At 40.8% G+C, this 226,254-nt stretch overlaps 3 protein-coding genes across 8 annotated transcripts; 1 reads left to right on the top strand and 2 right to left on the bottom strand.

The window, feature by feature from the left end:
* Positions 1 to 12,635: 12,635 nt before the first annotated feature.
* Positions 12,636 to 13,649, bottom strand: LOC133245962 (nucleophosmin-like). Its single transcript, XM_061413743.1, has one exon. The coding sequence runs from the start codon at positions 13,490 to 13,492 to the stop codon at positions 12,935 to 12,937; it is 558 nt and encodes a 185-aa protein (XP_061269727.1). The 5' UTR covers positions 13,493 to 13,649; the 3' UTR covers positions 12,636 to 12,934.
* Positions 13,650 to 79,755: 66,106 nt separating this feature from the next.
* On the top strand, positions 79,756 to 141,025 carry CROT (carnitine O-octanoyltransferase). Of its 3 annotated transcripts, none has more exons than XM_061413739.1 (18): positions 79,756 to 80,196; positions 80,754 to 80,844; positions 83,503 to 83,638; positions 87,794 to 87,918; positions 89,484 to 89,665; positions 89,834 to 89,958; positions 96,225 to 96,333; positions 110,006 to 110,099; positions 110,940 to 111,065; positions 113,060 to 113,161; positions 116,451 to 116,534; positions 116,616 to 116,723; positions 116,950 to 117,080; positions 132,749 to 132,872; positions 134,229 to 134,307; positions 134,402 to 134,495; positions 134,610 to 134,729; positions 140,078 to 141,025. In XM_061413739.1, exons 3-18 carry the CDS (start codon positions 83,524 to 83,526, stop codon positions 140,196 to 140,198), a joined length of 1,839 nt encoding a protein of 612 aa, XP_061269723.1. In that variant the 5' UTR covers positions 79,756 to 80,196; positions 80,754 to 80,844; positions 83,503 to 83,523; the 3' UTR covers positions 140,199 to 141,025. The 3 variants fall into 3 exon arrangements, with proteins under 3 accessions (XP_061269723.1, XP_061269724.1, XP_061269725.1); XM_061413740.1 differs by having other exon boundaries at positions 79,757 to 79,838; XM_061413741.1 differs by lacking the exon at positions 79,756 to 80,196 and adding an exon at positions 80,234 to 80,671.
* Positions 141,026 to 144,010: 2,985 nt separating this feature from the next.
* Positions 144,011 to 216,699, bottom strand: LOC133245960 (phosphatidylcholine translocator ABCB4). Of its 4 annotated transcripts, none has more exons than XM_061413735.1 (28): positions 216,497 to 216,699; positions 216,220 to 216,305; positions 212,695 to 212,749; positions 208,939 to 209,089; positions 203,068 to 203,125; positions 201,488 to 201,679; positions 199,779 to 199,950; positions 197,283 to 197,407; positions 192,905 to 193,076; positions 190,742 to 190,855; positions 189,115 to 189,225; positions 188,772 to 188,897; positions 185,103 to 185,306; positions 184,589 to 184,759; positions 178,702 to 178,863; positions 175,497 to 175,658; positions 171,707 to 171,853; positions 169,242 to 169,346; positions 165,460 to 165,537; positions 163,775 to 163,858; positions 162,308 to 162,511; positions 158,354 to 158,454; positions 156,678 to 156,818; positions 153,529 to 153,685; positions 151,838 to 152,035; positions 149,302 to 149,508; positions 145,726 to 145,872; positions 144,011 to 144,266 (listed from the first exon to the last, which is right to left on the bottom strand). In XM_061413735.1, the coding sequence occupies exons 2-28, from the start codon at positions 216,297 to 216,299 to the stop codon at positions 144,063 to 144,065; spliced, it is 3,828 nt and encodes a 1,275-aa protein (XP_061269719.1). In that variant the 5' UTR covers positions 216,300 to 216,305; positions 216,497 to 216,699; the 3' UTR covers positions 144,011 to 144,062. The 4 variants fall into 4 exon arrangements, with proteins under 4 accessions (XP_061269719.1, XP_061269720.1, XP_061269721.1 ...); XM_061413736.1 differs by having other exon boundaries at positions 216,478 to 216,637; XM_061413737.1 differs by having other exon boundaries at positions 212,695 to 212,746; positions 216,220 to 216,699.
* Between the last annotated feature and the right edge of the window lie 9,555 nt (positions 216,700 to 226,254).

The following is a 226,254-nucleotide window of genomic DNA, read 5'->3' as shown; positions in this document are numbered from 1 at the left end:
TTCATTCAACAATACTTCTGAGAACCTGCTCAGTACCAGGCAACCACCAAATAGAGTAACACAGTCATCAAGAGAGTCATGGTCATAGTGTTGAGGCTGGAGTGGCAAAGAGAGACACGTGACACAGTGGAGTGACTAATAGCACAAGCTTTGAGGTTGATTATATCTGCCCTCAAACCTTGATGCCACCATCTACAAGCTTTGTAATCTTGGGAAAGTTATCTAATGTCTAACCTCTCTTGAGCTCCTTCCGATGTAAAAAGTGAAGATGATAATAGTAAATGGAACTAGATCAACCTTTAAAAAAATAATTGAATAGAGAATATTTAAGACACCTGGCAAGTAAGTTTCCAAATGGTTGCTTGCTTGAATGCTTCCTTAGTCATGTCTGACTCCGTTACGGAGTCCCAGCTTGCTCTGCTCACGGCCTGATAGGCCAGTGAATCCGAGAGAGGAAGTACTGGGGCAAGGAAGAGACTTTAGTCGGGAGCCGGCAGACTGAGAAGATGGCAGAATAGCGCCTCAAAATAGCCATCTTATTGGGGTCTGGATGCCAGGTTCTTTTATAGATCAGAGAGAAAGAAGCAATGAGGAACTAAAGTCAAAAGGCAGACTAGAGAGGGAGAGGCAGTGGGGAAGCAAAGTGAAAGGTTCTTCAGTCTTGCAAAACATCTCCAAAGGGATGTCCAGCCTTCAGAAGAAGGGGTGTGTTAATCTCTTCTATTCACAGGTGGGCAGGGACAAACAATCTCTCCTCAAACTGAACAAAGACACATTAATTTACATTAAAGCAGAGGGGCAGGTTCCTCTAAACAAGCCATTGAGTACGATTATAATAATAAAGGCAAGTTAAAGAAACAGTTTCCAACCTGGAGTCAGAATTGGCTTCCTCCCTGCAACATTTGCAGTCCCATGGATTGTAGCCCACCATGTTCCTCTGTCTCGGAGAAGGCAATGGCACCCCACTCCAGTACTCTGGCCTGGAAAATCCCATGGATGGAGGAGCCTGGTAGGCTGCAGTCCATGGGGTCGCTAAGAGTCAGACACGACTGAGCGACTTCACTTTCACTTTTGACTTTCACGCATTGGAGAAGGAAATGGCAACCCACCCCAGTGTTCTTGCCTGGAGAATCCCAGGGGCGGGGGAGCCTGATGGGGCTCACGGAGTCGGACAAGACTGAAGCGACTTAGCAGCAGCAGCAGCAGCAGTAGCAGCAGCATGCTCCTCTGTCTATAGGATTATCCCAGCAAGAATACTGGAGTGGGTTGCCATTTCCTTTTCCAGGGGATCTTCCTGACCCAAGGATCAAACCCGTGTCTCTGGCATCTCCTGCATTGGCATTTGGATTCTTAACCACTGAGCCATCAGGAAAACCCCACACTGTGGAGATGCACTCCCCCTATTCTGGTGGCAAGGAAAGCTTCCCCAAGGAGCCATGTAAATCAAAACCCCCAAAGAAGAGCGTACATTAACCAAGGTGAAGAGCAGAGCCAAGAAGACAGGCCAGAGAGACTAGATATTCATGTAGGGTATATTTGAGGAGGAAGGTTGAGTCAGGAATAGTGACCCTCTGACTCTTTAGCTGCTTATTCTCTTGTCTCTTCAATTTTCTGTGTCTCTCTTCCATTCCTTTTCCTAAAACCCAGTTTCCTCATGACTGCTACTCACCCAAAACTTCAATAAACCAATGGCTTTAGTTTGGTTTTGGTGCTAAACTCAGGGAAAATGGATCTTATAGCTCCAGTGCCCACCACTGCTTGGGGGGCTCAGTCTCTCGTCTTTAAGTTCAGATTCTCATGAGAAATTTCAATGGGCTCAATCTAGATTATAGACTGATTTCTAGTTACATAAAGTCCTCCATCCCCAAGAGTCAACAGGTGGGACCACACAGAACACATTTTCTAGGGACCACCCGCTTGAGGATGGTTCAGTTCAGTTCAGTCACTCAGTCGTGTCTGACTCTTTGTGACCCCATGGACTGCAGTACACCAGGCTTCCCTGTCCATCACCAACTCCTGGAGCTTGCTCAAACTCATGTCCTTCGAGGTGGTGATGCTATCCAACCATCACATCCTCTGTTGTCCCCTTCTCCTCCCACCTCCAATCTTTCCCAGCATCAGGTCTTTTCCAGTGAGTCAGTTCTTCAAATCAGTTGACTAAAGTATTGGAGCTTCAGCTTCAGCATCAGTCCTTCCCATGAATATTCAGGACTGATTTCCTTTAAAATTGACTGGTTGGATTTCCTTGCAGTCCAAGGGACGCTCAAGAGTCTTCTCCAACACCACAGTTCAAAAGCATCAATTCTTCGGCACTCAGCTTTCTTTTAGTCCAACTCTCACATCCATACATGACTACTGGAAAAACCATAGCTTTGTGAAGACAGACTTTTGTCGGCCAAGTAATGTCTCTGCTTTTTAATATGCTGTCTAGGTTTGTCACAGAGTTTGTCATTGAGGAGGGTAGAAGATTGTTTAAATAAAGAAGAAACTATGTCTGTATCGGGTCAATGGTAGGATTTTCCAGTGTCTTGCTGCTCAGAGTGTGGTTCCTGGACCACAAGCAGGACATTACCTGCTAACTTCTTAGATATGCAGAGCTTCAGTCCTCACCCTAGATCTACTGAATCACAATCTGCATTTTAATAAGATCCCCAGGGGACTCAAAAGCCCATTGAAGTGAGAAAGGTGCTTTTTTCATACACCTCCATTTTACAAATTGGCCATACAGATGACCCAACCAGTAACCATCACTTCTCATTTCTTGATCTTCATTGTGCTTCAGCCACTCATTCCAGTGCAACATTCTGGACTTTGGCAACACCCAGAATGGCACTGTGTTTGAAATAGGCCCAGATGGACCATTTATTAAGCCTTCTCCTCCAATCCCTTTACATCTTTCACTCCTGGTCAGTACATCAGTCCCTTGGTCCCTTCAGTGTCTCCGATTTTTTGGTCTCTTGACTCCTTCTCAGTGGATCTAGTCTCTCGTTTTCACTTTCTTCCAGCTTAGATTCTGTGTTCTCTCGCTGCAGTCACTCTTGTGATAGTATCTTCAGTTCTCTTATCCCACACCTGGGCAGAAAGTCCCCTAAAATGCTAACCCTTCTGCTTTCTCAACACCTGTGGCCAGGTGTCTAGTGCAGCTGGAGGGGGAAAAAATCATAAATGTCCCTAATTAGAGTAATTTTAGATTTAAGGCAGCCAACCTCAAGTATGCCCTTAAAACCATGTGGAAGTCCTGTGTTGCCTGGACAACTGAGCTGTGTGTTGTCTCCGCTCCCTGACCCTCAGCAGACGACTCGGCTGCCTGCTTCACAGGGAAAAAACCAAAGCCATTCCATGGGAATTCCCTCCACTTCCCAGCACACCTACATACCCACCTCTGCCCACCCTCTTCTACTCCTCCTTCCCTCCAGTGAAAATGGAAGAGATGCCTGTCTGTCTCTCAAGTTTTACGTTCCGCTGCACCCCATGATCACAAGGCATCTCACAGCTATGATTATAATTTTTCTATGAAAAGCATTTAAACATGCTCAGTTTCAACCATGTTAAAACGAACAAGCAAAAACCTTGCATTAAACCGGTGTCTCCCTCTGGCTACCACACTCCTCCACACCCTCTCTGGAACTCTTGGTTGCCTTGGTAGCCAGTTTAATCCTCCCCTCTTCTCCCTGGAAAGCAGAGCTTACCTCCCATTATAAAGGGGAAAAAATGCCAGATGTACATTCGTAGCTGGGGGAGTGGAAAGTGAGTGTTAGGGTCACTGAGTCATTAAGGCAAGTCTGCTGGGGACTTTTAGGAGGGTTTTGTCCCTCATAAAAGGAGGGAAGTACATGAAGAGAGCTTTCCCTCTAGACATTGTCATGTGATGATGTGGCCTTTGGAGATGCTTCTACCATCTTATGACCATGTAGGGTGGCTTAAGAATATCCCAGAGAAACCAACTGGAGTCTTAAGTCGTGTGTTTCTTACATGTTATGTGCGGGTCTGTGTGTGTGTGTGTGTGTGTGTGTATTGAATGGGAGTGACTCTATGGTCTGAATCATTTTTATCTGGGTATTCCCATGCTCATAGCTGAAAGTGTATTGACGCATTTTTAAAGCCAAACTTTCTGTAAAAAGCTCCACAGAGATCGTATCCTCTTCCTCCCTTCCCACATTTGCCTCAATCACTGAAATCTGGTTTAGCAGCACTACTTCCTGGGTGTTCTCTCAGGAAGGTTCCCATGAGAACTTTTTTGCTGAATCCACTGGACCCCTTTCAGGTCTCCTCCCACCTGGCCTTTCCGTGGCACTTTGCCTTTTAAAATGCGGGAAGTAACCTTTACTATAGGTCTTCTGCTCTTCCTCTGCACGTCTCTTAAATATTATTCCCCAGGGCTCCATCCTTCATCTTTTCTCTTCTTACTACATGCTTTGCAAGAGCCATGGCTTCAATTTCTATCTCTATGCTAAGGACTCCCAAACCTATATAAATGGACTTCCACGATTTGCCAGGAGAGAGATAATTTATGAAGAAAGTCACTTGTGAAGTTAAATAACTCCTTTATTTCAGATATAATTGAATCATACTTCTCCCCTTCCGCTGTCTCTACAGTAAAGCTTCCCTGGAGAGCAGTGCCTCTCCATTCCAACTGGACATTAAATACTTAGGATTTTTGAATACCCTGGGTGCTTGGGGCCACACCCCAGGCCAATAATATCAGAATCTCTGGAGACAACACTCAGCAACAGTATTTTTTCAAAACTCCCCAGACAATTCTGATATGCAGCTAAGTAGAGAATCACTGGTTAAAGGGCAAAGAATTGGGCTCAAAATCTGGGCCTAGAGTTTCACTGTGGATCTTTATTCTGTTAGGGAAGCACACTGACGGAAACTGCCCACCTCTAGGCACCATAGTAACCATTTGCATGAGCTGTTTTACGACAGGAGGTCCTGGTAAGGAACACAGAACTAATAAGCCACCACCAACCTGGAGAGTTCAGAAAAGATCAGAAAGTGACACCACATGTCCAACCACCTCCCAGAATCCTTCTCGCTGGCATCTGTCTTGGCTGAACGCGCATGCTCCACCAGGAAGGACTCTTGAGTCAGAAAGACTGACTAAAGACAACACAAACTAATTTCATTACCATGGGATTAGTCACCAAACCCAAGACTGTGGCAGAGCAGTTCTCCTGGGTTCTACCCTACTGCTCTCCGCCCACGCACTCTTTCCCAATAAAATCTCGTGCTTTGTCAGCACATGTGTCTCCTCAGCGGAGAAGGCAATGGCAACCCACTCCAGCATTCTTGCCTGGAGAATCCCAGGGATGGGGGAGCCTGGTGGGCTGCCGTCTATGGGGTCGCACAGAGTTGGACACGACTGAGCAACTTCTCTTTCACTTTTCACTTTCATGCATTGGAGAAGAAAATGGCAACCCACTCCAGTACTCTTGCCTGGAGAATCCCAGGGACGGTGGAGCCTGATGGGCTGCTGTCTATGGGGTCGCACAGAGTTGGACACGATTGAAGTGATTTAGCAGTAGCAGCAGAGCCTTAAATTTAGTCAGTCTAATTTTTGTTGTTCAACAAAGAACATATAGTTTGAGTAGTCATGTGATGGGAAAAATGATTCACAAATATATTGAATTTAGGCATCGAAACAGATTGCACCTATCAGTCTGAACATGCTCCCAGGAGCAGATGAGGTATGTAGCCTTACTGCTAACACTTTTTTTACATAGAAGTGTCATGCGAGTGTATGTTCCTCGGTTCCTTGTCTCGTCACAACAAAGATTTGAAGCGACGGACATTAAAGCCCTCGGCGCGTCACAGCTCTTGGGTCTTGGACAAACCATGCTACAGCTCTATTTTATTTAGAAGATAGCAGGAAAGTGAGAGAGAGAGAAAAGAGCGCACACACGCGGGAGAGAGAGTCCCTGAGAGAGCGCTTTGGCTCCTCCTTTTATATGTTTTTTCCTCCACCTGGGCCTGCCCTATGCAAATTGGGCTTAGCCAGGAGTGCTGTTTGTTCTGCCTGAAGTCTTCACTCTGGTCCTTGGACCTCCCTTTGACCTTCCTTGTCTTTTAGCCACCACCATTTTGGACTCCTTTTCTCTATTCTACCTACCTAACAGAAGAATGAGATTTCTACACACTCCCTGCAAATCAGGCAGGTGTTGTGAAAGAGCTAGCTCAGTAATCAGGAATCACCAGTCTGGTCTGAGCTTTAGAAAGCTCACTTGGGCACCAGTTTCCTCAACTGTAAAAGGAAAGAGTATTTTTACCCTGACATTTTACCCTGACAGGTCTAAAATGCTAATAAACTGTGAGAATAACTGGAGGATCTGTTTTTTAAATATTTTTCTATTTTGAAATACGTGTAGATTTATAGAAAACTTCTAAGGGTAGCACAGAGAGTTCTAGTACATACCCTTCACCACCCACCTTTCCCCAATGTTGTCATGTTACACAACTATGGCATATTTATCAAACCTGAGAAATTAATGTCACTCTGATACTATTAATCGAATTACACACTTTATTTTGGAGTTTCCTAGTTTGAAATAAGGCTGATGTGTAGTAGAGAACTGTGGTACTGAGCACGTGTCAGAGGCTCAGTTTTATATCTATTAAAAGCTAAAGGAAAATAAATTTCCCCAGAGGATGTGAAAATGAAATGAGATATGGTAGGTGAAGCTGATTTTTATACTCTAAAGTGCTATTCACTGGAATGAATCACAAATGATAAAGAGTCATTTTTAGATGTTTTTATAATTGATTTGGCATTGCTACTAAAGTGGATAAAATATGAAACAGTGGTCTATTGCCCATGGCTGGAGCATAGTTCTCTATTTGAAAGTGCAACATTTGCACAGAGAAATTAGAGCAATGAAATAAATATGCTAATTTAAGCCAATCCTCTTGAATAGGATCAAATAGATTTTTTAGCTGAGGAACAATTCACTGAAGTTCTTACAATAAATTGTGAATTTTAAAATGTGTGTGTATTGCTTTTAATTAATTCTTAATTTAGAAATCTGAAATTAGTTTCATGGACAAGGTAAAGAATTTTTTTAGGTTTTGAACTATAATACATTATTTTATTTTATTTATTTATTTGGTTGCTGGGTCTTAGTTGCAGCACACAGGATCTTTAGTTTTAGCATGTGAGATCTAGTTCCCAGACCAGGGATTGAACCCAGGCCCCCTGCAGTGGGAGCCCAGAGTCTTAGCCACTGGACCACCAGGGAAGTCCCTATAATACATTTCTTAAGAAAGCTTAGAAACAAATGATGGGAATGACAGTAGGCAGTTATCTTTTGTTACCATGTCATTCAAGATTTAGAATATCCCTGAAAATGATTTTGAGTAAATTAAATAAAATTCAGGCATTTAGCTTTAGGAGTAGTGTGTACTAAGTCTTGGCTTTGTCACTAATTGCATCACGTTTAGTTATGTATGTAACCCTAAGAGCTTCATTTCCTCATTGTAAATGAGAACAATGGGAGAGATTGCCTTTTAAAGATTTGTGGCACTAACATCAGGTGACTCTTTGGCCCTAAGAGAGGAAAGACTGAAGTTAAAGAGGAGAAAGAAAGGAAAATATAAATATATACGTAGTTTACAGATGCAGTGTAGCTGTACTAGCAATTTGTACAATGGCACTGGATATTTTGGGTCTTGTTCTGGGGGGCGGGGAGGGCAGGCTTAAGATCTTTCTCACAAAGGTGTTTCCTTTATGACAGATATTTTTAAAGCCATCACCACAGCATCACACACTCAAGCCCTAACCTGCTCGCCTTGCTGAGGGGGTCCTTCCCCTGTGGCTTCAGTTGTCCTCTACATAGACCTAACAACGGGGTAATCACCCTTCTTTTCTTAGAATAGTGTCACTTTAATTATTTTAAGGGAGACAAGACAGGAATCCAGCTATCTCATTGCTTAGGAATCCACATTCATAGTGAAAAACATCTAAAGAAGTAAATGGTATCACTTAACAAACTATGATGTCTCTTGCTAATTATGGGGAATTTATCAAATTAACTTTTTAAGTGTAAAAATACAGAAAAGTTTCCAAAAATGAAAAAGCTAAGCATTCATCATTCTTACTTCTGACTTGTTAAATAAAATAAATAGGACATTACATAACAGATTTCTTTTCCAGGGAAGAACTTTGGGGAAGTTTTGTTTTTTTTTTTTTTTTTTAAGAAGCACGTTAAGATGTAGAATAAAATAATTAAATAAATAACAACCAAGGTAAAGAAATTCTCATGCAACCTGTCCATCCAACAACACACGCATTTTTCCTTCTTCAAGAGTCATTTATATTCTCCCTCGTGAAAATATTAGCACCACTTCCCCTTTGGCTGGGTTCCCTGACACTCCCTACAGTGAGAGCAGACATCTGATACTGAGCCTCTATTTTGGGAAAAGATATTAACACTCAGAATCCACATAGGAAGAAATCTCATCTAGAACACCCAGTGTATTTTTCAACCCCATCCCCTGAAAGAGTGATCTGAGCAGAGCCTCTGAATGTCTGATATAATTAGCCAACAGCGCCTTCCATTCCCCACTGTGGCGGGTTGCATTGTGGATTCCCGAAAGATGTTTACCAAACACCTGTGACTGCAACCTTATTGGAAAAAAGGATCTTTGCAGGCATAATCAAGGTAAGAATCTCGAGATGAGATCATCCTGGAATAGCATGGCCCTACATGCAACAACAAGGGTCCTTGCAAGAGACGAAGGCCAGGGCAAGACAGCCTGAGGCTGCAGCGCCAAGGGTTGCTGGCAGCTGCCCGAAGCTAGGACAGAGGTGAGAAACAGATCGCCCTCAGAGCCTCCAGATAACCCTGCTGACGCCCTGACTTTGGACTTCTCGGCTCCAGAGTTGTGAGAGCATAAATTTGTGTTGTTGTCAGCCACTCGGTTTGTGGTTATTTGTTAAACAGTCTTGCAAAATGAATACTGGGCACTTCTGGGAGTTGCTCCCTCTCTCACTAGAGATGTTGCAAGAAGTTAATAAGGTTGGCCAAGCTTTCTCCTGAGGTAAGTCCCCTAGAAGAACCACTTGTTCCACAGTGAAGAGGGTCCTAAGAGAACCATTAAGTAGATGTACAGAAAAGGAAACCTATTGCCCGTAGAGTATGACACTTACCTATCAAATAAGGACCTGAGTTTTGAACAGACACACAGAACTTTAGGATCATCCTACAATGTCATCCTTACACGCTACGCCTGCTTCAAGCTGCTACCTTCACTTACAGTTTTTGTTTTTTTTTGACTTTACCACATGGGCTGTAGGATCTTAGTTCCATGACCAGGGATGGAGGTGGCACCCCCTGCAGTGGAAGTGTGAAGCCTTAGCCCCTGGACCTCCAGTGAAGTCCGACAACAGCACTTTTAAGCAAAGATGTAAAATATTAGGATATCTCCACCTCTACTGCTGGCATTTCTGTCAGAAGAACTGCTATACTTGTTAGGTCATAAAGGTGCAGGAGATAATACTTCTCACCCCAGTAATTCTAAACCTAGGATTGTAGAGGCAGCTCTAAACCAACACAGTAAGAGACTTGGGAGTTTCAAGGTAACATTACTTGAGATAACAAAAGAGTGGAAGCAGCACAAATGTCCATCAACAAAAGAACCGATGAAGTCAGTGGACCAGATCTATATGGTGGAATACAACAAGGAAAGTGAGTGAACGTTTCAACATGCCAACATGGACGAATCTCACAACCGTAAGGATGAACAGTAACCGAGAAAAGTAAGTTGCAGAATGCTCATGATGCTGCTGCTGCTAAGTCGCTTCAGTCGTGTCCGACTCTGTGTGACCCCAGAGACGGCAGCCCACCAGGCTCCCCCGTCCCTGGGATTCTCCAGGCAAGAACACCAGAGTGGGTTGCCATTTCCTTCTCCAATGCATGAAAGTGAAAAGGGAAAGTGAAGTCGCTCAGTCGTGTCCGACTCTTAGCGACCCCATGGACTGTAGCCCGCCAGGCTCCTCCATCCATGGGATTTTCCAGGCAAGAGCACTGGAGTGGGGTGCCATTGCCTTCTCCAAGAATGCTCATGAGTACATAGCAAACACTGGAAGTGCCCTGCTCATAAACCCTTAGGCCTTATCATCGCAGCACAGGCCAGTCTAACCCTTAACTGTCAGTAACTTAAACCCTTTGCCGGGGGGTTGCTCTGTTTGCAAAGCCCACTCTGGCTGCACACGGGGCAAGCGGGAATGCCAGGAAGTTCACAGCATCCAAGAGCCAGCCCTCAACCAGTGATCCACAGGGCTTGGGTAGAAATCCTTGGGAGGAATAGTTCCACCGTGTATCTTCTACTCTGTCTCCTCTATGCGATTAAGGTATAGATGTCCACAGGGGTAGTAACTTCTTTCTTGGCTGCTTTTTCTTCCTTGTCTCAGGTCCCCACTCCCTTGCTGGGGCTTTGTGACTGTGATGGCTACTTTTACATGTCAGTTGAGCTAAGCAATGCCCAGATGGTTGGTAAAACCTCTCTGGGTGTGTTTTGAGGGGGGCACGCCTTGGAAAGACATTAGCATTTGAATGGGAAGACTAAAGATGGTGGCCCCCACCAATGCAGGTGGTCACCACCCAACTCACTGGGGACCTGAACAGAACAAGAAAGCTGAGAAAGGGTGAATTTGCTCTCTCTGCTGAGCTGAGACACCTGTCTTCTCTGCCTTTGGACACTGGCGCTCCTGGTTTGTGGGCTGTCAGTCTTAGACCAGACTTACACTCTCGGGCCCTGATTCTCAGGCCGTCAGACTCGGGGCTGAATAACACCACCTGCTTTCCTGGTTGTCCAGCCTGGAGACGGCAGATGGCAATACTTCTAAGCCTCTACAACCACATGAGTCAACTCCTATAATAAATACAAATCTCCTCTTATATGCATCTATACATATCCTATTGGTTTTATTTCTCTGGATAACCCTGACTAATACAGTGGCTCGCCTCTCAGATAAACTACTTGTATTAGAATTCATATCTCAGAGAGTGCTTCTGGGCAAACAAAACCAAGGCAGTAGGGCTCTATTTGTATGTGATTCAAAAATAAGTAGAATAACAATCTGTTGTTAAGAAGAGGTGCAGCATGTAGTTAAGGGTAAAGAAGCTAGAGTGGACTGCCTGGGTTTGAAGCATCTGCCACTTACTAGCTGTGTGCCTCTGAGCAAATCTCTAAACCTTTCTGTGCCTCAGTTTCCCCGTCTGCTGAATGGGGATGGTAACGATATTTACCTTTATGATTGTTGTGAGGACTAGACTTAAAATACTTAACAAATTTAGAATACTGTCTTAAGAGTCCAAGCTATTACTACTGCATTTGCAATAAAACCATAAGGGAAATTTTAAACACAATATTCAGAAGCATTGTAACTTTTCAAAGCAAGGAGTTTGATAGGTTCAGAGCTGGGTATATGGGGGTCTCAAAGGTGCTAGTTAAGTTCTATTTTTTTAAGTTGGGTAATGGATATATTTTTGTTGTTTTATTACACTTTATAACTTACATGTAAACTGTCTTTTAAAATATCTATCAAATAGTGCATAATTTTTTAAAGGTGAAAAAGTAATCTCCAAATATATTCAAATTTGTGTCTCTTATGATCTCACGGTACTCTCTGTTTCAGCTAAGGTTGCCCCTCCCCCACTTTCCAAGCGTTCCCTGGAGGTAGTGACCTTTCAGACTTTGCCTGAGTGGCCCCTTTCAGGAGACTTTCCCAGACACCTGTACCCTGTGAGGCCCTGGGCCCAGCCCACATCACATGATCCTCCTGGAGTTTCTCAGCAACCTTGTACTGTTATCTTTAAACATATCTTAACTTTAAAAATTCTATCCTTTTGAATGAGCATCGCACTTAAAATATTTAACAATTAGTATATGTTTACTTTGGGCTTCCCTGGTGGCTCAGATGGTAAAGAATCTGCCTGCAATGCAGGAGACCTGGGTTTGATCCCTGGGTTGGGAAGATCCCCTGGAGGAGGGCATGGCAACCCACTCCAGTACTCTTGCCTGGAGAATCCCATGGACAGAGCAGCCTGGCGGGCTATAGTTCATGGGGTTGCAAAGAGTTGGACACGACTGAAGCAACTCAGCACACACACATGCACACATATGCTTACTTTAGAAAAAAGATACTTGTGCAAAAAAAGAAAATGGTATTCTCACAATATCATCACTCAGCTATAACCACTGTTAATATCCTGATGTCTGTCCTTCAGGACTTTATATTCTATTATACATTTAAAAACAAAATTACATTATAAAGTAGTGCTACTAAATGATATCCTTTTAAAACTTAATATACTGGAAACATTTTTTTTTAATTAAAATACTGAGTTTATTTCACATGTATATTTTTGTCTCCCCACCATTTCCATCTGTCTGACCACCAATACTACTATTCCTATCATAATATTCCATACATACTTAAAACCAAGCAAAGGGTGGACTTCCATCTTTAAAAACTAAACAGGCATTTTGGACAACACATTCTTGGCAATGGAACGTGGACAACATTTATCAGACACGGTAGGGAAAGTTCTCACTCTGCATTATAAAAAGGACAGCCAGATATCAACTGTTACAGAAATGAAATAAGACGGAAATTTTTTAACAAACTGTTTAAACTATTTTCTTAAAGAGACTTCCTCCACTGCCAGAGATCTTGAATAGCCTCCTGGTCAGTCATCCGGAAACAATTCTTCACATAATTGATAAACTTGGCTTCCACTTTGGGAAGGGAACCACCTTTTTCTATACTTGCTTGCATTTTTGCTTTAGTGTCTTCTACAGAGCTAGGTCCTTTCGGTGTTTCAGGTGTTTTTTCCTGTTTTTTGAAGGATTCTTGGCCTTTTGATCTTGGTGTTGACGGTTTTGAGTCTTTTCCATTTTGGTTTGATTTTTGTGCATTTTTGGCTGGAGTATCTCATACAGATTTCTTTACTGGAGCTTTTTCTTCAACTTCCTCCTCAGCATCGTCATCGTCATCATCTTCATCTTCATCAGCAGCAAGCTTTACTTTTTTCTGGGGAAACTTGCTACCACTTCCAGGGGCAGAACGCTTTCCAGATATACTTAGGAGTTTCACCTCCTCCTCCTCTTCTTCTTCTGACTCTGCATCTTCCTCCACAGCTACTAAGTGCTGTCCACTGATATGCACAGGCCCTGAACCACACTTGAACCGTAAGACCACAGGTGGTGTAATTTCAAAGTCCCCAAGAGAAACCGTTGGCTGTACAGACATTTTCAAAGTTGCCAGTGTTACTTTAATTGGACTGCCTTCACAATTCATGGCCTCTGCTTCAACAATGTATAACTCATCCTTTGCTCCAGCCCCTAAACTGACCGTTCTTAAATATAACTGGTGCTCATTTTCATCATTATCCACCTTGAAGTGATAATCTCTGTCAGCCTTTAGTTCACAACTGAAAAGATAGTTCTGGGGCCTCAAGGGGCTCATGTCCATGTCCATTGACTCCTCCATGGGTTGGCGGCACGCACTAACGTGGGAGAGAAGCCGGACGGAATTAAACGACTACTATTCGAACCAGCAGCCGCACAGGACGGAATCACACCAGGGCTGTGTGATTTTTTTTTTTTTTTTTTTTGAGAAGATTTCATTGCAGGAATAAACAGAAGAGATTCAACGGCTGCTTAGTCAACAGAAAAGAGGCAGAGTTTACTGTAAGGATGCCTGGCGCTAAGGAACACAGGATCCACGAGACCCTAGAAGGAAATGCAGGTATGAAAGGCAGCAGGGGTTTGAGAAGCCCCTCTAGGGCTCCACCATTAAAATGATTACATGTCGCTGTGTATCCGGGCGTTCTCTTCTCTGTATTGACAGGCTTTCTTGCCCTAGGTATTATTTTTTTAGGTCCTTAAAGCTTCTGCTTTTTCAATTTCTTCTTTCTCGTGACTTCAACTTATTGAAACCTTTGGCTTTTTTGTGACCCATTATTACCCTTTTAGTATCTCTTTATCTTGTGGAGTTTCACCTTTAGCCTCACTCTGCCAATCACCTAAATCTCTCGGCAGTTTCTATTTCAGGCTCACAAGACTCAGATTCTGATGGACCCTGACAGTCTCCTTAGGGGCAGGACTTCCGTCTCAGGACTTGAGGTGAGTCAGTGGTCAAGAGACTGGCTGTCCTCGAGCCAGGTGGTCACTGCTGGTCTCCATGGTCGTGTCCTTCCCCTGCCCCCATGCCCCTCCTTTACTCTTGCCTATAAAATGTGTCTGGCTAGAGTTGTGGTGCCCTCTTGTGGAAGCTCTAGGTATTAAGTGAAAGAAAGTATTCACTCATTCTTGTCCAACTCTGCACCCCAGGCTCCTTTGTCCACGGAATTCTCCAGGCAAGGATACTGGAGTACATTGCCATTCCCTTCTCCAGGGGATCTTCGTGACCCAGGAATCGAACCCACAGTTCTCCCACATTGCAGGCAGATTCTTTACCATCTGAGCCACCAGGGAAGCTTTTAGGTATTAAAAGTACCATCATTTTCTTCTAAAATTGTTTTCAAATTATGGGTACATGAATTTAGGGTCATAAAATCAACTAGAGACTGACAACTAGAATTTTAAGAATGGAATAGAGTGGAAGGAAATGGAACAGAATAGACTGGAACTGAACAGAATGGAACAAAACAGAATGGTGTAGCACAGAAAAGAACAGAACAGGATAAATGAGTGTATCACACTTCCTATGACTGAGTACTGTTTCATGAAAACTTATTTCATGTGTGTGTGTGTGTAAAACAATGTATGTGATATTCAAAAACTCTGAAAACTGGCATGACATAGGAATAAACACTCATCATAAATAACTAGTACAGTTGAACTGGTGAGAGACAGCTGCTCCTCAACCTATTATGGATGGGCATGGATGTGATAAACATGCTTATTTATTGATATCGGTCACATCAAAAGAACTTGAAAGACACTGTTCTAGGACTCAGTATAGTTATATATCAGAATTTTAATGATCATCCTATTTGTACAGATGTGCTACAGTTCATGCAACCTAGTGGCCCTCTCCCTTTTTCCATCTCCTCTCTAATCCCAAGGAATATGAAACAGTCCCGCCACTAAGAGAGACCCTAAGTGATTTGGATACGTGCTCATGACACAACCCTCCTGCGTATGACACACGTATTCATTCTCTCACCCCTCTCTCCTTTCATTCTCCTCCTCCTCCTTCTCTCTCTCTCTCTCTCACACACACACACAGTATTACTCCTCCTTCTCTCTTTCTCTCTCTCTCACACATACAGCATTACTATTTTTAACTGTTTTCCTGTTATTGGAGCAGTGGTAGGGTGGCCTGGTTAACAGCATGGGATTCTAGAGGTTAACTGTTGGGGTTAAATCCTGACTGTTTCATCTACTGGGTATGTGACCCCATGAATTAACCTCTCTGTGGCCCCCAGTCCTTCATCCGCAAAATGGGCATAATAATAATAACAGAGTTGTCTGGGAAGGCTGAATGTAAACTCCTTAGAAGAGTGTCAATTCAATGATAGCTCTTATCATTATTTAGACTGTGTCCAGTGTTTCACAATTATAAGTAAAAATATTGATTCAGTGAATACTTCTGTAGCAACATCTATGGAAAACAGACTTAAGTCACCATAGGGAAATAGATTGCTAGGTGAAACAGATACATTTTTATTTTTATTTTTTATTTTTCAGATACATTTTTAATTAAAGCTTTAAAAAATTTTGCTAAATTATCTACCTGCAAGGCCTTTCTTCTACCAGTGTTTGAGAGTGTGTTTCCCAGAAACTGCAGTCAACACTAGGAGTTATGATTTAAAACAATAAACGCTGCTAATCTGATCAGGAAATATGATACTTATCATTATATCAGTTTGCTTATCTTTGCTTACTAGCACAGTAGAATAATTTTTCAAGTGCTTACTGGCCATTTATGTTGACCCTCCAGCAAAGCATCTTGAGAATGTGTCTTGATGCCGAGTTAGTTTTACTTGAGATTACATCCCCATTAACCTGTAAAACCCTCACATTCAGATCTTTCACACCAGCTGAGCACAAGTCCTGTATGCAACTGGTTCCAATACAGCTTAGCTGAATTAAGTATCACAGCTACCACATATGATTCCTGCAATGAATTTCTGAGTCTAGTACTTAGAAAAAGGAAGACATCAGACTGATCTACACTGCACTGTCTTACAAATAGCCTTGGACAAAGGGAGGCAGTGGCCTTCCTTTGTGCGTCTGAGAATTGGGTGACTACATATTGTTCAGTTGCTCAGTCATTTCTGACTCTGCGACCCCATGGACTGCAGCACACCAGGCTTCCCTGTCCTTCACCATCTCCTGGAGCTTGCTCAAACTCATGTCCATTGAGTCAGTGATGCCATCCAACCATCTTATCCTCTTTTGCCCCCTTCTCCTTCTGCCCTCAATCTTTTCCAGCAACAGGGCCATTTCTAATGAGTCAGCTCTTCACATCAGGTGGCCAAAGTATTGGTGATTAATAAGAGCATTTACATATATTTTTAATTAGTTTCTCTGTGGAGGTTATTTGTCAAAATGTTCCTCTTCTCAAAAAAGAGAACTGTTTTTGTATTGACACTATGCAAAGGCTATAGTTTCAAATGGGACAGCCTTTCCATCATCTACAAATGAGTATAAGGCAATTACTGTGTGCTAGGTATGGGAAAGGAGTGTGTGTGTGTGTGTGTGTGTGTGTGTGTGTGCATGCTCATGTGTGCAAGGGCAAGGGTGGGTATGTGTACAACGTTCAAAACACAAGCACTTCCCTTCGAAGATTAGCCTTTAGTTGGTGAAGGAAGCAGCATGGTATGGATAGAACGATGCTGAAGAGTATCCAGAAACTGGCATTCTGTTCCCAAGCAGCTCAAACTTACTTTGTCAACTCAGGCAAGTCCCTTAACCTCCCTGCACTTCAGTTTCTTTACCTGGAAAACTAAAAGCAATGAGACTGTTTCTAACAACCCCCTGTGAGCTATACAGTATAAGAAATAAAGGGATGGGATGAGACAAACACATAAGACTCATAAGTGGTTGCTGTCAGGCAGTGAGAGACGGGCCAGGCAAGGGAGAAAGGTTTAAAGCAGGGAGATGGCATGTCTGGGTGAGGCAATCGAGGGGAATCTGTGTAAAGGTTACATCTCAGCTAACCTGGTGGATAGAGCAGAGGGCGTGGGAAACAAAATTGGGGGAAGAGCAGCAGCAAAGAAGAAAAGCTAAGGTAAGAAAGTGCCAGACATCTCCAAGGAAGGAGAATGAGCAGTTTGGCTGCAACACAGGGCTCACTCAAGCATCCACTGAGATTTCACTGGGAAAATGAAAGAGGAGTGGGGAAGGGCCTTGACCTGGCACAGGCATTCACCCACAGGGTTTCAGGCCAGAGGCAGGAGGGGTGTCTCAGGATTTCTAGGAGCACCAAGATGAGAGAGGAGCATGCAAGGGTCTGTTGATGCATGTGTGTGGGTAAGAGTGATGGGGGGAGGAGCTTCCCTGGTGGCTCAGTGGTAAGGAATCCACCTGCAATGCAGGAGACGCGGGTTCAACCCCTGACGCAGGAAGATCCCACATGCTGCTGACCAGCAACGTTTGTGCACCATAACTATTAAGCCTGTGCTCCAGAGCCTGGGCACCACAACTACTGAGCCTCCACGCTGCAAATACTGAAACTCGCGCTCTGCAACAAGAGCGGCCACGGCAGTGAGAAGCCCGTGCACCACAGCTAGAGAGTAGCCCCTGCTCAACCCACCTAGAGAAAAGCCTGCTCAGCAACAAAGACCCAGTGCAGCCAAAAATAAATAGATAAAAGCATTTTTTAAAGAAAAGAGTGAGTAAGATAGCTCCACGGGGCATGGTCAGTCCAGCTCTGAGTCGTGGGACGATGTGAAGGTTTTTGAAGAGAGTCAACAAAGAGCAGTGTTCTAGGGCAACTGACCTGGGGGAAATATAGCGGAGGCTGGAGAACTCAAGAGACTGGAGAAGGGAGGCCAGTTAGGAAACTTAAAGAATTCATGCCCTCGGGCCTAACTCTGGGTTCTGGCAATGAACAGGAAGAAGTAGTTATGGCTACAAGAGCTTCTGAGGAATTGCTGATAGAAAATTCCCCACAGGAAGTTGGTGATGCAGACTGAAGATGGAGGTGAGAAAGGCTCCAGTGAAAGGCAGACGGTGGAATCATAGAGCCTGGGAGCACAAAGGAGGAGAAACGCTTGCTTCTCTGAGCTGGAGAAGAAAATTTCCAAATGGAGGAGAAAGAGTTCACACCTCTGTTTTTTTCTTTTTTTTTTCAGTAAAGTATGGTGCAGTGGGAGGAGGTCTCCTGAGTAGTTTGGGGAGGGAGTTTTGCAGCCAGACAGACATAGAATGATTTTTAGTTAGTGGCTTCACCACTGACGGGCTTCCCTTGTGGCTCAGCTGGTAAAGAATCCACCCGCTATGCAGGAGCCCTGGCTTCGATCCCTGGGTTGGGAAGATCCCATGGAGAAGGGAAAGGCTACCAACTCCAGTATTCTGGCCTGGTGAATTCCATGGACTGTATATATATAGACCGTGGGGTTGAAAAGAGTCAAACAGGACTGAGCGACTTTCACTTTCACTTTCCACCGCGGACAGAAGGGATGATGATCCATAAGATTATTTTAATCTAGTTAAGATTCTGCTTCCTCATTTGTAAATGGAGATGTTAATAATACATCGACATTCTAGGAATCAGCGAACTAAAATGGACTGGAATGGGTGAATTTAACTCAAATGACCATTATATCTACTACTGTGGGCAGGAATCCCTTAGAAGAAATGGAGTGGCCATCATGGTCAACAAAAGAGTCCAAAATGCAGTACTTGGATGCAATCTCAAAAACAACAGAATGATCTCTGTTTCCAAGGCAAACCATTCAATATCACAGTAATACAAGCCTATGCCCCAACCAGTAACGCTGAAGAAGCTGAAGTTGAATGGTTCTATGAAGACCTATAAGACCTTTTAGAACTAACACCCAAAAAAGATGTCCTTTTCATTATAGGGGACTGGAATGCAAAAGTAGGAAGTCAAGAAACACCTGGAGTAACAGGCAAATTTGGCCTTGGAGTACAGAATGAAGCGGGGCGAAGGCTAACAGTTTTCCCAAGAGAATGCACTGTTCATAGCAAACACCCTCTTCCAACAACACAAGAGAAGACTCTACACATGGACATCACCAGATGGTCAACACTGAAATCAGATTGATTATATTCTTTGCAGCCGAAGATGGAGAAGCTCTATACAGTCAGCAATAACAAGACCAGGAGCTGACTGTGGCTCAGATCATGAACTCCTTATTGCCAAATTTAGACTTAAATTGAAGAAAGCAGGGAAAACCACTAGACCATTCAGGTATGACCTAAATCAAATCCCTTATGTTATACAGTGGAAGTGAGAAATAGATTTAAGGGACAAGATCTGATAGACAGAGTGCCTGATGAACTATGGACGGAGGTTCATGATATTATACAGGAGACAGGGATCAAGACCATCCCCAAGAAAAAGAAATGCAAAAATGCAAGATGGCTGTCTGAGGAGGCCTTACAAATAGCTGTGAGAAGAAGAGAAGTGAAAAGCAAAGGAGAAAAGGAAAAATATAAGCATCTGAATGCAGAGTTCCAAAGAATAGCAAGGAGAGATAAGAAAGCCTTCCTCAGCGATCAGTGCAAAGAAATAGAGGAAACCAACAGAATGGGAAAGACTAGAGATCTCTTCAAGAAAATCAGAGTTACCAAGGGAACATTTCATGCAAAGATGGGCTCGATAAAGGACAGAAATGGTATGGACCTAACAGAAGCAGAAGATATTAAGAAGAGGTGGCAAGAATACATAGAAGAACTGTACAAAAAAGATCTTCATGACCCAGATAATCATGATGGTGTGATCACTCACCTGAAGCCAGACATCCTGGAATGTGAAGTCAAGTGGGCCTTAGAAAGCATCACTACGAACAAAGCTAGTGGAGGTGACGGAATTCCAGTTGAGCTATTTCAAATCCTAAAAGATCATGCTGTTAAAGTGCTGAACTCAATATGCCAGCAAACTTGGAAAACAGAGCAGTGGCCACAGGACTAGAAAAGGTCAGTTTTCATTCCAATCCCAAAGAAAAGCAATGCCAAAGAATGCTCAAACTACTGCACAATTGCACTCATCTCACACGCTAGTAAAGTAATGCTCAAAATTCTCCAAGCCAGGCTTCAGCAATACGTGAACCATGAACTTCCAGATGTTCAAGCTGGTTTTAGAAAAGGCAGAGGAACCAGAGATCAAATTGCCAATATCTGCTGGATCATGGAAAAAGCAAGAGAGTTCCAGAAAAACATCTATTTCTGCTTTATTGACTATGCCAAAGCCTTTGACTGTGTGGATCACAATAAACTGTGGAAAATTCTGAAAGACATGGGAATACCAGACTACCTGACCTGCCTCTTGAGAAATGTGTATGCAGGTCAGGAAGCAACAGTTAGAACTGGACGTGGAACAACAGACTGGTTCCAAATAGGAAAAGGAGTATGTCAAGGCTGCATATTGTCACCCTGCTTATTTAACTTATATGCAGAGTACATCATGAGAAGCACAAGCTGGAATCAAGATTGCTGGGAGAAATATCAATAACCTCAGATATGCAGATGAGACCACCCTTATGGCAGAAAGTGAAGAGGAACTAAAGAGCCTCTTGATGAAAGTGAAAGAGGAGAGTGAAAAAGTGGGCCTAAAGCTCAACATTCAGAAAACTAAGATCATGGCATCTGGTCCCATCACTTCATGGGAAATAGATGGGGAAACAGTGGAAACAGTGTCAGAGTTTATTTTTTTGGGCTCCAAAATCACTGCAGATGGTGGCTGCAGCCATGAAATTAAAAGACACTTACTCCTTGGAAGGAAAGTTACGACCAACCTAGGTAGGATATTGAAAAGCAGAGACATTACTTTGCCAACAAAGGTCCGTCTAGTCAAGGCTATGGTTTTTCCAGTGGTCATGTATGGATGTGAGAGTTGGACTGTGAAGAAAGCTGAGCACCAAGGAATTGATGCTTTTGAACTGTGGTGTTGGAGAAGACTCTTGAGAGTCCCTTGGACTGCAAGGAGATCCAACCAGTCCATTTTAAAGGAAATCAGTCCTGGGTGTTCATTGGAAGAACTGATACTAAAGCTAAAACTCCAATACTTTGGCCACCTCATGCGAAGAGTTGACTCATTGGAAAAGACTCTGATGCTGGGAGGGATTGGGGGCAGGAGGAGAAGGGGACGACAGAGGATGAGATGGCTGGATGGCATCACCAACTCAATGGACATGAGTTTGAGTAAACTCCGGGAGTTGGTGATGGACAGGGAGGCCTGGCGTGCTGTGATTCATGGGATCGCAAAAAGTCGGATATGACTGAGTGACTGAACTGAACTGAACTGAATGATACCTTCTGACTAGGCCCCTTTTGAGGATATTGACCTGTAACAGAACAAAGATAATAAATAATTGCTATCGGTAAAACTATAATTATTATTTTCATGTATTTCTATTTTAATATATAACCACAGGACTAGTCCAAACTAGCCCTATCCTGTTTTTAACAAGGTACTGAGCTGGTCTTTGGAGACAACAGAACAAAACTCTAAGTCATGCAGCCAAAGCATACGCAGAGGAGAAAATGTTGACCTCAAATAAGACCTGAAACCTAAGTCTCTCCCCTCACTGAACCAAAGTACCGGACGTGCCCCTGAACCAGAGCACTGGAACCCTTTCGGAAGCGTAAGGTCCGCTGTCCAGGAAGATCTGGTGCTGAAACCCCATTCCCACACCTGACCGCAAAGGGCCACTTTCCAAAACCTGCCTGCCAGCACATCCTCATAACAAACTCCTCACCTAATTCAGAAATGGGTGAGAGAATCACTGATGGGGAGAGAGATCTAAGCTTTGCCTCCTGCCTCCTTACTTGGCTGCCCTGCAGTAAAGCCCTTCTCTCTGCAAAGACTGTTCCCTCAGTATTGATATCTGGGCAATAAACCCAACTCGCTCTGAGACAAGAACAGAAGGGGTTTGGCATTGTGACTGGAGGCAAAAAAAGTTATGAAAGTTAAACAACTCGTGAGGGAAAAGGAAATGGGGATGTTTTGTGATCAAGCATCTGGATTCTCCTTTTTTCTCTCTGTCTCATTCAAAAGTTTTATTAAAGAAGTTTTCAGATACTAATAAATCTGTATACAAAATGAATCTGTATACAAAACAGAAACCGACTCACAGACAAGGAAAACAAACTTGTGGTTACCAAAGGGGAGAGGGATGAGAAGAGGGCTAAATTAGGAGTATGGGATTAACATATAAAACTACTATACACACAAGAGAGAAGCAACAAGGACGTACTCTATAGCACAGGGAACTATACCCAATATCTTGTAATAACCTTTGGAATATAATCTGCAAAAAACAAACAAACCACAAATTATTATTCTCTACACTTGAAATTTAACATAATATTGTAAATCAACAGTACTTCAAAAAACAAAAGGTTAAAAAAAAAAAAAAGGTAAAGAAATTTTCAAACACAAAAGTAGAAAGAATTGTATCATGACCCTCTTTGTACCTAACACCCAAGCTCAACATTTTGCTAACCTGTGTTGTTATTTTTTGGATGAAATTATGTTAAAGCAAATCTCACATATCAATCAGTTCAGTTCAGTCACTCAGTCGTGTCCAACACTTTTCGACCCCAGGGACTGCAGCACGCCAGGCTTCCCTGTCCCTCACCAACTCCTGGAGCTTGCTCAAACTCCTGTCCATTGTGTCGGTGATGCTGTCCAACCATCTCATCCTCTGTCATCCCCTTCTCCTCCCACCTTCAATCTTTCCCAGCATCAGGGTCTTTTCCAGTGAGTCAGTTCTTCGCATCAGGTGGCCAAATTATTGCAGTTTCAGCTTTAGCATCAGTCCTTCCAATGAATATTCAGGACTGATTTCCTTTAGGATGGACTGTTTTGATCTCCTTGCAGTCCAAGGGACTCTCAAGAGTCTTCTCCAACACCACAGTTCAAAAGCATCAATTCTTTGGCACTCAGCTTTCTTTATAGTCCAACTCTCACATCCATACGTGACTACTAGAAAAACCATAGCTTTGACTAGATGGACCTTTGTTGGCAAAGTAATGTCTCTGCTTTTTAACATGCTGTCTAGGTTGGTCACAGCTTTTTTTCCCAAGGAGCAAGTGCCTTTTAATTTCATGGCTGCAGTCACCATCTACAGTGATTCTGGAGCCCAAGAAAATAGTCTCTCCCTATTTCCATTGCTTCTCCTTCTATTTGCCATGAAGAGATGGGACCAGATGCCATGATCTTCCCTTTTTGAATGTTGAGTTTTAAGCCAGCTTTTTCACTCTTCTCTTTCACTTTCATCAAGAGGCTCTTTAGTTCCTTTTCAATTTCTGCTATAAGGGTGGTATCATCTGAGTATCTGAGGTTATTGATATTTCTCCAGGCAATCTTGATTCCAGCTTGTGCTTCATCCAGTCTGGCATTTACCATGATGTACTCTGCATAGAAGTTAAATAAGCAGGGTGACAATATACAGCCTTGATGTACTCCTTTCCCAATTTGGCACCAGCCATTGTTTCATGTCCGGTTCTAACTGTTGCTTCTTGATCTGCATACAGGTTTCTCAGGAGGCAGGTCAGGTGGTCTGGTATTCCCATCTTTTGAGGAATTTTCCAGTTTGTTGTGATCTACACAGTCAAAGACTTTGGAGTAATCAATAAAGCAGAAGTAGACACTTTTCTGGAATTTTCTTGCTTTTGCTATGATTCAACGGATGTTGGCAATTTGATCTCTGGTTTCTCTGCCCTTTCTAAATCCAGCTTGAACATCTGGAAGTTCACAGCTCACGTACTGTTGAACCCTGGCCTGAAGAATTTTCAGCATTATTTTGTTTGTGTGTGAGATGAGAGCATTTGTGCAGTAGTTTGAACATTCTTTGGCATTGTCCTGCTTTGGGATTGGAATGAAAACTTATCTTTTCCAGTCCTGTGGCCACTGCTGAGTTTTCCAAACTTGCTGGCATACTGAGTGCAGCACTTTCACAGCATCATTTTTTAGGATTTGAAAGAGCTCAACTGGAATTCTATCACCTCTACTTGCTTTGTTCATAGTGATGCTTCCTAAGGCCCACTTGACTTCGCATTCCAGGATGTCTGGCTCTAGGTGAGTGATCACACCATTGTGGTTATCTGGGTCATGAAGATCTTTTTGTACAGTTCTTCTGTGTATTCTTGCCACCTCTTCTTAGTATCTTCTGCTTCTGTTAGGTCCATACCATTTCTGTCCTTTATTGTGACCATCTTTACAAGAAATATTCCCTTGGTATCTCTAATTTTCTTGATATGACTTCTTGTAATCTTTTTAAAGGAGCATGAAAATCAATTCCCAGTAGTATCATGGATGAGCTTGTAATAATCATGGATCTTTAAGAAATACTCCACCGATATTTTTTTCCCCAGTGCTGAATTAAATATGGGCAAAGAAACTAAAATGCACTGAAGAGTTAGCAAGAAATAAAAGAATTCTCAGAGTCAAAAAACTAAAAATAAAAATCAGAAAAGTATGCAAAGAACTAAAACTAGTTTTCACTTTGAGGATTAACTTCACCCAGCTAAGCACGAGTTTTCATTCTCACAGGTTTCTAAAAGCGCCCCAAGCCCAGTGTCCATACAAGCTGTGTCAGTCACTCAGTCATGTCTGACTCTGCAACCCCACGGACTGTGGCCGGCCAGGCTCCTCTGTCCACGGGATTTCCCGGGCACGAATACTGGAGTGGGTTGCCATATCTACCTTCAGGGAATCTTCCAGCCCAGGGATTGAACCCACATCTCCTGCATCGCCTGCATTGGCAGGCAGATTCTTTCACCACTCAGCCACCACTGATGCTGGGGTGCTATGGGGCTACCTCCTTGCTGTAAACATAAAGGAGAAATCAACAGTTTCTTCACAGAGCAGCAAGAAGATGGATTGTCTCAAACCTTGTCAGTGGGGGATGGAGGAGGGGTGGGGGGCAGAATTTATAACCACAAAATGGCCTCACAGTAGGTGTTCAGTCCCTAAAAAGCACTCTCAGTGCACCATGGAGAAAGAAAACCCCTCAGGGCAAGAATGTAAAGTGGTTCTGGCTTGGCAGAGCCTTCAGGCTCTGAGAAAAACACTTAAGTTCAGGCCTCCAAGAAGTCCCACTGAGAAGACTCCAAGAAATCTGAACTCATGGTCAATAACCACAACACTCATAAGGAGTGTTGGATGAGAGCTCACAGGAAAAGACAGGCTCCAGAATCAGAACCACAAAGGCGATACGGGATGATCAGACAAGTACCAGGACAAAGTGTGTAAAGTGGCGAAGTAATCCCCCCAAGGAGAGAACTGGGCAGTGACAGAGCTGGTGTTTCTAGCCACAGTCTGAAATCAGATTTGTCTGATAATAAGGCATTTTCTTTTTCCTTTTAAAGGTAATACTTAACATGCTCTGTATTTACCATCCTCAGTTTTGCCAACACTCAATCATGTTTGCTGAATAATTTTTGTAAAAAGCTAAAGCATATTTAATAGATAACTTTGAATCCTCACTTATACCTCTGAGCCATTTCATTTCTGTCCTTCCCGCCCCAGAGGTTTGTCATACTCCCCAGGCTTGTCTAACTCTTCTAACTCTTCTTCAATTTGTTCTTCCTTTGACATTGTTTTGAACAATATACCTATCATACGTGGGAGATTTTTGGTATAACGGAGGGTAGGAAACAAGGAGTCTCTTCTATCTTGTTAGATTTAGCCAATGGCTTTCCAGAAAGATTTTATGCTTCAACCCATCTTGCATCAGAGTTAGTTTAGCTCCACATTCTAACAAGGATCAGTTTTATCAGCTGTTTTAATTTTTGCCAATACTGTGTGTGAGAAGTCACTTCACTCATGTTATGTCTGACTCTCTGCGATTCTATGGACTGTCTCCTCTGTCTAAGGGATTCTCCAGGCAAGATTACTGGAGTGGATTGCCATTTCCTTCTCCAGGGGATCTTCCCGACCCAAGGATGGAACCTGAGTCACTAAAGTCTCCTGTGTTGACAGGTAGGTTCTTTACCATTAGCACCACCTGGGATATTTAGGTCTGATATTGTGTCTCATTGTCTTAATTTGCATCCTTCTGAATATTAGTGAGGCTGAGCCTCGTTTAAAATGGGTTTTCTCCTTACTAACTTGCCTGTTCAAATCCTCTGCTTATTTTGTGACTGGTTTCTTAGCCCCTTGCCAGTTGATTTGTGTCCATGCTGTTTACCAATTCTCTATAAATATGGGTGTTGTGAATATCCTCTTTCAATCCATGGTTTGTCTTTTCACATTTTTAAAGGTTTTCTCTGATGCCCAGAAGTTTTAATTTTGGCATAATCCATGTGTTAATATTTTTTATTTTTTCTTTATGTCTTGTTTATAAAAGCATTTTTCTACCCAAAGTCATGAAGATACTTTCCTATATTTCACTCTACATGTCCTAAAGTTTTGCTTTTCACTTTTGAATCTTTAATCTATGTGGGCTTCCCAGATAGCTCAGTGGTAAAGAATCCGTCTGACAAGCTGCAGACCTGGGTTCCATCCCTGGGTCAGGAAGATCCCCTGGAAAAGCCAATGGCAACCTACTCCAATATTCTTTCCTGGAGAATTCCATGGACAGAGGTGCCTGGTGGGCTACAGTCCATGGGGTCACAAAAGAGTTGGACACAACTGAGTAACTAACTTTAAACTGTAAGGGGAACATTAAGAGTAGTTCAGTTCAGTTCAGTCACTCAGTCGTGTCCGACTCTTTGCAACCGCATGGACTGCAGCACGCCAGGCCTCCCTGTCCATCACCAACTCTCGGAGTTTAATCAAACTTATGTCCATTGAGTCAGTGATGCCATCCAACAATCTCATCCTCTGTCATCCCCTTCTCCTCCCGCCTTCAGTCTTTCCCACATCAGGGTCTTTTCAAATGAGTCAGCTCTTCGCATCAGGTGGCCAAAATATTGGAGTTTCAGCTTCAACATCAGTCCTTCCAATGAACATCCAGAACTGATCTCCTTTAGGATGGACTGTTTTGATCTCCTTGCAGTCCAAGGGACTCTCAAGAGTCTTCTCCAACACCACAGTTCAAAAGCATCAATTCTTTGGTGCTCAGCTTTCTTTTTAGTCCAACTCTCACATCCATACACGATTACTGGAAAAACCATCGCCTTGACTAGATGGACCTTTGTTGGCAAAGTAATGTCTCTGCTTTTGAATATGCTGTCCAGGCTGTTTATAGCTTTTCTTCCAAGGGGTAAGCGTCTTTTAATTTAACGGCTGCAGTCACCATCTGCAGTGACTTTGGAGTTCAAAAAAATAAAGTCTGTCACTGTTTTCACTGTTTCCCCATCTATTTGCCATAAAGTGATGGGACCAAATGCCATGATCTTAGCTTTCTGAATGTTGAGCTTTAAGCCAACTTTTTCACTCTCCTCTTTCACTTTCATCAAGAGGCTCTTTAGTTCTTCACTTTCTGCCATAAGGGTGGTCTCATCTGCATATCTGAGGTTATCGATATTTCTCCCAGCGATCTTGATTCCAGCTTGTGCTTCATCCAGCCCAGCATTTCTCATGATGTATTCTGCATTTAAGTTAAATAAGCAGGGTGACTATATACAGCCTTGATGTACTCCTTTCCCTATTTGGAATCAGTCTGTTGTTCCATGTCCAATTCTAACTGTTGCTTCTTGACCTGCATACAGATTTCTCAAGAGGTAGGTAAGGTGGTCTGGTATTCCCATCTCTTTAAAAATTTTCCAGTTTGTGGTGATCCACATAGTCAAAGGCTTTGGCATAGTCAATAAAGCAGAAATAGATGTTTTTCTAGAACTTTCTTGCTTTTTCAATAATCCAACAGATGTTGACAATTTGATCTCTGGTTCCTCTGCCTTTTCTAAATCCAGCTTGAACATATGGAAGTTCTTTGGTCACATACTGTTGAAGGCTAGCTTGGAGAATTTTAAGCATTACATTGCTAGCGTGTGAGATGAGTGCAATTGTGCAGTAGTTTGAACATTCTTTGGCATTGCCTTTGGGACTGGAATGAAAACTGTCCTTTTCCAGTCCTGTGGCCACTGCTGAGTTTTCCACATTTGCTGGTATATTGAGTGCAGCACTTTCACAGCATCGTCTTTTAGGATTTGAAACAGCTCAACTGGAACTTCATCACTTCCACTAGCTTTGTCTGTAGTGATGCTCCCTAAGGCCCATTTGCACTCCAGGAAGTGTGGCTCTAGGTGAATGATCACACCATCGTGGTTATCTGGGTCATGAAGATCTTTTTTGCATAGTTTTGTGTATTCTTGCCACCTCTTCTTAATATCTTCTGCTTCTGTTAGATCCATACTGTTTATGTCCTTTATTGTGCTCATCTTTGCATGAAATGTTCCCTTGTGCACACCAGGAGCCAGGAGAAAGGAGCAATGTCCCCCCAAGAGACTGAACCTGAGGGAAGGCCTCAAAGGTTGGGGCGGGGTGTGGAGCCAGCTGGCATGCAGTACTCACACATGCCAGTAGGTGCCGCTCCACCACTGCCAGCCCCTGCAGGAGAATCAGAACCACTCCTCACTGAATCTGTTTCTTTAAATCTGCAACCTAGTAATTAGTAACCAGGCTGTTTTCAGGTATTTTTGCCATGTCATTACCAGGAGGAGATGTGTTAGGTTTTTAGATTACTTTTTGAAGTCCCTTTAAAATTACTTTCTTTTATAGTCAGGTATTTGACGATTCTCCGTAAGTGATATGTTACATGCTGGAAACTTTCCCCAAATTGGACAGCAATGTATGTTTTGCTTTCATTCAAGATTGAGTCATTGTAGGAAATATAGTGTCAGTAAGTAATTCTGTCAAAATGCTAAGAAAGTTAAGCCTACGTTTGGCATTAGGTGGACTATTTCAGAGGCTGAAGCCACGTGGTCTCACCACCTATGCCAGAGGGTCTGATGTGGGGAAAGCAATAGTTCTCAATAGTGGGCAGGAAACAGGCTCGAAGGCACAATTGACTGCTCTCAATGTACGTGGCAATTTTGCTTTGGATTATTTTCTTCCCTGGAGGAAAAAATGGCCACAGTAAATGGCCTTCATAAACTCCACAGAGGTTCTGTTATGCAGGGAAAAGAACCCTGGGGCTCTCAACCCAGCCCCTCTGGGAGCACTCCGAACTGAGGGGAAAGCATTCTTTAAACTGCTTATCCTCTGCTTGTAGAGACTTGTGTCCCAGAACTAGATCTGGTCCAAAGTGAAGACAAACTGACAATCAGTGCTTCTGTTTGGACTTTGTACGGCTAAAGGGGACGCACTAGGATTATACTCTCTATTGTTTGAAAGAGACTAAAATGGGCCTGGTTTTTTAATATGAGAATATTAATAGATTTCTGAGCAAATTCTGGAAGCAGAGAAATGAACAAAGAGGAACTGACATGGTGGAGAGCTCTCTCCCTTGAGCAAAGGGGCGTCTTCTAGTGAGGCTGCATTCAGAGCAATGGCTCTCATCCTTCATATGGGTTTAGACTCTGCTCTTTCTCACAGCTTTCCCTGAAAGGTGCATATGTGGGGTGGGGAAGAGGTCCATTAGGAACCTGCTGGAAGATGGAAGAAGTGCCCCCCCATTTCACGCTTGCAGAGAATCCTCCATGGAGACCAGAAGACTTGGAGGGTCAAGTCCACATGGGACCAATCTGCTAGAGTACCTCCCATCATTCTATATTAAGATTTGAAGACTCATCCTATGGTCAATCATGTCTCCAAGATGCCATTGGGATTTATTAGAGTTTTGTTCTTGGGAAATACCTAGTTTAACTACTGCATTTAGCAGATAAGGCAAGTAAAGTCTGAAGAGGAGAAATGCACTGCCCAACATCATTCCAATTAGGAGTCAGATTGGCTTTTCTTATTCTTGCTTATATTAATATATTCCTCCCTTCCTTAAGTTATTGAAATGATATTTTCTAGGGAAAGTATATAGTGTTTCCAAAGCTCTCTTATCATCCTCATCACATGAGAAAAAAGTTCCAGCAACCCAGAGCTTACTGTTTTTTTCTTTCACCACTGTTTGCTCAGAGTAAACACTCAACAGATCTGTACTAAATAAATAACATTGTAATGTTAAAAAAAATATGCTGTTGTGGCCGAGATGGGGACTCAAACTTTAGCTGTGTTAGAGGTTTTACTGATGAAGGATGGGGTGCAATTTGTACCGTGAGATACCGAAGTATCTTCTCTCTTTCTGAAGAGGTGAGTGAACACCAGGACAGGGAAAGAGGCTGTGTCCACAGAAGGGCTTAACTGTGTATTTTTTTTAAGACCTGTGATGTGAGCACAGTTATAATTTGCATATAGTTTAAAGTTTTTCCCTTACATCGAAATTTCTCTAGTCATGGCTCTTCAGCAAAGCCAGTTACAGGAGCAACAGTTTTAGGATGGTAATGTTATCCTTTCCTCCAAAGTTCAGGACAGCTGAGGAATAAGGCACTAGAAAGAGATGACCTCTCAGCTCCATTACCAAAACGCTGACCTGGAGAAGGGCTGGCCTGAAAAGCCCAGCCAAATCACCAAATCAGGAGTAGGGAAATGACAAGCTGGCTCTTGAGCTACAGAAGCTTTTTTTTTTTTTGTAATAATTGTACTTATTTTGGCTGTGCTGGGTCTTTGTTGCTGCACAGGCTTTTCTCTAGTTGCGGTGTGCGGGAGCTACTCTAGCTGTGGCGTGCGGGCTTCTCGTTGCAGTGGCTTCTCTTGTTGCAGAGCATGGGCTCTAGGGCATGCAGTCTTCAGTAGTTGCGATTCCTGGCCTCTAGATCACAGCTCAGTAGTTGTGGCGCCTGGGCTTAGCTGCTCTGTGACACATGGGCTCTTCTAGAACCAGGGATCAAAGCCACGTCTCCTGCATTGGCAGGCAGATTCTTTACCACTAAGCCACCAGGGAAGCCCCTATAAGAGCTTGTTTTAAGAGAAGTGGGCCTGGGTTGGATCCTGTAACAGGCAGGACAATGTGAAGACACTCTGGTGTCATTGTTGGCCGGGGTTGGCCTTGGGTCCCATGAGTGGTGAGGATCATGGGAATTTCCAACCTGCCTTTTATAATTGGGTCTCCTTGTTTTTCTAAGGTTGTTCCCTTTTAACACTCCTCCTCCTGTAATGAGGAGGCAACAAGTAAGTACAGCCCAAAACTTCAGTTTCTGGAGTCAAGCTCTGCTGCTTTCAATAGCCAGATGTAGATGGCCAGGAGTCAGGATTCTCACTGCTTGAATAAGGAGATATCGGTGAGGCTGCTGCTGGGTTTACGTTGGTATGAAAATGAATGCTGATTCTAACCCTAATTCTAACGTTTCAGAAAACATACCATGAGCGTCACTACAATCCACCAGGAAATATCATCCCTTATTCACAGGAGAGGCCAGTGATTTTCAACCAAAGGGCCCCTGTTCTCTACCATTCTACACTCTTTTTCATTCACAAGCTCATTCAGATGTTTTTTTAAATATCAGTTCTATAACTTGGACAGAGATCTAGTTTCTGAAAGTGTATCAAGTCTGGGGTTGATATAGTTCAGGGAGAGTCTTGCTGTTTTACTGGACAACAGTCTGGTTTTAAGAAGTCAGACTGACAGTGTTCTCCCAACTGTAATGTCACCTAAATGACAAATATAAATGACATATATATGAAGTATATTTCTATATTTTAAAATTATATAACCGTCTGCTTAAGGGAAAGATCACGGTGAGCCTTGCCTGCCCAGGGACTTCTCCCAGGGTGGACTCTCCCACCTGAGGATCACTTAGGCTCCTCCCATCACTGCAACTCCCCACCCTCCGTCAGGAAATAAACCCCACGCCCTTGTGATGGGGTGCACTTATGATCTATCAGTCTAGACTACTGCCTGCAAACCACCTGGGGATCTTGTGAAAATGTACATTCTGACTCAGAGTCTCCCAGCTCCCAGTTAACAGCTCCCAGAGGGGTATTAGTGCTACTGGTTTTTCGACCACACTCTGAGTGTCCAGAAAAGGTCTAGACCAGCATTCTCTAACATGGATTCCCTGAAACTTTTTAAATGAAAAACAACAACAAATGTCCACAAACTGGAAAAGTTATCCCTCAGCCCTTCCTCAAAATACACTGTTACAAATCTGAGGAAGTTTTATGCTCCTATCAGTAATTATCTTAAACAGGACTCTCTCCATGGCTCTCTGATGATTTAAAGTTTCAAACTTCTCAGATAAGAGGGTGACTCTCATGACGCTGTTTCAGCACTCTTAATACAATGCTTGCAATTTATTTCCTGACTGGGTGTGGAGTTAGGTAGGTCTTCATGGAGTCCTTGGGATGATAGAAGAAACCAAGTTTAAAAACTTGTGTTTTAATTGCCAGAGTGTTACAATAGGTGCAGAACTTGCTCAAAAACACATGGTAATTGCTTTGATCATGGAGTAAAAATCCAAATAATAAGATCCCAGAAGAGACACAGAGCCCAGCCCAGGGAGTGGGCACTTGGAAAACTGGGGGACAGATATACCTTTCAGAACAGGGCACATCTGATCAACTAGGAAAGAAAGAAAGGAAAGGAGGCAATGAGGAAGGTAGGGGCTGTCTCTCTTCAGGTAACCTCTTTTGAAGCAAGGGCACAAGCTTAGGCAGCAAGCTACTCATTTAAATCCTAACCTTCAGTGTTCTCTGTTAAAGCTCTCTGTTCTGCTTAGCTTCAAGCAGAAACTGCCTACCCCACTGCCTGACTCTGGGTTTAGTTTCCTGACAGTCAGGGACAGCAGACAGAGCTTTGTGCCATGGGATTTGGGGGGCAAATCAAGCTAGACAGAAATTTTGGCTCTGATGAATGACTTTCGGCAAGTTACTCACTTCCCTGAGCCTGTGCAATGGGGATAATATATAGTATCTTTTGCCTGGGAGAGTTGAAAGTTGAGAGATTATAAACATGATGTATGTAAAAGACCCAGCCAGGCACAAGGCATTTGCTGTTTGATTTAGTATTAATACTACGGAGTATTAAAGAATGGAGCTACTGTTTATGTTAGTGTTCATACTAGCAAGCCATGCTGGGTATGGCTTAGCAGCCAAGCAGCCACCTAGAGGCCAGTCTTAGAGTCTATAACTTTCCTTCCTTTTCCCACCTTTGTCAGGTAACTTGCATGGAAGTGGTGTGCTAGGGGTTGAGACTCAGTAGAAGGAGGGGCTGTATGTAAGACCTTGGCGAGGACACAGTCACAGTGACATGTCTGGAAGACAAGCGCCATATCATGCAAGGCTCAGCAAGTTCAAAGACCCAAACAAAGAGTGGAGCCTGGGACAGGACGTTCCATGAAGAGGAGACGTGTGCTTGTGCCTATGCTGGCGGCAGTGGGGCAGCAGCAGGAGGGTGCCTCCACGGTGGGGGCCTCGTTCTTACAAGAAGCGGCAGCTGGTTGCAGCCCCAGTCTGCAGCTTTTATGCTCTGTCACTTCCCTCTCACTTTAAAGTCATTGCCCAGGGCTGCCAAGACAGAGGGGGAAGTTATGAATCTAATCTGGGCTCAGGTCACATCTCTTGCTATTATTTTTTTCAGTGAACCGACTTTGGGGACGTTGTCTCTCTGAGCTTCATTGTGTTTTGTTAATCATGAAATTGGCATTCTTTACCTAACCTCCATCAGGGTTCATGACTAAGATTGCCAGATAAGCAAATAATGCAGAAGACAGTTCAATCTGAATTTTAAATAGGCAATAAATTATTTTAGTCTCTAGGACACAGTTGAATGTGGTAATTGTGTAGTATGTGCTGTGTGCTGTGTTTAGTTGCTCAGTCGTGTCCAACTCTTTGTGACCCCATGGACTGTTACCCGCCAGGCTTCTCTGTCCATGGGGATTCCCCAGGCAAGAATACTGGAATGGGGTGACATGCCCTCCTCCAGGGATTGTGTAACAATTGCTCCCAAACATTGTATGAGACATACATTAAAAAAAAAACAAAAAACTGTTGGTTACCTGAAACTCAAATTTAACTGGGTGTCCAATATTTTACTGGACAACCCCATTCACAGCAACTAAATGTTTAGCACAAAGAAGGTACTGACGTGACTGCGAGCAGGGGCTACTCCTTCCTGTGGTTTTTATTTATTAATTTTGGCTACGCTGCGTCTTTGTTGCTTTTGCACAGGCTTTTCCTGGTTGTGGGAAGTGAAGGTTACTCTCTAGGTGCAGCGTGCAGGCTTCTCGTTGCCATGGCTTCTCTTGCTGTGGAGCCCAGGCTCTAGAGCAAGTGGGCTTCAGTAGTTGTTGCAAACAGGCTTAATTGTTCCTCATTTTTTAATGGAGGCAACATTGGTTTAAAATATTTCGTGTGTACAACACAATTCAATTTATGTATATAATAATGGGTGTACACCACCAAAAGTTTAGTTTCTGTCCAACATACACTTCGCCCTTTATACCCATCTTCACCTCTTCCTACCCCCTTTCCTCTTCGGCAACCACCAAGCTGTTCTCTGTATCTGTTCATTTTTGTTTTGTTTTTAGATTCCAAATATCAGTGAAATTAAATGGTATTTGTCTTCTCCTTCTGACTTGCGTCACTTGGCATAATACCTTCGAGGTCCGGTCATGTCACAAATAGCAGGATTTCATCTTTTTTTAATTTATGTGTCTGTGAGCGTGTATCACCTCTTCTTTATCCATTTCATCCACTGAAGGACACTTAGTTTGTGTCCATATCTTGGCTACTGTAAATCTATAACAAGCACAGGGATACATAGAGACAGAAAACAGACTGGTGTTGCCAAGGGGGAGGAGTTTGGGGGAGGGGTAGAGTGGGAGGCTGGGGTTAGCAACCTGCTCTTGAGTCTTCCAACAAATGCCTTATACACTCCCTCTAAATGCCTTATTTTCCAAACTAGAAAATACAGAACAACTGCATCATAATGAGACATTTCATTCATGTGCTTCTTATTCTGGAGCCTACAAACACTGATTCCAGTGGATGACTGTGGTATTTGTACCGTACTGACTTGTCAAGGCTGTATATTGTCACCTTGTTTATTTAACTTATATGCAGAGTACATCATGAGAAACGCTGGACTGGAAGAAACACAAACTGGAATCAAGATTACCGGGAGAAATATCAATAACCTCAGATATGCAGATGACACCACCCTTATGGCAGAAAGTGAAGAGGAACTCAAAAGCCTCTTGGTGAAAGTGAAAGTGGAGAGTGAAAAAGTTGGCTTAAAGCTCAACATTCAGAAAACGAAGATCATGGCATCTGGTCCCACCACTTCATGGGAAATAGATGTGGAAACAATGGAAACAGTGTCAGACTTTATTTTTCTGGGCTCCAAAGTCACTGCAGATGGTGACTGCAGTCATGAAATTAAAAGATGCTTACTCCTTGGAAGGAAAGTTATGACCAACCTAGATAGCATGTTCAAAAGCAGAGACATTACTTTGCCAACAAAGGTTCGTCTAGTCAAGGCTATGGTTTTTCCTGTGGTCATGTATGGATGTGAGAGTTGGACTGTGAAGGAGGCTGAGCGCCGAAGAATTGATGCTTTTGAACTGTGGTGTTGGAGAAGACTCTTGAGAGTCCCTTGGACTGCAAGGAGATCCAACCAGTCCATTCTGAAGGAGATCAGCCCTGGGATTTCTTTGGAAGGAATGATGCTAAAGCTGAAACTCCAGTACTTTGGCCACCTCATGCGAAGAGTTGACTCATTGGAAAAGACTCTGATGCTGGGAGGGATTGGGGGCAGGAGGAGAAGAGGACAACAGAGGATGAGATGGCTGGATGGCATCACTGACTCGATGGACGTGAGTCTGAGTGAACTCCGGGAGTTGGTGATGGACAGGGAGGCCTGGCGTGCTGCGATTCATGGGGTCGCAAAGAGTCAGACACGACTGAGTGACTGATCTGATCTGACACATTTCTTAATTCTGCAAACTTCTAAGATTTTTGAACAAAATTTTATAGAATTATATGATAAAAATGTGTTCACAGAAAGCCACCCTTAGTGGAGTGGCAGAAAGGTTAAATTTTAAACAGTACCCAATAGGGCTGTAAAACCACTGGGTTCATTTTGGCAAGTTAAAATATACTTATGACATGGAGTAACTGTAATAGTTGCAGTTAGTATTTAAAATTCTAGAAAAAGAAGAAATTTATAACTTTTCCAGGTATGTCAAAGGAAGTATTGACAAGTTTCTGTATTTCTACAGGGGGAAAAAGAACTGATTTTAAAAAATACAGAATCTTGTATACTTTTTAATGAGAAATTTTTCATGATGAAATAACTTTATAATGATATGACGACAGAAAATTAAGGAATTTCTTAGGCTAATCAAGGTTCAGCATTGTTGGAAAGCCTCAGGGCTTTCCTAAGAATCCTTGCCCAGCTCTCATCCAAGTGGTTACTGGCAAGGGCAGAACCTTCTGAATCCTTCCAGGCCTGGGCACAGTTGCACAGCCCATCTCCAGCTGGACCTTCTGGACTGAAAAGGAACTGTGTAGTTTTGGAAGATGACAGGCCTGTTGCATCTAAGAACTTTGGTATTTGCTGCAACGGGTCTTCCCTGTAGCTCAAACAGTAAAGAATTAGTCTGCAATGCAGGAGACCTGGATTCAATCCCTGGGTTGAGGAGATCCTCTGGAGAAGGGCATGGCAATCCACCCCAGTGTTCTGGTCTGGAGAACCCCATGGACAGAGAAGCCTGGTGATCCTACAGTCTGTTGGATTGCAAAGAGTCAGATACGACTGCATGACTAACACTACTTGTTGTATGGGATACACTGAACACAAGATATTAGGCAAGAAAAATCACGGAATGACTCACTAACTGAAAAAGACTTTGAATCAACCCTGCTTACTTGTAGAGAGAATCCACATAATAATTCAGTTTAAGGAATATAGAATGATACACTTCACAGACTACAGAATTTTCCTAGGATTACTTTAATCCATGGGACTGAAATCATGAATTCTGACACAGAGACTTTCTCTCCAATTAAAATGAGATTTAGAAAATAAAACTTTTAATTTTGAGATACTGTAATTAACACCCAGTTGTAAGAAACAAAACAGAGAGATCCTGTGTGTAATTACCTCCATTTTTCCTAATAGTAAAATCTTATAAAAAACTATCATACAATGTAACACCCAGGGTATTAAAGTGATACAGTCAAGGTACAGAACAATTTTATCACCACAGGACACCTCCTGTTACCATTTTATACAGCCACATCCAGGTCCCCTCTCACTCCTACCCCCTCCTTGACTTGTGACAGTCGCTACTCTCTTTGGATTTCATCATTTTGTCATTTCTGGAATGTTATGAAGATGGAAACAAACAGTCGTAACTTTGGGGGCCGGGCTTCTTCACAATCAGCACCCCCCAGATTGTTGCATATATTTACAATTCATTCCTTTTTATTGCTGAGAGGCAGATCATGAGGTAGATCATGATAAGGGTCTACTACTGTCCCTCAGTATCTCGTAGGGATTGGTTCTACGACTTCCACAGACACCAAATTCGAGCATGCTTAAGTCCCTTATGTAAAATGGTGGAATGTCTGCATATAACCTACACACATCCTCTGTACACTGTAAATCATCTCTAATGACTATGATGCTTCAGTTCAGCTCAGTCGCTCAGTCCTGTCCGACTCTTTGCGACCCCATGAATTGCAGCACGCCAGGCCTCCCTGTCCATCACCAACTCCCGGAGTTCACTCAAACTCACGTCCATCGAGTCAGTGATACCATCCAGCCATCTCATCCTCTGTCGTCCCCTTCTCCTCCTGCCCCCAATCCCTCCCAGCATCAGAGTCTTCCAATGAGTCAACTCTTCGCATCAGGTGGCCAAAGTACTGGAGTTTCAGCTTTAGCATCAGTCCTTCCAAAGAACACCCAGGGATGATCTCCTTTAGGATGGACTGGTTGAATCTCCTTGCAGTCCAAGGGACTCTCAAGAGTCTTCTCCAACACCACAGTTCAAAAGCATCAATTCTTCGGTGCTCAGCTTTCTTTTTAGTCCAACTCTCACATCCATACATGACCACTGGAAAAACCATAGCCTTGACTAGATGGACCTTTGTTGGCAAAGTAATGTCTCTGCTTTTCAATTGCTCAGCTTTCTTCACAGTCCAACTCTCACATCCACACATGACCACAGGAAAAACCATAGCCTTGACTAGACGAACCTTTGTTGGCAAAGTAACATCTCTGCTTTTCAATATGCTATCTAGGTTGGTCATAACTTTTCTTCCAAGGAGTAAGCGTCTTTTAATTTCATGGCTGCAATCACCATCTGCAGTGATTTTGGAACCCCAAAAAATAAAGTCTGACACTGTTTCCACTGTTTCCCCATCTATTTCCCATAAAGTGCTAGGACCAGATGTCATGATCTTCATTTTCTGAATGTTGAGCTTTAAGCCAACTTTTTCACTCTCCTTTTTCAATTTCATCAAGAGGCTTTTTAGTTCCTCTTCACTTTCTGCCATAAGGGTGGTCTCATCTGCATATCTGAGGTTATTGATATTTCTCCCAGCAATCTTAATTCCAGGTTGTGCTTCTTCCAGCCCAGCGTTTCTCATGATATACTCTGCATAGAAGTTAAATAAGCAGGGTGACAGTATACAGCCTTGACGTACTCTTTTTCCTATTTGGAACCAGTCTATTGCTCCATGTCCAGTTCTAATTGCAGCTTCCTGACCTGCATATAGGTTTCTCAAGAGGCAGGTCAGGTGGTCTGGTATTCCCATCTCTTTCAGAATTTTCCAGTTTATTGTGATCCACACAGTCAAAGGCTTTGGCATAGTCAATAAAGCAGAAATAGATGTTTTTCTGGAACTCTCTTGCTTTTTCCATGATCCAGTGGATGTTGGCAATTTGATCTCTGGTTCTTCTGCCTTTTCTAAAACGAGCTTGAACATCTGGAAGTTCACGGTTCACGTCTTGCTGAAGCCTGGCTTGGAGAATTTTGAGCATCACTTTACTAACATGTGAGATGAGTGCAATTGTGCGGTAGTTTGAGCTTTCTTTGGCATTGTCTTTCTTAGGGATTGGAATGAAAACTGACCTTTTCCAGTCCTGTGGCCACTGCTGAGTTTTCCAAATTTGCTGGCATGTTAAGTACAGCATTTTCACAGCATCATCTTTTAGGATTTGAAATAGCTCAACTGGAATTCCATCACCTCCACTAGCTTTGTTCGTCATGATGCTTCCTGAGGCCTACTTGACTTCACATTCCAGAATGTCTGGCTCTAGGTCAGTGATCACACCATCATGATTATCTGGGTCGTAAAGATCTTTTTTGCACAGTTCTTCTGTGTATTCTTGCCACCTCTTGCCTCCTCTGCTTCTGTTAGGTCCATACCATTCCTGTCCTTTATCGAGCCCATCTTTGCATGAAATGTTCCCTTGGTATCTCTAATTTTCTTGAAGAGATCTCTAGTCTTTCCCATTCTATTGTTTTCCTCTATTTCTTTGCATTGATCGCTGAGGAAGGCTTTCTTATGTCTCCTTGATATTCTTTGGAACTCTGCATTCAAATGGGTATATCTTTTCTTTTCTCCTTTGCTTTTGGCTTCTCTTCTTTTCACAGCTATTTGTAAGGGCTCCTCAGACAGCCATTTTGGTTTTTTGCATTTTTTTTCCATGGGGATGGTCTTGATCCCTGTCTCCTGTACAATGTCACGAACCTGATAGTTCATCAGGCACTCTGTCTATCAGATCTAGTCCCTTAAATCTATTTCTCACTTCCACTGTATAATCATAAGGGATTTGATTTAGGTCATACCTGAATGGTCTAGTGGTTTTCCCCCACTTTTTTCAATTTAAGTCAGAATTTGGCAATAAGGAATTCATGATCTGAGCCACAGTCAGCTCCTGGTCTTGTTATTGCTGACTGTATAGAGCTTCTCCATCTTTGGCTGCAAAGAATATAATCAATCTGATTTTGGTGTTGACCATCTGGTGATGTCCATGTGTAGAGTCTTCTCTTGTGTTGTTGGAAGAGGGTGTTTGCTATGACCAGTGCGTTCTCTTGGGAAAACTCTATTAGTCTTTGCCCTGCTTCATTCCGTATTCCAAGGCCAAATTTGCCTGTTACTCCAGGTGTTTCTTGACTTCCTACTTTTGCATTCCAGTCCCCTATAATGAAAAGGACATCTTTTTGGGGTGTTAGTTCTAAAAAGTCTTATAGGTCTTCATAGAACCATTCAACTTCAGCTTCTTCAGCGTTACTGGTTGGGGCATAGACTTGGATTACTGTGATATTGAATGGTTTGCCTTGGGAACAAACAGAGATCATTCTGTCATTATTGAGATTGCATCCAAGTACTGCATTTTGGACTCTTCTGTTGACTATGATGGCTAGTCCATTTCTTCTAAGGGATTTCTGCCCACAGTAGTAGATATAATGGTCATCTGAGTTAAATTCACCCATTCCAGTCTATCTTAGATTGCTGATTCCTGGAATGTCAATGTTCACTCTTGCCATCTCCTGTTTGACCACTTCCAACCAGTCTATCCTAAAGGACATCAGTCCTGGGTGTTCATTGGAAGAACTGATCCTGAAGCTGAAACTCCAATACTTTGGCCACCTCATGCGAAGAGTTGACTCATTGGAAAAGACCCTGATGCTGGGAGGGATTGGAGGCAGGAGGAGAAGGGGACAACAGAGGATGAGATGGCTGAATGGCATCACCGACTCAATGGACGTGAGTCTGAGTGAACTCCAGGAGTTGGTGATGGACAGGGAGGCCTGGCATACTGCGATTCATGGGGTCACAAAGAGTCAGACATGACTGAGTGACTGAACTGAACTGAATAACCAATTAAAAGTATATAACTCCCTTGCTAATACTAGCAAGTGGGGCACTCTCCATCCCCCTCTGATTTCTATGTCAGAAGCTTTTTCTGTCCTCTGTCATTTTAATAAAACTCTGCTACACAAAAGCTCTTGAGTGATTAAGGCTGGTGTTTGGTCCTGAAGCTAGATCTTCTTCAGAGATCATGTTCACCAGAAGCTATCACCACTATCTGCTGCTAGTGTTTTTTATTAATGCCATCTGCAGAGATTAGCATATGACTCTTCTTTCTAGGCTTTCTCACTTAAAGTTGTGAAATTGTTGAAGCTACCCTTTTGAAGGAAAGGTAGGATCAAAGTTTGCTTTCACCAAATGTAATTCCTTTATGTTCTGCTTTATAACTTGACCACGATGGCTGCTCAGAGTAGACCACTAACATGAACATTCTTCCCTGTTCTATTAGAATAAAATTTACATCAAGGCTCTGTTGTTAACAGGTTTGCTTTAGACCAAATGCCCTTGTTAATCATTTTAACGTAACTTATGACTGCCCTTTGTAACACAGATGTCTTTAGGATTAACTCTCAGGCCTTCCCTGGTGGCTCAAATGGTAAAGAATCTGCCTGTAATGTAGAAGACTTGGGTTCGATTTCCTGGGTTGGGAAGATCCCCTGGAGAAGGACATGGCAACCCACTCTAGTATCCTTGCCTGGAGAATCCCATGGACAGAGGAGTCTGATAGGCTATAGTCCACGGGGTCGCAAAGAGTCAGACACGACTGAGTGACTTTACTCACTCACTCACTCACTCTGTGTCCGTGGAAACAGGATATCTATATTCTTTCAGAAGCACCTTAGAAAAATGATCTGACTGCTTTTATTTTTAAGCTTCCTTTTGAAATGAAAATTTGTTCCAACGTGGATTTTAAAGATTCAGCAAAATTGTTCATGAATGACTTGTTTTACTCCATTTTTTCCAGCTTTATGGAGGTAAAATTGAAAAATAAAGTGTATGCAGTTAGAGTGTACAGCATGATAATTTAGTATACACTGTGAATGATTACTATGATTATCACAATCAAGTTAATTAACACAACCATCATCTCACATAATTACATTCATCTCTTTTTTCCTTTTCCTTCTTTTTTTTTCCTTTACAATGAGAGTACTTAAGATCTGCTCTCAGCAAATTTCAGGTATATGTTACAATATTACTAATTATAGTCCCCATGCTGTGAGATCCCCAGAACAAGTTCATCTCATAACTGAAAGCTTGACTAGCTTTAGAAGCATCCCTTCATGTTCTAGAAATTCCTATTAATTAAATATCTATCTCTGGTCTCAAGTGTTCCTTTCATATTCAGACTCCAAATTATCCGATTTTTCTCCTTAAAGAGATACAAGCTGTTTCTCTCCTTTTTTTGAACCTTGTTTTAGTATCCTAAAATTTTTTTCTTCCCTATTAAAGATGAACTGCTATTGAAATTATATTCTCCTATGAATCAGACTGCTTACAAATGTGAGTTAAATAGATAACTGGTTTTAAATTTCATTCTTTTTTATCTTGTATTTCTAAAACTCAAAAAGAATTTGTGAGGAGAAGAAAAAAATTGCAGATGATTATATTTAATAATCCACTTTTAATTTCAAAAATTCAGATATATAAGATATATTAGGTGCAAAAATAATTGCAGTTTTACATTGTTGAACTTTGCCATTTGACACTAGGATAGATTCTTAAATAAATGTGATTTTGTTATACATCATTTTCTTATACATTTCTTTTTTTTTTTTGCTAATGACTTATTACTCGCTGTTTATTTTACACTTATTTTAAACTATGAACTGATGTTAGACAAAAAGCAAATTCGAGTGATTTTTTTTTTTATTCAAGTTCAAAAAGGGTCGTACAGCAGTCGAGACAACTTGCAACGTCAATAATGCATTTGGCTCAGGAACTGCTAATGAATGGACAGCACAGTGGCGGTTCAAGAAGTTTTGCAAAGGAGACTAGAACCTTGAAGATGAGGAGCATAGTGGCCGGCCATCGGAAGTTGACAACTACAAACTGAGAGCAATCATTGGAACTGATCCTACACGAGAAGTTGCCAAAGAACTCAATGTCTACCATTGTATAGTCATTCAGCATTTGAAGCAAACTGGAAAAGTGAAAAGGCTCGATAAGGGGGTTCCTCATGACCTGACTGCAATTCAAAAAAAAATCATTGTTTTGAAGTGTTATTCTACACAACAACAATGAACCGTTTCTGAGTCAGATTGTGTCATACGTAGAAAAGTGGATTTTATATGACAATCGGTGACAACTAGCTCAGTGGCTGAACTGAGAAGAAGCTTCAAAACACTTCCCAAAGCCAAATTTGCATCAAAAAAAGGTTATGATCACTGTTTGGTGGTCTGCTGCCTGCCTGATCCACTACAGCTTTCTGAATCCCAGCAAAACTATTGTATCTGAGTATCCTCAGCAAACTGATGATACGTACTGAAAACTACAGTAACTACAGCTGGCATTGGTCAACAGAAAGGACCCAACTCTTCTCCACAACAACATCCAACTGCATGCCACACAACCAACACTTTAAAAGTTGAATGAATTGGGCTACAAAGTTATGCCTCATCTGCCATATTCACCTGACCTCTTGCCAACCACCTACTACTTCTTCAAGCAATACAACTTCTTGAAGGCAGAATGCTTCCACAATCAGCAGGAAGCAGAAAATGCTTTCCAAGAGTCCATCAAATCCTGAAGCACAGATTTTTATACTATGGGAAGAAACAAACTTATTTCTCATTGGCAAAAATGTGTTGATTGTATGGTTTCTATTTTGATTAATAAAGATGTATTTAAGCCTAGTTAAAATGATTTAAAATTGATGGTCCGAAACCACAATTACTTCTGTATCAACTTAATAATTCACACACTACAAAATTTACCATCTTATTTATAATATACAATTCAGTGTTTAAAAAATGTATTCACAAGGTTATGCAACCACCACCACTATCTAATTCTAGAACATTTTTATCACTCCAAAAGGAAATTCCACATCCACTACCAGTCTTTCACCTTTCCACTCACCACTCCCACCTCAGCTTCTAGTAACTACAAATTTACTTTCTGTCCCTATGGATTTGCTTATTCTAAGAATGGAATATTATTTATGGAATCATGTAAATATTATTTTAGGTAAGTGATCTTTGTTTGCCCTCTTTTACCTACTGTAATGTTTTCAAGGTTAATCCATGTTTTATCAGTACTTTGTACCTTTCTGTGGCTGAATAATATTCCGTTGTATGGCTGTATAATAGTCTCCTTATCCGTTTCTCTGTTGCTAGACTTTAAGGGTTGTTTCTACCTTTTGACTATTGTGAACAGTGCTGCAACAAACATTTGTATGTACATATTTGTTTGAGCTGTTGTTACTGTTAGCTGCTAAGTCGTGCTTGACTTTTTGCGACCTCATGGACCAGGCCAGGCTTCCCTGTCCTTCACTATGTTCCAGAGTTTGCTCAAATTCATGTCCTTTGAGTCAGTGATGCCATCTAACCATCTCATCCTCTGCTGCCCTCTTCTTCTTTTGCCTTCAGTCTTTCCCAGCATCAGGGTCTTTTCTAATGAGCTGGCTCTTCACATCAGGTGGCCAAAGTATTGGAGCTTCAGCTTCAGCATCAGTCCTTCTAATAAATATCCAGGGTTGATTTCCGTTAGGATTGACTGCTTTGATCTCCTTGCAATCCAAGGGACTCTTAAGAGTCTCTTCCAGCTCAATTCAAAAGCATAAATTCTTTGGCACTCAGCCTTCTTTACGGTCCAACTTTCACATTCTTACAGGACTACTGGGAAAACCATAGCTTTGACTACATGGACCTTTACTGGCAAAGTGATGTCTCCACTTTTTAATACACTGTCTAGGTTTGTCACAGCTTTCAAGAAGCAAGCGTCTTTTAATTTCATGGCTGCAGTCACCATCTACAGTGATTTTGAAGCCCATGAAAATTAAATCTGTCACTGCTTCTACTTTTTTCCCATCTACTTGCCATGAAGTCATGAGACCAGATGCTATGATCTTTGTTTTTTGAATGTTGAGTTTTAAGCCAGCTTTTTCACTCTCTTCTTTCACCTTCATCAAGAGGCTCTTTAGTTCCTCTTTGCTTTCTGCCATTAGGGTGGTATCATTTGCATATCCAAGGCTGTTGATATTTCTCCATGTAATCATGATTGCAGCCTGTGATTCATTCAGCTCAGCATTTCATATGATGTACTCTGCATATAAGTTAAAGAAAGGGTGACAATATACAGCCTTGTCATACTCCTTTCCCAATTCTGAACCAGTCAGCTGTTCCATATAAAGTTCTACTGTTGCTTCTTAACCCACATACAGGTTTCTCAGAAGACAGGTAAGGTGGCCTGCTATCCCATCTTTTGAAGAATTTTCCACAGTTTATTGTGATCCACACAGTCAAAGACTCAGTGCAGTCAATGAAGCAGAAATAAATGTTTTGGTGGAATTACCTTGCTTTTTCTATGATCCAATAAATTTTGGCAATTTGATCTCTGGTTCTTCTGCCTTTTCTAAATCCAGCATACATCTGGAAGTTCTTGGCTTGAGTACCTATTTGTTTGCATGCCTATTTTCAATTCTTTGGGGAATATATTTGGAAAAGAAATTGCTGAGCTGCGTAGTAATTCTATGTTTAACATATTTAGGAATTGCCAAATGCTTTCCAAAGTGGCTGCACTATACTACTCAGACATAAAAAAGAACAAAATAATGCCATTTGTAGCAACATAGATGCAAGTTGAGATTACCATACTAAGTGAAGGAAATCAGAAAGAGAAAGACAAATACCATGTGATATCACTTATATATGAAATACAAAATATGACACAATTGAGCCTATCTACAGAAACAGACTCGTGGACATAGAAAACAGGCTTGTAGTTGCCAAGGGAAAGTGGAGTAAGGGAGGGGTGGAATAGGAGGTTGCGGTTGGCAGATATAAGCTATTATATATGGAATGGATAAACAACAAGGTTCTACTGTATAGCACAGAGAACTATCTTCAATATCCTATGATCAACCATAATAAAATATTTTAAAACTGTGTGTGTGTGAATATATATACGTGTGTGTGTGTGTGTATAGCTGAATCACTGTGCTGTAAAGCAGAAATTAATGCAACATTGTAAATCAATTAAAAATACTTCAATTAAAAAAAAGTAGCTGCCCTATTCTACATTTCCACAAGCAATGTTCAAGGATTCTAATTTCTCCACATCTTTTCTAATCCTTTTATTTTGCTTTTTTTTTTTGAAAAAATAGTCATCCTAGTGGGCACAAAGTGCTTTCTTATTGTAGTTTTGGTGTGTACTTCCCAAATGATTAATGAATTGAGTATCCTTTCATACACTTTTTGGCCATTTGTATATCTTCTTTGAACAAATGTCTTTTCAAATCTTCTGCTCATTTTTTTAATCGAACAGATATTCTAAAAATTTTGTCTTGTTTTAGGAGTTCTTTATACATTCAGGATACTAGACCCTTCAGATAGACAATTTTCAAATATTTTCTAATATTCTGTAGGTTGTATTTTCACTTTCTTGATTGTGTCTTTATATGTAAAATTTTTAAAAATTTTGATGAAGTCCAATTTATGGGTTTTTTTTCCCTTTGTTGTTTGTGCTTTTGGTGTCATTTCAAAGAATGTGCGTCAAACTAAGGTCTTTTAAAGTGAAATGTCAATAGAATTCTTTCTTCTTCCTCACTAGTACAAGCAGTACTCATGAACTAGTAAAGTACTGGCAGTACTTTAATGGATCTGCAAGTCTTTTATTTACATACTGTTATGAACTGATTCTATCCCCTAAAATTTATATGTTGAAACTCTAATCCCCATTACCTCAGAATGTGACTGTATTTAGAGACAGAACTTTTAAAGAGATAATTAAGTTAATGAGAGGTATTAGGGTGGTCCCTAATTCAGTCTGACTAGTGTCCCTGTAAGATTAGGACTCACAGACACTAGGGATACAAATGCACAGAGAAATGGCCATGTTGAGGACACAGCAAGAATAGGCCATCTGTAAGCCAAGGAGAAGGGCCTCAGGAGAAACCGAACCTGCTGATGCCTTGATCTTGGACAACCAGCCACCAGAATTGTGAGAAAATTAATTTCTGTTGTTTAAGCCACCCAGTTTGTGGTATTTTATTATGACAGTCCTACAAAACTAGTACTCATGTAGTGGAATTTATATCCCAATTTACTTGCAGATCATTACAGTATTGGTAACATCAAGGGGCATATTTATTCTTTTCAATGCTAATGACCTTCTGTATCAGTTTGCTTCTTTTCGGGAAAAGATTTGAAAAATGACCAAAATTTCCCCTCTGTTTCAAAATTTTCCCTCTGGACTTTGGATATTTGAACCTTGACATCTGACAGCTTCTGATATCAATGGTGACTTATGTAAGTTGGAACTAAGTCCAAGGAAGTATGCTTTGATTTTGTAAAATAATTTGAGATAAGTAAATAAATTGAATTTGGGAAATCAACTGTAGCTAAAATGAATTTCCACATGGGTGGGTCTTCAAATTGCCTACACAGACCTATTTGAGCTTTGTGGCCCATTGGGGGAAAGGAGACCAGGTTCACTAAAGTGAGCAGAGTTGTTAAGGAATAGTATCCATTTCAAAATGCCTAACTTGGTCAGGTAGTATCTCAAATTAAAAATTAACCATTGGGACTTCTTTGAAGGTCCAACCTTCTGCACTTCCACTGCAGGGATTGAAGTTTTGATCCTTGGTCTGGGAAAACTGAGATCCCACATGCCACATGGTATGGCAAAAAAAAAAAAAAAAGTCTTTGAATGTCTGCAATCAACCCAAGTTTCAAAACATCACCTACTTGAGATTTAACAACTTGAACTGTTTTGTTTTATTTTTATGAAAAACTAAATATTATACAGTCATTCTAATGACAGGCTAGATTATTCAGACCAACAACCCTGTTGAAAATGTAAATTCTTGTGTTAAACATGGGAACATTCTCCTTAAAAACAGATGAATGTCCAACCATGGGATTTGACCTTTGGTTCTGAAGCACTGCACAGCAAGAGAATCAGGAAGCAAAATCTGATCCTGCCTGAGGTACAAAATCTAAGGACACATTCTTCACACCAAACTGGCTCCTTACAAATAACTGCATAATCAAACTAACACTTACAAATACCTGGAGCCCAAATTTTCTTCCACTGAGTGACCCAAACACCTGAAGCTGTAAATTAAGCTTAAAGTGACCCCAAGTTAGCACATGTCTAAAGGCAACTGTCAAGAAGGCAAGTAATTTCTGGATGGAGGAAGTCACATCCATCCAAGACCTCAAATTTTCCCTAAAAATAACCTGAGAACGATGAGTGGCACACGATGAAAACAAAGTAAACAACAAAATAAGTCACCGTGAAAGAAAATAAGCACAACAACAGAAAGACCTCAGATACAGGAACTATTAATACTAGGAAAGCAATGTTTTATACTGTTATCAGAAAATTTCAGAAAGGAGCCTAAAGGTAACTTTAGGAGAAAGTATAAAGAGTGAACTAAAGTAAGTGAAAAAGAACAAATAAAATTTTTAAAATAATTGCAGTAATTTCAAATAAAAATTCTATAGCTATGAACTGTGTAAAAGATACTAAGAGACTTAATGAACTGGAAGACAGAGCAGAAGAAATTATTGAGAATGTGATTTAGAGAGAAAATAATGGGAAGCACAGAAGGAAAATTAAGAGACAGAGAGAATGGAGAAAGAAGGTAGCATATAGGTGTAAGAAGTCCCAGAAGAGTAGAGAGAATGGAAAAGAAATAACATCAACAAGGTAATCGCTGATAATTCCCCCAAAATGAAGAAATACAGTGATCTTTTGATTTAAGAATGAATCTCAAGGACTTCACAAAAATAGATTTCAAATACAAAATAGGGGGGCTTTCCTAGTGGCTCAGGGGTAAAGAATTCACCTGCCAATGCAAGAGATACAGGTTTGATCCCCAATCTGGGAAGATTCCACATGCCATGGAGCAACTAGTCCATGCACCAGAACTACTGAACCTGCGCTCTATAGCCACAGCTACTGAGCACACGAGTCACAACTACTGAACCCTGCACCCTAGAGTGCGTGCTCAGCAACAAGGGAAGCCACTGCAACTAGACAGTAACCCCTGCTTCCCACAACTAGAGAACAGCCCATGTAGCAACAAAGACCCAGTACAGCAAAAAGTAAATAAAATACCAAACCGGGAAAACCACAGAACACCAAAAACATAGAATAAATACAAAGGAAGACAGAAAGAGAAATTCATATATGGATTAACCTCAAAGGAGTAATCACTGACATCGTCAGCAAAAGTGGAAACTAGAAGTTGGTGGAATGCTAATTTTAGGTAGTTAGAATAGGAAAAAGGAGTTCAAAATGGCAGTTGGCTAAAAGACAAAGAAAGGAAAAAGCCCATAAAAATGGAACAAAAGAAAATCCAAGGACTGCAGTAAGAACCTCAGGTGAAACAAACAGCCCTCCTGGCTAGCCCAGTTTACACAGGGCAGGCTGAGGCGGGAGGAGACAAATGTATAAAAAGAGGAAGCCAAGATGGATTGAGGGCTCTCCTTTGGGACTGGCCCGCCCTCACGCCCTCATGCAAAGGGTGTACTATCCTTTGCTTAATAAAACTGAGCTGGAACCTAGCTGTAACACTGGCCCACCATTTCAAATGTTTGCTGTGGCAACACAAAACCAAGGAAATTACACACTCCCCCGACACTATCTTTCATGTAAAAGAAGATAACAGTCAACCTAGGATTTTTATACCTTAAAATACCTTTTAAAAATGAAAGTGAGTGACTTCCCTGGTGATCCAGTGGCTAAGACTCTGAGCTCCCAAAGCAGGGGGCCTGTGTTCGATTCCTGGTCAGGGAAGTAGATCCCATGTGCTGCAACTAAGAGTTCACACGCTGCAACTAAATATCCCGAGCACTGAAACTAAGACCTGGCACAGCCAAATAAATAAATAATTTTGTAAAAAACAAAGTGAAATAAAGACATTTTCAGGTAAATATAAACAATGATTTTTGCCATTAGCTGAACCTCTTTAAAGAAAACTCAAAACGAGCTATTTCAAGTAGAAAGAAAAGTGATGCCAGATTCAAAGTCTGAGATCCAAGACAGAATGAATAAGTACAAAACTAGAAAATACATGGATAAATCTAAACAAATTTTTACTGCATAAAATAATAACAGATGCACAAAATCTCATACATGAAGGCCAAAACCCAGGAATAACCCAAATGTTCATAAGCTGATGGATGAACAATACAGGTATATCTATAATGTAATATTATTCACCAACAAAAGGAAATGAAATACTGATACATACTACAATATCGAGAAGGATTTGTCAGTAAGGCGTTCACAGAAAATCTGATAAAAGCTATGACATAAAACAAACAAACCACAGATAGGGCTGAAGATGTATCGTGGAGATGACAAACTAGATCAGTCATGGGACTTTTTGTTGTTTTAATCTTTATAACTCTCCGACCTGCCATTGTCAGTGCCTGATTCAAAGCATATGCTCAACATACCATGACACATCTTTTTTTTTTTTTCAAGTATTTCTGACTTTTTGAATAAATCTCTCATTGAAACTATAGATTTCAATAATAATAAATAATAATAATTTCAATAATTAATTCAAATAATAATTTCAATCTAATAAACTATAGATTATTCTTCCTTCATTTGTACACAAGTCACACTTGTACTACACTGATTTAAGTATGAACTGGGGAGTCAAGAGAGGATCTAGGCTTGATTCATGATCCCTCACTTATTAGTGATATGAAATTGGTGTATGTATTTTATATTAATTCCCTATTGTTCCTGTTATGAACTACCACAAACTTAGTGGCTTAAAGTAACAGGAGTTTTATCCCTTTAATCTTTCCATTCTAGAGATCAGAAGCTCAACATCAGGGCTAAAATCAAGATGTCAGCAGAACTGCATGCCTTCTGGATCATCGATTTCTTGCCTTTTCCAGCTTTTGGAAGTCATCTGCATTCACTGCTCTGTAGCCTCCTTCCAACTTTAAGGCCAGCAGTTATATAACTCCACCACCTCTTCATCCATCTTCACATCTCCTTCCTTGACTCTGTCTCTGCCTGTTCCCCTCTTGTGAGTACATGAGGCCCAGGTGTCGAATTCCAGAAACCCTATCTATCTCAGTTCAGTTGAATCACTCAGTCATGTCCAACTCTTTGCAACCCCATGGATGGCAGCACACAGGCTTCCCTATCTATCACCAACTCCCAGAGCTTGCTCAAACTCATGTCCAACGAGTTGATGATGCCATCCAACCATCTCATCCCCTGACATCCCCTTCTCCTCCGCCTTCAATCTTTCCCAGCATCAGGGTCTTTTCCAATGGGTCAGTTATTCACATCAGGTGGCCAAAGTATTGGAGTTTCAGCTTCAGCACCAGTCCTTCCAATGAATATTCAGGACTGATCTCCTTTAGGATGGACTGGTTGGATCTCCTTGCTGTCCAAGGACTCTTAAGAGTCTCCTCCAAACATCACAGTTCAAAAGCATCAATTCTTGGATGCTCAGCTTCTTTATAGTCCAACTCTCACATCCACACATGACTACTGGAAACACCATAGCCTTGACTAGACAGATCTATGTTGGTAAAGTAATGTCTCTGCTTTTTAATATGCTGTCTAGGTTGGTCATAGCTTTTCTTCCAAGGAGTCTTTTAAGTTCATGGCTGTAGTCACCATCTTCAGTGATTTTGGAGCCCAAGAAAATAAAGTCTGTCACTGTTTTCCCATCTACTTGCCATGAAGTGATGGGACCAGATGCCATGATCTTAGTTTTCTGAATGTTGAGGGTTTTTTTTTTTTTTGAATGTTGAGTTTTAAGCCAACCTTTTCACTCTCCTCTTTCACTTTCATCAAGAGGCTCTTTAGTTCTTCTTCACTTTCTGCCATAGGGTGGTGTCATCTGCATATCTGAGATTATAGATATTTCTCCCAGAAATATTGATTCCAGTTTGTACTTCATCCAGCCCAGCATTTCATATGATGTACTCTGCATAGAAGTTAAATAAGCAGGGTGACAACATACAGCCTTGACGTACTCCTTTCCTGATTTGGAACCAGTCTGTTGTTCCATGTCCAGTTCTAACTCTTGCTTCTTGACCTGCATACACATTTCTCAAGAGGCAAGTAAGGTGGTCTGGTATTCCCATCTCTTTCAGAATTTTCCACAGTTTGTGGCAATATACATAGTCAAAGCCTTTGGCATAGTGAATAGAGCAGATGTCTTTATTGAATTTTCTTGCTTTTTCGATGATCCAATGGATGTTGGCAATTTGATCTCTGGTTCCTCTGCCTTTTCTAAATCCAGCTTGAACATCTGGAAGTTCATGGTTCACATACTGTTGAAGTCTGGCTTGGAGAATTTTGATTATTACTTTGCTAGTGTGTGAGATGAGTGCAATTGTGCAGTAGTTTGAACATTCTTTGGCATTGCCTTTCTTTGGGATTGGAATGAAAACTGACCTTTTCCAGTCCTGTGGCCAATGCTGAGTTTTCCAAATTAATCACATCTGTAAAATTTCTTTTGCCATCTGAGATTTCATCAGTTCAGTTCAGTCGCTCAGTCATGTCTGACTCTTTGCAACCCCATGAATCACAGCCTGCCACGCCTCCCTGTCCATCACCAACTCCCGGAGTTGACTCAAACTCACGTCCATCGAGTCGGTGATGCCATCCAGCCATCTCATCCTCTGTCGTCCCCTTTTCCTCCTGCTCCCAATCCCTCCCAGCATCATAGTAACAGCCTAAATCTGCACAAACATTGGGCAATGCTATTGCTTAACTGAACTGATTGCTTAAAACTACGAGTTAACCATACGTGTGCAATGCATGCTAAGCTGTTTCAATCATGTCTGACTCTTTGCGACCCTATGGACCATATGGAGCCCTCAAGGCTCTTCTGTCCATGAGATTCTCCAGACAAGAATACTAGAGTGGGTTGTCATGCACTTCTCCAGGGGATCTTTCCCACCCAGGGATCGAACCCGCGTCTCTTATATCTCCTGCATTGGCATGCGGATTCTTTACCACTAGCGCCTCCTGGGAAGCCCAGATGACTGTATCAGTTCAGTTCAGTTCAGTTCAGTCGCTCAGTCGTGTCCAACTCTTTGCGACCCCATGAACTGCAGCACGCGAGGCCTCCCTGTCCATCACCAACTCCCAGAGTTCACTCAAACTCACGTCCATGGAGTCGGTGATGCCATTCATCCATCTCATCCTCTGTTGTCCCCTTTTCCTCCTGCCCCCAATCCCTCCCAGCATAGATCTAAATAAAAGCTTACCTTTTTATACCACCCCAAACTGGAATATGTTGAATGCTTGGAGGAATTTACCAAACTCGCCTAACCAAGGCAAACTTTTAAAAATGAACTCCTGGCTGAAAATGTTTTAGCCACAGGTTATTGTAAAACAGGATGGTTGTTGTGAAACAGTATGTCCCTGAAAACACAGCACTCTGGCAGCTGAAATGTACCTCTCCAAAAACACACTCTGGTACATAAGAACAATCATTCAAAGCAGCAACTGAGGCTAGGATTTCTCAAGCTAGTCTGGACTACGTTAAGGTTCCTGCCTGAACTTGCTTCCCTCCTAGTCTTCTACTGACACACTTCTTCCTGTTTGTAGCTCTCCAGTCACACAGATCTTCTTTGGGTTCTTTCAAGGTCTTTGAACACACTCTCCCCTCTTGGTAACAACCTGGTTACCCAGCTACAGCTGGTAACTTATTCACCCTTCAGATCTCAGCCTAATGTTATCTCTAAAGAGAGTCTTTAACCACCAAATATAAATTAAAATACTGCATTTCACTTAATAGAACTTAATGAAATTTTCATTTCATGATTATATGTGTATTTAATCTGTTTGATGGCTAACTCCCCAGTATGCCTGTAAGCTCTGTAAGCTGGACAGCATATCAGTCTTATCCTCTACTTTATTGCCTGCACTTAGTACCCTGATTGACAATAAATACTACTGAATAGATAAATGGATACACAAATGAGAACAGTTTAATACACAAGTTATTAGAGTATTTACAGGATGCAAACTTTCACTTGCTTATGGGCTTTTGGACCTCTGTTATTGTTGTTCAGTCACTAAGTCACTTCTGGCTCTTTGCAACCCCATGGACTGCAACACTTCAGGCTTTCCTGTCAGTCACTATTTCCTGGAGTTTGCTCAAACTCATGTCCATTGAGTCAGTGATGCCATACAACCATCTCATCCTCTGTCACCTCCTTCTCCTCCTGCCCTCAATCTTTCCCAGCATCAGGGTCTTTCCCAATGAGTTGGCTCTTCACATCAGGTGGACAAATTGTTGGGAGTTTCAGCTTCAGAATCAGTCCTTCCAATGAATATCAGGGTTGATTTCCTTTAGGATTGACTGGTTTGATCTCTTTGCTGTCCAAGGGACTCTCAAGAGTCTTTTCCAGCACAACAGTTCAAAGGCATCAATTCTTCAGTGCTCGGTCTTCTTTATGGTCCAGCCCTCACATCTGTACATGACTACTGGGAAAACCATAGCTTTGACTAGACAGACCTTTATTGGCAAAGTAATGTCTCTGCTTTTTAACATGCTGTGTAGGTTTGTCATAGCTTTCCTTCCAAGGAGCAAGCGTCTTTTAATTTCATGACTGTAGTCACTGTCTGTAGTGATTTTGGAGCCCAAGAAAAAAAGTCAGTCACTATTTCCATTTTCTCCCCCTTCTATTTGCCATGAAGTGATAGGACTGGATGCCATGATCTTAGTTTTTTGAAAGTTTTTTTAAAACTTAGTTGAGTTTTAAGCCAACTTTTCACTCTTATCTTTCACTTGCATCAACAGACTCTTTAGTTTCTCTTCGCTTTCTACCATTAGGGTGATATCATCTGCGCATCTGAGGTTATTGATATTTTCCCCAGCAATCTTGATTTCAGCTTGTGCTTCATAAGCAGTCCTGCATTTCACATGATGTACTCTGCATAAAAGTTAAAAAACAGGGTGACAATAGATTGCCTTGTTGTACTCCTTTTCTAATTTGAACCAGCCAAGTGTTCCATGTCCAGTTCATTCACCACAAATATACTTCAACCCAATGAGGTCACATTTCCTGAAAGCATTTCTGCTTTCAGATTTCAGTATTACAAACTTCTTGCAGTCCACCTCTCCCTTCCTGCAGCCAACCCCTCTGCCTTGGTGATGAGTCACATGCCAGGTGGAAGCCTTCATGCTGTGGTAACTGTTTAAAATATGTTTTCTTACTTCTCAGCTTGTGAAGAGTGTATTACTTGGGCAAAGGGTATGTACAGATATACATTACCTAAAGCATAAATACTGAATAGGCCACTATGGCCTATTTGGGGTGGGCATTGCGTAAGTTAAGAAATTGTCTGGAATTAGAACAGCTTGCAAACTCAGCTCTGCCAGTGTGTGACTCAGAGGCAAGCTACACTCTCATTCTTCATCTCAATCCAACATAAGGAAATGTGCCTTAGATAAACCTATTATATTATCTCATAGAATTATTATCTCTGATGATAATGACTAAGCAAAGCTTTGATAAACTTTAAAGCATTTTATTCTTTTAAATGAGAAAGTTGGCAGAGATTATTAGTAAGATTTCCTCTATTGTTAACATTTAATAATTCCAGAACAGTTTTTGAAGGACTCACGAATCCCTACCTTTCTTTGTTGTTCATTCGCTCAGCCGTGTCTGATTCTTTGCAACCCCTAGGACTACAACATGCCAGGCTTCCCTGTCCTTCATTATCTCCTGCAGTTTGCTCAAACTCATGTCCACTGAGTTGGTTATGCCATCCAACCATCTCATCCTCTGTCACTCCCTTCTACTTCTGCCCTCAATCTTTCCCAGCATAAGGGTCTTTTCCAGTGAATCAGCTCTTTGCATCAGGTAGCCAAAGTACTGGAGTTTCAGCTTCAGCATCAGTCCTTCAAATGAATATTCAGGATTGATTTCCTTTAGGATTGACTGGTTTGATCTCCTTGCTGTCCAAGAGACTCTCAAGAGTCTTCTCCAACACCACAGTTTGAAAGCATCAATTCTTTGGTGCTCAACCTTCTTTATGGACCAACTCTCACACTGTACATGACTGCTGGGAAAACCATAGCTTTGACTAGATGGACTTTTGTGGGAAAAGTGATGTCTCTCATTTTCTTTAGAGAGATACTAATTCCATACTTGTTCATGGGATCCCCCTATAGTCCCACGATGAGAAACAAAACTGTATGTCATCAAGGCTACTTTAAACATCAATTATTCTCCTTAAACCACAGAAACCTGAGCCTGGTATAATTATTTTTAGCCTTGTGACTTCTCCATGTCACTCTGATAGCCTGGTTCATGATTCAATACGAGACCTTCTAACTGCCTTGGATTCTTTCCAGTTTCCAGGCAGACTTGTGATTAGTTCATATTTCTGCCATGCCCTCTCTTCCATCCTCCATCTGACTCTGCTTCTTCCTCAGCTGGGTGGCTCCTTCCTTGATAAACTCCTGCTTGGATTCCTAATCTCAAGGACTGGCACTGGAGATTCTCTATCACTTTCATTTTTGGTATTCTTAGGATTCTTAAGATGAGATCTATAGATGCCTAGGCCCTGAGATTCTGAAATTTGCTGTGAGTTCTATTTGCTTGGAGGATGAGGAAGACAGTTTTGTGAGAGAGGCAGATTTCTGGGCCCCACTGATCCCTCTGATTCAGAAAGTCTGGGAGGAGGTTTGGGAAATTTCACTTCATACGAACATCCTAGGTATTCAGATCAAAATCATAGCTCTTGCTTTGAGCAACACCAAGAGGGTTTACATAAATGAACTTCAGGGGATCTGGGAACCTCCAAAAGTTTTTACAAGGTTTTGTTTCTATGTGTATTTGTATTTCTCTGAGGGTAGGTTCATAAATTTCAAAAGATGATTTAAGGAGTCTGTGATATAAAAAAACAATTTTTAAAGTAATGCATTATCATGTTAGATATTTACCTTGAATATATATATTTGTCCTCAATGAAAAAAAGAAACCTTTCTCCTTTTTTGAGGAATAAAATATGGACTCAGGAATATCAACCTCCTTTTTATAAAGAAATCAGTTTTGATTAATGATAAACTATGAAATAGTCATTATTAAAGAAAAAGAAAAGCATAGGAAGATATATATAAGAAATAAGAAGAAAAATACCAACCCACAATCCAGAATTAATTGGTTAATGTTCCCTTATATTTTCTTTAAGGCATTATTGTAAGAGTCTAATATATGCATTTTACTGTATGAGGCATTCTTAGACATTAAAAAAATACAAACATTTTAAAATTGACTAAGGACTGTAGATGCACACACAACATGCTGCACACTTTGTTTCAAGTTCCAGAATGCCAGAGATTTAACATGAAGTAGGTAGTACCAGTCAGACACGACTGAGCAACTTCACTTTCACTTTTCACTTTCATGCATTGGAGAAGGAAATGGCAACCCACTCCAGTGTTCTTGCCTGGAGAATCCCAGGGACAGCGGAGCCTGGTGGGCTGCCGTCTATGGGGTCGCACAGAGTTGTACACGACTGAAGCGACTTAGCAGCAGCAGCAGCAGCAGGTAGTATACATGCACGCTAATGGAAGAAAGAATGGTGCCACACTCTCAACCGGTCATATTCATTTTAACAGGAAAAGTACAAAACAAGCAGCTAGAAAAATCTTGGTTCTGATCCTTCCTCCATCACTTCCTACTCGTCACTTAATATTCCTGGGCTCCTGATGACTGACCTCTTGGAAGGCACATAATCTTTTTGAAGGCAGGACACAGTACTGCATGATATCCTGAGGTCCCATAAAAACATATATATAGATATAGATATATACAAACATATATATATCTATGTATGTAAACAATTATGTATGTTAGGTCACTTGGAAAATGCAGGAAGAGTATAAAGAAATAAAAAATAGTCTCTATGATTATAATGCAGAGATAAAAGCTCTTATCTAGTATTTTTTTTCCCACACCTAAAAATTAAAGCATCATTCACTTTGGCTTGGCATTGTGCTAGAAAGATGCAAAGTATGTCTAATAAAATGATATGTATCCTACATTCAATTTTTATTGAAGAAGCAAACGTCACTGCAAGGGATAGTATTAAGTTCTACAGATTTGTATAAGTTAGGAAAAGACATAAAATATAGCTCTTGTATTGATACAAGCAGAATATCGAATGCATTTTTTGTAAAAGCTACACAGTTGGCAGCCTACTATTATATCTTACAATATATGTATTTCACCATAACATACAACAAAGAATGCTTCACGACTCCCACCTTCTATGAGCTGCCCTACACATGAGACAGAAAACTGGAAAACAGAATCAATGTGTTGATTTGTATCTGTATTTAACATAATGCTGGGCAAGGACTAGCGCTTAATAAACATGTATTTGTATAGCCTTTCACCTCTTTAGCTAATCACATTATCAGCTTCTGTGGAACAAAGAAAGTGAACCTTGCACACACCAAAGCAGAGGCCGAGGTATTTAGAAGGCTAAAAGGAAAGCTACCGAAAGGAGCTATCAGTCCGAACAACTGCGTCAAGTTGCTAAGTCACAGTAACTGTCTGAGTTAGCCAACTTCAGTAGCACAGGGGTGAAACTATATGTGAGGATGGTTCACAAGGATTACAAAAAGGATGGGCAATGAAGAATTTGTGTGAGTCAGCCTGGCTGTGCAGTCAGCCTGGGTTGTTGGTAAAAAGGTAAGAACACCAAGAAAGGGTTCCTACAGGAGTCTGTGTGTAAGAAAGAGCAGAAGGCAGACCCATGAGATGGTGGACATCATTTTATTTCCTAAGGAATTCTCCAAGTTTGCTGTGGCAGACTGCAAATCTCTCTCTCTCATCTCTCTCTCTCTTTCACACATGCACACACACACTTATACACACACACACGTGTGTGTGTGTGCCATGACCACTTCACTTTCCCATAGGATTTCTGCCCATCAAGAGACATGGTCCCAATCAGCCCTGTTTTAGGACAACTTGTAAGGCTCACTGGGAATTTCTCAGAACTAAAACATAGGCAGGGATGAAGGAGCTCTGAGAGCAACCATTTTATTTCCCAGGGAATGCCATGATCTACCTGGGGTTTCAATGATTAGCTCCAGACATATCTGTTAGCAGCACAAGTAGGTTTCTAGACCTTCTCAGGAGTGCCCTGACTACACCACCCTGCCTCCTATCACATTTTTGGAATTACATGGCCCTGCTATAGAATCTTGAGGCTCTCCAAGGCTATTTCTGAACTCTCTTTACAAAGGTTCATTGTTTATTCAAGAATATTATATTCTTATTTGCAAAATTCTATTTGGGAAAATGGCAGCCCTAAAATCTAAATGGTTTTGTGTCCCAAATAAGTCCCAGGACCCAGAAGAGACATAGGAAACACCTTATACACAATATATTATCTCAATGAAGCAAGAATTCAACGTTGAATAAAAGCTGATACACTACTGTGTAAACATCAATATGACAGAGTATCTTAAAGCTTTTAAAAAGATATGAAAGTATCTTTAATCTTAGTGCTTCAAAACTTTCATTTTTATTGACTTAAAGTAGGTCTTTTGAAGCTTTGTCATAAAAACAAGTTGTCGAGTTTCTATTTTTTTAGGAGAGAAGCTATCATTAATGAAGTGGAAGTCGCTCACCGGTGTTCGACTCTTTGCGACGCCATGGACTCTCCATGGAATTCTCCAGGCCAGAATACTGGAGTGGGTCGGCCGAGAGGAGCTACGCCACGTCCAAGGTCAGGGGCAGAAGCCGGGAGGACCCCATGCCCGAAGGGCGGGGGCCAAGAGGAGTTACCCCACGTCCGAGGTCAGAGCCAGCGGCCAAGAGTGCCAGGCTGTGACGGCGCAGGAACCGCTTTTCATCAATCATTACCATCTCTCCATCTCTCTGTATACAGCCCCAGTATGAATCTCTCATCTCACCCAGCCTCCTCACTGTCCTTTACACACCTGTCAACGTGGCTGTCACTTTCAGAAGGAATGCCCATCTTCCTCCCTCCTTACCAGTAAACACTTTTCCTCTATGGCCCTTTAATTCCAAATATTCTCGGGTTAGAGCTCATAATAACCTCTCTCATGTTTTAGGTTTTAAAATACTATGGCACTGGTATTTATGAACTATTAACATATGACATCTCCTGACACTCAATTTTCAAAAGGCACAACCTCTTCTCCAGTTATTTTTGCATGTACATTTATTCCTGTACCTTTAAGTGTATAAATATTTTTTCTACCTCTTGATTCCTCCTTCTTCCCCACCCTTCCCTCATTTTACACATGATTTGAAATCAATTTCAATAACAAAAAAGGGAACAATAAATAGACACTGTTCATATGATTCAAATTTTGCTGAGCTTCCTGGCAGCTATAGCTTAAAGGAAAAGTTGTTTAAATCTCATTAGCAGAAAAGAGGAAACATACCAAAAACTTTCTGTGAATTTAACCCTAAAAGAAAGGTTTTTAATGTGAGACATTGTAGGAGATATTGTAAGTGATGTAATGAACAACATCCTTAACATTTGCACAACATTTTTCAAATTTCAGGTAGTTGCTTCTTGAGAGGGCCTCCAATATGGGTTGAAGACAAAACATTAATATAAATCTAGTGAAGATGATACTTTAAAAAATCCTCTCTGGCTTCTTGCAGAATATTAGGCATTGAGTAGGTGCCTAATAAATACTTGTTAGTGACCTCTTTAAGGGAACTTTTACATTATTTTCACTTGAAAACTAGCGACGGAAATCTGCAATGTTTTTCTCTTACAGGCATCTAAGTAATCAAAGAGAACAGGGAAGGTAAAGAAAGCCAGATCCTTAAGTTAGTGAAGTTTTAATCAATGGTTTATTTTCTCTGCACAGAAAGTTATGAGTCGGACTTTCCACCCAAAGGAAGTAAGAATTTGGTTGTCAGGCTGAAAAGATATGGTTACATTGAATTAGAACAGATTTTAATATTGATTCTACCCTTTGGCAGAGTTCCCAGTGAGGTAAGAGATAGAGAGGCCTCTGGGCTAGACAGCTGGTGTTTGTCAGGTGGAGTAAAATTCAAGCTTTGTTCTCACCCAGACACCCCAAGGGCAAAGCCAGTGGCAGAAGCTGAGCTCTGCTGAAGGAAAGAGATAAGGTGCCCACTCCTGAAGTCAAAGAAAACTTCCCTGTTGGGACAGGCACAGGAAGGCCTCCTGTGGGTCAAAAAGGGAGAGGGTACCACTCCGTACTAAATGTGGACCTACCCTCACAGGCCTCTGTGATGGGGTCCATCTTAACAAAAAGTCACGTCCACATGTTGGAGAGGGTCCTAGAATTAAGATCTCTCTTCAGGCCCACTCACTGCTGCCTCTCCAGGATCAGCAGTATGGCAGAGTACCAATCCGAGTCACTCTGGGCTGGAAGCCCAAACAGCTTGCTCGAATCTCATTCTTTTTACTCATCTACCTGGACCACGATTGCCCAACCTCAGCCCTGTTGACAATTGGGGATGGATAATTCCTTCTTGTAGGCGGCTGTCCAGTATAGGGTATTTAGCATCTCTGGTCTCTACCCACTAAATGCCAATAATATTCCCACCTGTAGTCATGATAATCAAAAATGTTTTCAGATATTGCCGAATGTCCCATGATGGGCAAACAACTTCCTTTGTCAAGTTACTGCTTAGAATGTGCTGTGATAGGTACTCAATAGTCTCAGTAAAGCCCATTTACAGCTAGATTCTAGTTGTCAGAGGATACATTTGTAGCCTGTATTTCATTTCTATGTACTTTGTCTTAAAATTACTGTAAATACTCCTTTTGAAAATTTAGGTTTGTACCAGTTGGACTAAATGAAAATGGAATTTTCCTCACCTTAGTTTAGGAAGATAACTCAGAGCCCTGGAGGACAGTAATGAATTATCCCAGGGAAGCACCCAACACACAGAATACAGAGGTGTAGGGGGACCTGTGGGTGCTGGAGTTTTCCCTTTAAAAAACTCACTACTTTTCCCCCCTGGAATTTCATAGGATATCTGTATTTTCTTTGCAGCCTCACGCAAATGTTTTCATGAGCTCCCAATTTGTACACCCAAATATTCACTGACTGTGTCCTCTGACTGTTTCAAGATCCCTCAGCATCAACACAGGGCCTTGGAACCACCTTAGGAGAGCCTGGCTACACCTCACGTGTGTTCTCTGAGCTTTGGGCTCACGTGAATTCATGTGCTCGGAGATAAACAAGACAAAGAAATAAAAACCAAAACATTCAGATGGCTTTGGGGCCCCTATTAACTCAGAGAAAGAGATAGCTGAAAGGAAACCACAAATACACTTGATGAAATGAGGGTTTTGACAGATACTCAATGTGCAGAGCTAAAAGAAAGTTCAGCAGAGAATGCCAGAATAGAGGAGACCAGGGGTTGTTAGAAGTTTCAACAAGAAACAGATGGGTCCATCCGGCTCTAATAAAAGATGAAACTACTTCTTCAAAGCAGCCTAGTTACCTTATGAATATGTGCAGGAAAGAAACCAACGACTGGAAAGAGAATGAGGAAAGGGATTTGTGTTGTGAAAATAAAGAGAGAAACTTCATTAAAATGGAGTCAGGAGGCCACCGGGGGGTGGAGGGAGCTTTCATGCAATATCACTCATTGTCCATGACGGGAAGAATTGTCAAGGTCAGCAGAAGGAAAGAATCATTGATTACAGGCCCCAACAGGAAAATATATACATTGCATCTCCTACAGTTCTGCCAAGAGAATGCACAGGTCATAGCAAACACCCTCTTCCAACAATGCAAGAGAAGACTCCACACATGGACATCAGCAGATGGTCAATATTGAAATCAGACTGATTATATTCTTTGCAGCCAAAGATGGAGAAGCTCTATACAGTCAGCAAAAACAAGACCAGGAGCTGACTGTGGCTCAGATCATGAACTCCTTATTGCCAAATTCAGACTGAAATTGAAGAAAGTAGGGAAAACCACTAGACCATTCAGGTATGACCTAAATCAAGTCCTTAACAATTATACAGTGGGAGTGAGAAATAGATTTAAGGGACTAGATCTGATAGACAGAGTGCCTGGTGAACTATGGATGGAGGTTCGTGACATTGTACAGGAGACAGGGAACAAGACCATTCCCAAGAAAAAGAAATGCAAAAAAAGCAAAATGACTGTTTGAGGAGGCCTTACAAATAGCTGAGAAAAGAAGAGAAGCAAAAAGCAAAGCAGAAAACGAAAGATATAAGCATTGAATGGAGAGTTCCAAAGAATAGCAAGGAGAGATAAGAAAGCCTTCCTCAGTGATCAATGCAAAGAAATAGAGGAAAACAATAGAATGGGAAAGACTAGAGATCTCTTCAAGAAAATTAGAGATACTAAGGGAACATTTCATGCAAAGATGGGCTCAATAAAGGACAGAAATGGTATGGAACTAACAGAAGCAGAAGATATTAAGAAGAGGTGGCAAGAATACACAGAAGACTGTGCAAAAAAGATCTTGACGACCCAGATAATGACGATGGTGTGATCACTGACCTAGAGCCAGATATCCTGGAATGTGAAGTCAAGTGGGCCTTAGGAAGCATCACAACGAACAAAGCTAGTGCTGCTGCTGCTGCTAAGTCGATTCAGTCGTGTCTGACTCTGTTCGACCCCATAGACGGCAGCCCACCAGGCTCTGCCGTCCCTGGGATTCTCCAGGCAAGAACACTGGAGTGGGTTGCCTTTGCCTTCTCCATTGTGTGAAAGTGAAAAGTGAAAGTGAAGTCGTTCAGTCAAAGCTAGTGGAGGTGACAGAATTCCAGTTGAGCTATTTCAAATCTTGAAAGATGATGCTGTGAAAGTGCTGCACTCAATATGCCAGCAAATTTGGAAAACTCAGCAGTGGCCACAAGACTGGAAAAGGTCAGTTTTCATTCCAATCCCTAAGAAAGGCAATGCCAAAGAATGCTCAAACTACCGCACAATTGCACTCATCTCACTCACTAGCAAAGTCATGCTCAAAATTCTTCAAGCCAGGCTTCAGCAATATGTGATCCGTGAACTTCCAGATGTTCAAGCTGGTTTTAGAAAAGGCAGAGGAACCAGAGATTAAATTGCCAACATCCGCTGGATCATTGAAAAAGCAGGAGAGTTCCACGAAAACATTTATTTCTGCCTTATTGACTATGCCAAAGCCTTTGACTGTGTGGATCACAAAAAGTTGTGGAAAATTCTTCAACAGATGGGAATACCAGGCCACCTTACCTGCCTCTTGAGAAACCTGTACACAGGTCAGGAAGCAACAGTTAGGACTGGACGTGGAACAACAGACTAGTCCCAAATAGCAAAAGGAGTATGTCAATGCTGTATATTGTCACCCTGCTTATTTAACTTATATGCAGAGTACATCATGAGAAAGGCTGGGCTGGATGAAGCACAAGCTGGAATCAAGGCTGCCAGGAGAAATATCAATAACCTCAGATAAGCAGATGACACCACCCTTATGGCAGAAAGTGAAGAAGAACTAAAGAGCCTCTTGATGAAAGTGAAAGAGGACAGTGAAAAAGTTGGCTTAAAACTCAAAATTCAGAAAACAAAGATCATGGCATCCGGTCTCATCACTTCATGGCAAATAGATGGAGAAACAGTGTCAGACTTTATTTTGGGGGGCTCCAAAATCACTGCAGATGGTGAGTGCAGCCATGAAATAAAAAGACGCTTACTCCTTGGAAGGAAAGTTATGACCAACCTAGGCAGCATATTTAAAAGCAGAGACATTACTTTGTCAACAAAGGTCCGTCTAGCCAAAGCTATGGTTTATCCAGTAGTCATGTATGGACGTGAGAGTTGGACTATAAAGAAAGCTGAGTGCCAAAGAATAGATGCTTTTGAACTGTGGTGTTGGAGAAGACTCTTGAGAGTCCCTTGGACTGCAAGGAGATCCAACCAGTCCATTCTGAAGGAGATCAGCCCTGGGATTTCTTTGGAAGGAATGATGCTAAAGCTGAAACTCCAGTACTTTGGCCACCTCATGCGAAGAGTTGACTCATTGGAAAAGACTCTGATGCTGGGAGGGATTGGGGGCAGGAGAAGAAGGGGACAACAGAGGATGAGATGGCTGGATGGCATCACTGACTTGATGGATGTGAGTCTGAGTGAAGTTCGGGAGTTGGTGATGGACAGGGAGGCCTGGTGTGCTGCAGTCCATGGGGTCGCAAAGAGTCGGACATGACTGAGCGACTGCACCTAACTGACTGAACAGGAAACCAGCTACTCCAGCAACTCAGCCAATGAGAAACAGTCATCAGCCTAGACTCTCACTTTTCTCTGACAGACTAATTCAAAACAATACTTCCTAACTTCCTCTTTTTTCTCTTATAACTTTCCTTTCTTTTGTTGAACTTGCCTATGGCTTTTGCTATGGCTTGCTTGTCCTGAAGTGTAGCTCCTCTGGTATTTCCTAATAAACCCATTCTGGTAAAACAACTGACTGATTTATTTTTAAGGTCAACATCACTTGATGATAAAAACTGGGATGCCAAGAAGACCTCCAACAACTCCCAAGGTGTGTGAACAACCCACAGAGCCCAGAGCTCATTGCTTTCTCACTGATCATGAATTTGAGGAACAGAATCTCCTGGATTTCAAGCTCACACTCTTTGCGTTTTGAGTTCAGGCTTTATTTGGGATCTGTTTGAAGGCTTTGTTCTTTCTGAGAGTGTTCATATGGCCTTTGGCCCAATTCCTTTGGAACTGGGCTGTTCCCACTGCAACTCTGTCTATTGGAACTCTGTTTATTGGAACTGTGTTGACCTTTAGCCTCATTCCTTTTGGAACTGAGCTGTTCCCACTGGAAGTCTGTCATATCAGAACTCTATCAGAACTGTCCTGATCTTTAGCCTGATTTCTTATGGAACTGGGCTCTTCCTATTGGAACTGTACATTTGGGAATTTTTTTTGTTGATTTAGAGGAAAAAATCCCAAAGAAATGGGATCCCAGTCATCAGAATGCTTTGAGGGTGCCCCCGGCCAATTTTATGTTTAAAAACTTGGATCTCTCCTTAAAAAGAAGAAAGTAATGCCATTTGCAGCAACATGGATGGACCCAGAGAGTGTTATACTGGGTGAAGTCAGACAGAGAAGGAGAAATATCTTATGATAGCCCTGTATAATCTAAAAAGAAATGATACAAATGAACTTACAAAACAGAAAGAGACTCACAGATTTAGAGAACAATCTTACGGTTGCTGTGGGAAGAACAGGGAAAGGGATAGTTAGGTAGTTTGGGATGGACGTGTACACACTGCTATAATTAAAATGGATAATCAATAAGGATCTACTGTACAGCACAAGGAACTCTGCTCGATGTTATCTGGCAGCCTGGATGGGAGGGGGATTCTGGGGAGAATGGGTACATGTACATGTATGACTGAATCTCTTCACTCACTGTTTACTTGAAACTATCATAACATCATTAATCGGCTATAACCCAATACAAAATAAAAACTTAAAAAAAAAAAACCCAAAACCCTTTCCTCACCCGCATTTCTAACTCAATAGACTGACCTAACCAAAAGTAACTTAGAACACTAATGGCCATTATGGGGAACTTCCAAACTCCTCACACTTTTCTTCAAACTGAATTGGACAGCTGTGGTCTCTAAAGCTATCAAAACCTAATGGGACACATATTTTCAATGATATTTTGAGGCTTCCAAGCATTCTGCTGCTGCGTCACTTTAGTCATGTCCGACTCTGTGCAACCCCAGAGACCGCAGCCCACCAGGCTTCCCGTCCCTGGGATTCTCCAGGCAAGAACACTGGAGTGGGTTGCCATTTCCTTCTCCAATGCATGAAAGTGAAAAGTGAAAGTGAAGTTGCTCAGTCGTGTCCGACTCTAGCGACCCCATGGACTACAGCCTACCAGGCTCCTCCGTCCATGGGATTTTCTAGGCAAAAGTACTGGAGTGGGGTGCCATTGCCTTCTCCGTTCCAAGCATTATCCAGGGTCTAAAATTGCTTCTCTGCAAATACAATTTCCAAATTAACTGAGTCACTAAAGAAAGACAAGACAGCTTCTCCCCTACTACCTCATTTTTTGAAGGCAGCCCCTTGTGCCCAGCCCCCACCCCTGGTGCCATCTTTCTCCTCTGCTGCACCCTCAGTTTCCCAGTCTCATTCTTTCACCAAGCTGCCCCTTTTCCCTGAGCCTCTCCTCACTTCCCCCTTCTCTGAGGCTATCAGAACCTTTCCCTTTAAAGGTTTCTCTTCTGAGGATCCAAATAAACCCCAAATGTCTTCTGTTCCCTGGACTATAAGGCCAAATTGAGAGCCCTGAAATAACTGAGGAGCCCCATAGGTTTGCTGAAGTATTTAACATTGTTGTTCAAAGTAACCAACCTGGTGTCTCAGATTTTGATCAGTTAGTCCACTTGTCGCTGATAGTCAAGCCAAACAGTGAACGAATTTTGCTGGATGAGAACATCCTGAACAGATGTAGAAAAACAAACTCTTAACTTTTAGCAAAAGGCTAGAACACTGCCTGAAAACTTTCACTGGGCAATTACAGTAGCTCTTCCTAAGCCTGATCGAAATAAAATGAAGGCTTGCCCACAGAAATCTGAGGAACCCCTTCATGACGATTATAACAGACTTCAGATTGTTTTCAAATGAAATTCAGGTCTTCCTTCAGATGCTGAATCCACTCAGGTAGACTTTAACTCTATGTTTATTAATGAGCTGAACTAGGATCTTTCTCTGTTGGTTAAAAGACCCAGGGTTGGAGTGGGAAGCCATGTCTACTTCAGAATTTAGTTAATTTAGCAAATCAGCTCATTTGAACTCTAGCTGACTCAATTAAATGAGAGACCACTAGAATTCTTAATTTTCAACTCCAGCAAATGAAGGCCCTGAAACAAAACTGAAAAGCCCCTAGTGGGACTTTCCTGGTTGTCCAGTGGTTAGGACTCCTTGTTTTCCCTGCAAGGGGCATGGGTTCGATCCCTGGTCAGGGAACTGACATCCCATATGTTGTGTGCCCAGGAAAAAAAAAAAAAAAAGCTATCAAAAACCTATTACTGCTGTTTCTATAAGAACCAAAATATTGAACAAAAGGTTGTTATAAATTCAGGTGCTCCAGGAGTTTTCAGCCCTCTAGCCAGTCTAATTCCCAAGACCTCCTGATTCCCAATGATGGGGCCTCCGAGGAGCTACAGGGGCTCTTCCTAATCCTCTCTCTTAATCAGCTTAGAGACACCACTCTCCAGATTGGGAATGTATCTCTCTGTCCTTACGGACCCAGAGCTACCCTCTCAGTGCTCAACCAACTGCTATAAAGCAGCCCCTGCCTCAGAGCACTAAGACAGTTCAAAGAGTGAGGATCCTTAGTAAACCTCCCCAGCTCCCCATCTCTAAACCTTCTGAGAGATACATACCTTTTTTCTCCTTAGTTCCTCTGCTCCTATTCATTTAGTAGGCTGAGGCTTCTTAGAAAAGTATCATGCTGGAATTTCCATCTCCTAAAAGGCAAAAACAATGCTAGAATTTGACAGTAGCAATAGCCAACCAAGTGAACTGAATGACGTTTCACCATCTTTTATTTGCTTTTATTTTTGTTGGCAGTATAGCTGAATATGGGGACCCTGGCCATTTATCCCTACTGGATCAGCTACCACTCTCTTTATGGGAAAAATCTTCAAGGGATATTTGTAGAATCCACAGTGCACCCCCTGTCAACATTCGAATAGATCCCTCAAAGCCTCTCTTCAGAATTAACACCCTATAAATAAAGGAGTCCTTCAAGGCATCAAGCCATAATAGAGGATTACAAGGCTTAGAGCCTATCACCCTCTGTTCTAGTCCCTGTGCATATGTGTGTGTGTGTGCGCACACTCATGCATGTTCAGTCGCTTCAACTGTGCCCAACTCTTTGCTACTCTATGGACTGTAGCCTGCCAGGCTCCTCTCTCCATGGAATTCTCCAGGCAAGAATACTGGAGTGGGTTGTCATGCCCTCCTCCAGGGGATCTTCCTGATCCAGGGATCGAACCTATGTCTCCTGTACTACAGGTGGATTCTTTACCGCTGAGCCACGGGGTAAGCCCTCTGGTCCCTGTAATACCCATTTTACCTGTAGGAAAACTCAAGGGCCCCGATGAACATTCAACCAGAACTTACAAGCAATAAACCACTCTTTCATCCCTTGACACCCTGTTGTTCCCAACCTCCACACACTACTGACATCCAGTCCCACTGAAAGCACATTTTCACTGTAATTAATTTATGGAGTACATTCTTTAGTATTCCAGTTGATAAGACTAAACAACATCCTTTTGCGCTCACTTGGAAAGAAAGGCAATAAATTTGGACAGTAATGCCCCTGCATTTCACAGGAAGTTTACCTTACTCTTCACAAATCATGAAGGTTGATTTGGATAGTGTAAAGTTTTCTGCAGGCTCTACTTTTGTTATACTATGTGAGTAGTTTGCTTCTCTGCTCCCTTTCTCAAGCTTTTTCACAGGACGACAACATTCATATGTTAAAACTGTTGGCCTTGAAGGGACATAGGGTCTCCAATTAAAAACTGCTGTTTGCTCAAACTCAAGCTTGATATTCAGGCACTTCTCAGTCTTCTGAGCTAGTCACAGCACATCGAATGCACCTGGCCTCTGCCTCTTTTGATCAACAGCTGATAAACAGGAGATAAATTTCATTATCATAAAGGCCTAATTGCTTGTGTTAAAAATAACCATGCTTTGGTAGAGCAATCCTTTCACAGTGTGCTCCCAGGAGGCAAAGACCCTAAGCATCACACTTTGCAGCCTGCCTATTGGAAAAGATGCCTCCAGAAAGACTTCCTTCAGCCTTGCTGGAAAGCCCCTATTAGGTACTGCTAACCATTCCTTGATTGGAGAAGGAAATGGCAACCCACTCCAGTGTTCTTGCCTGGAGAATCCCAGGGATAGGGGAGCCTGGTGGGCTGCCATCTCTGGGGTCGCACAGAGTCGGACACGACTGAAGCGACTTAGCAGCAGCAGCAGCAACCATTCCTTGTGCCGTCAAACTCTATGAAACAGACTCTTGGATTCAAAAACCAATTCTTCTGCTATTCCCAAATAACCCCATTTTTGCTAAAATATGACTGCTTTATTTTTAAGGTTAACAGTGTTTAACTTCACTACATTGAGATCTTATTTGTATACCATGTGTATCCGTAGTCCCTTACCTGTTAATATTTTTAGATAAACTTCCCATGATAGAAAAGGGATTCTATTATAGGGGAAAACTTTGTGAATAACTTTTTTTCCTTATAATAACTGCATAAATGAAGATATAGCTGATCTACACGAATTAGGTGTTGCTGTGATATGAGAAATTGGGCTTCCCAGGTGGCTCAGTGGTAAAGAATATGCCTGCCAATGTGAGAGATGCAGGAGACGCAGGTTTGATATCTGGGTCAGGAAGATCCCCTGGAGGAGAAAATGGCAACTGACTTCAGTACTCTTGCCTGTAAAATCCCATGGACAGAGGAGCCTGGTGGGCTGCAGTCCGTGGGGTCTCAGAGAGTCTTGATATGACTAAGCACACACGCTTATGATGTGGGAAAAAACCAAGAACGTCGACAGTTCAGTTTACTAACTAGACTAGGTTGGTTTCTTAGAAGCCTGTGATATAAAAAAAGTCAACATTTATGTACCAAATGAAACACTACTTGACGTCTGTAACTATACCACAAAGTGTTACAACACTGGAAAGGCAAGAGATCCAGAATAGCCGAAATGATCTTGAAAAAGAAAAAAAAAAGCTGGGGGACTCAGATATCAATTTCAAAACTCAATAACTGTAGTAATCAAGACAGTGTGGTACCAGCATAGGACAGACATGCAGGTGAATCAAAGAGAATTGAGAGTGAGAAGTAAAGGGTATCACGTATGGTGCACTGACTTGACAGAGGGGCCAAACCAGTTTAGTGGGAAAAGTCTTTTCAACCAATAGTGGTAATGGGACAACTGGATTCCACATGCAAAAGAATGAATTTGGACCCCTACTCCCCACCACACGGAAAAAGTAACTTAAAGTGAATCACAGGCATAAGTCTAAGAGCAAAAACTACATAACTCTTAGAAGAAACACAGGAGTAAGTCTTTATGATCTCAGATTAGGCAATAATTTCTTAGCTACAACAGCAAAATCACAAGATTGATTAGCAGAACATCATTAAAATTAAAACTGTCCATTAAAGAACACAATCAAGAAAATGAAGACCATCCACAGATAGGAAAATATTTGCAAATCATGTATCTGATAAGGGATTTGTATCTGGAATATATAAAGAACTCTTACAACTCAACAACACAAAGGCATTTATCCAAAGAAGAGACACAAACAACCAATAAGCACAGGAACAGATGTTCAACACTTGGTCTTCACAGAAACGCAAATTAAGACAGTGAGCTAATATATCCCATCTATTGGGATGCTATAATCAAAGAGATGGACAATAACAAGTGTTACTGTTACTGTTATTATGGCAGAGAGAGATTGGAACCCTTATACTTTGCTGGTGGGAATGTAAAATCACGCACCAACTTTGGGAAGCAGTTTGGCAGTTTTATCAAACCAGTCAAACCTAAAGGTAATCAATCCTGCATATTTATTGGAAGGACTGATGCTGAAGCTGAAGTTTCAATACTTTAGCCACCTGATGTGAAGAGCCAACTCACTGGAAAAGACCCTGATGCTGGCAAAGATTGAAGGCAAAAGGAGAAGGGGATGGCAGAGGATCAGATGGTTAGATAGCATCACTGACTAAATAGACATGAATTTGAGCAAACACCAGGAGATGTGGAGGACAAAAAAAGCCTAGTGTGATACAGTCCATGGGGTCACAGAGAGTATCAGATCAGATCAGATCAGTCGCTCAGTTGTGTCTGACTCTTTGCGACCCCATGAATCGCAGCACACCAGGCCTCCCTGTCTATCACCAACTCCCGGAGTTCACTCAGACTCACGTCCATCGAGTCAGTGATGCCATCCAGCCATCTCATCCTCTGTCGTCTCCTTCTCCTCTTGCCTCCAATCCCTCCCAGCATCAGAGTCTTTTCCAATGAGTCAACTCTTCACATGAGGTGGCCAAAGTACTGGAGTTTCAGCTTTAGCATCATTCCTTCCAAAGAAATCCCAGGGCTGATCTCCTTCAGAATGGACTGGTTGGATCTCCTTGCAGTCCAAGGGACTCTCAAGAGTCTTCTCCAACACCACAGTTCAAAAGCATCAATTCTTTGGTGCTCAGCCTGCTTCACAATCCAACTCTCACATCCATACATGACCACAGGAAAAACCATAGCCTTGACTAGACGAACCTTTGTTGGCAAAGTAATGTCTCTGCTTTCGAATATGCTATCTAGGTTGGTCATAACTTTCCTTCCAAGGAGCAAGCGTCTCTTAATTTCATGGCTGCAGTCACCATCTGCAGTGATTTTGGAGCCCCCCAAAATAAGTCTGACACTGTTTCCACTGTTTCCCCATCTATTTCCCATGAAGTGCTGGGACCAGATGCCATGATCTTCGTTTTCTGAATGTTGAGCTTAAAGCCAACTTTTTCACTCTCCACTTTCACTGTCATCAAGAGGCTTTTGAGTTCCTCTTCACTTTCTGCCATAAGGGTGGTGTCATCTGCATATCTGAGCTTATTGATATTTCTCCCGGCAATCTTGATTCCAGCTTGTGTTTCTTCCAGTCCAGCCTTTCTCATGATGTACTCTGAATAGAAGTTAAATAAGCAGGGTGACAGTATATAGCCTTGACAAACTCCTTTTCCTATTTGGAACCAGTCTATTGTTCCATGTCCAGTTCTAACTGTTGCTTCCTGACCTGCATACAAATTTCTCAAGAGGCAGATCAGGTGGTCTGGTATTCCCATCTCTTTCAGAATTTTCCACAGTTTACTGTGATCCACACAGTCAAAGGCTTTGGCATAGTCAATAAAGCAGAAATAGATGCCTTTCTGGAACTCTCTTGCTTTTTCCATGATCCAGCAGATGTTGGCAATTTGACCTCTGGTTCCTCTGCCTTTTCTAAAACCAGCTTGAACATCAGGAAGTTCACGGTTCACATATTGCTGAAGCCTGGCTTGGAGAATTTTGAGCATTACTCTACTAGCATGTGAGATGAGTGCAATTGTGCAGTAGTTTGAGCATTCTTTGGCATTGCCTTTCTTTGGGATTGGAATGAAAACTGACCTTTTCCAGTCCTGTGGCCACTGCTGAGTTTTCCAAATTTGCTGGCATATTGAGTGCAGCACTTTCACAGCATCATCTTTCAGGATTTGAAATAGCTCAACTGGAATTCCATCACCTCCACTAGCTTTGTTTGTAGTGATGCTTTCTAAGGCCCACTTGACTTCATATTCCAGGATGTCTGGCTCTAGGTCAGTGATCACACCATCGTGATTATCTGGGTTGTGAAGATGCTTTTTGTACAGTTCTTCTGTGTATTCTTGCCACCTCTTCTTAATATCTTCTGCTTCTGTTAGGTCCATACCATTTCTGTCTTTTATCGAGCCCATCTTTGCATGAAATGTTCCCTTAGTATCTCTGATTTTCTTGAAGAGATCCCTAGTCTTTCCCATTCTGTTGGTTTCCTCTATTTCTTTGCATTGATCACTGAAGAAGGCTTTCTTATCTCTTCTTGCTATTCTTTGGAACTCTGCATTCAGATGTTTATATCTTTCCTTTTCTCCTTTGCTTTTCACTTCTCTTCTTTTCACAGCTATGTGTAAGGCCTCTGCAGACAGCCATTTTGGTTTTTTGCATTTCTTTTCTATGGGGATGGTCTTGATCCCTGTCTCCTGTACAATGTCATGAACCTCATTCCATAGTTCATCAGGCACTCTATCTATCAGATCTAGGCCCTTAAATCTATTTCTCACTCCCACTGTATAATCATAAGGGATTTGATTTAGGTCATACCTGAATGGCCTAGTGGTTTTCCCTACTTTCTTCAATTTCAGTCTGAATTTAGCAATAAGGAGTTCATGGACTGAGCCACAGTCAGCTCCTGGTCTTGTTTTTGCTAACTGTATAGAGCTTCTCCATCTTTGGCTGCAAAGAATATAATCAATCTGATTTCGGTGTTGACCATCTGGTGATGTCCATGTATAGAGTCTTCTCTTGTGTTGTTGGAAGAGGGTGTTTGTTATGACCAGAGCATTTTCTTGGCAAAACTCTATTAGTCTTTGCCCTGCTTCATTCCGTATTCCAAGGCCAAATTTGCCTGCTACTCTAGGTGTTTCTTGACTTCCTACTTTTGCATTCCAGTCCCCTATAATGAAAAGGACATCTTTTTTGGGTGTTAGTTCTAAAAGGTCTGGTAGGTCTTCATAGAACCGTTCAACTTCAGCTTCTTCAGCGTTACTGGTTGGGGCATAGACTTGGATTACTGTGATATTGAATGGTTTGCCTTGGAAACGAACAGAGATCATTCTGTCGTTTTTGAGATTGCAGCCAAATACTGCATTTCAGACTCTTTTGTTGACCATGATGGCCACTCCATTTCTTCTGAGGGATTCCTGCCCGCAGTAGTAGATATAATGGTCATCTGAGTTAAATTCACCCATTTCAGTCCATTTCAGTTCGCTGATTCCTAGAATGTCGACATTCACTCTTGCCATCTCTTGTTTGACCACTTCCAATTTGCCTTGATTCATGGACCTGACATTCCAGGTTCCTATGCAATATTGCTCTTCACAGCATCGGACCTTGCTTCTATCACCAGTCACATCCACAGCTGGGTATTCTTTTTGCTTTGGCTCCATCCCTTCATTTTTTCTGGAGTTATTTCTCCACTGATCTCCAGTAGCATTTTGGGCACCTTCTGACCTGGGGAGTTTCTCTTTCAGTATCCTATCATTTTGCCTTTTCATACTGTTCATGGGGTTCTCAAGGCAAGAATACTGAAGTGGTTTGCCATTCCCTTCTCCAGCGGACCACAGTCTGTCAGATCTCTCCACCATGACCCGCCCATCTTGGGTTGCCCCACGGGCATGGCTTAGTTTCATTGAGTTAGACAAGGCTGTGGCCCTAGTGTGATTAGATTGACTAGTTTTCTGTGAGTATGGTTTCAGTGTGTCTGCCCTCTGATGCCCTCTTGCAACACCTATCATCTTACTTGGGTTTCTCTTACCTTGGGCGTGGGGTATCTCTTCATGGCTGCTCCAGCAAAGCGCAGCCATTGCTCCTTACCTTGGACGAGGGGTATCTCCTCGCTGCCGCCCTTACTGACTTTCAACGTGGGATAGCTCCTCTAGGCCCTCCTGCGCCCACGGAGCCACTGCTCCTTGGACGTGGGGTTGGTCCTCCCATCCACCGCCCCTGGCCTCAGGCGTGGGGTTGCTCCTCCCCACGCTCCATAGTAAAAGCCACTGATTTATACACTTTTCTGGTTTTAGAAAAGGCAGAGGAACCAGAGGTCAAGTTGCCAACATCCGCTGGATCATGGAAAAAGCAAGAGAGTTCCAGAAAGGCATCTATTTCTGCTTTATTGACTATGCCAAAGCCTTTGACTGTGTGGATCACAGTAAACTGTGGAAAATTCTGAAAGAGATGGGAATACCAGACCACCTGATCTGCCTCTTGAGAAATTTGTATGCAGGTCAGGAAGCAACAGTTAGAACTGGACATGGAACAATAGACTGGTTCCAAATAGGAAAAGGAGTTTGTCAAGGCTATATACTGTCACCCTGCTTATTTAACTTCTATTCAGAGTACATCATGAGAAAGGCTGGACTGGAAGAAACACAAGCTGGAATCAAGATTGCCGGGAGAAATATCAATAAGCTCAGATATGCAGATGACACCACCCTTATGGCAGAAAGTGAAGAGGAACTCAAAAGCCTCTTGATGACAGTGAAAGTGGAGAGTGAAAAAGTTGGCTTTAAGCTCAACATTCAGAAAACGAAGATCATGGCATCTGGTCCCAGCACTTCATGGGAAATAGATGGGGAAACAGTGGAAACAGTGTCAGACTTATTTTGGGGGGCTCCAAAATCACTGCAGATGGTGACTGCAGCCATGAAATTAAGAGACGCTTGCTCCTTGGAAGGAAAGTTATGACCAACCTAGATAGCATATTCGAAAGCAGAGACATTACTTTGCCAACAAAGGTTCGTCTAGTCAAGGCTATGGTTTTTCCTGTGGTCATGTATGGATGTGAGAGTTGGATTGTGAAGCAGGCTGAGCACCAAAGAATTGATGCTTTTGAACTGTGGTGTTGGAGAAGACTCTTGAGAGTCCCTTGGACTGCAAGGAGATCCAACCAGTCCATTCTGAAGGAGATCAGCCCTGGGATTTCTTTGGAAGGAATGATGCTAAAGCTGAAACTCCAGTACTTTGGCCACCTCATGCAAAGAGTTGACTCATTGGAAAAGACTCTGATGCTGGGAGGGATTGGGGGCAAGAGGAGAAGGAGACGACAGAGGATGAGATGGCTGGATGGCATCACTGACTCGATGGACATGAGTCTGGGTGAACTTCGGGAGCTGGTGATAGACAGGAAGGCCTGGTGTGCTGCAATTTATGGGGTCGCAAAGAGTCGGACATGACTGAGCGACCGATCCGATCTGATCTGATTGGATAAACCTGTAAATATAGTAAAAGCCACTGATTTATACACTTTAAATGAAATCTTAGGGAACTGCCTGGCTGTCCAGCGGTTAGGACTCTTTCACTGCATGGGACACAGGTTCAATCCCTGGTCAAGGAAATAAGATCACACGAGTGGCGTGGCAAAAGTAAATAGATAAATGGGGGCACTTTATGGTATGTAAATTATATCCTGACAAAGCTGTTAATTTATGTTCTGCTTAGTAATACAGACTTTTTCTGAGATTTAAAGACATCATGGTGATCTTAACTGTTCTCTAGGATTTTGGTGGTAAATTTTTATATACAGTAAATATCACTAAAGACAAATCCAAACCAAAGAATAGTCCTAAGAAAACACCCTTTGTATGTTCATCTGCTGTTGGTAGAGGAGTTAATTTTTAATCTCAGGTTGATTTCTTGGTATCCAGAATGCTTTATTTTTGCTGTGAGTTGCTTCCTGAAGTGATTACCTGTCTATTGCCCACACCCCGTCATTAAAAATAAGAAAAGATCACATAATTATTTCTTTAATATGTTCATTTTATATATTGGAATGAAAGTAGATTAAAGATCTGTTCCATAGGTTACAGCTGTTTATACTATAACTCATTACTTCTCAGAGTCACAAGTCTTAACAGCTAGCTGTGCATATCTAAAGTGTAAATTCCTGGTGTTTTTACACTTTTCACAGTGAAACTTATCCAGATTTGTCTACAGGAGCTATTTCTGTTTGTTGTACACTGAGAAAGAGCTACATAGGATGAGAAATGAAAGGTCTCATGGGACTAAAAATGAAATATCTTTTATGGCAACTTAAAAACCTTACTATCACTACTTGGGCTTTCTTGGTGGCTCAGTAGTAGAGAAGCCATCTGACAATACAGAAAACGCAGATTCGATCCCTGATCGCAGAAGATCCCACCTGCCTGCAGCGACTAAGCCTAGGCGCTACAATATTGAACTTGTGCTCCAGAGCATGGCAACAACAATTACTGAAGCCTGTGTGCCCTAGAGCCTGTGTTCTGCAACAAGAGAAGCCACAGCAATGAGAAGCCTGTGCACCGCAACTAGAGAAAAACCCACGCAGCAACGAAGACCCAACACAGCCAAAAATAAATAAGGTTAAATAAAAAATGTTATTATCACTACTTGTAGTAATTACAAGGTTTTCTTCACAAAAGTATTTTGACTCACAATCAATTTTTAACCTTGGGACAACTTCTTGTTATCAATATATGTCATGTACCTGAACATATGGCTCAAGAGCCACTATCAGCCACGCCACTGCAAGAGATGTAAACTAATTCAAATTTAACCTGAAGAGAATTCAGAACCTGCCATTAAAACTCATATTGTGTATTTTGAAGAAAAACAAGTCACTTTTAACTATATGCTTTGGGGAATTATTGGTAGACTTGCTTATTCATATATTTTTAAAGATTACCTTTTCTCCCCTGCATACCCAAGTCTCTGTTTCACTCCTTTGCATTCAATCCCACGGGTTTTTTCTTTCCAAAAATCTAGGAATCTTTACAGAAATATTGTGTTTCCCCTTAAATTAACAAGATTAGGAGGCATTGAAGCTAAGTGACCCTAAATTCTATGGCACCCTCAGGTATTAGACATGCAAAAACTGTAAGAGGCACCAAAATTCACTAGGGAAGAGAAAAAAATACTTTGAAGTTTTTTTGACTATTTTTAAAATTGTGTTTAAGAATAATACCTTGCAAGCCAATTTTAACATTATCCAGAACATAGCATCTAAATACTATGATAGTTTCTTTCCCCACATCCTTGTAAGCCAATTGTAACATTATCCAGAACATAGCATCTAAATACTATGAGCGAAGTTTTTTCCCCCGCATCTTCAGAAATCAGTACAACTTTATAATCCCTTATCTGAAACCTTATTTGGCCTGATAGGTTTCAGAATTCAGAACATTTATCAGAAAAGTGTGTCTGCCACATATTATGTAACATCACTAGAAAGCACAGAAGATGCACTGCAACCAAACTCATTCCTATTTTTGTAGCGAACTTACAAATACTCATTTGTATCCTCAGTTTCCTTCTGGTCAGATTTTACAGAGTTAGGAAAAGATTGGGACCTGGGACGGACATGTTAATTTGAAATCCAGTTATTTATATTTGATATCCATTTCACAATCACTGTAAACCATTGGCCTTTTCTTTCACAAAAATGAAAATGTATTTAAAATGAAAACTGAAACAGTGTATTTCCAGGAGTAAATGTAAAATAGACTTGCTTGTGAAACTATGTTAATTGTATTACGATCTTTCTCTAGCACTTGCCTAATTCCCTCGGGTTAAAAACTTCATTTCTTGGTGCGACAGTAGAAGGTATCAGGTCAGCCTGAAGCTTGCAGTATGAGTCCCTGCGCGCTTCAAGGGCCTTGGGCAGCAGGAAGACCTGTGGGAGGGTAGGGAAGCTCCGATAGCCCAGTGCTGCAGGATGTCTAGCTGGGCAAATTTCAGCCCCAGTGGATGAAGCAAAAGAGAGACCAAGTGGGGATTTATGTGGTTACTGTTCTCTTGGTAGGACACGGAGGGAACGACAGTATTCCTCCTTAAGGCACTGGTATAAATTCTTACTTGGGAGTTACAAAAATGACAAGGAATTCTTCACTTTGGGAAGAGCGGCTGCTAAGTAGGAGCTGGGGTTCGAAGAGGAACAGCGCAGCGAGTCTTGCACAGCTTGCGTGAAAATGGGCCATTTGTTTTTATACCGGTTCCAGAGAGGCACCTGAGAGGAGTGCAGCCGGCCCTCAGCTCCAGCCACGTCCCGAGTGAGGCGCTGTGGTCCAACAGCTGCAAGCAGTAAACCGCTGCCACGCTGGGTTCGGACTGTGGCCCTTACGGCCTGCCCGCCAGGCCTGTAAGTGGCGGGCAGCGGACCAGGAAAGCCCGAAAAGGGCGTGGCCAAGTCGCGAGAAAGCGCAGGCCCAGCCGGCCCTCCGTCCCTTCAAGGACGGGGCGGGACCCTCAGGGCATCCCAACAAATCCCCGTTTCCCGTTAACCGCGGGGCGGGACCCTCGCGGCTTTCCGTCCAATTCTCACGCTTCTGGGCGTGAGGGAAGCAGGCGGGTGCTGCTGGGGGCTGCAGCGGAGTTGGTGAAGCGCAGAGCGGGGTGGGGACTACTTGGCTGGCAGAGTTTGCGCTCCCTCCCTCTCTACCCTAACATTTTGGGGGTGGGGAGAAGTTAAGGACAGAGTTAAATGGTGTAGAGCGGCAGAGGTGACAGGACTCGGCGGAGGTAACTTCGTGCTTGTCTCTGGCCCGGGTCTGAGAAGTACTCCTGAAGTTGGGCCGCTGGGCTGGTCCGTGGTGGTGCTTTGTTAGATTGCTGTCACCTGGTGGCTTTTAGAGTGTGTGCGGAGCTACCTTTGCTTTGGTGGGGAGCGTCTCCGAGCTCTCGTCGCCCTCTCCTCCTGTCTCTAGTGCCAGGCTTTGAACTTGGCAGCCCTGCGATAAATCGCCAGCACCAGGTACCTGGGCACCGGGAGGTACATGGTAATCTTGGGCTTATCTAATGGAAGGAGTGCGGTTGTCCTAGTAATTCACCTAGTTAATCCGTGTAGTAATTTTTATCTAGCTTTCTGGCAGATGGACTTTTTGTGTGTGTTTGCTGTGAATTCCGAAGGGATGAGACTTGGCGCCTCCCAAGCCTTCAGTTCGGAGAAGGCAATGGCACCCCACTCCAGTACTTTTGCCTAGAAAATCCCATGGACGGAGGAGCCTGGTAGGCTCCAGTCCATGGGGTCGCTAAGAGTCGGACACGACTGAGCGACTTCACTTTCACTTTTCACTTTCATGCATTGGAGAAGGAAATGGCAACCCACTCCAGTGTTCTTGCCTGGAGAATCCCAGGGACGGGAAGCCTGGTGGGCTGACGTCTCTGTGGTCTCACAGAGTCGGACACGACTGAAGCGACTTAGCAGCAGCAGCAGCAACCCTTCAGTTGTATGTCTTCCACCCTCTTTTACTAGTTTTTGGTAATTTTTTACTCCTGGAATTGTTAAGCTTGTTTTCGTCCTGCCCACAGTTCACCGGCTCAGTTCACACCCCTGTGGTTCCTGAACAGAATTGTTACAGCAAGCACTTGGCAGTCCTAAACAACTCGTCTTGGTTTACCGGTATGTGGTTCCTTTTACTTTTTCCTGATTCTGTTTTGTACTCAGTTTCCATCTTACTGCTCCCAGGTGGCCCACTGTAATTAAGTCTGGCATCATCACTTTCCTAAAGCATTTATTTATAGGTTCTTTTGGAATTGTATTATTCAGTCTTTGTGATTGAGAGTTCAAAACAATCCTCCATGAAAGAATCTGATAATTCACATTTTTACTGTGTACCTCTGGCTGAGTTAAGACCATAGTGAGTATGGAATTGATCGTCGTGGTCTCAGATGCCTAGAGTCTAAGTGGCACGGATGTATACAGAGAATAGCGTGTTTTTCTACACAGGTGTATTAGTTTCCTATTGCTACATAACAATTTATCACAAACCTAACAGTTAAAAAAGAAATTTATTAACCTGCATCTCTATAGATGCAAAGTTTGGGTAGGTTTAGCTGGGTTCACTGCTTAGTGTCTCACAAAGCTGAAATGAATTTGTTGGTCCGGCCTTTCTGAGGGAGAATCCATCTTCAGATTCATTGAGGTTGTTGGTAGAATTAATTTCCATGCGGTTATTAATTTCCATGCAGAATTAATTTCCCATCAGGACCGAGGTTCTCATTTCCTTACTGGCTGTCACCTGGGGCCTCTCTCAGTTCCACGGGAGCAAGTGCATTTTCAAAGCCAGACAGCACCTTCAACCCTTCCACCTCTTGGAGAAAGCTTTCTGCTCCTAAGAGCTCAAGTGATTAGATTAGGCCCACCTGGATAATCCCTCTTCTTTAAGGTCAATTTTGCAATAACACCATCACAGTCCAAGAAGTGATAATCTCATATTCACAGGTTCTGGGTATTAGAGGGGGCAGAATCAAGAGGGCCACTTACAGAAATCCTGCTTAACATGATGTGATTGTCTCAAAACTAGATTATTTTTATAATTCAGTTTCAAAGGTATTAAGGAAAAAATTAACCCTAACAATGATTATTTGAGTATCCTCTCTACAGATAAAGAAATTCAGATAAAGTTATTTGTCTCAGGGCATGTGAGTAGAAAATGATGAGTTGGCATTTGGACCCAGATCTGCATTTCTTTCAGTCCTAAAGCCATGTTTATGGATGGTCACAGTGAAGTGCAGTTAGTCATTTAGATAGGAAAAAGCTGAGGAATTGGGATATTTGTTGTGTCTCAGTTTTGGATTATCTCTTTATATTAGTGGTGTAGGCTAAACTCTTCTTCCTTAACAAAGAAAGCCAAACTACAGTGGCATAAGTAAAAGGGTTTTTTTTTTCGGTGGTGGTGGTGGTGGTTTTTTGTTTGTTTTTCTTATACACCTAGAGGAAGGAGTCCAGGTCTAGTAGGAAGATGCTAACAGCCTCAATACCTGTCTCCTATAAATGGGTCCAAAGTACTAGTCCAGTTGGCACTTTCCTGCTTGGCAGTGAGAAGAGAAAGCAGAGAACACCTGTAGTTCCTTACAGGGGCATAAGCTGGAGGCAGCATACACATCTAAAAGCCATACTGAGCTCCAAGGGAGAGTAGGAGAGATACAGCTGTGTGGCCTGCTACCCAGCTGAGACTCAGGATTCTGTTAAGAAAGGGTGAGAATTATATTGGCTTAGAGCAGTCTCTGCCACACCATTGTTTTTTTTTTTTTTTTTAAGTAATGTTTTATTCTGTAACTTTCTGTGAGTGGAATATACTATTTGACTTTGCTATTAGTTTTAACAAGTAGTATTTGAAAGGCCAGGAAATTCTTAATATTACTGTTCCTTGATTTCTCAGCTGCTATTTTAATATATTGGAGAAGGAAATGGCACCCCACTCCAGTACTCTTGCCTGGAAAATCCCACGGACGGAGGAGCCTGGTAGGTTACAGTCCGTGGGGTCGCAGAGAGTCGGACACGACTGAAGTGACTGAGCACATTTTAATATATAATTTTAAAGGCTTCTTTGAGGAATTTCTTTTTCTATTCACATTTTGTGTTACTTTGATTTCTCTGAAAATTAATACATCTGGAAAATGTTCAAGATTGCTTTATGATACTCGATCATTCTGTGTAGGCCTCACTGCACAATTAGGTTACAGCAGCTTGTTGTATGACTTATGCATTCTGTTGATTTATGCATTCTGTAATATTTTGTAAGTTTAAGATTTAATGACTCTTCCATACCTTCATATTTTCCTCTTGAAATTTCTTTCTCTCAGTCCATTATCCTTTTCTATACATCTGCATTCTACGTACCCATTTAGACTGACTGTAAGTCCCCTCTCCCACTATCAGGTATGGGAGGAAGATTATGGTCAAACAGATCTGTATTTGAGTTGTTGGTTTGATCTTAGGCAATTTAGTAAATCTCTAAGATTTGACTTCTTATGTAAATGGCAGTGAATGCCATTTTTCATAGAATGAAGATGAAGGAGATGATACATTTTCTATCACACTTACTGCAATACTTGGCTCAAAAAAATATAGTGATCTTGAGGATCACTCCTTGATCTCTAGCAATTTGAGACTGTTGTTTTTTTTTTTTAATTGATTTTCTCTCTCAGGCAAATCTGTGAATTCCTAAGGACTAGAACCAAGTCCTAGATATACTGTGATCCCTAAATATTGACGTAGTGGATTGAAACTAGTATAATATTTATGGGAGTTAATTATGAGGGCTTTTTTCTATAGTGTTACTATTGTGACTGCATCATGGAAAATCAACTGGCTAAATCAACTGAAGAAAGGACATTTCAGTACCAAGATTCCCTTCCATCGCTGCCTGTTCCTTCACTTGAAGAATCATTAAAAAAATACCTTGAATCAGGTATGTTTGTGATCTTTTAATGTATGTTAATATTGCTAGCAGCTTAACTGTGAAATTGTCAGAAGTTGATGAGGGTCTAATTGTTTTGTCCTCTAAGTGAAAAGTGAAAGTGAAGTCGCTCAGTCATGTCCGACTCTTTGTGACCCCATGGACTGTAGTCTATCACACTCCTCCGTCCATGGGATTTTCCAGGCAAGGGTACTGGAGTGGGTTGCCATTTCCTTCTCCAGAGGATCTTCCCGACCCAGGGATTGAACCCAGGTCTCCCACATTGTAGGCAGACGCTTTAACCTCTGAGCCACCAGGGAAGTCTTTGTCCTCTAGGCTCATGATAATTAAAAGTATCCTTAAAATGTCCAAAACATTTCTGTCTTTCTCTCATGTTAATTTTTCTGTAGTTAAAAAGCCAGGTAGTACTATTAGGTTTACAATAACAAGTAGTCCTCTGCCTTGTTTCCCGCACTGCATTTTCAAATATCTACTTCTTGTGTTGTTTATCTCCAGATTTAAACTAACAAGCATATACAACTCCTTCTTAGATTTTTTTAGTTGTAGGTATTATATGTTAGTTCCTAAAAAGATCAAGATTTAGTTCTCCTACACCCCTCTAACCTCCAGCTTCATTTCTCAACATTTATGCAATCTAACATATCACATTTTCCCTCTAATTTTCTCACTGTTGCCCCAAATCACCACCTGCAATTAAATTAGTGTTCACCTGATTTAAATCTGGATTTACCCGAAGTAGGACTTCCCTGGTGGCTCAGACGGTAAAACGTCTTGCTTACAATGCAGGAGACCTGGGTTCCATCTCTGGGTTGGGAAGATCCTCTGGAGAAGGAAATGGCAACCCACTCCAGTACTCTTGCCTAGAAAATAACATGGACGGAGGAGCATGGTGGGCTACAGTCCATGGGGTCGAAAAGAGTCGGACATGACTGAGTGACTTCACTTTCACTTTCACTTTCCCCCAAATAATTTACCAGACCATTGAGGGTTTGGGGATATGCAGTTATTCACAAGTGAACCATTCAGTGGACAGTATTGGAATTACCTTTCGGCTGCATTTTTTGGTTTTTCCTCATTTTTCATTTGCTTGCTTTGCTTTGTATCTACAACTCACTCACCCCAGATATCTCACTACACCTAAAATCCCTGAATCCAGTTAAATACACAAGATAGTCACTCAGTTTCATTTCTTCTTGGAGACATCCCTCCTGGAGCCCCCTACCTTCTTGTTGGAATTAGTGTTTACTTTTCTCAAGATGGCTGGAGGTTCTGTAGCCATCATTCTGGTGGTTCTCTTCACCTCTCTCTCCTGTGTTGGATTCCCTGGTTCCTGGGTTCGGTTTCCTCGTTTGGTTTGCTTATTTTGAAGTGCATCTTTAGAGGCTACTTGAGAAAGGGTGTCTGGGAGGAAAAGAATGTTTTTATGCTACTCATGCTTGATTGTTTGGCTGAGTATAGAATTTGGGGTTGGAAATGACTTTTCTTAAGTTTTGAAGGGACTGTCTGTTTCTCTTGAGAAACCTGATGCTGTTCTGGTGTTTGACCCTTTATATGTGACCCATTGTTTTTCACTCCCTAGATGTGTTTGGAAACCATTTCTTTATCTCTGTTATTCTGAATATCTCAGTGATGTACCATGATGTATAGGTATTTTCATTATTTCGTTGAACATTCAGTGGGTCCTTTCTGTTTAAGTTATGTTCTTCAGTTCTAGGAAGTTATTCTTTTTTTTTTAATTAGAGGAAAATTGCTTTATAATGTTGTGTTAGTTTCTGCCGTACAACAAAGCAAATCAGTCATAATTATATGTATATCCCATCCTTCTTGAGCCTCCCTCCCCCTGCACATTCCACCCAGAAATTTTTAAAGTATCACTTGTTTTGTAGTTTTCTCCTCTCTTTTTTTCACTCTTTCTGAGAGCAGCTCCTATTACTTGGATCTCGTTCTTCTGGGCAAAGCTTTTAATTAAAAAGTTATTTTCCTTTCATTTTATTAGTGAAAGTGTTAGTCACTCAGTCATATACGACTCTTTGCAACTCCATTGCCTGCAGCCCACCAGGTTTCTCTGTCCATGAGGTTCTCCAGGCAAGAATACTGGAGTGGGTTGCCATTCCTTTCTCCAGCAGATCTTCCTGACCCAGGGATTAAACCCAGGTCTCCTGCATTGCAGGCAGATTCTTTACCTTCTGAGCCACTTGTCCCTTTTTGGTCCACTTACTATTTGGTATCATCAGTCCTTTTTTGGTCTGACTCCTACATGAAGGGGTTTCCTCTAATATGTGGCAATCCTTTGTCATTCACATTTGAGTCAGATCCTGAGAAGCTTATGCGGAGCTCTGAGTGTGTGAGTAGACCTTGGTGACCTGTGGGCCTTATAATGAGCCATAGAGGGTAATAGGGCAGAGGTCTAGAAGTTCTATTAGGACATATCCAAATGCCCACTCCAGCACTCTTACCTGGAGAATCCCAGGGACAGAGATGCCTGGTGGGCTGCAGTCCATGGGGTCGCTAGAGTCGGACACAACTAAGCGACTTCACTTTCCCTTTTCACTTTCATGCATTGGAGAAGGAAATGGCAACCCACTCCAGTGTTCTTGCCTGGAGAACCCAGGGACGGGGGAGCCTGGTGGGCTGCCGTCTATGGGGTCGCACAGAGTCGGACACGACTGAAGCGACTTAGCAGCAGCAGCAGCAAATGCCCAACCTCCTTTCTCTTGGACTGATATTTTCCCCGAAGAAGAATTCTCTCATCTTTTGTTAGGAAGGCAGAAGCCTGATGGCTAGTGTTTGGAGAGCTGAGTGGAGGAAGAGACAGGAGGGATCATTGCTCTAGTGTACACTTTCATTGTTAACCCTCTGTTTAAAATGTGAGCTGGAATCAATGTATTTTGCTAGTTTGGGACAACTTCTCCTAAGGGTAAACCTTCATATTTATAACGCTATTGGGAGGGAGGAAGTTGTCTGGCTTTCTGGAGTGTAGGAGATTCACAAGGATGGCTGTGGGTGGGGTGGTTGTCAGCTGCTTTTACAAGCATTGAAGCAGTTATACTGTTTTCAGCCTCATATTGTCCCTTATCTTTAGAAGTCTGTGTGTCATGAATTCTTGAACCTTCCTAGAGTTCCACTGCAGGACTTGGCTTGCTTGTTGGGTTTGCACCAAGCCCTCCTTACCCTCCCACTTCTTTCTACTCCCTAGGCTGTGGGTACTTCGTCCATTCTGTGGTCAGTCACCATTTCCCCACACGTTTTCTAATTTGTAAAATGTTAACCTCTCTGCTGTCCTCTCTTCTTTCATGTTCTTTGTCCTTATAAACTTACACCTTTTTAGTAATTCTCATTTTAGTGAGTTACTAGAAGTGAAGATACCTTTATGAACTTGGTTGCCTTTGTTTAACTGGAAGACTCTGACTTTTTTTTTCTTTTTTTTCTCACCTACTTTCATCTGGGAATTCTAGTTTCTTTTTTTAAAAAAAACTTTCTGATTATTCACTTGTGCTCTCTGAATGCAGCTATTTAAATTAACTTTAAAATTTTGAGGAGGCAAAAATAAATCAAAAGGAAGATATTAATGTCCCTTGGTTTCTAATTAAGGGATTTCTACTTTCATCTATAGCTTAATTTTCAGAACACTTGGTTTTCATGGGCTAGGCACCTTGTATTCTGTGTATGTGTTCGTGAAGAAAGTCGTTATTGGCCACAAGCGATCCTAAACTGCTCTGGGAAGGCTTTACACTTAAATCTACATATATGCTGCATTTACATTCATAATGTTTAAGGCTCTGCTTGAACATTAATGGAAAGAAGCTTTAATTTCTCACAGTAATGGCTAGTGAGATTTCTCACAGTAATGGCTAGGTGATAGTCCTGTGTGTCATTTTAACTATCATTGTCTAGAATGATTTTAAAATAATTTTGGGAGAAATAGTTATCAGACTACATAGTATCCACTGTTTTATTTTTTGACATATTTTGCATTATTGCTTTTCAGCCATTTTCATGTTATAAACTCTAATTTAGTGGACTGCTCTAGTATATACATAAGTGTTTTATGTAACTGAGTCAAGATTTATGTAAGTAATAATAATTGAGGTGAGTTTGTGGTACTTGATGTCTAAATACTTTAATGCATATTTTTTCCTTTTACAGTAAAGCCATTTGCAAATGAGGAAGAATATAAGAATACTGAAGCAATTGTCCAGAAATTTCAAAATGGCATTGGAGAAAAATTGCAGCAGAAATTACTTCAAAGAGCAAAAGGAAGAAGAAACTGGGTATTTATGTTATTGTATTTATTAGAATATTGATACTTAATGAAAAGTAAATGTGTATCTAGCTTTCATTTTAAAATTATTACTGTAGAATATACTGTAGAATACTATTACTGTAGAAATATACTATAGAATCCTTTATCACGGAGAAGGCAATGGCACCCCACTCCAGCACTCTTGCCTGGAAAATCCCATGGATGGAGGAGCCTGGTGGGCTGCAGTCCATGGGGTCGCTAGGAGTTGGACACAACTGAGCGACTTCACCTTCACTTTTCACTTTCATGCATTGGAAAAGGAAATGGCAACCCACTCCAGTGTTCTTGCCTGGAGAATCCCAGGGATGGGGGAGCCTGGTGGTCTGCCGTCTCTGGGGTCGCACAGAGTCGGACACGACTGAATCGACTTAGCAGCAGCAGCAGCATCTTTTATCATCCAAAAGAATGAATGAATTGTTTAACTCTGGGGAGTTTTAAGTATTGTGTGTGGGTTCCTCTTATTATGTAGGGGAACTTGGTAAAATGCAGAATTCCTGGGACCAGTGATTCTGATTCAGTATCTCTGGAAAGGGTGCCCAGATATCCTTATTTAACTACTCTATGCAGTTCTGATGCAGGTCATCTTTAGACCATGTTTGAGAAAAACACTTTGTCCAGATAATCATAGCCTAAAAATAAAGCCCCAAATACTAAAATAGATATCACATTTACAGTGTGCAAATATTTATACAGTGCACAGGAGAAAAGGGCCATTAGAAAACTGAGGTGAAGAATGGTTATGGGTATTCTGTGTTTCAGCTGGGTAGATTGAGGAAACATTGGTATAAAGATCTCAGTAATTTTTCACAAGGAATCTTCTTTGATTTTTCATCTTAACTACTCCTGTAGGATGAGTTTTTGTAATTTAAGATACTGCCTTAGTCTAGAAATAATGTTTGTAACTATCATTTAGTTTCAGAAATAAAAAGCAAGCTGATCTTTTTATTGTCCTTTAGATACCTATAATGGAATAATACAAGTTTATATGTCTAGATTCCTTTTTTCTCAATTTTGAGCCTTCAGTGACTTTAAATTAGGGTAAAGATTAAAAAGTCATTGTTCTGCCTGTATCCTTTTCACTTATATTTTTCCGAATGACTGACTATAGTTTGTAACATCAAATTCTTCAGAAAGAGCTCCAGGTAATTTGATGAGACCCACTTACTTACACATGAGATTCAGTTGCAGTTGTGAACAGGTACTCTGAGAAAACACACCTAGAGTGCTTTGTTGGATATTGGTAGTTTTAATATGCTCTGTCTGAAGGTGTTTCTTTCAGTGCTTTCTTGTTTCATGTTTTTGGTAATGTAGTTAAACTTGAATAGTACTTAATTCAGATCCCATAATTCCAAAAGAAAGAAATGATCACAATAGCATTTTTACTATTTGTAATGATTTAAAATCAAACATGTTTTTAAGTATTGAAAAGTAATTAAAGAAAAAAGAATAGAGCTTTTTTTCCTTCTCAGCAGTTACACCTTCAGGTATTAATACTATCAATAGCATTAAGCTGATGTTCTTAATTTCTTTTAGCTGGAAGAGTGGTGGCTGAATGTTGCCTACCTGGATGTTCGTATACCATCACAACTGAATGTCAACTTTGGGGGTCCTGCAAGCCATATTGAACACTACTGGCCTCCAAAGGAAGGCACACAGTTGGAAAGAGGAAGTATAAGTCTTTGGCATAACTTGAACTACTGGCAGCTATTAAGAAAGTAAGGATAGTTTTGTCAATTCAGTTACATATTTACCCAAAGTCTCTGGTGGCAAAATGTTGAGAAGCTTAATTTACTCATCTGGGGATAAATACTATAGGTGTGACTGGTTTAAAAGTTTTGTAATGATTTCTTGGCCAATATACTTTTGTTTGTTTGTTTTAATAGAGAAAAGTTAGCTGTTGAAAAAGTTGGAAATACTCCTCTAGATATGAATCAATTCCGAATGCTGTTTTCCACCTGCAAGATTCCAGGAATTACTAGAGATTCAATTATTAATTATTTTAGGACTGGTAAGTAGAAAACATTTGTACTTTTCCTGGTAAAAGCATTGGGGTTTGGATAGTTTTTTTGTTTCTTTTTTTTTAAGATTTATTGTATTTATGGCTGTCCTGGGTCTCTGTTGCTGCGTGTGGCTTTCTCTAGTTGTGGCGAGGGGGGGCTTCAGTAGTCTCAGCATATGGGTGTAGTTGTTCCTCAGCGTGTGGGATCTTCCCAGACCAGGGATTGAACTCGAGTCCCCAACTTTGGCAGATAGATTCTTTACTGCTGAGTCACCAGGGAAGCCCCAGGATTTGGGTGGTTTTGCTGCAGTTCTTCTGTGATGCTGTGGAATGTACTCTCTTTTGGCCGTGCCATGTGCCTTACGGGATCGCAGTTCCTTGACTAGGGACAGAACCCAGGCCCACAGCAGTGGAAGTGTCAGGTCCTAAGCACTGAGCTGGCAGGGAAATCCCGTGATGTTATGGAACGTATGATTTCGAAGAATATTTCTTACTGGATTTTGACTAGTTTTATTGGATTTTGATTTGGCCTAGTCATAGAAAGACTAGGCTTTCTATGAACCTTATCTTTTAGCCATAGTGATTTAGCTGGAAATAATTTATGGGAATGGATTTTTTTTTGAAACTGTGACTTACGTGGTTTGATACAAACCTAATGCTTGCATTGTATCATTTGATAGTTCGAAATGGTCGTTTTGGAAAATGGGAAAAGCACACATTCTGTGCAAAGGTAGGGTACCTAAACAGTGTTGAAATGTGTGTTTATGGGTTTAAAGTTAGACTATATGGTATCATGTATTTTTTCTTAAGCAGCAACAGTGGAAGAGGGAGTGAAGGATTTTTGCAAGGGAGAAATTATAATGTTGGGTATGGAATCTACTCTGGTTAAGGAGAAAATTGAAGAAATTATGTGTTGATGGGGATAACAGTGTGCTAGCCACTGCAGCTAAGAGGCTAGTCTCAGTAACGAAGCAATAATTAGGCCTCGTTTGAGGTTTTTGCTGTTTTTTGTTTTTTTGTGTGCATGCTAAGTTGCTTCAGTCATGTCTGACTCTCTGTGATCCCATGGACTGTAGCCTTCCAAGCTCCTCTGTCCGTGGTATTCTCCAGACAAGAATATTGGAGTGGGTTGCCATTCCCTCCTCCAGGGGATCTTCTGACCCAGGTTCCTTACCCCTTAAGTGACAATTTTTTTTTTCCTTAAGTGACAATTAAGGCTAATTCAGTTTTGCTTTTCATCCTGTTCACCTCATTTTGCCCAAGCAGTTCAGACTTTGAATGGCATCTCTTGTCATCTGGATTCATAGAGCAGGGCATAACCTAATTTGACCCAAGATTCTCACTGCTGTGACCCACCTTCCACTGCTTCCCTAAACTCTTCTGCTGTACTTCATGAACTCATGGCCAGCAAAATCCATTTTTTGGATTTTTTGGATCCTCCTCCTTTTCTCTGAAAGCTCCCCTTTCCTTTCCTTTCTGAAAGCTGCTGTTTCTGAAACCTGGTTATTTTTTTTTAGACTTTTGCTGTGACCGTCTCAAATGGAGACTTTGTTTTTCTCTTATACTTTGTTACTAAAGAGCAAGTAGAAGATGTCGGTGTCTTTATTTCCCACTGCACTTTCCGTTTTTATCTTTTTCCTTACAGTTTGAGCTTTTGAAGAAAAAAGAAATGCCAGCAGGCTGTGTCATCCCTGCTCGTCATTGTCCCAGTGACGTCCTTTTTGATCATTTTCCTTCCTTCATTGATCGGTTTAGCACCTGTCTCACTGTCTGTCTCTCCATTATTACCTCAGTCGCATCCTTGCTGACTTCAGCCTCCATGTGTGGATGACCCATGGCTCCTCTTCTCCTTTCTTTCCTTCCTCTAGGGATCTGTACTCCTTCTCAAGCAGCCACCACTACCATGGCCATGCCCCAGACTTGCTTATAATAGAAAAAACTCATCTCTAACAGTGCAGCTGTAGGCATCTCACTCTGACCTCCACTTTCTCTTCACAACTCACTTCCTTTAGGTCTACCTCAGTCGTTTTTTTGACATCTTGACTTAAAATCCAGTGACTCTGCAGTTCTTCACTTTCATTTCTCCCTCCCCACTGCCAAATCTTCACATCTTTCTGTGATTCTTTACTCTTACCACTCCCTAGCATATATTAAATACATTCAAACCTTTGCTCACCCGCTCCCTCCTCCTCTCCATCCCTACCTCAACGCTGTGTAAATGTTAGTCTTCTGCTTTTACTCCACATATTGAAGGCGTCTGCCCTAGTAGTTTACTTGGCCAGAGGAATCCACAAAACACCACTTTTCTCAGCCTCGAGTGGATCTGAAGCACTACCTTGCTGTATTTTGTCAGGATATTCTCTCACTTTCAGAGAAGACTGTTTGATGACTTTCTCCATCTTTATTCCTAGCTAATGAGCTCTTTTACTTCTCAACAAATGTAATGGTTCTATCATCAAAGTTGCTAACCTATGTGGCAGGTAGACTAAATGATCTCCAGAAATGTCCATTTCCTAATCCTTGGAACCTATTGAATGTGTTACCTTAAATAATAAACGGAAATTAGATTGAGAATGAAATTAAATTTGACAATCAGTTGAGCTTGAGATAGGGAGCTTATCCTGGATTATTCACCTGGGCCCAGAGTAATCGCTAGGTATAAGTGAAGAAGGAGAAAGCGGAGAGAGCCAAGGGGTGGAAGCACGAGGAAGTTATGATCCTCCCTGGATGGCATCAGAGACGGAGGAGTGGAAGGGATTCCCTGCTGATCCAGTGGTTAGGACTCAACACTGTTACTGCCAGAGTCTGGGTCCAATCGCTGGTCAGGGAACTAAGGACCCTGAAAACTGTGTCAGATCAGATCAGTTCAGATCAGTCACTCAGTCGTGTCCGACTCCTTGAGACCTCATGAATTACAGCACGCCAGGCCTCCCTGTCCATCACCAACTCCCGGAGTTCACCCAGACTCACGTCCATCGAGTCAGTGATGCCATCCAGCCATCTCATCCTCTGTCGTCCCCTTCTTCTCCTGCCCCCAATCCCTCCCAGCATCAGAGTCTTTTCCAATAAGTCAACTCTTTGCATGAGATGGCCAAAGTACTGGAGTTTCAGCTTTAGCATCATTCCTTCCAAAGAAATCCCAGGGCTGATCTCCTTCAAAATGGACTGGTTGGATCTCCTTGCAGTCCAAGGGACTCTCAAGAGTCTTCTCCAACACCACAGTTCAAAAGCATCAATTCTTCGGCACTCAACCTTCTTCACAGTCCAACTCTCACATCCATACATGACCACAGGAAAAACCATAGCCTTGACTAGACGAACCTTTGTTGGCACAGTAATGTCTCTGCTTTTGAACATGCTATCTAGGTTGGTCATAACTTTCCTTCCAAGGAGTAAGCGTCTTTTAATTTCATGACTGCAGTCACCATCTGCAGTGATTTTGGAGCCCAGAAAAATAAAGTCTGACACTGTTTCCACTGTTTCCCCATCTATTTCCGATGAAGTGGTAGGACCGGATGCCATGATCTTCGTTTTCTGAATGTTGAGCTTTAAGCCAACATTTTCCACTCTCCCCTTTCACTTTCATCAAGAGGCTTTTGAGTTCCTCTTCACTTTCTGCCCTAAGGGTGGTGTCATCTGCATATCTGAGGTTATTGATGTTTCTCCCAGCAATCTTGATTCCAGTTTGTGTTTCTTCCAGTCCAGCGTTTCTCATGAAAACTGTGTAACACAGCCAAAAAATTTAAAAAAAAATTCTTTTAAAGATGAAGGAATGGAGCTCTGAGTCAAGAAGGAATATGGGCAGCCTTTAGAGGCTGAAAAATCAAAGGAAACAGATTCTCCTCTACAGTCTCCAGAAGGAACCCAGACTCAGGGACAACCCTAATTTTAGCCCAGAGAGACACATTTCAGACTTGTAGTCCCCAGAGCTGTAAGACAATAAAATTTTCTTGTTAGTGGTGATTTACCACTAAGTTAGTGGTAATTTATTACAGCAGTCATAGAAACATATTCATTCAAATGTTAGCCCGTTTTGCAGCCTCCTTGCAGTGCAGTATTACATATTCATATACTTTGTCTTCTCTCTATAAAGACGGATGAACTGTTCTGATTCCTAAGGATAGCCCTTCTGCATGATGTCCTGGGCTCCACCTCTTGTTTAATCAAGGGCCTTGCTTTTGCATTATCCTTCTTTCTGTGTTGCATTAACAATTTTCCTTCTTTACTGGGTTGGACAGATTTGTAATATGTCCCATCTTAAAAAGAAAAAATTGACCCCTTGCTTTCTTTCAATGTCACACCCTAGTCAAAGCCACCATCACCTCTCTGGTTGGTCTCACCTGGACCACTTCAGTTACCTCCTAACTCTGATCCTGCTATATATTCTCTTCCCGCTTATAATCCCTTCTTCATATGGCAGCTGGAATGCCCTTTGTAAAGTAGTAATTAGATGACATTATTACTGTCCTGCTTAAAACCTTCCATTGGCTTCTTTTCCATCATTTTTTAAATTGCAAGCCCTTTCTAAGGCCCATAGGATGTGGCTGCAATTTTTTCTGCCATTCTACTCATTTCTCTCTGCTGCAGCTGCACTGACCTTTTTCTCCCTTTAAGCAGACCAGCTCATTTTGCCCTAATGCCTTTGCACTTGCTGTTTCCTTTGCCTGAAGCTCTCTTCCTACACATATCTCTGTGTTAGCTCTTTTACTTTACTTTGGTCTCTGCTCAGATATAACCTCTGATGCTCATCCTTAGGTAGCACCCTCTGTTCTCGTCTCCTCAAGTGTTAACTTGGCCTCAGGTTTGTTTCCTTTATACAGTGCCAAATTTTAAGTAGTAGAGGACAATAAAAGGTAGTGATGGTAAATGTAAAAGGATGTGGAGGTTTATGAAGGGGAAGAAATGGTTTGGAAATAGCCATGAGGGACACAGAAAACACATACCCCAGCTCCGAGGAAAGAGGACTTGAGGAAAGAGGATATAAGAGGAAAAATAATAGTGCTTTCAGGAAATAGTTCTTCCTCATAGCTAATGAGTAGATATCATGAGATAACATGTGTAAAGCATTTAGCACATTTCCTTGTACATATCAACCAATAAGTTTACTTCCAATGGCAGTGTATGTCTTTCCTAACTTTCTTCCTTCCTTTTTTGAGAGGGAGGAGGCAGAGATCATATAGGAAGACCCTTGTCAGAGCCTAGTACTTGAAAAATGGGACTAAGTCAGAATAGTCTGTTATTTACAAATCTCAATAACAATAACCTTGTATACGAGACAGCAAAAAAGACACTGATGTATAGAACAGTCTTTTGGACTCTGTGGGAGAGGGAGAGGGTGGGATGATTTGGGAGAATGGCATTGAAACATGTATAATATCATATATGAAACGAGTCGCCAGTCCAGGTTCAATGCACGATACTGGATGCTTGGGGCTGGTGCACTGGGACGACCCAGAGGGATGGTATGGGGAGGGAGGAGGGAGGAGGGTTCAGGATGGGGCACACATGTATACCTGGGGTGGATTCATTTTGATATATGGCAAAACCAATACAATATTGTAAAGTTAAAAAATAAAATAAAAAACAAAACAAAACAAAAGTAAATAAGATACAAGAATGTTCTGTACAGCAAAGGGAATATACCCAATATTTCATAAAAAGGAAAACAAACAAACAAAAAAAACAAATAGTTCCTGGGTAATGTGTGCCAAATGAGTCATACAATCAATTGTCAGTGGCTTACCAGGTGTTATCAGAGCCTTAGTAACACTACAATTGGGCAAAATTCTTTCTTCTTGCCACTCAAGCATAAAGTACCCTTATTCTACTGAAAAATATAGTTTACTGAGAAATCCTAGCTAGATATTACTGCAGTTTAATAATCTGATGATAAATCAACAGTAAACGAATCCCCCAAAGAAACTTAAATAACTCTCCTCTTGGACTTCTCTGCAACCCTTTCCCCCTCCCAGCCTATCCATAAATAAAACTAGAAAGCCGTGTAGTAGTATGGAATTTATATGATTCTTAAAGTATACAGAATTTGAAACATGAAAATCTAAATGTTTTACATAGGTTTCAAGAACATGTATTTATGACATATTAACTGAAATTTTATCACCTTATTAAAGTGTTTTTATTCATGTGACATATTTGATGAATATATGATAAATAAAATATTGGAGGAATGATTGTCTTCTGTTGAATATAAATATGCAGCTTTACTCTTGCTTTCAGAGATTTGAGTCTTGTGTTTTCTTTTTTTTTCCCCCCAGAGAGTGAAGGACATTCCCCAAGTCACCTTGCAGTGTTGTGTCGAGGCCGAGTTTTTGTCTTTGATGTAATGCATGAAGGATATCTGATGACTGCACCAGAGATTCAGAGGTTTTCAAACTACTTTCTTGGGTCTCATTAGGTTTTAAACTTTTACTTGAGTTAAAAAAAAAAAAAATGTTCAACATTACCTTTTAAAAAGTGACAGTAAGGTGAGAAATAAGAATTTTATGTATGCTAATTTTTAAAAGCCTGTTTTTATTTTATTTTAAATTTAAATTAGCTTTTCATTTTACTCATTGTATATGAATAAACTCTCCTTGGAGAAAAGATAAACATTACAAACATTACTCATCGCATTCGCTGCCCCAAAATTAATCACTATTGCTAGCATGGTGTATTCTGTCCTTTCAAACCTATTGCAATGAATTTACATGCACATACAGATTTTTTTAAAAAGAACATATATATGTATATTTTACATATAGTATGTACTAAAAGTGAAAGTTTCTCAGTCATATCCAACTCTTTGTGACCCCATGGACTGTAGCCTGCCAGGCTCCTCTGTCCAAGGAATTCTCCAGGCCAGAGTACTGAGTTGGTAGCTGTGCCCTTCTCCAGGTGATCTTCCCAACCCAGGGATCGAACCCAGGTCTCCCACATTGCAGGCAGATTCTTTACCGTCCAAGCTACCAGGGAAGCCCACAATATGTATTTTATATATATACAGTATGTACATATACTACTGTATCAGGAAATGGCAGCCCACTCCAGCATTCTTGCCTGGGAAATCCCATGGGCAGAGCAGCCTGGTGGGCTGCAGTCTGTGGGGGTCACAGAGAGTTGAACATGACTGAGCAACTAAACAGCAAGCAGAGTATTATTTTGGATGTTTATATTTTTAAAGTTAGCATTATGGAAAATTCCCAAAGGTAGAGGGAATTATATAATGAAGCTCCTCCATGTAGTCACCCCTAGATTGAACAGCTATTATAGTAACTCCTAGCTTCAACTATTATAAATTCATTGTCTTATTCAGCTATACCTCCTTGTGCCCCTCCCGAAACTCCCCCACAGATTATTTTTAAAAAATCTCAAACGTAATATCCTTTCACTATAAATAGTAAGCTTCTCTAAGATATAAGGACTCTTAAAAACATAAACATAAAAAAATTACCATACCTAATGACTTGCTTCTCCTAAAATATTAACAAGAATTCTTTAATATATTAATATACAGTCAGTTGTTCACATTTTCTGGTTTGTCTTCTAAAATTGTATGTATGTGTATATATTTTAAATTATTTTTATTGAGCATTACAAACCTGTACACAAGCACACACAGAAGTCCACAGTTAAATACTCATGCATCTAGCACCCAGGTCAAGATACAGAACATTTCCGTTACACCCCTTATACCAGAAATCCCCCTTCTCAAGTGTAATCACTTAGCTTCCTTGCAATTTTTATTAATACAAAAAGTGCTGCTGTAAAAATTCTTGTATAAGTCTTTGATGTATACATGCATGCATTTCTGTCTCATTACACTCAGGAGAGGACTTGGGGAGTCATAGTTTATGTGTATGTTCAGCTTCAGTGGTCATGCCAGTTTTCCAAAGTATTTGTACTGATAAACACTTCCCACTAGTGTAGGAGTGTTGTAGGAGTTCGTTATACATTCTCGATATGAGGCTTTCATGGATTTCATAGTGTCTCTTTGATCATCAGAAATTCTTCATTCGAATGTAGTCCAGTATATCAATATTTTACCATATGGATTATACATTTTGTGTACTGTTGAAATTTTTTTCTAATTTTTTTAAATTGGAGTATTAATTGCTTTACAGTGTTGTTAGTTTTTGCTGTACAGTTGCATGAATCTGTGTTTGTACATACATCCCTTCCCTCTTGAACTTCGCTCCCTACTCCCACCCTTCTAGATCATCATAGAGCACAAAGCTGAGCTCTCAGTGCTACGCAGCAGCTTCCCACTAGCTGTTTTACACATGGTGTATCTATGTCACTGTTACTCTCTCAGTTCCTCGCACCTTCTCCTTACCCCCTCTATGTGAATAAGTCCGTTCTCTATGTCTTTGTCTCTGTTCTTGCCCTGAAGATAGGTTCAAGAGTACCATTTTTCTAGATTCCATATATATACATTAATAAACAGTGTGTGTTTTTCTTGCTTCACTCTGTATGACAGATCCTAGATTCATCCACATGACTACAAAGGACCCAATTTCATTCCTTTTTATAACTGAGTAATATTCTATTGTGTGTGTGTGTGTGTGTGTATATATACACACACACACCACATCTTCCTAACATCTGTTGATGGACATTTAAATTCTTTCCATGTTTTGGCTGTTGTAAATAGGGCTGCAATGAACACTGGGTACATGTGTCTTTTTAAATTATGGTTTTCTCAGGGTATATGCCCAGTAGTGGGATTGCTGGGTCATATGGTAGTTTTATTCTTAGTTTCTTAAGGAACCTCCGTACTGTTTCCCATAGTGGTTGTATCAGTTTGCATTTTTACCAGCAGTGCAAGAGGGTTCCCTTTTCTCCACACCCTCTTCAGCATCTATTGTTTGTAGATTTTTTGATGGTGGCCATTCTCATTGGTGAGGTGATACCTCATTGTAGTTTGGATTTGCATTTCTTAGGGATGTTGAGCATGCTTTCTCCGTCTAGTCAAGGCTATGGTTTTTCCAGTGGTCACGTATGGATATGAGAGTTGGACTGTGAAGAAAGCTGAGCGCTGAAGAATTGATGCTTTTGAACTGTGGTGTTGGAGAAGACTCTTGAGAGTCCCTTGGACTGCAAGGAGATCCAACCAGTCCATCTTAAAGGAGATCAGTCCTGGGTGTTCATTGGAAGAACTGATGCTGAAGCTGAAACTCCAATACTTTGGCCACCTCTTGCGAAGAGTTGACTCATTGGAAGAGACCCTGATGCTGGGAGGAGGAGAAGGGGACGACAGAGGATGAGATGGCTGGATGGCATCACTGACTCGATGGACATGAGTTTGGGTGAACTCCGGGAGTTGGTGATGGACAGGGAGGCCTGGCGTGCTGCAATTCATGGGGTCGCAAAGAGTTGGACACGACTGAGCGACTGAACTGAACTGAGCATGCTTTCATGTATTTGTTGGCCATCTTTATGTCTTCTTTGGAGGAATGTCTGTTCAGGTCTTCTGCCTATTTTTTGATTGTTTTTTTGTTTTTTTTAATATTGAGCTGCATGAGCTGATTATTTTTAGGGGTTTATTTTTAGGGGTTAATCCCTTGTTAGTTGCTTTATTTGCAAATATTTGCTCCCATTCTGAGGGCTGTCTTTTCATCTTATTTATGATTTCCTTTGCTGTGCAAAATCTTTTAAGTTTAATTAGGTTCCATTTGCTTATTTTTGTTTTTATTTTCATTGCTCTAGGATGTGGGTCATAAAGGATATTAATGCAATTTATGTCATCTAGAGTTCTACCTAGATTTTCCTCTATGAGTTTTGTAGTGTCTGGACTTCCATAAAAATTTTTTTTACTAACACATTGTTAGATATTTTCTTACATTGTGCTCTAAACTTTCATTCTTTTATCTTTCACATTTACGTTAAAAGTCTGCCTAGAATTGATTTTCGCAGAAGGCAATGGCACCCCACTCCAGTACTTTTGCCTAGAAAATCCCATGGACCGAGGAGCCTGGTGGGCTGCAGTCCACGGGGTCACTAGAGTCGGACACAACTAAGCGACTTCACTTTCACTTTTCACTTTCATGCATTGGAGAAGGAGATGGCAACCCACTCCAGTGTTCTTGCCTGGAGAATCCCAGGGACCGGGAAGCCTGGTGGGCTGCCGTCTATGGGGTCACACAGAGTCGGACACGACTGAAGTGACTTAGCAGTAGCAGCAGAATTGATTTTTGCATGTGTCATGAGGAAAGGGGTAGTTTTGTGTATTTAAAAATAGGTTTTTTTTAAATAGTCAATTTATGTTTGGCTGTGCTGGGTCTTTGTCACTGTGCTCAGGCTTTCTCTAGTTGCGGCAAGTAGAGACTCCTCTTCATTTCGGTGTGTGGGCTTCTCATTGTAGTGATCTCTCTTGCTGCGGAACACAAGCTCTAGGGTGTGCAGGCCTCCATAGTTGCGATGCATGGGCTTAGATGCTCCACAGCGTGTGGAGTCTTCCCAAACCAGGGATCGAACCCGTGTTCCTTTCATTTCGAGGCAGATTCTTAACCACTGGACCACCGGGGAAGTCCAGAAAATAATTTTATTTTAGGTATTTTTCTGCAGTTCATTTCTTTTAGTGAATAATAAGACAGTGAATAATAAGACAATAATATATTCATACTGGAGTAGACATTATCAACCTTACTTTTTTAAACTGTCATATAGAATTCCACCAAATGGTCATACTATATAGTTTGACCATTCTCCTTTAGTACCCATTGACGTAGTTTGCGTTTGTTACTATAAAAAACAGTCAACATTTTCCAGCATGCCTCTTTGTGTATTTGTGAGAAAATATCTATGTATTGACATTAGAAATGTACTTTCTGGATCATAGGATACATACCTTTAAATTTTTAAACAAAGTCAGATTGTCATTCATAGCAGCATTATGTTTCCTGCTAGTGTTTTAGGAGGATACCTACTTCTCTACGTGGTTGATGACATGGTATAATTAAACTTAAAATATGGTGAACTGATCCATGAAAAATGGTTTTCATTGTTGCCTGAATTGACATATCCCTCATAACTAGTGAAATTGAATATATTTCTATATGTTTATAGGTCACTCATATTTTCAGTGAGTTGCTTTTGCCTATTTTTCTACTTGCTATTTTTAAATTCTTATTGATTTGTAGCAATTATATGTCTGGGCACTCATCCTTTAGTAGTTATATGGGTTGCAAACATTTCATTCCAGTTAGCAAACTTTTTTTGTACTTCAGCAGGCATTGTTAATTTTGATATAGACAAAAAAGATCCATTTTTTAGTTTTTTTTGCTTTTGTTTCTTGGATAATCTTTCTGTCTGTTCAGCTGTATTTTAAAATTTGTTCCAAATTTGACATAAAAGAATTAGATCAGGCTTATTACTTGGATTACTGAAAGCCACTCTCTCAGAAACTGCATACATGTGATTTGTGGTCTGAATTCAGCCTGTAGCCTGTTTTGCTTGGATAACAGAGAATTTGAATTGCTATTTAAAAATCAGGAGAATTCACATAAACATGGATTTCTGTTTTTATTCATATAAAAACTTGGATTTCTGTTCTCCATTAAAATAAAAGCCTTGTTTGTTCAGATTGTTAACTCTGATTCAGCCTCACAGGTGGTTTTCTTGCTTCCCTACATTCTCTACAGTCATCAGTCCTGTGACTTTAAAAATTCATATTTGATCGTATCTTACCTTAAAATTCTTGAGTAGTTCCTTGAGGTCTAGCTAACAGTCTCATTTTTTTAAACTGTGGTCGCGATTTGACCTTCGCCTGTCCCTTCAGCCTTGTCCTGCTCTTCCTCCCTCTGCATCCTGTTCTACCCAGTTTCTCTGCTTGCAGTTCTGATGTGTTAGGTTATCTGTAGTCTTTGCATGTGCTCATGCTTTCTATTGGACTGCCGTCCCCTGCCTTGTCCACCTTTTAAGTAAGAATTGCTTCTCGAGCTTTGTTTCTGTTCACATGTCACCACAGGCTTACTACTTCCTATTTTATGTCTTATTTCATAATTTCCCATTCCCTTTCCTCTCTTCATGGCCCAGGGACTTAGCCTCTTATTTATCTCTATTATACTGATTATTAAATTGTATTGAAGTCATTTATTTCTATATTTTCACCTTCAGATGGAGCTCAAAGAGATTACTTACCAGATTTTTTTTTTTAATTCCCTCTGCTTAATACAAAGCAGAAAGGTGTGGGTGTGGATGTGTGAGTGAACTGAGTGATTAGGCCAGCTCTGTGCATTAGGACGGAGAAGGCAATGGCACCCCGCTCCAGTACTCTTGCCTGAAAATCCCATGGATGGAGGAGCCTGGTAGGCTGCAGTCCATGGGGTCGCTAAGAGTCAGACACGACTGAGCAACTTCACTTTCACTTTTCACTTTCATGCATTGGAGAAGGAAATGGCAACCCACTCCAGTGTTCTTGCCTGGAGAATCCCAGGGACGGGGGAGCCTGGTGGGCTGCCGTCTATGGGGTCACACAGAGTCGGACACGACTGAAGCGACTTAGCAACAGCAATAGCGATGCATTAGGAAATTTTATTTAGAAACATAAGATACGTATTAGTAGTATAAGATAGATCGGTCAGATTCTGAATCTTATGAGTTGGTGCCTCAAAAGAGATGTGTTAAAATTTGCAGTAATCCAGGAAAGAAGTTAGAGGTTGGGACTGTAGAATATGGAACACTGTTCAAAACCACTAGTAAGATTCTACTGTATGATACAGGGAACTATATTCAATATCTTATAATGAACTATAATGGAGAAGAATCTGAAGAAGAATATATAAAACTGAGTCACTTTGTTGTATATCAGAAAGTAACACAATGTTGTAAATCAACTATACTTCAATTTAAATTTTTCTTAAAAAGATAAATGCATAAAAAGTTTTGGAGATAAAATTAATTTGAATTGGTAACTGGATTTAGAAAGAAAGGAAGCTATTACTGAGTAAGTAGATAGTATTATAACAGAAGAGGAAGTAACCTTTCAATTTTCAGTTTTTTCTTGTTTTTAATACTGGGCTTTGAGGCAATTCACATACTACACAGTTCACCCATTTAAAGTATATATTTCAGCATTTCTTAGAATGTTCAGGATTGTGCTGTCATCTTCACAATCAACTTTAGAATATTTTTGTCACCCCTCAAAGTAACCCTGAACTCATAAGCAGTAATTCCCCATTTGCTCCCCAACTCTTACCCATCCATTAGCAGACATTTCTCATATTTCCCCAACACTCCCATCCCACCAGCCTGAGGTAGCCTTTCTGTCTGTTTCACTTGACCTTTTGTCTCTACGGTTTTCCTTCTCTGGACATTTCACATAAATGGACTCTTAAATGGCCTTTTCTGTCTAGGTTCTTTCACTTAGTATACCTTACATTTTCAACATTCATAGATGTTGTGGCGGTCCTCCGTGTCAGTGGTCCTCAATCTTTTTGGCACCAGAGTCTGGGTTTCCTGGAAGACTGTTTTTCTATGGATGTGCACTGGTTTCATGATGATTCAAGAACATTACGTTTATTGTGCATTTTATTTCTATTACTATCACATTATAATATATAATGAAATAATTATGCGGTTGTCACTTGTCACTCACTGATAGGGTTTTGATACAAGTCCATAAGCAATTGGTTTATCAGGATCTCTATGCAGTCGGACCTCTTCACTAGTGACAATCTGTATCTGCAGCTGCTCCCCAGAGCTAGCTAGCCTCACCACCTCAGCTCTACCTGAGATCCTCAGGCATCATAAGGAACTCACAGTCTAGATCCCTCACATGCGCAGTTGACAGCTCCTATGAGAATCGAATGCCCCTGCTGATGTGACGGGAGGCAGAACTCAGGTGGTAAATGGGAGCAATGGGAAGTGACTGTAAATACAGGTGGAACTTTGCTCACTCACCCACTGCTCACCTCCTGCTGTGTAGCCTGGTTCCTAACAGGGATTGGAGACTCCTGGTAGCATTTATTAGTACTTCCCTTTTTTTTTTTTTTTTACTGAATAATAATGCACTCTATGGCTAGACCACATTTTATTTAATTATTTATCAGTTGATAGACATTTGGGTTGTTTTGACTTTTTGACTGTGAATAATGCTGCTGTGGACATCTGTGTATAGGTTTTTGTGTGGACACTTGTCACGGGTGTATTCCTTGGAGTGGAATTGCTGGATCATACTTCTATGTTTAACCATTTGAGGAACTGCCAAACTTTTCCAGTATGAGTGCACTATTTACATTCACATCAATGGTACTTGAGGGTTCCAATTTATTTTCATTCTCACCAGCACTTGTTAGCCTTTTTGATTGTAGCCATCCTAGAGAGTATGAAGTAGGATCTCATTGTGGTTTACAGTTGTGTCTCCATGATGACGAGATTGAACATACTTTCATGTACCTATGACTGTAAACTCTGGGAGGTAGTGAAGGACAGGGGAGCCTGGTGTCCTGCAGTCCATGGGGTCACAAAGGGTTGGATATGACTTAGCAACTGAACAACAACTTGGAGAAATGTCTGTTCAAATTCTTTACCAATTCTTAATTGGGTTATTTGTCTTTTTTATTATTGAGTTGTAAAACTTCTTTCTATATCCTAGATGTAAGTCCCTTATCATATACATAAATTACATATATTTTCCTCCCATTCTAGTGTTTACTTCACTTTTTTCATGGTTGCTTGTGAAGGGCCAACATTTTAGTTTTGATGGAGTTCAGTTTATCTACTCCTTAGTTATTTGTACTTTTACTGTCATATCTTAGAAACCATTCCCTAATTCATAGTCATGAAGAGATACCTATGTTTTCTTCTAAGATCAGTTTTGTCTTAATTTGTAGGAAGAGGTCAGGGAGATAATTTTTAAATGTATATTTAATTTGGAATGTTGGCAGAAATTGAGGTGGATATATCCAACAAGCATTTGGAAATTTGGTACTAGAAATTTAGAGAGAAAATAGGGTTAAAGTTAGAGATTTGGTTGCCTCTTAGGTAAAGGTGATAATTGAAGCTATTCAAGTAGTGGGTGAAATTACCAAAGAAGAAACTTGTAGAAGAGGTTGGGGGAGGCCAGTGAGGGGAAATTTGGGAAGACATACATGTGATGGTGGATAGAGGAAATGGCACCCCACTCCAGTACTCTTGCCTGGAAAATCCCATGGATGGAGGAGCCTGGTGGGCTGCAGTCCATGGGGTCGCTAGGAGTCCGACACAACTGAGCGACTTCACTTTCACTTTTCACTTTCATGCATTGGAGAAGGAAATGGCAACCCACTCCAGTGTTCTTGCCTGGAGTATCCCAGGGACGGGGAGCCTGGTGGGCTGCCGTCTCTGGGGTCGCACAGAGTCGGACATGACTGAAGCGACTTAGCAGCAGCAGCAGAGAACAACAGTCAGTGAAAAGACCATTAGTCAGTGAGTTAGAAAGACCACAATGTAACAGTGCTACAAAAGCCAACACAGAATTTCAAGATTGACTCCTGGGTGGTAAAGGACTTTATAAAGAGAAACATGAGACTGAGATAAAGCTGCTAGATCTTATGGGATGCCATTGCTAATATTCAGAAACACATTTTCAAGATAATCACTGGAGGACAAAACCCAATTACAGTAAATTAAAGAATGAGTGGAAAGTAATGAAGGCAGATTTTGAGGAAATATCAAGGATGAAATATTTTAAAATATGTATGATTCTAAAATATTGTTAATACAAATTTTTGTGCTTTTAAATATCAAAAATTGCATGTGTACTGAAAAGTCCATAGATAGTCAAATTGAAAGAGAAGAGGGGTAATTACAGTTATCAAATCTATACCTCTTTTTACAATATGAATAGAGAAGTTATTTTTAAACCACCTTTGAAGTATGATTGACATATAAAGCTGTGCATATTTTTTCTGTACAACTGGATGAGTTTGGAGATAAGTATACATTGATTAAACTGTTACCAAAATGGATACCATAAACATATTCATCACCCCCAAAGGTGTCCTTCCCTCTTTGTTTGTAAAAAAAATTATAATGGTAAGAACACTTACCTTAGGATCTACCCTCTTAGCAAATTTTTAAGAGTGTCATACAGTGTTATTAACTACAGCACTATGCTGTACAATAGGTCTCTAGGACTGACTTATGTTGTATAACTGAAACTTTGTATCACTTGGCAGTGCTGTGCTAGGTCACTCAGTCACGTCCGACTCTTTGTGACCCCACAGACTGTAGCCCGCCAGGCTCCTCTGTTCCTGGGGATTCTCCAGGCAAGAATACTGGAGTGCCATGTAATACATGTTTGCCATGCCCTCCTCTCAGGGATCTTCCTAATCCAGGGATTGAACCCAGGTCTCCTGCATGGCGGACAAATTCTTTACTGACTGAGCCACCAGGGAAGCCCAAGAATACTGGAGTGAGTAGCCTATCCCTTCTCCAGGAGATCTTCCCTACCCAGGAATCGAAGCAGGGTCTCCTGCATTGCAAGTGGATTCTAATGCCTCCTCATTTTCTCCTTAGCCCAGCCCATGGCACCCGCTATTCTTTTCTGCTTTTAAGAGTTTTATCTATTTTAGATTCCCCATATAAGTGATAGTATGTAGTGTTTCTTCTGTGTTTAGATTATTTCATTTAGGATAGTGTCCATCAAGTTCATTCACACTGTTGCAAACAGTGGAATTTTTTCTTAAAGCTGAATAAAATTCCATTTGTATGTTTATACCACATCTTGTTTATTCATTCATCTATCATTAAATATTTAAGTTGCTTTTGCCTCTTGGCTATTGTGAATAATACTGCAAGGAACATGGGAATGCAGATGTCTCTTTGAGACCCTGGTTTCAGTTCCTTTGGATATGTACACAGAACTGGGATTACTGGATCACATGCTGCTGCTGCTAAGTCGCTTCAGTCGTGTCCGACTCTGTGTGACCCCATAGACGGCAGCCCACCAGGCTCCCCCATCTCTGGGATTCTCCAGGCAAGAACACTGGAGTGGGTTGCCATTTCCTTCTCCAGTGCATGAAAATGAAAAGTGAAAGTGAAGTTGCTCAGTCGTGTCCAACTCTTAGCGACCCCATGGACTGCAGCCCACCAGGCTCCTCCGTCCATGGGATTTTCCAGGCAAGAGTACTGGAGTCGGGCGCCATTGCCTTCTCCAGCTGGATCATATAGTATCTCTGTTTTTGATTTCATGAGGAACCTCCATAGTTTTCTATAGTGGCTGCACCAATTGACAGTTCCACCAGCAGTGCAGAAGGGTTCTCTTTCCTCCCCATCATCATCAGTGCTTGTTACTGCTTGTCTTTTTGATAGTAGTCATTCTGACAGGTGTGAGAGAATATCTCGTTGTGCTTTTGATTTACATTTCCCTGATAATTAGTTATGTTGAGTACTTTTTCATGTATTTCTTGGCCATTTTTATATCTTCTTTGGAGAAATGTCGTTCAGTTCCTTTGCCCATTTTTAAATCAGGTTGTTTGGGGTTTTTTTGCAATTATATTGTGAGGGTTCCATATCTGCTTACCAGATATATGGTTTGCAGATATTTTCTCATATTCTGTAGTTTGCTCTTTCACTTCATTGTTTCCTTTACAGTGCTAAAGCTTTTGGTCTGATGTAATCTCATTTGTCTATTTTTACTTTTGTTGCCTGTGCTTTTGGTATCATATCTAAGAAATGATTGCAAAAGGTTAATGTCTAGAAGCTTTTTTCCCATATTTTCTTCCAGGAGTTTTATTGTTTCAGGTCTAATATTTAAGCCTTAAATCTATTTTGAATTGATTTCTGTGTAAGGTATAAGATAGGGGTCCAGTTTCAATTCTTTTTATGTGGTGATTTTCCCAACACTGTTTACTTAAGGGGCTTTCTATTTCCCATATATTCTTGGTCTCCTTGGCACCTCAGTTGACTGTAAGTGGGTTTATTTGTAGGCTGTCTGTTCAGTTCCATTGACCTGTATGAGTGTCACTTGTGCCATATTGTTTTGATTACCATAGCATTGTTTGGATTGGCCAAGATGTTACAGAAAAACCCTAATGAACTTTTTGGTGAACCCAGTATATTTTTGAAAAACTCAGCAGTGGCCATAGGACTGGAAAAGGTCAGTTTTCATTCCAATCCCAAAGAAAGGCAATGCCAAAGAATGCTCAAACTACTGCACAATTGCACTCATCTTACACACTAGCAAAGTAATGCTCAAAATCCTCCAAGCCAGGCTTTAACAGTACGTGAACCGTGAACTTCCAGATGTTCAAGCTAGTTTTAGAAAAGGCAGAGGAACCAGAGATCAAATTGCCAACATCCGTTGGATCATTGAGAAAGCAAGAGAGTTCCAGAAAAACATATATTTCTTCTTTATTGACTATGCCAAAGTCTTTGACTGTGTGGATCACAATAAACTGTGGAAAATTCTGAAAGAGATAGGAATACCAGACCACCTGACCTGCCTCCTGAGAAATCTGTATGCAGGTCAAGAAGCAACAGTTAGAACTGGACATGAAACACAGACTGGTTCCAAATAGAGAAAGGAATACATCAAGGCTGTATATTGTCACCGTGCTTATTTAACTTATATGCAGAGTACATCATTAGAAATGCTGAGCTGGATGAAGCATAAGCTGGAATCAAGATTGCTGGGAGAAATATCAATAACCTCAGATATGCAGATGACACCATTCTTATGACAGAAAGTGAAGAGGAACTAAAGAGCCTCTTGATGAAAGTGAGAGAGGAGAGTGAAAAAGTTGTCTTAAAACTCAACATTCAGAAAACTAAGATCATGGCATCTGGTCCCATTACTTCATGGCAAAATGATGGGGAAATAGTGACAGACTTTATGAGTGTCACTTGTGCCATATTGTTTTGATTACCATAGCATTGTTTGGATTGGCCAAGATGTTACAGAAAAACCCTAATGAACTTTTTGGTGAACCCAGTATATTTTTGAAAAACTTGGGCTCCAAAATCACTGCAGGTGGTGACTGTAGCCATGAAATTAAAAGACGCTTGCTCCTTGGAAGAAAAATTATGACCAACCTAGACAGCATATTAAAAAGCAGAGACATTACTTTGCCAACAAAGGTCCATCTAGTCAAGGCTATGGTTTTTCCAGTGGTAATGTATGGATGTGAGAGTTGGGCTATAAAGAAAGCTGAGTGCCAAAGAATTAATGCTTTTGAACTGTGGTGATAGAGAAGACTCTTGAGAGTCCCTTGGACTGCAAGGAGATCCAACCAGTCCATCCTAAAGGAAATCAGTCCTGAATATTCATTAGAAGGACTGATGCTGAAGCTGAAACTCCAATACTTTGGCCACCTGATGCAAAGAACAGACTCATTTGAAAAGACCCTGATGCTGGGAAAGATTGAGGGTGGGAGTAGAAGGGGACGATAGAAGATGAGATAGTTGTATGCCATCACCCACTCAATGGACATGAGTTTGAGTAAACTCCAGGAGTTGGTGATGGACAGGGAGGAGTGGAGAGCTACAGTCCATGGGGTCGCAAAAAGTTGGACACAACTGAGCAACTGAACTGAATAGTCTTTTTAATGATTTTAAGTAACAGTGGCACATGTGAAAATATTTAAAACTACATGGTATTTCTATTTTGGGGGTTAAACCCAAGTATTAATTGGGTATAGAATAAGTCCTCTGTTAATATATTCACGTAGTTTTTAGTTAGATAAAATGTATATGATATTTGTGAGATTATGTACCAGAATATTTTTAAACTTCTCCATTATGCAGGGCATTTACTTGGATCTTGGAAGTGCATGTACCTTTTGAAAGTATAAATTATATCAAACAAAATTTATTTGCTTAAGCTCTTGTCGAGTATACTGATGGTATTAATAGGCACATAATCACTGTGGGGAAAAAAAAGGTGTAGGAGATAACTCCATTGCTGTAGAGACCATAATCCCTTTCTTTGGATAATACAGAATACAGTATTATTCTTTGGATAATATTTAAATTAAAACACTTAAATACTAATAAACTTTGTAACCTATGAAAGGCCAAAGTAGCTAGTGCTCCTGTCTCTGCTCTTTTTGAATCTTCCTTATTTAATCTTCCAAAGGCAATTGACATACATCCAAAAGAAATGCCACAGTGAACCCGACGGACCTGGGGTAGCAGCGTTAACTACTGAGGAGCGAACTCGATGGGCTAAGGTTATAATTTACATTTTTCTTTTCTTTAGAGGTACAATTGACTTACAGTTGACTTACAACATTATATTCAGGTATACACATAAGGATTCAGTATTTGTTTCTATTGAGAAATATCACAGTGAATCTAGTTAATGTCTGTCGCCATACAGAAAATTTAAAAATATTTTTCTTGTGATGAGAACTTTAAGATCTACTCTCTAGCAACTTTGAAATATGCAGTACAATATTATTAACTATAATTTAGACTTGGGGAGAGTATATACTTTTATTTTGTTTACATTTAAACTTCAAACACTCAGCTCAAGGACATGCTGGCCCTTGGAAATAAAGACAAATGGACAGACGGCTTTAAGCTTTAAGCAGTTTTTAAATACATTGTACAGTATTGAACAAGCAGAAAATCTAGGGGTGGCATAACTTTATGTGTGGTTAGTCACTCAGTCATTGACTTTTTGTGACCCCGTGAACTGTAGCCCACCAGGCTCCTCTGTTTATGGGATTCTCCAGGCAAGAATACTTGAGTGGGTAGCCGTTTCCTTCTCCAGGGGACCTTCCAACTGAGGAATCGAACCTGGGTCTCCTGACTTGCAGGCATTTTCTTTACTCTCTGAGCACCCCGGAAAGCAGGCATAATTTTATACCTTTATACATTTAGTAGCACAAATGTAGGGACTAGGCATGCTTTTGAAGAAGAAAACCTGTTCAGGACTCATCACAGAGGTCGTTGAATTTACACTTTTCTTGATGAACCTTTTCTCTAACTTTTCAAAAACCTGTTGAGCTTTTCTGACTATTTTATATTTAACTTGTAACATTTCATTTTTTCTTCTTGCCCTTTAGGCACGAGAATATTTGATTAGTCTTAATCCAGAGAACCTGACTATATTAGAAAAAATTCAGAGCAGTTTACTGGTATTTTGTTTAGATGATGACAGTCCACATGTTACACCAGAAGATTATTCTCAGGTATTCAACTATCTTGTTCTGTTATTTCTTTTTTTGTAAAGAATTTATTTATTTTTGGCCGTGCTGGGTCTTTGTTGCTTTGCACAGGCTTTCTTTCCAGTTGTGGCAGGCGGGAGGTACTCTGGTTGCTGTGTGTGGGCTTCTCATTGCACTGGCTTCTCTTGTTGTGGAGCACAGGCTCTAGGTGCACGAGCTTCAGTAGCTACCACTTAAGGGCCAGACCTCTGTCCCCTGTGTTGGCAGATGGATTCTTAACTATGAGACCACCAGGAAAGTCCCTTGTTTTATTTCTTCCCACAGAGTTTTCTGGAGAACTCTTGTGTAAATTGAACATGAGAAGAATTTTTTTTTTTTTAAAGAATCACTTTATTAAGTATAATTGACATGCAAAAAACTGTATATATTTAATGTATACAACTTAGTTTGAAGTATACACCTGTAAAACCACCTTGAAACATAATCGTGAAAACAATTGTTTCCTAGATTTTGGAAACATCTTTTATCTTAGAATGGGGTAGCTAAGAAAATAAAGCACAAATACTAAGTCATACAATATAAATATTTTGTGCAAGCTTTTAAAACCTTTTCTTAGCTACACATACACACATATCATAAGATTATACATAAATAAATAATGCTTTGTAAATCCTTGCCACATTGTTCAGCTCTGTTTAGAAAGAAAGAAAGTGAAGTTGCTCAGTTATGTCCGACTCTTTGCGACCCCATGGACTGTAGCCTCTGTCCATGGGGTTTTCTGGGCAAGAGCACTGGAATGGGTTGCCATTTCCTTCTCCAGAGGATCTTCCTGACTCAGGGATTGAACCTGGGTCTCCCACATTGTAGGTAGATGCTTTACCATCTGAGCGGCAAGGCTGTTTAGACAGATCTTATATGTTGTTTAAAGAAGTATGAGTATTATTTGCTTGTCACATGCTTGTCACATGGCAGTGGTTCCCAACCTTTCCATTGATTATATATACAGAAAATTTGCATGAGGCATGGGGGAAAATGAGCTTTTCAAACCAAAGGTGACATGAAAACCTACCTATAGCCCACAGCAGTGGGCCTTGATACCTTAGCTGGTGAGGTCTGTCCTAAGAATCACAGAACTCTTGTGACTTATTTTATCATTTGGTTTTGTAGAACACACTGACGTTAGTGAGTTTAAGGATAATTGGGGTTTTATTTTTTTTTTCTGGGACATTACCATTTCCTGGGAAAAAAATAAAAGAGAAGCATTCATATTTGTAGGAATCTCAGAATCTTTGCATCCATCAGTATTAAATGAAAGAAATAAATAATATTGGATTGAAAAATCTTGTAGCTTGGAAACAGTTTTTCCCTCGTTAGCTGCTTTTTTAAAAGTAGAATCAACAAGCTTGAAGAATATATTTTAATTAAATGTTGCTCAGTTGCTGCAATCTACAGTTAGACGTATTTAGATTGCTGCTCATTAAATACACACACATACGCTTACACACACAAGTATGTACATAATAGAAGTTTCACAAAACAGTAATTACTTTGACTATCTGTGATATACTCTGATATTTATGTTCTATTGTTATTCTTTTTGTAAAGATGTTTACAGTGATTTCCTGACTCACTACGGCCAAAACCTACCATTTGAGAAACTGGCTTAGTGGGATATGAATTCTTGAAATGTTTTCCTTGTAACTAGATTTTCATGACTAACCTTATCCATGCTTCTTATGCTATTAAAGTTGCAAACACCTTGTCCTTTCACTTTGATATTCTCTAAACATTCATGAATATTGTCCCATCCTCTTTTCTGGTAGAATTTCTTAGATTTTGAGTATTTAAATAGTCAGGACCTAAATTATTATTTCTTGAGAATAGCTATTATTTTATTAAATTTGGTTTACCTGAAGAGAGGAAAAGTGAGATCATGTGTGTTTGTATATATTTAAGATACAAATACTTAAAAACCAATATTAAGATTCTTTTAATTTGAAATAATAAATTTATTTTAGGTTTCTGCAAAGATTCTTAATGGAGACCCAACAGTACGCTGGGGTGACAAATCTTATAACTTGATTGCCTTTTCTAATGGAGTATTTGGCAGTAATTGTGATGTAAGTAAACTACTGAAGTTACTTTTCCCTTTTACTCTTTTCAGTTAAATGAGTGGCAGTAATCTACAATAGTTAGGCTGTCCTGTGGCAGGATAATAAATCATTTTTTAGCTTTATGGCATTAGAGTAAAAATTTTAGTTATGAATTCTCAGTGAAAACAGTATAGGACAAGTTATTTTCGTCTGTAGTTAGGCTAACAGTTTGATGTGTGCCTGTAAAATGGAATTTGCATGTATCTTTATGTAGTAGAAGCTCTTTTAAAATCTGCTACTTGTTGAAAATTACAACACATTTAAAAAGATATAGCATTATGTATATGTTCTGTGCACAGAGAAATGTATGTAGCTATATTTGTACATTTACCTAGTAATTTTGTAACCTTGTTAAAAAAATGACACAGGATCTTTGGAACATTATTTACTTCTGGATATTAAAATATCTGGTACTGGATAGCATTTTTTTTTACATTCTTTATAAAATATATATATACACACACACAACTTGTTTTCTCTTTTGTTCTCCTATGGTTGTCTTTATCATCTCTACCCTGCCATTTTCTGATGGACATTCAGGAAGTCTATGAACCAAAAAAATGAAGAAATCAACCTAAGTCAGGATTGCAATCTATATTTATAATCTTGTTATGTAACTTTTCATAAAGTATGTGACTTGGTATAAAGTAGTATGAGATAGATTTTTTTGTTTGTTTGTGTTTGGGGGCTTTCCTCCCAAAGATTTAGTGACTGTAAAATACTAAAAAGACCTGTAATGTTGATCTGGGTTCAGTAGTTGTATTAATCAGTAATTTTTTTCAGTTTTAGGTGATAGAAACCTAAATCAAACTGTTATTACCTTACAGAGGTATTTATGGCATGGGATACAGCTAAATTTGGGTTAGGCTGACTTCCAGTGTCCAAATGCTTTCATTAGAAAAGTCTACATTTTTTGGCATCACTTTCCTAGCCTCAGCTTTATTTTTATGTAGAAGGTACCACGTGATGGTTTTACCTACAGTCTCATGTTTTCACAGCTCTCCTAGTAGGTTATTGTTCTCCATGGAAATAGCCAGCTTTTTTTTTTTTTTAACCCCTCTGGTTCCAGCAAAAGACCTGAGAATAATGCTCGTTGGTTGTATCAGCCTGTGTGAATCTTGTGCATGTTCCAGGGAGTCCACCTGGCCTGGGTCACATGCCAAACCTTGGGACCCACTAGTAGAATCACTCACTCATTCAAACCACCACAGAGATGTGCGCTGGTTGCCTAAAGAAAAATAAAGTAGTTGTTACTGCCAAAGAAGGTGGAGTGGTTGATGTGCATGTAACAGAATGTCTGTTAACAGTTGTCTTTCTTCTTCCTTAAGAGTCCCCTGTTGACAAAAGATTTCTTGTTAATTGCCTCAGCTTTTTTCTCTTTGGCTCCTTGTTTGATTCTTCTTAACCACCTCAGTCTGGTTGATAGCCTCACTGTTCCCTGGAAACTGTGCTTTGTAAAGTAGTTAACAACCTTCTGGCTTCTTCCTTCCATCTCTCCTTGACTTGTCGGATGCAGAGGATGTCCCTCTTTTTCATGCTCATCTCACATTGCCTTCATCCTCCTAACAGTCTCTTCCTGTCTCCACATTCTAAAACTGAGCTTAATATTATTCATAACCATTTTTCCCCTCTGCCTGCTCTCTCTTCTGGTTTGTTTGCATTTATATTTTTCTAGTGTTTACTTGGTACTTTCATTTTAAGAGTTTTGTTTCACTGTGTGTTAAATTGTCCAAACCGAGTGTTACATTGTTATGTAAGGGTCAAGTTACTCCCATCATCAAGAGTTTATCTTCTTGCTTTCCTCCCTCACTCCCAGCCCCCTAAAATTACCACCTTGTACTACTTTGATTTTTACTGATGGCAGCAATATCCTGCGGTTTGCTCAAATTCAGGAGAAGGTAATTTTAATCATATTTTCTCTTTTGGGATGAAAATATTGGTCTTATAATGAGCACGTGTCTTTGTACAACTGAGATGCTTTCTTTCAGTAAAGTGTGTGGACACATTTTATGTGTATGCATTATCCCCCATATATTTATAAAATTGATCTGATGGTCTTCACTAGATAATAGGCTTTCAAAATTCCATGTAGGTTACTCTTGCAACCCAAGATGATTACTGAAAATACTATTTAACCTAATATAAAACATTATTACTAAAGCATATATACTGTAAAGTTAACTTGCTCTTAATCTAGAGTCATGTTGCTGCTCTCTTATGTTGGTACTAGAATATGTGGTTTGGACTACATAATCACATTTCCCTCTCTGGATTTAAAATCCTGGCTTCAACTGTTTTGTCTTCTCTTTGTTAGAGGGTTTTGTGGAGATCGCGTTTGTTGTTGTTCAGTTGCTCAGTCATGTCCAACTCTTTGCAACCCCATGGACTATAGCACGCGAGGCTTCCCTGTCCTTCACTCTCTCCCAGAGTTTGCTCAAACTCATGTCCATTGAATCAGTGATGCCATCCAACCATATCATCCTCTGTCACCCCCTTCTCCTCCTGCCCTCAGTCTTTCCCAGCATCAGGGTATTTTCCAGTGAGTCAGCTCTTTGCATCAGGTAGCCAAAGTATTGGCACTTCAATATTGCTCTTCTTACTGGCTGCATTTTAACACTATTGTCTCAGTGAAATAATATATGCAATGTCTGTGAAAATTCGTTGTAAAGCTACAGAATACTGTGCAGTTGTGAGATGCAGTTAGAAAAGGGTTTGTCCATGACCGGTGAGTCTTGTTACCTGTGCTGTCACTGGCAGCTCCATCTGCTTTTTCACAGTGCTCTCACCATTCCTTAACATTTTACCATTGTATAGGTATATGTGTATACCTCTTTATTTTATTTTATTTTATTTTTGAACTTTACATAATTGTATTAGTTTTGCCAAATATCAAAATGAATCCGCCACAGGTACACATGTGTTCCCCATCCTGAACCCTATGTGTATACCTCTTTTAACTTCCAGTACAAATAGCAATTGTTTTCTCTTTATGATTCATATTTACTTTACATCCCTTCCCATTACTTCAAGAGCCCTGATTAGGTGCTTCTGACTTTAAATATTTGTTCTTTCTTAGAAAATAAAATACATCAATTACTTACTATACTGTAGAATATCCCTATCGTTATCATTATGAGTTGAGGCATATGAGAATTCTGCTCTTGTGTGTTAAGAGTGGGGCAAAAATGAAAATAAAATACTGGGTCAAGTCTTAACTTACATAAAGTATTCAAAATCTTGTATGGTTTCATTTTAGCATGCTCCTTTTGATGCAATGGTTCTGGTAAAAGTCTGCTATTATGTTGATGAGAACATTCTTGAGAATGAAGGAAGATGGAAGGTATGTTAGAAAAAATGATTTCCTCCCTTTTCGCCTCATATTTTTATAGATACAGTATTTTTAAGTTTTCCGTATTTTCAGGGCTCAGAAAAAGTACGGGATATACCGGTTCCAGAGGAGCTTGTTTTCACTGTGGATGAAAAAGTATTAAATGACATCAACCAAGCTAAGGCCCAGTATTTCAAGCAGGTAGATTTTTCACTTTTCTCTTTGATAGTTAATACTTTATCTTTTAACTACTGTGTATGAATATTTGGCTATCATCCACATATGATGGCATAAAACATTCAGAAGTTATAGCTTTTAATACCTTTATTTCTGTTTTATTCATTTAATGCTAATGATAATTTGGTTATCTTTGGGGGTATTCTCCTTGGGTATATGTTCACTCTTCCCATTTAATTCTGTTTGTTAGGTGTCCGATCTCCAGCTTGTGGTATATGCCTTTACGTCTTTTGGCAAAAAGCTAACCAAGGAGAAGCAGCTTCACCCTGATACATTTATTCAGCTGGCACTTCAGTTGGCCTATTACAGACTTCATGGACGGTGAGGACCAATCCTTCTCCATTTTCAGAGTCTAGAGGCCGAAGGGGATATCTCTACTCTAGCTGTTCTACTGTAACTCCCCAGTGTTTCCTCTGAGGTTTTTTCCCCACTTGGCACTGTGCCTTAATTTGTACTTTCATCAGCAGTGTTGTTAGGTTTCCGTCTGTGACGCTTTGACAGTCTTTCCTTGTTTTTCATTACCTTGATACTTTTGAAGTACCTGTTCTCATCTTACAGAGGTTTGCCATGCTTTGAAATTCAGATCACTTGGTTTTCTTGAAGCCTGTTTTCAAATGGGTTCATGAAAAGATACAGTTTTATGGAATCTAGTCTTTACTCATTTTTAGGATAAGAGAGATGGTATTTTGTGACTTTCTACATCCTAAGCAGAAGTGGAAGTGTCTTGATCTTTTTAAAATTTTATCTGAGAATATGTACTTTATGTTTTTAAAATTTATTTATCTTTGGTTGAGCTGGGTGTTCATTGTTGTGCATGGGCTCTCTTTAGCTGCACAGAGCGGCAGCTACTCTTCGTTGCTGTCCATGGACTTCTTTTTTTTTTTTTTTTTTAACTTTACAATATTGTACTGGTTTTGCCATATATCAACATGAATCCGCCACAGGTATACATGTGTTCCCCATCCTGAACCCTCCTCCCTCCTCCCTCCCCATACCATCCCTCTGGGTCGTCCCAGTGCACCAGCCCCAAGCATCCAGTATTGTGCATCGAACCTGGACTGGCGACTCATTTCATATATGATATTATACATGTTTCAATGCCATTCTCCCAAATCATCCCACCCTCTCCCTCTCCCACAGTGTCCAAAAGACTGTTCTATACATCAGTGTCTCTTTTGCTGCCTCGTATACAGGGTTATTGTTACCATCTTTCTAAATTCCATATATATGTGTTAGTATACTATTTGTATTGGTGCTTTTCTTTCTGGCTTACTTCACTCTGTATAATAGGCTCCAGTTTCATCCACCTCATTAGAACTGATTCAAATGTATTCTTTTTAATGGCTGAGTAATACTCCATTGTGTATATGTACCACAGCTTTCTTATCCATTCATCTGCTGATGGACATCTAGGTTGCTTCCATGTCCTGGCTATTAGAAACAGTGCTGCAATGAACATTGGGATACACGTGTCTCTTTCCCTTCAGGTTTCCTCAGTGTGTATGCCCAGCAGTGGGATTGCTGGGTCATAAGGCAGTTCTATTTCCAGTTTTTTAAGGAATCCCCACACTGTTCTCCATAGTGGCTATACTAGTTTGCATTCCCACCAACAGTGTAAGAGGGTTCCCTTTTCTCCACACCCTCTCCAGCATTTATTGCTTGTAGACTTGGATCACAGCCATTCTGATTGGCGTGAAATGGTACCTCATAGTGGTTTTGATTTGCATTTCTCTGATAATGAGTGATGTTGAGCATCTTTTCATGTGTTTGTTAGCCATCTGTATGTCTTCTTTGGAGAAATGTCTATTTAGTTCTTTGGCCCATGTTTTGATTGGGTCATTTATTTTTCTGGAATTGAGCTGTAGGAGTTGCTTGTATATTTTTGAGATTAGTTGTTTGTCAGTTGCTTCATTTGCTATTATTTTCTCCCATTCTGAAGGCTGTCTTTTCACCTTGCTTATAGTTTCCTTTGATGTGCAGAAGCTTTTAAGTTTAATTAGGTCCCATTTGTTTATTTTTGCTTTTATTTCCAATATTCTGGGAGGTGGGTCATAGAGGATCCTGCTGTGATGTATGTCAGAGAGTGTTTTGCCTATGTTCTCCTCTAGGAGTTTTATAGTTTCTGGTCTTACGTTTAGATCTCTAATCCATTTTGAGTTTATTTTTGTGTATGGTGTTAGAAAGTGTTCTAGTTTCATTCTTTTACAAGTGGTTGACCAGTTTTCCCAGCACCACTTGTTAAAGAGATTGTCTTTAATCCATTGTATATTCTTGCCTCCTTTATCAAAGATAAGGTGTCCATAGGTGCGTGGATTTATCTCTGGGCTTTCTATTTTGTTCCATTAATCTATATTTCTGTCTTTGTGCCCATACCACACTGTCTTGATGAGTGTGGCTTTGTAGTAGAGCCTAAAGTCAGGCAGGTTGATTCCTCCAGTTCCATTCTTCTTTCTCAAGATTGCTTTGGCTATTCGAGGTTTTTTGTATTTCCATACAAATTGTGAAATTATTTGTTCTAGCTCTGTGAAGAATACCATTGGTAGCTTGATAGGAATTGCATTGAATCTATAAATTGCTTTGGGTAGTATACTCATTTTCACTATATTGATTCTTCCAATCCATGAACATGGTATATTTCTCCATCTATTAGTGTCCTTTTTGATTTATTTCACCAGTGTTTTATAATTTTCTATATATAGGTCTTTAGTTTCTTTAGGTAGATATATTCCTAAGTATTTTCTTCTTTTCATTGCAACGGTGAATGGAATTGCTTCCTTAATTTCTCTTTCTATTTTCTCATTATTAGTATATAGGAATGCAAGGGATTTCTGTGTGTTGATTTTATATCCTGTAACTTTACTATATTCATTGATTAGTTCTAGTAATTTTCTGGTGGAGTCTTTAGGGTTTTCTGTGTAGAGGATCATGTCATCTGCAAACAGTGAGAGTTTTACTTCTTCTTTTCCAATTTGGATTCCTTTTATTTCTTTTTCTGCTCTGATTGCTGTGGCCAAAACTTCCAAAACTATGTTGAATAGTAGTGGTGAGAGTGGGCACCCTTGTCTTGTTCCTGACTTTAGGGGAAATGCTGTCAATTTTTCACCATTGAGGATAATGTTTGCTGTGGGTTTGTCATATATAGCTTTTATTATGTTGAGGTATTTTCCTTCTATTCCTGCTTTCTGGAGAGTTTTTTTATCATAAATGGATGTTGTATTTTGTCAAAGGCTTTCTCTGCATCTATTGAGATAATCATATGGTTTTTATTTTTCAATTTGTTAATGTGGTATATTACATTGATTGATTTGTGGATATTGAAGAATCTTTGCATCCCTGGGATAAAACCCACTTGGTCATGGTGTATGATCTTTTTAATGTGTTGTTGGATTCTGATTGCTAGAATTTTGTTAAGGATTTTTGCATCTATGTTCATCAGTGATATTGGCCTGTAGTTTTCTTTTTTTGTGGCATCTTTGTCAGGTTTTGATATTAGGGTGATGGTGGCCTCGTAGAATGAGTTTGGAAGTTTACCTTCCTCTGAAATTTTTGCAAGAGTTTGAGTAGGATAGGTGTTAGCTCTTCTCTAAATTTTGGTAGAATTCAGCTGTGAAGCCATCTGGACCTGGGCTTTTGTTTGCTGGAAGATTTCTGATTACAGTTTCAATTTGCCGTGCTTGTGATGGGTCTGTTAAGATTTTCTGTTTCTTCCTGGTCCAGTTTTGGAAAGTTGTAATTTTCTAAGAATTTGTCCATTTCTTCCACGTTGTCCATTTTATTGGCATATAATTGCTGATAATAGTCTCTTATGATCCTTTGTATTTCTGTGTTGTCTGTTGTGATCTCTCCATTTTCATTTCTAATTTTATTGATTTGATTTTTCTCCCTTTGTTTCTTGATGAGTCTGGCTAATGGTTTGTCAATTTTATTTATCCTTTCAAAGAACCAGCTTTTGGCTTTGTTGATTTTTGCTATGGTCTCTTTTGTTCCTTTTGCATTTATTTCTGCCCTAATTTTTAAGATTTCTTTCCTTCTACTAACCCTGGGGTTCTTCATTTCTTTCTTTTCTAGTTGCTTTAGGTGTAGAGTTAGGTTATTTATTTGACTTTTTTCTTGTTTCTTGAGGTATGCCTGTATTGCTACGAACTTTCCCCTTAGGACTGCTTTTACAGTGTCCCATAGGTTTTGGGTTGTTGTGTTTTCATTTTCATTTGTTTCTATGGAAATTTTGATTTCTTTTTTGATTTCTTCTGTGATTTGTTGGTTATTCAGCAGTGTGTTGTTCAGCCTCCATATGTTGGAATTTTTAATAATTTTTCTCCCATAATTGAGATCTAATCTTACTGCATTGTGGTCAGAAAAGATGCTTGGAATGATTTCAATTTTTTTGAATTTACCAAGGCTAGATTTATGGCCCAGGATGTGATCTGTCCTGGAGAAGGTTCCGTGTCTGCTTGAGAAAAAGGTGAAATTCATTGTTTTGGGGTGAAATGTCCTGTAGATATCAATTAGGTCTAACTGGTCTATTGTATCGTTTAACGTTTGTGTTTCCTTGTTAATTTTCTGTTTAGTTGATCTATCCATAGGTGTGAGTGGGGTATTAAAGTCTCCCACTATTATTGTGTTATTGTTAATTTCCCCTTTCATACTTGTTAGCATTTGTCTTACATATTGCAGTGCTATTATGTTGGGTGCATATATATTTATAATTGTTATATCTTCTTCTTGGATTGATCCTTTGGTCATTATATAGTGACTTTCTTTGTCTCTTTTCACAGCCTTTGTTTTAAAGTCTGTTTTATCTGATATGAGTATTGCTACTCCTGCTTTCTCTTGGTCTCTATTTGCATGGAAAATCTTTTTCCAGCCCTTCACTTTCAGTCTTTATGTGTCCCCTGTTTTGAGGTGGGTCTCTTGTAGACAACATATATAGGGGTCTTATTTTTGTATCCATTCAGCCAGTCTTTGTCTTTTGGTTGGGGCATTCAACCCATTTACGTTTAAAGTAATTATTGATAAATATGATCCCGTTGCCATTTACTTTATTGTTTTGGGTTTGAGTTTATACACCCTTTTTGTGTTTCCTGTCTAGAGAATATCCTTTAGTATTTGTTGGAGAGCTAGTTTGGTGGTGCTGAATTCTCTCAGCTTTTGCTTGTCTGTAAAGCTTTTGATTTCTCCTTCATATATGAATGAGATCCTTGCTGGGTACAGTAATCTGGGCTGTAGGCTTTTTTCTTTCATCACTTTAAGTATGTCTTGCCATTCCCTCCTGGCTTGAAGAGTTTCTATTGAAAGATCAGCTGTTATCCTTATGGGAATTCCCTTGTGTGATATTTGTTGTTTTTTCCCTTGCTGCTTTTAATATTTGTTCTTTGTGTTTGATCTTTGTTAATTTGATTAATATGTGTCTTGGGGTGTTTCGCCTTGGGTTTATCCTGTTTGGGACTCTCTGGGTTTCTTGGACTTGGGTGATTATTTCCTTCCCCATTTTAGGGAAGTTTTCAACTATTATCTCAAGTATTTTCTCATGGTCTTTCTTTTTGTTGTCTTCTTCTGGGACTCCTATGATTCGAATGTTGTAGCATTTAATATTGTCCTGGAGGTCTCTGAGATTGTCCTCATTTAATTCGTTTTTCATTTTTCCTCTCTGATTCATTTATTTCTACCATTCTATCTTCTAATTCACTAATCCTATCTTCTGCCTCTGTTATTCGACCATTTTTTGCCTCCAAAGTGTTTTTGATCTCATTTATTGCATTATTTATTATATATTGACTCTCTTTTATTTCTTCTAGGTCCTTGTTAAACCTTTCTTGCATCTTCTCAATCCTTGTCTCCAGGCTATTTATCTGTGATTCCATTTTGATATCAAGATTTTGGATCATTTTCACTATCATTATTCGGAATTCTTTATCAGGTAGATTCCCTATCTCTTCCTCTTTTGTTTGGTTTGGGGGGCATTTATCCTGTTCCTTTACCTGCTGGGTATTCCTCTGTCTCTTTGTCTTGTTTATATTGCTGAGTTTGGGGTGTCCTTTCTGTATTCTGGCAGTTTGTGGAGTTCTCTTTATTGTGGCGTTTCCTCACTGTGGGTGGGTTTGTACAGGTGGCTTGTCAAGGTTTCTTGGTTAGGGAAGCTTGTGTCGGTGTTCTGGTGGGTGGAGCTGGATTTCTTCTCTCTGGAGTGCAATGAAGTGTCCAGTAATGAGTTATGAGATGTCTATGGTTTTGTAGTAACTTTGGGCAGCCTGTATATTGGAGCTCAGGGCTGTGTTCCTGTGTTGCTGGAGAATTTGCATGGTATGTCTTGCTCTGGAACTTGTTGGCCCTTGGGTGGTGCTTGGTTTCAGTGTAGGTATGGAGGCGTTTGATGAGCTCCTGTCAATTAATGTTCCCTGGAGTCAGGAGTTCCCTGGAGTCAGGGTTTGGACTTAAGCCTCCTGCTTCCGGTTTTCAGTCTTATTTTTACAGTAGTCTCAAAACTTCTCCTTCTATGTAGCACCATTGATAAAACATCTAAGTTAAAGATGAAAAGTTTCTCCACAGTGAGGGACACCCAGAGAGGTTCACAGAATTACATGGAGAAGAGAAGAGGGAGGAGGGAGTTAGAGGTGACCCGAATGAGATGAGGTGGAATCAGTAGAGGAGAGAGCAGGCTAGCCTGTAATCACTTCCTTATGTGCACTCCACAACTGGAGCGCTCAGAGATGTTCACGGAGTTATACAGAGAAGAGAAGAGGGAGGAAGGATACAGAGGTGGCCAGGAGGATAAAAGAGGGGAATGAAAAGGAGAGAGACAGATCCAGCCAGTAATCAGTTCCCTAAGTGTTCTCCACCATCTGGAACACATAGAAATTCACAAAGTTGGGTAGAGCAGAGAGGGGTTAGGGAGGAGGCACAGGCGACCTGGTGGAGAAAAAGGAGAGTCCAAAGGGGGAGAGAGCAGTCAAGCCAGTAATCTCGTTCCCAAGTAAAAATGGATACTGAAGATTGGGTTCTTAAAGGTACAAAATTGATAACAAATACCAAAAAGCAAAAATTAAAAATCTAGAGTAGAGTTTGGAATTTCGAAAATACAATGTTAAAGAAAAGAAGAAGAAGAAGAAAGAGAAAAAGAAAAAAAAAAGTCACAAAAATTATAAAAAAAATATAGGTACAAAATTGATAACAAATACCAAAAAGAAAAAATTAAAAATCTAGAGTAGAGTTTGGAATTTCAAAAATACAATGTTAAAGAAGAAAAAAAAAAGAGGAAAAAAAAAAGTCACAAAAATTATTAAAAAAATATATGTGAAGTTTGCTTTTTAAAAAATAGGGTCTTTTTTTTTTGCAAGGTAATAGTAGGTTATAAAAGTGAAAATTAAAGGAGTAATAGAGGACTTAAAATTTTTTTTTAATTAAAAAAAAAAAAGAATGATCGTAAAAATAGTAAAAATATATCTAGGACTTTCTCTGGTGGTGTTGTGGGCAGTGTGAGTGGGGTCAGTTCATTTTCGGCTAGTTCCTTGGTCCGGCTTATATTTCTCAAGATCTATAGGCCCCTTCCTGTGTAGTTGGTACTAATGACAGGGTTTTAATCTATTGCACCTGTTGCTTCCCAGGCAGTTCCCTCTGTTTTAGCTTGTTGTGTTTGCTGGTCTCTTCAGTGTCTGATTTCCACCCTGACACAAAGGGGGCGGTGGTGGACACTTTTTTTTTTTTTTTCTTTAGGCTCACTTGTTCAGTCGCGCTGTGGGGAGGGAGGGACGCTGCAAAGAAATAACATTGGCGTGTGCTCGCAGTGCCTCAGCCACACTGGGTTTGCCCTGGCTCACGGCGCGTGTGCCCTTCCTGCCCACACTGCTCAGGCTCTAGGTTGCTCCCCCCGGGAACCGTCCAAGGGCAGCCCTGGGCTGCATGCACCTCCCAGGTCTAAGCCGCTCAGGTTCAGGCGCTCGGGTAGTCCTCAGAGGCACAGACTCAGTTGGGCCTCCCAGGTCCGAGCAGCTCAGGTGATGAGGTGTTTGGCGAGCGCAGTCGCTGCGACTTATCGCCTCCCCCATCCCTGCCGCTTAGTTTTCTGGGTGTACAACCGGCGCACGTTCTCAGGTGAATGTTGACCGTCCAGAACCCCAAGAAGTCTTAGTTAGCAAAGAAGCCTGCTTACAGTTTTGTAGATCATGTCTCTCTGGGGCTGCGATTGCCCCCTTCCAACTCTGGCTGCCTGTCACCAGAGGGGGATGGTCTGCAGCGGGCTATCTCTGTTCAGTCCTTTGTTCCGTGCGCGGGCCTGGCGGTGTCTTAGGTTAGGGCTGGCTTTTCCCGTGGTAGTTATCCCACCGTCTGGTTTGCTAGCCCAAGTTAGTTCGCTCAGATAGCGCTCAGGGCATTCAGGCCAGATCCTTATTCTAAGTGATGCAGCTCGCGCCTCCCTGCCCAGCCCCCACTTGCTAGTGGCAGGTGCAGACGTCTGTGCTGCTTCTGTGCTGGGGGAGTTACCGCTGGGCTCGTAATCTGTGGGTTTTAATTATTTATTTATTTTTCCTCCCTGTTATGTTGCCCTCTGTGCTTCCAAGGCTCTCCACAGACTCGGCAGTGAGTGTTTCCTGGTGTTTGGAAACTTCTCTCTTTTTAAGACTCCCTTCCCAGGATGGAGCTCCATCCCTCCCTCTTTTGTCTCTTTTTTTGTCTTTTATATTTTTTCCTATCTTCTTTCCAAGACAATGGGCTGCTTTTCTGGGTGCCTGATGTCCTCTGCCGGCATTCAGAAGTTGTTTTGTGCAATTTACTCAGCGTTTAAATGTTCTTTTGATGAATTTGTGGGGGAGAAAGTAGTCTCCCTATCCTACTCCTCCGCCATCTTCGCTCCTCCCCTTGTCCACGGACTTCTCATTGCACTGGCTTCTCTAGTTTTCAGTGTACATGTCTTTTTGTCTCCTTGGGTAAACTTAGTCCTAAGTGTTCTTTTTGATGCTATTGTAAATTGTTTTCTTGATTTACTTTTCAAATTACTTATTGCTAGTGTATAGAAATGCAAGTGATGTTTGCATGTTGACTTCATACCGTGAAAAAACTGAATTCATTTATTAGCTCCAACAATTTTTTTGTAGATTCTTTAGCATTTTCCATGTATAAGACCAGGTATCTGTGAATAGAGATAGCTTCAGTTTTTCCTTTCTGATTTGGATGCCTTTTATTTCTTTTTTTATAGCTAGAACAGCCAGTACTATGTTGAATAGAATTGGCAGAAGCAGGCGTCCTTATTATTAATCTTAGCTGGGAAATTTTTGGTTTTCCACCACTGAGTATCGTGTTAACTGTGGGTTTTTCATAAGTCTTTATCATATTGAGGAAATTCCTTTGTTCACTTTTTATTATGGGAGAGTACGAGATTTTATAAAAAGCTGTTGCTGTATCAATTGTGATTATCATGTAGGTCTTTTTCTTCATTCTATTAATGTAGTGTATTACATTGATTTTCCTATGTTGCACCATCCTTGCATTACTGGGATAAATCCTACTTGGTCATGGTGTACAGTGAGATCCCTACATACAAATGAGTTCTGTTCTGAGTGCTCATTTGTGAGTCCGGTTTGTTAGTAAGACCAACAAAGTTAGCCTAGGTACCCAACTAACATAGTCAACTGTATAGTACTGTACTGTAGTAGGTTTATATATTTCACACAAATAATATATAAAAAACAAACACAAAAAATGAAACGTTTAATCTTACGGTACCTTGAAGAATACAGTAGTACAGTACAACAGCTGGCATATGGAGGCTGGCATTGAGTGAACAAGAAGAATTACTGACTGGAGGAGGCAGAGATGGGGAGATGGTGGAGCTGAAGGATCATCAGCAATAGGAGACGGAGGGCAATTTGAACAACCACTTGCAGAGGATGCATGCTCATGACAGTGTACACCAGACATGTGAACTAACTTACATGATTGATGTGAACACACGTTCACATCTTTGAAAGTTGGCAACTTGAAGGTTCATATGTAGGAGACTAACTGTATCATCCTTTTAATCTGCTGTTAAATTCAATTTTCTAGTAAATTGGAGAGGATTTTTGCATCTATTCCCTGATGGCTCAGCATGTAAACAGTCCACCTGCAATGCAGGAGACATAGGAGACATGGGTTTGATCCCTTGGTCAGGAAGATCCTCTGGAGGAGGAAATGGCAATCTACTCCAGTATTCTTGCCTAGAGAATCCCATAGACATAGGAGCCTGGCAGGCTGCAGTTCATGGGGTCACAAAGAGTCAGATGTGACTGAGTGATAATATTTGGATTTCAGACATAAGGAATATCAGTCTGTAGTGTCTATTCTTACAGTGTTTTTGCCTAATTTTGGTATCAGGGTAATGCTGGTCTCATTTTATGAGTAAGGAAATGATCCCTCCTCTCTAGTGTTTTTGGAAGAATTTGAGAAGGATTAGTGGTTGATTTTTTTTAAATTTAGAATTCATCAGTAAAGCCATCTGATCCAGAACTTAACTTTGTAGGGAGGTTTCTGATTGCTGATTCATCTCATTACTTGTTACACGTCCAGTCGTATTTTTATTTTCTCTTGAGTTAGATTTGGTCATTTGTGTTTTCCTCAGAATTTGTCTGTGGCTCAGACGGTAAAGTGTCTGCCTGCAATGCGGGAGACCTGGGTTTGATTCCTGGGTTGGGAAGATTCCCTGGAGAAGGAAATGGCAATCCACTCCAGCACTCTTGCCTGAAAAATCCCATGGACAGAAGAGCCTGATAGGCTACAGTCCATGGGGTCACAGTCGGACACGACTGAGCGACTTCACTTCACTTCATCCAGTTTATTGTAAATGGTTGTTCAAAATGTTCTCTTGTGGTGCTTTTTTTATTTCTGTAAAGTCAGTAGTGATGCCCTCTGTTTCATAGTTTATTGTAATAATTGATGTCTTCTCCCTTTTTTCTAGTCAGTACAGCTAAAAGCTTGTCAATTTTGTTTATCTTTACAAAGAATCAACTTTTGGTTTAGTTCACTTTCTTTGTTTTTCATATCTGTATTTTGTTATCTCTACTGTGATCTTAATTTGTTTTTTTGCTGGCTTTGGGTCTAGTTGGCTCTTCTTTTTCCTAATTCCTTAATGTGTGCAGTTAATTTACTGATTTGAGATTTTCTTCTTTACTATAAATATTTAGAGCCATGAATTTCCCTCTGAACAGTGCTTTTGCTTCATTCTATAAATTTTGGTAAGTTCTGTTCTGCTTTTCATTTATCTCAGTGTGTTTTCTGATATACCTTGTGATTTCTTCCCAACCAGTTGGTTAAGAGTGTGTTGTTTTATTTCTACATATATGTGAATTTTTCAGTTTTTATTCTGTTGCTTTTTAGCTTCATCCTATTGTCATTGAAGAAGATACTTGGTATGGTTCCAGTCTTTTTAAATTTATTGAGTTATTCTGTGCCCTAATATATGGCTATCCTGGTGAATGTTCCATGTGTACTTGAAAAGAATTTATATTCTACTATTAGTGGCTTATTCTCATTCTGTCTTTTGCACACGTGCATGCTAAATTGTTTCAGTTGTGTCTGACTCTTTGTGACCCTATGGACTGTAGCCCACCAGGCTTCTCTGTCCATAGGTTTCTCCAGGCAAGAATACTGGAGTGGGTTGCCATGCCCTTCTCCAGGGGATCTTCCCAGCCGAGGGACTGAACCTGTATCTCTGCATTGCAGGTGGATGCTTTACCTTTGAGCCACTGTCTTTTGGGTGTAGTTGTTGTTCAAGGCTTGAACAGTGTTTTTCAAGGCTTCTCTTTCCTTGTTGATCTTATGTCTACATGTTTTATCCATTATTGAAAGTTCGATATTGAAGTCTGTGACTGTTGTTGTAGAGCTGTCTAGTTTTATTTTCAATTCTGTTAGAGTTTGCTTCATGTATCTTCGAACTCTCTTGTTGGGTACATACATTTTTATAGTTGTTATGTCTTGATGAGTTATATCTTTCACCAGTACATAATGTCCTGTTTGTCTCATTCAGCTTTTCACTTAAAATACAGTTTGTCTGATAATAATACTGCCACTCCAAATAGAAAAAAAAATCTGTAGCCACTCCAGCTCTTTTGGGTACCATTTTTTTCATCCTTTTATTTTTAACCTAATGTGAAGTCAGGTGGGCCTTAGGAAGCATCACTACAAACAAAGCTAGTGGAGGCGATGGAATTCCAGTTGAGCTATTTCAAATTCTAAAAGATGATGCTGTGAAAGTGCTGCACTCAATATGTCAGCACATTTGGAAAACTCAGCAGTGGTCGCAGGACTGGAAAAGGTCAGTTTTCATTCCAATCCCAAAGAAAGGCAATGCCAAAGAATGCTCAAACTACTGCACAGTTGTACTCATCTCACATGCTAGTAAAGTAATGCTCAAAATTCTCCAAGCCAGTCTTTAGCAATATGTGAACCATGAACTTCCAGATGTTCAAGCTGGATTTAGAAAAGGCACAGGAACCAGAGATCAAATTGCCAACATCCGCTGAATCATGGAAAAAGCAAGAGAGTTCCAGAAAAACATCTCTTTCTGCTTTATTGACTATGCCAAAGCCTTTGACTGTGTGGATCACAATAAACTGTGGAAAATTCTGAAAGAGATGGGAATACCAGACCACCTGACCTGCCTCTTGAGAAACCTATATGCAGGTCAGGAAGCAACAGTCAGAACTGGACATGGAACAACAGACTGGTTCCAAATAGGAAAAGGAGTATGTCAAGGCTGTATATTTTCACCCTGCTTATTTAACTTGTATGCAGAGCACATCATGAGAAACGCTGGGCTGGAGGAAGCGCAAGCTGGAATCAAGATTGCCGGGAGAAATATCAATAACCTCATATATGCAGATGACACCACCCTTATGGCAGAAAGTGAAGAGGAACTAAAAAAAAGCCTCTTGATGAAAGTGAAAGTGGAGAGTGAAAAAGTTGGCTTAAAGCTCAACATTCAGAAAATGAAGATCACGGCATCCAGTCCCATCGCTTCATGGAAAATAGATGGGGAAACAGTGGAAACAGTGGCTGACTTTATTTTTCTGGGCTCCAAAATCACTACAGATGGTGCCTGCAGCCATGAAATTAAAAGACGCTTACTCCTTGGAAGGAAAGTTATGACCAACCTAGATAGCATATTAAAAAGCAGAGACATTACTTTGCCAACAAAGGTCCATCTAATCAAGGCTATGGTTTTTCCAGTGGTCATGTATGGATGTGAGAGTTGGATGAGAGAGTCCCTTGGACTGCAAGGAGATCCAACCAGTTCATCCTAAAGGTGATCAGTCCTTGGTGTTCATTGGAGGGACTGATGTTGAAGCTGAAACTCCAATACTTTGGCCACCTGATGTGGAGAGCTGACTCATTTGAAAAGACCCTGATGCTGGGAGGGATTAGGGGCAGGAAGAGAAGGGGACGACGGAGGATGAGATGGTTGGATGGCATCACCGACACAATGGACATGGGTTTGGGTGAACTCTGGGGTTGGTGATGGACAGGGAGGCCTGGCATACTGTGGTTCATGGGGTCGCAAAGAGTCAGACACGACTGAGTGACTGAACTGTTTTCATATCTAAAGCAAATCTCTTGAGGATAGTATATAGACTGTGATTTCGTTCATTTTGCCAATCTCTACCTTTGCAGAGTTTAATATATTTATATTTAAGATAATTACTGATGAGGGAGAATTCTGCCCTTTTGCTATGTATTCTGTAGGTCTTATGTGTTTTTGTTCTTCAGTTCCTTCATTCCTGCATTTTTTGGTATTTAGTTGATTTTTTTTTTTTTTGTAGTGTACCATTTTGATTTCCCTGTCTTTCTTGTCTCTATTTTTTAAGCTGTTTTCTTTATGGCTACCTTGGAAACTACGTTTAACATCTTAAATTTATAACAACCTAGTTTGAATAATACTGGCTTAGTTTCAGTAGTATACACTGTGCTTTTGTCCATCATGGTGCTGTCCTTTTTATTTTGTCACACATTTTTTTACATTGTGTGTTCATGGACATAAATTTTTATTACTATTTTATGTATTTGTCCTTTAAGTAAAAAAACTGTTAAGCATTGTTGCTCTGTCTCCCATTTTTCCTATAAACTGGTAGTTAGATTTGGAAACTTAAAAATAGTAATCAGTAAATTTTATTTTTTATAACAGTAAATCAAATAGTTCATCTTATTTGTTTCCTATCATATCCTGTTCAGTTGTTAGCCAACATCCATTATAAAGTTTCCTCCCTGATATTTTTACCTAATGGTTTTAGTGGCCATTGATGATCATTACCATGATCTCTATTATTTCATTACAAGTTGCTGAGTAGTGATATTTTTTCATTCATTCTTACTGCCTTTATTTTTAATTTTTTTTAAAGGTTTTTTATGTGAGCCATTTTTAAAGTCTTTGTTGAATTTGTTACAGTATTGCTTCTGTTTTGGTTTTTTGGCCAGGAGGTATGTGGTATCCTAGCTCCCCAACCAGGAATTGAACACACACCCCCTACACTGGAAGGCAAAGTCTTACCCACTGGGCCAGGAGGGAAGTCCCTAGATTGTTACTTACACTTTCTTATTCACATTTTGAAAAGATACTATTTCAGCTCAGGGAGATAGTCTTATAGAAACATTGAACAGAGGAGGCCCAATAACTATTTGAGGGAATTTCTTGGTGGTCCAGTGGTTAAGACTTGGTGATTTCACTGCCATGGACCCAGGTTTGATCCCTGATCAGGGAACTAAGATTCCACAAGCTGTGTGGCATGACCAAAAAATAAAAAAGTGTTTGACCCCTTCTGGGGTCTCACAGAGTCGGACACAACTGAAGCGACGTGGCAGCAGCAGCAGCAGTGCCCACTTTCAGACCTTTTACTCTAATTCCATTTTATTGCTTTGACTGAATTCCTATCACCAGGAAAGAGAGCTTTTACTGAAAATTGTTATATCATTTATATCATTCTCCAACCCAGGAAAATAGTCATCATCCTTGGGCAGCAATTCCCAACCTTACTGGCACCAGGGATTGGTTTTGTGGAAGACAGATTTTCCATGGGGAGGCAGGGGGAGAGTTTCAACATGATTTAAGCACATTACATTTATCGTGCACTTTATTTCCAATATTACATCAGCTCCACCTCAGGTCATCAGGCATTGGATCCCAGAGGTTTGAGGACCCCTGCCCTAGGGAACTTATTAAATAATGCTTTTACTTAATTTTACAGTCATTTGAGCTCTGTATGAGGGAACTAAAGGCCAAGCACACTGTATTCTCTATTGCCATGTAACGAATTACCCAATATCTTAGTAGCTGGGAACAACAAACACTTCCTTGTCATCTCGCATTTTCTGTCTGTCGGGAAGCCAGGTGCAGCTTAGCTGGATGCCTCTGACCTCATTGCTATAGTCAGGGTGTCAGCCAGTGCCGTGTCCCCACCTGAAGGCACTCCTGCAAGAGGATCTGTGTCTAGACTCAAGTGGTTGTTAGTAAGGTGCCTTTCCTCCCAAGCTCTAGTTTAGAGGCCTCTCTACAGGGCAGCCCCCAGCATGGCAGCAGGCTTTCCTCAGAGTGAGGAAGTGAAAGCGCATGAGAGAGCTCACTTTGTAACCTGATTTCAGAAGTGACTTCAAACTGCTTTTGTCCTGTTCTTTTTGTTAGAAAGAAGACACCAAGGCCATCCTACACACAGCATGAGGGGTTATACCAGGGCATTAGGAGCAGGAGGCAGGGACCACTGGACGCATCTTAGAGGCCACCTACCACAGACACCAAAGCATACAACCTGACGGCAGGCACGCCTTTGAAACATATGTTATACTAGGCCTGAGTAGTTTTTGCTCTTGGCTGTTGAAAATAGCCTCTTGTTATTGAAAATCTCAATTGCAGTGTATATCATAGAACTTAATCTCTGACCAAAGCCAGCTTTACTAGGTAAACTCTTTGTAGTAACATTATAGTGTTTTCTTTCTCATAATACATTCTCTTTCATTTTTCTTTTTTCTCATAGTCCTGGATGCTGCTATGAAACAGCTATGACAAGATTATTTTATCATGGCCGTACAGAGACTGTGCGACCATGTACAGTAGAAGCAGTCAATTGGTGCCAATCCATGCAGAATCCTTCTACCAGTGTGAGTATTCAAAAAGAAAAAAAATTAAGATAAGTTGTCTGTTCTAAAGGAAACATGACCCTTGAATAACTAACTTCTTCAAATCCCTGAATCAGTAAAATATTTTCAAACATTTTTTCCTGGAAACTGTCAAACATTTCTTCATTTGCCAGTGAAGTATGCCCTTGGAGAGAATAAGAAACAGGAAGACCTGATAAGCCCATTTGTGTCATCTTCGAGGCAAAGTAATTTCCCACACCTTGAGTATTTCACTGATCTGCCTTTAGATAATACTCATACAATGCAGACTGTTCCCAAACGCCTTTACAAGGAAACTTTTCTTGATGTGGTTGAACGTTTTTGAAATGAGATTTTTTTTTAATATTAGAGCCAATATAGCTTTATATGTTTTGTTTTGTTTTATACTTACTTTTAAGCATTTACCACAAAAGGGTGGTATGTTCCCACTGCTGTTTTGGTATTGCATTTGCTTCTTTAGTCTTGATAGACATAGTTATAGTTATATATTGTTGTGTAGTCACTGTTGTGTCCGACTCTTTGCGACGCCATGGATTGTACCCCACCAGGCTCCTCTGTCCCTGGGATTTCCCAGACAAGAATAATGGAGTGGGTGACCATTTCCTTCTCCAGGGGATATTCCTGACCCAGGGATCGAACCCCTGTCTCCTGCATTGCAGGCGGATTCTTTACCACTGAGCCACCAGGAAAGCACCTAGTTATATATGTGTTACCTTATTTTAATTTCGTGGAGCTGCTTAATTATCTTTTTTGTACAACTATGCTTTCATTTTGCAATCATAATTGCTTTTGTCTTTATACTTGTTAATATCACTTTAGTGCTACCCACAAGTTCCTATTTTCTTGTTCTGGAAAGGAAATAAGTTTCGGAGCATATAGGAAGGAAAAGGCAGTGGAAGAGGGTAAGGGTTGGGAGGAGGGATAGATTGGAAGTGTGGAATTGACATGAACACACTGATATATTTTCAATGGATAACCGACTAGGACCTACTATAAAGCATAGAGAAGTCTGCTCAGTATTCTGAGCATAATAACCTAAATGAGAAAAGAATCTGCAAAAGGATGGATAAATGTATATGTAGAACTGAATCACTTTGATGTGCACCTGCAACTAACACCACATTGTTAATCAACTGTACCCCAATATAAAACATATTTTTTTAAAAAAGGCAATAGAAGTGCAGAAAACGACACAAAAATTATGTGTCTTAAGGTCTTTCTTGAAATCTTTCTTTTTTCTCTTCTGAATTACCCAAATTCTAATTACTTTGAGCTCAGGTTTTTCCGTTTGGTTTCTGTACAGTTTGTTATTAAAGTATCTCTTGATTTTTAATACAGCTTCTTGAGCGGAAGCACATGATGTTAGAAGCTTTTGCAAAACATAATAAAATGATGAAAGATTGTTCAACTGGAAAAGGTACTTACACTGGAATTATTGTCACTCAAAAAAAAAAAAAATTCTCTTGTGCAGGAAACTCTTATCTAACTTCAAGTTTGGGGTTCTATTGCAGGATTTGACCGTCATCTCTTAGGCCTCTCACTCATAGCAAAGGAGGAAGGCCTCCCTGTTCCAGAACTCTTCACAGACCCCCTCTTCTCCAGGAGGTAACATAAAGCGGTGTCTTGTCACCTCAGCAGTTCTTCTTCCTGGATGTTAAAAGCTTTTCAGAAACAAGCCTCTGTAAGCCTAGTAAAATATCCTTTCTTTGTGCTGTGCAGTGGAGGAGGTGGAAACTTTGTTCTCTCAACCAGTCTGGTTGGTTATTTAAGAGTCCAGGGCGTGATGGTTCCCATGGTGCACAATGGCTATGGATTCTTCTATCATATCAGAGATGACAGGTAAGGCTGCTCTTTTTTATTCTTACTGTGCTCATTTTCATTTTTTGAATGTCTTCCCTCCACTATGATTCTGATGTTATCATCTGTCACTTGCTCCATGGGCAGTTATTTTTTACCACATAGGTGTTTGATGCATAATTAGTCTCTCTTTCCTGCTTTTGAGACTTTTGTGAAATCAGTCCTTGAGGTGTTTTGTGCACAACACCGTTTCAAGATTGACTCGGTGACCATGTCATCATCATCCTCCAAAATCAGTACACATATTACAGTACACTTGTTCTACCTCAGGTATTTGATGCTAAGTTCAGGTAAAAACTGATGGTCTATACATATGTGGTGGTTAGTACAGTCATAGACAATAGCAATGATACCAAGACAAGAGACAAGGTAAATTAACTTATATTCAGAAAAGGATGGTTTACCCTGTCAGATGCATTTCATTTTTATTGTATGGGGTTTGACTTAAATTTTTGGAAAGAGTGAGAAAGAAAATACTAAAACCTGGCAAGAGAAAGAGTGGTGGAGAACAAGATAATTAAGAATTGACAAAGACTTGGAAAGTCCCTGTTCATAGCATCTGGCTGTCTCTTTTGTAAGAGCTTGGGTCAGGGAATTAAAATAACGAGGCTACATTTAGCACTGTGTGAATAAGAAGAGAGCAGGCTTAGAGGCATTTCAGGTGGAATGTGAAAAATGGAAGTAATGGTTTGTCTGACATGTTTCACTTTCTGAAATACTGTTTCTCTACTTTTCCTTTTTTAAAGAATTTAGTCAGTATTATTTTTTTCAAAATTTTATTATCTGCCTCCATGTCAAGCGTGGTTTGTGTATACCCGAGGTGCTTGTGTTTTTTGACATCTAAGTCTTAGATGGCATATTCCCATAGTCATATTTGCAGTTTCTATACATTAATTTATAAATTAATGATAAAGTTTAAACATAGATCTTATTATCCTTTTTTGTAATAGTCAGAAGTCAAAAATCATCATCACATACAGAGAAACCTGAAGATTGTAACATATTTCCTGGCAAGTTGTGGATCTCACCTTGCATGCAGGGTTAAGAGTTTAGGCCATATATGCCTCAGGTCTTTGACTTTTTGAAAAAATACATTTTTCATGATCCTGGGACGGAACTTCCATTCACTCATTCAGGAAATATTTAGTGAGAACTTATAATGTGCCGAAGATTGTTTTGTGTGCTTAGGACACAAGACAGAGGAGATCCCCTCTCTTGTAGATTGTAGTTTTTACATGGGAAATAGGAACAAAAGGAAACAAATAAGTAGGGTGACTGCAAATAATGATGAATATTATTGAGTCAGTGTGGTCATAGAAACAAGCTGGCAGGGAGACAGAGCACTGCTTTATGTAGTGTGTGGTCAGGGGACGTGTCTGAGGAGGGCTGATGAGGCTGAGATGTCGAGGGTGTGAAGGAGTTCATCAAATGAATTGCTAGGAGGACAGCCCTCCAGCATCTGTCCCCTGCTCGCTCTGCAGCAGGTCCTCTGTGCTCTTCTTGCTTTCGCTTTTCCTTCCCTGCAGACCATTCTCTGCGCAGCAGCCCTGATGGCCAAATGGAACCCAGGTCATACTCTCCTACTCAGAACCCTCCGAGGGCTTTTCCTTTCAGTCACACGAGATCCAGAGTCCTCCTGAGAGACCTCATGATCTTGCTCTCATCTGCCTCTCTGACCTTGTCTCCTGCAGTGCTTCTGATTGCCTCCACTCCAGCCACAAAGGCTACCTTGTACCTGCCAGGAAAGCACTATCCTCGAGGCCCTCACAGTTGTGATTTCCTCCTTTTAGTAGTCTCTTCCCTGCAGTATGTGCAAAGGTAACCCCCTTATTTCAAAGGCTCTCATCAGAGAGACCTTCCCTGACCATCTAAAATAGCAGTCCCCCTTCTCCACACACACCTGTTGTATTTTAACATTTATAACCACCCAGTCTGTGTGTGTGTGTGTGTGTGTGTATTATCTATCTTTACTTCCTAGAATATAAGCCTGCAAGAACATGATTTTTAATTTTTTTGAATCTCCAGCTCAACACATTGTGCTCATTCCTATTTCCCAGTGACTTTGTTGTTTAATAGAAGCACACAAATCTGAGGATAGGGAAGAGCTTGGAATATTAAGGGGCAGTATGGCTATACATTAACAATTGAGTGGGAAGTTAGTAGAAAAAGAGATAGAAGAGGGGGAGACCAGAGCTAAAACTGGTAGGAAGGGCAGTGTTCTCAACCCTAGTGCATCTGAGAATTACCTGAAGAGCTTTAGAAGCAGTATTCCTGAAGGTACTGATTTGGTTGGGGTGCTCCATTGATGTAGGGTCTTGTAACATGGTAAAGAGTTTGGATTTCCTCCAAAAAGTAATGGGAAGCATTTTACCAATTTTAAGTATTAAAGTTAAACTTGTTGTATTTACATTTGAGAAGGACCCTTGGCTGTTATATGCAGAATAAATTAGGTAGATAGTAATATGAACAAGAATGAGATGAAAGAAATCAGGAAGCATGGATGGTATGTATGTTGAACAAGGCAGTTGATACTGAAGGTGGAGAGCATGGAGAGGTTTGAGAGATGTTTTGGAGGTAGAACCAGTAAGACTTACTGATGGATTACTGATTCCAATGGTGGCATTTACTGGGATGGAGAAAATTAGAGGGGAAATGGGCATGTTAGTGTAGAAGTAATAATTTCGTTTTGTACATGATCACTTCAAAATTTCTGCTAATACAGGAATTAATTATAATTTGTATTTATATACAAGATAATATGCCAGTAGGCAGTTGGATATATGAGTTTGGAGCTCAGAAAACAAGTCAGAGCTCAAGGTGTACTCAATTTCTGAGTCATTACTGTGTATATACCCCAAATACATGGAAATTCTCTGAAAGGAATTTTTCATTCATTGTTAAGCTTGAAAATGTACGACCTAGAGAAAGTTAGTTTATTTTTGAAATAGCATTTTATTTTATGTGTACTTCATGCTCATTGTTAAAAATATTTTGTAAAATATGGAAAAATATAAGAACAAATTTAACGTTTCTGTTATAAGACATGACATATCTTTCTAATGTATAATGTGCATTGATTATAGCGTATACTTTTTTATAAATGTAGATCATATTATAATTATTTTTTTGTGAATTGCATTCTCAATATTATTTCAGCCATTTCTCAGTGCCATTAAATATGCTTTGAGGTATTTTTGGTTGAGTAATATTTAGTCTTGTTGTTTAGTCACTAAATTGTGTCTGACTCTCTGTGACCCAATGGACTGCAGCACGCCAGGTTTCCCTGTCCTTCACTATCTCCCAGAGTTTGCCCAAATTCATGTCCTTGAGTCAGTGATGCCATGCAACCATCTCATCCTCTGCCGCCCTCTTCTTTTGCCCTCAATCTTTCCCAGCATCAGTGTCTTTTCCAGTGATTTGGCTTTCCGCATCAGGTGTCCAAAGTATTGGAACTTCAGTATCAATCCTTCCAATGAATACTCAGGGTTGATTTCCTTCAGGATTGACTGGTTTGGTTTCCTTGCAGTCCATGGGACTCTCAAGAGTCTTTTCCAGCACAGTTGGAAAGCATCAACCTTCTTTATGGTCCAATTCTCACATCTGTACATGACTACAGGAAAACCCACAGATTTGGCTATACAGACCTTTGTCAGAAAAGTGATGTCTCTGCTTTTGAATATACTGTCTAGGTTTGCCATAGCTTTCCTTCCAAGGAGCAAGCAAGTATCTTTTACTTTCATGGCTCCAGTCACTGTCTGCAGTGATTTTGGAGCCCAGGAAAAGAAAATCTGTCACTGTTTCTACTTTTTCCCCTTCTGCTTGCCGTGAAGTGATGGGACTGGATGCTATGATCTTAGTTTTTTGAATATTGAGTTTTAAGCCAGCTTTATCACTCTCCTCTTTCACCTTCATCAAGAGGCTCTTTAGTTTTTGGCCATTAGAGTGATGTCATCTGCGTATCTGAGGTTTAGTCTTATGGATTTCCATAATTAAACCACTTCCCTACTATCTTCAGTTTTTCTCATTACAAATAATAATATGATAATTAGTGTTCCTTATTTTATCACATCATTGCCAACTTTAAGCATTATAAAGCAGTCTTTACAAATTTTTATAGGAAAATATAACCTAACCTGAATTCATATGAAGCAGAACATTTTCTCTTTGTTTATTGGCATCTGTGTATATTCTTTGGTGAATTGTGCATGTAGGAATGATTATTCTTTCTATAGTTTAAAAATATAACTGAATTTTAAAAAAAATTTAACACATAAATACAAATTGTTACTCTTTGTGAAGAAATACTTAGCTTTTGCTAAATATTTGAGAGGTGTATGTACAGTATAGCTAGAAAAGGCCTACTGATCATGAATCACCAGTGAAAGCAAGGCAGGACTTTCTGTAGGTTCCTGTATATCTTTCAGCAAATATAATCCACTCAAACATTGGTTTCATTATTATATACTGGGCCAGAACATGTTTTTATGTCATTCTGCTTAATCTAAAGTACATGTCAAAGATAACTACTTTCCTGTCTTAATTTTCAGTGATGTGAAAATCGCATGGTCATCCACAGACTTATATTATACAATATTTTGATTTGAACTTGAGCATAATGCATGTTTTGGTGTAGAAAATTTGTGTGTCTGTAAAGGGGAAAGCTAGTTACAAGAAAATTAATTAGTAACCACGTTTCTGCTCTGAGCCCTCGAAGAGCCAGGCTTTCTTCCTATTTATTTCAGCTTCCTGGGGCCACCTTTATCAGCTACTGCATAGGGGATTTCTTCACCAGGAGCTTCTAGAAGAACATAGTGTGGAGGGCATATCTTGGCTTCGAGAGAGTTTCTCTGGCTTTTCTAGAAACAGCCTTTCTCTCCTCTTACCCTTCTTTTTCTATTTTATTATTTTTGTTTACTCTCTTCAAATATTCTTTAAAAATAGTTCAAGTTTTATTGCAGACAGTGGCATGAATTCATTTAACTCATCCCATTTGTGGCATGTTAGAAAGGTCTTTATAGGAAAAGGTGAGTTTATTTAGCACACTAAGACCTAACTCCAGAGCACCCTTGAGCTCTGCCTAGTTTCTTGTCCCCTTTTGTCCTTACTTAGGCTCTAGTTACAAGGTAAATTAGGAGTTGTGCTATATGGAAGAATGTGGCTTTACTTTCTATTGTGTCAGGCTACATTTACCCACAGTGAGCAAGCAATCCTGTTTCATACACGAATAGCCAGGTGGAACAAAGGTCATGGCTTTCTTCACTGTCACCACTTGGAGCCTTTTCCTGTTGACATTGTGTTGTACTTAATCATTTATTATTTGTACTTTGCAGGTTTGTTGTGTCCTGTTCAGCCTGGAAATCATGTCCAGAGACTGATGCAGAGAAGCTAGTTCAGCAGGTTTTTCATGCTTTCTATGATATGATGCAACTGATGGAAATGCCTCATCTCTAGAGACTAACCATTTATTAAGCACTTACCAAAATATATAATTGGGTGCCAGGAGTGGGTGGTGTTGTGAGACAGGAAGGGATGTTAACTGAAGGAAACTTGTTAAATGTAGAGATCAGTAGAATCATGCTCTCAAAATTTATCCTGACATAGAAAGTAGAAATATTTTTAAGCTTCCTCTGATGCAGCAATACAAATTACAATATGACTATAGAACTATGCATAGTTTAAGATCAGCCTCAACAATGCCAATCTACAGATTTTAACAGTGCAAATCTAACTCTCAGATACCTTTGTTGGTACCTAAGTAGGTAATAAGTCTTCTTTCTGGACATCATCGTAGAGTCCATCTTTCAAGCACTTTAATATTTTCTAGTTGCCAAAGGATATGAAATACATGATTGGATGCTAACTTCCCTGAAATCAGTGGTTCCACATTCACCACAGGGATACAAGCCTACTATGTTTGGGAAAGACCACTACAATTTAATCTAAAAGCTTATGTTGGACAGAATTAGGTTGTAGTAAGGAGGTTTACACCCTCTGACACATACGAAAAACCGCCGCAAATTTATTATATCCTTACATTGAATTGCCCAAAGTTTGTTTGGGTTTTTCCATAGCATTTCCATAGTTTTTCTTACAGAAAAACCCAAATGAACTTTCTGGCCAACCCAATAATTAGTTTTGTGAACATGAACTTAAAGCACTTATATTTAAACTTAATGACTTTACAAGGATTGAATACTAAATCAGATTCTCAGGATTTCTTTTTCCTTTATCCAGTTTTGTAGTTTTTACCCTCAGGAAATAAAATTTTCAAAATCATATAGCTTCTTGTTTTGTGTTTGAGTGATTCATTCCTCTGTGGCCTTCTACTTTCTGATCAGTTGCATATTTGTTGTCTAATAAATCCCCCCAGAACTTCCTGTCTTAAAACAGGTGGTCATCTCATGATGTGTCAGTGGATTGAGCCCACTCGCACGGCTGTGCTGCTGTCTTGCCTGAGTTACAGCGCCACCCGTACCAGGTAGGCGGATGAGGCTGGAAAGCCTGAGACAGCCTCACGCCTGCCTGAGGCCATAGTGGCTGGGACTTGTCTGCATGGTGTTTGATCATTCATGATTCTAGCCTGGACTTCCGAACTGGGCAGTGGAAATGTTCTAGTAGGGAAGGGTAGAAGTTGAAAAACCTCTTGAGGCCTAGGCTCTGAAGTCACGTTGAAGTCATATGATGTCCCTTTTGTGTGCACTTGGCTGGAACGAGTTACCAGAGCAGCCCAGGATCAAGTGGAGGAGGGAAAAGGTTTTACCTCACAGTAAGAGGAGCAGCAAAGTAATTTGTAAATGATTTGGTAAATGTACATGAGTGGGCACAAGAGGGCATGGTTTATTGGGGGCCATTTTGTAGCAACCTACCACAAATATTACAATACATTTAGTGCACTGGTTGTAGAATATATATCCTTTTTTGGTTACATTTTCATAGGTTCTGGTTTTGATGACTGGTTGCCATTGTTATTCCTTTGTGAAAACATTCAGAGTTGGCCTCTATGGCATTTGATGTATCCAGGGAGGCCTGGCGTGCTGCGATTCATGGGGTCGCAAAGAGTCGGACACGACTGAGCGACTGAACTGAACTGAACTGAACTAAGAGTTAATATAGACTACAAAGATGAAATCTGAGTCAAGACCTTTATACTCACTAGTACAAGTGTTGACTTGATTGTCAGCACACACAGAATCATTTGGGTTTTTTTTTTTCTTTTAAAAAAATATTTAATTGGGGGAAAGTGGCTTTATAATGTGTTGGTTTCTGCAGTACAACAATGTGAAATGTCATAAGTCGTAAGTCATTAATGTCATAAGTATACATATATCATGTCATATGTATAATGTCATAAATAATAATGTCATAAATAATGTCATAAATGTCATAAGTATACATATATCATTTCCCTCTTGAGCTGCCCTTCTCTCCCCACATAGTGGTTGTACCAATTTACATTTTCACCAACAGTATAGGAAGGTTCCCTTTTCTCTACACCCTTTCCACTATTTGTTATTTGTAGAGTTCTTAATGGCCATTCTGACTGATGTGAGGTGACACTTCATTGTAGTTTTGATTTGCATTTCTCTAATAATTGGCAATGTTGAGCATCTTTTCATATGCCTGTTGGTGATCTGTATGTCGTCTTTGGAGAAATGTTTAGAACTTCTGGCCATTTTTTGATTGGGTTGTTTGTTTACCAAGTTGTAGAGCTGTACATTTTGGAAATCAGTCCCTAGTTGTTCACATCATTTGCATATATTTTCTCCCATTCTGTAAAAGCTTGTAAATTTGATTAGGTCCATTTGTTTATTTTTGTTATTTCTTCTGTTGCCTCGGGAAACTTACCTAGAAAACACTAGTATGGGGACTTCCCGAGTGGTGCAGTGGCTAAGACTCCATGCTCCCAATACAGGGGAGCCCAGGCTCAATCCCTGGTTGAGGAACTAGATCCCACATGCTGCAACTAAAAAGATCCTGCATGCCACAGTGAGGATAGAAGATCCCATGTGCCACAACTGAGACTTGGTGCAGCCAAATTAAAAAAAAAAATGGTATGAATTATGTCAGAATGTTTTGCCTATGATCCCTTCTAGGGAGTCTCATGGTGTAATGTTTATGTTTGTCTTTAAGCCACTTTATCTTCACTTAGAGTGTGAGGGAGAATTCTGACTTCATTGGTTTACATGAAGCTGTCCAGCTTTCCCAGTACCACTTGCTGAAAGAGATTGTCTTTTCTTCATTGTATATTCTTGCTTTGTTTGTCAAAGATTAATTGACTGTAGGTGTGTGGTTTTACTTCTAGGCTGTCTGTCCTGTTCCATTGACCCACATGTCTGTTTTTGTGCCAATGGTTAGGCCTCCTGCTTTGTTCTTTTCCTGAAGGAAAAGAATTGCTTTGGCAATTCTGTGTCTCTTATGGTTCCATAAGTATTTTAGGATTATTTTAGTTCTGTGGAAAATGTCATGAATAATTTGATAGGGATCGGATTACATCTTCAATGTACAGTTTTATATACCTAAACTTTTTACTTTCTTTTTTTATTTGTATATAGTTGATTTACAATGTTCCAGATATACAGCAAAGTGAGTCCATTATTTTCATGTCTATTTTTCAGATTCTTTTCCATTATAGATTATTTCAAGATATAGAATATTGTTCCCTGTGCTATACAGTAGGTCCTCGATGTTTATTTTTATATATAGTAGTGTGTTTCTGTGGAGAAGGAAATGGCAACCCACTCCAGTGTTCTTGCCTGGAGAATCCCAGGGATGGCAGAGCCTGGTGGGCTGCCGTCTGTGGGGTCGCACAGAGTCAGACACGACTAAAGTGACTTAGCAGCAGCTGCAGTGTGTTGCTGTTGATCCCAGATTCCAAATTTATCCCTCTTCCCCTTTCACTATGTCTGGGTCTTTTCCTGTTTTGTAAATAAGTTCATTTGTATCATTTTTTTTAGATTCCATATATAAGTGATAATATATGGTATTTGTCTGAGAAACAGTAAGATAATGACTGATTTTATTAAGATAGTCTCTAGGCCCATCTATGATGCTGCAAATGGTGTTACTTTTTCTTATGGTGAGTAATATTCTCTCCATACATTTTTGGTAACTCATAGCCAGGCTGTTTTCATACTGCATCAAGCCAGATGTTACTTTTAACAACTAAATGTCAAAAGCTGTAATAGACAATCCCAAATTGGATGTTCCAAGTTCGAATAAGATATACCTACGTTTTATGGTGACTTATAAAAGAAGTCTCTAAGTCAGAAAAACTTGTCGGAATTTATTTTTAAGATACACTATAACAAGAGTTCATCAGTTCTGTGTCCCAGCCTGGACACTGACCATGGTGAAATAGATGCCTTTCTGTGCCAGCAGCTGCTGGTGTGTGCCGTGCTCCCCGACTCGGCCATTCTCAATCACCACTATCAAGTCTGCGTTCTGGATGGTGGACAGCCGGTGAGCGATCACGATGCAGGTGCGGCCTTCTCGGGCTTTGTCCAGGGCTTCTTGGACAATCTATTAATAAATCAGAACAGAAGCCTTACCTTAAAAATTAGAGAAATAAGTTTTAAAAGTAAAGGAAATCCAAATATTTTACCATCTATACAAAAGAAAGTTACCTTTCATTTCTTATGTCATCTTTGAATTTTTAGCTTTATGTATTGAGTTTTACATAGTCCGTCTTGCATATAGTTATGTTCTTTATAATAAAAATGTATTCTCTAAATAATCTTCACAATCTTTAAATTTTCTAACCAGTCACAAAATAATTTAAACTACTTCAATTTTGAATATTTCCCAGTTTTTCCATTATTAATATGCTATGGCATTCAAACAAAAAGTGCAATAAAAGTACTTTTTTGTGTATAAAATTTAATCATTTTAGAAAATTTGGAAAATTCTGGAAGGAAGGGGTGAAATAAAAATATTTTACCTCAAAATAACTGCTGTCTACATTTGTTTCCTTTTTTTTTGTGCTTACCCCTCTTTTAAAATTTTTATTGAAATATAGTTTACAATGGTGTGTTAGTTTCATGTATGCAGCAAAGTGATTCAGTTACTATATCCTTTTTTATATTTTCCATTATAGATAATTACAAAATGTTGAATAAAATGCCTATACTATATAGTAGGTTCTTGGTTATCTGTTTTATATATAGTAGCATATATATTTAAAATCAAACTCCTAATTTATCCCTCCCCTCTTTGATAACCATAAGTTTTTTTTCTATGTCTATGAGTCTTTGTTTTGTAAATAAGTTCTTTTGTATTGTTTTTAGCTTCCACATTTGCATGATTTAATGGTATTTCTTTCTCTGACTGACTTAGTATGGTGACCTCTAGGTCCCTCCATGTTGCTGCAAATAGCATTATTTCATTCCTTTTATGCTTTATTAGTCCATTGTTCATATGTACACATCTTTATCCATTCCTCTGTCCATGGACATTTAGGTGCTTCCATATCTTTGCTACTGTAAACAGTGCTGCAAAGAACACTGGGGTGCATGTATCCTTTCAAACCAAGTTTTTTCCCAGATATATGCCCAGGAGTGGGACTGCTGGATTATATGCTAACTTTCCTTTTAGTTTTCTGAGGAACCTCTATACTGTTCTCCATTGTGGCTGTCTGAGTTTACATTCACCACCAGTGTGGGAGGGTTCCTTTTTTTCCACACCCTCTCCAGCATTTATTATTTGTAGACTTTTTGATGATAGCCATTCTGACCGGTATGAGGTGATACCTCACTGTAGATTTGATTTGCATTTCTCTAATAATTAGTGATGTTGAACATCTTTTCATATGTTTGTTAACCATCTGTATGTCTTCTTTGAACAATATCTAGGACTTCTGTCCATTTTTTTGGCCAGAGTTCTTTAAAAATATTGAGCTGTTTGTGTTTATTTTTTTCATGATTGACTACACGAAAAAGTTTTGTTTTGTAAATTAAGTGGGGTGTGAAGTGGGAAGCCATACCTTCTCACTTTCAGTATCCAGTGCTGACGTGGCTTCATCCAGCAGTAGGATGCGGGGGTGTCGGATGAGGGCTCGGGCAATAGCAATCCTCTGTTTCTGTCCCCCGGAAAGCTGAGTCCCCTTATCTCCCACTCTTGTTTCATATTTCTGCAAGTTAGCCATTAATAGAGTTAGTAAAGTTCTAGTTTAGAAAAATCCTAATAGTATATTGAATAAACTTTTACTTCTTAACACTTGACAGTTCTAATTATAGGAAAAAATAATAGGAAATAATAATAAAGTTTCTATAACAACCACGACGTTGTGCATTTACTTTTTTTTAATGTGACGTTCATTTTCAAAATCAAACTAGAATGTTAATGATCTTAGTTTTCATTTCATTTCATATCCTGCAACAAATTGTCCAAATCCTATCATTATCTGAACATCAGTTCCCTTCTCCAGGAGATCTTCCCAACCCAGGGATTGAAGTCTCTTGCATTGCATGGGCTTCCCTGGTGGCTCAACAGTAAAAAAAAAAAATCTGCCTGTAATGCAACAGACCTGGGTTCCATCCTGAGGTCAGAAGATCCCCTGGAGCAGGGAATGGCTACCCACTCCAATATTCTTGCCTGGAGAATTCCATGGACAGAGGAGCTTGGTGGGCTACAACCCAAATGGTCACAAAGAGTCGAACACAACAGAGCAACTAACACTTTCTTTTACTCCTGCATTGCAGGCAGATTCTTTACCATCTGAGCCACCAGGGAAGCCTCATCTGCTGTCACTGGAGTCCTAAAATGGTTACATGTCAATGTTCAACATTATTAATTTAAAATATTCACATGACCCACACAGAGCCTAATTTATTCTTTTTTAAATTCATTCACTTAAATATTTACTGACTACCTGTTATGGTAGAACTGTGGGAAGTATAAATATGAATCTGCCTCTGTTCTTACCCTTAAGGAATTTGTAATCAAGAGAAAAAAATACATACATAGCACGCAATATAAGATTAATTTACTTGTAACAGAAAATTGTGTCACTGAATTCTTACCTTAGTTTTCAAATTCGTATTGATTTCACTGCAATTTGGCTATAGTCACAGCAGCTAAAGTAAAGTGAAGTCGCTCAGTCGTGTCTGACTCTTGCAACCCCGTGGACTGTAGCTTACCAGGCTCCTCTGTCCATGGGATTTTCCAGGCAAGAGTACTGGAGTGGGCTGCTGTTTCCTTCTCCAAGGGATCTTCCCAACCCAGGGATCAAAGCCAGGTTTCCCGCATTGCAGACAGGCACTTTACCATCTGAGCCACCAGGGAATCCCCAAGGTTGTGTTGCCTGCCCGTCGGGGACTCAAACCCCAGTCTCCCGTGCAACAAGCGGGGATACTCACCACTATACTAATGAGGATGGCAGCTAATGAGGATATATACTATATATATCTATATATAATATATATACACTATATACTAATGAGGATAGAAGCTAAATGAGGTAATAAATAGGGAGTGTTGGGGACTGGAAATTGGAGAGTACAGATCCTCTCCAAAGAAATAAAGCACTAAAGAAAAACAGTCTTATGACAAAATTAACTCAAAGTGGATAGTGAAAACTAAATTGTAAAACCATGAATTTAGAAAATAGTGGATAAAATCTTTAGGACCAAGGCCTAGACAAAGAGTTCTCAGACTTGACATCAAAAGCACAATCTGTAAAATGAAATAAAGGATGAACTGGGACCTCATCAAAATTAAAAACTTAAGCTTTGCAAAAGACCCTGTTGAAAGGATGAAAAAAAAACTACAAACTGGGAGAAAATATTTGGAAACTACATTTCCAACAAAGGACTTACTAGTAAGTAGAACATAAAAATCTGTCAACACTCAACAGTAAAAAACAATCCAATTAGAAAATAGGCATTTTTACATGAAATACATTTCATCACAGAGGAAATATAGATGGCAAATAACTATATAAAAAATGTTCAACATCCTCTGCCATTAGGAAATGCAAATTAAAATCACAATAAGATATCACTGTGTACCTATCAGGATGGTTAAAAAAAAGTTGCAACAGCAAATGCTGGCAAAGATTCAAAGAAACTATATCCCTCATCCCTGCTGGTGGGAATGTGAAATGGAAACACCACTTCAGAAAACTGTTTAGCCATTTCTTATAAAATTAAACAACCAATCACCATATGGTCTAGCAGTTATACTCCTGGGCATTTATCCCAGAGAAATAAAATTCAGGTTCACACTAAAACTTGTACACAAATACTTATCGCAGCTTTACTCTAAAAAACCCAACTGGAAACAACCTCAATATGCTTCAATAGGTGACTAGTTTAAAAAGCTGCAGGTCATACAGTAGCTCTAGTTTAAGGAACCACCATACTGTTCATAGTGGTTGCACCAATTTACGTTTCCACCAACAGTTATAGGAGCATTCTCTCTTCTCTGCAAAACAGAAATAGAGTTACAGATGTAGAAGACAAACATGGTTACCAGGGAGGAATGGGGAGGAGGATGCTAAATTAGGAGACTGGGATTGACAGATGCACTCCACTATATATGTAAAAGAGAGAACTAATTATGACCTACTGTACAGCACATGGAACTCTGCTCAATACTCTGTAATGGCCTCTATGGGAAAAGAATCTGAAAGTTGGGTGTATGTGGAGACACACATATACATAATGTACAATCATATATATATATATGATTCACTTTGTGTATACCTGAAACTAACACAACACTGTAAACCAACTATACTCCAATAAAAAATTTTAAAAGGCCATCCAGACCATATATCCATCTGATTCAGTAATAAAAAGGCATGAACTACAGTCCATACCCAAGAGCTTCAGGGATTTACAGCTGAGTGAAAATGCTAATCTCATGTGGTTATATAACATTCTGAAAGTATGACACAAATGGAGAACAGTTATTTGTTGCCAGGGGTTGTGGGGAGAGAGAGTAAGAAGGAGGGGTGTGTCTACAGAAAGGTAACATGAGGAATCTGTGGTGATGAAAACATTCCATATCCTGACTGGAGCAGTGGATGTGAGTCTACACAGGCAATAAAAGTGAAGAGAACTAAATACACATGTGTACAAATGCATACAAGCAAAACCGGCAAATTCTGAATAAGGTCAGTGGGCTGTATCAAATAAGTATCATGGTTGCAATACTCTATCACTTTTGCAAGATGTCATTGGAGAAAACTAGGTCAAAGGTACATATGATCTCCATATTCCTTACAACTGCATGTGAATCTGTGATTACCTCGAAATAAAATGTTTCATTAAAAAAGTGCCATAAGGGACAAAGCAAACAGCTTTAGTCCAAATGCAGCCCATAGCAAACAGTTTGAGGTGACTTAACAATTGCCTCACTTGCTTTCCATGACATTGGTACAAGATAAACACAACTAATATTTCCATTTACCAATAAGGAAACTTGGTATCATGGACTTCAGTGTGTAGTCCAAGGCCACAGTGCTAGTACAGAGGCCAACTCTGGGACCTGCTGGAGGAGGAACACGGTGTGCAGTTGATTCCGACCTCATCCAGGAAGTCACCAGCTCACTTACGTGGGGCAAGGTCTCAATGAAAGGATGGATGTTGGCTGCTTTGGCTGCGCTCACAATTTCAGGCATGGTTACAGGCCGGCTGTTGTCCCCATAGGCAATGTTGTCGGCAATGCTGCAGTCGAACAGGACGGGCTCCTGCGACACGATTCCAAGTTGGGCTCTGAGCCACTGGACGTTGAGCTTCTTTGCTTCGTGACCATCTAGAAGCTGAAAACCAAACCCCACAAACTGTAAGAAGGACTTCAACAACAACAACAAAAAAACTGAGCAGTATGTTACTAAGAGACTGTGGCACATGGACATCGGCAGCTTGTGAAATACCAAGCCTCACTGCCTGTAAGCTCTTACACAGTAAGAGCCTGTAAGGCCCACACAGCCAACAAAAAGATTTTTTTTTACAGCAACTCAGCCATCCCTTTCTTATTCTACCTCGGAAAATGGTAGCACATTTGGCCCTGTCTTTCCACATTACTCTCTCTGTTCCTGTCTGCCTTCATCTAGGCAAGTGTACCATCCTTTGCCTTCACCACAATATTGTAAAGTAATTAGCCTCCAATTAAAATTACAGTGAAGATTGCTCAGTAGTGTCCGACTCTTTGCGACCCCATGGACTGTAGCCTACCACGCTCCTCTTTCCATGGGATTTTCCAGGCAATAGTACTGGAGTGGATTGCCATTTCCTTCTCCAGGGACCTTCCTGACCCAGGGATCAAACCCTGGTCTCCCACATTGTAGACAGACGCTTAACAGTCTGAGCCAATTAATTTAAAAAAAAAAGAAGCAAGCAATGCAGTGTCCTACTTCTATCTGCTGTCGCCTGATCAGCTCTGACCTTTCACCTTGACACTGTGCCCCTTCTCCAGGCACACCAGGAAGAAAAGCAGATCAGTAGCAGGGCCCCACATTCTGAAAGCTGCTATCTCCTGTCTTACCCACCTCACCTCTCTTTCCCCTGAGAACTAGCAGTCTTCACCTACCCTAACTGTTGGCTAAGATGGCAAAGAATCTTCCTGCCAATGCAGGAGACTGGAGTTCAATCCCTGGGTCGAGAAGATCCCCTGGAGAAGGGAGTGGGAACCCACTCCAGTATTCTTTCCTGGAAAATTCTACAGACAGAAGAATCTGGTGGGCTACAGTCCATGGGGTCACAGAGTTGGACAGGACTGACTGACTAACACACAGGACAAGAGCTCAGCTGAAAGTGGACAAGCTCAAGAGTAGGATCTTTATCTTTGGTGGTGGTTTTATTTTTTGTTTGTTGGAAGCAGGAGGCCTGATGCTTTTAGAGGAGCCTTGTGATGTGCTAAGTGAGGAAACAGCTTCCACAGTGCAAAGGACATGGTGAAGAAATACACGAGTCCAACTAGTCTTGGCCTTTTAAGAAAGAAATCCCCATTGGAGGATTAGCACAGCATATCTGCAGAGCACTGTTGAGCTGGTTTGCCCATATTCATATCTTCACAGTAATTGTAATAGTGGAAACGTAAGATTTTCCCCCAAAGAAACAACTCAAGAAGATTTAACGTTCTGGTGACTGTCTACACGGGTTGGCTCCCTGGGCCAGATTGGTGGGTACCATCCCAAGGTAATGGGAGATGCAGGCATTATTGGTAAGAGCCACACTTCCGCTCGAAGAGGGCCAGGGGCTAGACACCAACAACATCAATGCTAAAAGCCAAATATTAGAGGCCTGGAGGTAAGGATCAAAGAGAGCCTCAAATTCAGGGTTAGAGAGATGGCCAAGCAGAAGGGAGGGGAGGGAGTCTGGGAATCTGCTTAGAACTCTGGCAGGAGTGTGTGGTTTATAACCTTTATAACCCAGGAAGCGAATGTATGTTCACGCAGCGGGGATCCGGCTGGTGCAAAGGGCCCAGGGTGGGGTAGAGATCAACTTCATACTCAGTCCTTTCTGAACTCCACTCAGTTCCAGATACTCTACCCGACTGTCCCCATATATTTGTCTGACTGTGGGCACCAGTTTGGGATCCACAGAATGGGGTCATTTTTTCATTAAGATTATAGGTCTTGCCCGATAGTGCCTTAAATCAGGTTACTGATCTCAGAAAGGCTATAGTTTTTCCTGTGGTCATGTATGGATATGAGAGTTGGACTGTGAAGAAAGCTGAGAGCCTAAGAATTGATGCTTTTGAACTGTGGTGTTGGAGAAGACTCTTGAGAGTCCCTTGGACTGCAAGGAGATCCAACCAGTCCATTCTGAAGGAGATCAGCCCTGGGATTTCTTTGGAAGGAATGATGCTAAAGCTGAAACTCCAGTACTTTGGCCACCTCATGCGAAGAGTTGACTCATTGGAAAAGACTCTGATGCTGGGAGGGATTGGGGGCAAGAGGAGAAGGAGACGACAGAGGATGAGATGGCTGGATGGCATCACTGACTCAATGGATGTGAGTTTGAGTGAACTCTGGGAGTTGGTGATGGACAGGGAGGCCTGGCGTGCTGCGATTCATGGGGTCGCAAAGAGTCGGACACGACTGAGCAACTGAACTGAACTGAACTGATCTCAGAAAGCATGCTCACCACTGTGCCAGCCAAGGGATCATAGAATCGTTCCAGGAGCTGGACGACCGTGCTCTTCCCACAGCCGCTGCTTCCCACCAGGGCCAGTGTCTGGCCCTTCTTCACCTCCAGGCTCAGCCCCCGAAGCACAGGCACATTTGGCCGGGTGGGGTAGTTGAACACAACTTCATTAAGTGTCACATTCCCTTCAAACTTATCCTAAAAAATAAGTATGTTTATATTGCTATTATAATTAGTCTGATAAATCATTGGAATAAAAAGTATAAATTCAAGGAGGCTTTAACAGACACTACAGCAGAGTAACATAAAATCCGTGTTCAGTACAAGTAGTAGCACCAGTTAGTATTGGTAGCAAGTTGTTATAAAATAAAGATGGGAACCAGGGCTACAGGTTAAAGAGGGTCATATTTTAGAGTTGTTATATATACAAAATGAATATGGGAACCAGGGGTTCAGGTTAGAGTAGAGAGAGTTGTAGTGTTGTTGTCTAAACTCAAAATTTCTGGGTCACTGAAGACAAATATTTAGTGTTCCCAAATAATTTTGCAGCAGAAGCCAAGTCAATGGTTCAAGGTTCAAAGGGGTGGGGATTTAGAGCAGTCTTGGTGGATAGCCCTTAACTCAAACCCTGCGGCCTCTTTAACTCATTCACGTGGCGCAGTAATTTTATCCTCCTACACTGAATAAAGTAGCCGTCCTACCATTTATAACACAGTCATTATACTAGGTGGAGAAGGACATGGCAACCCACTCCAATGTTCTTGCCTGGAGAATCCCAGGGACAGAGGAGCCTGGTGGGCTGCCGTCTATGGGGTCGCACAGAGTCGGACACAACTGAAGCGACTGAGCAGCAGCATTATACTAGGTGATGAAAGCCAAATTGCTAATGCAGTTACTCACAGTATTAAAGCCACATACCTTCCCTGCAGATGACTCAATTTTCATGGAAATTATTTAGTTCTAGTACATCTGGATATTTGGTTGTTGGTTTTTTTTTTTTTTACTTTTGATGTGCTCAACTTCAGAATCCTTGTAACCCCCTATGAAATTTGAAAATGCCAGGAAAGTTGGCCAAATATTATTGGCCCTGTAACTATCACAAAGCTAGTGAAGTCAGTGTCAGCGTAATCACTACAAATGTATCCTGTGATTACGACTGCCACTTGACATCTGCCTCTCATCTACAAGGGCTAAGCCACAAACTGCTGCAGCCGCTGACCTTGAACACCCCCTGAAAGGAGTTCAGGGCGGAGATGAGGAATGAGGCACCCTATGCTCTGGGAAAACACTGGCAGAACAGGCCAGCAGACAGACATTTTCAGGAGAGAATTTTATGAACCCAGTTTCTTGCATCATCTCATAACTAGAAAAGCACTAAAATCATTAGCAGAGACATCTGTTACTTGTGACTAGCAGAAAACTTCTGCCAAAACGTGTGCCTGACGGCAGGTACCCCCTTCAGTAAAATCAAATGGAACACTGACGTTCCCCCCACCTCTTTGGAGCAGTCTCTCAGAGCTATCTGAGGTGCTGTCTCCTGGCTATTGGCCTCATTTTGCCCCAAATAAAACTTAACTCACAACTCTCACATTGTGCTTTTTTTCTTTTTTTTTCCAGTCGACATGATCTAGCAGACAGAAAACCTTGAGGAAAAAATTAACCAAGTGCTTATGAGACAGCAAGGAACTCACGGGCCTCAGGCCTTCTTCACTGTGGCTGTCAATCAGAGGTTGTCTTTCAAACAGCTTGAATAAGTGGGCTGCAGACAGCTTGGCTTTAGCGTAGTCTGGAGCAAAGGAACTAGCATGTCCTAGAGCCACGGCGCCCAACACAATCGCTGAGAACACCCTAGATGGAAGCAGAGGGATTTTGAAAATTAGTTTATATAAAAGAGCTGACTCATTGGCAAAGACCCTGATGCTGGCAAAGACAGAGGGCAGGAGGAGAAGGGGATGACAGAGGATGAGATGGTTGGATGGTATCACTGACTCAATGGACATGAGTTTGAGCAAACTCTGGGAGATCCTGAAGGACAGGGAAGCCTGGCGTGTGGCAGTCCATAGGGTCACAAAGAGTTGGACACAACTAAGCATGCTCTGACTTCCTTCAGGACTTCTCATTTCCTGGATTTCGTGGAACTTTGTAAAGTCCTTTTCTCTCCAGAAGTTCCTGATCAGAGAATCCGAGTTGTGATAATTCTACTGACAATTCTCAGGTAATTCTACTGAGTTTAGAGTTGAGGGAACTGGAGCTCTGGGTGCTGAAGGGACTTGATCAGGACCAGATCAGGAGCGAGACTTCCTCCTGACTCTACAGCCCTAACCTTCAGACAGTGGCTTCCACACCCCCACTCCCCACCTCTCCACTGGGCAAATGATAATCATCGGCACTATGCTTAAAGAATTCTTATTAGGCAAAATAAGCCTTTACTACAAACAGCTTTTCTCTTATAAGTAAAATATCTATTGCTACAACCCTCAAAAAAGCAATCATCTTAACCAAAGGTCTATTCTCCAGTTAAAAGAATGGATATGGATGATAACTTCTAGGAAGAACTAAAGATTCTGAGATCTGCGTGTGCATGCTCAGTTGCCCAGTTGTGTCCGACTCTTTGTGACCCCATAGCCCACCAGGCTCCTCTGTCCATGGGATTCTCAAGGCAAGAATACTGGAGTAGATTGCTGTGCCTTCCTCCAGGGGATCTTCCTGACCCAGGGATTGAAACTGCATACCTTAATGTCTCCTGCATTGGCAGGTGGGTTCTTTACAATTAGTGCCATTTACAAAGCTATTTACTTCTGGCATCAGAGCTCCCCAAAGAAAGAGGAGTGTAGGAAGATCTCTAATAATAATGGAGAACTTAAAAAAAATTTCCCCCAAACTTCTAAGGTGTTTTGTTTTTTTTTAAAGCTGTTTGTATTGTCTCTTTGAGCTACATTCAAATAAGTGAGACTGAAGTTCCACAAGCTTGAAAAAACCTGAATCAAATTGAATCAAACTCCATGCACTGAATCTTCTCTGCTTTGCTTCTGTACCCTGATACAGATTAGATAATTCTGGACTGGGTATCATGCACTTGGCTTCTTCTTTTGGTTTGTAATTTTTTTCTATTTTTAAATTCTTTTTAAAAAATTGAAGTATAGTTGATTTTATAAGATTGCGTTAATTACTGCTGTGCAGCAAAGTATAAACCTAATTATTAAAGTGTGTTTTAAGTACACGAGGCTGGGGATGGTGGGTAGAGTATTCATGTAAATACCTGAGAAGGTTGATTACCAAAAATCAAATTTTCAAAGAGAGATGAACAGCTCACCCATAGCTAGCTGCCTGGCCTTCCTATAGAGCCTGCAATGCAGCCTTGGTATGAAAGACTTTAAAGGCTATCTTTCAATTACCCAGAATTTAACATTTTAAAGATAAAAATAAGACAGCTTTCAAAAGCAGGCCCAATTTCTTCGATGGTATTTTTCTAAGACAGTATGCATACTCCGAGTGGTAATTCCCAACTGGCTGTTTGCATCTGTCTGAAACCACTTTCCACTCTCCATCTCTACCTGACGCCATCCTCCTTCCTCTGTGCCTTGGAGGCTGACCTACAGGGTCTGCATCAAAAGGTTTCCTGCTCCTCTGGCTCCTGATGGCGTTTAGCAAAGACCAGCATAGCAGGGATGGAGGCTGGAGGAGAGGGGCCAGGGCATGTGTTGTGGTGGACAGTTGTGGTGTTCCCCCCAATACCGCATGCTGGGTTCTGAAAATCCCTCCCTCTTCTTGCCCTTTAGGCTTAAGTAACATCTTGGTGGTTCCTAGCTAGGCACTGCTGCTGGGTTATACATCTCACACCTTTAAAAATAGACCCTTAATTTTTTTAACTGGAGGATAATTGCCTTACAATGTTGTGTTAGTTTCTGCTGTACAACAATGTATACATATATCCCCTCCCTCTTGAGCTCCCTCCTCCACCCCACCCTTCCCCTCTAGGTCATCACAGAGCACCGAGCTGAGCCCCCTGTGCTATACAGCAGCTTCCCACTAGTTATCTATTTTATACATGGTCATTTATATATGTCAATGCTACTCTCCCAATTAGAGAGACCCTGTACTTTGTTAAGACCATTTGTCCCTGCTAGGATCCTGACTGATGCAAAGATACATATTCCTTTTTCATGGTTATTTTAATTTTGGATGAAAACAAAAGAACAGCTTGTAAACTCTTTTGCTTTGTCTGTCTTGACCCTGTTTTTTTTTTTTTTAAGTTGTTTGCTACTGCTTTAAAAATCATCCCATCACACCAGAAATATCCCAAGTGATCTTAAAAGAATAGCTTCCCCTTGGCAAGACTAGACTGCAACCTAATTGAATGTATTTGGCATATTTTGAAAGACCATTGGTTAGCCTTGGAAACCAAGACAATAGGAAGGCTAAGAGGCAAAAGTGGGCAGGGTCATCCCAGGTCTGGTTAGGGAAGAGAGTCTTTCCCAGATTTCAGTCATGCATTCCTATCCCACTGGCAAGGCCATCTTTGGTTGCCCATAAATGGTAAGCTATTTAACCTCTCATAGTTTTCTAACTATGTTTTATTTCCACATTGAGAATACCGGCTATCCTCCTGTCCTATGTATTACTAGAAGTCTGGTTTATGATCGTGTTCACTAGCTTGGTTGACTTCAGTCCACTCGATAAATGAAACTATCCTTGGAGTACTGACAACATCCAATTTCTAGAGTAGATTCAACTCTGTGGCTTCATCATAAATTAGTTTTTCAGTCTACTACAAACTTTTGAATAGACCTACTGAAGCTCTGTTATGGAATAATCTCAATAAATTTAAAAGATTACTTACAGAATAACATCTCTGAAGCGCATGTGTCCATTTACGATGAGATAGGCACCAAATCGAAAACAACCAGCATAGGAAAAATACATAAATGCTTGTGAAATACTAAAACTAATCCCATAGACATGTGCCTTCCGCACAGAATTCCTGAAAAGCAAATTAATATATCTGTAACCATCTCTTCAGCCTCTTTAACCCTGGGTTATACAAACAGCACAGCTTCTAAGTTTAGTCTACCCATTAAATTCTGCTCCCAGTTATAATCAGAGGAGGTGATTTAACCTCTCTATATATCAGTTTTCTGATTTGTAAGAGGGGGATGACCAGGATATCACAAAACTGCTTTGAGATCTAAATAGACAATATGAATGTCTAGCACAGTACCTAGCTCACAGAGGATGTTCAAATGATAGTTGCTATTCTTATTACACATGAATATCTAGTAATTCAGACATTCAACACATGATATAAACATGATTGTGGTGTCAAAAATAAAGGATGTCAGAGTTAAGACTGAAGTTTGAGTTGTCTATTCGATTGTCTAATATTATTATCTCGTCTTCTGTGACTAGTTATAGTCTTTTATGTTTTGGATTATAGTCTGTTCTTGTTTTGGATTCAGAAAAGTAGGGTCAGTGAGGTCCACACAGGCACACCAGAACTTCTTCCTGGAACTGGATCCCACCAGCCCAAACACAATTTGTTCTACACCATTTCTAATTAGACCTCATGCTTTCCTCTACTAGTTTCGCTACTTTATTACACTTCATTATTATAAATCCTCCAAAAGAATAGTAATTCATTTACTTTCAGATTAGAAGGAAGGCACTTGGCAAGAGGGAAAATTCAAAGTATTACTTATTTGGCTAGTTTAACTTATGTGCTGTAAGCATAGTATTACAATACTTAATGGTACTGAACAATTTACAGTGCTCCTGACATGTATGTCAAACATCAAAGGGACAGAAAAATGTCACTGTGTGAAGTATGCATAACTAAGAAGGTGGATACACTGAGAAATTCACAACTATCTCTGTCCAAATATGTAAGTGTTCAAAACCACTGTTCTAGTCCACAAAGTTGTGATTCAGCTTGTGTTCGGTTCTGTTAGTGCTAAAATATATCCATTCGTGAGAACGGGCCCTAGTTGGAAACAAGTGGCAAACAGATGCTGGAGGTTTGTTGAGTTGCTCAAAAATAAACGAGAGAAACAGACTGTGTGTCTTTGTTTTCAGGATAGGTTGGATCTGGCCCTCATCTAGAGAACACTTTAACCCCAAAGCAAGTCTCATCTTTGGTTTAATCTTACACAATCCAAAGAAAATAAAGGCTTGAGGAACTGCCTAAAACAATATTTACCCTGAATCACCAGATGGGTTGTTTATGTTGCCTGCACTGGTTAAAAAAAAAAAAAAACAAAAAAAACGTACTTGTGCAGCCCTCTGTTCCTGTTAGCTCTCAGAGACCCAATTGTACTATTTTTATAAGAGATGTAAAAATCCAATCCTATAGTCCAACTGCATCAAAAAATTGCTTGTTTTCAGTGAGATAATTATTGAAAAAAGGTCATCCTTATAATCATATCATTGTTTGCAGCAGCAATAAAAACTGCAATAAAAAATTCAGCCTAAAAATTGCAATCAGTAATACAAGGTTCTTAGTAACAATCATATGCTCATTACCTGTAAGCTCCATACAATTTTTCAACATACATGGATTCAAATTTTCTTTCTTGGGTCAAGGATACAACTGTCCTAATATTTTCTATTGCCTCTGTTGCAATCTGTAACATAGAACAGACCTGGATTAGAAGTGGGGTTTTTACTTCTGAAATAATAAATAATAATACTTCTGAAATAAATAAATAATAAATATACATGTATTTATTATATATATAATATATTATATATAAATAAGTCTCAGGGCTAGGTCCAAAGAACTCCAAAGCTTGCATTGATGAGTTTTCAATTCCTTCAGTTTGTAGAGCATGGTCATAATGTGTTATTCATGACAAGCTCTGTGAGAATCCTGGGGCATCTTAAAAGCACCACTGGTTGTGCTATTATGTATGGTGGGCAAGCCTTCTTATGCCCTATGCTGAGACACAGAGCAGCTTAGGGCAAGAACAGTGGTCTGGACATGAAACCTAATTCTCTTCCCAGCCTTGCCACCAGGCAGTTACTTGACTGGCTTTAGTCCAACCCCTCTGTGACTTTGCTTTCTTTATAGGGTAAGGATCTTAGAAGAGATAATCATGCTAAGTCATTTCAGTCGTGTCCGACTCTCTGTGACCCCATGGACTGTAGCCTGCCAGGCTCCTCTAACCATGGGATTCTCCAGGCAAAAATACTGGAGTGGGTTGCCATTTCCTCCTCCAGGGGATCTCCCGAACTCAGGGACTGAGTCTCCTGTGTTGGCAGGCGGGTTCTTTACCACCGAGCCACCTGAGAAACCCCAAATGATTTCTAAGGGCCTACTGAAGGTGCAATCATTTCTTCCCTAAGGTACACTGCTTCTTACACTGCTTTCTACAGGAAAGAAAATGCTTATCCTCATTTGAGAACATTCCAGTTGTAAGCACCATGACCTGGCCTTAATGATGAAACCAAGACAGACATCTGACTGATTTAGGCCACTTGGATTTAGTTTCTGCACTTGAAGGCAACTCTGTGACTTGGGAGACCCTGCAGATACAGAGGTTAAGGTCAGCAGGGCATGCGTAGGAAGCTGGCCTGAATATTCAGCGACTGAGGAACAGAACAAATGTCTAGACAGACTCAGAGATGAGAGAGCTAGTGGCTCTAAGAGAGGAGCCGCTGGGGACCCTGCAGTTACCATCAGCTGTCTGTGTTCCCCACACTCTCGCATGTCCTTATAGCAAACCCTTTGACCCAAATCCGCCAGAGCGGTTTTCTGATTGTGACAGCTAAACCACCCCTGACTGAAGTTAATTGTCTGTGACTCTGCTATTTGGCTTAAATCAGAGTTCTGCAGTTGATTCATTTAAACCATTGGCACAAGGAGCATGAGACAAAAATCTAAAATGAAATCTTAGGTTGGAGACTTTTATCTCAGTTCTCAGCTTCTGGAACCCGATGAAAGAAAGATATTCAATACTTCAAGCTGAAGAGCCTTTTATCTTTATTATAAATGAAACATCTAACAGTAATCACAGCTGGAATAGAAAATGTGCTCAGTCATGTCTGACTCTGTGCAACCCCATGGACTGTAGGCCGCCTGGCTCCTCTGCCCATGGGATTTCCCAGGCAAGAATACTGGAGTGGGTTGCCATTTCCTCTTCCAGGGAATCTTTCCAATCCAGGGATCAAACCCCTATCTCCTGCATCTCCCAAATTGCAGGTGGATTCTTTTACCGCTGAACCACCTTGGAAGCCCCAGAATAGAGAATGCAGATTGGCTTTTACTCTGTGCCAGATATTACCTCATGTGACAACCCTGTGAGGTCCGTGTTCTTATTCCTGTTTGCACAGGTGAGGAGCCAAGGCACAGAGCAGAGAAGTGACTTGCCTAAGGCTCCAGAGTTCATGAGTAGGTGGGACAGGATTCCCTACCAGGCTATTTGATGCCAAGACCCTGCTCTTAACCCATTATGCTCTTCTACTTTCCCTGCTTTGTAATTTACACAAGGAAAAACTAGATGTTAGGATTTTCACTCAACTTCTCATTTTCTGGTCCCTGGATTAAGTGGTTCGAGGATTCATGCTGGTTCAGTAGGCCCCTTATCTCAGTCAGCAGGCAGAGCCTGAGTCAAGAGGTTGACTAAACAGCCTCCTTCCCCTCTTCCCAGTCCAGCAACCAACACCCTCATTGCTAAGCCTTTTCTGGAAAATGAAAATGGGAAATTATCCCAAGCCCCCATGTTCCTGAACCATGACTAATCTGCACACAGGTCAATGAAAACTTAAAAAAAAAAAAAAAACCAGTGATGTGGCAGAAGAGCAGAAGGCAGGGGTGGGGGCAGAAATTCCAAGACCTTTCTAACCCTCATTTTGGGTTAATCAGGAGTTGACAGAGTAAACCGAATTGAAATATGATTGAATTGCTGATAATTAACATTTACAATTTCTAACCTCTCATTAAAAAAATAACAACAAAAAAAACCATTATTAGGTTAAAGGAGCTACTAAAAGTATTTCAGACTGGTCAATGTGAGTTGTTCATCCTCTTATCCCTGAAACAACAGAGTAGTAGCTGAAAGGAACCTGTGACATTATCTGGTACAATTTCTCACATTATATAAGTGAAAACTGAAGGCCAGAGAAGTGGGGGATCTTCTCCAGTATGATATAATGAGCGGTTACAAGGCCAGGACGGATGATCAAGGGTGGCGTTTTGTTTGCCGAGCTGTTCCGTTCTAACAGCCCTGCTCCTGCCAGAAAACTCTGGCAACTCTCAATGTCATTAGCCATTTTTAACAGAAGTAAGGCTCTGTTAACTAGATTCAAGATGTTTTCTTCCATGTAACTGGTCTAAGAAAAAATGATGTTCATTCTACCTACTGACAATTTCCCTTCTGAAATGTGAAAAGCAGTAGGGTTCAGGAGAAAGGAGACAAGCACTATGGGGTGGTGTTTAGTGGTGACAAACGAAACAAGGAAATGACGCCATAAAGGAGGCACGGCCAGCAGCCAAGAGGGTCTTCCAGGACTCTGGATACCTGAGAGCTGAAGGCTGGGAATCATGCTGACTGCTCTTCTTCCCCATGAGCGAGGCATGCTATCTGCCCCACCTCGAGTAACTATAACTGTATTAAGGCCTAGGCAGTATTGTCTGTGAAAAGGTTTTGCAAATGCTGTGCTATAGAAACTACATCACAATTTTCACTATTTCTTCACCTCTTAATGTTTCAATGTAGCATAATGTTTACATAAGTAAGGGTAAAAAAATTCCTGGTTGTTGTCTAGCTTACATTTAAATACATGTATGTGTAAATAAAATGTAGGTTTAGACACATTTAAACCCATATGAAGAGGCTATATAGTAAAGAACTTTGAAGTAGACCAGGACTTGAATCCCAGCCATGCCTTTAACTTGTTTCATTCTTGAGTTCCGCATTTGTAAAATTGGCAGAACATTAGTACTCGACTCATAGGATTCTTGTGAGGATGAGTTGGGAAATATAAATAATTAGAACAATAACTGGCTCAAAGTAAGGTCCAAATTTAAGCATGTACCCAATTGCCATTACAAATCTGAGCATTACTGCCCTCTGGTGGCTGCCTAGCTTAACTACAGAAATCACAACCAAGACCAGGACTGTCTACTTAGAACAATACACTTATATTTCTCTTCTTTAAGGACTCTTCATCTGTAAAACAGGGGTAACCTTTGTCCTAACAGTGGCATCAGTGTACAAAGTAAAACGTAAAACGAACTCTGAAAACTCAGAAATTTTCTGAATATAGCACTTTCTATACGCTAAAAGTTTTACATTAATTATCCCATTTTCAAGTTCTAGGCATTGACACAGTAAGATATTTCATCTTCAGTGTTGACCACCATTAGTTGTGGAGAGCACTAACATTATCAAAACACGCATGTTGTAACAAATCAATCAAATAAAACCCATGTCTTAACAACCATACTTATATCAGCTGAAGCCTTATTTGACCCACCTTTCCAGCAGTTTCCAGTTCCTTTTTATCTCTTTTGGCATTTCCAGCCAGCAATTTCATTTCAACAATTCCTGATACAGCAATAATTGGAACAACCGATAACAGCAAAAGGGTTAATTGCCAACCGTAGATGAATGCTATGATAATACCAGTTCCAAGGTTAGCTGTATTCTGTGCAATCAGAGCCAACCTGGTCCCAGTGGCCTGGATGAGCAAAAGAAGAGAGGGAGCTGTATTTTAAGTTTCAGACCTGTGAGCTACAGCCTTCAGCCTCCTGATTCAAAACCATGAGACAGGGATTTATGCCTGTGCTAACATTTGCTCTCTTTCATTACAATAAACCCAAGATTGTTATTGTTTAGTTGCTCAGTCGTGTCCAACTCTTGTGGCCCCATGGACTGCAGCATGCCAGGCTTCCCTGTCGTTTACTATCTCCCAGAATTTGCTCATACTCATGTCTATCGAGTCTATGATGCCACGCAACCATCTAGTCCTCTATCACCCCCTTCTCCTCCTGTGCTTAATCTTATCCAGCATCTAATGAGTTGGCTCTTTGCATCAGGTTCCCAAAGTAGTCTCATGCATCACTTGGGAGGCTCTGCAGGTTATTCTCTCTCTGTGCCTTTCAACTCTAACTCCTTTCCTGACCACATGAATTCAGCATCACAGAACCAAGTCATCACTGCTCTGCTTTGGGAAGAGGCTATGGGGTACATACACTTTTTCCTGAAGGCAATGTTTAAAGAGGAAATACACCTCGGACACTCTGGTCATTTTAAAGCCTGTTTGCTTCACATGTATAAGAGGGAGGTTCATGAGCTCCAAGAGACCATCAGTTGCAAAGGGTACAGATCCTAAGAGACCATCCCCTGGAAAGCCTCCATAAAGATGAAGTACTGTTTCCACCAATCAGAAAATGAGGGATGTCATAGGGACATCATAGGTGACATCTTGCATTGTGCAGAAGCAATGAGCTTTGTGTAACAGGCCTCAGCTCCAAGGCTGGGGGCGAAAGCCAGGGAGAAGGCAGCACCCTCTTGAGCCAGTTATTGGTTCAGGGTTGGGTATGTAACCCAAATTAATCTAAATTAGATTTAAAGGAAGGGTGTTCGTTTGGTGGTTGAGGTCCAGGTATGCCTTCTCTTTCACTGGATGGAAAACAAGGAAGCTTATAGCTCCAGTTGCTCCCAGAAGCTACCTTGTGGCCACAAGGGAAGGAGCCTCAGGGTGAAGCCAATTCTGAGGACTGAAAGCTGCTCAGAGTCAACAGACAGAGTCCTGGGTCTTTGTGGACACTTGCGAGCCAATGGATCCATCAGCCTTGAAGTCTAACCTTCCTCTTTGTTGTTCAGGCAAGTTTGGGTTTTCTGTTATTTGCAGCTGAGGCAGCTTAACAGTGGCAGCTATGCCATATGTTTATCCCAAACCAAGTTAAAGAAAACCAGTAGTAGAATGAGGTCTACATACCCCTTGGACTTGGGAGGCATCCATCGCAAGTCTTGTAGAAAGTGCACCAGTACTGTTTTTATGATCATCAAACCAGCTCATGTCCTAAGGCACACAATACACCTTTAAATTAGTTCCAGATTAAAACAAGCAGAGAAAAATCGGATGAAACAGCTCAAACTCGCAATGCTGAGGAAGTACCCACTCTGAACTTGGGTGTTGGAGTTTAGGTGAGACCTCCCATGTGATGGGGAGCCTGGGTCCCTGCCCTGAGCACACACTGGGAGCCCACAGGACCCCTCCCATCTGTGCCCGGAAAGCACAGCAATGGGGGCAGGGCTTATCCAGATTGCAACCAAGCTCGCTACCAGCTTCACCTGAGACCGTGGTGCCTGCGGGTCCATCCACCCACTCCTCACAGCCTGTGCTCCCAACACCCGCTCCCTGATGGGGCCACTCCTCTCACAAAGGGTGGCGGAGCTGGGCTGGACGTGGCTCTTTCTTGTAAATTCTAGGCATGAGATCATCAGCCCTGGTTTCTCACCATGCTTAGTTTTGTTTATTTGAAGCAAGGATTAAAGAGTCTGTCTTAGGGCCTCCCTGGTGGCTCAGTGGTAAAGAGTCTACCTTCCAATGTAGGAGATGAGTTTGATCCCTGGTCCAAGAAGATCCCACATGCCATGGGTCAAGTGAAGCATGCACACCTCAACTATCGAGCCCGTGCTCTGGAGTCTGGGAGTCACAACTACTGAAGCCCGTGTGTGCCCCAGAGTCTGTGCACTGCAACATGAGAAGCCCATGCACCACAAGTACAGAGTAGGCCCCTCTTGCAGCAACTAGAGAAAAGCCTGCACAGCAATGAAGACTCGGTGCCACCAAAAATAAATCAATAAATAAATTCTAAAAATTTAAAGTCTTAGATGTGATTTTCATTATATGCCCCTCATCCACAGAATCTTTTAGTTTCATATAAAATAATTTTCCTTACATAGAAAAGACACTGAAAAAAGTCTTGCACAAAATATGGAACGAGCCCTGTGCCCTCCTGTGAACCGGAGTGTCATCAATTCCTGTCGACTACATGGATAGTATTCTGGCCCTCTCTTAAGCCTTCTCTATAAAATAGAGAATTCATGTTTGCACATCTTCCCACAAAGTCCTGCACTAAGCTGTCACCCTCCTGACAGGGCTGACAATGCATGTGATAGTCCCAAAGACCAGCACACCATCTGGTACATAGTGAGCGACGCTTGAGTGAACCAACAGGTGAATTAACATGGAAGAAGAGCTCAACAAAACTCAATGGTCAACATTTGGTGACGCCCATAGTAAGTCATGTCAACTGTTGGGCAGAACCCCTGCCAACCACTGTTGCCTTTGTTGAAAGGCATCCTGGAGTCTCAAGTGACTCCTCAGGGCCTGCACAGAATCCAGAAAACAGAGACAGATCCTTGAAGTGAGAGTATCCATGTGGATAGAGGGAGTTGCAAAATAAGCCCCCAAAGTCAGGACATACTAGCCCCTGTTTATTACATTAGCTAAGCCTATTCCCATGAAAACCCTAAGAGGTCTTTGGATACTGAAGGACTAGAGCAGCTAGCGGGGATCTGACCAGTTCCTGCACAAACACCCGGGGCCACGGCACAGAGGGCAGCACAGCGAGGCTCGAAAGGAAAGGAAGAAGCTGCTCCGGTGCACACACCTACCTGTCTCAGCATCGCTTTAAAAGCCATCAACCGAAGCCTCGTGGTGAGAATCTCACCAGCCTTCCCAAACGTGAAGCCCTGGGCAAGAAGAAAGCCTCTTGTCTCTCTTAATCATCACAAGCATTCTGACACAAGTATGTGTATTCACAAGGAATTCTATATTTATATATGACTCAACTATTCAAATAACAAAGTCTGTGATCAGATACTAACTCAAAGTCCCAACTTCAAATTCATGTGCTGCTAGAGGTATGCTATTACAGCTGGAATAAACAGCAAGGACCTACTATACAGCAAAGAGAACTATATTCAGTATCCTAAGATAAACCATAATGGAAAAGAATATTTTTAAATGTTTTTATATGTATACCAGAAACATTTTGCTGTACAGCAGAAATTAACATTGTAAATCAACTCCACTTCCATAAAAAAATGAAAATAAAAAATTCATATACTGGTAAATCATTGGTATGCAATAGAATCCTAAGACCAAAATCCTTAAATGTGTCTTAGAAATTGGCTTCTGACCTATTCTAAAGAGACTTCTTTTCAAAATTCTCAGGGACAATATCTCAGTGAGAATCAGTTCAGTTCAGTCACTCAGTCATATCCGACTCTTTGCTACCCCATGAATCGTAGCACGCCAGGCTTCCCTGTCCACACCAACTCCCGGAGTTCACTCAGACTCACGTCCGTCAAGTAGGTGATGCCATCCAGCCATCTCATCCTCTGTCACCCCCTTCTCCTCCTGCCCCCAATCTCTCCCAGCATCAGAGTCTTTTCCATGAGTCTTTTCCTCAACTCTTTGCATGAGGTGGCCAAAGTATTGGAGTTTCAGCTTTAGTCCTTCCAATGAACACCCAGGACCAGTCTCCTCTAGAATGGACTGGTTGGATCTCCTTGCAGTTCAAGGGACTCTCAAGAGTCTTCTCCAACACCACAGTTCAAAAGCATCAATTCTTCGGCGCTCAGCTTTCTTTTTAGTCCAACTCTCACATCCATACATGACCACTGGAAAAACCATAGCCTTGACTAGATGGACCTTTGTTGGCAAAGTAATGTCTCTGCTTTTGAATATGCTATCTAGGTTGGTCATAACTTTCCTTCCAAGGAGTAAGTGTCTTTTAATTTCATGACTGAAATCACCATCTGCAGTGATTTTGAAGACCAAAAAAATAAAGTCTGATACTGTTTCCACTGTTTCCCCATCTATTTCCCATGAAGTGATGAGACCAGATGCCATGATCTTAGTTTTCTGAATGTTGAGATTTAAGCCAACTTTTTTACTCTCCTCTTTCATTTTCATCAGAGGCTTTTTAGTTCCTCTTCACTTTCTGCCATAAGGGTGGTGTCATCTGCATAATAATACCATCTTAATTACAACCTTCAGAGTGTTCTTTGCTTGAAGCAAAACAGTCTTCAATGCAAGTAACAAAATTCTATGTTGAGATGCATTTTGGCTCCTGTAGTACAGAGCATATTGAAAAGCAGAGACATTACTTTGCCAACAAAGGTCCATCTAGTCAAAGCTATGGTTTTTCCAGTAGTCATGTATGGATGTGAGAGTTGGACTATAAAGAAGGCTGAGTGCCAAAGAATTGATGTTTTCGATTTATGTTGCTGGAGAAGGCTCTTGAGAGTCCCATGGACTGCAAGGAGATCCAACCAGTCAATCCTAAAGGAAATCATCCTTAATATTCATTGGAAGGACTGATGCTGAAGCTGAAGCTCCAATACTTTGGCCACCTGATGCGAAGAGCTGACTCATTGGAAAAGACTCTGATGCTGGGAAAGATTGAGGGCAGGAGGAGAAGGGGGTGAGGGGGCAGGATGAGATGGTTGGATGGCATCACTGACTCAATGGACATGGGTTTGAGTAAACTCTGGGAGACAGTGAAGGACAGGGAGGCCTGACATGCTGCAGTCCATGGGGTTGCAAAGAGTCAGACATGAGAGCCAGACACGAATGAGTGGCTGAAAAACAACAAAAATTGGTCCCCAAGCTTTTTGGCATCAGAGACCAGTTTCATGGAAGACAATTTTTTGACAGATGGGGTGGGGAGATGGTTTGGGGATGATTCAAGAGCATGACATTTATTGTGCACTTTATTCCTATTAGTATTACATCAGCTTCACCTCAGATCATCAAGCATTAGATCTTGGAGGCTGGGGACCCCAGGTGTAGACAGATGTCTCTAGTCCTGGCTCCAAGTGAGTTTGCTGCTTCCCCATCACAGCTCTGCCTGCTCTCAGATCAGCCAATGGTCAGTCTACTTGTCTTCTCCCAGCATCCTTGCCAGACACGTCCCTCTTTCTAATTATAGAGAGCAGCCCAGATGTCCACAGTTGGGCTTGCTTCTGGGGCCCTGGGATGGGTCCCCAGCCATGTTGAGTGTTCGTGGAAGCATGTGGGGTGCTCTTTGGGAGCACATATCACTAAGCTGAGAGGATGGGTGGTCAGTGCCTCCGGAGTCCAGGCCTAGTGTTCGCCAATTTCCTAGAGTACCTTTGCTGGCAGATTGCTCAAGGGCCGGCCATCTGTCCACTGTTGGTGCAGCATGTGTTTGTAACTAGCTCCACTCCCTAACACACTGGGGCTTGTGGCTACATTGGACACTGAGTTGCCACCAGCAAGGCAATTGCTCTAAACAAAAAGCTTGGCTTACTTTTACCACTGGCTCAACAATTGCAAAAGAAAAACACACTAGGCATGACTAGGAAATATTTTGTGGACTTAATGGATTGTACTAGAAAGGCACTGAGTTAAAGAGACAAAAAGCCACTGGTAAAAGTCTAGGTAGACAAGTACAATCAGAGTTTACTAGTTCATTTTCGCCAGATCTAAAATATCTAAATGCAATATAATGTGCATTCTTTCAAACAGTTCATCAATTAAGGAGGAAAAGATCAGAGAAGTTATTTGATATTATGTAAAAAGTAAGGTGGTTTAGATAGTAAAGAATCTGCCTGCAATGCGGGAGACCCAGATTCAATCCTAGGGTCGGGAAGATCCCCTGGAGTAGGGAATGACTACTCACTCCAGTATTCTTTCCTGGATGATCTCATGGACAGAGGAACTTGGTGGGCCACAGTCCATGGGGTTGCAAAGAGTCAGACACAACTGAGCAACTAACACTTTCGGTTTCAAAAAGAGAGTGCTGTTGTACTGATTTTTTTCAGTTTATGTCTTGTTGCGTTTAAATGGGACTTATGTTGTCCTGTGAATTAAAGTCTCTTTTCTTCTTGGCAATGAATGTCTGCAGAGGGCCAACCTGTATCATGATGTAACTTAGCACCCAGGGAAGTCACAATGTCTACTACTTAGGACTCTGCCCTCTCAAAGAGCCTTGTGCCAACTGAGTCTAATTCATTTCAGTCTAAGATTTGGAAACTCCAAATCAAAGCTAAGGGTTTTTAAATTTTTTTTAACATTTAAATTTGAGTATAATTGCTTTACAATGTTGTGTTAGTTTCTGCTGTACAACAGCATTAATCAGCTATAAGTATACATATAAGGATACACATATCCCCTCCCTCTTGAGCCTCCCTCCTACTCAACCCCTTTCCCACCCCTCTGGGTCATCACAGAGCACCGAGCTGAGATCCCTGTGCTATACAGCAGCAAAGCTAAAGTTTGGATAACCTGTTTCTTTTATTGGACTTTGATTAATCAATAATTAATCTATATTAACATATAATTAATGAAAATCTAATAGATAATTAATCTATATTCTCTACTTGAATATAGACTCAATAAAGAAGATCAAATTACAGATACCTACCTGAAGGAAGAAAGTAAAAAAGGAAATAATTCCCAGGCCTAAGAAAAGCAATGAGAACATGTTGCATTTCTGCTGCTTCACTTCATCGTCTTCTGGTCCAAAAATCTACAAGAGAACATTTAAAATACCCACTTGGATTACATGAACCTTGTATATTCCTCCCAGAAACAATGGCTTGAGCATCCCATTTTAAAAACTAGGTTTTGAATATGTGTTTTTTTTTTAAACTGTGGTGAAATATATGTAACATATTTAAGTGTACTACACAGTGGTGTTAAGGATATTCAGACTGTTGTGCCACCTTCGCCACCATCCATTTCCAGAAGTCTTCATCATCCATAATGAAATCCTGACCCATTCAACAGGGACTTCCACGACCCTGCCCCTAGCCATCAAGTCCCACCATTCTACTTCCTGTCTCCATGAATTTGAGGAACACAGTAAGTGCCCTACATATGAATGAGCTCAGTTCCAAGAGCAGGTTCGTAAGTCCAATTTTTTTTTTGTAAATCCAACAAAGTTAGCCTAGATACCCCAACAAATACGATCAGCTGCATAGAAACAAGTTTCTAATACTTATCGCAAATACATACATAAAAAATGAACACAAAAATAAAGGAAATATTTTTAATCTTATAGTACAGAACCCTGTAAAGTACATAGTGCAACAGCTGGCATACAGGGCCTGGCATGTGAGTTTGCATCTTTGCAAATTCACAACCTGAAGGTTCGTATGTAGAGGACTCACTGTGCGTGGTTACTGCCATGGCTGGAGCACTACACGTGGATGTGTGTGGCTGCACACCATCATGTTTATTCCTCCTCTTCTGCACCTGCTGCTCCCTCTGCCTGAACTCCTTCCACCCCTCACCTGCCTCCCCCCACCCCACAGGCCCTCGGCCCAAAGAGGTCTGTCCTGACCAAACTGCAGGAAACCGCACCCCCACTGCAGGCCCCTCCACTGCCTGACTGTGCTTTTAAAATGCCTGTGATCCTGTGACATGTAATATACTTGTTTTGTGTGTGTGTGTTATGCGTCTGTCCCAATAGAAAGTAAACTGTTTAGGGGCAGGACTTGGTTTATTTTGTTTTCTACTCAATCTCCAAAAGCTCCATTTGACACCAAGGAGAGGTCCCCCATATAAATACAGCCCACACTGTTTTTGAATTGCAAGAGAGTCAGGGATTGCCTTATTCTGTACTGTAAAAACAGTTGGTGGGTTCTCCCTAATTCATTTATTTTTTAATTTGTGGTCTTAATTGTAGACCAACGTTCCAATTCAGAAGCATAATAAATTCTTTATATGATGGGGAATAATTCAACTCTAACAAAAATTCTATCCAATAACATTAGAGATTAACTAAGGACATAAAATATAAATGTTGGATTTTATGGAGCCTTAGATATTTCTGATCACTTCTGATAAACATCCCTCAGGGAATTTAACAACTGGATTGTAGGAGTTTTCCTCCTGTGTCTCAGCCTCTCCAAGCCTTATAAGGATTACTGAACAATGATGTAGTAGATAGCACTTTTCAATACTCACTTTGAGGTAGACACTCTTAAATGCTTTCTGTATATTAATCGTTACTTATCTCTCTTTTTAAAAATTTTTATTGGAGTATAGTTTTTATCGTCTCTTAATCATCAGCCATTCCAGGAGTAGGTTCATTTTACAGATGAACAGCTGAGGTGCCACAAGGTGAAGCATTTGCACAGCAGCTGGGGCTTCCCAGGTGGCGCTAATGGCAAAGAACCCACTTAAGAGGCAGGAGACGTAAGAGAACTAAGTTCTATCCTTGGGTCAGGAAGGTGCCCTGGAGGAGGGCATGGCAACCTACTCCAGTATTCTTTCCTGGGGAATCCCATGGACAGAGGGGCCTGCTGGGCTCCAAGGGCTGCAAAGAGTCAGACATGACTGAAGCGACTTAGCACAGCAATTAAATGGCGTGGCCAGTCTGAGCCCAGAGCCTGGACTCTTAAACCCTTGAGACGTGAACTCTTCCCCCATTCCCACCACCCAACCACCCTGTGAGGTGAGCATCTCCTCTCCACAAGCAGGGTGGGGATCACAGCATGACACCAGTTCACCCGAATGAAGAGAGTGAACAGAATGCCTCCTTCAGGGATCTTTTGAGGGGGTTAGTCGCTAAGTCGTGTCCGACTCTTTCAACCTCATGGACTGTAGCCTGCCAGTCTCCTCTGTCCATGGTATTCTCCAGGCAAGATTATTGGAATGGGTTGCCATTTCCTTCTTCAGGGATCTTACAGTTTCCAATTTCCTTGAAAGCATAACTGGCCGACGTTTTCTTTTGCCTCACGGCTTTCCTCAACAGAGAATTAAAGCCTTTGGCTTAGGTTCATTGGAGGCTGCCTTACTGCAGAGTGGACCGGGTTGGCATGAGAACTGATTTCGTGGTTGAGTGATTTCACTCAGGCCATCCAGTGGTGTTTCCACACTCACCGCTATCACTTCTGAGAAGATGACCGAGAAGGCCGGCTGGAGCGCCCCATTGGCAACGGCACACAGGGTTCCCACCACTAAGTAGGGCCACTCTGTCTTGTTCAGTTTCAGGATCTTCAGAAAAGACACCGGTGGCACAGATTCGTCCTAGAACACACACACATCAAGACGGACAGGCAGAAACACCACAGGCACCAGAGTGTGGACCCGGAGAGGGCCTGGCCTGCCCTCCAGGAACTTACAAGTTGGGCGGAGGGAATGACTAGGCCACAGCAGACCACGGGAGGGTCAGACAGGATGTGACAAGATGTCAACTATGTCCCTGTCAATCCTAAAGGAAATCAACCCTGAATATTCACTGGAAGGACTGAAGCTGAAGCCCTAATACTTTGACCACCTCATGTGAAGAGTCTACTCATTGGAAAAGACCCTGATGCTGGGAAAGATTGGAGGCAGGAGGAGAAGGGGACGACAGAGGATGAGATGGTTGGATGGCATCGCTGACTTAATACACATGCATTTGAGAAAACTCTGGAAGATAGTGAGGGACAGGGGAGGCTAGAATGCTGGAGTCCACGGGGTTGCAAAGAGCTGGACATGACCGAGTGACTGAACAACAGCAAATGGACTGTACAGCCTGAGCTGGGGGAGTCCATCACCCGAGAAGCAGTCCTCACAGTGTGACCAGCCTCTCCCTATCCCAGCCTCAGCAAGTGAGCGGAAGCAGGATCTGGGCACCAGATGCCCTAAAATTCAAGTCATGATGTTGGGGTCACACAAGGTAAGACCCACGAATAGACCGGTTAAGCGTCCTCACCAACACAAGACACCGTGATTCATCTGAGGACCTGGGCCTGGTCTCCTCAGCCCAGAACCCTGCCTTGCATCTTATCCTTGTCATGTCCTAACTCACAAAACTAAAGTACCTACGCGCTTTTCTTTCACCACTACTAATGGTAGGGCAGACTAACTTTACTCTGCAGTCCCTACAGACTTCTGCTTCATAGCTTGTTTTGTGACTTTCCCCCCGTTTGTTTGTTTACACATCTCTGTGACTTTGTTTTGTTTTAAGATGTCTTGGCTTATGTGACCCCAACATTATGCTTAGCTTTCACTATGGCTCAGATGGAAAAGACTCTGCCTGCAATGCAGGAGACCCAGGTTTGATCCCTGGATTAGGAAGATCCCCCTGCAGAAGGAAATGGCAACCCACTCCAGTATTCTTGCTGGGAAATCCCATGGACAGAGGAGCCTGGTGGGTTACAGTGCATGGTGGTCGCAAAGAGTTGGATACAACTGAGAGACTAACTGAATGACCAACACTTTATCTCCTTAGAAACAGCCCAATGCCTGGCACATACCAGCTTCTCAGCAAGTGTTGAACCTGATGTTTGGTCAAACATGAGGGATTTAAGTCACATAAAGGAGAATATTCTAGCGAATTCCCTGGCAGTCCAGTGGTTAAGACTCTGTCAGCACTTTCACTGCCAAGGGCCCCGTGTTCAATCCCTAGTCAGGGAACTAAGATTGCACAGGCTGTGTGGGCTGCCCAAAAATAAAAATAAAAAGGAGAATATTCTGAATTATAGAGGTGGTTTCACAGTAACTTGATACCATAAGTGCCTATGGAAACCCATGGCCTTACAGTTGTTTAAATAGGTCACGTTTGTGTCTCTATAAAATAGAGAACATAGGAATAGTTTCTATTCAGCCCTTTGCTTTCAAACCACCCCCCTCCTCTGTATTTTAGGGGCTTTTTTCCTCCCTAGTTAGCACTATCTTTTAGACCTGGCCTCCAGCCTGATAAAGGAGCTCAGGCTGCTTTTCACAAGCAAACAGTCCTTCTAATCAGATTTAATCTCCCCCTCTCCCTGGGCACACCATTTATCCCTCTATGATGGCACCAAGGACAGTCATATTGATTGTGGCATTTTCTGCCTACCCCACTTTGCATTTCTCCTAGAGTAGTTCTCCTCTAAAATACCAGACTCTAAAGATGTAACAGTGTAACTATCCAGACAAATGAGAAAATGAGAAGCAAATTCTTCACAGCCAAAAAGGGAGAAACTCTTTATCTTACTTACAATAATATTGCACCACAATAATACAGTGTTATTCTCTTTCCATAAATACACCAAGATTGAGACTGCTAAAAGAGCCCTTCTTATCTCTGCAGTGAATAACATCGTGGGCAGGAAAAACAGACGCAATGAACTCTCAGGAGGATCAGTTTCTTCAGGCCAACACAAGAGTAAAATACACTCGGCTTTTATTAACTGTTGCTTAGTTGCTAAGTCAAGTCTAACTCTTTTGTGACCCCCTGGACTGGATGTAGCCCAGCAGGCTCCTTTGTCCATGGGAGTATCCAGGTAAGAATACTGGAGTGGGTACGTTTTCCCTTCTCCACGGTATCTTCCCAACCCAGGGATCGAACCCACATCTCCTGCATTGCAGGCAGATTCTTTACCAGCTGAACCACAAGGGAAGCACAAAAATACTGGAGTGGGTACCCTATCCCTTCTCCAGGGGATCTTCCTGACCCAGGAATCAAGCCAGGGTCTCCTGCATTGCAGGCAGATTCTTTACCAACTGAGCTATCAGGGAATAACATCAAAGTGAAGTCTCTCAGTCGTATCCAACTCTTAGCAACCCCATGGACTGCAGCCTACCAGGCTTCTCCATCCATGGGATTTTCTAGGCAAGAGCACTGGAGTGGGGTGCCATTGCCTTCTCCAAATAACATCAAAATACACTCCTAAATCGTTTCTTAAAATCATAAAATATCTTTTCTTGGAATGTGTTCCCTTTCTATTATAAAAGCTTCTGTTAACTTGAATTAATATCAACCCAGTTACTTCTCTTGAGATCCTTTGCCTTTTGTACTGTAAACATGTGATTTGTGTAAAAATTTGTATTATAAAGTGTAAGATGTTGATCTAAAAAGAAAATCCCAAAGTTTCAGGTGAGAAATATTAAAGAATGTACACTTTGGCTATTTCTGGTTATTCTGTCCTTTTTCCTAGTAAGAATTCCAGTTTTACTCAGAGTAGCAATGCATATAGCAAAAAGGTTCAGTTTTCTACTCTCCGTTGTAGCTAAGTATGGACATGTGATTAAGTTATGGCCAATGACATAGGTTTTTTTTTGTTTTTTGTTTTTAAGTACTGTATGAGATGTCTGGGAAATCTTTGTTTTTTCTTGCTGCTTGGAACATAGATGTGATGGCTGGAGCTTCTGGAGTCATTTTAGATTATTGAGAATGAAAGCTACATGCCAGGATAACGAGAATAAGTATGAAACGAGCCTGAGTCCATGGTAACCATGGTGGAGTTACCATTGTAACCCTGGGTTTCTTACCTGTAAGTCTTTTTTTTGTTTGTTTGTTTTTAATGTGAAAGAGAAATAAAACCTTATTTTTCTTAAATTGATATTACTCTGGGTTTCCTATCATAGACAATCAAAAGTAATCCTACATAATAGATTATGCAAATATTAGGGCCTCTTACTTTAGACGAGCCCTGTATTACTCTGGATCTCAAAAATGAATATCTTATTTTAATTTTAAGCATCTAAGCACAAAGGCTATGTTTTGGGCTCCCTTTTCATTGGAAATCCATTGTTAATTGGAATTGATTTCAATTTTTGACAAGTACAATTAATATTGGATATTTCCTTCTTTTAAGAAGAGTATGGCTCATGGTGGGAATCTTCTGTGGCTACAATGTACTTGCAAGGCTATGGACTTCACCAACAAAACTAAACAATGAAAGATAATTGAAAAACTACTTACAAGTTCACTGGTTTCGACATCAAAGCCATTCTGATACTGTCGGGAACTCCTCAGGCTTTTATGAAGAGAACGCCTAACTATGGGATGAGTCAAACCCATGGCAGGCTTTTCATCAGCGAGTGCAACTTTAAATTCTTCTGACTGGATCTGGCTTCCTGAAATCTAGAAGAAGAACAAAATGTTGAGTTGTGTGTCCAGATGGATGTAACCTTCAAGTTTAGGACAAGTAACTATTATTTGTCAGGCGTCTATTTTGTGTTACTGCTACTGCTTAAATTGATATTTAAGCAGTCACTTCAGTCGTGTCCGACTCTGTGCGACCCCATAGACGGTAGCCACCAGGCTGCCCCGTCCCTGGGATTCTCCAGGCAAGAACACTGGAGTGGGTTGCCATTTCCTTCTCCAGTGCATGAAAGTGAGAAGTGAAAGTGAAGTCGCTCAGTCGTGTCCGACTTTAGCGACCCCATGGACTGCAGCCCACCAGGCTCTTCCATCCATGGGATTTTCCAGGCAAGAGTACTGGAGTGGGGTGCCATTGCCTTCTCCGCTATTTTGTGTTAGGTGCTTAAAAAAAATGATTTAACAGCTTTATTGAGACAAAATTCACACACCTTTTAAAGTACTTTTTCTAGTATATTCAGGTGGTGCTCATCACTACAAATAAAACTAGTGGAAGTGATGGAATTCCAGTTGATCTATTTCAAATTCTAAAAGATGATGCTGTGCAAGTGCTGCACTCAATATGTCAGCAAATTTGGAAAACTCAGCAGTGGCCACAGGACTGGAAAAGGTCAGTTTTCTTTCCAATCCCAAAGAAAGGCAATGCCAAAGAATGCTCAAACTACTGCACAACTGCACTCATCTCACATGCTAGCAGAGTAATGCTCAAAATTCTCCAACCCAGGCTTCAACAATATGTGAACAATGAACGTCCAGATGTTCAAGCTCGTTTTAGAAAAGGCAGAGGAACCAGAGATCAAATTGCCAACATCTGTTGGATCATCGAAAAAGCAAGAGAGTTTCAGAAAAACATCTACTTCGGCTTTATTGACTATTGCTAAGCCTTTGACTGTGTGGATCACAACAAACTGTGGAAAATTCTGAAAGAGATGGGAATACCAGACCACCTGAACTGCCTCCTGAGAAACCAGTATGCAGGTCAGGAAGCAACAATTACAACTGAACATGGAACAACAGACTGGTTCCAAATAGGAAAAGGAGTATGTCAAGGCTGTATATTGTCACCCTGCTTATTTAACTTATATACAGAGTACATCATGAGAAATGCTGGGCTGGAAGAAGCACAAGCTGGAATCAAGATTGCTGGGAGAAATATCAATAACCTCAGGTATGCAGATGATACCACCCTTATGGCAGAAAGTGAAGAGGAACTCAAAAGATTCTTGAGGAAAGTGAAAGAGAGTGAAAAAGTTGGCTTAAAGCTCAACATTCAGAAAACTAAGAGCATGGCATCCAGTCCCATCACTTCATGGCAAATAGATGGGGAAACAGTGGAAACAGTGGCTGACTTTAATTTTGGGGCTCCAAAATCATTGCAGATGGTGATTGAAGCCATGAAATTAAAAGACTCTTCCTCCTTGGAAGAAAAGTTATGACCGACCTAGATGGCATATTAAAAAGCAGAGACATTACTTTGTCAACAAAGGTCCGTCTAGTCAATGCTATGGTTTTTCCAGTGGTCATGTATGGATGTGAAAGTTAGACTATAAAGAAAGCTGAGCGCCAAAGAATTGATGCTTTTGAACTGTGGTGTTGGAGAAGACTCTTGAGAGTCCCTTGGACAGCAAGGAGATCCAACCATTCTATCCTAAAGGAAATAAGTCCTGAGTGATCATTGGAAGGACTGATGCTAAAGCTGAAACTCCAATACTTTAGCCACCTGATGTGAAGAGCTGACTCATTTGAAAAGACCCTGATGCTGGGAAAGATTGAAAGTGGGAGGTGAAGGGGACGACAGAGGATGAGATGGTTGGATGGCATTACTGACTCAATGCACATGAGTTTGAATAAGCTCTGGGAGTAGGTGATGGACAGGGAGGTCTGGCATGCTGCAGTCCATGGAGTTGTGAAGAGTCAGACACTACTGAGCGACTGAACTGAACTAAATGGGTGCTTATTTCTTAACCTTGCAGCAGCCTCACATGGTAGGTTTTGTATTTCTAATATGGAAACTGAAACTCAGAGGAGTTAATTACTTGTCAGAAAACAAAACAAATTTTTTACTTTTTTGGAACCCACCCTCACCCCCCTCCCCACCATGTGCTCCCAAAGGGCAATATTTAGAACAAAGAATTACTAGAAACAAGCCACATAGTCAATTTTAGAGAAATGATCAAGCAGTTTATTACACATTAATGTAATTACTGCTGAGGACATATAAAATGATAGTATTTGGAGTGTGTGTATTTGAAATGTGAAGAAAAATAACAAAAATATGTACATATTATAGTTATCAAAGCAAATGTATAAACTTTTACAAATAGAAGAATTGTGTTTACAGGATAAATATTTTTCGGTTATTTATTTTGAAAAATTGCTCGTGACTAATTTCAATAATAAGGCAAATCAATAATTATCAATAGAACCCGCTGTAGGAAACAGAGTGAGTAGTTGTTATTGTTGTTTTAAAGGAAAACCAAACTCAGGAATTCCCTGGAGGCCCAGAGGTTAAGACTTGGCACTTTCACTCCTGTGGGCCCAGGGTTTGATCCCCAGTCAGGGAACTAGGATCTCGCAAGCCAAAAACAAAAAACAAAACACTGAACTATTCACTTCCAAGAGCCATGAATCTTGCTGTTGGCTTCATTAGGATGATCTGGGAAGTATTTTAAGGTCTCATAGGACCTCTCCCAACTACCTAGCATCAGCCTCTTACCCCGACCACCACTCTGAACATCCCTAATCTACTGGGGGAAGGACCCATTAGTTTGAACAGGCAATTAAGAATCACTGTCCTAAACAACAAGTTCAAAATGTTTTTGGCCTTGTCTTTTATTTCCCCCCCTCCCCACCTTTCTCTTTCAAGATTCTTTCAACGACTGTGAATTAAAGTCTCAGATGTATGCGTGGCATCTTTCTGATACTTCTGATTTCTCAGTACAGCATTAGCTATTTGATATTTTAATAAAGAAAGAATATTATATTAAGGAAAAAACAACAGAAAAACTTCCCAAGAAGCAGATACCTGCGTGTTTACAAGCCTGAAGTATACCCCTTCCTTCTTCATTAGTTCTCCGTGGCTTCCTTGCTCCACAATGACTCCATCGTCAAACCCAGCGATGACATCTGCATTTCGGATTGTAGACAGTCGGTGAGCTATCACTATGGTGGTCCGGCCTTCCCTGGCCTAGAGGGGAAAAGGACAGGCATGAAGGGGAGCAGGGTTACACCGTCCTTGCACTGTTGATTAACACACAATGAAGCAGGCAGACGGGGGTGTCTGTGGTTGATGGAGAGCAGCTCACCATCCCTGTGTGATCAGGGCACAAAGGCATCACTCACATGTGAATGGACACAAGGGACTTAAATTCTGGACCAGACAGGAGGCCAATCCCCCAGGATGAAGATGGAGAACTCCGGAGCTTTTCTAATGTTTTCATACCATCGTGAGGAGCCCTGCTTCTGAGTTATACGATATGCTAAAGACTTTAGCAGAAGCATGTTCAGAAGTTGTTGCCACATAAGGCCTTCTCCAGAGCACTTCTGTATGATTTCTTCTGAAGTGCCTGAAATTCTGTAATTACTGTGATTGTAATTCTGATGGACTACGTGCAGGTACCTTAGGCGAAAACATATCCTGAGGTCTGGATGGTTTAAGTTATGGTTCAAAGACCATCTCAATCACAAACTCTGGAGTGGGGCCAGTAACTGTGATTTTTAACAAATACTTTGGGTGGTTTTTATGGATACTGAAATCTACAAATCACCCCCTAAGTAGTTCAGTGAGCTCACATGTCCTTAGCTTGATGGGTTAATGAATGGGCTGGAAAATGTCCATCAAATTATTCACGTTACGTCATTAACAATAGTTATTCTTTTTAATATTCATTACCCTATTAGACTAACAACTTCTTAAGACCACTACCTACCTACTCTGAGGCAATAAAACCACATTGTTAGCATGGTATTTAGGGTGTGGCCCAAATCACCTAAGCAGTTAAAAACATAAAAATGCGAGGCTAGATTCATAATAGCCAAAAAGTGAGAACAATCCAAATGTTCAGTTGATCAAAAGAGAAACAAAAGGTGGTATATCCATACAATGGAATAGCACTGGGCCAGGAAAAGAAATGAGATTCTGATACGTGTTTCAATATGGATGGACCTTAAAAATATGACGCTAAGTTAAAGAAGTCAGTTAAAACAGACCATGCCTTGTATGATTCTATTTATAGGAAATGTCCAGAATGGGAAAATCCAGAGAGAGAGAAAGATTAGTAGTTGCCAAGCTCAAGGGTGAGAGTAGAATAGAGAGTGAGTACTATGGGGTACAAGGGTTTGTTTTTTTTTTTTTTGGAATGATGAAAATATTTTGCAGTGAGATCATGCAAATGGTTGTAAAATCTTGTGAATATATTAATACTAAAAACCGATGAACTGTGCATTTAAAATGGGTGAACTTCATGGTATATGAATCTTTTTAAAAGATTCATCAATCTTTTTAAAAAGAGCATTCACAAAAATTCTGAAAAAGTTAATAAGTATCTGGGTAATATCTCCACTAGATACTAAAACATAAAAAGCTACAGCAATTAAAACAATAAAATCCAGGGGAAGCTATCACATAAACAGAAAATTTGATAAACAGAACCATACAGAGAGTCCAGAATAGACATACATTTTAAAGAATTAGTGTGTGATAAATATGCATTGTCTATCAGTTGAGAAAAAGTAGACTATGTGATTAATGGTACTGAGTCAATTGTGTAGCCACCTGGAAAAAAAAATAATGTGGTCTTTCTTCTTCAGGCCTTATACTAATAATCAGATTAATCAATTATGTTTCAAAAAATATAAAACAGCCTAGTAGCTCAGATGGTAAAGAATCTGCCAGCAATGGGGGAAACCCAGGTTTGATCCCTGGGTTAGGAAGATGCCCTGGAGAAGGAAATGGCAACCCCCTCCAGTATTCTTGCCTGGAAAATCCCAGGGACAGAGGAGCCTGGGGGGTTACCATTGATGGGGTTGCAGAAGTACGAAGTATGAAGTATGAAGTGAAGTCACTCAGTCGTGTCCGACTCATTGCGACCCCATGGACTGTAGCCTACCAGGCTCCTCAGTCCATGGGATTTTCCAGGCCAGAGTACTGGAGTGGGGTGCCATTTCCTTCTGCAGGGGATCTTCCTGACCCAGGGATCGAACCTGGGTCTCCTGCATTGTAGGCAGACCCTTTACCATCTGAGCTACCAGGGGTTGCAGAGTCAGACACAACTGAGTGACTAACACGTGTGTGCACACACTAACACACATGAGAGCATAAAAAGACAGAGACTAGAGCATAAGTCTACTGGACAACATTTAAGACTGTTCTTTGATTTTTAGCAATTGGGCCCCAAAGAAACCTTCATAAATCTTTACTGATATACTAATAAGGAAGTTGCACAGCTTTGTCCATGTATGATAAGGTATATAGGAAATAATTTGATCAATCTAATTATACACTAACAGTGATGAGTAACTGCTAACAGTGGCTGGGTTTATCATTATGATAACAATAGGTTAATGCTATGTCAACTTTAAAAACAAAGGAATTGGGAGTCAGACTCGTGAGTACATGACTGGTGTGCAGGAGCAACAAAGTATGTATTTGTGAATTTCAAAGTTGGCCACTGTCACCCTTGACCAAAGAATTTTGGCTACGGTAGAGGAGATTTGACACAAAAGGGTATTTTCAAACACCCCCACGATGACAAGACACTGGCAAACAAATATCCTGGATTCAAGGAGAACAACTATTAAATTTGAAACTTCTAATTTTGGATGTGCAGGTGGGCTTCCCTGGTGGCTCTGATGGTGAAGAATCCCATTGCAACGCGGGAAACCTGGGTTCGATCCCTGGGTTGGGAAGATCTCCTGGAGGACAGCTTGGCAACCCCCTCCAGTATTCCTGCCTGGAGAATCCCACAGACAGAGGGGCTTGGCGGGCTGCAGTGCCTGGGGTCACAGAGAGCTGGACATGACTGTGTGATTAAGCTCACAGCACAGGAATGAAAGGTAGGCCCAAACAGAGGAAGCGCTCATCTATTAGGCTTCTTGACTTCTGGCGGGGGGGGGGGAAGCACAAATGGAAACTTACAGGGATCATTTCATTAAATCACTATTTTCATTCTTTTCCTGCCCCTCCAGTATGGAAACACTATAAGTAGAAGAGGGACATAGGTATAAAACTTTTTGATTATTGACTTTCTTTAAAAAATCAAAATATCAAGTCTGCTTTTCTAGTCTTCTTTAAGATTTTATACTGAAAAACCTATTATTTATTTTGAAGAACAGTTGCTATCTATTGAGCCAAAAGCGGATATGGTCATTAATTATTTTTTTCTAATGTAGAACTGCATTATTCAATGAGCTAGACCATGGAAATCAATTCAGTAAAAATTTATTCAGGCTTTACTATGTGCAGGCACTGGAGTGGGTGTTATAGAGTAAACATGAGCCTTTTGTTAGTTCTGCCTCTCAGGGGAGAGAGAGAGAAAGCATATAAATAAATAGCTAAGTACAACAGCATGGTGCCGGACAAGAGACAGTCATGAATGTGGAAAGGGGCTACAGAAGGAAAATGTTCTGCTTCCAGGCTAGGTAATCAGAGAGGAAAAACAGTAACAGTGTTACATCCTTATGCTCCTCAAGGACAGAGAATTACAGAACTCAACTTTCATTGTTAAGACAGTTGGTTTTTAACCAGGTGGACCAGCCAACTGACTGACCAGTATCACTGGGGAGAATGCAATAATGAAGGACTTCCCTCTTCAAGACATAGTTTATTGTCTGAAAAACATATCAGTTATCTTGCAATGTATGGAGTCGATTCGGTAAATTATAAACCATCTGTAGCAACTATGGTAGATAAAAATTGGCAACAAACACTTTAGGGCTATTCCCTTCAGAGATGGACTGTATTTTTCCACCTCCTCAAATTTGGGCAGGCCATGTGACTAGTTTTGAGCAAAAGCTGTGAAGGAATGAATGCTTGTTCAATGTCCGAAGCATAGACTTCAAGAGGCCTTATAGCTTCTGTGTCTGCCAACACAAATTGCTAAAATTCAAAGAAGTAATGTATCCAAATATGAATTAAAACTTGCAAGGATACAACTTTTGCTGACAGAATTCACATCATGAAAAAACTTGTCAGTAATTCTGTTTGTTTAGCACAGCAAGGGCTACTGTCCTGAATGTACACACCCTAGAAAGTTTTAGGACCTGTGTCCTAGGGCCGACTAGGACTTTGTTCCATAAATCTCTCTTATCGTACGTAACTGTATGCTAAAAAAATCTATTCTGACACATTTTAAATCAAGTATTTAATGAATGCATGTATTTGTTTTTATGATTTCCTGATTTAAGTCACTTCTAATTAACCAACCAAATATAAGTCCCCTATGTATTATATTTTGGTTCCTTGAGACTTAATATACATGAAAGCAGGGTAATTCAGTACAAAAATTTATGAGGAATAATTTATGAGAGAATATCATATTCTCTCATAATTCTCTTATATCATATTCTCTCATAATGAGAGAATATCATATTTTCTCATTAATTATTAAATTCCATTATATAAAATAAGCCAAAATGTTAACATGATAAACCACAAAGCCTGAATTAACTACAGTTTATAGCACACAAGGCAGTTGTGTTTACTTAGGATTCAAGTATACATTTTCCTGAGAAAATAAGGTTATACAGCTCATCTGTATAATTTCAAGAGGACATATATATATATATCTGATATATAATATATATACACACACATATATATGTACGACTGAATCATTTTGCTGTACACCTGAAACTAATGCCACATTGTAAACCAACTATATTTCAATAAAAACTGAAAAATAAAGTAGGTCAATTCAGAAAAACAAAATTTCAAGAGGCAATTTGGATAGACTGTTAAGTAATTTGCACATTTTATTACTAAACTTTATGAAGTCAAAAATGTTTATGATATTTATGTGTTTGAAATCTATTTACATAGTGTCATCTGACTCCAGTTTTTATACTGTGTTGTTATGACAGATGACATCAGCACTAACCTTGAAAGTGTCTCAAGATAAGGTTCATGCTGCGAAGCTTCAGCTTAGTAAAGACGATAGTGAGAGATTTAGAAACACTGAGCCAGGCCCATGAGTTCAGCGGCCTTGAAATATATTCCTTATTTATATGCTTAAAGAAACACAAAAATTGAACTTTATTTCCAGAGAATCACTCATTCACTTTTATGAACAGATAAAGATGATGTACTGCTACAAAATAAGGCAAGTATTTTGAACTGCTTTTCAGATAGACCACTGGGTAAGTAATCAGAATTTTCTTTGTACGTTTTACCGTAAGAACTTTTGATCAAAGTCCTAACCTATATGTAAAAAAACAAACAAAACCCCCAAAGCTAAGCAGTTCACTGCACAGGCCTGGACCGGGGGATAACTGCATCTTGGTCCAAGAAAGCAAGCCAGCAAATGGGCTGCCCACGTCTCTCTGCAATGTGCCCTGAAAGAAAGCCCCATGGCACTGACCTGTACACACTGCTGCATTTAAAATGGATAACCAGCCCACTGTATAGCACAGGGAACTCTGCTCAGTGTCATGTGGCAGCCTGGATGGGAGGCGAGTTTGGGGGAGAATGGATGCATGGATACATAAGTTCTGAGTCGCTCTGCTGCGCACCTGAACCTACCACAACATTGTTAACCGACTGCACTCCACATGGAGTAACACGTTAGAAAAAAGCCCATGGGAGAGCTGCATCTACTCTCAGGTCCATGTTTTTCAGCCTAGGCTCGCAAAGCCCTGGTAAGAATTTCAATACAGTTTCAGTTGGCTGGTCCTTCAGGCGTTGAGGACCCACTGACCTTATCCAGGGCCGCCTGAACCTCGGCTTCACTCTCCGTGTCCAGCGCTGAGGTGGCCTCGTCCAGCAGGAGGATCTTGGGGTTGCGAACCAGGGCCCGGGCGATGGCGATTCTCTGCTTCTGTCCACCGCTCAGCTGGGCTCCTCTCTCTCCAACCAGGGTGTCAAATTTCTACAACAGAAAGCGTGGTAGAGCTCTTGAAATATTTCAAATAGAAAAAGCTATGGAGTCTAGGAATTCATGGAAGACAACAGGGTGCTTCATTTTGACTAGCGTAATGAGTCACAAATCATAATAAATCATTTCACATTCTAAAAAACTAACACAAACTCTGTATAAAATTTCCTATGAGTCATTGTACCAAGCTACACTCCTTGCCCTCCAAATGGATAATTCAAGGGACTTACCTAGCAAAGTTGGACAACCTGGAACCTCAAACATTATTAGCTTAAACTTTGAAGAAAGAACTCGGTGGCATGAAGTTCGAGGGCACTTAAATTAACAGAGGCTTTACCTGTGGTAACCTCATGATAAACTCATAGGCGTTGGCTTCCTTCACAGCTTGCTTTATTTCATCCATGGTGACATTTCCACGGCCGTAACGGATATTTTCAGCAATGGTGGTAGCAAAGAGCACTGGCTCCTGACTCACCACTCCAATTATTTCCCTCAGATACTTTACATTAAATGTCCTAATATCCTGCCCATCGATGATAATCTGAAGAAACAAGATACTTCCATTAAATATTTTAAACCATTTGACATTGAAAGCATTTGTTACCAAAAAAGCCTTAGCTAATATGTGATTCAAGTTGTACAGCAGAAACCAAGACACCATTGTAAAGGAATTATCCACCAATTAAAAAAAAAAATAACAATAAATGCAATGGATCCATACAAACTGAGTGAGCTATTTATTATTTTACCACACGACATGTAAATAAAATGGTGCTAATAAAAGTTTTTCTTTCCTTTTTTTGGCCATGCCACTTGGCTGGCGTGATCCTGGTTCTCAAGCAAGGAATCAAATCCAGGCCCACTGCAGTCAAAGTGCTGAGTGATAACCACTGGACGGCCAGGGAATTCCTGCTAATAAAGTTTCTTCATTAGCACTCACATAATATTAAAAGTCAGCAGCAGTAATTTATATCTTTATTCTTTTAAAAGACACTTTAATGGGATTATCAGCTATTTCTGCTTGCTGTGTTTATAAAGATCTTATATTTTGAATGCTTTATTCTTTTATTTAAATTATTACCATTCAATTTATACTTTGGAATCTATTAGTTTAATTGGGGTGTTTTCAACATTGGTACGGAGAAGGCAATGGCACCCCACTCTTGCCTGGAAAATCCCATGGACGGAGGAGCCTGGTAGGCTGCAGTCCATGGGGTCACTAAGAGTCGGACACTACTGAGCGACTTCACTTTCACTTTTTACTTTCATTCATTGGAGAAGCAACTTAGCAGCAGCAGCAACACTGGTAAAACCATCTTTTAAATAATCCTTATCAGAACTTTACATATTATTTTTAGAATATAGCTCAATAAAATCTGTTTGCTGACAAGGCAAAACAAAAAAACAAAAAACCTTAGCTAATGTTTAACTTATTTCAGTGGTTTAGACAGAGAAGGCAATGGCACCCCACTCCAGTACTCTTGCCTGGAAAATCCCATGGATGGAGGAGCCTGGTGGGCTGCAGTCCATGGGGTCGCTAAGAGTCGGACACAACTGAGCGACTTCACTTTCACTTTTCACTTTCATGCATTGGAGAAGGAAATGGCAGCCCACTCCAGTGTTCTTGCCTGGAGAATCCCAGGGACGTGGCAGCCTGGTGGCTACCATCTATGGGGTCGCACAGAGTTGGACACAACTGAAGTGATTTAGCAGCAGCAGCAGCAGCAGTGGTTAGAAATGGGAATTGGAAATAAAGAGCAATGTACAAGGCTAAAAATAAAGTCTTTTCTCTCTTTTGATTTTATTATCTTATGTATACTGTTTTTCATGGATGGAATATTCTCCATAAATGATTATATATTGAGTTATGTATTTTGGCATAACTATGAATTTTGCTTACCATTATTAAATCTGAATTAACTGTCCATTTGCCTACCTAGTCTACATATCACTTTGATGGCATTATGATGTTTTACTCTACATAATATATCAATACCATAATGTACTTCAGCATTTCCCACCTGCTGAATATTTGGCTTCGTGCAAAGAACACTGAAGGACAATCATAGTAGAAGGACAGAATTACCAGACTGAAGAGTATGTTTTATTTTTTCTTCTCCAGTAATAATTGCTTAACTCATACAATAACTGGCAAATTTTGGGTATTTATTATTTGCTGAATAAAGGTTGAACAAACTCTTTAAAAAGATTTTTAATAATTCACAGTGGCAGCAGGAATATATAAATATATATTTGCTTCACTGTAATTTACTGGCTTTTATCATATTAATCTGTCTTTTCTAATTAATAATTGTATGGTGTAGCTTATATATAATTCATATATAAGTGAAATTGAGCATTTCTTGACTCTTTTTTACAAATCTACATTTATTCTCAAAAGATGTGCATGTTCATAGCCTCTGATAGATTCATATTAATTTATAAAATAGTAATATAATAGTTTTATCATATATCATAAATTTTTCATTCCAATTTCTTTCTTTCTTAAACTATAGCTTTACTGATTTTTATTGAAGAGAGGTTTAAGGAAAAATTGAATCAATCAGCTGTATCACTGGGCATTTTTTCCATTATTTCAGCAGTAAGCAAACTTAAATCACAATGTGAACAGTGAATATCTCTGAGTTACAGAATTTCTGAAGACTTTTTTCCTGACATGTATTTTCTTTTAAAAATGTATTACTCCAATAGTAATTTTTAAAATAATATGTTTTGAAATGCTTATCCTCAATGTAAGTATTTACTAGGTTCTTTTTTAAAAATGAAGAAAAGTGTTTATACTTCAACCAACCTAGAGTTTGCTTTAGGAAATGAGAAGGGGCCCATGTTCCTACTTGGTGTATCAGATTTTTCAAAGAAATTTTGTTAATTTTATTAAAGAAAGTGAATAATTCACATATCCTAGAATCTCTGTCCTATATTAATGCCTTTTTGTGTTTTTTTGTTTTTCTGTGTAACTTGTAAACTTCTGTTTTCATAATTATACTACATTTCAATGTCAGGTAAACTCAATGTTCTCAAGTCAGTACAACTGAGGAAATTTGAATATTTACTGTGGGCCCCTATTGTATTAATGTTAAATTTACTGATTTTGATAATTGTTTTGTGATTAAGTAAGAGAATGTTGTCTTCTCAGAAAATACATTCTGCTTTGCTATACGCCTGAAACGAATACAACATTGTAAAACAACCTATAATCCGATAACATTAAAAAAAAAAGAAATTATATTCTAATGTATGTAAGGGTCAGGGGGCCATAACATCTTTAACTTACTCTCAATGGTTCAGAAAATAACCGGTATGTATGTTTGTGGTGTGTCTTATACATACACACAAACATGCAGTAAGAAAGAGATGATAATAAGGCAAGTAGGTCAAAATAAAAACAATGAATAAATCTGGGTGAAGAGTATATGTGAGTTCCTTACTTGCAACTTTTCGGTAAGCTTCAATTTATAATAAAAATTTTAAAAGATCAAAAAACTATACCCTAGGCCGTTACTGTTTCTCACGTCCCCAGTTTCATGGAGACTGTTCCACTTTCCCCTTCAGATATTCCAACACTGAAGAAAACTCAACTGTCTTTGATGAATTTAATTACTGTCCTAAGATTCCTTGTGACCCCGAACACAAGCTTATTGACAATTACTAATGTGGAACATTTTTAACCAAACTCAGTAAGTCATTAAAAATAATCCTCTCGGTGGTTTGGACGACTATTTTCCAGTGACATAGTAGATTATGAAAAGCTTAGTTGGAACAGAGGAGAGCATTGTCTAGCTTCTTTGAATTTTATCATCTTGACTGCATTTGTCAAAATATCCCAAGGGTTTGAAGATCTTATCCAGATGCATTGCAATTCCATAGCCTTTTTCTTTTTTTAACCAAAATTGGATTCACGTGCAAATATGTTACCAAAAAATTTTTCTAAGGGCTATTTGATACCCAGCTTCCCATTTTGAAGAGCGGGGTTCTTCCCACTTACACTCCCCACATCAGGGTCATACAGCCTCTGCACCAGCTGGACTACTGTGCTCTTCCCACAGCCGCTGTTCCCAACCAGGGCCACCGTCTGCCCGCTCTCTACCTTCAGGTTGAGGCCCTTCAAGATCTTTAAGGGAAGAGAAAAAGAGTGCACTTCACATCAAAAGCGTGAAAGAGAAGTAATCTGACTCAATTTTAAATTTGGAAAAATAGTATTAAATAAGGGACTATAACCCCCAAAGGAAAAGGCACATACATATCAAAATAATAGAGACTGTGGATTCCTGAAGATGATTAAACAATCAATCTAAATTAGGAATTCCTATAAATATAACTTATAATACCTGGACATCAGGCCGAGCAGGATAAGAGAAATGAACATCTCTGAACTCCAAATTCCCTTTGATGTTGTCTGGTTTGTGTCCTCTCTCTGAAAAACTGTCAATTTTAGGGTCCTAAACAAAACAAAATTCAATGGCTATTCCATCATAGGACAAACAATTGCATTTTTAAGGAATAGGCCTCAGCAATGCCAAAAACAGGACCCAGAAAAGCATAATTCCCTTCATGTGAGTCAGAACCCAAGTTGAAGACTGTATGTGTGTGTGTGTGTGTGTGTGTGTGTCTGTATGTTTGTGTTTATGTGTATAAGGAAGTATTCCTTCTCTGAAAATAGGTTTCTCTTAAAAAGTACATAAGGGATATATTATTTTCATTTCATATGATATTTCACTTTAAGTTTCTGGCATATCCTCATAAATTTTGTAAATGTACATTCCTACAACTGCAATTACAAAATATACTATAATTGATATATCCACGTATTTCAGCATTTAGTGAAAATTAGCTTATTCCTAAACAATAAGTGTGATGGACTAGATTGAGAAAATTAGGGACAAGTTAGTTTGGAATGATGTAAATTTTCAATATATGCAGAAGCTGACCAATTTTCTCATGACTTAGATTAATGAAACAGCAATTGCTTGGACTAGACAATTACATTTCAGTTAGCTAGTTAACATTTTCTCTGTGTAAATGCAGAGACCACCTTTAATGTGTCAAAATGATTTTCTTTATTTCACTTCAGTCAGGATAACTTATGCAATACAATTGATTCAAAATTATATCATATATACAGTGATCATTTTTTTTTTTTTTGAGAGAGGGAAACCCACAGCAAAACATACTATCAATTTTGGTCCACCAATCATTTTTCCATCCACTCATCCTGTCTACAAAGCATAATGTTCTCAGTCTGGCTACAAAATGAAAGAGAAAAGGAGAAAAACTAGGAAGACAAACATCTTTGCTTTGAACTCTAATAATAACACACTAGTTCAGATGCACTTTCCCAAATGAGATCAGTGCTATTTGATTAAAGATAAACATTCAGAAATATTTTTTCTTTAAAATAAAGTTTATTGGAGAGAGAATTCTTTTTTTTTTTTTAAAAAAAAAACAAACCTGTTCTCCTTTATTAAAGTTCTTAGCACTTTCTGCCTTTTATTCCCCAATTGGCTAACTCAAAACTTAAATTTATTAAACCCTAACTTGAGGCAGGCACAGTAATAAGCACTCCTAACCTCATTTATTCCTCACTTGAAATCCCATTTCTATTCTTTATTATTATTTTGTATTGATTCTTTAATTTGGAACCAGTGTGAATGTTACAAATAGTCAAGTGTAGGCTTAACCAAAAAAAGTTTCCTCATCATTTAGAGCTGGTTTTGATTACTGATCTTGGGATCCTGTGAGTTCTCAGACTCAGAATATAATGCAAATAATTAACCTTGAAAAAGAGGTATTTTTTTCAAACTTTCACAAATATTCAAAAGAGGCATTTGCTTTTATTCATTAATAAGCAGAAGTTTTTCATGTTACTTAATTTTTACAGGACATTTAACATAAAGCCAGATTTAATTATCCAGGCCTCAAAAAATTTTTCAGCATTAAAAATAATAAATGACTCACGCTATCAATAATAGCAAAGATTGCATATGCTGCTCCTCTCGCATTGGCAAAAGCATCAATACAGGGAGCGGCCTGTCCAATGCTGAAGGCGCCGATCAGTATTGAGAAAAAGACCTGAGCAAAAGAACACAAGGGAAAGTCACATGTCCCATTCCAGTGTCCACTGTCATCTCACACACATGTGTTTGGAACACAGGCCACCAAAGCGTCAAGATTAGGTCAATCCCTTGAAAATTTTTTTCAGCACAAGAGCAAAATTTACAAGGTAAATTTTGTTGCACAAATGGGTTTCTTCAACCTCAAAAATATTTTTTCATCTATCTTGTCAAACTATTGGTTGTTCTTCTCCTGGGCTTAGACAAAATGACAAAGATTTTTCAAATCTGTTGCCTTGATTCTGAAGCCATTGCCACCAGAGGAAAATATTTTCTGTCAGTATTATTCAGTACTAAATTATTTTCTCTAACTATGCATGGAATTACACACAATGTTCAAAATGAAACAAGGTAGATTCTGGCCCCATATAACTTTCCTTAAAAAGTGCCATGTTTTATATATATATATGTATATGTATATATATATACACACACACATTTTGATAAGATTTTTAACATTAAAAAGTAACAGTTCATGCATTATAAATCACATCTGTGTGCATTAATTAATAATTCCTTTACACAATTAGTCTGTACTATAGCACACAAACTTAACACATTTCCCTTCATTTTTTTTTTCACTAGGAAAACAAATTGATACAGAAAAGTCAAGACCGTAGTTTCAGGAATCCAGGTTATTAGCATACATTAACTGAGAAAAACCTAAATGAAGAGAAATGACTCCTTTCTCTCTGGGCATGGTGAAACATCTACTTATAGTTTGGCTTTTCTCAGAAGATGACAAATAACAATAATGCTTAACATACCAGAACTCAAATATCTATCTACTATCTGCAATACAGAGAAGGACCAGCAAGAGCAAAAAAAGTCCCTACCAGAAGCAATGCTAGAAAGTTAACACACTCGAGTTCTTGGTCTTTATGAAGAGGCCATCACTGGGCTCCCTGCATCATGGGAGTCACTCTGCTCCCCTATTTGGGAGAAGTCACTGTCTACACCCAACAAATGGGGAGACCAGGCCAGAGAGGATGAATGCCAGAGTCATTCTCAATCTCCCCGCTTTGTAAAATTTAGCAAATGAGGACGTAAAGAGAGGCGGAGTGCTTCTAAGCTGACAAGGAGAGGGGACCAACATGAGAAAAAACAGACTCTGCAGTGATGAAACCTCATCCAGCCAAACAGCCCTCAACACTTCAATGGGGTTCTGAAGGTACCACTCTAGAGAACATTCTGAAATGATAAATTTCCATAATGCCCTTAAGTCATCATCAAGGGGTCAAACTGTGTTCCATGTCCTCTGTTTAGAAAGACAGGCAAGTGCAGGTTTTAAAACATGGCTAGTTGAATGGTTACGTGTTGTCCTGACCATCACTGACATGGAAAGAAGGTCGCAATATGTTGCTAGTTTATAAAAAAAATTTACAAAAAGATATGCATAATGTAATTTAGGTTTCAAGAGAAAAAAACCCATATACAGAAAATAATCTGGAAGATAAACACCAAAAGTTATCATTAAGTGTATATGGATTTTTAGATAAGTAATTCTAATTGTAAGTAATTTCTAATTTTTAAAAGTATTCTAATCTTTTGTATAACTAGTATGTATAATTTTTCTAATCATAAAATGAACCTATTTTCATTTTGTAAAAGAAAAAAAGACTAAAATCACTTTTCATCTTGTATTTGGATAGCCAATATGATACAAATTCAATGTTCTTTCATAGTATGACCTATGTATAATAATGTCTACTTTTTTATGTAATGAAAATCACAGGCACAATGAAGATGGTACCAATTGATATTTGTTCATTAATAAATTCTTTCCATCTTTCTTTATATGCTCCATATGTTTCTCAATTGGTCTAACCACTTGTGATGCTCTGTGTATTCTAGAAGCCCGGCTCTGCCCACAGGACTGAGCAAAGATATGCCATAAGTAAAAAGGTTAGAAGCATGGTTCATCCTTCAAAAAGGAGGAAAATGAAAGAAGAGGTAGATAGATAAACAATTTTTCAGATTTGTCACAAATATTAGGAAAACAACTTACTGTAATTGCATTTCCAATAGTGTATTCTTTGGCTATAACTAGAGTGGATCCATACCAGAAGGCCAGTGCATACGATGCATATATTAGCAGGAAGGCAGTGCCCATAGAAATGTTTGCTGAAATAGCTTTTTTAATTCCAATCCTTTTGGCATTTTCTAGATGTTTCTGATACCTACCAGAAAATGAAGGGGGAAATATGATAGTAAGAATCCATGAAAGTGAAAGTGAAGTTGCTCAGTCATGTCTTACTCATTGTGACCCCATGGACTGTACCCTAACAGGTTCCACCATCCGTGGAATTCTCCAGGCAAGAATACTGGAGTGGATTGTCATTTCCTTCTCCAGGAGATCTTCCCAACCAAGGGATTGAACCCGAGAATACATAATCTTAGCAATATACCCCTCCTGGACAGCTAGAAGTTTAAGGGACAAAAACCATCAACCAAGAAACCCATGGAGACACCCAGCTTCCCAGGAACTGAACCAATGCAGGGTCAGCCTGGACCAGATCCCATCTGAGCCTTTTCTCTACTGGCCTGGACCCATCTCCCTCAGTCCCCACAAGTCCCAGCAATGTTCCCATAGCTGATCCAGGACTGAACTCCCAACCCTGGGAGAACCTCACCATCAACCTTCATGGCCAGCATCACAAGTCAAGGTTAAGGAGGAAGAAGAGAAACCAAGCCCACCAGGAGTGACACCAAAATGTAAACTGCAAACACTATTTGGGACTCTTAAAGCAGTTATATTCTCAAGACAGGCTAATTTATCTTCTCTGCTGTCCCACTGGGTGAAAGCGAAAGTGTTAGTCACTCAGTAGTGTCTGACTCTTTTCCATCCCACAGACTGCAGCCCACCAGGCTCCTCTGTCCGTGGGATTCTCCAGGCAAGAGTACTGGAGTGGGTTGCCATTTCCTCCTCCAGGGGAGCTTCCTGACCCAAGGACTGAACCTGGGTCTCCTGCACTGCAGGCGGATTCTTTACCATCTGAGCCACCAGGGAAGCCTTACCCCATTGGGAAAGGGATGGGAATTCTATCTGTTTGTGTACTTATACTCCAGTCTTTGCCTTTTTGCTTCGCTTTGGTTTCTGTTTTGTTCTGTTTTTGATTAAGCCAGGGTATAGGGTATAAAGAGGTCACTACTTATGGGATATAGTTTCTTACTCTACTTTTTTAGATTTTACTTGCATCACTTGTAAAATGGAATTACTTTTTAAAAATTGAAGTACAGTTGATTTACAGTGTTGTGTTAGTTTCAGATGTACAAAGGGATGCAGCTACACACACACACACACACGTATTCTTTTTCAGATTCTTTCACCTTACAGATTATTACAATATATTGAGTGTAGTTCCCTGTGCTATACAGTAGGTCCTTGTTGCTTACCTGTTTTATAGAGTAGCGAGTATATGTTAATCCTAAACTCCTAATTTCCCCTCCCCTCCTTTTCCTTTTGGTAACCATAAGTCTGTTTTCTATGTCTGTGAGTCTGTTTCTGTTTTGAAATAAGTTCACTTGTATCATTTTTTCCAGGCTCTGTATTATCATAGGATATTTGTCTTTGTCTGGCTTACTTCACTTAGGATGACATGCTCTAAGTCAATCCATATTGCTGCAAATGGTGTTATAAAATGGAGTTACTAATGCCTACCTTGCTAGATGACTGTGAGGTTGACAGACAATGTCAGAAAGTTGTTAGAACCGTGCTGGCACATAGTTGGCAAAATCTGATAAATCCTATTTTTATTATTGCTTTTGTTTTAGAATTTAATCTCTTCCTAGATACCACTCATTCTATTGTAACCATAATTTTAAATATTAAGTAAAATCCATTATTACTGGCTTCTGGGATTTGACATACAGGTACACATGTCTAGAATGGTTCTGTTAAATAACAATGATTTTTCCATCAATTTCAGTTAAGCCTTTCATTCCATGCTAGATGCAGAGAGTGTATAAAATTTAATTTTGGCTCCTTAAAGTCACAAAAGAAAAAATGCACTGGATGTACAATGAAACTTATATCACATCCATTAGAATGTTTCTAACAAAAACAAACAACATCATATCTTTTTTAGTTTAACCAAATAAGATGCTGAGAATTTATTCATTTTTTAAAATGCATCCAGCCACCCAAAATTATATCTTTTAATTACTTAAAGCACCTAACTCTCCAGTGTTCTTTCCTCAGTGTTCAGCCACGCACTGACTTAGCAGAGCTGCATCCCTGGGGAGACAGCTGGCACCCCACGCCCAGTGCTGTGCTGAATCCCAGGTGGCCCGGCTGCAAGGTGCGGGCAGGGAGGTTTATATCAGCCCCAACATGACATGGATTCTGGGGACAAGGATGGACATGCTGTAATTACCTTCGCTTAGATGGCTTGCCTTTTGCAGCTAATGGAGCGGCACTGATTACACTCACATCCTGAGGTGTGTGGGCTATTGTGTGCAGGAAGCAGCAGTGAGAGAGAAAAAGGAAGAGGTTAGAGAACCAGGCACAGGTTGGCTGTCAAGAGGACTTAAGGAATAGAAAAACAGAAAATGAAAAAGAGGGGAGTGGGGAACCTTTGCTTTCAAGGCTGGAGAATTTCCAGAGAATTTCCCTTTCATAGAGTTGGGGGTATCAGGAGTCCCGCAGAATGGCAAAAGAAAATATTTTACATGGAGTCATACTTCAGTTATATTAGGGTATGTTATTATTTAAAGAAAACTGGTTGGAGAATTGAATAGCCTTTATTAGGGGGTTTGTTCTGGCCCATACATTTTTGTCTATCAACTCCCCTTAGAGCAGAGGCACTCGACCTGGAATCCCTGGTTAAGGAATTTGACCAGGGAAAAACTTACACTTTTAACTTTGCTAACCCCTAACCAAAATTCAGCATTTCCTTCGATTATCAGTGCAGGCAACAAGCCTCTGTAGGGTCAGCAGTAACTGTGAATGTGTTGCCAATAGAAATCCCAGATCATTTTCATATCATGTTCTACTTTTTACAGATATCTTGAAATACATTTTACCCACAGACCTACTTGGAATTACAGTAGGTATTAGACCTATAGTTAGTTCTTGATATTCAATAGGTTAAAAATAGAGGCATGGATTTCAGTTCAGTTCAGTTCAGTTGCTCATTCATGTCCGACTCTTTGTGATCCCATGAATAGCAGCACACCAGGCCTCCCTGTCCATCACCAACTCCCGGAGTCCACCCAAACCCATGTCCATCGAGTCGGTAATGCCATCCAACCACCTCATCCTCTGTCGTCCCCTTCTCCTCCTGCCCTCAATCTTTCCCAGCATCAGGGTCTTTTCAAATGAGTCAGCTCTTCGCATCAGGTGGTCAATGTATTGGAGTTTCAGCTTCACCATCAGTCCTTCCAATGAACACTCAGGACTGATCTCCTTTAGGATGGACTGGTTGGATCTCCTTGCAGTCCAAGGGACTCTCAAGAGTCTTCTCCAACACCACAGTTCAAAAGCATCAATTCTTCGGCACTCAGCTTTCTTTATAGTCCACCTCTCACATCCATACATGACCACTGGGAAAACCATAGCCTTGACTAGATGGGCCTTTGTTGGCAAAGTAATGTCTCTGCTTTTTAATATGCTGTCTAGGTTGGTCATAACTTTCCTTCCAAGGAGTAAGCGTCTTTTAATTTCATGGCTGCAATCACCATCTGCAGTGATTTTGGGGCCCAGAAAAATAAAGTCAGCCACTGTTTCCCCATCTATTTGCATGGATTTATTGTATCACAACTTTAAAAATGTTTTGATGATTGTGCCTCACTATAACTGGTTTCCTGTGTAAGCCTATGTATTTTGTTTTAGGCATTTAAAATCATTATTCTAAGAAGAAGTCCATAGATTTCATCAGACTTTCAAAGAAGTCCATGGACTATAAAAAGTTCAGAAAGTATAAGTGTCAGTCACTCACTCACATCCAACTCTTTGCGACCCCATGGACCGTAGCCCACCAGGCTCCTCTATCCATGGGATTCTCCAGGCAAGAATACTGGAGTGGGTTACCATTCCCTTCTCCAGGGGATCTTCCCAACCCAGGGATGGAACCCAGGTCTCCCACATTGTAGGCAGATTCTTTACCATCTGAGCCGCCAGGGTAGCCAAAAATGGTCAGAACCCTGCTGTAAAGTCTGACAACCTCCAGCCATCAATAAAGGGTGAATATGTTTTGTGGGTAAGGGGTTTATATTAGGCAAAGGAAAGCCGTAGACACGTGTGCATGCCTGTGTGCTGTAAGTGTCTTCAGTTGTGTCTGACTCTTTGTGACCGTATGGACTGTAGCCTCATACCACAAAAGAATAAGTAGCAAAATGTAATAAAAGTGAGTTCTTTGAGCCAGTGGACAAAGGACCTTCCTGACCTCTCCAGCTCTCTCTTCTGGCCCCCAAAAGCGATCACAGTCCTGATGGCCCCCAGAGCTTCTTCCGCCACGGCACCTGCTTTTGCGTATGCAGCCAGTTCTTTGTCACTAAACGCTGAGAGTATCTGGAAAGAAGACAAACACATGACTTTCAAATAGGGAAAAAAGTTAAAAGACACTCTGATCAACTCTTCAACTTACTTTTTCTTCCCAAACACTGCCCTTTACCAAACACTGTAGATATGAAGCAAACATCACTCAGTGTACCACATCCAACAGCTTCTTCCATTCCCCTACAAAGGCTAGGTGTGATCTGCCTTAATGAACTCCTCCCCAGGGAAGTTGTAAATAGCTCTGGGCAGGAAAAAGCTGTCTACATCTACTACTATTTTCTCTCTATTGATTTCTCTGTCTTCATCTGTCATGCCACTAACCTTAAACAAATCATCCCTATGCTCTGCTTGTCTCCAGCCCTAGCACAATTTCTTTTTTAAAAAAATTTTTGGCCACATGTAGAACCTTAGTTCCCCGAACAGGGATTGAAATGGCACCCCTTGTAATGGAAGGCATTAGCCACTGGACCACCGGGGAAGTCCCCCTTTCAAATCTTTTGATCACACAATACTTCACCTAACTTGTTGGTTCTTTTCATAGATCAAAGACGTAGAAATAAAGAGTAAGTCATTAACAAATGACCAGATCTCTTCCCTAGCTTCCCCTTCAGTAATCTCATGAATAAACTGTGTAAAGAGATAGCATTTAAAGAAAAATCACAAGAAGTTGCACCTACTCATTGGTATGCATGATGGGGAGTACTGTAGACTCTGACCCTCTGTTACGATGATTAACTGAGATGCTTTCCTTTGCCCCTTTAAAATATTTCATGAGTAACAGAATCTTTGGAGATCTTGGAATCTTTGGAGGTTTTTGGTGGACACTGAGTCCACCACCTCCCCCAGATTGCCAGCATTCTGATTAAAAGCAACTTTCCTTTCTACCAGCTTTTGCAAGTAATGATTTTTTTCAAGCAGCTAGACTTGATTCAGTAACAGAGTGAGGAAAAGAAAGGCACATATAATTCACTAGATAGTGTTTTGGGTAATAGTGTTGAGTTCCACATCTACTACCTTTTTTTCTCTGTTGATTGCAAACTAAACTAAAATCTTACTGCTTGGAAAGGATTCACCATCCTTATTATTATTGTGTAATGATTTTTAATCACTTTGAAAACCACATTTCCAGATACTACTCACGGATAGTCTACTGAATGATAAGATGGCTAAACAAGACGCTGCAGGAGAAAGCTAAAGGAAGAATCGAAACACAAGAGACGCCAGTCGTCTATTAAGTAAATAATCAACCCCAAAATGAGCAAAAATTGCCAGTAAAATTTCTCAACCCTGGAGTGTTGGCTGAAATGGAACAGGTTATGTGGATTTTACTGCAAGACAAAATTGGCAGAGTGCCATGTAACCATCACAATTAAACAGCAAATCCAAACTTAGTTAAATGTTCGATATTCATGCAATAGTTTGAAGTTATGTTATATTTTTAAATTGGGCTTCCCTGGTGGCTCAGATGGTAAAGAATCTGTCTGCAATGCAAGAGACCCAGGCTTGATCCCCGGATCAGGAAGATCCCCTGGAGAAGGGAATGGCAACTCACTCCAGTATTCTTGCCTGGAAAATCCCAAGGACAGAGGATCCTGGCAGGCTGCAGTCCATGGGGTCGCAAAGAGTCAGACACGACTGAGTGACTAACTGAGCGATGTAACTTTTAAATTATGTTTCCTTAAATAGGGACATAAAGATTTATGTAATTTAAATTACTATGCCAGGAGATTTACCCAAGGTAATCACAACAGTGCAGGGACTTCCCTGATGGTCCAGAGGTTAAGAATCTGCCTTCCAATGCAGGGAACAGGGGTTCAACCCCTCATCAGGGAACTAAGATCTCACATACCACTGAGCAACTGAGCCTACCCACCACAATTATAAAAAAAAGTCTGTGCACCGCAACTAGAGAAACCCGTGCAGCACAACAGAAATCCCATGTGCCACCACTAAGACCTGACGCAGCCAATAAATAATCATACAAAATAAAAATAATCAATAATATTTTATTGATTTTAAAACAAGTAAAAAAAAAATAAGAGTGCAAAAACTGTAATTGAGGCAATAACTGTGATGTTTTCGTTTTTTGGCCATGCAGCATGTGGGATGTTAGTTCCCTAGCCAGGGATCACACCCACATCCCTTGCATTGGAAACTCAGAGTCTCAACTACTGGACTACTAGATAAGTCCCGTATCTGACATTTTGAATCACATTAAAAATAATCTTCCCTATTAGAGCACCATAATAACCACAACCTTCTGCACGCAGTTTCGAATGACATTTAACATAGATCTGCACAACATGTAACCAGAATCCTGCATCTTGAAGATAACTCTATCTGTGTCAGTTAACACATATGGTCATGCCCATGTTTCACATACCTTTGCCCAAACAGCTGTAGAGAGTCCCAGGATAGGGCTGATGGCCATTATCACAAGAGTGAGCTTCCATCCTCTGATAAACCCCACTATGAATCCTGCAAAAAACGTGGCTATTGCTTGAAAGAACATTCCAACCTTGTCACCAATTCCTTCACTGATTTTGGAGATGTCACTAAAAAAGATCACACCTAAGTGGTTACAGGCAGGAGGTCTTCAGTCAGAAACGTGAAGCAAACATCTAACCAACACAGACACAGGCAAAGCTCGTTCAGATGCCTGCAAGCCCCTCTCGCAGTCTTAGCCTCTTGAATGACACTTTCCCCACCTAAAAACTGTACAAAGGAAGAAATTCAGGATTAGTTCACACTTCTGGGAAGTTAGTATCATTAAAAGTTGATGCTGTTCAGTTAGTTAATCCTATTAGAGAAGGATTAGCATTTTGCACATATGTCTCAATTTGTTTGAAAGTAGGAATAAGGAGGCAGTGGCAACCCACTCCAGTACTCTTGCCTGGAAAATCCCATGGGTGGAGGAGCCTGGTGGGCTGCAGTCCATGGCGTCACGAAGAGTTGGACACGACTGAGTGACTTCACTTTCACTTTTCACTTTCACGCATTGGAGAAGGAAATGGCAACCCACTCCAGTGTTCTTGCCCAGAGAATCCCAGGGAGCCTGGTGGGGTGCCATCTATGGGGTCGCAGAGACTGAAGCGACTTAGCAGCAGCAGCAGGAATAAGGAAGGGCTCCTTCCTTCTACCCGTGGTGCTACTGTTAACCCACTCTGTTCTCAGTGCAGCAGCCAGAGTGATCCTTTGGAAATGGAAGTCTGAACATGCTACTTCTCAGGTCAAAAATGTCCAGTGGCAGATCTGAAGTCCCTATGGAGGTCAACCAGGCCCAAAATGCCCTGATCCTCCTTCCTCTTGGACATTTGCTCACTACCCTCTCGCCAGGATCTCCAGCCAGAAAACGCTAATCATCTATCACCCACTGCTGGAACATAAGCAACAAGAGGCCAGAGATCTTTGCCTCATTCACTGTTAAATCACAAACATCTAGAACAGTGTTTAACAAGCCTTCAATTGTTTGTTGAATAAGTGAAGAGTCAACAAGAACTAAGAGAAGTCTCTTTATGAATTCATTCAATTCCTGATTCACTCATTCATCCATCTTACTGGAGTGCCATCTTAATATCTGTCAGGCCTGTGATAAGGTCCATGAGAGAGAAACAAGTAAAGGATGTGAGTGTGTGTGTTAGTCCCATCTGACTCTTTGGGACCCCATGGGCTGTATCCTGCTAGGCTCCTCTGTCCATGGGATTCTCCAGGCCAGAATACTAGAGTGGGTTGCCATCTCCTTCTCCAGGGGATCTTCCCAACCCAGGGATAGAACCCGGGTCTCCTGCATTTGCAGGCAGATTCTTTACTGTCTGAGCTACCAGGAAGCCCCAAAGGATGTAAGCTCAGTACTCAAATACACCTACTTATATAACTGAGGCCAGAAAAAAAAAAAAAAAACCTATCAGGTATGGAAAATGCACTGTGGCATAGGCTGTAACTGCTAGAGATGGCTATCAGATCATCTATTCCCAATACACACCAAATGTTTAATTGAGCAAACATTTTTTTCATTTAAAATCTTCCCTTGACAAGTTTGCACATAGCTAGTAGTTAATTTCTTTACGGACGTGTAGGTAACAACATACTTACTCTGTTAGCCGTGTATTGAGTTCAGTGATGTCACTGATGTCAAACCAGCCTATTTCTTGTCGTAGAATAGCATGAAAAAACTCTTGCCTAATTTTCTTAATCTGCCGGCCAGCTGCCAAAGTCCAAAATGAAACCTGTATATAGGCAGCAACAAGAACTCCAGCACCTAATCCTGAATAATAATATGCATATCTGGAAAACAATTCAAAAGTTTCTTTTAAATAGAGTCTTTATGCTTGCAAGAGAAATATGCAGAATTGGAAATTAATAAACTTACTGACAGATCACAAAGACCATGTAGGACATTATAACACATACAATTTTTTTTTCTCTTTTCTGACATTATAACAGAACAGTGGCCAATCTGTCCACTTGAATTATCAGCCGAAGGTAAAATAAACTTGTGTGGTTAACTGCAAACATACAGTGGTGTTCATGAGTCACTTTTAAACTTACACTGATCATCTGTAGACACAATTTGACTCTTCCATAATTCACATTCTAGACTTGCATATCTTACTGTCTGAAAAGCTTCACCACATTGCAAATACAGGAATAAATAGGCTGAACATGCAAAATGGCTCTGAGTATAAGTTTTTCCCATGTTGTTTACACAGAGAACAAAAAGCCCTCTTCCTGATTGGCAGAAGTTGAAAGAATTTTTAAAAACAATGCTAAAATGTTATGAATTCAAATCAACTCAGAGTGTAGTCGTAACTAAATTGGAGGGAGGTTAGTATCTTTAGAAATATAAATTCAATTTCATTACTCTCAAATATATTTTCCTTTCAGGCCGCTACGGCAACAGACAGCACTCACTTAAGTCGGCAACATTAATTGAAAAGTAAACACAAACATTATGTGACAGGCTTTGGGGATTTCTATTAAGAAGGTGAAGAAAGGGGGAAAATGCCGTAAATGACAGTATTAGATCAACAGACAAAACTGGAATTCAGATGGTAGACCGGGTCAAAGTACTGTATCAATATGAAATGTACTGAGGTTGATAGCTGTACTGTGGTTATGAAGAGAATGCCCTGTTCTTGGAACCAATCAAGTATTTATAAGTAAAGGAACATGCTCTGGGCAACTTACTTTTTAAAAAAATTATTTATTCTTTTGGCTGCCCTGGGTCTTCGTAACAGCATGTGGGATCTATTTCCTTGACCAGGGATCAAACCCAGGCCTCCTGCATTGGGAGGACAGAGTCTTAACCGCTGGACCACCAGGGAAGGCCCCTGCGCAGCTTACTTTATTAATTTTTTAATTTTTTTATTATTATTTATTTTTTTTTTTTACTTTACAATATTGTATTGGTTTTGCCATACATCAACATGCATCCGCCACTTGTGTACACAGACAGCTGATACAGGAAGCTTGCAGCTTACTTTAAATGGCAGGGGAGGGGGTATAAATGGAAACAATAGGATAAAGAGTCTAACAAAAGCTAAAGAATATCCAGGGATTCTTTGTACATGCTTATAACTCTTCATAAGGTTGAAATTATTTTCAAATAAAATATTTTTTAAAAGCACAGTATAAAGAAGTACATATGATATATACATATATTAGCCAATTACCTAGTCATTTCTTCTTCCAGAATTCTGCCTGGATTTAGCATTGCCAGTGAAAAATTCACTAAAAAATAAAAATAAAAAAAATAAGATATTTTTGAAAGGCACTGCCAGGTTTTTAAAATCTTTTTCTCTTTCCCTCACTCTCAAGTCACTCTTACCCTCTGGCCCACATAAAGGGCCCTGGGGTTTAAGTCCATTGCGGGTCCAGTTGGGGAAGTAAAGCCCCCCCTCCCAGGTGCTGCCCCCCTACCAGAGGCCTCGGGCCTTTAGCAACACAGCTTCCTAGAGCAGCAGAGAGGAGCTGATGAAGGGTATACAGAAGGCAGAGGAAGAAAAAAGAAATGGTCCACATAGAAACACAGGATTTAACAGGCGCTTTTTTCTTAGTGGTGCAAAGCACTTTACAGATACTTGCTTCTTTTGATTCTACATTACTATATGTGTGTGTTTCCCTTACATGCTTCCTCACAACATAAGTAATGGAAAGTCTGAATTACATTCATGGCAAAGGGAGAAAAATTAAGACAAGAAAGATCACTGAGTTGCTCAAAGATAAGTCAGTGGATCACTGGTGATCCGTCAGGGTCCTGCTTTCCTTGTCTTGGTTACTAGCCGTCCTGTAAACTGGTATGTTTAAAGCAGTATTAACTGGAAGGAAATGGTCTTTTACTTTGAACTAATTTTGATAAAAGTGTCAATGTGCCTTTTCTGGTTCACATGTTTTAGTAATGGATCCAGTGAGCATTTATTATATGCTGGGCACTGTTCTGAATACTATACACGCATCACATGGTCTAATTTTCACAATTCCATAGGTAGGACTATACCGGTAGGGCTATATCATAAATTCCTCTTTTACAGATGAGGAAACTGAAGCTCAGGGATATAAGGTAACTCACCCAAAGTCACTCAGTTATGATAGTAAGTAGGCTGAGAGTCCTAACGCTCCTCATACAGCACCCGACACTATGCCACACCGACTGAGTCACGGGGTAATGGCTTATTTTCACTTCTTTAACAGACACAGAGTAAAACATAAAAAGAAAACAGCCCATACCTACTGCATTCACAGAGTAACAGGATACAGTGTTACCACAGCACTGATGGGAAAACACATTTACCATGATGCCCGGAGAGAAACTAGGCTTTGCTCCTTTATCACGGGCAAACAGCCCTGAGGTCACATTTTCTGGGTGCTGTGTTATCACGCTTTTCTTCTTCCACAGGGCGATGAGGTAGAAATTTATTTTAAATTTAACCTACCGTCAGGATCAATTACCAGGCCTGTAGCCCGATGGTGGCATAATTTCTCCCTCAGGATTGCTCTTCCTGTAGATGTTCATAGCAAAGTGTTTCTGCTTATTGATCTAGCTCGTTATCAGCTACTAGGCCCTTGAGGAAGCAGACTCTATTTCACTTCTGTTCTCATCCATTCAGTTCTGTGTGCTCATTTGCTTCCTGAGTTCATAAATCTGGCACCTTCGATAGCTACGTTGGAAGTGTCTTTGGAACGAGAGGCAGACAAGCTGTGCGAAAGCTGAAGTATGTGCAGAAATCATTGTTCAAAACCACAGGAAACCTGCGGATCATGTGTGCAGGGCTATTTTCCCCCTGAACTTAGAAAGCAGGTGAAATCTTAAAGTGACTTTTTCTCTCCTCCAACACCAATATTATAACTCGAACTGATCTTCCCTCCTAGGAAATAAGAATCTACAAACATTACAAACTTGACCTGCTCCTTTCTCAGAGTCCCAGGCCGAGAATGGCAATCTAATTCTGGGTGAGCAACCCTAGAAGCCCTAAAGCCCCTAGGAAACCAAGTTTCTGCTGCCAGAGGACCAAGGTGTGACAAATGTGTATGAATGTGTTCCTTGAAGAGTCATGTGATGAAATCTGGAATGCTAGATCTGGAAATCTCACGGGATTCGATCTGGAGAAGGCCGCTATCTGATCTTCCAGATGCTACATATTGGGCTTCAGCCTCACAAACAATCTTCAAGGAGTTACCTGGTTGAGTGGCTCACAGCACTGTCTGCCTGTTAGAATCACGTGGGGTGGGTGGAAAAATATATAGGTGTCCAATGGGAACGACAGAAGATGGTTGGATGGCATCACCGACTTGATGGACGTGTTTGAGTAAGCTCCAGGAGTTGGTGATAGACAGGGAAGCCTGGTGTGCTGCAGTCCAGGGGGTTGCAAAGAGTCAGATATGACTGAGCAACTGAACTGAGGCTCCATCCAAGACCAGCTGAATCAGAACCTCTAGCTGAGTCTAGATGATAATCTAAAAATTGCTTCCAATTGCCTTTAATATACCAGGATGGAGAACTCCTTCTCTATTCTGCCTAAATGCCTCCCATAGCAAAGAAATGGGAAATTCTAAAGCTGCTTTTTAATTTTAGAGAGTTCCCATATATTCCATACATTTTATAGATGAGGAAACAGAATCTAAGAGTGGTTGTTGCATTTCCAAGTTCTTACAGCTAGTTTCCCCTCAGTGTTTATGTTCCAGACACTTGACATAAGTCATCTCATTCCATTCCATCAGCAAGCCTACCTTTCAAAGGTGATAACAGTAGGGATCATAGAGGTTAAGTAATTTGCCCCCAGCTCAGGTACAGGCCTAAATAATAAATGCATCCCTTAAGGAACACTCAAAGAGACACTAAATAAGGAGTGCTGTCACTTTGAGTCTCAGAGTAAATCGATGTCTGCCTCCCTTGATTTGGTCCAGGACTTCTTTTATTAATATTACACAGAAACACTCAGCACAAGACAGAATTGGTGGATGTCCAGGCAGTTTTAGCAGTATGGGTAATAAGTCAAGGTAACTGGGGCTCAAAAATGTCTTTTCCTTTCATCTACGTGGCAATGCAAGGGCACGCAGGGTGTATCAATTTCTCCACACAACCTCCTACATTATTACAGCCACACAGACTTGGCATAAAACATCAAGTTCCTAATACTCTGTAGAAACCCTGTTTCCTATGACTCCATTCTTAAGGTTTGGATGTGGAATGTTTTACGCATAGTTTCTGCACAACTGAGTCATTGTGAGGGAACAACCTTGCCACGGAGACTTTATTCTGTTGACAAGGATGGAGTCTGTTCACAATAACTCATTGTCAGACCCTCTTGTGATTTAAACCTTTTTTTTTTTCTTCTAACATTCTCGTCTCATTTGGCTCCCATTGAGTCTTGCTGTCCAAGAATCCAACAGTTCTAAAGAACAGACTCTAGACAAACATCATCTCGGTGAGACGAGCTAGCGAGCTCAGCTAGGGACACCTGAGGGCTCTACCAGCTCTCAACCCCCATGACTTTGGCTAAACTCTACAAACCTAAACATATCAAAGAGCTGTCTGGATTCAGAGTGAGCATGAAATGTAACAATTCTTTTTCTCCAAAGAGCCATGGGAATATTATTTGTACAAACCTGAAGAGTGGACACTGGCATTAATAACATTTGAGGGACTTCTCATTCCAAACCCTCCAAGACAATCAAGTTGCCTAATGACAAACGTGGCTGTAGGGAACCAAGTGTCATTTAATTCGGAGGTCACCGAAACAGCTGGCAACTCTGGTGAGTGTATCACTCCAGCGGTCACAGGTCTGCAGGGGACTTGCTCGTGCCATTCCCCAGAAAGACCTTGAATTTGGCCCTGGGCACAGTACGTGGCACCTGTCTGCCATTCCAGCTTCAAAGCAATTCGGTTGCATAATTAGAAACACATTAAAAATAAGCAGACTGCTCCAAATAAGGAAGCTGTGGAATTACTCTGGTGTTAGCAAAAACCAAAACGGGACTAATAAAACTGGACCAAATGTCAACCTGCCTGGGATAAGTACATTGCATCCAGTTAAGAAAAATTAACTGTGATAAGATATACATTACCATCTTAACCATTTAAAGTGTATTGTTAAGTAGTGCTAAATATATTTACACTATGGTAAAATCAATCTCCAGAACTTTTGCAGCTTCCCCAACTGAAACTATGCCCATTAAACAACTCCCCATTTCCTTATCCTCCACCCCCAGCTACCACTATCTTCTTTTCTGTTTCTATGAATTTGGCTACTCTAGACACCTCCTATAAGCAGAATAATTTGATATTTGTCTTCTTTCACTTAGCGTAATGTCCTCAAGATTCATCCATGTTACAGCAGGTGTCAAAATTTCCTTCCTTTTTAAGGCTTTTTAACACTCCATTGTATGTATGTAACAACTTTTGTTTATCCAGTCTTTCAGCTGAGTTTTTAAAATCCTAAATTGAAGCCAGTTTTGATTGATAGATTCTAATATGGGCATCCTCCTGTTCTGTGTGTGTGTGTTATACATCTATAAAGCTTATAAGAAGTAAAAGGAAAATAAAAATTCCTAGTTTCCTTAAAGACTTTTTAAACTATCCTATCTTACTCTTTACAATATTTGTGTTAAAGTTTTGGCCACTGGTCAAATACAAGTAATCCAGTTAAAACTTTCCCAGACACAATTTTTAAAGGAGAATGTACAGCACTTACATTGGCAGTATAATGTGCACAGTCGTGAGCGTGGTATGGACGTAGAAAGACCTGAGTGAATTCTGCCCTAACGCTGTAAAATTTGGGGAGGTTATTTATTCTCTCCAAGCCTCAGTTGTCTTCATGTGTCACTGAGAATAAGACCTAGCACATGATACACACTATGAAAGATTTCTATTATTTTTGTTATAAAGAGGTTCTTCTCAGAGACAGTAGTACTAGAGAATAAATAAACTATTTTTGTAGGAGTGTGCTTTAACTATTCAAAGGATGCTTCTACTAGACATCTAAAAGGTATTAGTATTCATCAATATTCATGTAAAGAGATCCTATTGTATTAAACTAAGCAATCATGTTCTTAGGTAATTACAACTAAGCCCTACAATGCTAACCAAATATGTAGCTCTCAACAGTGAATGCTGGAAACTCTTCCTGAGTGTCATCTAAATACAGTCTACTGCCTCTCAGGTGTCTCTACTGTGGAAGCTGCCTCTCCTTTATTAGCCGTCTCCTTCACATCCCCCATCTGTGAGCAGCAGGGCTCCACTCGGTCTCCAGCTAGTGCCCGCAGGTCTCTAGGGAGGAACTGAGCCATCGTGCTGGGTAGAAAGCATGGCTATCTTCCTTTCTATGCTAAGTCTGTCTAATATGAAAATAACTTTGTCCATTGGAACCTCACTCCAATGCTGCTGACATAGCCCCTCGTACAGATGGCATGAACTTATGTGACTCCTTTGGCACTCCAGTAATTTTAGTCCTTTGGGAGAGTTTCAAAGCACATCATTCTCATACTGAATCCATTCACTCTTTAGTAAAGTGCTCTGTTAAGGAACAGTCAACCTTGTTGATCCAAATACTAGAGACAGAAAGTAGGTGTCATTTTAGCAAGAAGGATAGGAGAGAGGGGGAGGGGCGGGGAAGAAGAAAAAATAAAAAACAGACCCACAAGCTGAGGACAGCTAAGAAGTATTGCCATGCCAACTGATGCATTTTGAAGCTAGCTCATCAATAGTCATTAACTGAATGGACACTGTGCAGACATGCTCTGCTATGGTTCCACCATCCTCAAGCAGACTGACTTCCTTACTTTATTGAAATACAAAGCTTTCTGGAAATTTCCTTATTCTATACTTAAAGTCCAATAGCATACACTTATTTGTTGAAATTTAACTGATTATTTGAAGAATTTTACCAAGAATTTTAAAACTCCTTCTGTGATATCTGAAGCTACCCAGATGTCCAAACCATGAAGCAAGCAGATGATGAATACAAAAATCAATTTCTAATCTTTCACTCAGTTAAATAAATGAACACATCTATACATCTACATATCTTAATTAAAGAAATGCTTACCTGGAAGGGAGAAATTTCCTCCAGTATTAACAAATCTGTCAGTCATTTCTCCAAATACTATCATCATGAGGGGCAGACCTGATCCATGAGTTATGGCCATGATGGTGCCAAAAGACATAAATAATTTATCCTGCCAATCAGAGTATCGAAACTAAAAAAAAAAAAGAAAAGAGAAGAATACTTAGCTTGTATAACAGAATTTCTCTTTTTTCACAGTGTATGTTCTTTGGATTTTTCTTTAAGGTCAGTAACCATTCCAAATAAATGTATTAGGGAAGAAAGAGAATTTCAATTCAAATCATTGACAGAGTAATTTCAAGATTCTATTCATTTTGTATCTGTGTGGAAAAAATTCTAATTTCATTTAATCAGTGTCTTATTTGGGTAAGTGATTGCAATATAATCAGAAGGGACTAAGATTTGGTTTCATTAAGAAATACTGTTTGCTCTTCCAGAGCTCCTGAGGTAGAAACAGCTAGGGGTTGATCTCATTTACATACACACACATAATACATCCTTTAAAAAGACATTCAGAATATTTCAGACAGAGAATTATAAAGGGTGGAGAGGGAACGGATATTCTGGGTTTTGAGGATAAGGCCCCTTTAAGAGGCTTAAGTTAGCTTTTTGGAAGACAGATCAATAGTGAAGGGCAAGAAACTTAAGGAGTGCCTGGATGTGTGCTTTAGGGAAGTCTTGCTTATGGAGATGATACTCATTGTAGAATCTTGAAGGACAAGGGGGAATTAGCGAAGAAAACTGGGGAGTGCAGAGAAAGTGGGGGAAGTGGGGACTTAGAACAGCAGGGTGACTGGAAACTACATGAGTCCTCAGGGAACTCCACGTGGTGGAATTTCTAAGCACACAGTACAGAGCATATTAGAGAGAGGTCTAAAAGGCCTGGTGGCCACACCAACTATCTTGGATTTAGTACCATCTATAGAGGGCTTCCCGGAGAAGGCAATGGCACCCCACTCCAGTACTCTTGCCTGGAAAATCCCATGGATGGAGGAGCCTGATAGGCTGCAGTCCATGGGGTCGCTGAGAGTCGGACACAACTGAGCGACTTCACTTTCACTTTTCACTTTCATGCACTGGAGAAGGAAATGGCAACCCACTCCAGTGTTCTTGCCTGGAGAATCCCAGGGATGGGGGAGCCTGGTGGGCTGCCAGACGTCTATGGGGTCGTACAGAGTCGGACACGACTGAAGTGACTTAGCAGCAGCAGCATAGAGGGCTTCCCTGGTGGCTCAGCTGGTAAAGAATCTGCCTGCAATGTGGGAGACCCAGGGTCGATCCTTGGGTTGGGAAGATCCCCTGGAGAAGGGTAAGGCTACCCACTCCAGTATTCTGGCCTGGAGAATTCCATGGACTGAATAGTCCATGGTGTCACAAAGAGTCAGACACGACTGAGCAACTTCAACTTATCACTTATAGAGGGAAGTAGTTATACCAGTAAAGTGCACAACACTGAAGAACTAACCAGCCAATCAGTGTCATAATACTCCAAAAACCCTTTGTCCTTCACCACCTTTTTGAGTTCTCTCCAAATTCCCACTTTTTCTCCCCATTTCTGATTGACTGAAACTATGCCTCTCTCTCTGTTCTTTTGTCCTCTGCCTTCCAGACTACATCTCCCGTCTCTCAGTTTTCCATTTCTATACTGTCCCCTCTGTCCCTCACATCTCTCTCATCTTTTTAACCCTTATCTCTGCCCATTTCCCCACCCCACTCCCTTTGGGGGACAAAGAAGGAACAATCATCAAGAGAATGGGTGATGAGTCAGGCTGGCAGATGGTCCTTGAGAGTGGAGGCTGAGTTAGAGGGAGTCACCATGCAGGGGCACCCTGAGGTTAAAGCATAAAGTCGGGGGGCGGTGTGCCAACTGCTCTCAGGGATTTCCAGAAGTTCGGTCTGGGAAACCAAATTCCACATTAAACACAGGGCAAGCAAGAGTGTTGAGAGAGACAAAGGGTGGGAAGCCAGGTGGAGCTTGGAATGAAACAAGGCGGGCAGGTAAAGTCCAGAGCAGGTGGGAAGGGCCCCTAAAATTACCACAAAAGGGACCAGTGTCCCCAAGGTTCACCTTAGTGGCCGGAGGGGAAGGGAGATAGAGCACTTGAGTTTCTGGGCCACAGCTCAAGCACAGGAGCAAGTTGACATGCAGTGTTGTCTTCAAATATTTATGGGAAACTTCTGCTGCTGCTGCTAAGTCGCTTCAGTCGTGTCCGACTCTGTACAACCCTATAGACAGCAGCCCACCAGGCTCCTCCGTCCCTGGGATTCTCCAGGCAAGAACACTGGAGTGGGTTGCCATTTCCTTCTCCACGTGAAACTGAGGAAAGTTTTAAATGCTCTTCATAGTACATTTGAAACTCATGTAATGTAATATATTCACTGCACCTCAATTAAAAAGTTTCTCATATTAATGAAACAAAATTTTATTGTCACCAAGCTTCAGTGAAAATTCCAGGAATTTCACAGTAATATCCTAAGTAACCTAGATCTGTTCTCAGTGGTTTTTCAACAAAAGAAGGCCTTTCTGTGTTGTGCTGTGCTTAGTCACTCAGTCGTGTCCGACTCTTTGCGACACTATGGACTGTGGCCCTCCAGGCTCCTCTGTCCATGGGGATTCTCCAGGCAAGAATACTGGAGTGGGTTACTCCATGCCCTACTCCAGGGTATCTTCCCAACCCAGAGATTGAACCCAGATCTCCCGCTTTGCAGGTAGATTCTTTACCATCTGAGCCATCAGAGAAGCCTGAATGCCTAACTCCTATTAAAATGCAGTTTTATTCTGAACCTCAATCAGAACAGCAGCAAAAAAAATCTATTGAGAATGAAAAAGATTACGTTTATATTTAAGGTTAAACTTCCAAATTCAAATGAAAATTTCTGTTTCTACTTTAAGGTTTGTGACATTTTGTTTTCTGAAAGAGGCAGATTTAAAACCTTTGCATTAAAACCAGATTTAGTTTTACAAACAATTTAGTCTCTAAAGTACTGAATTGAAAAGATGTTACCCTTACTGAGATTTTTAAACACAAAAGTCACAAGCATAAGGGAGAAGAGAATGAAACTTAATAAATTGGAGATTTCAGATGACATGCTTTTTTTTTTTTTTTTTACCAACTTCTTTGTTATCAAATAATGGCTGTCATAGTTTAAAACATATCCTATTCACCAAAAGTGGGCAAACATTTTCTTGGGTCCCCTCTCTAAGACATATTACAAATGAAAAACAGATTTGACTTCTTCCAAAAATATGTTGGCTTGCCCTGGACTGGTGGAAAACCACTGAGAATTATCATAAACATATCTGAATCTGTAATATTAACTTCATATTTAATCAGTTTCCCTGGAGTCCAATGTGAACATAGATTTTTTAAGCATTTACAATTTTCTGTAGTTAACAATCTCCTTGTACACAAGTTTATTTTAAGGTAAATTTGTGTGTGTGTGTGAGAAACAAGATGCAGAGATGTATTTTTCTGAAATTAATTGGTTTGTATGGTGCTTCAAACACCAGTCCTAACTTCAATTTCCCGGTACACCAGTTAGCTCTGCTCTCCCAGCCAGCCTATCCCTACCTGCTTTATCATCCACCTTGAGAATGTGTGCCATTAAATACAATGAGCCAATCCAGGACATCTGCTGCTGCCTGCAGACAAGCTTAAAGCACTTCTCACCACAGATCCAAGACATCAAACGTAAATGAAGGCAGAACTGATTCAAACTTAGTATTTCACAGCTTACCAATGTTAATGGTCCAATCAAATTTACTTTCTTCATTTTTTCCTTAGCTTGGCTGCTGTAAAAAAATATATATATATTTTTTATGTATAAAAAATTTAAATTTTTGAATTTAAAAACTCTTACAAAATATTTCACAGTCAACTGAATATAAATTTAAGTAGTTGCCATATTTGAATATTATATTTTCAAATGTAAAAGAGTGATGTCCACAAACTGTCTTATCCAGTTTAACACACAGTGTAAGGCAATGACCAAGTGCAAAGGTAACTGTCCAAGGCACTACAGGAATCTCTGGATAACCGGGGAATGGTCACCTGCCTTGCAGCACGCATGCACAGAAGGAAGATGACCATGTCAACAACGTCTGCAAGATCAGTTAATGCTTCATGTGCTAAAAAGGTACATATTGATCTAAAATTAGTAAAGGCCACTCTTCTGAATGATTACAGGGAGTGCTGTCAGGAAATCCTGTCAGCTCTACATTCAAAATACATCTGGAGTTCGCTCACTCTTCGCCACTTTCATAACTATCCTAACAGCCCAGAGAACTCCTGCCTTGTTTCTCCACTTCCGCTTATGCCCACTTCAGTCTGTCCACAACACGATACTCAGAGTCATCATTTAAAAACACAAGTCACATGCTTGCTAAAGAGGAGGAAGAGGCAAGGGATGGATTGGGAGTTTGGGATTAGCAGATGCCAGCTATTACACATAAGATGGATGAACAAGGTCCTCCTGAAGAGCACAGGGAACTATATCAACATCCTGTAATAAATCATAATGGAAAAGAACATGAAAAACTGTGTGTGCAAATATATACATATATATATGAATAGCGGATCATTTTGCTGTATAGCAGAAATTAACACAGCATTGGAAATCAACTCTACTTCAACAAATTAAAAAAAAACTCTCAGGTCATATTATGCTGCTACTCTGCTCAAAGGCTTACAAGTGGCTTCCACTTTTCTCAGAGTAAAAGCCAGATCCTTACACTGGCCTCTCCGGCCCCACATGATATTCTTTGTTGCCTCTCTGAGCACAGTGCCCACTCCCACTCCTGCCAGCTCTGCTCCAGACACCCAGGTCTCTCTGCCTCCGCTGTCCTGTGAACACTCCAAACACGTCCCCCACAGGGTCTGCATTACCTCTGCTGGGAGGGGTACATATATGCCACACAGCTCTCTCATTTTTTTCAAGTTCTTGCTTAAATATTGCCTTCTCAATATGACCTACCTTAACTACCCTATTTAAAATTGCTTTTTTGCACTCCTGATTTCTTTAGCCTTAATTAACGTGTTCCCATAGCATTCATTACCTGCTAACAATTGTTTGAAGGACTAAGTGCCCCTGGGAAAAGAGTTTATGGATGCTTCTTTTTCACAAATGATCACATATTTGCATAGATCTAACTTTATATTACTTAAAGCCCAAGAGTGCCCCTGGTTTCTTGGTCTGGGATATCTGATGCCCTTTGATGATAATTTGTCTCAGAAGCACAGGCTATTAATTTGGTTTTAGGTTGGAAATGCTGTTGCTTCTTCAGTCTTGGGTATGGAATGAAACACAATCTGGTTCTCCCCTTAGGCAGGAAGATGGAATTTGATGTAATATTTTTCTTTTATGTATCTTGGGCTTTAATTCCATGGCATATAAAGACTACTTGCAAGATTTTAGCAACTACTATTCAGCATATGTATTGTTTACATCTATTCTCAATAATAAATAAATGCTAACTGTAGGAGAGCAGACTTTTTTTACCTAAATGCATTTATTTAAATTTCCAGGTAAAGTTTTATTCACAGGACTTGATCCCAAACTATCTGGAACATTTTCTGAAATCAAAGGACTGACATCTGCAATGAAATATGTTCACAAGAATGTGACAGGCGAAACTGCGTGATCGCAACAACCATGGAACTCAGTTTTCCCTGGACCACTGAAGTGAGCTGAACTTCTTTAGCATGCAAGATTTGGTCCATTTTTTATAAAAGTGTGTCTCATTACACTTAAGTTCATAATCTTAACTTTTTCTTAGTCTTTTACACTCTTTAAACTGTCTTCTTCCCAACACAAGGCTGTGAGCCCTGGTTCTGAGAACTTCTTGGGTTCTGCTGTGTTACTACATCTTTTGCAGGGGTAACCCCTCTGTACACTCACTAATGTTTAGCCTGTGCAACAGAGAAATAGACTTCTTGGAGAAAATGCCACCTATTTACAGATTCACAGTCAATTCCAGCCTAAATTGCCAGCGAATGAAAACCACATTTTTCTAGAAGAAAAAATACCATCCATGGGTTTTCCAATTTCATAGGGCAAACTAGATATTCTGTGAATGAATACCATGGTACATAGAAGAAATAAAGCAAGATTATTGTATGAAGAAATTAACAGGCTAAAATAATGCCCCGGTTTAACCACCAGATAGGCATGTTCTCTGTTAACTAATCAGGCCACTTGCAGCTTGAGGACCCACTACAGAACCTGATAAGTTTGTCCCTCTGGGTGATCACTGGATGACACAGGTCAATTGGTTCTGGGTGGCTTGGCATGAACTCAGAGACCACAACAGCCTCATAAATTTTGACGCTGAAGGCAAAAACGATTCACTGTCCCCAAAGTGAAAGAGGGACAAAGCCAGCATGCCACTTACTGATTGCTTCTGCCCCTACTAAGGTGGAGAAGTGAGAGTGACAAGGGCCCTTGGGGCCAAAGAGCCAGCACAGGGAGAAAGACAGGCAAGCAGAGAAAGGCAGAGGTTTCCCCCTTGCATTTGAGCAACAGTTTCTTTGGAAGCACAGGTAACCTGCCCCAGGCTGCTCAAGGTTCCCCTCCCCACCTCACCCCTCACCCCCCAGAGGGGAGAAAGAGGGAACCGGAGAGCTGAGAGGAAGGCCGGTAAAATGAGGAGGAAGAGGAATAATGAGTGGAGGAAGGAGCTGCCTGCTTCACTACACTTGTTTAAAAAGCACAACCATCAACAGCAGGTGTCTGATGCTCTTTAAGCCCGGAAGATCAGACGAAGCTTATGAGACATTTCTGGAAAAGTCGTGAGCTCCATAATGCAAGGAGTGTTACACCACACATGCTCATGGAAGGGCCCTGCACAAAGGGAAGGGGCGCCTTCAACCATGCTCTCTTTCCTGGTGGTGTTTATTGGCGAAGTCGTGTCTCTTTGCCACAAGAGGACTGTAGCCCACCAGGCTCTTCTGCCCATGGGGATTCTCCAGGGAAGAATACAAGAGTGGCTTGCCTTGCCTGTCTCAAGGGGATCTTCCCAACCCAGGGATCCCCGCATCTCTGAGGGATTCTTTATCACTGAGCCACCAGGAAAGCCAGCCTGTCGCAAAAGAAACCTCAGTGACATTCCTTGGGTAAAGTCAGAACCACAGAAAAGACTCTAAGGAAACTCCAAAACAAAGGCCAAAGGCATCATCCACTCAACTTCTTTGCTCGGCTCCATGTGGCTCTGCTGACTCGCGTGTAACGAGAAAAGCAGAAAAGCGGTGGCCGAGGGTGATGTACCTGCTGACGCCCAGTTCAAATCCGTCCTCCCTGGTCTCGGTGATCCGGAATGTTGCGATCCTTCCCACCTCTGGATCCATCTCCGCCTGGGGAGAAACCAGTCTCAGGTCCTGGGGCACCAGCCCCAGCCTGGGGAGGTCGCTCAGCCTCCTCACAACACCCCCCTCCCCACCCCGCCGGGGTTCGGGGCCAGCAGACTGGTCGCCCGGACCCGGGAGGACCGCGCGGATGCCACGCTGCCCGCCGCCGGGAGCCCACCTTCCCGAGCTTCCCTCACCCGGGACTGCGCCTGTTTCTGGCCGAGCCGCTGGGCGCCGGGGCTGCGGGGCCTGGGACTTTGCTCGCTCCCGCCCCCGCCCCTCCCCGAGAGTGTCCGGCCCCAGCGACGCCTCCTGAAGCCGCCGGGGCCACGGCCCCGGGCAGAGGAGGCGCTCCAGCCGCCAGGCTCGCTCCGCACACCCCGCGGGGAAGGGTGCCCGGCGCGCCTCCCCCCGCTGCGCCCACCCCCGGCGAGCAGCCAGCCCCGAGCCAGCTGCGGCCGATAAGCCCCGCGACCAGCCTGATGCCGCTGGGTGTTCCGAAAGCCTCGCCTGGCGGGCCACTCGAGCCCTCCAGAGTGACTGTCACACTCCTTCAGTGCAGTTTTCTTTTTGAAGCCTTGCGGGGGACAGTTTGTACATGCTCACCAATGATGGGGCAGCTGAGGGACACGAGAGACCCCTAGGCTCGCCTCCCGCTGCTTCTGCATCCCCGGGTCTGCTGCCCGGGGGGCACCGAAGCCACCCGTCTCTTGGGATGCTGAGAACAGGGCAGGGCCGCCCAAAAACATCGCATTAAGCTCTTCGCAGGATAATGCAGCCGGTGCCTTCTCAACACTTAGAGGCACAGAACTTTAGGGCTGGAAATCGGCCTAAACTTTAGGGCTTTAGAAATCGCCAAATTCAACCGCTTCTCCTCCACTCCCTTTCCGATAGGAGACTGAAGCCCAGAGAGGTCGAGTCTCGCCTGTGGCTGTGTCCTCAGGACTAGGGTCCAGTCTCCAGTGTCCTCTCCTGGCATCCTGCTCTGATCCTGCACTTCTCCCTGTGCTCAGGTGTCTCTACACCTCGCGCTCTAGGTGTAGGATTCACACGGGAATCCTCTGTGTGGTTTTCTCATCCCTTTTCATGAACCACCAGGCTCCTTCCTAAAGGAAAATCTAAAACAGGGAGCAGCATGTTATCATAGCTTTGAAGCCAGTGGGATCCAAACTCAGAGCTTCCTATCTTACTAGCTATGTCACCTTGGACACTCTCGCTTCTCTAAGCCTCAGTTTCCTCATATGGTAACTTGAGGATAAAACACGCCCCTTGCGAGGTCACTGTGAGGAATAAATGAACTAAGAAGGTAGAAGGAGCTGGTACTGAGCCTGAAACAGAATACACTCCATAAACGTGGCTTCCCTTCTTCCCAACCAGGTAGCAGGGCTACCTGCTGGGCCTTGCTCCTGCTGTCTTATTAACACAGAAGTCATCCCGTGGCTTTCTCGGGTTCCCAGAGAAAATTAACAAAGAGCATCCTACAAGAGGAGGTGCTGTCGGCAGATCTTGGAATCTCACCTGTGTCACTTACTGGCCTTAGGCAATTTACTTTTATGGAAACCGTAAAATTGAGGTGTTATTGGGATTAGGCATAATGTGTATAAAGTCCTTGGCATATAAGAGGTACCTAGTATTAATAGTTACAAGATCAGAAGAGGCTGATAAGGAGAGACTGGGATAAGAGCCAGGAGCTCTAGCACTCACTCTAAAATATGCCACTTATCTCTACCCTGCTCTGCATATCACCTTGAGCTAGGCAGAACCTGACTTGAAGAGATGACTAAGAGTTGATTGGAACTGTGGCATGTTCTAAAATTATTAGAAATGAATTTATTTACAGGTTTTCCTAAAAAAAGTTTTTTCTTCTTAGCCTGAAAGTGAAAGTGAACTCGCTCAGTCGTGTCCGACTCTTTGCGACCCTGTGGACGGTAGCCCACCAGGCTCCTCTGTTCATGGACTTAGCCCATCTACCACAATCAGGAGGATTCTCTTCTTTGATCAACCAGAATTCCTCTTCTTCACAAGTCTAACAGGTGGTCAGATCACTATTTTAAAAATACTCTACAATTACAGCAACTGAAATTGTTGAGCTGAAAGAAAGCTTGGTGGTGACAGGAGAACATTATAAAGCTCAGTAGCCTGTAAGGAGATGGTAGCCTCTTCAGTTTCTATAAAAGACATCTTGGGGGAGTGAAAAGGTAGACACGTGAGAAAGTAGGAAGCTTCTGAACTAAAAAAAAAACAAAAACCAACACACAGGAACATGACATTTTCCCGTCAGAGTCAGTTCATAAAGTTGTTCCTATAAAAAGCGTTCATCGTATGTTGCTTGTGTCTGGGGCCTGTGTGTGGGGAGAGAGAAGCCTCGCCCACATGACTGTATTCATGTATTTGCCTGTGTTACAGCCCATTCCAAGGGCTACTTTTACATTTATCTAATAACAGTAAAACAACCTTATCTGATGCATCCATCTGTTATTCATTAAAAAACAGTATTTAAGCCACTGTGATAAACTGGAGAATTCTCCATGACACTCAGGCTATAAGAAATCTCAACTTTCTTTTGTTGGTAGGATATTGAGATAATCCTGCTTTGTTCTCATTGATGTAGAGTTAATGTCCTTCCCTCCATCTTACTTCTTTTACATGTTCCATTAGTTCTTTCTTTTTTAATCTTAATTATTGCTTTTTGGGGACTATTTTTATTCTTTGGTTCTTTTCTCTTGATTTAATAAGTACATATTTCATTTTCTATTTAACAGTTAACTCTTTCCTAGAGATTATGACCTATCTTTGACTAAACAGTGGTACTTTTTCATCTTCCAGGCCAATGCAAGGACTTTAAAATTCTCAAACCTCATTTACCCACCTCTTACTTATACATTACTACCTGGGTTCAATCCCTGGGTTGGGAAGATACCCTAGAAAAGGAAAAGGCTACCCACTCCAGTATTCTTGCCTGGAGAATTCCAGGACAGTCCATGGGGTCTCAAAGAGTTGGACATGACTGAGAGACTTTCACTCACTCACTGTCATGTACTTTAATTTTTTTTTCTATCTTTTATGACCCTTATGAGAAATTATTTTATAGTCATTGTCATTTAGATTTATCTATACATGTCTTATCCTTTTCTTTCTCTTTATTTCTTCCTACATCTCAGAGCCACTATCTTGGATCATTTTCCTTTTACCTAAAGAATGCTCTGTGCTTCCTTTTGCCAGTGATAACTTTTCTCAACGTTTTTTTCCTGAGAAGTTATTTCACGTTTATTTAGGAAAAGTATTCAGAGATTTGCCTTTGTTGTTCAGTTGCTAAGCCGTGTTGGAGTCTCTGTGACCCCATGGACTGCAGTTCGCTAGGCTTCCCTGTCCTTTACTATCTCCTAGAGTTTGCTCAAACTTATGTCCATTGAGTCAGTGATGCCATCCAACCCTCTCATCCTCTGTCACCCCCTTCTCTTCCTGCCTTCAATCTTTCCCAGCATCGGGGTCCTTCCCAGTGAGTCAGCTCTTTGCACCAGAGATCTGCCTTACTGGATATCAAGACTTCTATTGTGAAACGATAGTGATTAAGGCAATACATTTTGGACAGAGATAAACAAAATTAAAGTGAAAGAGAATACAGATCTTATAACTGACAGAGCCAGAATTCTAATCCTGCCTGTATTCTTAGCCACCACTTTAACTAGTGCAGGGCAGTGGGGATGGAGAAGATGGGTCAAATGTAGTGGATGGTTAAAACATCTTCTTCCTCCAATTCATTGATCTTAGCATATTTTAACTGTTCCTATTTTGGTGTGCTGTCTTCCACTCATCTTGCAGACATCCACAACCCCTTGCCTTCTCTCTTTATCAGGTTTCTTGGTAAAACCACAACTCTGGCTAATTTAAATTATCCAAATACTGCAAGCTTCCACCATGCAACAGAGCACGGCTAAAGAAAGACACAAAACCATTTGACTTGTCCCACCATGAAACTAAGTGATCCTTTACTATATATTTAAGGTATTTACTATGCTTATTATTTATTGTCCATTCTGAGGGATGCAAGCTTCATAAGAACAGTTTTTGCTGTCTGATCCACTGGTGTGTTCCCACCTTTGCTGCCCAATAGCGACTGTCTCCTTATTCACTCTTCCACTGTGTCAGACCGTTGCTTCATGCTTCCTTTTCCCTCAAGTATCTTTCAGTCATTTTATGTCTTCACATTCTGCTAAAGTACTATGCTTCTTATTTCACTAATAAAAGTCACAGTGTTTGGAAGGGAACTGCCACAATCTCCCGCCATGACACCCACCCACTGCCCAGCATCTGCACCCAGCACCCGCCTTCCCTGAATGAACCAGCTTCTCCAATGAACTACCCGTGCCCTTATCTGCAACCGGTCCTTTCATCTGTACTTGGATGCTGTGGATCCCAGCCCCTCGGGAATGAGCTCTTCAGCAGACATGATTCCTCCTCTCTCCTGCCTTGTCAACTTCTCTGTCCTGGCTGGACCACCCCTGTTTCTTCATCTTAAAAAACACTCTCTTGACCCCGCTTTTCTTACTAACTGCCACTGCCTTTCCCTCCTTCTCTTTGCAGCTAAGCTACTAAGAGTTCCATCACTTTCTCCATTTCCTGTCCTCCTGTCCTCCCTGAAACACACTCATCAGGAGTTTGACCTGTCACACTACCAAAACTGCCCTGGTTAAGTCACTGATAACCTCTACCGTGCTACCTCCAAAGGTCAATTTTTTGTCCTTATCTGACTTAACAAACTCAAGCAGCTGACAGATTTATCTTTCTCTCTTCCTTTATACATTTTCCTCACTTGAATTCCAGGACGCCACATATTTCTTGGATTTTATTCGGCTTTACCGGTCACTCTTTCTCAGTGTCCTTCAGCTTGTGCCTCTTCTTTCTGCCTCTCAGCCGACACTGGAGTGCTCCAAGGCTGACGGTGAATCTTCTCTGCCTAGTCTCATTCCCTCTGTAATCTCAGCTGGTCTCATGGCTTTAAATACTATCTGTACCCAACAATGTCTAATTTTTTTTTCTAATCTAGACTTCCTTCCTGAATTCCTGGCTCATATATACAAGTGCATCTTTGATCTCTCTACTTGGATGTTTAACGTGCCCAACCTTGACTCGACCTTTCCCCTAAACTGGCCTCTCCAACAGGTGTCTCTCCTTCTCAGTTGACAGCTCCACCATCCAGATGACCAGCAAAAATAGAGTCATCCTGCATTCTTCTCTTTCTTCCCCACCTCATACTCCATGAGAAGATTTTATAGGTTCTGGCTTCAAAATATATGCTCAGTTGCTCAGTCATGTCTGACTCTTTGGGACCCCTTGGACTATTGGTCCTGTTAGGCTTCTCTGTCCATGGGATTCTCCAGGCAAGAATACTGGAGTGGGTTGCATTTCCCCCTCCAGGGGATCGTCCTGACCCAAAGATCGAACCTGGGTCTCCTCGTCTCTTGCATTGGTAGGCGGGTACTTTATCACTGCGCTGCCTGGGTCTGACTATCTGTCTCTCCCCAGTTCTACCAGCATGGTGCAAGCTGCTCTCATCTCTCACCTGAATGACTGCAGTAGCTTCTTCAGTCTCCTCTGTTCCTGTCTTTGCCTCCTCTCCTGCCTTTGTTCATTCTCAAAGCAGAAGCCAGAGTGATTCATCTGAAAAGTGGGTCCGATCATGTGATCCCTCAAGTCCTAATTCCCCAGAGGCCGCAGTCCACTGGGAGCCTTGGCCTGCAGTGGCTGCCCTCTCTGCAATGTTTCTGACCTCATTTTCTGCCTCCCCCTCCCTCACTCCTTGCCAGCCACACCGGCTTCTTGGATGCTCCTCAAACAAGATGGAATTACACCTCAGGGTGTCTGTGCTAGTTGTTCCCTCTGCCCCGAAGTCTCTTCCCCCAAATATTCACACGGCTAAAACCTTCACCTCCTACAAGTCTCCTCTCCATTCCCATCTTGTCGATGAGACCACCCCTGACCTGCTTGAAAACCGCATCTCTTCCTCCCAGGACTCCCAGTTCCCCTTTACTCTACTTCAGTTTTTCTTCCCACATTATTTCCCACCACCTAGTATACTATACAATTTGTGAAATGACTATGCTTGCTGTTTATTGTCACCTCAGTAATACATCAGACCCAAGGAAAAAAAGGTATTTTTCTCTGCTTTATTCAATGAGGTGGCCAACACTTGCTACCCATACTTACTAAGTACCAGACCTTGTGCAAGGATTTGAGGATATAAAGAAAAACAGGTCTCAGCTCCTGCCTCAAAATGGACTGAGAATATACCAATACAAAAATCGGATCTCTATAGTGTTTTATAAAATTATGAAGCCATCACAAACAGGTATCACCTCATTCAAATCTCAAAAGAAGCAGCGCGTTCAAGGTAAACAAGTGAGGTGGTATTATTCTCAGTTTAACGGTGAGGAAATCGCAATTCCTAAAAAGTGAATGGAATTAGGACTCCCTGGGGAAGACTTGTGCCAGCAGAGTCATGCCTCTCTCTGTATCTGTCCCCAAAGCACTTGAAGGTTATTAAATGTGTACTGAATAGATCCCTAGCTTTAAGCTGTAGCATAAAAGATTTACATGCAAAAAAGAATGTCTTATAACTAAGAGCCAAAGGGAAGAACAAACTCCATCTACCAAAGTATTTTAAAATACTTAATATTTTGTATATTTTATATAATATTACATTGTAATTTTGCATATTTTATAAAATATTACATTGTAATAATTGAATATCCTATTTTATATATCTTATATTTACATGTGTACTAATTTGCAACAGTTTTCTCTGCAGAGAGAATGATGGAATCGGCTCTCTGTCCAGTGCACCTTCAGCTTGACGGTAATATTCTCTGCAGTGTTTCTCCCGCTATATTGTCTTTGTGGCTAACAATTCTCAGACTTTTCATCTCTGAAGATAGACTGTTAGATGTTATCTTTGACTGTTATATTTGCATGTCACCACACTTCACTGGTGCTTCACTAGTAGCTGTTAAACAGCCTGCCTGCAATGCAGCAGACCCCGGTTCGATTCCTGGGTCAGGAAGATCCCCTGGAGAAGGGATAGGCTACCCACTCCAGTATTCCTGCCTGGAGAGTTCCATGGACAGAGGAGCCTGGAAGGCTGCAGTCCATGGGGTCACAAAGAGTCGGACACAACTGAGCAACTAACAGTTTAGCACTTCGCTACATTCTGTTTCCAAATTTCCTGCCGCCAATACCCCTGCTTAAATCTTGCATCTTCCTCTCCAAGTTGATAGATCATAATTTCTCTTATCTTCACTGCTTTCAAACCATGTTCAATCTTACAATTTTCTCCCAAAATTCTTTTCAAAAACCTTATCTATCTGCTTGAAAAACAAAAATTCCTCTCCACCTCTGACCTCTTATCTCCTAAAAAGCCTTCCCTTTGGGTCTCACTTTTCTTTGCTCATTATAAAATTCATCTAACTCGGCTCCAGCACTTTGGAAGGCATTTGTAAGATGTTAAGGATGACGGTAATGCTGATTTCCAATGTAACTGGCTTTAACGGATATTTCCAATGATCTCTTCCTTGCCCACTGTGTGTGTGTTCAATCGTGTCCAACTGTTTGGGACCCATGAACTGTAGCCTTCCAGGCTCCTTTCGCTGTGGAATTATCCAGGCGAAATAATACTGGAGTGTGTTGTCCTTTCCTACTCCAGGGGATCTTCCCAACCTAGAGATCTAACCTGCACCTCTTGTGTATCCTACACTGGGAGGTGGATTCTTTACCACTGATGCCACCTCGGAAGACTGAACTCTTCCGTACACCCTCTTAAACCAGGGTAGACTTGCCAAGGTATGACAGAAGTTAAAATTAAAGCAGTTGGGAAGAAGCATCATTTTAATCACCGATGTCATATCAATCCTCCAGGATAGAGTAATGGCACATTGAGAATGCCAAGGTCACACTGCCTCGTGGAATTCTGTGCCCTGTGAGGATTATGGTAACAGTTGGGTAGACAGGAATGGGTGCGGGGTGCCAAGGTTGGAGAGTGAATGAACAAGCCCCAGGTAGGGTCACTATGCTTTGGGTCATTAATGTGGACTCTTAAGTTTATTCTAAAACTGCACATTTTCAAAAAATTATACTTTACTTCATAACAGATTAATAATATTTGCTCATATCATACTAAAATATCTATGGATAACATAACAAAGAAGAACAATAACATTATGTTTGCATTTGATGTTAGTTCTCAGTTACTCACAGCACTATTTCCTAGCCCTAAAACTGTGGCATCTTAAGGGTTCTTTAATCACGTTAGAGAGAGTTGTGAGATGTTCAGAAATCTACCGAAGCAAAATAATTGGGGTTTGCAATCATCTGTGCAATATTTTTGGAACTCTACTAATATTAGGTAGAATCTACAACTCTCTTTATCTCACGCCTTTGCTACTCTTTTAAAACTTTTAATTTTGAGATGCTTATTAATTCATATATGGTTGTAAGACAAATACAGAGACTCGCTGTACTTTTCTTAGTTTTCCCAATGGTTATATACTTTATTTATGTATGTAAATTGATAAGGGATATTGGTCTGTTGAGTGATATTTCACTGAAACTTGGACATCTGAGGTGTTCTGTTGTGAGATTCCAGACCTTACTGAAACCTTTTGTTCTCCTTGAGGACAGTGCCCCACCAGAGAGAGGGTGTCATTCTTCACTTGGTTTCCACTGACACTGAGGTGGGAGGGGCTCCTTGTTACTGTAGAGCAGAGGCAGCGGGGCTGACTCCCCGCTAGGCCTCCACTGATCCCTTCCTGGCTTGGCAGAGAGGGAGTGCATTGTTACAGCTCTCCACGTGGTCACTACTGACATGGCAATGGGGAGGTAGCCTCGTTACTGTCAACATGAAAGTCCTGAGCCTCCACGAGGCCACCTCTTCTCAAATCCTCATCGCTGCTGGTAGGGATGAAAAGCCAGCTCCCTGCTGGCAGGCAGTGAAGCTGGGGCGCACTTGTTACAGCCTCGTGAGGGTGGAAGTCGAGGCTTGCCACTCAGTCTTTCCAGGCATGGGTCTGGAGCATACCATCGTTTTTCCTATGCTGCCTGGCTAGAGTAGAGGCTGCCATCTACACATTTTCTATTTTTCTGGGCTGCCCCTTTCCTGGTCCTTTGGCTAGAGAGAGCTGGCTTTTGTTGGGGCTTTTTGTCTGTACACACTGGCATTTCTGGGTTTTCATCTTCTTCAGCTCCAAGCTAACATATATAAGGCAAGAATAAAGCAAAACAAGACAAAAACATCAGATTAAAAAAAAAAAGAAATAAAAGATATCAAAATTGGAAGGAAGAGGTAAAATTATCATAGCATACAGATGATACGATGGTCTACATAGAAAACTCTAAAGACTTTACATGAAAACTATTAGAACTGATAAATGAATTCAGCAAGATAGCAGGAGTCAAGATTAATATGCAGAAATTGGTTGTATTTCTTTACAGTGATATGAACTATCAGAGAGAAAAAAAAAATTCCCATTAAAATCCCATTAAAAAAATATCTAGGAACAAATCTAACCAAGGATGTAAAAGACTCATACACTGAGAACTGTAAAACACTGATAAAGGAAATCGAATATGAATCAAGAAAATGGAAAAATAATCATGCTTTTGGACTGGAAGAATTAATATTTATAGTTAAAATGGCCACACTATCCAAAGAACTCTACAGATTTAATGTGATCCCTATCAAATTACCCATGACATTTTTCTCACAGAACTGAAACAAATAATTCTAAAATTTATTTGGAACCACAAAAGGCCCAGAATTGCCAAAGCAATCCTGAGGAAAAAGAACAAAGCAAATCTACGGAACAGAGTAGACAGTCCAGAAATAAACCCACACACCTAAGTTCAACTAATCTTCAACAAAGGAGGCAAGAATATAAAGTGGGAAAAAGATAGTTCCTTAGTA

The sequence above is a fragment of the Bos javanicus genome, chromosome 4 (assembly GCF_032452875.1).
Source record: "Bos javanicus breed banteng chromosome 4, ARS-OSU_banteng_1.0, whole genome shotgun sequence".
Taxonomy (NCBI): Eukaryota; Metazoa; Chordata; class Mammalia; order Artiodactyla; family Bovidae; genus Bos; species Bos javanicus.
The sequence above is the reverse complement of the archived record's forward strand: the minus strand, read 5'-3'. Positions and strand labels throughout refer to the sequence as shown.

Coding starts and splice junctions, on each gene's coding strand:
- LOC133245962 (XM_061413743.1), bottom strand. CDS start 13,492: ATGGAGGAGTCAATGGACATGGACATGAGCCCCTTGAGGCCCCAGAAC.
- CROT (XM_061413739.1), top strand. CDS start 83,524: ATGGAAAATCAACTGGCTAAATCAACTGAAGAAAGGACATTTCAGTAC. Junction 96,334..110,005: donor ACTGCACCAGAGATTCAGAG/GTTTTCAAACTA, acceptor AATCTTCCAAAG/GCAATTGACATACATCCAAA. Junction 134,496..134,609: donor GACCCCCTCTTCTCCAGGAG/GTAACATAAAGC, acceptor TGTGCTGTGCAG/TGGAGGAGGTGGAAACTTTG.
- LOC133245960 (XM_061413735.1), bottom strand. CDS start 216,299: ATGGATCCAGAGGTGGGAAGGATCGCAACATTCCGGATCACCGAGACC. Junction 203,126..208,938: donor AGGAAATTTCTCCCTTCCAG/GTAAGCATTTCT, acceptor TTTATTTTTTAG/TGAATTTTTCACTGGCAATG. Junction 162,512..163,774: donor ATGCCTCCCAAGTCCAAGGG/GTATGTAGACCT, acceptor TTGCTCATCCAG/GCCACTGGGACCAGGTTGGC.